The sequence below is a fragment of the Syngnathoides biaculeatus genome, chromosome 23, assembly GCF_019802595.1.
Source record: "Syngnathoides biaculeatus isolate LvHL_M chromosome 23, ASM1980259v1, whole genome shotgun sequence".
Taxonomy (NCBI): domain Eukaryota; kingdom Metazoa; phylum Chordata; class Actinopteri; order Syngnathiformes; family Syngnathidae; genus Syngnathoides; species Syngnathoides biaculeatus.
The window spans coordinates 6,664,436-6,941,458 of record NC_084662.1 but is presented as its reverse complement, the minus strand read 5'-3'; the positions used below and the strand labels follow the sequence as shown (position 1 = coordinate 6,941,458).

The 277,023-nt window shown below is 46.5% G+C and overlaps 19 protein-coding genes and 2 non-coding genes across 47 annotated transcripts in view; 11 read left to right on the top strand and 10 right to left on the bottom strand.

Moving 5' to 3' along the window:
* The window catches only part of fig4a (FIG4 phosphoinositide 5-phosphatase a), a 30,941-nt gene extending 16,596 nt beyond the window's left edge, over positions 1-14,345 (bottom strand). Inside the window, exons 1-13 of the mRNA XM_061812047.1 lie at positions 14,173-14,345; positions 13,971-14,071; positions 12,246-12,344; positions 11,484-11,607; positions 10,032-10,188; positions 9,893-9,943; positions 9,165-9,319; positions 8,944-9,072; positions 8,512-8,612; positions 7,604-7,766; positions 5,195-5,292; positions 864-997; positions 396-512 (exon numbers count right to left, since the gene is read on the bottom strand). Coding sequence (XP_061668031.1) covers positions 396-512; positions 864-997; positions 5,195-5,292; positions 7,604-7,766; positions 8,512-8,612; positions 8,944-9,072; positions 9,165-9,319; positions 9,893-9,943; positions 10,032-10,188; positions 11,484-11,607; positions 12,246-12,344; positions 13,971-14,033 — 1,391 coding nt within the window. The 5' untranslated portion in view covers positions 14,034-14,071; positions 14,173-14,345. The remainder of the gene's footprint in view (positions 1-395; positions 513-863; positions 998-5,194; positions 5,293-7,603; positions 7,767-8,511; positions 8,613-8,943; positions 9,073-9,164; positions 9,320-9,892; positions 9,944-10,031; positions 10,189-11,483; positions 11,608-12,245; positions 12,345-13,970; positions 14,072-14,172) is intronic.
* Positions 14,346-14,467: 122 nt separating this feature from the next.
* Positions 14,468-28,344, top strand: ak9 (adenylate kinase 9). Of its 4 annotated transcripts, none has more exons than XM_061812041.1 (35): positions 14,468-14,692; positions 15,077-15,182; positions 16,000-16,063; positions 16,138-16,190; positions 16,315-16,411; positions 16,484-16,596; positions 16,679-16,840; positions 17,255-17,392; positions 17,457-17,531; positions 17,592-17,687; positions 17,843-17,982; positions 18,280-18,599; positions 18,688-18,708; positions 18,799-18,914; positions 19,769-19,916; positions 20,002-20,037; positions 20,104-20,259; positions 20,366-20,532; positions 21,492-21,707; positions 21,793-22,035; positions 22,120-22,241; positions 22,313-22,532; positions 23,356-23,424; positions 23,511-23,717; positions 24,062-24,280; positions 24,435-24,651; positions 24,733-24,934; positions 25,317-25,463; positions 25,538-25,755; positions 25,822-26,018; positions 26,090-26,250; positions 26,461-26,559; positions 26,639-26,741; positions 26,815-26,929; positions 27,746-28,344. In XM_061812041.1, the coding sequence occupies exons 2-35, from the start codon at positions 15,093-15,095 to the stop codon at positions 27,958-27,960; spliced, it is 4,962 nt and encodes a 1,653-aa protein (XP_061668025.1). In that variant the 5' UTR covers positions 14,468-14,692; positions 15,077-15,092; the 3' UTR covers positions 27,961-28,344. The 4 variants fall into 4 exon arrangements, with proteins under 4 accessions (XP_061668025.1, XP_061668027.1, XP_061668026.1 ...); XM_061812043.1 differs by lacking the exon at positions 14,468-14,692 and adding an exon at positions 14,909-14,994; XM_061812042.1 differs by lacking the exon at positions 14,468-14,692 and adding an exon at positions 14,912-15,012.
* A 603-nt stretch (positions 28,345-28,947) lies between these two features.
* On the top strand, positions 28,948-31,068 carry si:dkey-126g1.9 (required for drug-induced death protein 1). Its single transcript, XM_061812455.1, has 2 exons — positions 28,948-29,238; positions 30,359-31,068. Exons 1-2 carry the CDS (start codon positions 29,017-29,019, stop codon positions 30,512-30,514), a joined length of 378 nt encoding a protein of 125 aa, XP_061668439.1. The 5' UTR covers positions 28,948-29,016; the 3' UTR covers positions 30,515-31,068.
* A 318-nt stretch (positions 31,069-31,386) lies between these two features.
* On the top strand, positions 31,387-34,052 carry tmem18 (transmembrane protein 18). Its single transcript, XM_061812367.1, has 5 exons — positions 31,387-31,571; positions 31,675-31,792; positions 32,461-32,515; positions 32,586-32,679; positions 33,730-34,052. The coding sequence occupies exons 1-5, from the start codon at positions 31,479-31,481 to the stop codon at positions 33,820-33,822; spliced, it is 453 nt and encodes a 150-aa protein (XP_061668351.1). The 5' UTR covers positions 31,387-31,478; the 3' UTR covers positions 33,823-34,052.
* Positions 34,053-39,299: 5,247 nt separating this feature from the next.
* acp1 (acid phosphatase 1) lies at positions 39,300-50,812 on the top strand. 2 transcript variants are annotated; one of them, XM_061811529.1, is made up of 6 exons: positions 39,300-39,431; positions 40,553-40,626; positions 41,590-41,703; positions 47,853-47,914; positions 48,479-48,584; positions 50,591-50,812. In XM_061811529.1, exons 1-6 carry the CDS (start codon positions 39,329-39,331, stop codon positions 50,666-50,668), a joined length of 537 nt encoding a protein of 178 aa, XP_061667513.1. In that variant the 5' UTR covers positions 39,300-39,328; the 3' UTR covers positions 50,669-50,812. The 2 variants fall into 2 exon arrangements, with proteins under 2 accessions (XP_061667513.1, XP_061667512.1); XM_061811528.1 differs by lacking the exon at positions 41,590-41,703 and adding an exon at positions 41,438-41,551.
* Positions 50,813-55,306: 4,494 nt separating this feature from the next.
* Positions 55,307-78,583, top strand: fam110c (family with sequence similarity 110 member C). 8 transcript variants are annotated; one of them, XM_061811519.1, is made up of 5 exons: positions 55,307-55,400; positions 62,084-62,360; positions 72,490-72,565; positions 72,884-72,975; positions 74,047-78,583. In XM_061811519.1, the coding sequence occupies exon 5, from the start codon at positions 76,304-76,306 to the stop codon at positions 77,279-77,281; it is 978 nt and encodes a 325-aa protein (XP_061667503.1). In that variant the 5' UTR covers positions 55,307-55,400; positions 62,084-62,360; positions 72,490-72,565; positions 72,884-72,975; positions 74,047-76,303; the 3' UTR covers positions 77,282-78,583. The 8 variants fall into 8 exon arrangements, with proteins under 8 accessions (XP_061667503.1, XP_061667502.1, XP_061667501.1 ...); XM_061811518.1 differs by having other exon boundaries at positions 72,879-72,975; XM_061811517.1 differs by having other exon boundaries at positions 72,683-72,975; positions 74,050-78,583.
* LOC133496229 (ALK and LTK ligand 2a-like) lies at positions 55,412-62,076 on the bottom strand. 2 transcript variants are annotated; one of them, XM_061811531.1, is made up of 6 exons: positions 61,126-62,076; positions 59,937-60,285; positions 58,111-58,164; positions 57,910-57,990; positions 57,728-57,802; positions 55,412-57,045 (listed from the first exon to the last, which is right to left on the bottom strand). In XM_061811531.1, exons 2-5 carry the CDS (start codon positions 60,226-60,228, stop codon positions 57,738-57,740), a joined length of 492 nt encoding a protein of 163 aa, XP_061667515.1. In that variant the 5' UTR covers positions 60,229-60,285; positions 61,126-62,076; the 3' UTR covers positions 55,412-57,045; positions 57,728-57,737. The 2 variants fall into 2 exon arrangements, with proteins under 2 accessions (XP_061667515.1, XP_061667514.1); XM_061811530.1 differs by having other exon boundaries at positions 59,937-62,076.
* A 321-nt stretch (positions 78,584-78,904) lies between the features above and the next one.
* On the top strand, positions 78,905-91,377 carry fbxo25 (F-box protein 25). Of its 3 annotated transcripts, none has more exons than XM_061811511.1 (10): positions 78,905-79,042; positions 79,367-79,555; positions 84,764-84,867; positions 84,971-85,020; positions 85,529-85,621; positions 85,693-85,786; positions 86,075-86,259; positions 87,235-87,417; positions 88,206-88,352; positions 90,759-91,377. In XM_061811511.1, the coding sequence occupies exons 2-10, from the start codon at positions 79,437-79,439 to the stop codon at positions 90,846-90,848; spliced, it is 1,065 nt and encodes a 354-aa protein (XP_061667495.1). In that variant the 5' UTR covers positions 78,905-79,042; positions 79,367-79,436; the 3' UTR covers positions 90,849-91,377. The 3 variants fall into 3 exon arrangements, with proteins under 3 accessions (XP_061667495.1, XP_061667496.1, XP_061667498.1); XM_061811512.1 differs by having other exon boundaries at positions 78,930-79,042; positions 79,405-79,555; XM_061811514.1 differs by lacking the exon at positions 78,905-79,042 and having other exon boundaries at positions 79,520-79,555; positions 86,031-86,259.
* Positions 91,378-91,513: 136 nt separating this feature from the next.
* On the bottom strand, positions 91,514-99,680 carry si:ch211-225h24.2 (uncharacterized protein LOC564539 homolog). Its single transcript, XM_061811527.1, has 4 exons — positions 99,324-99,680; positions 96,563-96,619; positions 93,852-93,967; positions 91,514-93,598 (listed from the first exon to the last, which is right to left on the bottom strand). The coding sequence occupies exons 1-4, from the start codon at positions 99,396-99,398 to the stop codon at positions 93,217-93,219; spliced, it is 630 nt and encodes a 209-aa protein (XP_061667511.1). The 5' UTR covers positions 99,399-99,680; the 3' UTR covers positions 91,514-93,216.
* Positions 99,681-106,246: 6,566 nt separating this feature from the next.
* On the top strand, positions 106,247-115,701 carry cmtr1 (cap methyltransferase 1). 4 transcript variants are annotated; one of them, XM_061811505.1, is made up of 25 exons: positions 106,247-106,334; positions 107,399-107,491; positions 107,592-107,740; positions 107,917-108,075; positions 108,611-108,703; positions 108,788-108,859; positions 109,023-109,117; positions 109,196-109,268; positions 109,355-109,553; positions 109,851-109,969; positions 110,146-110,242; positions 111,111-111,243; positions 111,590-111,769; positions 112,194-112,250; positions 112,351-112,408; positions 112,486-112,554; positions 112,629-112,760; positions 112,929-113,054; positions 113,125-113,216; positions 113,324-113,392; positions 113,641-113,688; positions 113,779-113,891; positions 113,962-114,070; positions 114,693-114,856; positions 115,343-115,701. In XM_061811505.1, the coding sequence occupies exons 1-24, from the start codon at positions 106,262-106,264 to the stop codon at positions 114,820-114,822; spliced, it is 2,538 nt and encodes an 845-aa protein (XP_061667489.1). In that variant the 5' UTR covers positions 106,247-106,261; the 3' UTR covers positions 114,823-114,856; positions 115,343-115,701. The 4 variants fall into 4 exon arrangements, with proteins under 4 accessions (XP_061667489.1, XP_061667490.1, XP_061667492.1 ...); XM_061811506.1 differs by lacking the exon at positions 106,247-106,334 and adding an exon at positions 106,892-106,897; XM_061811508.1 differs by lacking the exon at positions 106,247-106,334 and adding an exon at positions 106,892-106,904.
* Positions 115,702-116,018: 317 nt separating this feature from the next.
* hebp2 (heme binding protein 2) lies at positions 116,019-120,730 on the top strand. 4 transcript variants are annotated; one of them, XM_061811526.1, is made up of 5 exons: positions 116,019-116,177; positions 117,903-118,038; positions 118,602-118,782; positions 119,230-119,361; positions 120,538-120,730. In XM_061811526.1, the coding sequence occupies exons 2-5, from the start codon at positions 117,990-117,992 to the stop codon at positions 120,662-120,664; spliced, it is 489 nt and encodes a 162-aa protein (XP_061667510.1). In that variant the 5' UTR covers positions 116,019-116,177; positions 117,903-117,989; the 3' UTR covers positions 120,665-120,730. The 4 variants fall into 4 exon arrangements, with proteins under 4 accessions (XP_061667510.1, XP_061667507.1, XP_061667509.1 ...); XM_061811523.1 differs by lacking the exon at positions 116,019-116,177 and adding an exon at positions 116,184-116,434 and having other exon boundaries at positions 120,538-120,712; XM_061811524.1 differs by lacking the exon at positions 116,019-116,177 and adding an exon at positions 116,522-116,961.
* Positions 119,743-119,815, bottom strand: trnas-gga (transfer RNA serine (anticodon GGA)). Its single transcript has one exon. It is a non-coding gene; the product is annotated as a tRNA-Ser (tRNA).
* Positions 120,731-120,760: 30 nt separating the features above from the next.
* On the bottom strand, positions 120,761-188,200 carry nhsl1b (NHS-like 1b). 2 transcript variants are annotated; one of them, XM_061811503.1, is made up of 9 exons: positions 187,926-188,200; positions 186,424-186,697; positions 134,512-134,664; positions 132,976-133,109; positions 131,960-132,122; positions 131,204-131,335; positions 126,979-129,837; positions 125,966-126,086; positions 120,761-122,283 (listed from the first exon to the last, which is right to left on the bottom strand). In XM_061811503.1, exons 1-9 carry the CDS (start codon positions 187,971-187,973, stop codon positions 121,746-121,748), a joined length of 4,422 nt encoding a protein of 1,473 aa, XP_061667487.1. In that variant the 5' UTR covers positions 187,974-188,200; the 3' UTR covers positions 120,761-121,745. The 2 variants fall into 2 exon arrangements, with proteins under 2 accessions (XP_061667487.1, XP_061667488.1); XM_061811504.1 differs by lacking the exon at positions 131,204-131,335.
* Positions 188,201-188,313: 113 nt separating this feature from the next.
* Positions 188,314-196,175, bottom strand: acbd3 (acyl-Coenzyme A binding domain containing 3). 2 transcript variants are annotated; one of them, XM_061811510.1, is made up of 8 exons: positions 195,800-196,175; positions 194,722-194,863; positions 193,474-193,614; positions 193,158-193,316; positions 192,896-193,070; positions 191,970-192,195; positions 191,115-191,402; positions 188,314-190,296 (listed from the first exon to the last, which is right to left on the bottom strand). In XM_061811510.1, the coding sequence occupies exons 1-8, from the start codon at positions 196,095-196,097 to the stop codon at positions 190,082-190,084; spliced, it is 1,644 nt and encodes a 547-aa protein (XP_061667494.1). In that variant the 5' UTR covers positions 196,098-196,175; the 3' UTR covers positions 188,314-190,081. The 2 variants fall into 2 exon arrangements, with proteins under 2 accessions (XP_061667494.1, XP_061667493.1); XM_061811509.1 differs by having other exon boundaries at positions 191,115-191,405; positions 195,800-196,174.
* A 2,976-nt stretch (positions 196,176-199,151) lies between these two features.
* mixl1 (Mix paired-like homeobox) lies at positions 199,152-201,420 on the top strand. Its single transcript, XM_061812295.1, has 4 exons — positions 199,152-199,218; positions 200,190-200,410; positions 200,544-200,664; positions 200,743-201,420. Exons 1-4 carry the CDS (start codon positions 199,152-199,154, stop codon positions 201,201-201,203), a joined length of 870 nt encoding a protein of 289 aa, XP_061668279.1. The 3' UTR covers positions 201,204-201,420.
* Positions 201,421-201,467: 47 nt separating this feature from the next.
* On the bottom strand, positions 201,468-209,564 carry lin9 (lin-9 DREAM MuvB core complex component). Of its 3 annotated transcripts, none has more exons than XM_061812292.1 (15): positions 209,420-209,564; positions 208,661-208,693; positions 207,406-207,497; positions 207,220-207,324; positions 207,016-207,146; positions 206,170-206,295; positions 205,918-206,075; positions 205,665-205,798; positions 205,052-205,180; positions 204,868-204,969; positions 203,971-204,051; positions 203,766-203,891; positions 203,046-203,228; positions 202,817-202,914; positions 201,468-202,095 (listed from the first exon to the last, which is right to left on the bottom strand). In XM_061812292.1, exons 1-15 carry the CDS (start codon positions 209,448-209,450, stop codon positions 201,996-201,998), a joined length of 1,629 nt encoding a protein of 542 aa, XP_061668276.1. In that variant the 5' UTR covers positions 209,451-209,564; the 3' UTR covers positions 201,468-201,995. The 3 variants fall into 3 exon arrangements, with proteins under 3 accessions (XP_061668276.1, XP_061668277.1, XP_061668278.1); XM_061812293.1 differs by lacking the exon at positions 209,420-209,564 and adding an exon at positions 209,185-209,399; XM_061812294.1 differs by lacking the exon at positions 209,420-209,564 and adding an exon at positions 208,797-209,127.
* Positions 209,565-210,594: 1,030 nt separating this feature from the next.
* On the bottom strand, positions 210,595-222,777 carry parp1 (poly (ADP-ribose) polymerase 1). Its single transcript, XM_061812291.1, has 23 exons — positions 222,158-222,777; positions 220,840-221,005; positions 220,475-220,596; positions 219,955-220,169; positions 219,277-219,367; positions 218,120-218,236; positions 217,876-218,052; positions 217,174-217,336; positions 216,960-217,100; positions 216,638-216,889; positions 216,322-216,384; positions 215,507-215,639; positions 215,064-215,259; positions 214,845-214,973; positions 214,680-214,763; positions 213,705-213,827; positions 213,508-213,636; positions 213,320-213,418; positions 212,500-212,652; positions 212,282-212,409; positions 212,132-212,193; positions 211,314-211,428; positions 210,595-211,237 (listed from the first exon to the last, which is right to left on the bottom strand). Exons 1-23 carry the CDS (start codon positions 222,278-222,280, stop codon positions 211,156-211,158), a joined length of 3,063 nt encoding a protein of 1,020 aa, XP_061668275.1. The 5' UTR covers positions 222,281-222,777; the 3' UTR covers positions 210,595-211,155.
* Positions 222,778-222,902: 125 nt separating this feature from the next.
* Positions 222,903-236,847, bottom strand: si:dkey-206f10.1 (adenylate cyclase type 8). 3 transcript variants are annotated; one of them, XM_061813149.1, is made up of 21 exons: positions 236,754-236,847; positions 231,432-231,639; positions 230,621-231,358; positions 230,382-230,531; positions 230,164-230,294; positions 229,637-229,748; positions 229,434-229,561; positions 229,213-229,371; positions 228,890-229,118; positions 228,643-228,813; positions 227,869-227,969; positions 227,591-227,792; positions 227,063-227,143; positions 226,822-226,982; positions 226,177-226,258; positions 225,944-226,102; positions 225,201-225,347; positions 225,019-225,111; positions 224,826-224,940; positions 224,492-224,694; positions 222,903-223,619 (listed from the first exon to the last, which is right to left on the bottom strand). In XM_061813149.1, exons 1-21 carry the CDS (start codon positions 236,774-236,776, stop codon positions 223,404-223,406), a joined length of 3,609 nt encoding a protein of 1,202 aa, XP_061669133.1. In that variant the 5' UTR covers positions 236,777-236,847; the 3' UTR covers positions 222,903-223,403. The 3 variants fall into 3 exon arrangements, with proteins under 3 accessions (XP_061669133.1, XP_061669134.1, XP_061669132.1); XM_061813150.1 differs by having other exon boundaries at positions 225,251-225,347; XM_061813148.1 differs by having other exon boundaries at positions 224,826-225,111.
* LOC133497009 (protein EFR3 homolog B) lies at positions 236,765-261,721 on the top strand. The gene is made up of 23 exons (XM_061813151.1): positions 236,765-236,903; positions 245,510-245,586; positions 246,409-246,536; positions 246,993-247,143; positions 250,246-250,367; positions 250,814-250,963; positions 252,219-252,353; positions 252,770-252,848; positions 253,427-253,562; positions 253,637-253,798; positions 253,965-254,076; positions 254,789-254,840; positions 254,945-255,117; positions 255,219-255,294; positions 255,379-255,540; positions 256,345-256,476; positions 256,567-256,634; positions 256,706-256,833; positions 257,156-257,247; positions 257,389-257,437; positions 259,092-259,198; positions 259,285-259,334; positions 259,415-261,721. Exons 1-23 carry the CDS (start codon positions 236,897-236,899, stop codon positions 259,518-259,520), a joined length of 2,454 nt encoding a protein of 817 aa, XP_061669135.1. The 5' UTR covers positions 236,765-236,896; the 3' UTR covers positions 259,521-261,721.
* trnas-gga (transfer RNA serine (anticodon GGA)) lies at positions 237,430-237,502 on the top strand. The gene has a single exon. It is a non-coding gene; the product is annotated as a tRNA-Ser (tRNA).
* Positions 261,722-261,846: 125 nt separating the features above from the next.
* On the bottom strand, positions 261,847-268,419 carry LOC133497010 (pro-opiomelanocortin-like). The gene is made up of 3 exons (XM_061813152.1): positions 268,295-268,419; positions 263,308-263,446; positions 261,847-262,902 (listed from the first exon to the last, which is right to left on the bottom strand). Exons 2-3 carry the CDS (start codon positions 263,416-263,418, stop codon positions 262,267-262,269), a joined length of 747 nt encoding a protein of 248 aa, XP_061669136.1. The 5' UTR covers positions 263,419-263,446; positions 268,295-268,419; the 3' UTR covers positions 261,847-262,266.
* Between the last annotated feature and the right edge of the window lie 8,604 nt (positions 268,420-277,023).

The following is a 277,023-nucleotide window of genomic DNA, read 5'->3' as shown; positions in this document are numbered from 1 at the left end:
TGCGTTATGTAACACAACAAAAGTGATTAACGCGCGCGGGTCATGGCGAAGACCGGCGCCCGCTGCACGAGGGGCCAATCTGCTCGGCTCGTTACGGGGAACATTGGCGGCGACGCGACCGCCGCTGGACCTCATTTCCATGAAGAATAGAAAAATGCCGAGAAAACAAAGTGCTAATCAATGTATTATTTGCAATATGGAAGGATGTACATTGATGGCTAGAGAGGGGGAAGTTTTCCACGGTGAAAACAAACAACACGCTCCATTTCACTTGAACAATGCTTAGTGGGGTCACCGGGCTCAGAAGTTACAGCTGGAAGATTGACGTCAACAGGGAGTCAGGTTTTCTGTTTTCTTTTTCCTTACTCGAAATAATAAAATAAAGAGAGTGTCACCTTTCGTCCGGGTGGAGTGTGTGACAGTAGAAGTCCGATCGGTTCACAAAAAAGCCGGTACGCTTCACCACATTCTCCGCGATCATACTCAGACGGTCCAGAACGTTGCACAGTTTACTGGAGGACACAAGGCAAACATGTGCGGAAAATTAAACCTACTCTGCATGCTTCCAATCAAGCAAATATGTATTATCACAGCACAGTTGATGGAACAGCGTCATAAAATTTCATGCAGACCAGCAATTACATTTGTGAAATGATTGTCAACATAAATGATGGCACCAAAATTGACATTGCATCGTTTTAGCCCATTGACAAGGACGAAATAGCAATAAATAAAAGCAAAAACTCATTTGAAAAGTAAAAAAAAACAAACAAACAAACTGCAAATCCATAAAGAATGAATCCAAAATCCATCCATAAGAATAATGTAAGACTGCTGTGGTACTGCTTGGGTTTGCTTCCGACCTCTTGGTGTAGCGGGCCATGTCCCACGCGATGTACTCGATTCCGTGCTGCGACGGCAGGAACTGGTTGAGGTTAATGACGGCGGGATGGAGCTCCTCACTTAGAATCTTCTCGTGCTTCCTTTTTTCTCGTTTCTGCCACACAACAAAAGACGCGCACGTCACATGTACTCCATGCACCACTAAAAAGGAGTATCGCGGCCTCACCGGACGCATCGACGCGCCTTTGCAATCGCGTTCCCGTGGCGTCAAAAGGTCCCTTGAGCAAACGGCGAGACGGGGATCAGACGCACGTTCGCCGTCGCGCATTCGGCCGTCATGTCGTCTCCGTGCGGAGAAGCAATCGCGACGGTCCGCAAAGGGTTAGACGTGGGGCGCACGAATAAGACGAGTACTTGATGTGAAATTATATAGTAAAAGTAGGCCTTCATTTTAAAAGCAACATTGACCATATTCCATGCATTACCATGTTCTACCTTTTTCTGTTATTTGTTTATACTTTTTCATAAATGAAACTCCCATTTTACAAAACTCCATTAAATTAATACATCATGTTGGCGAGGAGCTAAGTTTAGTCTGGGTTGTTGGTAGAAGTTAAAAAGTTTTTGCTGCCTGCACAAATACAAGTAGACTACCTGCGCATGTTCCCATCAAATCATCTGGAAGCCATTTTTATTTTATTGTTTTACACAATGTGAAAATGTTTTGAGAACATGCTTTGTGGCATATTTACAGTTCAAACCAGGGGTGTCAAACAAATTTTTCTCGCGGGCGACATTGTTGTTCCGGTTTGCCTCAGACGGCCGTTATGACTATGGAACAAAAATATTTAACCATCAATTTATGAACTAGTTTTGGAATCAGAAATCAAGGGTCATTTGTTTTTCAAATATTCACGTTTGCTTCTACTATCTCAAATGTATCATTTGTGATATACGACTCTTTGGAATTTTGGTACAGATTTTTACAAGAATCATGGAAATTGACACTTTAGATTTGGCTTTGCGGGCCACATAAAATCATGCGGCGGGCCAGATCTCCCCCCCCCCGGGCCTAGAGTTTGACACCTGTGGTTGAAACTCTCAAGGTAGGAAATTAGAAGAGCTTTTTGTCCGCACGCCCTGCAAAAAGTGGGGAAAGAAAAGCAGTTTCAATTTGGTACGTAGTTGCTTATGTTCATAGAGGCCAATAATACAGTACAGTACACGTCTTGTACATGTGCCGCAGTGCGCACTGAAGCGTCGTTAGGACATTACCGGCACATCTTATTCCCACACACAGCGTATGCCAATCATGTGTAATTTATGACACGCTCGATTAGGGCCGTCGGTTCCACGCACTGCTCTCGTCACACACCTCGTGGGTCGCTCGTCCCGGCCGTCGAGACCACATGACCGAAGGCTCGGCTGCATTATTGAACGGATCACATGTACCCCTCGCGCGTCTCCCAAGGTTAAGAGCTATTGCATTATGCAGGTGGCCACGTCTACACGTATGCACGCAAGACAAAGAACGGCGGCGGGGGGAAGAAGAAGAAACAACACATCATCTAGAGGCACACCGAGAGGCAATTAAATGTGCACACGCGCTTGACAAAGCACATCCGGTGAGTCCGGATCGGCGCAGAAACGTTACACAGCAAATAATGAAGTCCTGCAGAGCAAAAGCTCGGGACGCGCACATTTATTGACACAAACGATTTTATTGATTCATTTGAATTAAATGTAGGGAGGAGTTATTTGATGGACGGCTGGCACGAATAACATGGCGGCTGGATGACGAAAGCACAGCCAGTGGCGCCAATGCAGCTTTCCGGTCGCTTTATTTACGGACATTTACGACGCAAAAACAATAAAGAACCAAGCAGTGAATTTAACCCCACAGAATATTTTGTTCAGTCTTTGTAGCATTTTTTTTTTTTCCATTATTTGTTTAAACACCAGTTACTTGACCAAAATGTGGAGATAGGAAGCTTCTCGTGAAAATAAATACTGCAAGGCCAGGCAGAGCAGTAACTTTGATGCTCATATTTTTGGATTTTGCACAGCTCAAATTTCAAAAGAATGACGACAGGACTGGAGATGAACGTTAGCGGCTTGTCTTCCACTACAGGAACTGCGTTACCAGTACTTCTTTTATACTAGGCCCGTAACATAGCATACGTACTGGTCCTGAATCATTACCGTCCTGTCAGCAGGAGCGGAAATATTTTTTCATTGTTATGCATACTCAAGAACGAAGTACGTCGCCCAAAAACATGGCGCTCATTGTTAAATTGCAAAAGCAGTCACTAACAAGACACGACGGAACTCTTTCACCCAACGTAGGCGCATGCTGGCACATGCAGTTTGACAGTTCATATTGCTGCTCATTAACGGAAATTGAAGGATTCTGTAGATGACAAAAGTCATCCACAAAAGTTGGACTGAGCTAAATCTGTCCTGCAGAAAAACTGAGAAAAAGCGCTCGCGAACCAGCCGTTTTCCCACCAAGTACCCAAAGCAGCAGCCACACTTGGTAACAACAAAAAAAGCCACGTGTGACCATCCCCAGAGGAAAAACTCTGAACAGAGATCCAAATCTGAAGACTCCGTGACCAAGATTTTCAATTCAAGGCAGCCTTTTACATTCAAGGTGAAAGCCGAGACCGTTTGCTTCCATTTCCCTTTTGTGGATGACAAGGACCTGGGTTACTGAGAAGCTACACAGACATTTTGACAAAAGATTTTTCCCTTTTCTTTTTTTTTTTTTTCTTTTCTATGGAAGTTGATGCAAGTTATTGTTCGGGGGAAATATATTTTCAGACCCTGTTTCTGTTTCAGGAGAACTAAAGCAAATGCATTTCCTTTTTCTACAAGCAAGGAGATTTTTCTTCCCCCCCCCTCATTTTTTAAAGGCCATAACGCCAAGCCCAATTACAAAGAAAACCAGCCCAGCTTCTGTGTAACACATCGCATTGCACTTGTTATTTTGCACCGGCGTCCTTTGGAAGTCACTCAAAGGAAGAGACTAAATGAACACATCCGCAAGTGCTCATTAAAGCAGCCGGCAGACAAAACGGGATTCACATGCAGGGCAATGTGAACGCTTCGCCTTCCTCCGAAGCCGCAACAGGGCGGCGTAGGATGAGCCTTTGTGAGATGGACTGTCGTGATTTCACGGCTAATTGCCCATTATTTCATCTGTCCGTCTGTCTATGGGTGTAAAGCGCAAAAACATTGTGTACGGGTAGAGGGTCCACTACCGTTAATCCCCAGTTGGGGTGGGGTGGGGGTGGGGGGGGGGAAATCACATGGCCGCAGCTTGTGTGGATCACGGAGGTCTGTGATTGGTTCGCCCCGCGCTCACGGTCGTCCCCCCCCGCCACAGACAACGTGAGCGTGAAACCCGCGCGGCAGAGATGCGCACGCTCCCCATTGTGCCAGGCAATGCGGCGCAACACAAATGAGCGATTGCCGCGTGAGGCCGACGTGACAAAGAAAGACCGCGGCGCGTGTTTTCAGACTCCATTTGAGAGTGGATTGCAAAGCAAGGTGGAGACACACAAAGGTGCGTTGGAGACTGGCGACTTGCTTACAAATTGACTGCTGATTACGTTTTCAGAGTTCCTCGCGCTTTCTATCGTTCTGTGTACCGGTCGATCCAATCAGTGGTCTCAAACAAATCCCATTCACGAAGGCAAGGAGATCGTGGCAAGGATAGTTTAAAGACTAGCAGACCACTTCCTGATTTAATTCAGCAGTCTGAGCATTTATTTGTTGCATTAATTGAGCATTTTGTCCCAGAAAACAGATAAATCAATTTCCACAATCCGATCACTGATGTGCTGGAGCCAATTCCAACAGACTTCCAGCGAGAGGCGGGGGGTGCGCCATCAACCGGTTTCGTGGGCGCACATACACACAAAAAACCATTCCCACTTACGTTCATGCCTCAAAACGGGGGTCTTCAGTTACGCTAATGCAACGACATCGCCAGGTACGAGAGGGTGTGTACACTTATGCAAAAACATTGTTGCACAGGTCAAAAGTTTTGAAATGGTTTCTCTTGTTTTTGTGCTTGAACGGGGGTGTGGAGACTTTTGATTTCAAAGAACTATTTATTTAAGCCTTTGGTGCATAACTCTGACCCAGTGTGGTAAAACCAGCGCACCCAATTTGTGTACTTTAAGATCACTGAGAATGTACAAACGCTTCAAATAAATCCAAACAAACCCAAAATGTATACGCCTTGCTTGATTCCATGGAAGTCAAGGCCACATCCTGCCAGAGTCCTGCAGGCTCAAGGGGCTCCTCTCAAAGGTTCGGTGAAGGATAGTCAAAAATAGCCCACCTTGACCAAGTTGAGGATGATAATGGGCGAGCCAAAGCGCTGCAGCATCTGGTCGAAGTGAAGGCCGGCGACGTGCGCGTACGGGTCCGCTTGGTCCACTGCGAGAGACGATCGAGACAAGCGCAGCAGCTTGAGACAATTCAAGGCAAACTTTCAAACCAGCTAGGCTAAAGTTTCAAAGTTAGACAAATTCAGCCACTTGACGTGACTGACACAAAATGTCGAGGACGGACAAAAACGTTTAAGGACCCGCGCCTGGAACTGAACAGGAAGTCAGCCATCTTACTTTACGCAGTCAATTTGGTTGAATTCAAGGGTTGACAGGAAGTTTAAAGAATGTATCCATCCATCATATCATATTTTCTTTTTCTAAAGGGCTCGGCCTTTATCGGATTGTGGCTGGCATTTGACATTGCATCTGTCAATCAAAACAAGACCTTTCCGGTCACAAAAGTCTTTGCGATGACGAGACGTGAAAAAAAAAGTAACAAAACGTGCAAAAATTCCAGCTTTGGCTGAGCACTGATTGAGAGCTTATGTTTACGTTGTTAAGCGTGTCATAATTGGAGTGTGCCTCCGCTTCTCACTTGTGTTCCAGATCTCTCTTAAAGAGAATCCCAACGATAGCATTTTTCACGAGACCCGAGCGGAAGGTGCATGTCAAACTATGTAAGCCTCCCTCACAGTCGCGACGTAGTCACGAACGCAACTTATTGTCGGGGCCGTGAGCGGTGTTGCATTCAGGACCCGAATTGACCAAGTACTTAAGTGGTAAATGTTTCATCGGCATTTGCCAGTTGGTTGCGTACGCTTTACTGCATCCTGGGAGACTCAAGTCACAAGTGGAGTGTAGAGCGATCCTGTGCCACCATAGTCAAGTCACGGCTTTGTTCACGTTTCCAAGTTTTGCTTCGTATTCATCGGACCTCGTTGCACGTTTTTGGACCTTGCCTCAAGCCTCACGTTTTTGTGCCTCGGACTTCGGACCTTCTTTCAAGATTATTGACTTGGAGTTTTTGCCACGCGTTTTTTGTACTTCCGCCTTTTTGGACTGCCAAGCTGTGTTCGACCTCTTCCTGAAATAAAACCCAATCTTAAGATCACGCCCTTGCCTCGGAGTCCTGCATTTGGGTCCGCCCCCGTGCCGCTGGCACGCGACAACTTCTAAGGGACATCCTTACGCAAGAAAAGAATCTCGTCGTATTAGATGGGCCTGTCTGCTCAAACATCATTGACCCAGATTCCGCAAATAGCAGCCATTTGACCTAAATAATCGTCCCCGTTAGTCGAAGGCGATTGGATCAATTCACCCGCCCTTTATTGTGTGTGCTCAAGAAAACGCCAAGCCGTGGCGACGCAAACGTTCGCGTGCCTGTGGACCGACGTAATGGCCGGCTGGAGATGCAAGACTGGTATCAAGTGGACACTTAAAGATCCAACTTGTAACTTTATTCACTTGGAAACATGGTGAGGGGTCGACGGACGACACAGGCGTATAACCAGTTGCTCGTGTCCAAATTGCAGGCGAGTTCTAGTGGTGTTCGAATTTGGTGGTTCCACTGTGTAGATGACATGAGCTGTACTGCATAATAAAAGAATTGAATTAACTCTGACATTTGGAGCCCGGGAAAGGACAAAAAGCACACGGGCGCATGCAATGTAACAAGATGTCAGCCGGCAAAGTCATCTCAGGATGACGAGGTAAGTCGTTTTCTTCCCCCCCAGCGGCCGGTTTGCACAAAAGTCAACCAAGGATGTGTGCAGCCCCTGCTTTTTGCGTCAAGATGGGGATGCCCTGCCCGACGTCGGGCCTTGGCCTCAACAATTCTCCGGTTCTGTTTTAATGGCTTTGCTGTTCCAGGAGGGAAGATGGTCGGTGAATTTAACAGTGTTAGAAGAATATCATGAGAGGAACTGCAAAGGAGTACGCACTGCGCACTTCAAAACACTTCACTGGTGTTTTCAAACTGCATGAAAAGACACAGAGAAAAAATTATGACGAGCTTAACATCCACTTGTCTCACTCTGGTTCAAATTATCCAGTTTCGGAGGGCGATATGATCGCAGAGTATTGCACAACAATCGCCCCGCCCAGCAATTATTTTTCCTCGCAAAAAGTGACAAGCAACCAATCTGGCGACTTTTGTCGCGTCACCGCAGACTTTCGGAGACGTGGGGACTCCATCCGGAGGTGATGTTCACTCCTCTGCAAGTGAACAGGGCTTGTGCAAAGCTGTCGCGGGCTAATTTAACCATACACACGCACTTTTGTTTTCAACATATTAACAACATTTTTCACAATGATGCAGTGCAATTACACACCACTGGAAACAACAACCACACTAATAAATAGTTTGCTACATTTGTCCAGTTTGCGTTGGCAATATTCAATAACGCAAGTGGGCTTACGTCGTATCGGGGGCTTGGGCATCATGGTGGAAATGTCCTGTGACCAGTAGAGCGGGACCGAGCCTCGCGTTTGCACGTACGAGGAGTAACTTCCCACCGCGAACGACATCACGGACGCGTCCTGGACGATCTGCTCCGTCTCCACTTCGTTGGCCACGTCCCCCTGCATGAGCGCGACACACAAATGGGTCTCCGCGTGTCAACAAATCTTCATCGGTAGACTACAACATCCATTTATCGTATCGACAAATAATTCACACTTACAAGCAAAGCAATGGTCCATGTAAAATTTTCATTGAAGTTAAAAGGCATGTTTTTGAAACGTGAAAAGGAAGACGGATAATCTGTACGGGAAAGCTAACAATCGAATCCTGAACCAAAGAAACTGCAAGGCAGACGTGCAAAACACTTGTCAAATGTGCAGCCCAGACTGCAAAAATAAAAAACAAAAACTTTCCATATTAAAAAGAAAGAACGCGCACTCAGACGCATCACATGACACTGACAGGATCATTCATACAGCGGCAACATCACTAACAAGCCCCGATGGAAACGTCTTGGAAGACGCACTAACCTCAGAACTCATTTCTCCATTCCTGCTTCCAAGGTCAACAACAACGTGCGAGCGTTATTTTCAAAGTGAAAAATGCGGTAAAAAAATTAAATAAATACTGTTGAAATGACTAAAATTTCTATCACTTTGAATAAGAATAAAAGAGAAGCAACACGGACAAAAGTGCTCGGTCCTCCCACGGGCGGCGACACTCAGCCATACTCGAGGAAGGGCCCGCGGGTCAAAGGAAACAAACCCCTCCCACCCCCCGCGGTTGACAACATGACTCATTCCAAACAAGCCGGGCCGGACCGGGGCCCGTTTGTGCCCGGTCGCCCTCGCAACCGGTTCGTACCTCGCAGTTGGCTCCTCTTTTCAGGAAGCGGGTTCCGGCAAATTTGCTGGAGCGCCTGGCGATGAGGGTGATGTGTACCGGGCGGCCGTAGATTAGCAGCTCTGAGTCAGAGCGAGGTGAAGGAGGCATATCACACTCTCAGCCACTTGTGGACTTTTGACATAGAACAGAGACAAATAGGCTGCGGTGGAATATCGAATATGAGATGGGCAGGGAAATCAGACGGGTGAACAGACCAATTACTAAATCACGGGTCGGCAACCTTTAACGCATAAAGAGCCGTGTCGACCATTTCGACGGGTCAAAATATGCCGCATTTACGAAATCAATGAACTGCTGCTTTTATTTCTGCCTAGTCACATGCAGCCAAGACAAATGCCGTCTGTCATTGTGGCGACATTGATTGAAATACAAAGAGCGTCAAAAGGATACTGGACTGGCCACAAAAGCCGTGGATGACATACATCAGCCAGTCCGGGTGCACGACGTCCTTGACGCGCACCAGCAAGTTCGCGTTCCACACGTACTTGTAGTACGGCTCTGCGCGCACGCCGTAAACCACTGCGGAAAAAAGCAGGAATACAGACGGATGCAAACAAACCACAAGAAGCAGTTGCGGGGAGAGGAGGGGCGGGACGCCGACCCCGACCCACCTTGCGTGGGCAAGCCCTCGTCTTCGAATATGTCGAAGCTGTCCTGTTTGCTGCGCGCGTTCGCCTCGTCCTCGGCGGCCGACGACCAAAAGTCGTAAGGCCTCTGGAGCAGCGTCAGGTTGTGCTGCAGAGAATGACTCAGGTCGTAGCTGTAGCTGCGGAGTGATCACCACAAGGAAGAAAACCAAAGAAGAAGAGACCTTGGAGAGTCAACAAGACGTGAAGCTATCAAGGCAAATGCAACGATGCTGTTTGTTTGTTTCCGCAGTGCAATCAAAATATTTGTGGCTCAATGTGAAGTGTCGCAAAAAAAAAAAAAAAAAAAAAAAATAGCGAGAAGCAAATGCCAAAAAATATAACCCGTTTTGAAGTTTAAAAAACATTGAGTGGCGCATCAAGAGCTCGTTCTTTCTAAATTTGTCCCACAACATAACAGGAGAGTAAAATGTGCTGAACAACAACAAAAAGATGTCAACTTTAGATGCAGCCCTCCTCGCTCTGCTGGCATTCCCTCGACTAACAATGAGGCACTCTAAAGGCCTTTCCCCGCGTGACATGCGCACACCCGCAGACGAACACGAGGCGCTCTAAAGCGGCCCCGGCGACCTGGAGGGACGACGCATTGTTGGCGTGTAAGGATAGCTAGCTAGCTAGCTAGCTACACATTCCACAACAAGCCACTGAATTCACTTTAAATATATTGATGGAAAAAAAGAATAATGAATTACCTGAAGTAAAAGTTACTGGATAGGTCCATGTTTTGAAAGATTCGTACATATCTGGGGTAGGATTGAAAGATCCATTAAGTAAAGGATTACAAACGTGAAGTGCATTGATTTTTTTTCGGAGCGACCCAAACGGTCGTACCTGGCCTCGTCGGGGTGCGCCACGCGGACCGAGTCGTTGGGGATGTAGATCATGCTCGTGTCTTCGATTTTGTAAACCGAGTGGCCCCCGATGTCGGCCATTTTTCTGCGTTTGGTGATCAGCACCACGTAGTAGCCCTCGAGGAAGCGTACGAAGCCTGCCAGAGAACACGAGAGCAAAATTGTTCCGCGGAAATGACACTTTTTGGCAAAACGGGCGGCGCCGCTAAAAGATGGCTATAAATAACAAGAGCCGGTACCGGCAGGATACGCTATGTGACCCACTGACTTTTTGTCAAAGAGCAGCTTGAGACATAAAAAGCCAAAAGGGCACAGACAGTGGGGGGGGGTTAAAGCAAATGTCAGAGTGTGTCTGTGTATAATGGGTCACAGGGGAGACAAGTGGATGAAAAATATACGGCATGACAAGGAGCCAAAGTCATTTGCCATCTGCAACCACTCTGCCAAAATCGTCCAATTTCACTTTTCATTTCACAAAATGTGCGACAAATCAGGGATTTCTGTGGCCGAACTATTTGTTGCATTTCCACGAGGGACAGTGAAGATGCTGCCACCTGCTTCCATTTACATTTCCTTGCTTATGTTTTCCAGGTTGAAACGATACTAAATAAATTGGATTTCATATGGTATTAAAAAGGGAGGAATAAATAGTTAGATAAAACCAAGACAGACTTGAGTTTATCGCCCGTTGAAGCCGATTTTGACTCTGATGTCACACTTGAGTGTAAAACAACAAAAAACCGTTTCTCGGGGTGGAGCCATTTTATTTTGAAAGGCCATAGTCACATGATTCTGCTCTGTTTTGAGATTTTACTGCAGATTTGTGGGTAAGAAGTGAGGAACAGAAGCAGAGCAAGAATTGACGGAGGGAGACATTTACAGTGTTCAAAAGTGGTACGAGCCCCCCCCCCCAATTGGCTACCGGTATATCATGTGGATACACTGGAACATTTTTTTTGTTTGTTTTTAAACTGAATGTGGGCAGATGTTTGGGTAAATACAAATTGGTTCTTCTTCTAAATGGCGAACATTGTTGAAATCCAAATGACTGCTACGAAGCCCTCCAAAGATGTCACCTAGCAACACCCATGCACGATTCCTTCGCAACAGAGATAAATGAACCCTCTCGCGGTTGCTTAGATATAACCACGGCCTTTTATCTGAGCAAATATCTTCTGCTGGATGTATATGCACGCGTTAAACAAATGTAGGTCACGAGAAGAACGCGATAATGCAACGCGGAGATGGCATTTATAGAAAGCCGTTCCGCTATCTGCGGTTTGCCGCCAGTGACATTTCTCGGAAGGCCGCGTTGGTCGATGAGACGCCGCACAAGCGCCAACGTCGCGCCGCCAACGAGAACGTGCTGGCGTCTGCGTTGACGCCGTCGTTGCGCAAGAGCGTGACCGGAGAGCAGAGGGACGGCACGTACCCACGATGCCGACGGCCGACACCGCCCGAGACAGCCCCGACGGGCCCTTCTGGGCCATCTTTGTGCGGTTTCCCAAGTCCAGCCGACCCAGCAACTCGCGCACCTCTTGCTGGTTGTACACATGCTACGAGATAAAAAAAAAAAAAAAAAAAAAACAAATGTAAAAGAAAATGAAAACATTTTCATAGGATTTAGGAGATTATCTTTCGTAAATGTACTTCCACTGACACTGTCCATGACATGTACTGTCTCATTAAATATTTTATTTTTGAATCCCTCCTTTTTCTGTACCGCTTATCATTATAATGCATGAAAAAAAAACATTTTTTCCACTCAATGAGGAAAAAATGAGGTTTCAGTACACCTTTTATATGACATACAAGCTCTTGCGTTAGCCATATTAATCTACCTCCACTATAATAATAATAATAAAATAGCCCCCTCGAGCACAGTTTGTCAATTACACTGTACGCGTGCAAAATTAGTGCCGAGAATGGTATTGTGGGGTGATGAGTAGTTCCTGGAAAATACTTCTTCATAACAATCATCATCATCATCATCCTCATTACCTAACATTATTAGAAACAAATCGATTCCCAGCTCGTAAAAGGCCGCAGTGAGCTCACAAGTCATCAGCCAGGCTGTCGCGCGCGTACTTGACTGGGGAGAGACTCGCACAATGTAGCCCCCCTGGGAAATCGGGGGCTATATTGTATTACATAAGAAGCGTATTCCATTAGCGCTGCCCTAATGCGAGCTCACCTTATCGTCGATGATGACCAGGTCCTTGGGTTCTGTACGGTCAATCTTCAGCACTCTGTGTTTGGTCTGAGCCTGGTTGCTCCCCACCAAAAAATACCTCTGCAAAGGGGGGAACAATCAAAAAAAGACCGTCACGTCTATTAACGTCGATTTTGCAGTTTTTGTAGGCACATCATTCCCTTGGCAAGGTTTGCCAATCACTTTGGCGCAGAGTTGCAAAATCGCGGCCTGGCGGGAGCTTTTTCTATCCCCGACTACAGTTTTGAGAAACTTTATGACTTTCGAGCACTGCTGCATGTAGCAGTACATTGACCGATATGTTTTGTTTTATTTTTCAGGGCTGATAGCGATACCAATCAGTCAGGGAGGCCCATAACTGATATTTGGTGCTGCTTTTAAGTTGCAGTAAAAGGCAAAACATTGGCATAGAAATTTTGAACAGCTTTATCAGAGGCATGACATTTTAAAGTTGTTGTTGTTGTTGTTTTTTTTTTAATCCAGACTAAAATTATAACAAAAAGGAGCTCACAGACAAAGCAGCATTTCTTGAGATTAAATGAATACTCAAGTAAATGAACATCTCCCAAAAGTTTCAACATAATTGAAATCTTAATCTTGCATTTATCTTTGTTTTAAGTATAAACTACTACCAAAACTCCAGAGATTAGCCAGGGTCGGCAACACCTCTGATCAAGTTAACTGCAAATTTAAATACTACAAATGGTTGCCAAAAATAGAGCCTGTTGGAAGTTGCTGTCATTTCATTTATTTGCATCACTGCTGTTGATTTGCGTCACCGCACGATTGGACACTTTCAAATACTGGAGGATTCTCTGCATTATCTGCACAAAAGTGGTTGTATTAGTATTACCACACTATTGCTTAATGTACTTCCAGTTGATTCCAGCAGAGTGCTGTCATAAGCTTGTGGAAGTTAACCCAAAACTTTTGACCCAAGTCATGCAGTTCAAAGAGAATGCTACTCCATACGAAGGACGTGTATGTAAACTTTTGACCTTGAAGAAAATAACAAATAAGAAATCCTCTCTCGTTATTGTGGAAATTAACAAAATGAAATAATTTTGGTGATCCAGACTGAGCTGAAACAGCAGAGGTTGAGTCTGATTTGACTTCAGACAGTCAGACAAAAAAAAAAATGGATGTTCTTGCACAAACTTTTGGCCTTAAGTGTATCTTTCAGGTTACACTAACTTTATTGTCAGATGTGATATAAATGTAATATACCACAAATAGCATCCTCTCGGACCTGTGGCGCTACAATAGACTAAAAAGGTTTAAATAAATTAACAAAATATGAATAAACTGGCTTGTCTAAAATATGTACATTGTGCCTTATACCATTGACAATTTGTCTAAGTTAACACGAACAGCAATTCCTATATCGAGTACGACCACATACATAGATACGTGGTTTATATCCTAAATCCTGCACAAGCTTGTGCTGCCATCTAAAGTCCACATCAGGGTAGACCTCCAGTCGCCCTTCAGGCATCCCCGGAATTGTGAATTTACTTGCAGCAAAGACGTAGTCAAAGTGTACACAACGCAATTTACTCCGCGTTTAAGACACAGAATCGGGTGTTTGAGCAGCTATTTCCACATTGGACAGAAGCGAATCACTCTTCACATAAGCGAGTTTTGCTATTGAGTGTGGAATTGCGAACGAGTTAAGAGTGATAATTGTGAGAGATCTGAGGGTCTTACGGCTCTCGTCTCGTACAGAACCATCCTCTGGAGCCCACTGATGACAGCTGCAGACTGGGGCATGTTTGAGCCACAAAAACTCAGCGCAGACAACAGAATGACTGCAAAGGGAACGCAGGCAAATCACATTGGACTCAATGACTTCCTGTCCTGGCGCTCGCAATTTGAACGACTTTGTGTGACAAATAAATTCATGACTCACCGTCGAACACGTCAGCAGCGACAGCCGCTCGTCTATAAACAGACGCCGCCGATTGACATTTCCTCCCCTCCCGGGTTGGCTATTTGATATTAACTGCTTAAATGGCAACAATAAAAATGCGTTTTGAAAAAGTCAGAGTGTTTGGCTAGCACATGGGAGAGCGCTGTCACGTGAATTTGTTTTAGTCAGGTGACGCTCATGAATACCGCATACGTCACTACGGCGCGCGGAGAAGCCCAAAAGCAACGATATCATTTTTTAAGCAATGTATAGTGGATATAATACGATTTGTCGTCGATTTTACGTTAATGCTACTTTTATATACCTTATTGTACACACATCCATAGTGGCCCGCCACAATCACGTATGATAGCATTCACCGGATAGGTGTGTTGATAGTTGCTATGGGAACAAACGCCACTGCCAAGTTAGGTTCGTGCTAAAGTTACAGAGGAGCTGCGGTTAAAGTTCCAATTCAAACAGGTGGAACTTGTTTCTATCTCAAAATTATCAAGAAAAGGTAAGCCTGCATGTGGCCAATTAAGAAAAAAAATAATCTATGAATTTTCCCCCAAAAAGATTTTGTCGAAACATGACAAGATTTACCATATTATTTGATATAAATACCGCGTTTATAGTGTGCAATGCTCTTAAGGACGCTGTGCTATCTTTTTCATATCAATGTACAGTAGGTGCAAAAGGTGTGATGCACGGTCTGCTCGGTGTACCGTTTTTAGCCAGCCCTCGCCACCGAGTGCGTAATTCGCGTGGCCACTTTGCAGCATCAAACCCGGCCGAGAGCCGCGCGCTGACGTCACCAAAGTGCACAAATGTTCTGCTGTAAGAGACGCCTTAAATTGCTCCATTTTGTCGAAACCGAACCTTTTTTTGTGCTGTGTTATAGGCGATAAACTGGGTGCATGGATCTAGTGGACAACCTCATCGAAGATGACGCTGAGAGGCAGCGTCTACTTTCCAAACCCACCTGCTTCCTCGTGGTCGGAAGGCCGGTAAATATTGTATTGTATAGACCAGAACACTTACACAGTTTAAATGCAAGACAAGGGAGCATTCCACCCCCCCCCCCCCCCCTTGCTATAAAATTGAAAAAGAAATTGACGGAAGTTGTCATCAGAAGGCGAGACAACTTAAAATGTCACACAGGTTAATGGCAGTGTAATAGAGCCACACATCGTAAACACACCTTGAGCTTTGATTTTGCAAGATCTATGTATATAGCATTGGTCTACATAACCCCGAGCAACACGACTGTGAGGCAGACCTTCCAACCACTCGGGCGCCGTCCTTCCCCAAGTGGTTCTCCTCACATCGGGTCCTGGTCGGTCCATGCAGAATCCTCACAGCAATAGCTTCACTTGGTTCATAGCAGGTAGGTGAGAAGAAAGGGGAAGTGGCAGTAAAACAGGCCAAAATCTGGACATAAAGTTGATGAGCCAGAGCAAGAGGATATTTTCGTACTGGCTGTAAATGAGCCAGTGTACACATAAATCTTGTCTATTTACAGAGGTAGCCACGATAATCTCCGAGGTGCAAGTTGTCCAGTTTTGGGGTAATAATAATCAAACATTCCTCATTAAGATAACTTCATTTTCTACCGACTGCAGGGTGGTGTGTCTCTGTTTTGTTTTAGGAAACGAAAAACAAACAACAAAAATGCAAAATTGAGGTGCTGTTATTGTGGTCAAGACAATTTCACGCATTTCATTCCAAAAATAATCACCGAGCGGGCATGTTTAACAAAAACGCTTCCTTTATTACCCATAAAACGTCCCAGCAACAAAAGATATGTGACGTCCGTTGTTGCAGGGTGTTGGCAAATCCACCCTGGCCAAAAACATTGCAGATACCTGGGGGTGTGTTTTAATTGATGGTAAGCAAAATTTCTCTCAGCCTGTCTTTTCCAGATGCCATTTTTTTATTCATTCATCTGCTTCCCAATCGCAGACACGGAGGTGCTCGACTACCACATCAGATCTAAAACAGAGGATGGCATCAAGGCAAGACGATTTTGAATCGTTCCGCCAACACTTCCTCTTTTGTATTCTTGGTTTTTAAACGTGGATGGCAGATCCGTGCGTCTTGGGTTTTCTCGCATCTGTACTAAAGCGGATCATTTTGCAGCTCCTGGAGATCCTAAACGCAGGCGAAAGCGTGCCCGAAGACATGGTCCTCCGGCTCATACTGGACATGCTGAACTCGTCCAAAGTTGAGCACTACGGTAGGGATCTGTTAGCTTGGATGCGCAGCAAATCATCACCGCGCTGCAATGTTTGAATCGCACGTGTCGCAGGCTACGTGCTGAGCTGCCTCCCGTTCATGTCGGAAGAGGGCGTCGGCGTCGACGAGCAAATGGAACTGATCAGGAAGCTCAAACTGAAGCCGGACTTCATCATCAACATCAAGGTTGTGACGCATCACTGAGCCTCCTTTGCGGTGTTTGTTAACAATTTACAGAAAAAAAAATTTTTGTGCGCTGTCTTGCCAGTGTGCCGACAAGGACCTGGTCCAGAGGCTGTCGAGTCAGAAGCAGCACCCGATGACAGGTCTTCTGTACAATCAGGATCAGTGGAAGTGGGACAGCGACTTCCATGTAACGGGATTTATAGATGATGAAGTGGTGGAGGAGGAGGATAAGGAAGACTCGCAGGTATCTAGTAAACTTTACAAATACAGAAAAAGTAAAGTGTCTGCCGGTTGGGATCCAGTTTGCGATGCACGTTATCGCCACCAACGGGCTTGGAGTGGTGGCGGTAATGTGCATGCGTCCCAATTTCAACAAATCATTTGCCTTGGTGGAAGTCCGCCCTGTGAAGTCTGGAACGGGGCTGGCGGACTGATTTCTGAGGCTGTAAAATCCCCTTCCGAAGCTCCCTGCTCAGTCTGAAATACGCCTCAAAGCACTCTTGCTGGAACTAGAAAGCTCGCAAATGCATTTAGACACTGAGTTGAAGTTAGTGTGGCATTTTCCCATTCCCTTTTTTTCTTGCGGGGGGCGGGCTTCGACCCATTTTTTAAATCACCATCACATGAAAAAGTCAAAAACAGGCATCGTCTCGCTTAGGACGAGGATGAAGAGGAAGAGGAAAAAATTACCCCGAGGTGCACTATCGACCAGCTGGTGTGGATCCCTGAACGTCAGTCCAGAAATACTTCTCTTCGAATCAACACGTACAAGGATAACATCCTCAGACCTCTGGAGGTACAAAATTCTCACTCTTCACAGAACTTCCACTGTCTTGTAACGCCCACATATTGTCGTTCAGGATTACATGATGGACCACAACCCGATCTACCTTTTCGAGGTGGACGGAACCAACACGCCGGATGAGTTGCTCTTCGTAAGTGGCTTGGCACAAACGGCGGCTTGGCAGGGGTTACTGACGCCGGTTTGTCTGCAGTTTGTCTTGTCCCGCCTGGGATCAATGGCCATACAGCGCGTGTCGGTTCCTGTGGTCCTGCATCAGAACGAAGAGTTGCCCGAAGACATCGAAACGGTCAGTCCTGCGGCGCCTTTCGCAGTGAGGAACCAGTGGAGTCGAACCGCTCAGCTCCCCAAGACAAATCTGATTCGTTCATATTTAGGAACCAAAAATTCCTGTAGGAAATTGAGATTGCATCCAAATAAAACGCAAAACCCTTCTGGTTGTAGGAGGATCTGTTGAGGTTCATGTCCTCCTCCAGGATATTAGTCCCGGGCTTCCGATGGAGGAGGAGCCGCTGGGGTCGAAGTTGTCCGGTCGCCTTGAAGGAAGGACGCTTTGTCCCGGGAAAGCCAGAATTCTCTGTCGGGTGAGGCTTCTTCTTAGGCTCTCGTCAGCTTGCCATTCGTCCGTTCCGGCCTGCTAACAAACAAGAACTAGTTTTCCAATGCGTTTTTTGATCAGGACATTTATGACAGATATGACTGACGTTCCTCTCAATTGACTGTCCGTCTATTGTCTTTGGTACTCAACTCGGGCGGGACCACAAATTCCAATCAAGCTGATTCTGATTCCGACTGACGGCTCTCATCTCAAATGACACTTACTCGTCGTGTTTCCCTTTCAATATGGCAAATCTCTCCTCTGCCTCTGAAACCTTCTGCAGTTTCCGGGACAAGATGTACATCCTCTCGTCCCAAGAAGCCTACGATAAGTTTGTGGCCAACCCCAGGCCCTACCTACTCCCCCCGATGCCCAGCCCCCCTTGCCGGGTCTGCATTATCGGTACGGCGGCTTCGGGGAGGGCCGAGCTGGCGCGGCTGATGGGCGCGCGGCACAGCGTGTCCGTGCTGGAGCTGGAGAAACTGGCGGAGCCTCTGGTGGCGGAGCTGGAGAAGGAGTGGCTGGGAAAACTCAGAGAAGAGTGCACGCAAGCCGCCATGGAGAAAGTCAGGACCAAGCAGCAGACCGAGCAACCGAGTTCTGGCAAGTTGCTGTTACTTTTTGCTCTCACAATAAGGGAACCATTGCAGACCACATTATTTCTATTCCTTCTGATATTTTGCCTCGCCAGATGGAACCCCTGCCGTGGAAGGTAAGCAGGCATTTTCGTGGTTTTGTTTTGAATCGCTTGCAATATTGAAGCGTAAACGTACTCAACGCCACGCTGGAACACGGTCCTCAGTGACAGAGGACCATCCCGAAGTGGTGGCCATGGTGCAAACCACGGTGGAAGAGGCTAGAAAGCATGACGCAGCCAAGGAGGTCTACGCTCAGGCTCTGATGAAGGTCGTAAGAGAAGTACGTCTATTATCTACGGTCATTTTGTCTATGCTTGTGTGTGAATGTAAACGCACAGACGGGCATCCTTCCGCGTTTCGCCTTCCAAGCTTTTGCTTCGTAGCGCGAGCCGAAACTTGAATTATGACCTTGTGAGATTCAGATACTGTCCGTCGCTGCTCGAGATGCAAGCTGACTCTCGGGCAAGTTTTTGATTTGACTTGAGAGCAAAAACGTGAGATTCACTCAGCATCCAGGCAAGGAACGCAAATCCCTTCAGCAGTTTGACAGAGGGCGAACACGTCTTCAAAAAAGAAGCTTCAGGCTCTTTAACGCCACTCCCTATCAAAGTCTAACTTCTGTCAAACTAAACGTTAAATCATGCAAGTCTGCTAGCTTCATGCTAACACATAAGAAGAAACACCATAGACAAGCTAGAGAATAGCGTCAACAGTGGCAGCTTTATAACCCTTCAAGAAATGGAAATTCAAACACAAACGGGGCATCAACACACGTGGACAGAAAATATGGCAATACTCACAAGGATATGCTCTTTACCCTCCAAAATAATGAATGATATTCATATCATTGAGGTTTATTAAAGTCACCTGCAGGATTTGTGAAATTCGTTTGTATGTGTGAATGTGTTGTACTCCTCAAAACCAAGTCGTGCACATCTGAAGGAGTCAAATTATGTTATCGCTATGCATTTTATCAAGTTAAATCAACTTTTCGGGGGGGTTGGGCCATGGACTGAGCATTTTGAGTCACGAACGTGGTTGTGGAAGGATTTAAACTCATATCTCAAGGCAGCGCTGTGTCTTTATCTCAGCCATGCTTTCCTTCTTTTCTTTTTTCTCCCCTTTCGGGCACAGAACGAATCGACCAACGCGGGTTCCGACGTGGGCAACGGCTGGGTGCTCGACAACTTTCCCAGGAACGCCTCCCAGCTGGAGGCGTTGCAACGAGCCGGGATCCTTCCGGATTTCCTCTTCTGTCTCATGCACACGGAGGTCAATCAGAGTAAGCAGAGTCCCCTCCTCGGCTATTTGCGCAGAGGCAGGCCAGTCGGGAGGCTTTTATTAATGTTGCCCCGTTCCTGCCGCAGATCAGTCTGGTACTCCAGCCTCTGAAAAACCTGAAGGTAACACTGTTGCCTTCCTGAATCCCGAGTGGTGAAACGCAGCCTGATCTCGACCCCGTTGTCCAGCTTCCGCAGATGAACCCCAGCACAAGGCGGAGAAGGATCAGTTCAAGAGAGAATGGGAAGGCCTGCAGCAGTCCCTCAGCTTGAGCCACTCGGTGCTGCAGACCGCCGACCGGAGCCCAGAAGAACTTCTCGACGAGATCGTCCTGCTCATGGAAAGTCAGTGCGAAGCCTGTGGACGACCTTCCATCTTCTCTCGTCCTCATTCTCGTTGGGGGAAAAAAAAGGAAGAAGAAAAATTGTCTGTTCTTAACTGTTCCCGCAGAGTCCTTCAAGTATTTGCCCAGAGAGTTCTCTGCCGTTGACTTGGATGAGGAGGCGGAAGATATAGAAGCCATCGCAAATCTGGAAAATGCCGACGACGAAAACGAATCTGACAAGGACACGGACGACGAGGAGGGGGAAGAGGAGGAGGAGGAGGAGAACGAAGACGTCAGTAAATAGGCCGTTGTGATTTGATGTTTCTGCTTACTGCTGCTTTGTTGTCTCTGTTGTTGTTGTTTTCCTTTCGGCTTGTCCCTTTCGGGGTCGCCACAGCGTATCATCTCAGATGAACGCATATATACGTTTGGCACAATTTTTACGCCGGATGCCCTTCCTGACGCAACCCTTCTCAGGCCAAAAGTCATTTCGACGTCGTACCCAGATTGACCTGCGACGGGCAGCATCGTGCCACAGCACATACAGACTTCCTGGCAAATATGAAGAAGAAGAAAATGTTGCGGCCTCACCACGTTGCCATATTCCGATTCATGCTTGGCAGTCATACTGTGTCACAGATTTTGACATCATACATATGTCATTTTATTTTGCAAATTTTTGTTGCACAATTTTCTGCAGAATCTTGATGCAATAAGTGGAATGAAGGGGACAAAACAGACAAAGTGTGGGATCATTTCACATTCAAAAACAAAAAAATGAGCAAACAATAAGTCGGTATTGCCTTGTACAACTCTACCTCCGTGGTAATAATATAAACATTGCTAGATCATGTAATACAGGCTACTACCTCTAGTTCAAAAAAAAAATAGATTTAAACACAACAATGGTGGATTTTTAATCACTTTCTTGAACAAACGATAACAAAATCAACAAGTAACAAGCATATTCCTACACTCGCTTCACGGCCACACCAAAGACCCGATGGAGCAGACGGGCTAACGGTTAGCCATTAAAAAGCTAGCCGCTATCCTGAGCTAACGTTCCACTCTCATTTGCTGACCTCAACGGGCCAGCCTCGCCTTTTAAAGCCACACACATTCAAAGTTAACAACAGTCTCCAGTTGCTTTGGACCCCACTTGCTCTGTTTTGTCGCCATTATTCAACATCCTGCCTTGCACGGATCATTTTATTGCTTTTAAAATGTGTTGTCCGTTTCTCCGTCCAAAAGTCGGAATCTCCTGGAGACGCAAACGCCAAGAGGTCTTTCGGCGATACCTTCAATTTCTGCCCGGTGGTGCTCAACAAGCAGAATGCGCTGGTCCCCTGCACGGATGAGATTTCAGCAAAGTATCGAGAAAAGGTCTACTATTTTTCCAACGTAGACGCCAGGGAATCCTTCCTGCTCACTCCGGAGCAGTTTGTCGGACAAAATGAGCTTCTGAAGGTACAAACCGGATGATGACGAGGTAAAAAAAAAAATACAAAATAAAATTGCTGAATGTATTGTAATCTTCCACGTGTTTGTTCAGCCTCCTGCCCTGCGGATATTTCTGCTGGGATGCCGCGGCTCGGGCAAGACCACTCAAGGCGAGTGGCTCGCCAAGCAACTCGGCCTCTTCCACATTCAGTTCAAGGAGCAGCTTCAAATGCTGCTCGTGCCAAAGATCAAGCACCGCGTTATCCCCGCCGACGAGTCCACAGAGGAGCATCTTAAGGCCCTGAAGTCCACCATCGAGGACGCCCGAGGGGAAGAAGCCGTGGAGCCGCCTGAGGTTAGCTTAGCAGCTAATTACGCTAATGGTGTCTTCCTTTTCCCTTTACGGTGGATCTTTTTTGTTTGTTTGTTTTTCCATTAGGAGGATGCGGGACTGACTGATGAGGAAATTGGTATTAAAGCCTACTTGACTGATGACCTTCCACTCAGTTCACATGTCCTGGATCAGGTCATCAATCCATACTGGAAAACGGAGCCTTACATGTAACACGCACACACGTAAAAACAAAATTCTCAATTGTCCGGTCGATTTCACAGCCGGGAGTTTGTTTCAGGTCTACGGGTTTCATCCTGGAGGGCTTCCCCCACAACACCGAGGAAGTGCAGCACATGATGCAGCATCAGCTCTATCCCGACGCCGTGGTCACCCTGATGGCGGGCGTGGAGGACGTCCAGGCGCGCCTGTTGCCCAAATTCTGGCAGAGGTGGCGAGAGCTCTGCGACCGGCGCGAGGCTTTGCTCGACGTCCTCCGCGAGATACACCGCAAGGCTCGGGTGAGGCAGCCAAAACACGGAGGCGGAATACTTCCTGGTCACGGAGACTTAACTGACAACCCGGGTTGTGCACAATCCCGCCCTGGAGCGACTCTTCATCTGTCTGTCTGTTACCGAAAGAAAGACTTAAGTGTCAGAAGGGGCAGCACCCCACTGGGTCCACCAGCTGGCGCTGTTGTTCTGTTTTCTACGTTTTATACAAACAAAAGACAGGCGGCACACCGCATGACTGGTTTGCGCATCTGCTGCGCAGTTCTGAGGACCGGGGTTCAAATCCTGGCCGCGCCTGTGTGGACTTTGCACGTTCTCGCGGTGCTTGCGTGGCTTTTCTTCGGGTGGGCACTCCGGTTTCCTCGTACATCCCAAAAACATGCAACATTTATTGGACTCTCTAAAATTGCTCCTCGGTGTGATTGTGAGTGCGACTGTTGTCTGTCTCCATGTGCCCTGCGATTGGCTGGCGACCAGTTGAAGGTGTACCCGGCCTCCTGCCTGATGACAGCTGGGATAGGCTCCAGCACTCCCCCCACTTGTGAGGATAAGCAACTCAGAAATGTATGGGTTGAGGAATGCATAGAAATTAAAAAAAAAAAAAAAAAAAAAAAACAGTATGAATAAAAACAAAGTAATGTTCATGGTCACGTTGTCTTTGAAATAGCGTAAAACACATCATAGTGAAAAATGTTTATTATTTGTCAATTTGAAGCCAAATGTCAAAGTCGCCATTCAGGCACATATTTCGATACAACGAAAATATTGCTTGCTCGAGATGAGCTATAACGACGGCCTGTATGGAAATTCTGACAATTTGTCGTCGATACAGGAAGAGAATATTGTGAAGAGGAGGGCAGAACTCATGGAGGAGAAAGAAGCCTCTTCAACAGCCGCAAAAGTAAGCCACCTCCTCCACCGCTCTTCGCCGATTCTTTTGTATTCCTTCTAAACTCTCTCTCCAAAAAAAAAAAAAACAAAAAACAGTTTAGTTGCCGGGAGGACGATGAGGAAGAAGAAGACGCGACAAACATCGAGGACGAAATAGAGGCCATATTGGAGGAGGAGTTTCCCGTGGAACGGTACGACGAGTTCAAAGAAGAGGACGAAGTGGAGGAAGCAACCACCGAGAGGCTGAACACGGAGATCGAAGAACGTTACGTGGCCGACTCCAACAACATGGCGACCGTCCTGGTAAAAGAGACGCACAGCACCGCCACACGCTTTGCCGTGGTGTTAAATTAGCATTCGCTGCCATTATTCGAACATTACATCATGTAGGCTGACACAATTGGAGCGTCTTTATTTCACATTGTGGCAAATAATTGAAATAGAACACAAAGAAAATCAATTGTAAAAATCCCTATGAATGTACGACGCATTAGAGCGCCTCGTTGTTGGCTGTGAGTGTGTGCGTGCCACGTAGAGAAGGTGTAGGAGTGAGGAAAAACAAAAAGTGAGAGCGTGTGGACAGCGTGGTCCGCACTGGCGTGGTTGTGATGTGGAAAGGTTTGTGTTGTTTTATTTTCAACGCGCAGGAGGTTCTGAGCGAGCTCAAAATCCCCCGCATCTCCATCAACGCCTCCCGCAAGACGGGCGTCGTTCGGCGCCAGCTCCTCCTGAAAGTGGAGCCGCTGCAGGCCAACCGCGAGTCGCTCTTCCAGAAGTGCCAGCCCATCTCGTACAACCTGGCGCAGCTGCTGCTGCTCTACTCGTACAAGTTCCACAGCGCCTTTGGCTGCTTGGACCCGGTCAAGGTAAGCTTGCAGTTGCCGTGACGATCGTTTTTGTTTGTGAAGACGCCCAGAAAGTCATCTTGTTTCCTTTCGGGACGTTTTCCGTGAAAAGGGGGCGGGCCTGGGAAGTTGGAAAAACTATTGATCTTCTTTTCTTGTCTGCGGTTCCACCCAGCGCTACAATGAAGGAGACCTCATCCAACCGGTGCTGTGGCCTCTGGACGGCGCCTTCCCAGTGCTCTTCAACCAGTATATTTACTTTTTTGGCTCCAAGAATAACCAACGAGCGTTCATGCTCAACCCCTTGAAGTACCTCAGGCAGTCGAAGCCCTCCCCGAAGCTTCCCGTCAAAATGGCCGTGGTGGGACCCCCCAAATCGGGGAAAACCAGCAGTGAGTCCCTTCCCGTCCCATTTGTTCCTCCTTCAACGTTTGCACGGCGAGCTTCTGAGACATTCCGCGCCGTCCCCGCAGTGGCAGCGATGTTCGCGCAGAGGTACGGCTTGGACCTGTTGTCCATCGGCGGCGTCATGCGGCGCATTCTCGACGAGCAGGAGCACAGCGACCTGTCGGTGCAGATGAAGCAGCATCTCCACCAGGGCCTGGTGGTCCCGGATGAACTGGCCATCCAGTGCCTGGAGAAGGTGCTCATGAGCTTGGTCTGCAGTACACAAGGGTGTGTTGCAAGAACACTAACACCACAATGCACCACAATGGTCTTGAGCTCCGAGGTTCCGGTTTTAAGAGTCTGAAAGTCCCTTAGATAAGGAACGCTCTTTATGTGTACGGGGGACGCTAACGTCTTCCCGAATGATGACGCCCGGAATTGTACCGTGGAACACAATGTAGCCAATCACAGAAGCGCCCTCGCTCAGAAAATGATGTGCGTGTGATGCTGAGATTGAGATTCTCTGAGCACACCGTACAAGCAAAAGTGTTGATTTCCAGTTGTTTTTTTTTTTTTTTATCGTGATGCGCGGACTCGATCGCAGGTAAGATGAGAAATCCTGAGGCCAATCGGACGCACGTCTGCTGAGTTCTGCCTTACGCGCTTCCAGGTACGTGCTGGACGGCTTTCCCATGACCATGAAGCAAGCCGAGCTGATGCAGTCCAACAGCATCATCCCCATGATCGTGGTCGAGATGGAGCTGCAGACGGTGGAGGTGCTCAAGCGAGGCCTCGCGAGCAAGATGGACGAGAACAAGTCAGGGAACGTGGGACTGGCGCGGGCGGCAAACTGCCGCTTTCTGACGCCGGCGACGCTTTTTTTCGCGGCAGGCCCCACCCGATGCACGACAGCGCCGAGATCCTCCACGTCCGCGACACCTGCTACAGGCAGGAAGCGCATCTGATGAGCGAGCACTTCCGACAGCAGTATGACAACTGGATCCAGATGGACGGACTCAAGAGCAAGTGGTACATATGGGAGCGCCTGATCAAGGAGGTCAGCGTCAGCATGGAGTACATCCACACCTACCTGAGGAGGACCAGGAGCGGTAAGTCCTCAAACGGCCAAGGCGGGACCAGCCAATGAGTTTTAACCGGACCTTCTAATAATGCAGGCCAGGCCGGCTGCATCAACAGGCTGTGCGTCACACCCAAAGAGTTTCAGCGTCAGCTGGGAGAGTTTGGCCACTACTGCCCCGTGTGCCTGGCCCTGCAGGACCACCTGGTGGACTGCTCCGAAACCGCATCCCTGATGTACGCCGCGGAATACAACAGGCGCTACTTCAAGATGTGTGGGACGGAGCATTTGGAGGTCAGCCCGAGAACAAACTTGCACGCTTGCAAATACGAAGCCCAAAGAGCGAAGGTTTCATTTTGCGGCAGAGCTTCCTCGCCAACCCGGATCAATTCGTCGCCCCGGGCTGCCCGCGCCCGCTCCCCGAAGCGGACTGGCTGCCCAGAAAGTTAACCGAGGCGGAGGTGAAGGGCAGATTCCCGCAGATGAAAGGCTTCTGCCCTGTCACGTATCTGGATGGCAAACTCAGGTACGCCCTCTTTAAGGAGGCAAAACTCAAATTTGAGTTTGCAGGCCACACGCAGCACAATTGGAGTTCCGCTGTGTTCGTGGCTTTTCGCTGGGCACTCCGGTTTCCGCCCACATCCCAAAAACCTGCAACAAATGGACTGAATCAATGCTCTGTATCACTTATAAATGACAACCTCAGTCCCGCTTCCGTACGGTTTTCCCTCCTCAGGTACGAAGCGCTGGTCCACGGCAGCACGGAATACGCGGTGGAATACCGAGGGCGGCTGTACACCTGCGAGACGAAGCAGAAGCAGTACAAGTTTTTGAGGTGAGGCAGAATCTCCGCGCGCCCTTTTGCGCCGCTCGGCATCAGTCCGTTGACCGGCTCCGATTCGTGCTTCCTCAAGCGCTCCGGAACTGTACTGGGACCTCAAGCTGCCCAGTAAGGTTCCGCCGCTGTGCGAGCCGATCCCGCTCACGTCGCTCCCCACGCTGGGCTACCTGGAACAGGTCAGAAGCGCTCGGAAATGTCAAGCGCCCGAGGCGGGAAGTGCGTTTGTGAGACCTTCGGCCTGCTCCGCAGGGGGCGGCGGTGGCCGTCATCAAGGCCATGACGGCCGTTGGGTGCCTCAAACCCAAGTTTCCCTTCTTCAGTATGGAACGGTCCGCTCTTCACTACGTGGCCTTCTACATGAAAGGTACTCGACTTGACAAAGCGCAAATGGATTTTCCGTGCGCTGCTGCCTGGAGTTGAACTCGTGTCGCAAATCATCTTCCCCCATTGATATGATCCATTATGGACTCCACCCCCCCCCCAAAAAAAAAAAAAAAAGAATATTTTTCTATGCACTACGATTTCTATACAACATTGTAATTAGTAGGAAAAACATTGTAAAAATATCATTGCATAAAAGGTAAATCATTCAACAGTTTCTGCATCCTGGGCATTATAATAGCCATACACACCATTGAAGAGTCACCGCTGCTCTCAATAATCAATAAGCTGCAGTCGTATTATTTGTTGTTTTTATAGCAGAGGATAAAGCATACATGCATGTGAGTATTGTGATTTTTTTTTCCCAAGATTATAAAATAACCTTAATTATTCTCACAATGGGGAAATTTGCTATATATGTTGCTCCACTGTTTGCGTTCTGTTGCTTAAATGGTTATAACACTGTAACAAGCATGCTAATAATTACCATGGCGATGGCCTTTTCCATTATGTGTTAGCATTAAGCTAGCGAGGACATTCCTAAACCAAGGTTTGACGTACGCAACCTGTGATTCTCTTTGTTTTATGTTTAATGGGACGGCAGATTTCGCCTTCATCGGTGCGTGAAGCAGCATGTGGTTGAGTTTAGTGATTTACTTCCAAATTGTGATTTGTCTTAATCTGCCTCTCGCTTTCATTCACTGAATGAAGTCGTCAATTCCTGCCGGCAAATGATGCAACTCAAAGTAGTTGCTTTTAAGACGGAATTCCTCCCCCCCCCCCCCCTCTCTCTGCGCAGCGTTCAACCACAACAGCACAGAGCACATCCGCCAGATGTACAAAAAGAAGTTGGCCTCCTTTGAGGAAGACTGCGCCCTCATTCCCTACCTGAGCTCCTCCATGCAAGTGGAATACAAGCTCCCCAGCGAGTGCCCCGTCGACTTTGACTTCAAACTGAAGAAGTTTCTGGCCTTGAGAGACTCGCCCCGAGAGAAGTCCGGACTCCAGATTTAACCAGTTGTATAGATATAAGCCCGGTTGTGCCTCATTTTGAGCGTCCGTTGCAATCAACCACAAAGGCTCGGAACATTCAATTTGAGTCTTGTATTTTGGTTCTTAACTGCTTGTCTGTATTATTATATTTTAACAAAGGCACCAAAAAATAGCCTTCACCAAGAAACTTCTGATCTTGTCTCATTTAACTTTTTTGTTGTGGAGAAAGCAAAAATCTTTTATTCGACAAAAAAAACATTGAAGCGGACACTTGTGAGCAGTGGCAAAAACTGCCGTGCGCGATTTACAACGCAAGAAAATGCAAAGGAAGCTAGCGGATCACCCCGTGTTTGGACCGTCTTGGAACGGTGGGGAAATATTTGTGTCATTTCAATCCAATAATTCAATAAACAGGAACAAAATGAAGCTGTAACGAGCACATTTGTACACAAACTGCACGACCGCACTCAGTTTGCCAACCGGCTAACGGGTTAGCCACTTGGCGCGCTCTCATTGGCTGATTCCCATGTCACTCCACAGGGCCTGGGCCTGTGTTTTTAGAGCCACACACATTCAAAGTCCCAGATACTACGGTCCCAAACGTGAGGATACCAATCACAAGTAGAAAAAAAAAAAAAACAGCTGCACCTCAAATTCATATGCTGTATTGATATTATGCATAAAATATATATTTGTTAAATTATAAATAGATGGTCGCTGCCCAACAGATTTTCAGGACTACTGCATTGTCATTACGCCAATTAATGGGGCCCAGTGAACATAAAATGTCCAACACCAACTGAAAACTGAACAGAAATCAGAAAGACAGCCCCCCCCCCCCAAAAAAAAAAAACAATATGGTAAGGTCATTATGCTTATTTCAGTTTGTTACGCATCAAATATTGGAAGACCAAATGAAGAGGAGGACTCTCAGTTCCCCAGCAGTCCAATGGAATGCACTCAAGCACATGACAGCTGCGGGGTGCCCCCCACCCACCACCCCTCCAATCACTGCTGAGGAGCTTGTTTACATCCCCCCCGCCAGCCGAGCCCGACGCTACATCCTTCATAACCGCCATGAAGCCCAAAGGAGCTCCTCGGCGGAGGCCGCGGCACCGGGACGCGGCGGCGGCCTCGTACCGGCGACGCGTGGACCGCGCGGAGGACGAGCAGAGGCCGCACAAACAGCCCCAGGGGGCCCGTTTGACTCTTCGGGCCGAGCGCTACCGGCCCCTCGTCGAGCAGGAAGCGGAGGAGGAGAAGCAGACCAAGAAGGAGAAGTACAAAAAAGTCCACAAGGTCGGTGCGCGTTCATATTCATGTCGCATATCTCGCTTGAATAATCACACATTGAAATCAGCTATGAAGTCATCCACGTTTTACATTGACAGTGCTGCCTTCAGATGGACCTCAAGAGTTTTTTCGAGATACCAGACTTACAGATGCAGACTACTTACTGGCAGATAATGAGCAACTCTGTAAAAAAAAAAGAGGGCTCAAGATTTTTGTGGAAGTTTATTGTCCAATTAAACAGAAAACAAGAAAACAAATTCTACAAGTTTGATAGCTTACTGCTAACACATAATGGGTAATGTTATAGATGAGCTAACACCTACGTGGCGGTGTTATAATGTCTCAAGCAACGGATATTTAAATACAGAATGTGCATAAACACAGGTAGAAATAGGAAAAAAAATCACTTTTATCCTTTGCAAAAACCCAATAACATTATAGCGAATTTCTGTTTCGCTTACAGTAGTTGTGAAACTCTTCTTGGTTTGTCTCCACGACTGCGTTATACTGCCACTGGGTGGCCAAGTCGTGCAACCAGAACGGGCTGCAATGATTTCATCATGATGCAAAAAAAAAAAACATTTTTTTTTTACATCCGATTTAATTATGTTATCGTTCTGTCTTTATAACCGTACACTAAATGTCAAGCATATATGTTAAATTCAAAATATAAAATAAAATACATTGCATAAATACAATATTTCAGCAAAATAGATAATAACTGTGAACCGTTAGAAATAAAAGGAAATGCCACCAATAACGTCCAGACACACAAACAAAAAAAAAAAAACATAAAATGTCAAGAAAAAATTGTGGAAGATGCTTGGAAGAAGAAGAAGAAGAACACTTTTACGTTATTGTACTGGCCTCCACTGTAGGGCTAAAGTAACAAAGCACACAGTCCAGCTCAAACAACCCAAGCATGCGCTACATGGATGCAAGAAGTTTGGAGTTATTTTTGCAGGTCATGTGACTTCCGAGCAGTCAGCCGTTTCCTGTTAGCGGAAGGTCGGGAGACAATGGCGTTCAGGTCTCGCCATGATGGGAAGAGAGTCGGTAAAACGAGGCCCGTTGGCCCCTTGGGCCGTTGGGGACAAAAGCCTTTTTCTATGTCTTTGTCTTGCAGAATGTGGGCAAAGCCCTAAAATCCACCTGGAAGTGCCTGATGCTCGGGCTGTACAATTTCGCTCTGGGCTACGCTGCGCCCATCGCTGCGGTTGCCGCTTTTGTGCCGGAGTTTGGCCCTGCGAGGAACAGAACCTCAACAAACCAGAAGAAATGACGTGAAACCATCATGGACATGTTTTCAAATCTTGAGTCGCAAAAAAAGTCCAACGGGACTTCACTCTTCTTTGCAGTGACGCGTATTAATTTGTGATCACTAATCCATAGTCGAAGCATCTTTTGTTTCTGCAAATTATGATTTTTTCATAAAATGATGATTTTTTTTTTTGGTATTACATTTCATGTAATTACATTGTGTTACAACACTACTGGAAAATTATGACTTTAATATCATGTTGTAATGGTTTTATTTGTATAGAATTAATTTTTTCTGCATATGCAAGTTTCATGCATTATTATTAATATTACACTGACTTCATTTTCATCAAATAAACTCTTTTTGGTTGGTACATGTGTATTATTGTTTGGTTTTTGTTGATTGTAACAAGTACAAGAGCTACAACTTAGATCCCAAAGAATGACACCTTACTCCTTCTCAAATGACTGCGTTTTATTATAATGTTATGACTTAACTAAACGTGTAATACTTTGATTTATTTTCAGAACGCACATGTCAAAATTACCATTTAAATCTCGTACCATTATTGCATAAATAATATGTTTTTTCTTCTTTTGTAATACAACTACTTTAATCCCGTGGTATTATTAAATTTATTGATTTAAGATGAAATTTTCAAGTTGCTAAAAAAAAACTACTTTTAGGTGAGGAAGAAGTACATTTTTACAAATTATGTAAGGAGGCGAGTTGCCTTTTGTTATATCAAACATGGTGAAATGAATACAAATCAAACTACACTATACAAACGGGCAAATGTGTGCATTTTCAATAAATAATTCAATGTCTATTTTACTTCTCTTTATTTACAGGTAATTCCTTTTCGTACGTCCTTTGACGTCATTTAAGTGCGACGGCAAAGGTTAGTGGTGACGTCATTCGTCTTTGTTGACATGCTAAAATCTAGGCTACATATTTAGCAATCTTTTCTGTCTTATTTGTTTTCATGGCGAGCCCAAAACCCGTCAACGTCAGCTCCGTGCCCGTAGATGAATTCAGCAATATACGAATTACATCCATTTGGACGCTCCTCGTCTCTGTAGGTTCAACTTTATTGACATGCTCGCGCAGCCTTTGCATGATCACGTCTAAACAATCAAATTTATTGTCGTTATTTGACTTTATTTGTGTTATTGTTTTAGGTGAAGTGGTCGGAGCCGTGGCTGATTGCCGGTGTTGTCTTTCACATAGTTTGTCTTTTCCTGACTGTGCTGACGTGCAAGTATTACAGAGCGCAGATTTGCCACTTCCTCCTCATACGTAAGTGCACAAAACAGTATTGCCCGTACAAAAGTATTCTTGTGGTTCAAACGCATCGCACATGGAATTGTAAAAGTTTAAAAACAAAGGTTAATTTTAATATGACACATTTATATTTCAATACAATTCAACTTTATGGGCAGTGATTATCTGGCATACCACCAGAGGGAGCCCCCGTACCGCTAGTGGAAATACTACCACTTTGGAGAACCAATCCATCCATCCATTTTCCAAGCCGCTCATGCTCACAAGGGTCGCGTGACTGTCACAATCTATCCCAGCTATCATCTGGCAAAAAGCAGACTGCACCTTGAACTGGTCGTCTGAGTTCAAATTGAAACGTTTAAAACATTTTTAAATTATTTTGATGATGAATTTTGATATAGAGTATATGAATAAAAAAAAAAAATGTATGGGCCACTGAGATGTGGAGCATGCGTGTCGAATGAAAATGTTTAATGAAACACAGCGGTCTTTGTTTTTACTGAAATTGTGGTTTTGATGTCCAGTAAATGCAAAACAGACTTCTACTAAATTTTAATCAGGCTTTGTTTTCACAAAATTTCACCAATTTTATTTGCAAATTTACACACTTTTAATAAGCTAATGTGACGCGTTGCTTTGACGTCGACACACAAGTCTTTTATCCCTGTTTGTGTCTCCCACAGTTGCCTTGGTGTACAGCGCAGAGTATTTAAACGAACTAGCGGCGATGAACTGGAGGTGAGCTGACGATATCAATATGAATAATTGCTATGATGATGTGCGTTGTTTGACAAGCACCCGTTTGCAGGTCTTTCTCCGAGTTCCATTACTTTGACTCCAAGGGCATGTTCATATCGCTGGTCTTCTCCATCCCGTTGCTCTTCAACGCCGTCATCATCGTGGTGAGTGCTTATTGATTATCTCGTCATATTTAATTCCCTTTTGTGTGATACGAGACAGACAAATATCCAGAGAGGGCCTCAGCTCCTCAGTAAACTCTTTGCGCAATATAAATGTCTAAATGGAGCCAAAGGTACAGATTTGGACTTGGCTGACTAATCGCGCTAATGCTAATGCTAATTGATAATGCCATCATATTTGTCTCTGTATGAAAAATTTCTCAAGTGCCTCTGGTCACAGAGCTGCTTCACTGGAGATTTATTTACCGGAATTCCCGGCGTGACGGTCTGAGCGCTCCCCCGTGCTGAAATGTCTCCTTGTGGTTAATGCGCATGCGTTACTAACGGGGGAACTCTGTGTACGTAGCAGACGTACTGGGAAATCCCCCAGTCTCGTAGTTCCCCTTCTTCTACATCGAGGGAGCTAACATACTTTGTTGATAAAAATATATACACATATTTGTACGTTCGCTGTGTGCGTCATTCTGAGACGTCCGTAGCGGACACGAGCACTCGGCGACAAGTTGTCGAATGGCGCACGTTGAAGCATGGACGGGGATGTTTCAGACTGCCCGGACGTTCACAAAACATGTGCGCATTGCGCGTTAATCACAGGGAGACTTTTCAGAACCGGCAGCGCGACTTTTTTCCACACGCTTTCAAGCCTGCGGTTTATGCGGTGATGCGGCGCTAGCGTTAGCGCACCTGGTTATCAGCCTCGGTAGACAGAAGGAGGTTAACGCGAGCGCCGCGTTAGCGTTAAACTCTTTCTTTGTACCGAGGCTTATATAATCAAGTGCGCTCTGTAGGCCGGGAATTATGCTATTTATGTTTTCATTTAAGCTAGCTAGCTGATAGCTAGTAGCCAAACGCTGTCCTGAAGCTTTTAGAGCGCTGCCGCGAGTTGTGTGCGTGTCAAATTGAAACCATACAAGAGGAGAGAGGAAAAAAAAAAAGTTTGATACCGTCTCTCTCCAATCGCCGCTTTTCACCTATCGCGAGTGCGCGTGAAAGTTGTCGGCCCGTTGATCAGCGAGCGCCGACTGTGCGCAGGCGGTGTGGCTGCGGAGGACCTTCTCCACCATGGCCGAGCTGAAGACGCTGCAGCTCAAGCGGAAGGCCCGCCTGCCCAAGAAAAGCGACTGATCCGTTTGGGCTCAAACGTCACAAAGGGACCGGAGTTCTGTTCTTAAGCAGAGGTGGACAAGCTGGGGCCTGCGGGCCACGGACGCGACCCCCCCCCCCCCCACCCCCCTCCGGATCATAAAAAATCCAAAAACAAGTCCGCTCGCAGAGGATTTGTTAGGAAAGACGGAACGGCGCCAACCCCCGTGTGTGGAAGCCATGTCGGAAAGAGACCAAAATGGTTTGTATTTAAATGTGTCATTAAAACCTTTTTATCGAACGATAAAGTTTTGTAAGTTTGTCAAGGGTGGACTAGCTTCACGGCGGTCTTCGACTTGCCATTACATTTTGTGTTGTGTCCTTTTTCCTCTCCAATGAACAGGAAAAATGGATCCCATACCTAAGCTAGGAACACAACGACACGTTTGAGCCGCAAAAATGTCCGCTTCAAAAAACCCAGGCCGGAATATATCCCGCCGCGTCGTCACTGCGACAACGAGGCGCTCTAAAGCCATCTCGTCTCGGGCGGAAAAGATGGAGAAATTGGGTCAAAGCGACGGAATAGATGAAGTTCAAATATGCGTGTGTTGATGGATATTTTGAGGAAATGTGAGATTCTCATCAACAGTTAATCTTGATGGGTGGCGCGGCGGAGCAGCTGATTACAGTTGTGAGGACCGGGGTTCGAGTCCCGGCCCCGCCTGTGTGGAGTTTGCATGTTCTCCCCGTGCCTGTGTGCCTTTCCTCCCGCATCCCGAAAACTGATTGGAGACTCGAAATTGCCCCCGTCGGTGTGATTGTGATTGCGGATGTTTGTCTCGATGTGCCCCGCGATGGCCGGCGACCAGTTGAGGGTATGCCCCGCCTCCTGCCCGATGACAGCCGGGATAGGCTCTGGCACTCCCGCGGCCCTTGTGAGGATAAGCGGCTCAGAAAATGGATGGATGCAATCTGCTTTTTACATGTGAAAAAGAAAACCTTACGTTTTGAATTTTTGTCTTCCATATTTTTTTTTTTTTTTTTTTGTCAGGCGCTAGTTTTTCCCGGTTCTGTTCCTCCGTGTAACTGATTGGCCTCATAAACTCTTTTGTTGTTTCTGCTGTGTTGGATTTCATAGTTTTATGACTCGGGGGTTGAGATGGATATTCATCAGAGTTCCCAACACAATGTGGGAGGAAAGGTGGATTCGCTACGGAGCCAAGATTCGGACCCAGACCCTCTGGAAGAGTTCTGCTCTTTTTCTAGGTGGATTGCAAGGGTGGGCCGGGATCTGAATCAAACCCACCCTCTCTTGACAAATCCTCCTAACTCTGGAGACGTAAAAAAAATATGTACGATCATCCATGTATCTGGTGGAGATGGGGTGCTTTCCCACCCCTCCCCTAATGTGTACCGTGGAATGCAACCCATAACGGCCGCCTTTCTGTTTGATTTGGGACATTTTTGTCAGTCCAGTTATGATGATCACGTCCGCCCAGTTTCGTGTTGAGCGGTGAAACGGTCGTCTTTGCAAGGCTTGTTTGCATGAAATTCACAACCAAATGGCTGCCTAATGATATAATTAATTAGAATTAAAAGAATGAAAGTTTTTGTAAGAGTGTATCGAGCAAACGGCTTTTGTGCTGCTCATTGTGGTGTGTTCACCGATGATCATATAAGTACAAACCTGATATACTGTTGGTTGAAAGGTCTTAACTCCTCTGTCGGCTCATTAGTACAGCACTAATATTTGTCATTGTGCGTCGGGGATAAAGAACACGACTGTGAGTACCATTACAGTCTTTCTACACGTGTTGCTGCACCAGTTGTGTACAGTTCATCGCTTAATGGATTCAAACACCGCGACACAGAAGTTCACGTCGCACAAATTCATTTCTTCGTCCGTCGAACACGGTCACGACAACTTATTTACGCAAGACGCGGGAGGGTCAGGTAAACACAAACACGTCGAGGTAATTAACGGGTTTTCCCCTGAGCTGCGGCCCTCTTGCCGAATTCTCACCCCGTTGACGAACATTTTCCTCCATCTGACGTGGCCTAAACGGTTTTGCTTTCTCCGAGTCATTCGCCGCAAATTAAGGCCCGTCCTGCGGGCGTAAACGGAAGCGGCTGGCTCAATTAAAGAAAAGGCGCCGCAAATGAAAACATTCAATTTCCGCCGCTGTTGTTGTAACGTGTCTTAATGAGGCCTCATTATGCACGCGGCCACTAATTGCCGCCGGGAAGGTCTCGCCGCACTGAATCGGTCGGCCTCTATTTGTCGCCAGCTCGTTTTACAGTATCACCAAAAACAAATTTGCTTGCAGGATGACTACTGCGGTTTTGTCAGGTTAGATTCACTCAAATGCAACTTAAAAGTTTTTGGTTTGGTCATTTTTTTTACTCACTAGCAGATGGGCGATCAAGTAATTTGGAAAGATAAACTATTTGTGGGGGCTTCAAAAGGGACATTGGAACATAAACACACAATATTGTTGAACATAACACAACATTGTGGAACATAAACATTAATGCAGACAAATGATCTTCAATATTGTGGAACATCAACACGGACACACATCATTGTGGAATATAAACACTGATGCACACAACATTGTGAAACAAACATACGCACGCAATATTGCCAAGCATGAATTAACATGAATGGTGCACACAGTGTTGTAGAACATGAACGCCGACGCATAAAACATTTTGGAACGTAAACGCGGACTCGCGCGACATTATGAAACATAAACACGGCCTTACACAACAGTGTGGGACGCTCGCCTGAATGTAATTCATCTGAAATTGTTTCTGGTGCTGCCGTTTTGGTTCGCGACTCGTCCTCCGCCTCAACAGAATGCAGATTGAGTTATAGACGTGGGAACCTCGCCGCTGACATCAACTGACAAATTCATGTGGATTTATGAATACGATGTCTTGACCCCTGCCAAACGAGGTACAAGCCTCTCCATGCGCGAGTGCACGACGGGCCGCGTTTACGAGAGGATTTCGTACGTCCCCGACACCCTCAATTGACATATGCGTTGGACTGATCCAAAAGCTTAGCAAACCGGCCAAAATGTAATAGTAGAATCAATAACTCTCTTGGATGGCGTCAACGGAACTTGGGCCTGCATTTTATCAGATTGTCCATCTGTCATTTTGACAAATCGCCCGAGTGGCCTCATTGCAAACTGGGGCGGGCCCCTTTCATCCTGCCTGTGGGGAATACAAAAAAAATTGTCATAAAAAAAGTATTATCTACCTTTTTGCGTCGTCATCTCGCCAGAACCGTCACAAAATCATCCCGCCGGTGGCAGTTTCCCACTTGTGAGGTACGCTGAACATAAAAGATCTTTGAGAGGGGTTAAGTAAAAATGAACAATTGAGATCATGTGCTTGCACAAGTGCGCACACCCTCTTATAACTAGGGGACGTGACTGTGCACACACAGGGAGGAAAAAAAGTCCTTTGATAAGACTTCATTCAAACATCGGTTGCACATATTTGATCATTATCAGAGGAAAAGGGGAAAATTATGTCAGTTTACCACATTTTAATCATCTGCAACGGTTGTACATGATCGAATTTTAAGTGCTCTGCGTGTGTGTGTGTGTGCAAAATACACTAATCCACGGCCTGAGGGTTTTACGGCAAAATGTTTTTTTTTTGTAATGGAGTTAAGAGGAGAGTTTGTGGTTCAGTTCCTATTTCTGAGTTACTGTAACACAAAAAGTATCACTGACAAGTTTTATTTTTTGAAATATACAATCAATCAATCAAAAAAAAAAAAGAGAGCGCAAAACAAATGGCCCCGTCAAGCACAAATGTTGCTAATTTCATCCGAACCGCCTCAGCTGCCTGACACCATTTTGTTCTTGTGTCTTCTTTGTGTTCTTTGGCCCAGTTTTTCTTCTTCACAGAGACAGGTTTTCCAATATCGTCGAAGCAAAGCTCCCGAAGCCCAAGCTGTTGGTCAGCGACAGATTGCATGGATGAGCCACGACTGCATGACAAATGATTGTTGACACCTCGACGGTGGTTGATGGGTTGTTCTTCCTGTGGTGCGGTGGTTTCCCCCCAAAAAATGTATCCTGCAAAATCTGCCTTATCATAATGGAAACACCCCCCCCCCCAAAAAAAAAAAAAAAAAAAAAATCTCATTTATGTAGGAAAAGTCGTAATTTCTTTGGGGGTGAAACACATTTTAAAATGGTAATTCATCATGGACACTGTGGAATGCAAGAGAAAATGTTAAAAAAATGTATTTTATTTTATTCTTTACACAAGTTCGACCAATACATGACTCATCTAATTACGTGAGGGGAAAAAAATAATCTCCTGATTTAGCATTTTTATGACGCATCGCCTTCCAATCGTTCGTCACAGCGTCCTAATTGATCCTGATAGTGAATCGTCTCCGTTACTTATGCGGATGTGAATAAGCAGCTCGAAAATACTCAAGGGAGAGTAAAGTTAGCAGCAAAAAAAAAAAAAAGAAAAAAAAAGGGAAACAGACAGGATAGCTGCTTTGTCTCCACAGCTCCAAAAGCGGTTTCACGCTGCGTATTCCTTCCGAGCGGACCTCCGCACTTTGTTCCGCTGGCGTCGCAACTGAACGGTCTCGTTGTTCGAGGCCCTTTCGTCTTGGAGGCCAACTTCCAACCGGAGCTGCCACGCTGGTTGACCCAGAGGAGTCGTGTTCTCGAAACGACATCCAATTTGGTCGCATCATTTGCCTCTTGAGACTTTCTGTCTTTGTTTTTCCTCATTTCAAGTGCCAACTTGTACACCAGATTGCAGCGCGGGCACCGCGGTCACAGATCAGCCAGGTCTCCAGTACTACAAGTGGCTTTAGAGGTTTTCCTTGTTCTAATATGCCACCGGCAAAACAAAGACAACATTGCTTTGTGGTTATTTCAGTTCATTCAAGGCATTAACCCTATTGAGACGATCCAAAACACAAGCGGATCTGTTGTCCCGGATAGCCGCTGGCGGGGTTTGCCCCTGACTGGCAACCGTAGGGCTCCTCTAGACAAACAGTCATTCTGCACTGCACAATTTGGAGCACGCCGCCCACGCCTGTGCCATTGGGATCGGTACCTTGACTTGCAAGATCATTTCGTTCAGTGGCTCAGCTTGTAAACCAATTTAGTAACACTTCAAATAAATGCTCGACTTTGAAATAAACTGAAATGCCGTTCCAGTGAACACTAGATGCATGTGCATCTATCAGGTAGATATGAATATACCCGAAAACACACACAAGTATGAGGACAACATGAAAACTCCACACATGTAACGAGATTTGAACCCATAACATCCGAACTGTGAGGCACTCCACACATGCACCATTCTATCTATCTATCTATCTATCTATCTATCTATCTATCTATCTATCTATCTATCTATCTATCTATCTATCTATCTATCTATCTATCTATCTATCTATCTATCTATCTATCTATCTATCTATCTATCTATCTTTTTTTTATAGTATTATTTTATTATATTATTACTGTCGTCCGAGTTGCGATTTTTAGTCATGCATCGGGTCGGACAGCTTTCGATTACGTCACCAAGGACCCATCGCGTTATAGGAAACATGGCGGCCTCAAGCAGCAAATCTGTCCTGTTTGTCTGTCTGGGTAAGCTGAGCACCTTTAAAAAAATAAATTAAACCAGCACAAAAATTCTAAAATGCACCCATTTACCAGTATTTTTTGGAAAATCATTTAGGCACCTTTTGATTCCAAGTGTTTATACGTTTACGTCAATGTTGTCAACGGAATAAATTTGGCGACTTTAAATATGCTTTAAATATGCTCAGAACTTCTCTTTCATCGTCCACTTAGCGTTAGTGAAGGTGAAAATATTTGGAATTCTGTTCCCCCCCACTTAGCCGCCTAGTTAACCTCCGACTATAAGATAAATCAGGGGTTAAAGGTTGCGGAGAAATCTTATCAACCAAGTTGCATAATCATGACTTGGAAAGTTCAGCGTCCATGGCGCCCTCTACCGCAAGATTTTAACATTTCAGACCTCCGCCGTAAACAAACACAATGAAGCTCAGCTTCTCGCTAACGGAGAGCTTAACCCATTTAATTGATCACTTGAATGGGGAATGTAAGTGCAGCGTGAAAAAAGAAACAAAGTAAACGCTGTTCTTTAAATGGTGCTAAGGCATAGTGATTTAAACTTAAAGCAGTAACTGTCGCACTCGTCTGCCGTTTCTTTCGTTTCCCCAAATAGAAGAAAAAGACTTACTTGACATTGTGCTTTCCAAAAAAGAAAATATTTAAGCTGTTATATCCCCAAACAAATTTGACATGTAGGCTGGTCCACTGGACATTTCAGCAGGATAATGAGCCAAAACATATAGCCAAAGAAACTCTATTGTTTGCTAGAATAGCCCAACCAATCACATTTCCTGAATTAAATCGAAAATCTATGGAAAGAACTGAAAGGTCTATAAAAGAATCTGTCTGCTTATGTGGGCGAATGGGCCAAAATCACAGCGCAATGCACGTGGTGAGTTTCTCCATACAGGAGCCATCTTGAAGCTGTCATTGCAAACCATGGCTTTTATACAAAGTCTTCAGTAAATTCCACTTGGCCTGTGTGTTCAATACTTTTTCCCCTCTGCCATTTAATATCATTACAGGGTGTATTTCTTCTACTTTCTTTGCATGTATAGGTTACTTGGGTTGACCCCAACATAATAAGAGTAAAACTCTTTGCCGTAATGTTGAAATGTTTTCTTCCACAGGGAACATTTGCAGGTCCCCCATTGCGGAGGCCGTCTTCAGGAAGATGGCAACCGACGCAGGCGTCGTCGACAAGGTACCACCCGCCGACCGTACAGTTTTTGTCTTTGATTAGCCACGTACTGTCGGTTTTGGTGAGCAGCTAGCCTATGCCAGCTGTAAAAGCCGCAAGTGCCCACATTGAAACGCGAGATATTTACAAAGAAAGACGGTACACAGAAAGAGTTTTCAAAGTTATAATACCTTAGCTTAGCTTAAGATAGCAACAGCACGGTACTAACAGGTTAGAAAAAACATACCTAAATCACTGAGACGCGGCAGTAACACGACAGCAACATGCTAGTGCGGCGCTAACAGGGCTGGTTTAAAAAAAACATACTGGTAAAAATCACAGACATGGCCGTAACACAGCAGCAAGACGCTAGCGCAGCGCTAAAAGGGCCAGTTTAAAAAAAAAAAAAACATACCGGTAAAAGTCACTTCCTCGGTACATATATTCCGCCGGTCTCACTCTTACCTTTTCCGCTGGAGTGCCCCCTAGCGGCCGCTAGGGAAAATATTCACTAATTAGCCGCATCACCGCACAAGCCGCAGGGTTGAAGGCTTATAAGGCTAAGCTAAATTACGGTAAATATTCGATTAAAAAAACGCTCCCTGGCCATAAATATAAAACAATGGAAAAACTCGTGCGGAGGTATTCTTTCACTGCCGGGCAAGCGAGATCGTGGCAGTGGTAATCCGAGGACCTTTTGGAATACGCAGGACGCGCAAAAAGTTGGGGCCGTTCCCGGGCCACCTTTCGTTTTTTTTTTTTTTTTTTCTTGAAAATCTCAAGTCGATTTCTCCAAATTGAAAAGCTTCCGTGCTCTCTCTCCTCCTCTGGCCAGTGGAGGATAGACAGCGCCGCAACGTCCACCTACGAGATCGGAAACCCGCCCGACCATCGCGGCCTCGCCTGCATGAAGAGGCACGACGTGCCCGTGAGACACGTAGCCCGGCAGGTACGATCACCACCCGCCTTTCTTCCGTGTTGTTGCAGTGGCTCATCGACAGCGGCGCCACGTCCGACTGGAATATAGGCCGCCTGCCGGACGCCCGCGGGCTGGCCTGCCTGAAGGGCCGTGGCATTGAGACCGCTCATAGGGCCCGACAGGTACCGAGCACAGCTCACAAGGCTTCCACTCGCGACATCGGAACCCATCTTCGCGTATATTTGCCTTTCTGTATTTCTGCATAGCAGTCGGCCTTATCGAGGTCTTCAAAGCAGATTTCCCGTGATTCGCAGACGCTTTCGAGCAGGGGTGGGCAAAACCCCTTTGGCTCAGGGAGCACGTTGGCATTTCAAATTTGACAGGCGGGCCAAGTCACAAGCAGACGCTTGCATATGAAAAATAACAACAACAAAGCCATTGTAGTGTTAATACTTAGATTTACTGTGTTGTTGTTTTGTGGCATTTTCTCAGAACAGCAGCTCCAAAAAAAACAACATAAAACGAGATGGTAGTTACACTATCATTTTGGCGTATGGATGTGATCTGCAAAGAAGTCCGGAAAAATAATTACTTGCTCCCCAACTTCTTTTTTTTTTTTTTTTAAAGGTTGTATTTGTTTTCCTCCCATTCTGCAGTGTTCCCCGAGCAACGCCACCATCAAAAGATTAAAAACACACATTCCGTTATTCTTCAGACAAAGCAAGCCTTGGGAGCAAAGAAACAAGAAATAAAGTAGGAAAATCAAGCAATATGCACAAGGACCTAGATTTACAGTGCTGCCAAAAGCGCATTTCATACACAAAACCAAAAAACCACAAACAAAGAGTAAAAACATTTTTTGAACGAGTTTAGAAAAGGAAAAGACGACTTACTAAAGTTAATAAAATGTGCAGTGCGGGAAATTATTTTAAATGTACAGGATTTCAAATTCTGTGGTGCCTCCATTGACCAATTTAATTTATATCTTGAGGAAGTTCGCATCTCAGATCATCTTTCCCCATTCAAATGAATGAATATGCCATTGATCCGTTCCAGTCTCCCAAAAATATCTTTTTTTTTTTTTTTTTTTTTTTTTTTAAATGAGAAAAATAATACTCTACCGTGTTGTAGTTTATAATTATATAAATACTTACACCACTATTCTTGTAATTTGTCTATAAATGATTTACTTTCTACAAGTAATATATGTTTGTTCCGTCGATCTATGGAAGGATATATTTGGTGAGTGAATTACACAGAATTGGACTAAATTTCAACAAGTTACAGTCAGTGACTTAAGAGCTCACTGGAACAGAAATCGGTGCAACAGCAGCAACTTTTGTATATTAATTTTGGTGGCATTAAAAGCATATGAAATTATTTATATATGGTAGTTCAGTTTTTCCACGTATTGCTTTTCATGCGCAATGTGTAAATATTTGTACGGCTCCGCAAGGAATAGCTGAAGGTCACTTTGGTGCTTGCAGACTTAACTTTTGTTTTGAAAGTTCACTTTATTCATATCAAAGAGATGCCCGCGGCACAATTGAGGTTGAGAAACGTCGATGTCCGTTTTTCCAGGTGGACAACTCGAGTGCAGTTGTTCAACTTTGGGTCACGCACATGCTGCATTTACGCGACAGGTGCCAATGGCCATTTCAAAATGAAATTATTATAATTTTTTTGGTAAACAAGTATAAATGGCCTTTCCTATTTGCGCTTCGATGATTCACTGGCGACCAGTTCAGCGTGTAGTCCGCCTTGAGCCCGAAGTTAGCTGGGATAGGTTCCAGAACTCCCGTGACCCTTGTGAGGATAAGCGGGTTGGAAAATGGACACGGACATGTCTTTCGTAGGTTCTCGGTTGTGTCACCCGAGAGCATCAAGTCTGAATTGTGTCACTTGAACCCCCCGCAGTGTCAGTGGAGCCTTTGGCAATGTTCACCGTCCGGATGCAAACCGTCGGCCCGCACGACGCCGCCCTTCTTTCTCCGTACGAGGCCTTCCGGGGACTCACGCGGCCATGGCGGTTCCACCCCCAGTAGCTGCAACATGCCTGACCGTCGCCACGATCGTTTGATTAAAATGTTTCTTTTATTACTCTGAAAAAAAAAAAAAAAGCAGGTCAGCACATTGTGCTCCACGTATTTGATAAAAAAAAAAAAATGAAGGGCTCTGGCGTCAGCCCTGCCTCGCTGTACAAGCTGCTGCAGGCGCTGAATCACATGGCAGGGAGAGGACGCGTCTGTAAATTTAGCATCCTCATCACTCACCATGTTTCCCTTCCCGAAAGAAGGCTAAAAAAATGTTCACCCGTTTTGGGTATTTTCCTGCGTCCGTGTGGCCCGGATCCCGCCCGAGCCCACCTCGCCCCCGTCCTCTTGAGTTGCCCATTTGTCCCGCTACAAAGCCGAGCAGTTAGAGCAAGTCTAATCTCCTCAAAGCAGAACCGCCGAGGCTGAGTCCCCATCCGCACGATCGGCTTTGACACGAGCTCGCCGATCCCACCCTCCACTAACCGGCATCACCTCGTTTCCACCCGCTCGTTTTTCCACAAACCGGTCAAAGGGGGAGACCGCGTCGGGCGAAGAAACCACCGAAAGATCCGCTTGCGCCGTTTTTGTGTCTCCCATTTATGGCAAGTCCAGGTCAAATGTTCTTTTAGGAAATTGCTGTTTACATGTTTCAATTTGTTATCAGTGAGTCAGCGTCGGAGGAATGAGCACGACTTTGGTGCCAGAACATCCATCGTCCAACAAATATGATCTGTCATCATTTGTTTTTGATGGATAACAGAAGCGCCATTCCAACCCAAATCTCATTCTGTAATGGAAGGAAATAGGTGCAAAAGGATGTTTATTACTTTAAAAGTCGGAGGTCTCGGTGAAAGACACAGAGGCCCGCCCCGCTCCCAAGCTACTAATCTTCAACCGCATTATTTATGACACTGATAAATGACGCCGGGGGATGTTGCAGCATTTGTTCACTTGCAATGATTGTTTTTACAGTGCTGCTCATGAGCTCATAATGGGCTGCAAATTATACCTCTTCCAGTCCTCTGATATATTTACTGTAGTTTCTTTTCTAAGAAGTCTTAATTCGCCAACATCCCCACATGGTAAAAAAAAAAAACTGGACTAACGTGTCTTCCATCAACATTTAACACCGTCCAGGAGTACGTTTATCGCAGAGGATAAAGTGTACGCGGCTGCCGGTTTTGTTATATATATTCTTTGTACATCTCACGCAAGGCATCACCGTTTTATTTATTTTTGAGCATTACTGCAACCAAAAAGATAGACGCTACAGAGTTGAAGCCACAAATCGACACACACGGCGCAAAAACACAAGTTTAATTTTCTGTTTCACTATGTGAAGTCAAATCAGATGAATCCTCTTCTGTTTCAGCTCCGGCAGGATCACCAAAATGATTTCATTTAGTTAAAGGTCAGAATAAGGAGGGAAGAGATGTTTTCTTTCAGGTCCAAACTTTCCATGCATTTCCGGTGAAACGTTTTGGGGAACCATCCACGAGTTTGTGACTTTACAGTACTCTGCTTGAATCTTGACAGAACTGCTGGAAGGTTGCCTCGCTCGCACGTGCCTTTTCAGATCTGTCCACAAAGCGTCGATGGGATTCAGATCGGGGTTGTCAATTGTGGGCAAACGGCTCCATTTTAGTTTCATCAGACCACGGGGCATGTCTCCAAAAGTTAAGATCTTTGTCTTCTGAGTGGCCTTTCAGCCCGTGTCTGTCTGGGGGCCATTTCACTCTGGATAACGACATTTTCTTACTGGCTTCATCCTGCGTCTTCACAAGGTCTTTCGCTTTTGTTCTGGGATTGCTTCGCACATTTTGGACCAAAACACATTCATCTCTAGAGCACAGAACCGGTCTCCTTCCTGAACGGTGCGATGGCTGGACATTCCCAAGATGTTTACACTTGCGTATAATTGTTGGAGGAGACGAGCGTTCTCCCTTCAAACATCCGGAAATTGTACCCAAGGATGAGCCCGACTTGTGGTAGATTTCTTTTGATGTTTATATGATTTCAGACAAGGAAGCAGAGTGTTTGAGTTGCAGCCTTAAATACGTCCCCAGGTGTGCCGTCAGTGAACTCACGTGTGGTCAGTTAACCTATCAGGAGCTTCCAAAGCACTGACCTCATCATCTGGGCTTCCCCACGTTCTTTAGTTCTTTTTTATCTCGGTAAACTTTTGACCTCGAAGAAAATAATGCAAAATTCCCTCAGAAAGTCTTTCTCTCATTATTGAATTGTATAATTTTGGTGATCCTTACTGACCTGAAACAGGAGAGTTTGAATCTGATTTGATTTCAAGCAGTGAGACAAAGAATGAGGTGTGTTGTTTGCAGAGTGTATGCAAACGTCTGGCTTCGACTCTTAACTCTGTGCCAGATATTCCATGTAGACAAATCCACTTTCGGTCATGTGGTAGAGTCAGTTGAAGCCCCGCCCTCCCTTTTCTTTCTGCTAAGTTGAAGGGAATATCAGTGTTGCGCGGGTCTGAACATAAAAGGTAGCGCAATGGTAACATTGCTCAGTGCGGTAGCCGGGTTCAAACTGAGGTTGTGAACCTGTAACTTGTCCGGATTGAATTTGACGGGAAATGCATGAGGTCCTGTACGCTTGCATTGTTCCTCTGCACTTTTACTCATTTGTCTCTAAAAATTGTCGCGACTTAATCATCCGACTTCCTCAAAAGTACTCGAGGCGCCGTCGCGCTTGTCTGAGGCTTCCGTCAAGCGGTTCCCAAAAAAAAAAAAAAAAAATCTTACCGACCTATTCCCAGAATTGCCACGTCGTCCGGATCCTCAGGGTTGTCCTCGAGAAGGGGAATCCTGCGGTTTGTCCTGTTTTGGACAAGAAAGCAAGTTGGCCATATGTCATTCGCCAAGCAGTTCAATCCGCATTCCTGAGACAGGCACAAAAACGCGACCTTTCAAAGGGAATCGAGACTGCTGTGTTGTGGCGCTTCAAGTGTCAATGACAATCGTAAAATGATAGAAAATGGAATACGGATGGGGAGGGATGGATGATTGTCACCCGGGCCGTTGAGGTCACAGGAAAGAGGAGCGTCCGCGGGCCGGCTGCAGGTCGCAGTCCGCCCAGCGTCTCCGAGGTCTTCAGCTTCTTGGCCGCACAAACATGCAATTTTTATCATGCATCAAGCGCGTGAAGTTATGTGCGAGCTGGACGAGATTCAAGAATCTTTACTGAAGCCCTGTCAGATGAATTCAATATTCTGGCATGAAATGATGCGTATGCTTTTAGATAACAGGTGTCAAACTCAAAGACCGTGGGCCCGATCCCGCCCGCCACCTCATTTTTTTTTTGCGGCCCGGTAAAGCAAATCACATGCATCTAATTCATGTTTCTTGCTAATATCTGTATCCAATTTCCAAGCCCATTTCACATTTGATAACATTGAGGTATATCATGGTGTCTTTGATGACCAAAGCATTTTTTAAATTGGACTTTTATTCAGTTTGTCGTGCACAGCGTTCTGCAATTTGCAGGGGATGGAAATCTTGAACAAAAGCAACCCGCCACTAATTGATACGGGTTAATAATTGTCTATAAAACCCACAAGATGGCTGCCAAGCTTTACAGAAAAAAGTATTTGAATGGTTGATTCACTCGAGTAAATTTGGGATTCAGATCAAAAGATGAAGATGAGACAAAAGGATTCCATCTTTTACGTCGCGATATTTGCATCAAGCCGTGTTGAACAACTCTGGACAGAGAACCTTTTGTTTGAAGCCAAATAAAAAAATAAATAAAATGGGCGAGCAGATGGGGGCCACTTTCGAAAGATGAGCAGATGTACAAAAGCTGCGACTAAATTTTGGCAACAAAATCAAACGTATGGAAATGAAGGTTGCACGTTATATAAAATCATAGGACGAGGCGAAGTTATAGCGGCCTTCTGAGCGAAACCACAACTACTAATGTGGCGGCCCGCGGCAAAATTGAGGTTTTCACCCGTGGTCTGTGGAGAGAGATTTTGGCACACTGCACTGCGAAAATGTCACAAAAGCCGACAACACAGATGAATGAAAATACTTTTCTCATTGTTAACTGTGATATTTATTGTACTCCTCTTAAAATAAACATGCTGAAATGTTTATTTTATCTTTTTGATACTGATTTCTTCATGACTTTGGTGGCCGGTCAGTGCTCTAGCACCCTCTATTGGCCGGCTGCCACTGCGACTTCAGTAAGAACGAGGTTATGACGAACTTTTTGTCTTGTCGAAATGGGAAAAGTGGAAGACTGACTTTTTTATTGTTTTTGTCTCTCGTTTCCAGGTGACGAACGATGACTTTCTGAACTTTGAATTCATTCTCTGCATGGATGAGAGCAATTTGAGGTATGTCGGTCTCCATTGAATTTGTGTGAAAACGGCCGCCGGTGACGCGTTCACTGTTGTTGATGGCTCTCGAAAAGAATGAAAAAATAGAAGGGATCAAATCAGGGCGCGGTGAAAAGTTCCTCGCAAGGTGTGCGCTAACGGCCCACGTATTCCCAGCAACAATGAGCTGTAACGTTTAGGCGAATGCCTCCTTTTAATGAGCAATATACCTCCTTAATCTCTTTCCACAGGTCAGGGTGAGTTTCCCCCCCCCCCCCCTACTTTGAACGTTTAGGGGTCATTTTTGAGATCACATGCCCACGGCAGATCAGATCTGTAAGGAGCTTAGCGAGTTCCTTGGATGCCATGACTGTGCTCCTTGGGCAGTTTTTTTTTTTTTTTTCTTTCTCACTTATTTTTCTCAGCAAATGTTAATCTGACCAGACTGAGAAAAGTCGAACTTGTGGCAAGCGAAAAGGCCCGATCGGGCCATTTGGTGTTGTCTGGTAACGGACAAATCGCCTCAGTTTCTTTTGGAGCACATGTCAGCATATTTTACATTTCCCGTCCTTGTCCTTTCAGCGACTTGAAACGTAAAGCCGTCGCGGTGAAGAATCACCGAGCCAAAATCGAACTGCTTGGTACATATGACCCGCAGAAGCAGCTGATCATCAAAGATCCCTATTATGTGAGTAGTCCGGTGAAATGAGTTGTTGTTTTCTAAACAGAAAAGAGTGGACGTAAAACAGGTGCTGCGAAACTCTCCCGAGGATTTTGCCTTTCCAAAAGCAGCTTTAGCTTGGCTTCACTCCTCTGGAATGTCCGAAGGGGATGTGACGCTCTTTCATCGAGCCGTTATTTACTCGTTGCCTTTACATAAGAGAGGAATCGGACGCAATCAACGGAACGGCAATGGAGTACGTGAGGAAGAATCTCTATTGCCAAACAGGCCCCCCCCAAAAAAAAATGGTCCGCTACATACGTTGGGCTGTGGCGAGTTTTACACAAAAATCAGATATCAGAGCCACAGCTCAAGATCCGCCGTTTACCCACGTTGGTCTTTTGCTCGGATCACCTGGCGGACAGCGACGATTACTTTCAACGGGGCGGGGGAAGTGAATGTTGGGTGTTAGAGACGGCTCCCTTTTCCCCTTTTCCCCTTTCCCCTTCCCCCTTTGCGTTGCCGAATTATCTGACAAGTGGTTGTTGTCCCACCTCTCTCGTAGCTTCTACGGTACAGCCGAAGTGTCCAAAAGCGGCAGCCCACTTCGTCTTCCGTTATGACCTGCGACACGGGAAAAGAAAAAAAAAAAAAAAAAAGCAAAACGCTGCTGGCTTATACGGGCCTCCATTTCATGCAAAGTAATAGGCTTACTTAATCTTGTCAGGCTTTTATCGGCTGGAAAATATTGTACATTGCAAACTTTTTACACATTTGATTTGGTCTTTAACGAGATTTGGCATGTTCAGATTTTTGTCCGTGGTCAAATATTTGGACTGTGGATGAAAGCGAGCCGGAGCAGCTCGTGTAGCTCAAATCGTCTCAGACACCAGGTTGGAATCTCGGCTCTGGACTTCCTGTGCGGAGTTTGCGTGGATTTTCTTGGGGCACTCCAAAATGGTGCACGTTGGCTTCATCGAAGTTGGGTTCGGGGTGTAATCCGCCTTGTGGTCAAATCAACTCCCCAGGAACACTAATGAGGAAAAGCGCTTTAGAAAATTGGTCAATGGATCGACATCATTGTAGGAGCAACGTGAATCCCGAATATCCGACGGTATTTATGAAAACTGACGCAGAAAGGTCAGCACTCGAAATCCGGGCCTGTTCTGTGGTCTCGGGGCAAAGAGCAAGTAAAACACGACGAGACACGGGACGTGAAAGTGACATTGGCTAGAATAACGTGGTGAATTTTCAGCGCGAATCAATTTCTTCCAACAAATAGGCCACCAGGTGCTATTCTCGTAACCTGACGGCCAGTCGTCGGCGCATAACCGATCCATTGCGGCCAGTTTCCGTGGTGTGTGCTCGAGGTTAATTTGAGCCGTGGAGCAACAACTTTGGATATTTCAAAAAGAAAAAGGCCTCCGGAAAAAAAGCCAAATCACTGGAAGATTACATCCATCTCAATAATCAAATAACTCCTGTTTTCCAAGTTCACGTCTTTTAATCAGTCAGAAGATTCTTGTTTTCGTCCAGTGCTGGCAATAACAAATCTGTTATTTGTATATAACTATTTTAATTAATCACAGAAAGAAATGGTTCCGTCTCAGTGTTTTTGTGCAACTATTGACTTTGGCTTTTACTCTCCGAGGCACGGATCTCGGGCTGATTGAGATCTCTCATCATACTAAATGCACTGTGAAAGAACTGAAAAGGCAAGAAAAAAGAAAAAAAAAAAGCCAAAGACTTTATTCCAGTACATTTTGAAGACAAACATTTTCATGCAGACGCTGTTGCCAAATTTGCTGTTGGCATCTGGAATTGCATTCCCTCAGGGCATGTTCACATCAATTCATCTGTATTTTTAAACTGCTTTCAGGCGCTGCATGTAAGCAACGTCGTCAAATTAGCACTTGGTCTTTTAACAGCATAATTTTTGCTGATTTGTATATTCTCAAACCTAAAGAAACACACCAGGTATTCGTCCTTCTCCCGGTGGACACTCATTCCTTTTTTTTCCCCCCCTTCTGCAGGGAAGCGACGAAGACTTTGAAAAGGTGTACGAGCAGTGTCGACGATGCTGCAAAGCGTTTCTCGAGTCGAACTCGTAGCGTTGGCTGTCGGTAAGGCCTTCTTCGCCCGGGTCACGCAAGCGCGTCACTGTTGAGGAAAAAAATGAATGCCGCAACGCTTCCAAGTTTGTGTTTGCACCCATTTTGTTCAACGCCTGTGTTGAAATAAAACTTTACAACTCACTCAGGTCATCTTGATACCTTTGTAACTGCGGCGCAAGATGGGGGTGTGAGCGAGAATTTGTGAATTTGTGCAAATCATACCCGGGAGTGGCGGCAGCTGGTAAAGCGTTGGCCTCACACTTCTGAGGACCGGGGATCAAATCCCAGCCCCGCCTGTGTGGAGTTTGCGCGTTCTCCCCGTGCCTGCGTGAGTTTCCTCCAGGCACTCCGGTTTCCTCCCACATCCCAAAAACATGCATCGATTGGAGACTCTAAATTGCCCCTAAAAGTGTGATTGGTTGTTTGTCTCAGTGTGCCCTGCGATTGGCTGGCGACCAGTTCAGGGTGTACCCCACCCGCCGTTCGCCTGAGGATAACTGGGATAGGCTCCAGTATGCTCATGACCAATGTTCCCTCGAAGCTGCGCAACTGCGGATTTGCGCACTTGTCGCACACTCACAGATCCAGCGCAGTGAACTACAGCCTGGCGTCTTTTTTCTTTTTTAAAAATGATTGCGCGCTGCCCCTCACAAGGAGCTGCTGCTCGGCCACACCGGGCCACACACTCTACTTCCTCGTTTACCTGACACCGCCCCCTCCATTTTTAAGGGGTACACTCATAATTACAAACGCCGAGGTATGTGAATAATTGAAGAAAAAGTGGTGAAACTGGACGAGATTTTCTCTCTCTTTTTTTTTTTTTTTTTTAAGTAAAAAAGGTCTGGTCTGAAGCCAAAGTGGAAAGTACAGGATGAGATGGTGTATAATGTTAAAATTCCACCTTGGCACAGCCTGATCGAGGATGAAAGCACAGACGATACATTGCCCAAAAAGCTAATTCTGTATTTTAAATATAGGAAGCAAGATAACATTAAGCCTAAAACTGTTTGGGAGCGTCATTCAACTTTCAACATGCATTGCGAAAGATATTCTGCAAGCAATATTTCAGTTTTACACCAAGAAAAACAGATGGGGGATATCATTGTGGGTTAAAAAAAACAAAGTTGGAAGCGACATTTCAAATTTATAGTTAATAGTTGGCTTGGTACGTATTTGTATTGTTGACATTTTCAGTGTAAGTTTGGAAAGACACAAAACTGTTCTTGAAAATGTTCTGATGGGAATGTTATCGGAACGTTTTAACGAGCCGTGTCACTTCATTGGATGACGGCGCGTACGTCCGACGTTGCTCACACTGGTCAAAGGGGGCGCTCACGGCCTTGGTGTGTTTGCTTAGACGTGTCAAAAATTAAAGGGACGATTGCTCACGACCCACGTGAGGATAAGCGGAACAGATTATGGATGAATGAATGTGACAAATGAATATGAAATGATATTAGCATTATACTCCAGAGGTGAGTTCAATCAAATAAAAAAAAAGGGGGGACGACAAAAAAGTTGCACGGCTCTGAAAAGACATTGAACGATCCCATCGCGTTTGACGAACGGCCTCTGAGGACGCTTTAAATGCTGTCCAGGGAACTTGTTGACACTCTTTAATCGATCGATCGACCGACTGCTGCTGCGGTTAACAAGAGTTCAGACGTCCTAAGCCGTTAAGATTTTAACATCAAGCGGCAGTAATTACACTTATTACCTGTTTTTGTTTTTTTTTTTTGTTTTTCCTTCCCCAATTCGAGCAAGGAGTTGAGGAAATGCGGTTTCAAAGTCCAAAGTCTTTACTCATGGAAGGACCCTCTGGGAATTTCTGTTTATTATTATTTTCATTTTACCGAAAAATGACTGCTTCATTGATCATGTGGAGGATTTGCCGTGAAAATTGGGGTGTGAGCGCACGGCTATTTTTTTGGGAAATTTTCCCCTCGTATGTATTTGACCGCTGTAATAACCATGTGGAAATGGGCTGAAACTTTGAAAGAGGGCTAAAGCATATCTATAACATCAATTTGGGGTCACGAGTTAAAAAAAAACAAACAAAAAAAACCAAATACATCACTGAATGACGGGAACCAAATCATTCGGAAAAAAATGAAAAACATCCTTCAAGAAAAGCCTCCTTTGTTGTTTTTTTTTTTATTGAGGACATCTTATTTTGTTCCGAAAGAAGTGTTTCAGCGCATTAAGTCGGTTTTTCTTTGAAGTAGTGAGCAAACGTTTTGATTGTACTTTTCAAAACTATGTCAGTAGGCTCTCGCTCGTCAAAGCTGCTTCATGCGGCAGTCCAGATGGTCTCCTAAGCAATCTGTCCATCACCCTTTTGGACACATGGCGCCGGGGGGGGGGGGACAGCCCTACACATTTGTGGTATCGCAAATACTGTATACGCTGACTCTGGCTCTGGCTCTTGGTGATTGATCCCAGATGCATATGAGCCTGATGAAGTCTTGAGACTTCTGGGCACAGTTAACGCGTTGCTTCCTGTTAAGCATCTGTAAAGTCTGGATTGTTGTAATTGATTGTTGCAACCAAACCTTTTTTTTTTTTTGCTGATCTCCCAGGTTAGCGCTGAGCCAATGATTGTATTAGCTCTCGCTCATTAGCCTCATATTTCTTGCAGAAGTTTCTTCTTTTCGCAGAATATGCAGCTGCAACGTTGTCAATTGACCAGTCCTGAAAAGTCTCTTCCAAATAATGGTGGATGGGCCCATCCATGACGCATTCACGGGGTTGTGGCCAAAGTTTAAAGGAACTAACTGCTCATTGGTGGGTTGCCAGTTGTTCCATATCAGGGCGGGGTCGCACGTGTTTTTACCATTTGCGATAGTGAAGCTCGAGTTCATGAATGCTCCAGAGAAATGGGAAATACCTGCAAGAGCAGTCAAGTGTTTGGACTTGGTTTCTCTTTCAAGAGCAGGAGAAATGGAGGACGACCGCTTGCCCGGTAGTGTCCGCTGTCCGAACTGGGAAAGCGCTGAAACGTCCGTCCAAACATCGAGTCAACGTGTACAGTAAGGCCAAAAGTGCTTATATAGTATAGTATAGTATAGTATAGTATAGTATAGATATGGATGGCTATGGAATATTTCCATCTAGCAACAATATTTTATGAGAGAATCACAAGGAAGATAATATTTCGTTCTGAATAATATTAAGGACATGAATTTAACTGTGTTGACTTGCAAGTCGTCATCCACAAATGAGTTGCTCTACACTGATCATGCACTTTGCAATCTTCTGGGCAGTCTCTCGGACTGTTTGGTTCCTTCAGTGTGGTTCTAGGCTTTCCCCTGAATCCCGAGAGGGTCAATACGTGCATTCAAGTACAAAGACGTGCCCTCCGCCGCTAAATCTCATTCCTTTAAATTATAATCCCGACTGCTCTTCTCCCGAGTCACCAAATTCTTGCCTCCACCGAAATCTCCCTTCGAACTTTCCAGCTCGAGAATCGGAAGGCCCGAATGGATTTTGCAACCAAGTACAGACATGAGGTTAGCCAGGAAAGTTTTGGAACAGTTTTTATGGAACGATGAAACCACGATGAACCTCGACCAAAGTGATGGGAAAAGAAAGGATCTGCCGATGATGATGACGTCACGGCTTGGGCTACTTCTGGAACGGGCTCACTTGTCTTTTTGGATGATCAAACTTTACACTGATGCGATTGGCTTGATCGGTATCGGACGATAATTAGTGTTTTATGCTGACCAGCTTTTTCATAATTTGCACTTCCAACCAATCACGTCTCGGATCGGCTCCGCAAAAGACATTTTGTCTACTTCGTATGCAATATATTTGAATCCAAATGCTAGTTTATTTTTAGCCTTGTCGGGTTTTGACATTATTTATGATCACTGGGCGTTGTCAAATGTAAACGCGACCGGGTGCACTCGTTAGCGCGCCGTTATGTTGAATCACTCCCTAAAGTTTTGCCGCGGGTGAAGTAATTGTCATTTAATTACGGTAAGCTACCGCCCACTTCCGTCACAGTCACTGTGATTCGACGGGCGCATATGCGTCCGCACGCCGTCGTACTCGCAAATCTGCACGAAAAATCGCGTGCGTAAAATTTGTTACGAGTTGAAATTGATATATAATTAGATATTGAAAGACGTCGCTTGTTTTGTGTAGTCTTTACCTGTGTTCCATCTAAGCTGCGCCGCTGCGCAATTGCGCACTTGTCCCGGACTCTCAGTGCACATGAAAACTGATCCAGTGCAGTGAACCACAGCCTGACGTCGTTTTTTGTGGTTGTTTATTTTTTAACACGGAAGCACAAACAACGAGCTGCTCCTCAGCCTACTTCTGCTTCCTAGTTAACCTGACACCGCCCCCTCCGCTCTTAAAGGGGTACACTCATAATTACAAACAGAACACGCACCCGCAACTTTACAACTGCGGGCATGACAGAACACACCCATAAATTTTTCAAATGTGACTGACTGCCGTCGTATTGTAAATTTGGTTTTTGACCTGACTCCAATATTTTTGAAGCTACAGTACACAAATGTACGCAGTCAGTGAACAAGTCATTTAAAATAGACACGTTGCTCATTCTTGTGATTGGTTCGGTCAGGTTGTTGCCCCAAAATCCTGATTGTGTCCAAATTTTAGGTGATGTAAGTCACGACGGTAGCAGCGGGATGAGTTCAGAAGTCTCCGAAAGCACTCGAAGATCGGTGGCCACTTCCGCCGAGAGCATCCCAGCGAGGTAGTGTTAACAGACTGTTCAGTGTTCAGACTGTTGACAATTACTTTTTCTAATTGCAACAGGAAATGTAGTAATTTGGTACATTCACGGATCAAAAACTGATTGTGAGTTTTGCCCCTCAGCACCCTGTTGTCGAAAAACAAGCTTTGGAATAAACTACTGGAAAATGGAACCGTTTGGCATTCCAAGGGTTCAAGAACGTAAAAGTTGGATTTCTGTGACTATTGAATGTAAAAAAAAAAAAAAAAAAAAAAGTCCTGGTCCTATCAAAAGCCGTAAATACTGTATTTTGCCGACCTCCAACTCATTGAAGCCAGTCTGATCACTGTCATTTAAGGTCACAGGAAGGGAGCGTGAAATATCCTTTTTATTTTTCTATGAGGGGGAACAAAGAGTTTCAGCGTCGGACGCATGTCCGGAAACGGACTGCGTTTGATTCAGGAGGTTCCGCTTTGAATGACCGATGGCTGGATGTCATGTCACTGACTTCGTTTTTCAGGGTATGAATACTGCACTCTGCCTCAAAATCTCTTTTTGTCCAAGTGGAAGTGAAGTTGTAATGTGCAGTTACTGTAAAGGGATTATCCTCAAGCAGCGTGGCAATTTCTCCCTTCCCCTGTTTTCAAGCAAAACAAAAAAATCCCACTCTGTACATCTTGTTACTATTCCTGACTGCAGCTGCATGGCTTCAGGATCTGCCACCACACACAACAAAGTGTATTTCCTGGAGGGCGCTCGCAGCATTGGAAATCCATTAGTACAATTCGGACATTATCATTGATTGGCCATTAACGTGACAGCTGTCTCTAATGTAACATATCCTCAACCGACGCCGTTCCAAGGAAAAAGAAAGCAAAACGCTCGACGCATGCGCACGCGCGGACTCGTGAAGAGCTCCGACCAAACGCTCATAAGCGGTCGATCAACGGGCGCGGGTCGACTGCGGGTGGAAAAAACCAATTGAAAAACGGCTCCAAAAAAAGCACTTCCATCACCGAGGCTGGCAGCGCTTTCCTTAGCAGTCACGTAGGAGGAAAAACAAAACAAAGAAAAAAGACCCCTCGCTTTTTGTACCAATTATATAATTTATTTAAATATATCTTGCTTTTATATATCATATATACCGCTTATGTGCCTGACTTTTTTTTTTTTAATGTCATCGGTTTTGTTTGACACTATTTACACACACAAACGTGGAAATGCTTGCGGCCGCCACTCAAAGCTTTTCAAATATATAAATATAAACCGGGGGAATGTTCTTGCGGCTTCCCACCGTTGTTCGTGTCTGGTGAGCATCTCGTGTAGGCGCTCGGGCCAAGCGAGTCAATGTCCTTTAGTCCTTTGGGGAGGGGGCAAGCTCAAAGTCCGTCCTCACGTCTCTCGTCTCCATCTTTGAAAGAGTAAAGCAAAATATTTGAAAGGGTTCTGCGTGCCGGTGGCTTCTTTCTGTCTTTGAGCGGCGTCCATATTGCCAGTGGACTTCAGGAGAAGGACACTTTTTCTTTTTCTTTCTTTTTTTTTTTTTTTTTTTATGTCCGAGTTCACCAAACAGGGCCGGTCTCAGTGTTTTTGTTCAGATGGCGCTCCCAATGTCCGAAGCACGTTTCCCATCGGAGTTCTGGATAGCGGGTGTTTAGCTTGGACCCTACAAAAATGAAAAGAAAACAAATGTAGTACTTTTTTTTTTTTTTCTTCTTTTTTTGGCAGGGTGAATTTAGAAAATTCTCCCCTTTTCCCCTTTGTGCTACTTTGAATGTTCGGTGTTCCTGCAACACCTGTGCACTTACGAGGGAGAATTGCTCTGACGCCAACAGAGTTGGCGCACTCCGATTTGAATTGCTAATGCAGAGTAGGAAACTTCCATATTGGATCTTGAAGTTCAACTGGTATTTTTGATATCGTCCTCTTACAGGCTTGCACAAATGTACTTTGATTCGTGAAGAAAACATTTCATTTCAATTCTCAATCGGAAGTCAAATCAGACCAAAGCTCTCCTGTTTCACGTCAATCAGAATAAGACAAATTATTTCATTTTGTTAAATGTCACAATTGTGAGAGAGAGAATTTCTTTGAGAATTTTAGGTGAAGTGAGGTAGATGAGACATTTGCTTCCACTTTTATTTGTCGCAGTTTGACATTTCTGTCCTGAAAACCAGCCAATCACATTCTGCCAGCCGCAGTGATACGTCCGAGTGTTCGACCGTCACTCGTGCGAGACGTGTTTATCGCTCTCTTCTGACGTTTTGTCCACGACCCGGCTTTGAACCGCATCGATCCAACGTTTGTAACACTTTTGCTGTCAGCGTTGAAGGGTAGAAGTTAAATACCTTGCTCATCTTAGCTCCCCGTGCACATGGGGCTGCCGGCAAGACGCGTGAGAAGCCGCGCGCATCTTTTGATATCTGCCAAAAAGGGAAAAATACGCCTTTGATGAGGTCGTGGGCGCTTTTCAAGGGGCAGCATGCGCACGATCAACGAGGCAAAGACGGGTCGTGTTCGGCTTGCTTACATGCAGGTATCGTGCAGTCTCTGGTGTGGTAGTACACGTGGTACACGTGTTTCCAGCACCGGGGGCTGAAGTAGAGCTGACCTGGAAAGGCAAACGTGCGACATACTTCAAAAAAGGATCCATACTTCTGTATTTCACGTCATTTGCAACATCCCGCGTTTGACACGTTTCCTTTTAACTACTGAGGAAAGAACTTCTTACCCGTGATATGTTTCAGGTATTTCTCTTTCCTTCGGTGATCTTGCGGCGATCCGGCTGGCGAGGAAGACAAAACAGGAGGGCATTAGTTTACCCAAACTCGGTGATAATATCTCATTGCGGCTTGTGCGCTGTCATGCCCGACCCCGACGAGCGCCGCTCAGGGCAATGAGTTGTCACCAGCTTCATCGTCAGAACTAAAAAGTGAAACGGCTCCTTTTTTTTTTTTTTTTTTTTTTTTCCCCGGGAGCAAACCTCGATTTCGTTTTCAATTGAAATGGCTCAGTCGGCTTGTGGCGTGCACGACTCTCCAATGGCCTGAAACTCGCTCTTGCCTGCGGACCTCCGTTTTCGCACTTTACGTGCTTGTGTGTGCGTGTATCAAATGTTTTCTTGTCTTTTTTTGAGAGGGTCTCACTGTGAAATTCTGGTTTGGAAGCCAAACTGACCAACAGACATGTTCAGACGGCGCCATCGCGTTGCTGTGGATTTGCGATCAGCACAGCTTTTGAGAAGAAGATGACGATAAGGCGGTCAATCGCGGCTTTTCACGGTCGTTGCGGGGGAGAGAAATGCCAACCGTAGCTATTAGATGCATTATTGGTTGCCTATCTGTAAAATGTTGCCATCAAAAGCCGTTAATATTTTTGTTTTATAGTTTGAAGTGTCACAAAAGCAAAAAAAAAAAAAAAAAAAAATGCTGCTTGGCGTGCTTCTTTTTCTCCAATTCCGTGGGGTCAAAAATAGTTTTTGGTGAAATCAAGCCGTCTTCTGCTGCTCCATAGTATCGAACAGGAAATGTTAGAAACCAAAGATTGTGCGGAAGAAGCGCATTAATTTTTTCTTTTTATGGGTTTGCCGCTTATATTGTTATTATAGGACACCGTACTCTATATGGGGAACGGTTTGAAACCCTTGAGGGCCACAATTGTTACTGTGTCATACTTTCCAAGGTACTCCCTTTACATTTCTGGACTACTTTGGTGGCAATTATTAGCGCTACGCGTGTAAGGTTGATTTTCCACATGTACTTCCGACTTTTCCGCTCAACTTCAAGGCGTCGACGGAGGTGGAACCCAGACGCCGCTGCGACGTGTGGGGGTGCAGAAACGTTTAAATCGTGACGAGAGCATGGCAGGCAGGTAGTGCAGAGTAATGAATTCATCAATGGATTGATTGACTATCATGCCCAATGTTGGTAGTTGCGGTGTTGTAATTTCCAGGGTTGCTTGACCCTCACCGAGCGGAGACGGCGACGCGACTTAGCGCAGGCAACTGTAAGCCACTGAAGTTCAAGCTTCCGTTCTTAACGGTCTGGCCACTTAAGTCTTTCCTGTCTGTTTGTGTGAACGATAGCGTCTGTCAACGACACTTCAATTTCAATTCCAACCTTAAGTGGGATTGCTGGGGGTGTTGCTACGCTCGAAGAAACCTCACACTTGAATTTCATGCACCTTTTTTGGACCTCGAAATATTACAATAGGTTAGTGTTTCAAAGTATTTAATTAGAGGGAGGCATTTTATTTAAGTAACTGAGAAGCGGCTGTTGGTGTTTTACCCAGAAGCAAACAAATTTTTTTTTTTTTAATTATAGGGCGGCATTTATTTTCTCAAAGTTATGTTCAATTGAGGCACAAGTGAAGCCGCTATGAATTCTAAAGAGTTGCCTTAGTGTGACCTTTTTGGCCCTGGAGAAGATTGCAAGTTGCCCAGGCGTGACACTTTTATGCCGCTTTCCTTCCACACTTCATTTAAGGAGCGAGCCTTTTGGCGTCTGAAATGCGATCCTGTACGACCCGACAACTTTACAGGCCCGCTTCTAAACTCACCGAAAGTCCGATCCCTTCTGTCCGTTTTTGATCTCTTTGAATCCTTCCACTTCCCGTGGGACGTCGTGGTCATCACGGTGACGGCGCTCCTGCGACGGCTCCAGGAGGCTCCGACCGAGGTCGTCCCGGCGGCGGTCGCGGTCTCGGTCTCGGGGCGACCGCGGTTCCGCTCCCCCTCCGCGCGCCTCCAACCTGGGCCGACTCTCGCCGTCGTCGTCGGCGCGGCGCCGGCGATTGCCCACGTGAGAAGCAGCAGCAGTCCCACGGTGGCGTGCGCCCGCGCCATCCTCATGGCTCACGGATGAGGGATGGCACCAAAAAAAAAAAATCGTTGCTCTTCTCTTGATAGCTGTGGGATAAAAGAGGATGAAAGTCATTTAATTTGCCGTGACCGACTCTGGAAACACTTTCGGGAGCCGGATGAGGGCATGTGATTAAAAAAAAAAAAAAAAAAAAGAAAGAAAAAACCTCCAGCAGATGTGTATTTAGTGAAACCCCCTCCCACCGCCGCAGACGACCCCACGCTTATTGGAAATGAACACCACATTAAGCCAGTTAAAAGATTTTTTGCATAGTTCACAAGACAATGCGGAGAAATACCCCAGTGCCATTCCGGATAAGTGCGATGGCGCTTCACGATATGTAAAACCAGTTCCTTGCGCCGCACAACTCCACAAAGTTACTTTTGCTGTCCCCTCCAACAAATCAAGCTTCTATTACGGCCTTCTGGTCTGGTACCAGAGAGTACCCGCACTTTTGGATACTCTTTGGTTGAGGGGGGTCAGGCAAGTCCCGGACTTTGAAACAGGACTTCCGACTGGACTGGCGAGTTGATGGCAGAGACTTGCAAAGGAAACCGCTTGCTGCCACTTTTTGGGTTTTTAGCGCTCACCCAAATGCAGCCCCTTTTAATTATGCACAACCTTTATTTAATAATCCAAAAAATGCTTTTAAAGAATGAATTTCCGTGAATGTGCTTTTTTTTTTTTTTTTTTTTGCATCTTCCCAGCTACTTCTGATGTCTTGCAAAACACACCAAAATGACCCATTAGTGTGCTCGGAAATCCTTCGTCTTTATGAGAATTAAAACAAGCTCCCAGCACGCGCACAAACGCAGTAATTCACTTTTACTGGGGGACGGGAGGGCGGCGGGGGTCACTGAAGATGATGTCGAAATGCCAAAACCGACCTTTTAAAGTGCGCCGTTTGATTCCTCCCGGGTACGTCCGCCTCGCTCGTTCCGAAGAGTAAAAGCAAATCAGTTCGATTCGGGCGTGGAAAGGTGGCGGGCGGCCGCCGGTCCGCGGTTGTGCTGCTCCATGTCCGCGTCGGGGGTGGGGGGTGGGGGGGGGGGGGGTTAGCTGCCGACACACGTCCGAGCGGCCACTCGGCGCCGACGGAGCGCCTCTCAGCCTCCTGGTCTCGTGCGCCTGCCTCCCTTCTTCCCTGCCGCGTGGGTGATTCAATCTGCGATGCCGCTGAGGAGGACCGCTGTCCTTCCTCTTTCTCGCACTTCTTTCAATTTATGTTCTGACCCCCCCCCCTCTCTCTTCCTCCTCCTCCTCCTCAGCTTCCTCCTCCTCCTGCTCCTCCTCAGAACTTCCACTGAAACTCCTAATCAGCTGTTTTCGTCGGGATGCAGAAATTGCGCCGTGCGTAAAATGCGCGGAGCCCAAACCCTCCTGGGTGTTTTCTCGTTCTTCTTTTGCAATGACTTCCGAGTCGGTGGTCTGTCTTTTTCCATGCCGCCGTTGTTCCCCCCCCCCCCCCCAAAAAAAAAAAAAAAAAAAAACCCACCCCTCCCGTTTTCCACTTCAAACTCTGCTGATTTTGAGCATCACATGACTGGGGGTGCTTCCGCCCGAGCCCGCCCTGGAAAAAGTTTGCACAAAACTAAACTGCAGTGGACTGAACACTTGTAAAGGTTAAGTAGCAAAAATAATCCTTCCAATTTTAGGGGTTCTGAGACTCAAATTAGGGGTGCTTGAGTACTGATCATCTGCTAACGAACAATCCATTTCCCATGATTGAAATTCAACTCATTTTCGCCTCCTCGAAAAATATCTTTAGCATGTTCATCATGTGCAACCGTGCATGTTAGAATTAAAGTGTACTCTCTTTGTTTTGTACTTCTCAAAATGAACGAGAAATGCCCAGCCAAACTCGGCGACGGTGACGTTGGAGAGGCGGCTTTACCTGTTTTGGGGCGTGTTGGTGCTGAAAGGAAAGCGTCGCCTCAAAGTTCTGCTCGTCCGATCCGCTGATTTGACGAGCTTGATGAAGGTTCTCGGGCAACTGGCCGCCCGCATTCCACCACGTTAACCCCGGTCGGGCGTGCGGTCCCGCACGAGAGGCGAGTCCCGAAATCCATCGAGATCACATCGCAAACGCAATCCCGGCAAATTCAACGTCTGCGAGTCACAGGTGAGCTCCACGTCATAGTTGTCCTGTTATAATCCTTTGCGCAATGAACACTTGAACACAAATGGTGCATCAACACCTGTAGATAGGCAAAATAGAAATACACACAGGCATATATTCCTTGTCCTCAATGAAAAACAACTCACATTGCTGCAATTTGCTATGTGACTTCTGTTAGTTGTGGAAGTCTTCATTTGTGTCCTCATGACTGCATTATGGTGCCCCCCTGTGGCCAAGTTCCACACATCACGAGTAGCACCAATAGATTTGCCCATTTATGATACCCCAAATGTCTTTGTATTATGTTTATTTTGTACATAATATACAGTATATTGCTTACGTGTGTGCAAATTCCTCCCGAGTTGAAACAGTTGTTGATGATTTGGAATTTTAGGGCATAATATTAAAGACGAGGTGCAGTAGGCACACAAATTTCCTTAATGGGGAAAATATCAGAAACAATAATGACTTTATTGGGCCAACCGTTGGACTTTTCTAGAAATGGTCATGACATGCAACTGGTGCGAAGCTTTCACAAACTCGTAAATAACTTGAGAAAGAACACCGTCTGTTTTGCTGTCTGCCACATGCCGGCGGCGCTTGAGCTCACAGATCCCTCTGGAGCATTGCAACCACGTGTTGAAGCGCCCTCCGGTGGCCGTAACGCTCAAGACACCCAGTTCACTTCCAAAAATGACTCATTTCTTTTGGGGATTTGGAGCATTTTTCTCCTCTTGTCCATTTCCAGAAAACGTTCACATTCATGAATTTTTATTTGGTGCGCATAACGGGGAAAACATTTCTCGCATTAATAGAGTGGAAAAATAGATGTTAGAGGAAATTATTACCTTTTGAATGCTAATTTTGAGTTCGGCCCAGGCGGTGCTGGGATTTGGTGAGAGGAAAACAAGAAGTCAGGAAAAGCCTACCAGAACATCTGAGCTTGATTGGGGGGGGGGGGGGTCATCAAGTTCATTTGAAATGAGGGTGTGCGCACTTGTGTGGGCACATGATCGCAGTTGCTTATTTTTCCTTGCCTTGTCAAAACGGTTCTGTGCATTTTATCGGCCTCATTAATTGTGGAAGGAAATTTGACGCGAGTCCTTTTTCTTTGTTTATTTGTTTGTTTTTTAATGGCGGACCGACCGCTTTGAGTCTCTGCCTGGCAGTTTTGAGGTCCGGGGTTCCACCGACGGTCTAGCGGTACACACCTCTGACTTTGCAACGTGCAGCGTGGGGTCGATTCCCGGTCACCGATTGTGTCGGTACGTGCCCTGCGACCAGTTCAGGGTGGAGTCAGCATTTTGCCCCAAGTTAGCTGGGACACGCTCCAGCACTCCTGTGACCCTTGTGAGGATAAGTGGCTTGGAAAATGAATGGATGGCTATTTTTTGGGGCATCTTGTGATTATTTTGACGCCCTGCCAGTGGTGTCAGCAGGATGTGTCATTACACAATCACAAGCACAAGAGAGGTCAAGCGTTCTTTTCCTCATCCTTCTCATCCTCGTCCTCATCCTCATCATCAGCTTTACAACAGCCCGCAGTTTTGAGCCGTGATGCTTTTTCCCATGCTAATACAAGACGAGGGTAGTGTGTGTGTGTGTATCTGTGTGTGTGTATCACATGCAATTAGATCCTCGGGGTCAATTCGGTGAACTTCGATCAAGATGCGATAAGTCGAGCGAGACAAATTGTTGGCGCCGAGCGGGCGTGCCGAGCGTGGACGCGGCTTTTGCAGCGTGTCGCCCGCTTGGGGTTTGAGGGCGTCACGTTGCCCGCCGCCGTGCGCTATACGTTATTTTTTTTTCTTTTGCAGGACTCGGCTCACGAGTCAGGGAGGTAGCCAGAGGGGGGGCCCCATCTCACCCCCCCCCCCCCAAAAAAAAAAAAAAACCCACAAATTTCTTCCTAATCGATTGGTTGGATGAGGATGTGGTTTCCTTTTTTTTTTTTTTTTTTTTTTTTTTTTTTTTTTTTGTCCTGACATACCGTGTCATCCGATTTGGGAATTTCACTTCATCGCCACAGGATGTGTTATTCAAGGGGTTGGTCAAAAAAAAAAAAAAAAAAAGGATTCGCTTGTTTTTGCATCTTCGGAATCTTTTTTTTTTTTTTTTTTACATATGTATATATAACATTTCCCCTGGGGGTGTACTAAGAATTATTCGCTCTCCCTTGTGTAGTTTGGTGTTGCAACATTCTCTGGAGACGCGTTAGTTCCACCAGCTCCAAATGCTGCAAAGGTGTCTTGCCGAAAGTGCCCCCCCCCACCAATCGACCTGTTAGAAAAGTCGAGAGGTTACCGGGCAGACTCACTCGGTCACTAAAGAGTCTCAAAGGGCTTGACGACGATCGAGAACACCCCCTGATCTAAACCCCCCCAGTCAGAGGAAAACCTTGAGACGAGATCGCAGATGGGGGGGGGGGGGATTTCCCCCGGACCCCCAGCCTCCCGTGGATGCCCGGGGGAAACGGGCACCATCTGTCACTTAGTCTGGTGCTGTGCAATGTTGGATGTTATGGTTTAAGAGACCATTTGAAAGACAGGAAGCACCCCAGGAAAGTGGTTCTGCCTCGGGACCTGGCCCGGTCGCACAGAGACGCCTCCGAGGAAGCGGTCCAAGTCAGGTTTTGTCCCGGTCGCTGGATGCCCAGCGAGGCCCTCTGATTTCACCACCGTCACCTCGTCACCACTTTCTGAGCGGAAGGGAAGCGGAGGGGCAGGCGAGAGTAGAAGCGGCAGTAAAACAGGCCTACATTTACTTCAACAAAGTGTAACAAGAACATTCCAGAATACTGTACTCTGTCTCAGCCTTTCCGTGAGGGTCAGGATTTACCTCCAGTCCTAATTGCGGCCGTGGACGGTCTGGAGCCCATCGCACTAACTTTGGGAAAACACGCTGAGCTGGTGGCGACTAATCGCAGCGTCACCTAAAAACAAACAATTTGTCACACATTCTTTATAGCTCACGGTTGTTGTGCGTATAACAACAATTTCAAAATTTCTGCCTGTGTGATTCAGCAATGATTTTGAGGTTCTTCTACTCCGGATCTTGAGGTCCCCTGGCCTCTCAGTCCTTCCTAAAGTCGAGACGCAGCGAGGCATCGTTCCAGTTTCTCGGCCCTCGTCTGTGGAACAGCCTGGCGCAGCGCATCAGGCAGGCCTACGGAAAATGTTCTTGTTTGAGATCCGCAGCGGGATTGTTTTGACTGCGAGCCACAGTTGCTAACCATGAAAACCATATTTTATCCCTGTCAGTTGCAGCATTGATCTCGTACCCCGGAAGAAGCAGAGTTACAACTGGCTAACCTCGGCCTTGAACAAACGCGTTATTTCGCCCCCCCCCCTAGTCTGAATGGAGGCCGAAGCGCTGGCAGCGTCCCGCGCGAGCTGCTGGTTAGCATCAAGACGCCACTGAACGAAGTTGAGTGACGGCTCATCTGGTTAGCGTTAGACTTGCTTTTAAAAATGAGTGACTGAGGGGGGGGGGGGGGTTGCCCAATTGCGGCGAGCTGGCTTAAATACATTTGGAATGGACGTCAAGTTCGTGGAAGGTGGCGGTGGGAGAAGTGCGGGGCGGCGCCATGTTCCCAGCAGCTTTTTCTCGTCATCTCGTCGTGTTTCTCTGGCTTGCACCGCATCCGTTGGACTGTCCGATCCCATTTCAGCCTCTGTGGGTTGCCGTGTCGATCCAATCTTCCCAGGACCTTCAGAATCGTTAGCGCTGGTCCTCCTCAACTCCATCTAGCGATGGTACCGTTTTATCACCCAATCAGATTTCACGGTGACCATCGCCGGGCCGCAGACCCTCAAAGGCGGCAGCGTTTTTTTTTTACGCCCTTTGATTGGTAGGGATAAGCAAAATATTTTCACCAACTAGAGAAGCAGCCAGCCATCCATTGTCTCAGCCGCTTATCCTCAGAAGGGTCACGGGGCCCATTCCGGCTATCATTCCGGGGTCTACCTTCAACTGGTCGCCAGTGACACCGAGGGCCAATTTAGAGTCCACAATGAATGCATGTTTTTAGGATGTGGGAGAAAACCGGAGTGCCCGGAGAAAAGCCACACAGGATTTAAACTGCCCACCGTACCTCCGCAATCTTTGGTGAACACGATGGCTTTATTGGATTTTAAAATGTTTTCGTGACATTAGAAGTGACATACAAATTGTGAAATGATGTAAAGAGCGCAAGTGGCAACTGGGACTAAGCGGAAGACTAAGTCCCGACTCCAGGGCCAGGTCGGGAAGAACCGATGACAGTTCCATTGCGCGCATGTGAATTATTTGCAGCCGTTGCAGTGTTTATTCATCTCGCGCAAAGGGCCGGCCCGTCATGAATAATGGGCCCGAGGAAGCCGCCGGCTCATGCGTCTCCGCCGCAAAAAGTGGTGGAAAACGCCGCGGCCATGTCATTTCCATTCGCCACAAAGCCTCAGTCTGAATTTCCAGGCCACATCAATCAAGCCCCGAATTGAATTGAGACTCGCAAATTGTTTCACGGACGGGATTCCTTGTCGTCGCCTCGTCCTCGGCCACGCGCGCGCGTCGGCGCTGCAAAACTATTGAGGCTCTCGCTCGTGCGTGCGTGTGAAACTGATGACTCGGCATTCATCTCCAGCGAGCTGTGCCGTCGGCCTGGCCGACATTCCGACATTCCCGTCGTACGGATGCGAAAGGATGTTAGCGGTGCCTGCGGTCGAGCGTTTGAAGCCGTCCCGTGTTGTGGCGAAGGCGTCACAAGTGCCAAAATCCACTCGGGTGATGAAGGCCAAATGGACAAAGCAGCAACTGAACGTGGACTGCGAGCAAAATTTGACTGTAGCCGTACTCCCCCACCTTAAAAAAACGCCCACACCCCTCGCCAGCTTGAACGTGCACCAGACGCGGTTCAATTCCCCGGGTCACAAACTTTCAAAAATGTCTTGGGACAGCGAGAAATCCTCCCATACTTGACCGCCGATGCTTGTGGGCCAAATTGTTCTGCATGTGAGCGTCGTCGTCGTCGTCGTCCCCCCCCCGTCCCCCCCCCCCAGTAGTGTTGCGCGCAGTTTATCTGTGTCAAGAACAAATGTGTGTTTAGTTACAAAATAATGATCAAAGGTTTTCATCTTATTCTTATTAAATAACAAAAAGAATGTTGGATTTTTTTAAGGAGAGGGGGGGTCTGGAATGGATTACAGTGGGGGGGGGGTCAATTAATTTCACTCGGCAAAGACGTGTTGAGATGCGAGTGTCTCGAATGGATTCCATTTTTATCTTGTTGTTTTTATCGTGTTGGCTTGTCATTGTGAAATATTAAATTCGACCTCGTGATCAGTAAGATTTTCAAAAGCGATCCAGAAAGGAGGCTGAGGCGAATCCTTTTCGTAGCATCGCGTATTCCACGCACGCGGCCATCCGAAATGAGATTAGACCAGTTTGGCTAATTCCTGCCCGTGAGTCATCCTGACGTGGCGATGAACGTGTGAATCATCCGCATATGACGACGACGAATCAGCGTGAATCCGACATCCACCCGGGCCGGGCCGGGCCGGGCCGGGCCGACCCCCCCCCCGCCCTCATAAACGTCCACCAAGGAATGCGTTTGTGCATTGCGAGACCTCCCAAGACTTTGCTGTCCATTTTCTTCTCCTTTTCCCGCCCTTGAAAGTTTTCAACATTTTTCTCCGCCGCTCATATTTCCGTGACGGCAGCCAATCAGTAGTGGACATTTCCCTCCCGGGCTCGCTTGCGCTTGTCGTTTGGAAAAAGTGCAAAGATCCGATCAAAGCAGCACAATGCAAAGTATTGCGATCTTTGGCTTGAACGAGGAGGCGCGTTTGCTTGATTTGTGCGTCCTCTGCTTGCCATCAATCTTTGGCCTTTTTTTTTTTTTTTTTTTTTTTGGGAACCACAATTTCAAACGGTTGCAAAGCGTTTGAACAACATCTCTCATCTGCATTCGTCGAATTACGCTCAGGATGAAGAATTATAGCAGGTCTTTTTCTTGTCTTGCCGAAACGAGCCCGTTTGTTATTGCAAATCAGCTCATGTAACCGTGACAACCGGGGGCGGAGGCCCGGCGTTACGACTTCCAAAAATCTCCGATTGTTGCAATAGATGAACAAATGAGCTGACTCGGCAATTTAACAACATCCACGCGCGGGGCCGGCCAGCGTGACGCTGATCCGGGTTTAAACTATCTCGAGGCGACGTCGTTCCGCGCGGCTCCCGCGTGCTGAGGGACGAGGCCCGGCGTTGATACGTTTGCTTCTCAAGCTACTTTTAACACTTTCATGTGGATTGCCGTGTGTAAAAAGTAACGTAGAACAGATGGATTTGTGGAAAAATGTGAAATTGGCCAGAGAGACGGTCGTACGAGGCGTCCGCGCAACGACGCCCAACAGCAATCGGGATCAAATGCATCGGACTTGATATTGACGGCCACAATTTGCTCTCGGTCGACGTCTGCGATTGCACGCATTAGTGAACTTGGCCGAGTTCCCGTCATCCGGCCATCCGCGGTTCCGTTGAAGCGGCCTTTTCCACAGCAGCCTGAGCGCATCCCGCTATCGTAAAGACGCTAAGAAGCTCTTCGGAACCTGCGATTTCATCCCCCCCCGAGGAGACGCTGATACCGGCGCGCGCCGCAAGACTGCGTGAGCGTCGGTTTAAGAAATAAAATTAACAAGAGAGAGAGAGAGAGAGAGAGTGCAATTACTCGGCAAAGTCTCCCGGGAAAATGCGAGTCTGGCCATTCAGTACATTAAACTGCCGCCCGCTCCGTCCGACTTTCAAGGAATGACGATAATGGAACAACGTGTAGAACTCCGCGGAATAATCTTGACGCCGCAGGGTTAGCCGCCACGATGAATCCGCATAAAACAAGTTCAAAGTCTTCTCTTCCGTGTCAGATGCAAAGAAGCAACAACATTTTTTCATGTTCTTTTAAAAATAAAAATACCACGTTGCCATATGACAAATAAAAAGTACAGAAGTCTCCTTTCAACAAATTTCCAAGTGTAATACCGTTGTAATAACTAAAGGGGGCATTCCTTTTGATTAAAATTGGTCTACATTTTCAAAAGGCCTTTTTGTGTGATGTCAGGTTCTTTGAAATGCATTTTCAACAAATAACCATGTTTAAAATCCTTCTCCATTATTAATAATACCTTCGTCAGGTTCCTGTAAATACAACATTTTCTATTTTCATTTTCATTTTCTGACAGACTTCTTCCGCAATTTTTTTCATTTTCTCTCATTGACCAAATTGCAGGTTGAAATATTTTCGTCGTGTTCTTTTTCACCTCCGTGCACGTACAAATACCCGCTAAAGCGGCGGCGGCGGCGACGAGGCCAAACTCGGCGTTGCTGCCCGCGCCGCTTCCCGTCCGTTGGGAATCGACGTTCCCGAGAAAAGCGCCGTCGTCGGCCACGAAAAGCCACTCTGATGTCGGCCGGCGCCGCTCGGGTTTCACCAGGAGCGCCGCGGCGCTGACGACGTTAGCCGCCACGTCGTCGGCGTGCTGCGACGTCTCGTACTTGAGGCTCAAATCCACGCATGGGCAGATTCTTATTGGCAAATTCGTGAAACTAATATTTTTGTTGCACAAAATCCAATGAAATTGTCACAAGAACCTCACGTTCTGGAATGTTCTACAATCCTCAAATGCTTGTCGGAATATTTCACAATGTGTACTTCACTGAAATACGCATCCATCCATTTCTTCGCCGCTTATCCTCACCAGGGTCGCGGTTCACTATCTTTTCAGATCCATGCAACTTTTTTGTCGTCCCCTTTTTATATTGTATTGAACTCACCTCTGCAGTATAATGCTAATATCTTTTCATATTAGTTTGTCAAAGTCATTCATCTATAATCTTTTGCGCTTATCCTCACAAGGTTCATGACCATGCTGGAGCCTATCCCAGTTATCCTCGGGCGAAAGGTGGGCGGGGTACACCCTGAACTGGTCGCCGGCCAATCGCAGGGCACATGGAGACAAACAGCCGCACTCACAGTCACACCGACGGGGCAATTTGGAGTCTCAAAAATTAATGTTGCATGTTTTTGGGATGTGGACCGACGCGCGCTGGAAAGGACAACACAAGTGAGACCCGCGTGGCACCTTCTTTATTTTCTTAAAGATCGGATTCTATTTTTAGCGCAGGTTACGCGACTGCCGACACTCGTGAATCAGATCCAAAAGCGTGTGATGCGCAAGGGGACTGTCGGACCGGGATCCGAGTCCCCGTCGTGCCGGCAGGCTGATCTGGCGGGCGCAAGGACCGCGTTATTCGCCATCCTCGGACGCTTCCAGGAAAAAAAATCCTCATCAGTTCATCTTGAGAAGTGTCAGAATGTCCCCCTGAAGGCATTTTTGGGTTGTCTTCCGGCACCAGGAAAACGTCCGCAATTCCGCGCCGGCGTCGACGTCATCGCGCCTCCTGTTCTCGAAACCGCCGCGACCCGATTTCTCGAGATGCGGATTCCCGGAATGTTGTGTCCATTTTTTTTTTTATTTTTTTTATGATGACGTCTGCCTGTTTTCTTGACATAAGCTTCCAATATATTTTCCCCAATTTTCTTGGTTGGCGTAATTTTCTTGCTTTGGGGGTTTTAGCCATGAATGATGTCAGAACTGATTTTTTTTTTTTAATTATTTCTCACTTTTGTCCGATCTGCCTCCTCTTGCAGTCGCTATTGCTAAAGCTAACGCTAAGATGATGACGCCGACATCAAACTCGTTTTTTTCCATACCATTTTTTTAATATACTGTGCATATTTTTAAAAATGTTCCTAACGTCTGATGGCTGTGAGCTCATCGCAAAGACCTTGATGGAGCTCCGCCCCCTTCACCATTCTCACTGATTTTGTGGACGCGATCTCAATTTTTTGGCATTTCTGATGCCCACTTTTTTCTCAGTTTTTATTGCATTTTTTTTTCTCGCAGTTTTGTCCATTTTTAGCAACTCTGACATGCGCAGATCTCCCTCCTTCGTTTTAGCCGCCGATGTTTGCGTTGTCTCGAGATTTTTGACAGTTATGACCGATTTCTGCTCCAAGCCGAGGCTTCGTTATTTTGACCTTTTCCGCGGGCTGCCAGTGGCTTTATTTTATTTATTTTTCCCATGAACTTTCTTCATCCTTTGCGCTGAGAAGCAATAAAGCATAAAAATAAGAATAAAACAACAAATAAGAAACGGGGGGAAAAAATTGTGCAAACAAGAATTGGTAAGAAAACACGCAAGGAATGACGGGAGAGAGAATTGTGTGCGCGCCGGGCGGGCTGATGGGAATTTGACAAATGGCTGGAAAAGTTCACAGCGTCTGCTTTTTGGAGGAAGTCAGTGAAAAAGTCGCCCCGTTTACTTTCCCGACCGGGACGCTCGGATAACCGAGACGCGTTTACGATTTATTCGAGTTGAAAAGTGCGTGTGCGCCTTTTTGGTTTTCGCGAGCGCGGCCGCACGTCCTCGGCGAACGGGCCGAGCGTGTCGAGCAACGAGATCCGCTTGCGGAACGTAAACGTGGAAAATCGTTCAGCGAGCAGCCCGAACAGCGTCAATTGGCTCAGGTAGGAATATCCATCCGGAACATCTTCTGAGCCGCTTATCCTCACGAGGGTCGCGAGAATGCTGGAGCCAATCCCAGCTGTCATCGGGCACCCTGAACTGGTCGCCAATCGCAAGGCACATAGAGACAAACAGTCGCACCTGCAATCACACCTAGGGGCAATTTAGAGTGTCCAATGAATGTTGCATATTTTTGGGATGTGGGGAGGAAAACCAGAGTACCCGGAGAAAAGCCACGCAGGCACTTGGGGAACATGCAAACTCCACACAGGCGGGGCTGGGATTTGAACTCCGGTCCTCAAAACTGTGAGGCCAACGCTCTAACCAGTCCCAGCGCAGGGCCGCCATTTCTATATTTATGACATATATATATATATATATATATATATATATCCAGCCATCTGTTTTCTTAGCCGCTTATCCTCACCAGGGTCACAAGGAGTGCTGGAGCCAATCCCAGCTGTCATCGGGCACCCTGAACTGGTCGCCGGCCAATCGCAGGGCACTTAGAGACAGACAACCAATCACACCTTGGGGCAATTTAGTGTGTTTAATTAATGTCGCATGTTTTTAGGGTGTGGGAGGAAAGCGGGGTGCCCACCCGGAGAAAAGCCACGCAGGCACGGGGAGAACATGCTAACTTCACACAGGTGAGTGGCGGGATTGAACCCGGGACCTCAGAACTGCGAGGCCGACGCTCTACAGCTGCGCCACCGTCCCACCTATATATATATATATATATACATTTTTTTTTTTTTTTTCTTCAGCGTGACCCCAACACACTTTAGAGGTTCTTTTGTGATTGAGGGCCACGCGGCGTCGTACTCGCAGGCGAGCCTGCTTTATTTCCTCCCACTCGTCGTCTGGGTGTCCCGAAGGCAGACGCATCCTTCACCCGCGTTTCCGCGAGATGAGTCGCACCCACCTTTTGTCTTTTGCTGGGTTTTGTTTTCTTTTCCGCAGAGAAGACGGACGGGCCGTCACGCGGATCCTTGGCGGCGAGCGGCTGTTCTTTTTCAAAACAGTTCTCAGGCGAGAAGATCAAATGTCAATTTATGAGGTGAGAGCTCAACGGCCGAACGGTCGACATCTCGCGAAAGCGGATCTCGCTTATTTTGCTGAGCGGGTATTCACAAAAGAATCCTCAGTAAACGTCCAGATGGTCCCGAAAAATGCGTTTTCGTGTAAGTCTGCGGTGGACGAATTTATCAATTTTGGCCTTCTTCACCTGGACCTTAAAACTCTGGACTGGCTTGCTACAACTCAGCTGAAGGTAAAATATATATACATGAATAATAATAATAATAATATTACAGTGCAGTGCAGAAATCTCCCACGTGAGCAGTTTTACTTTATTTTACTTTTATTTTGGTTGTCGTGTTCAGCAGCTGACTTTTTGTGACGTGACAGTCAAGAATGTCAACATGTTACTTCAATCACTTTATCAATTATGGCAAAAAAAAAAAGCCTTACGATGAAAAATACCCCTAAAAGTCTTCCGCTGTTAAATTCTGTGCCCCGCACCGAATTCAGAGTTCTAGAGCACGTTGTTTTATGTCATGAGCCCGGCGTTACCGTATGTGTATATTTGTTTGTTTTTTTTTTTTTTTTTTATTGTCTGTGGTGATTTAAACAAACAAACAAAAAAAAAACTCCTCCTATGATGGGAGTGTGATAGTTACACACGCACACGCACACAATCGCCACTCGTTGTACTTTTGGAACACATTTTCATATTTCAACACGTGTCGACGTAAAGCTCGGCGAAGGAAAAACAAAAATCGCAGCTTAGTGTCCAAAAATTGCTGCCGTCAGGCTGTCATCAGCTGATCTACCGGGAGACTCAAAATAATGAGAATAATAATCAGGTCGCGAGTCAAATTCTCACAGGAAGTCAGTATTTACATCGCAGGGAGAAACTTCAACGCTGCACCCAGGACCGCGTGGGAGGTCCGACATGGGCAAAAAACAATCCGCCGGGTCTTCCCTTGCTTGACTTGCAAATTGAGCTTTTACTTTTTTTTTTTTTTTTTTTTTTAACCTCATCTATGTGACCCTGCTGTCCATTTGAAAAATCAAATGTCCCACTTGAGCACAAATCTTTAAACACTGTTGGTGAATATGTCGCTAGAAGACTGCTGAGGATGGAGCTGCCGTCATGGAAAAAGATGACGCGCTGTGGCGACCCCTAATGGGACAAGCCGAAAGGAAAAGAAGGTCCAGTGCAGTAAAACAGTACTCACAGGCGTATATTCTTTATCCTCTGTGAACATCGACGAATATTGGTGCGGCTGCGAGGAGCTCGGACCGAGGACTTGAGACTTATCTCCGTGTACACTGCATCCAGATGGGTAACCCACAGCGCCCCCGAGTGGCCAAGATGCGCACATCAGAAGGAGCGGCACGATAGCTCCTGAAATTGATGCAAAATGTGACAAAAACTGTTGACTTCTTTTTAATTCTATCAAAATGTTCTTTGTTTTTAGACACTATAATAATATATATATCAAAAAGCAGAAGACTTTTATTTGGCTTTTTTAGGGCAGGGGCAGGAACGGAAGAAAGATGATTTGAGATACGAGCGTTATGAATTTGGAACGTGGTTCTGGAACACGTTAAACTCGTATGGCAAGACGGCGCTGCATTGTAATCTAGTGGCCGGATTTCAGTGGCCGGGTTCAGTTACGATCAGGGATGAAATTTTGCGGTTGGGGGAAAATAGGGTCAGGGTTTTGTCAAGGTTTGGTTCCGGTCCACTCCTCCTCCTCGTCAAAAGTGGCAAGTTCCCACTTTCTTGGATTTCAGCGTCAACTCCGGAAGGTGCGTCCGTATTCAGCTTCTGAGGTTTTATTGTTGTACAACAACGCAGACAACCGCTCCTCCTCTTGGAAATGTTTCCGCCGCGGAGAGGAATTATTCATCAAAGTGACACATCGGAGCACACCCGCATTTAGCAGCACATTTTGAAAATGCGACGCTTGATCGCCGGGAAGGAAAAAGTACTAATAAACATGACCCGACCCCCGAGTTGGCCTATTTGGATTTTAGAGGAAGCTGGCCAAAGGAGAGCTGACGCCTCAATAATTTAAAAGAAAACCAAAAAAAATAAAAAAGATCTTGGAAACAGATGTGGAGTGATAACTGAGTCCAAAAGAGAAAAAAAATGAAAAAGAAAAAGAAGCAATTTGAGGGAGGACAACAAGGAAGTTGCAGTTGTGTAAGTAAAGTGCATGAAATTGATTTTTTTACGATGGTGGCCCCCGGCTTAAGCCGCGAGCCTTGAAGGCTTGAGCCAGACTGCACACATTGCATGGGGGTGCTGCCCCCTGCCTTCGGGGAGGCACAATTTAGGCTTTACGGCCCGAGCACATGTTTCCATTCGACAATCAAAGCGGCTTTTTCACGGGCCTTAAGTGTCAATTGGGTTTTGCGTCCCCCCCCCCCAGGGAAGACAGAAGAAATGCGTTCCGCCACTGCCAGTGATTTAGACACTTTAGAAATGCAGTTTATTTTGGGCCGCTGGTGCTTAAAAACAATTGAGCTTTTTTTCATTTCTTCTAAAAAGAGCTTGTTGGAGGCGATTAATAACAAGTACAAACAAGCCCTGTTTATTGCAAGGGGATGACTTTCAGAGCCGCCCGCCAAAATCTGCGGTACAGCAAGATTTATATATGCGGTCTCCCGACCCCTCCCAAATATTGAAACGTATTAAACCCGCTTTATTTCATAAAACGTGTTTTTCAAGGTATTCCTGTACGCACCCTTTTGCTGACAATTGTAAAACATCCAAAACAACAGATCGTAAAACTGAGAAGACGGCGTTCGGAATGCTCAGCCGATCAATCAGATCGATTGATCGAGTCAATACGAGCAAGCCGGGCCGGAATCTGACCCCCAAATCAAGTTTTGCTCAAACATGTGATGTAGGCGGGGTGAAGAGCCCGAGCCACCTTCAAAGGACTTCATCTGAAGTGATAAAAGTGAGCAGAGAGGCATGGAGTTTTGATTGGTCGCACAGATTAGCGTTGGGCGCATTGTCAGTTGTCTCGAGGTCAACACGATCCATCAGCAATGCTACGTTTGTCTTGCGCGGAAGTCCGAAATGACTGCAAAATGTTTCAAAACGGACGCAAGGACAACATTTTCTCTCCCCGCCCCCTCAAGAGAAGTGTCAGCTTTCACTGCTCCTCTCAGGTGTACTTTGAACAGTCCCGTATTTGGCCGAAGGCGACCTTGCGCAGGAAGGGTGGGGCACTGAGACGCGTGTGTCCCGGCAGGGCAGGAAAAAACATGCTCAGGCAAAGCATGTGAGCAAACGGAATCCTGGAAACCTCAGGAGAGATCGCCGGAGCTGGCGCGCGAGGACCAAGCCGCTCTGAGGGATCGCCATGGAGACCCCCAGCGATACCTCCAAAATCCTGGAGAAGGGTCCGGAGTACCTTCGAAAGCAAATGGAACTGGAGAGCGAGGTGAAGGGGCCCATGAGCGCCGTGGAGAGGCTGGCCGCCAGCAAACCAAAATACGTGAAAAGCCAGCAAGCGGGCGACTCCGCTCAGCGGTCCCCGAGCGGCCCGGCTTCCAACTCCAGCGCCTCCAACGTCTCCTCCGACCGGACCTCGACACGGGTCCGGGTGTCCCGCCGCAGCGCCTCCCCGGTGCAGGTACGTCGCGCCAGCTCCAAAAAGCGACCCGACTCCGTCCTGCTTTACAGGCAGAAATGCGAACTGCTCAGAGCGCCCGGGAGCGACCGCAAGCATCATATAACGCGTAAACTGCTCCGAAGCTCGGCCAAAAAAACAACGGCCTTACCGGAGGCGGCAGACAAGGAATGCGAGCCCCGCAGCGGTGAGGAAGACCTCGTCACGCCTGAGGAATCTGCCAAGGAATATTGCCCGAGTGCGAGGACGCCAACGCTCGAGAGAGGGCCGAATGGAGCCGCGAAACTCCTCGAAAGTGGTCCAAAAGAGCTGTCGGCAAACCTGCTGAAAGTTCCCACCGGGAGGGGCAAAGGGGTGGCTCGATCCCGCTCGGACGTCAGTTCCAGGTACTCCAAGAACTTTGCCGACTTCGACGCCTTCTTCAGGTACTGCGGCCTGGACGGGGAGGTCATCGAGTCTCTGGGGAAGGAAAACTTCTCGGCGCGCTCGGACGAGACGGCCATCAAGCTGCGCAGCGTCAGCGTGACCGCGTCGGACGGCGGCTTCTCCCGCGACAGCGACGACAGCGACGGCCTGCAGGAGGACGTCCTGCGCAAAAAGATCCGCCAGGGTACGTCGGTCATCGAGCGCAACGCCAGGATCATCAAATGGTTGTACAGCTGCAAGAATGCCAAGGAGAGCGGGAAGAAGTTGAGGGACCTGGACTGAAAAGCCCTTGGGGCTCATTCAGGGCTACACCTTGGACTGTCGCCAGGGCCCGGATTGAAAGCAGTACTTTCTTCATCGATTCATCCATTCGACATGGAATTTACTTGATTTGTATTACTTTTTGAGTCCGACTAGCCAATGACAAACAAAAATGAACGTACACTTTACTCGGAAGTTGTTTTCAAATTCCCGATGATCCCGTCGCCTCGTGTTGCCCAGCATGAACCGGGACGTAGCCCGTCACTAGCCAACTGAACAAAAACTTCACCCTTTCTGGAGACCCCCTCAGTCGGCCATTTTAGGGGTCTCGTACAGGAGTTGCTCACAAAACCCACCCTGGGAAGTGAGGGAGAAAAAGAAAAAAAATGGATACTGATACTACGTTCACCGTTCGCTCCACAGTTGGGCGGGCGCGTCTATTTTGATAGGACGCGCGAAAAGGTCTGCGGGACCCATGCCTGGAACCGAACAGGAAGGCAGCCATTTTGGATTGAAGTCGCCATTGTCTGCGAATACCTGGGCTCGTTGAAACTTTGAGCAACTCTCAACAGGAAATTCCAACCATGAGAGAATAGACAAATGGGCACCACGACATTCTCAAGATTTCACGGCAAGAAGTCGACATACGGTTCTGCGGCCCGTCTGCGTACTACCGAGTGTCGTTCCAGTTCTGTATGTTTGTACAGGCGCGTGTAACCATGTGGCGACGTTCTCGCCGGCCTCCATTGAAGAAATCTGATTGCCAAGGGACATCTCTGCTCAAACCTGCGGCGATCGAGCCCGCTGGCCGGCAGCACAACGAGGCTGCTAATTTGTCCCCATCCGGTGTAACATGATCATATTAGCCCGAATGTTTGGATGCGTTATCTATTGCCCCCCCCCCCCACCCCGTCCTGTCTCCCATCCAAACTTGTCCTCACACAAAAGTTGTCATCGGGCTTGTGGGGAAACCGAACTCGCCTCCCACTTTCTCTCCACTACACGCATGCAGATTGATAACATTTATGTATTTCTGTGCACACTGGATGCATTTTACAAGTCTGACTAACATCCCTGACAAGTCATGTCCTGCCTGTGAGCAAGAGTTCAAAAGTACCAGCCCCGAGGTATTTTTTTGTTTTTTTTTACTGCCACTTCCTTGTTACGTCACGTTTTTTTTTTTTTTGTATAAGAGGGAAATAAAAGGCTAGTATTATAGTTCATTTATGTCATTAAATTGTAGCTTGAAAATCATTTAGTAGTGCTTCATGATGACTCATTCTTTGGCTCCAAAAACAATTTCAAATATTTTGTCACTCACATTTTTCCACGAATTTATTTTGGGCTTCTCATAACAGTTCCTTTTCCAGGGTCTGTCAGCAAGAGCAAAGCGACGGTTTCCGATGACGACGACGAAATATCTTTTAATGTTGCCATTATTATGCATCCATCTCAAATATGGATGCTTGGCGTCGCATCCCCTTCTGTGCACAAACCAAAACAGGAGGACATGTGCGGGGTCCTCAGTCACGTGTCGGAGAAAACCCACAACAAAACAGAGAGGATCAGGGGGGGCGTGGCTAATAAGATCGACAGCTCTTTGTAGCCAATCCCCAGCGGCTTCCGGCATGGCAACAAGGTTAAATGCCCGCGCTGCGTCCAATCGGAGAGGAGGAAGGCGGAGCTTCGCCTTCACTTCCGTCAATATTTGCAGCAGTGCACCGAGAAGACCAAGCAGACACGACAAATAGACAAACAAAGGAATTGTCATCCCTTGTCGAGGTTCGTCGGAGCCTTTATTTTGCTTCAAATTATGTATTTTATATTGCTTGTAGTCCTCCACTAACGATTATTCGTCCGTACAGTCCGTCGCTAACTATCGTACACGCTCGTTGTCAGCTAATGTCAGCTTTTAATGTTAATCCATTAAATGAAGTTAAATGTGTCGTTGCATAAAATTCACGCCATTGGGCTTGTCGTGGGAATAGAATTGGTTGTTGTCAATGGAAATGCCCCCGTGTGTCGAGTTTGGGCCTTGATGACGTCATTGCAGTCGTATTGTCATGTGAGGGCATTACGTGGTTCTTGTCATTTCATTGTTTGCAGGTTCTTTCTAACACTTGTCATCGCGTTCCGACCTCCAGTGCCCTCTGTTCCACCCCCGGCCCGTGCTAGGATGCCTTTCTTGGGCAAGGACTGGAGGTCGCCAGGATGGAGCTGGACCAAGACGGAGCACGGCTGGAAAAGGATCATCTTCTACGGCCACGACATGGACCGCATCCACCGAGAGATCGAGTGAGAACCAGTCCTGTTTACATATCGCCAGCGTAGTTGCCGTCTAAAATGTATCCGCGGTCCACTCGTGGGGTTCATTCGTGTCGGTTCCTACGTCGGTCTGTCTCGGGTCCAAAACACCTCAAGTTTCAAGCGAGGGCCTTGTTGTTACTGTGGCAAAAATCGAGTCAAGTCTTCATAAATTTCAAGCGAGTCTTTACTTGTTTCGTGAGTCTGCGCTGCTATATTTTCAACTTTTCGCGCCATAACTGTGCAGTGCTTGTGTGCATTAGCGATCGTAACATCTTCACAATCATTTTTTTTCCAAGCCGTTTCCCATGTTGGCGTGCCGTCCCTGTTTAATCACGACCAAGATAGTGAGAACGCAGCATATTGCTTTTTGGTGATCACGAGCCATTATTGACTTCTGCCTCAAGCTTGGGCTGCTTATCGGCCCGTTGCGCCGCCTCATTGTTTCCCCGCATTGCGTAAGCTCTAAAGCGCGATTGTCGTTGCTTCCTCTCACTAAGGTCGCAGTGTTCTCAGTTTCTTTTGACCGTTTACGCGCCGCCACATTTAGCACGTGAGCAGGCGACGTCCCGGCACCGAAGGGCCCGAGTCACAACAAGACGTGACATCGTGGCTCCCGGTTGGGGCCCGGCCGAGCAAACCTCATTTAAACGCAGCTGCAGACTCGCAAATCAGCTGACACGGTCGTGCAGTTTTTCTTTTCCGAGTCGGTTTGTGATCAGCGCCGTCCACTTCTGAGCGTCACGCAAGATAAGATACGAGATTGCAATCAACGGGGACCTATCACTTTGTTTGTTTTGTTTTTGCCCATATTCCGTAATAACAAGTTAGTCAAAGTGTTGATGTTTTCTTAACTGTGCAGTGTATCACAGTTCATCTTTTGTACCCCCGCCATATCGCTGTTGGCGACGAAGTGCCGCCGTTCTGAGTGAAAAGACGACAATAAAGCCTTGGTTTATGTCAGTCCTCATACAGGATGAAGCTTCAACACGTTTGGGAAAACTATCAGACGGCAAACACCTGCTTAACGTGTACGTTAAATTACTTCCATTGAGTCCTGATTGTTTGAACACAACGTGGTAGTTTCTATAGAACGTGAATTTGTGGTTATCGTTTGCGCTCAACTGCAAGCCTCGAAGGTATACATTTTATATTGAAGGAAAATCATGAAATATTTCACCGAATGTCTGTAAAATTAGCCTCATTTTTTTAAAAATTGAACTCCATTTTGTGACACAAGTCTACTTCACTGCAACGTGCGCGTTATCGGACTCCACACTAGCCGCAGCGTTTCAGAGCAGCAGACGTTCCAGAACCGTCCGCCACAATCGTTTCCCCTTCTTGATCTTTCCTCATGAGTCGTCGCTGTCTCTCGTCTGAGGCACTTCGCCACTTCTTTCGCCTTCCCCGTGTGTCCGAGGGGCTCGCCCAGTCGTGCCCTCGTAACTCAGACGTTAGCGTAAATCCAAATAGACAAAGAGGATTAGCGTTAAGCGCGCTCACCTCTGGGAGTCGTCGAGCGGAACGCGCACAAACACGCCGGCCGCTCCGGCGGATCTTTGTCTGGATCAGAAGATGAACGCCCGCGTTGGACTCGAGGGGAGTTGTCGGCTTTGATGGAGAGATATTATCTGTGTAGTACACGAATGGAATGGAGAGTGCCAAAGCAGAACTGGGAAGAGCAAACAAGTTGGGTTGCGTGTGGCCGCATTAACGTGTTTGCGTTTTGCAGGCTGAAAGGTCCGATTCGTCAAAAAAAGGGGGCAAAAAAAAAGTCATGTTTCAAGTAGCTTTATTGTCAGACTGATCCCCAACTTTTTTTTGCTTTAAAAAAACTTTTTTACATTCATATTTTTTAAAGAAAAACACTTTGATATTTTCCTCATTTTTTTTCTGGATTAAAAAACATAGTTTTTTTTTTTTTTTTTTTTTTTAAGAGAGACTTACTGTTCCTGTAAATTGTATTTTTTTTCTTTTGGGGAAAAAAAAAAGTTAGGCCCTCCGGCATCCTGGTTATGCAATACGGGGAAATCATCAGCTCTTACAGTGGATTGTGTTTTAAAAAAAAAAAAAAAATGGAGGGGGGTGGTTGGAGAGCTTCTTTGGACAAATGAGTCAGTATCTGCCATATTCGCAGTCCTTTAGGTACGCGTTGGACTCTTTCACTCCAAAACGTGCCCCATAAAATATGTCAACACTGACTTACAAATCAGTCAAAACGAGCCGTTAAAACCGCTTCGTCATGCAGAACTCAAGTAGAAGGATTCAAACACGCCGAGGGGGTCATAACGATGGAAAATGACCTTAGTAGGCTCCACCTCAGTACAGAACGGTTATTGTGGTCACCATAAAAATAAGCACACAGGAAAGAAAGAAGCCCGGCTAGTTAGGCGGTTGGCACCACCCCCGTTCACTAGCATCTCGTTACCCCAGCTGGCCATGTTGTCCCTGCTGAAAGTTGACAAATGGATACGTCGTAAAATGTGTTCAGATTTCCATCTTTCAAAAGTCAATCTATCGCTTTTGCAGTTTTTTGGAGCGAGCTTGAAAAAATGTCAGCGAGCTGTTGTGTAAATTGAGGCATCCGCCCAAGACTCATTTTCAGGGTGTAGCCATCGTTAGCTTGCTAACGTGGCGCCGGCGTGCAGGGTGTGGCCATCGTTAGCTTGCTAAGTTCACGCCGGCGTGGTGAGTGGGCCCGGCACCGTAAGCTAAGCGCAGCTCGCTCCCAACCGAGCAGCCGAATGAAACGCCGCCACTTTGTACTTTGACGCTGGCGCGAGAAAGGATACGCCGCGGCTCTTTGTGTCAGCCCCGCCCTGAAATGGTGAAAAAGACGTTTAAGCTGCAGCTCAACAATTCAGCGCTACGTTGTAAGCCTTAGCATATGTTTTCAGCACTTGCCTTCAAACACATTTAATGTATTTAGAAACAAAACACGGACATCTGCTTAGAGCCTCTTTAAGCCTTGGCGGAGGTCTGTTGATTTCTAAATATCCGGAAAATTCCTAACCAAAGGATTGAAATGTATGGCTTTTATTATTATTTATCGTGCGTTCACGCCCCGGTCTTGGCAGCCGGGCTCCAAATTCTGCGCTGTCGAAGAAGAAAGGATATGAACGGAGTGAGTACAGGTCACGCCATTGACCCGAGAGATGATCCTTCACTAACAGAACATTCCACAGAGGTCACCGGGACCTCGGAGGAGTCTCGGTCTGGAGGTGATAAAACCTCACGTGTCTCGAGTCTCAAGCCCAGTCTGAGCCGCTCATTTGGGGGTCGCCGCGTGCGCACCACCGCCTGGAATGCCGTCGTGTCCGCTTTGCGTCGGGAGACGAAAGCGCGGCAAACACCCGGCGGAGTCCCGGCCGACTCCAAACGGACAAAGCGCAGCGGAAATTGAATTTCCCCAAAGGAGCGATAGGGAAAAATGTACAATCGATCAATTTTTTTAAAAGAGAACATTTTGCCAATTATTTAGATTGTCAGGTCGCAAAAATTGTAATTTTAGGAGAATAACATTTTGGGGGCAGAATTTTTTTTTTTCAGGAATTAAGTAATATAGTGTGCGTCTGTGCAGATACATATTTTACATGATTTTGTTTTGAAAAAAGTAGAAACATTTTTAAGTAAACAAAAGATCATTTTTTCATGGAAAATGAAAATCTTACTTGGGGGAATAAAAGACAACTTTTGGGGAGGATTGTAAGTTGAACTCTTGAAAATGAAGTATGATTTTTGCTCATTCTTTCAAGGGGAAAAAAAAAGTACTTTCCTGGTTTGAGAATGATGTATTCATTCATTCATTCCTACTTTGCCCTCGACTTGAGGGGAAGAAGAAAGGGGGGAAAAAAATGAAAAAATAAAAATATTAGGCAAAAGCTTTACAGAGGCATCTTTTCTTTTCTTTGGGATGTACAACAGGGAGGACTTTTTAATTTTTTTTTTTTTTAATTCTTTCTAGTCCCTTTCAAACAAATAAACTTTCCTCTTCAATGTTTTTAAAACTTTTAATGCATTTAATGTTGCCTTATGTTACATATATGTTAAATATAATAATAATAATGCGGTCATTTTTGAAGAAAAAAAAAAGTCAAATTTTCCAGGAAAAGAAGAGAAGATTTTCGGGAGAAAAAAAATATATTTTTTCTTGGGGAAAAAGGAAGTTATTTTTGCCACAAAAGCTGCTTGTCTCAAGAATGAATTATGATATTTGTTCTTTCATGAGCATTACTCTAATGTATTTCTGACAAAAAATATTTTGTCATTCTTTTAAAAAGCAATGTGTAATTTCAGGGGAAAAAACATTTTTAAAGGATAATTTTAACTATTTCATGAAAAAAGCTTTTGTAATTTAGGAAAAATGTGGATTATTAGGGGAAAAATATTTTGGGCAATTATTTTAAAGAATTTTTTTTTTAAATTTAAAGTACATTTTCATTTCACTTGGTTTTGAGAGAAATCTGATTGTTTCAAGAATTAAAAAAAATATTTTTAGCTAGTAATTTATTTTGGTGGAGGTAATATTTTGGACAGTAAAAGCACAAAAAAAACTGCATATTTTTTTTAAAAAGGTTTTAATTTTAGGAGAATAAGTCATATTTTATTATGAAATCATACTTGTTTTTATTCATCTTTGTCACATTGTAATTGTAGAAATTCCCCCGCCCCCCTCCCTCCCCCTCCTAAGGAACTGATATCCTGTGGGTTATTGCATCATAAATATCCTTCACAATGTGGAAAATTCAGATTCTTAGAATTGGGTGGCACTGGTACCTGGCAGAGGAAAAAAAAAAAACACAACGTCCTTGGAAACCCAACTCCTCCGATGAATTTAGTCATTCATTGATTTTTTTTTTTCCCTAACCGGGGCCCTCCCCGGGCAAGAAGCGGCGCACATCCTGAACTGGCCGCCAGCCAATCGCAGGCCGCGTCCAATCTAACAACCGTTCCCATTCTCAGTCGCACCGACGGGCAATTTCGAGTCCTCGGTCGACCGGGGTTGCGGGAGGAGACCGGAGGACCCCCGGAGAAAAACCACGCGGGCGCGGGGAGGACATGCGGACGCCACGCAGGTGAGGCCGGATTTGAACCCCCGGTCCTCAGAAACCTGCGAGGCGGACGTGCTCGCCGCTCGGCCTCCACCGTGTCATTTTAACAGACGTCTTCCAGTCAAAGGGTTTTTCCTCATCCCAACAGATTCACGTGCGACGACAAAGAAAATCTGTTCGTGCGGGACATTTGTGAACTCGCCAGCGTGAAAAGGAGAAAGGACTTCTACAACCACAACACCAAATCCCAGTGTGAGTTTATGTATTTATTTTTTTTTTACAACCGTCACATTCCGTCTTGTCAAGTGACCGCTACGAACCTCGCCGCATATTTCCCTTTTTTGTGCTCGTGTAGTTGTTTTCCGGGACAAATGGATCTACGTGCAGAAAGAGAGCACAAAAGAGGTGAGCGCCGAGGTCACGTGACTCGCACTGTTGTTGCTTTTCACTTCCCCCCGCAAAGTGAAAATGTGACACTCCGCACATCATTTTTGTCAACATCGTTGCCAAATTCAAAACGTATGTCAAATAAGGCTTTAAGAAAAAAAAAAAAAAAATCAAGCTGTTCTGGAAGATTGTGGGCGTGTCTGCAGACTGAGCTGAAACCACGCCCCCACTCAAATGCCGAATCAAATACGACTCAGCGGCTGGAATACATCCCACCGGGTCGCCATGACAACAAGGCGCTCTAAAGCAGCCGCAACAGCACCAAGCCCCCGTCTACATCCTCACGTTTGACTTAGAAAGTCTTTCCCACCTCCTCTTTGTAACCTACATGCACTCATGGCCAACAACGAGGCGCTCTAAAGTGGCCACGCCCACACTTAGCGTCTTTCCAAACACTGGCAATAAACTCAAATTTGGGGGTTAAAAAATAACCAAATTTCAGGGCTCTTCCGCCTTGTGTACACAGCGTCATGGATATTGCACGCTTGGCGAAGCGCTGAATCGCTTGGACTTCTCCAGCGCCATCCACGACTTGAGGAGGTTCAACTACGTGGCAAAAGTGAGCGAGCGTCCTCGTCGCGGGCACCGTCGGGCTTTCTTGACTCTGAGTTTTCTGCATGGTGCCTTTAGCTGTTCCAGCTGATAGCCAGATCCCAGCTGGCGTCCTTGAGCGGAGCCGCCCAGAAAAACTATTTCAACATTCTAGAGAAGATCGTACGAAAGGGTACGAACGCGACAGTCGTCGTCGTGCGTGTCAAGGCAGACGTTCCGCAATGTTTATGTTTCACGGGGTTTTTTTTGTGTGTCCACGTTTGTATCCCACAATGTTGTTTGTGTGCGTCTCCATTCATGTTTTGTGCCAGCCTGCAATGTCCCACGTGTCCGTTTGCGTCCGCGTCGGCGACCCACCACCTTCTTGGTCCACGTTTACGTCCCACACTTTACGTTGCGCAATGTTGTGTGTCAAGATCGCACGTGGTGATTGTGCCGACCCATTTTTGCTCGCCGCCAGTGGTGGAGGACCACTACAATCCGCGGCTGGTCAAGGAGCTCCTGCAGGATCTGAGCGCGACGCTGCACAGTCTGACCCTGCACGTGGGCCGATGCGTGCTGGTGGGCAACGTCAACGTCTGGCTGCGCCGACTGGAGAACATCCTCAAGTGGCAGCGGCAGCTCAACGACCTGCAGATCCCCAAGGTTCGTCTCGGACCGGCCTCGAGGGCGGGTTGCGCGGCGTGCGGGTTAGAGACCGAGCCCGGCAGCCGATAGCCAAGGTCATTGATGCCTTTAGATCTCACGAGATGCCCCCCTCACCCCCCCCCCAAAAAAAAAGCACTCTATGAAGCTCCTCAGCTATTAGCAAAACGCGCGTATACGTGCCGACTGCTGGCGGACTTTGACGAAGGCAACCTTTTGTTTGAGGGGGAAAAAGGGTTGTTTTTGTAGAGGAAAAAAAAAAAACAGTTTTTTCAAGAATTGTTTCTTTCAAAAGCTGACTTTTTAGGGGTGGGAATTATTTTTTTTCCCCCCCCGGGGGGGGGGGTCAAAAGCTGTATTTTTCAGGAGTTATTTAATTATTAAGGGGGGATTAAAAAGTAGTGAAATTAGTAGAATGTTAGTAACCAACCGGCGGCACAGTCTCAGCTGGTAAAGCGTTAACCTCAGCCCTGAGGTCCTGGGTTTGATCCCGGACCCGCCTGTGTGGAGTTTGTATGTTCTCCCCGTGCCTGAGTGGGTTTTTTCCGGGTGGGCACTCCGGTTTCCTCCCACTTCCCAAAAACATGCAGCATCAATTGGACCCTCTTAAGTCGTGTGATTTGTGAATGTGGCTGTTTGTCTCTATGTGCCCTGCGATTGGCTGGCGACCAGTTCAGGTTTTAGCCCGCCCCCTGCCCGTCGACAGCCGGGATAGGCTCCGGCACTCCCCGTGACCCTCGTGAGGGTAAGCGGCAAAGAAAATGGATGGGCGGACGGACGGATATTAACTAACCTCCAAAGCACAACATGGCACTCCTCAACTCACTTGACGCCAAGATGGTGGCGCCTTTGGTTGCCCCCAACCTCTTAGCTACCGTGAAGCGTCCCCCCCCCCCCCCAGAACAAAGCGGTTCTCCTCCCCCCCCCCCATCCCCGTGTTTGGATGTCCTCATGAAGGAATGCCGGTCTCCGCAGCAAATGTGCTCGGGCACGTCCTTCAGCGACCTGCCGCTCTACATGCACAACAAGATCCTGTACAACCTCTCCGATGCCTGTGACATCATCAACCTGGGACAGGCCACGCCCACGCTGCACATCCTCAGCGAGAACCGGACGCTGTGGAAGCGGCTGTGCCATTTCCACTTCTCGGACAAGCAGGTGAGAGGAGTCGCGACCCCCCCCCCCCCCCCCCCCGACGAGCGCTCAAGGTAGGGGTGGTGGCACTGCTTGAGTTTACCGTAATTTCCATATTTATGGCCAGGGACTGTTTTTTTTTTTAAATCAAATATTTACCATAATTTCCGGTCTATAAGCCACAACTTTTTTCACACGCTTTCAACCCTGCGGTTTATGCAATGATGCGGCTAATTTGTGCTCCCCCCCCCCCCCCCCTTACGGCCGCAAGGGGGCACTCGAGCGGAAAAGGTTAGAATGAAACCGCTGGAATATATGTGCCAAGGAAGTGAATTTTACCGCCCCTGTTAGCTCTGTGCTAGCGTATTGCTTCTGTGTTACTGGCGTGTCTCAGCGATATTGACCGGTAAGCTCCCTGTTAGTGCTAGCTTTAGCGCGGCATTATTGCTAGTGTTAGTACCCTGCTAGCACTGCGCTAGTGTTAAACTCTTTCTGTATACCATCTTTCTATGTAAATATTTAATGTTTGAATGTGGCCACTTGCGGGTTTTACATATTTTCAGCGTTATGTACAGTATGTACCAAATGGTATTTCCTTTCCAAATGTACTTGGCGAGGCTTATAGCCAGGTGCGCTCTGTAGGGCGGAAATTACGGTACTCATGATTGAGGTTTCCCCGACTTATTTTTTTTTTTTACGTTGGGCAAACCTCAAAGCGCGCCACCACTGCAAAAATGAGCCGCTGGAAATCAGCCCCAACGTCAACTGAATTTGAATTGACTTGAACGCGTGTCCATTTTGGGTTCTTCTAGCACGTCTCTCGGAATGTGGTCCTGCCCAAAAGCGACAGCCTGGACTGGAAGTTGATGTACTTCGCCCTGCAGAAGCGTTTCCCCATGAAGGAGCAGTACGGCGACACCTTGCACTTCTGCAAGCACTGTAGCGTCCTCTTCTGGAAGGTAACCGCGGCTCACCGCTCCCGTACATAATTCACTCGCTCCATGATCTCAATTGGTAATTGAAAATGGAAAAAAATGTCACCGCTGTGGACATTTTTTTATTCGTCACTGGAACCCAGCAGTTCACTGCCACCGACGTGTATATCCGTCAAGAACGGTGCTAACTGGGTACGCCTGGGGAAGGGGTCTGCTCAGGTTTGTCTTTGAAATCAAATTTTCTAAACCACTGTAGTGACTGTCGGATCCCTGTAGATGGCGACGTTGCATTGCTTTGGCTTTGAGATCAGCCCAGTTTTTGAGAAGGTCAAATTAGGGGGAAATCTCAGCTTTTCATGACCATTATGAGGGAAAATAAACACTAACGTGATGGAAGTTGGACAAGTTTGGGCAACTTGCACTCCAACAGAGTAACTCGACGTATGAAATATGTATCACAATAGGTAGTAGAAAGTACTCGTGGCAATCATGACAAAAAATGATTCGAATGCCAGAAAAATCTTTTTACTCATTTTCTCCACTTTTGAGTCAGAAACGATGTTTTAGGTGAAATGTCGTACTGCTTTTTATTAAAGAATAGAAAAAGCGAGAAACTTTTTTTGGGGGGGTGAAAGAAGAGAATCTGCTCTTTCTGTTGGTCGTTTCAGAGCTTAGATTGCCACAGAAAACAATATTTTGTCGCTTTAAAAAAACATCAGTCAAATTGTTGGCGATCTGCGCAACTCCGCTGCGGCTGGTGGTTGAATTCCCCGTGACACCACTCAAAACGCCACATTTTTCACAGCGGGATTTAAGACTGGATCAAAATTGAGGAATTGAGTTTTATCACAACTTGTGAGGATAAGAGGCTTGGGAAATGGACTGGTTAGTTTAATTGCCTGTGTTTAGGTGAAACGTACCCAAGTTATTTCATGGTATTTGTAGAGCGACGTTAGCGGACGGAATTTACAGTAGACGCAGTTTAACGTTTTCCTTCTGCTTAGCCGAGTAGCGCCAAACTGCACTGAGGTGCTATGCCCTCCCCCCACCCACACACACACACACACACACACACATCTGCTTAGTTTTCTTGCTTGAAGTGAAGTGAGGAGCTTCCAGCTGCAGACGTGAATGAGTTGAGAACAATCCGAAGCGGCGAAAGCAATTTGACGTCTGCCTGCAGGGCCGCCACGTCGTCATTTTGTGACCCACTTAAGCAAATAATGCGTCGACTTGACGCTTTTTGCTGAATGGATTTCATTCATTCATTCATTTATCTTACGCTGCGCTTATCACCATTGGGGTCGGGGTAAGCGCGATCTGAGGCGATGTCCACCCAGAACTGGTCCCAGTCGGTATCGATTTTGTTGGCCCGAAATCGCTCGTTTTGTCGCTTTTTACAGCGACTGCAATCTTTTTATTTTCAATGATAGAATTATTTGGTTATGACTCGTCACAGTTTTCCATGACGACTGATTTCACGTTTAACGCGCTGTTAAAAATAAATATAAAGTAGCAAAATTGATTTTTGCGGGAGTAGTTTTTAATATCCGGACCTCTCCAAAATCTTTGCAGACCCGACCCCCCCCCCCCCAAAAAAAATGTACAACTTTGCATAATTCTATTTGATAGTAGACTTTACGTTGCTACTGTATACATTTGCGCTCCCATCTATCCATTTTCTGGGCCTCTTATGCTCACAAGGGTCACGGGCGTGTTTTTCAATTGCCAATTGAACGCCGGAGCGCTACCGTTTCCAACATATTGTTGGCGTGTCCCCCTTCTTTTCCCCCGTGCCCTTTAACCTTTCCATCCCCCTCCTTCAGGATCGCCCCCTGGCCTTGTTGTTCAAGGTACCCATCGTTCCCCCTCGCTTTGTCTTCCTGAGCCTCATCACCGCTTTGCTTTGACATTTCTCATTTTCGCTGGCACACCCGGCAGACTTCGCAACATCCGCTAAAGGCGCCATCGTGTTTTTTGGCAATTGTAAAAAAAAAAAAAAAAAAATCACATTGTCACGTGACGTCTGGCAATTAGGTGCTCAAATCAAAAAACGCCTTCAGAGATGGTTGAGGGTGAAAGTGAGAGCGATCGTCCATCTAATCTTGTGATTCTCGAAGATGGATGATACGCGCGCGCCCTCTGCTGGTAAACAAAAATCTTCCCAAATACATATTGGCCTTGTTAAATTTTAATCCAGTTAAATTATTTTGTAATAGGCCCTTTCTGTTTTAAAAAAAAAAAAAAAAGTCATATCACGCGGTGAAAGTTTTATTGAATAGGGGGAAAATTTAATGTATATATATATATATATTTTTATACCCGTTAATGATTCCCACGCCGCTGCCGTTTCATGGTTATTTGCAGCCATTTTATGCATGTTTGCGCTTTCTGTCCGGAATAATATTCTGCTCGTGTTTTTTTCGGCAGGACTGCGGCCACCCGTGCACCGCCAACGACCCGGACGGCTGCCTCGTGCCAATCTCCCCGCAGCACTTCATCGACCTTTTCAGGTTCTAGATGTTTCCTTTCCTCCCGTAGGCTCGCACATGCGATGGGACATCCTAACGTTGTTTACCTTCGATAGAAAAGGGCTCGAAAGGTGGCGCATTCCGACAACGTGCATCTCCGTCGCGCACAGCCGTCACCGCGGTGACAGGGAAAAATCGATACCAAATAGTATCGTGCTGATTTTTGCACAAATAAGGTCAAATACTGTATATAAATATACAAAGTGTAAAGTGAGTTTTAGCATGTGGCTAAATGGTGAAAAGTATATTGTATTTTTAAGGAAGTTTACGGCGGCTGTTTTTCAAATTGATCGGTTAATCGCTGATCACGCCCACTCCTGAGTTCGGTGCTCGTAATCGTAATTTTCTCATTTCGCATTAACCGGACGTGTACGTCTGTTTATGTTTTTGAGTGTTTGTCAGTCCTCATTAAGAGTTTTTCCAAATGTAAAGTTTTATTTATATGCTCTGGGGAACTTTTGTATCCGTCTCCCAAACTTTTTTTTTTACAATATTCATTCCTGTTCCGCGAGTTGCCATGACAATTACGTACGTCTGTGGGGCAGGAAGTAGCAGAACTAAATAATTAAACCTTTACTAAAAAAAAAAAAAGATTGCGGTTGTCTATTTTTTTTTTTTAATGAAGTAGTGGAGATGATTTCTGTTTAAAAAAAAAAAAAAAAAAAAAAAAAATTATTCACACCAATGTTAAAAAGAGCTGAAATCTACTGCGTAAATGCAATTTTGCATTTGTGCGCACACCCTTGGCCGAGCCACTTAAAACTTTACAACTCAGAAGATGACAATAACACGAGTAATAATTGAGCTTTTTCCATTCTTACAACAGAAAATTTGACAAAATATATACAGATTTTTTTTAATAAATCATACAGATTTTGAAGTTCATTTTTGACAAAATAATCTGTTGGACTACTTTTATTCCATTTCTGTAAATTGTTTACATTGAGCCCAGTCATAACTGCTATGTTCATGAAATATGTATTATGGTAAGTAAAAAAATAAACCAAGATATTTGGAGGTCATTAGTAAGAATTTGGGGGTGGTTAGGTTTATAACATCAGGATCTCTTCAAACTTACTTTCACATAAAATGAATGACAACTTTGAACAGATTGTCCGTTTTCTATTAACAATATTAAGGCGGTCAATGATGAGTCATGTTCATTGTAACTTTTCAATAAACCAAAATATACTTTGTCATAACTTTGTGTTTGCGCGAAAGCACAGCATAACCTTAAAAAAAGGCTTTTATTCTACTCCTTGTGACATGAAAAAATAATAAAATGGCACTTAATAAATCAATTGGAATGAAACATTATGCGGCGGCTTCAAGGCACTTGACAATCATAAATATTCAGCATGAGATTGTGGCATGTATACACACACTACATGTTTTTCCACATACACACGGCGCTGTTCCAGATGCCAAAACAAAAGACATCGGCGCAGCGTTAATGCCTTTTGCTCCACTTCGGTGACAGCGCTGTGCGATTAAACGTTTACTGCAAACAAACGCTGCCGAATTTCCGCAGTAACTGAACTTTTGGCTGGGCCGCGATTTAAGGAATTGCAGTCCAGTATTTGGTATTTAAAGTGATTGCGTGGCGGACTTCTGAGTCTCCGTGTGCCCCGCGATTGGCCGGCAACCATTTGAGGGTGTGCCCCGCCTCCTGCCGCCACCCTTGTGAGGATAAGCGGCTCAGGAAAAGGATGAATGGCATTACAGTGGTGCTTTGACATACGAATAACTGAACGTGAATTTTCTGACAAGCGGGTAACTTTGCTCACCAACAACGAGGCGCTCTCAAGCTGCCGCGTCCGCGGCCTATCGGAAGGGAAGCCGCATTTTTGAGGTGGAGGCAAAACAAGCCAACTGCACGTTACCACTGAGCCGGATAACCGCTGTTGCCAACTGAGTTTCTGAATTTATTAAAAATATTTTAAAAAAGTGTCGGTTGCCCAAAAGCGTCACCAACAGAAATGGGAAAAACTGTTTGGATCGCCTCAGTTCAGCTTTGAGTTCTCACTGGTTGCACATTTTCAGCAATTATCTTCAAACGTGTACAGCGGACAGCACATTTTGCAGGGGTAGACGCCCGACCGCAAACAGCTAAAATCCGTGAATAAGTGAATTCATAATTATCACTGCCACGGAAAAAAAATAAACTTAAAAAAAAAAAATTTAGTTTGGAAAAAATTCTTGCAGGTGCTGTTGCTACAAAACACCAGCGGGAAACCAGATGGAATCTTTTTTTTTTTTTTTTTTCTTTCTTCCTGGCAGCGTGGAAGGGATTCCAGCATTCTTGGCAGTAGTACACCTCATTGGACAAAGGGGGCGCTGAAGCGGAGGCACGCGCACTACTTGAGCCCTTCCCAGGCGCCGTCCGACACGATCCCTCGGCTCATCCTGCCCAGTCCGGCCAGCTTGACTTTAGCGCGGGACGTCCACGTGACGACGGCGGCGGGGTCGTCGGGGCGCGGCAGGTTGGCGTAGCGGGACGAGTCCTCGGCGTCCGGCGGGAGAGCCGAGGGGTCGGCGAGAGGCGGCGAGGGCGAGCGTCCGTTCGGCCGGCCGTCTTCCTCCGGGGCGCCGGCGCCGTCTTTCCGGGGTCGAGGCGTCGCCCGGCCGTCGGCCTTGTCCGTTTTTCTGGCGGGCGAGATCTGCCTCATGGTCGTGGTGACGCTTTCCCAGAAGCAAAGGGCTTTGTCGGCCTTCTCGCATTTGGCTTTTTTGTCGTTCCTGCAAAGCAACATCACGACCACGTGTTTATATGTCGGCCGTCACCTGACCCCGACCCAACTTTGATCCCCGAAACCGAGGTTTGAAATCCTACTTTGAGACCGTAAACCTGTCTTGAAACGTTGACTTAAAACCCTAAACCTGGTCTTCAAATCCAGGCTCGAAACCCTCCTAAACGCAGGCTTGAGAGGGTTGAGTTTGAAACCCCGACTCGAACCCAAAACTCTTGTTCGAAACCCCAACCCAGGCTTACCCTCGGCGCTGCGCTGGGGTCTCTCCAGTCAACAAGAAGTGTTTGTCGTCTTTTGAGGAGAACATCTTCTTGTCCTTCCTCTCCTTCTTGGACATCATCTTCTTCACCTTGACCTCCTGACACGAGAAGATTATGACAACGTCGTACATGTCGTTCGTTGCAGTAAATGCTCGCTCTGCGTTCAAAGTGCACCTCTTTTGAACGTTTAGAATTACCGCGTTAATTTCCATCTGCCCGTCTATGGCGTTTCACATTATAAGTTAGCATTTAGCTAGCAAATGTGCTTAAACAAATTTTACAATTTGTTTGACGATTTTAATGTGTAAATTTCTGTGATCACCGTAAGCAAAAAAGAAGAAAAATCCAGTTTTGACGCTCTGATGCAAATGTTGTTACAGCTCTTAAAATGAAAGAGTTTGCTGTCGTAGTGCATTTTTCACGCCACGGCTGATGATAGCGATCCCATTTCGCAATTTGCACCCCCTCAAGTTTCTGGCCTTGACGGACACTCGCCCCCCCGGGCTCTTCTCAAAACATTCCCACTCCTCATAACACGGCTTTGACAAACTCCCTTTTGCCGAGACCGCTTCTTTTGGTTCCGTGTGAAGAAGAAGCCGCCGCCAAAAAGGACGCAAACAGTCACGTCTGCGACGTTTACGGAATGTTGCAGGAATGTACTGATTAGATATCAGGAAGGTTCAACAGAACACTTTGTCCTCCAGGTACACGCTCGTACACAATACAGGCACCAAAATACTCTGACTTTCCTCTTTAGTTCCTCGTACAATCACGAAAAGCAATGAGCCTTTGCAGACAACAAGGAACACGTAGCTAGCCTGTTAGCTCGGCTGGCTAACTACGTTGGGCTTTGACACAGATGCCATATTTATTTATCTAAAGCAAGTAGCCTTTATATTCATAGGCGATTTGGTGACAGTTTACATTATAAATATATGTTGTAAATCACAAGACTTGTGCTTTTATTTACACTTTACATTAGCATGCCGGCTGCCTGGCTGGCTCTGAACTCGGATTTGCCCTTCCGGCAGTGTGTGAAAACTTCTTGGTTGAAGCCCCCCCCCCCCCCCCCCCCAAAAAAAAAAAATGAGCCCCAACACAGCACAATTCACATTACAAAGTGCTTTAAAATGTCCCCAAATTAGTTAGTCATTTCTTTCTCAACACTTCTGAGTTTGACGCTTTGCGCAAGACGCAGCCGCAGACTTGAAACGACGTAGCCGTGCAAGTGAATGTCTGCTTTCTTGTGCTAATCAGAGGTGTGTGTGTGTGTGTGTGGGGGGGGGGGGTGACAAAAAAAACCACAGTTTCATCCTGTTTTGGGCCTTGTTTTTGCATCCATGCTTATTGTTCTGCAGCCCCTTCACGAAAGTCGCTTTTCCTTCCCTTCTCCAGCCCAAAGTACGAACACGACGGCCCCCAACAAAGTCACCCCCGCCCGAGACACGCAAAACCTCGCCGACGAGATCGGGGGATAAGCTACGTGTACACACACACACACACATATCTACGATTGTTTACATCAACATACGGCATCCAAAGATAGGATCTCACTCTTGATTGGGCGCATTTGCATTTTGACAGTTTAACGTTCAGGTTAGTGTTTGGAACCAGATTTAAGGTTTCGAGCCAAGATTACGTTTCAGGGTTAGGTTTCAAGACCGGTGTGAGGGTCTGAGCGCTGCCGGTGCCGAAAAGTCTTCTTGTGATTCATGCGCAATATTTTGCAAACTTCCGGCCAGTCCGAAGCATCCTCATCCGTGCTTCAACATGTGCCATTCGACAACTCGTCGCCGCGTGTTCATGTTCGCTGTGGATGTCTCAGAAAGATGAACACAGCGGACCTACAAATATGTGTATATCTTGTTATTAACTTTTGTTTTGAGGTTAGGATATAACGTATGTTAGCTCCCTCTATGTAGAAGAAGGGGAACTTTGAGACCGGGGGATCTCCCGTACCCAGAGTTCCCCTGTTAGTAACGCATGCGCATTCATCACAAGGGGACTTTTCAGCACGGGGGATCGTTCAGACCGGGATGCAGTTTTTTAAATCGAATTTCAAGTGCTTCAAGTTGGGCAGTTTGAAATTTGGGTTTCAACACGGGGCCAGGTTCCAAGTTTCAAAAGATGTCAAGCAGGGGTTCGGGTTTCAAAGCAGAGCAATAAATCCCGGTCAGGGTTCCGAGTCGGCGTTTCAAATTGGTCGGGTTTCGAGCCTTTGTGGCGCGAGCAAACGAGGAAGCGGCCAGGTTAGCCGGGATGACGGGAAGTTCTGCCGATGCTAACTGAACGCCGACTGACGTGTTTACTGATAAACGGCGGCGCCTCCGCACGACTGCTTCGCATCAGCTCGGCCTCGACTGTCAACGACGCCAGCGCGCGTGTGTGTGTTTGTGCTAAAATGACTACACTAGTGTCTGTTTGTACAGTACGTACATTTAATTTTGGGGCTCGGTTTCTGTCACTAATATTATCCATTTATTTTCTTTTGCCGCTTATCCTCACGAGGGTCGCGGGGAGTGCTGGAGCCTATCCCAGCTGTCAACGGGCAGGAGGCGGGGTACACCCTGAACTGGTCGCCAGCCAATGTCACTAATATTAATTCATACACTTTGAAAATGATTGGCGCTGTGGCGGTTTTCTTTACATGATTCTATTGTCTGCGCGAGTGAGCCGGCCGCAAAGTTGTTTACCTTGGATACGACTGTGATGGTGTCCTCCTCGTCTTTTTCTCCTTCTACGTCTTTGTCCTGAAGCACACAGACACGAGTGCCAGTTAAGACAAATAGCAACCCCCCCCCCCCCCGCCCCAATCCACTCCCTACGGATGGCGCGTTCGTTAGGGGCCACTCGGCGTAGCGGGTCCATTCGACCCCCGAACGACGTGTACTGTTGCTTTAAGGCCGCATGCGACCGGCGTGGCCTCCACAAACAAGGAAGCGCTATTTCGGGTCCATTGTGCCTCAGTCTGCACTTGGAGTCAATTGTGGCCAGTGATTTTCACAATGATCCATATTTGAGTTCACAATGTGGCTTCCCTCATTCCCCGCGTGGCACTTTCAAACATTTACAAGGGTTAACTTTTTTTCATCCCCCCGTCTCCTCCCCTTAGACTTGTGTGACAAGGAAGAATGTTCCATATTTGTACCTTCAGCGGTGCTTTAAGATGAAAAGTGACAAGACTTAGCCACGCTTGGTCAATTTATTACAATAATTAATACCCAGGTCTGCTGCTGACATTGCGTACAATTATTTTGACGGTTGTGCATTTCTGCGCCGTCGGCGGCTCGGCTCAAGTGCTCCATCCTGTTTTTTTGTAAGGATTTAGCACAATCGCTCGAAAGTAGATTCCACAGGAGAGCAACTAAAAGTGCTCGTTTCTCCCGACTGCGCTCGAACTCCTCAAAAGCAGCAGCGGCAGCAGGTCGAACTCGCGACGACGTCGGGACGGCCTCCCGAAGGAAAGCCGAGCTGCGACGGGGGAAGGCCTGCCTGCCTGCGGGGAACGCTCACAAAGACGAATTCGGATTACGACGCCGCCTCGTGACCTTCTGAAGGCTTCGTATATATTTACGCGAGCGTTATTTAAAAAAAAAAAAAAAAAAGACACCTTTGAGACGTTCAATCAAAATCTGAAAAGGAAACGCACGACGATGGTGACGAGTCAGGCAAACTGCGACAACAGCCTCGTTGTTTGCAAAAATAATTGGTGGAGGTCCTCAAAGGTGCGCTTAAGGTGGACAATTGGGAATAGCCGTTCACAGCCTTTCCACACATTTTTCAAGTCGTTGTGATCAAATGTGTGCCCCCCCCCCCCCCCCCCCCCCCTCTTGTGACTCCCACTCTGTGAACAGCTCAGACGTCTGCTTCAGGACTCGGAACCGAGGCCAGCGGGATTTATTTAGCTATGTTAGCTATGCGCGCACCGAGGCGAGATCAGAGTGCAACTGCAAATTCCCGGGAGGGGGCGACATAGGGGGCTGGGGGGGGGGGGGGTCGTGTGGGTTCTGCCCCGAGAGACGCAATAAATGTTCAGGGGTCGTAAAAACAACCAAGATGCAGAACTGCTGCGTCAGTGCCCGAAAAAGAAGAGACAACATGAAAGCTGCTCACACGAGTCAAGAAAACGTTGCAAGTCGGGCTGGGCAAACAAATTAATATTATTATTTTCCATGCATAAAATACTCATACATACTGCAATATGAGATTCAAAGCAAAACCCTGGTGCCCTCGCGTCCCCTCATAGCCCCTCTTCCCCCGCAGACCAACCGCTGGCCGGCTAACGAGCGCTGACGCGGCGCCTTCGACGGACCTCGCACGCCGCCGTCACCTGATTCCGCTTTGTTCCCGTTTCCCTTCGACACTGATTGACTCAAGTCCCTCATGATTAAAACAAAAACAAGAACAACTCTGAGTCACTTTCCAGTGACTTCGAGACGCAGTTACTCAACTGCGCGCAATACGAAAAACAGAACATTTCTAGCTAAATCTCCTAAAGTCTTACAGAGGTAAAATAATAAACTTACTGTTGTCAGATTTTGAGCAATTAATGCAACAAGATTTGCTTTCGTATGTGTGTGCAGCTTTTTATAGCATACGGGCAAGTTTGCACGTAAGTAAGTAAATACAGAATGACGGGATGGGCGTGCTTAGCCTCCTAAGGGCCTGGACGGCGTCGCTGGAAACAAGTTGAGCAAGAAGCTGAGGCCCACAAGTTCAAGGACGGCGATCCAAAGGAGCAAATCAACAGCAAAATGGCTTCAGGGGTAGAAAATGCACATCCTGGAGCCGCCCAGTGTAAAGTCCAGACCTCAACCCCAACGAGATGATGTGACGTGACCTTAAGAGAGCTTTTCCCAGCAGAACGGTCCAACATTATAATCTGCAACTACAGGAAACGTTGACTTCAAGTTATTGCTTCCGAGGGGTCAAGAGGTCAGCCAGGAAGTTTTCTTACCTGTCCTGTCGATGTTTAGTTGTGATACTTTTTCAAAAATATGACAAGAGAATTGTGTGAAATTAGTTGAAGCACTTTCTTTTTGTTCATTCTTGAGATTTTGATGATTCATCAGAGATCAGTTTTTTTTTTCCCCTCTCAACTGCAACAATTGGCCAATAACCAAACGTGAAATATGAATTCTATAAATCTGTTACTTGGGCGCAGCCTTCTAAACTGTGCTTAATAAGATAAGATAAGATAAGATAATAAAACAAGAACTTCTGGAGTTCTTATTTTCTTTGTCACTCTCTGCTGCGTTGCAGGAAACAAACACTTTTCCGCAGAAATTCAACAATATTTGTCGTCTGAAGTCAAATGTTACGTCACCCGAACCTGCAGCGGGGGGGGGGGGCGAGTGACGTCATTAGATCCCGATCAACGCAGGATGCGAGAGCCTGCCGTGAGCGTCAGAAACATGACGGACATCCCGACGTGTTTTGGGGTTTTGGTGTTACCTTGTGGTGCCAGGAGACGTCGTCTTCCTCCGACGCGTAATCCACCAACACTTGACTTTTGCTTCTCCGGAACATGGCGCCACTTCTTGGGGAGCCGAACCGTCAAAGAAGTCGTCCGAAAAAGAGCTTAAAAGAGCAAAAGTAGTACCCGTAGTACTCTGTACTTGCTTTCCGGAGAGATGCGCGAGCAGCTATTGTTCATTCATAAAGTCGGCCGCTGCTGCCTTGGGCGTGTGCGCGCGCGCGTGCGCTGGCCTGACGAGTATTTCCGCGAGCACGTGGGCCGGCTGGCTCCTCCCCCCGCCGAGAGACCCGCGTACAATCGGGAGGTGTCTTGTGACGTCACGCAACACCGACCGCCGCCATGTTGGAGGTCTGCGGTCAGCTGGTCTAAAAAAAAAAAAAAAAAAAAGAGACTGGATGGCTCATTGGCCACCAAAACTGAAGTCGCCATCCGCCATCTTGATACTCCCAGAACTACCATGCCGACATGTGCGTTAATCGCCAGTTTCGTGGCTGTGAGAAAACATTCCACAGGTAAGTTAGAAAGATTTACTTCAACAGGTAAAATTTGTTTGCAAAGGTTTTTTTTTTTTTTTTTTTTTCAATTTTCAGATGAGCTTAATTCACTTGAACAAAGTTTAGCTTACGGTTGTCGTTGTTCACTATTCACTCTTTGGTTCACCTTTATAGGCCGACGGTTTTTCAATATTTTCCCAAACGTCATCAGTGGATAAGCAAGAAGACATTTTCTGTGAAATTTTAGATGAATTTCATAATACAGAACTCTGCACATTGAATTTGATTTTCTAATGCGAGGAAACAAGTTTAAATTTTCTGTCTGAAATAGGACGTCGCAGAGACAACAAATGAACGATGCGTTTATTTGCCCATTGCGAGTCCTTCTTTCCAAAAGTATATCGAACTGAATGTTTTTATGACAAAAGATGCTTGTTTTTTTTGCTATGTTATGATGATAGTGCTTCACATCGTATTATTTTGGGAAAAGCTAACATGTCACGCAAATTGGACCTAAGGTAATATGTAAGGTTTCTTTCTTTTTTTTTTTTTTGGATCAGTGGGCTGGCTGGCTCCTCCCCCCGGCGAGAGACCCGCGCCCAATCGGGAGTCGCCTTGTGACGTCGCGCAACACCGGCCGCCGCCATGTTGGAGGTCTGTGGTCAAGTGGTCTGCACTCATGTGACAAAATCTGCCACCAGGACGTAAGTCGGGCCATTCAAACGGCAAACGTTTTATTTAATAACTCCTCAAGTACTACCATCATGACCAGTGGTCAAATTTATTAGCACAGTAGGAACAAGTGTTCATCAAAATAAAATTAATATTATACAGAACAACACAAAACTGTTCAATGCACATTGCAGCCAAATGTTTAAAAACAATCCATTCACAAGGATGGCAAAGTTAAATACAACTAAACTTTACTGATTCTTGCTCGTGCTGCTCGTGGCACTCGTAGAACACTTTGACAATCACTGACGTACATTCCACTTTTCAATGTAAATATTAATGTGATGCGAGTGTCCGGTTTCTCTTTTGCTGTCGAAATGCACACACACACACACACACACACACACACACAACACACACACACAAAAAGGTTTAACGTCAATATCTGAAAACTGCGATTAATTGTCATCAAATTTCAATTCATCCACTTCCACCTCTGAAAGTATTAATACTGCCGGGTTTATTTGTGAGATTTTATGGACGTTGCGTGTTTCCTCTCCGTAGACGCTAAGTAGACCGGAGAGGAAGACGTTTAATGTCGAAATAATCCATCATATTTCGCCGGCTGTTGCGGCGGCATAGGTAGAAATGTCCGGATACATTTTTGTCGCCGATCGATGGCAATTTTCTGCTTCATCTTTTTCTCCCGGAGAAGACGACGCTTGATCCAAAATATCGTCACAACGACAACAAGTCAACCGTGAACCTTGAACCTGATCAATGCGTTAATGGTCCGGTCCGATCCAGTTCCAGTAAGTCCGCTCAGCTGACTCGGAGCGCCTTCGGTTGCCGTTGCCGTGGGCGCACGCGCTTACAATAAGTCGGTCAGGAATGCGCATGAAATCCATTAAGGAGGTCGGAGCAGTCGGAATGGAAGACAGAAGTAAGTTTGAGTCCCCCATCAGCCGCCAAAGAGTCGGCCCTTTTCCCAAGCAGCTTAAAGCCATAACTGGGTCAGAACTCAGCGGCCGCCAGATTGGGCAAAGTACCTGACTGACACGATGCCGTCCTTCAGACTTGCTCTCATTTCAAACATTTTTTAGTTTTTTTGCAATCCACTGTCCCGTCGGTGTGATTGTGAGTGCGGCTGTTTGCCTCCATGTGCCCTGCGATTGGCTGGCGACCAGTTCAGGGTGTGCCCCGCCTCCTCCCCGTTAGCAGCTGCGATAGGCTCCAGCACTCCCCGTGTCCCTCGTGAGGATGAGCGGGAAAGAAAATGAAAGATGGACATATTCTTTAGGTGGGACGGTGGAGCAGCTGTTGCGCATCGGCCTCAGAATTTTGAGGACCGGGATTCAAATTCTGGCCCCGTCAGTTGACGTGGTATGTTTGTAAAATAATGGAAACAAATTATGAGAATAGATTTGAATACTATGAGGGAAATTCAATATTTTTGTGAGATATTTTGTGGTCAAGTAAAAATTATTTTATAGTTTTTTTTTTAGAAACTAAATTGTTTATATACATATATTTCATATATTAAACTTTCATTTTTTTCAAGACTGAATTTGGAAGGTTTTGAGAAAAAAAAATGTCGTCCATCTTTGAGATGAAAATCACACGGGAAAAAAATTTGATATTTTTGCATCAAGTCGGAATAAAGCTGCGTTTATACTTCTCAATCTAAAAGAGGTATCCAATTAGTTTCTTGAAAAAATATCCCATTTTAATGTCCGTTCATAATTTTTTTTTCTTTTCCCATCCATATTTTGCCCTCATATTCACCCCCCCACTGCCCGCCCCCCTCCAGTCTGCAAAATTGCGTGACGATGTCTTCATCGCGATTGACGGAACCACAAAATACCGCAGGGACGTTTTCGGAAGCGCAGCCGAAAACAAACGCACCAGTCGAAATATTGCACAGATACAAAATGCTGCTCGTCCAATCCTTTAATGTTCACATTTGCAAACAACAAAGTCCTTTCAAGGCTGGAAATTGTACAAAAAAAAAAAAAAACCAAAAAAAAAAACCCAAACATAAATCAGTCCAGAACCCAAAAATTAGCAACACAATGAAAGTTTGAAGTAAAACAGATGTCATCCATATTTAATGCAACCTCCAAAAAATTGAGCATTATTGAGTCAAGCAATTTGAGTTTTTTTTTTTTCATAAAGCGTTTTTAAATCACCACAAAGTTCTTTCTGTATTATTATTATTATTTTTTTTTAACGTGAGTGGCAGTGGCAGCTTTCCGTTGGGGCAAGTGAGGTTGGGGCCCAGCCAATCCACCAGATGGCGCTGTTGTAAACAAAACATGTTTACTCGCTTTTAATTTTTGGACTGGTTGTCCAAAATATTTTCCTGATTTCAAGCAAATTACTAATGTTTCGAACAGTCAAAATCCAAAAGTTTTGGGAAATTTGCTGTAAACTGTATATCCCTTTAGCATTCTTTCTTTTTTTTTTGTTTTTGTACAAAATCCATCTGAAGCCTCACCAGAACAGACTCGTCCGTCATCAACTAAGCAACAAAAATATGACTACCTTTTGTTACTATTTTGCTGTTTTTTTTCTTCTTTTTTTTTCCTGCGTCCCAGTAGCGCTCGTCTCCATTTCAGGGTCAGCGACCCCGAACATGCGGCCGCTACGCAAGCGGCTCTGAAAAAGGACGCTCGCTAAGAGGATCTCCCCGACCTGGTTCCCCGCTAATCTGGTCTCAGCGCACGCTTAACGGCCCGTCACGGATACGTTCGCCTGCTGCCGCGTCCTGCAAAAGACAAAAACACAAAGACAAACTTTGCAATCACCTTGTTTGACGCGGGGTTAGGGTTAAACGGTCGCCCGCCGTGGCCTTCTACGAATCTGCCGCGGCACGTCACAACAAAAATATCGACGTTTTCGACTATTAGCGAGAGATTTCAGATGTGGAGATTTTAGGCCCTAAAGGGTCAAGTGGTGGTGATGTGCCCACCGATCCAAAAGGTCACTTTCTTTAGTATGTGGGTCACCTGAGCCCTCTGCCCCAGGTTGCCAAGGGAACAACATAGGGGGTGTGATCATTCTCCCTGTTATCTGGCCAATTTTGCATTGGGGGCAAGAGGTCCAGTGCCCCACCAGAACCAGCAGATGGCAGCCTTCTGCCACAATTCGCCAAGGAAACACAAAAAGATTTTGTTTTTTGCTGCACGAATTTTTCCGAGAGCCTAAATCAGCATTTGCATTTGATAAAAGTCCAGTCGATGATTGGAAAATACACCTCAATTTTTTTGTGTCCTCTCTGGTGTTGGTGGGGCAGTATAGCATTCTGCCCCAAGTTTCCGATGAACAAGCACAGTGAAGGTGAGAGATGGGCGATCATTTTTAAAAGTGCACCTTAGGGCTTCCTACAAATTCTACCTAGCGACAAGTGAGTGACAATCCTAATGATTTATTTATCATTATTATGAATGTAATAATTAAGCAATTGAATTATTTTATTGCCATTATTCATTTATTTTCGGACGCCTAGCCTACAAACTCAGTACCGTTCTAGTAGTCTAAAATTGTGAGTTCGAAACCCGGTCCCGGCGTTCCAGCGCGCGTACCCGACGTCGTCCGGCGGCCATCTTGTTTATCTGAAGAGACGAGCGGCGGGCTTGCAGTGCAGCGTCAGCTGGCGCGAGCTGTACCCGGACACGCCCACTCCCATGAATCCCAGCAGGACGGCCAGGCGGGACACGACGGGACCCTCCCGGCTCTGCAGGACCGTCTGGGCCGCCTGGGTCTGAAAGAAACGCCGGTCGGTTAGGTGAACCGCTACGCAGTCGGGACCGGGCTGGACCACGGATAATTGACGGCCATTAGAATTGCAGTGAAAAATAGTTTCATTTAATTACGTGTTACTCACTCATAATACACGACGAGTTGGACGTGAAAGTCAGCGATGTGAACCGCTGCACTATACCAAGGAGACCCCATTTGTCATTTATTCCCGTTTGTCCACCTTCGAGCCTCTTGGGCCCACATTTCAACGTGCAGGCCACCAAATATTCCGAAGCACTACATTTGAAATTCAGCTACGTGAAGCGCTACGCTACCAAAGAGCCTCGATTTGTCATTTATTTGTTGGTTTTCTTAAACGCAACAGAACTTCCATTTGCCGTTGAGGATTTTCGGCTGCAAATTTATACGGAGATGTTACAAATTCAGTGAAGTTTATGTGAACCATTACGTCAAATCTTCTCTCCTGACCAATTTTTCATTTGCACTGAAGATCTTTGGGTGGAAAATGAAACGTTCTTGCCGGCTGGCGTTGTGAATCGTGGAGAAAGAGAGAAACGTGCTTGACCTCAGATCTGAAAGTCAGCCGTGTGAACCGGAACTGTAAATCTATCACATTCCCAAATTGTCATTCATCTCTTGTTTCTTGCGTCAAACGCTTTTGGATGCGTATCTATTACACATTATTATTATCTAATATTGTGAAGAGCTGGCCCCGCATCAACTACGTGAACCACAAGACTACCACAGACTTCGGCGATTGTCCATTTTGACTGATCTTGATTTTTAGATTTGCGGTCGAGGTGATTTAAATCGCTGGCGTTCGTCCCGCGGCCGAAGGATACGCACCTGGAGGTATCGGATGTACCCAGGGGTCAGTCGAGGGATGCGGAAGAAAAACATGCTCATTGCCGTCTCCTTCGGCTTCAGACGGGCGGGGACGCTGCTTGGCGGCGCCGAGGGCCCGTGGTGCCAGTCCCTGGGCCCGTCTCCAGTTTGGGCTCGCACGCGTGCCCTGAAGACGCGCTGGCCTCGCCCGGACGGCGGGCAGCCCGTTTATATACACTATCGGGCGCTGCCGCCGTTGCGTAAGCCGTCGCCCCGCGTGGCACCGACGACGCGTTCGTGTGCGCGCAACGGTGTCAGCGGGGGATTAGGGCCCGCCTCTGGAGATGTGCGGGATTTAATGCACCTGCCAGAGATGCTCCCAAAACAGACACCAAATTACACAATCGAGGCGGTGGTGACGTCCCCGCGAGGCTCCCACATGCACTTGTGAGGATAACCGTACAAATGGATCGGATTGTGACGCGGGAAGGCCTTTGTCTGCACACTACGTGAGCAATACAAATTGAATTATACGTTTGTTTTTTGTTTTTTTTTGGTTTATTGAAATGAACCACCAGCGTCAGATGGCTTAATCCCAACACATAATAAATGCCACGGATGGGCTCACGATTGTCATCATTGCTGCGGTGTTAAAAGCCTTTCGAGGAACGGACGTTTGGCCACAAACGGTAGAGCAGCGCACTGAAAGAAAGATGATGTAGCAATACTCACAGGCATATATTCTTTATCCTCTGCGAAGAACAACTGCAGCTTAATAATTAGCTAAGACCAATTCTGTACATCTGCATGTCTGTATTGTACTTTACCAGATGACCAAGGCAAGTCGCAGATATTTAAAGGAGCAGCACAATTCCCAATGAATTAAACTGAGCTGGAAATATGATCCTCAACCGCGAATGAAGACAACAAACAACACATTCAATAAAGGTTTTTGTCTTCAAAGGTTGTCTTAATATGTTTTGATTTGATATGACTTTGATATTAACTTCTTTTTACTGGCAAAGAACCTTAACATCATTTTACTGAAATGTTGATCTACAATTGGGAATTTTCTAACTCAATACTTGTGTTCCAAAATGAGTTTTATTTTTTATTTCTTATTATTTTTTTCCATAGTCAGTCCATTTGCAAGAACGCAAATGTCTTTTGCCACACAGCTCAGGATCGCCAGATTTGGATGCCAAAGAAGGATTAGTGCAATCCAGAACACAGGCAAGACTACATTTATGCTAATCGCTTAATGGCAAACACAACGTGGAGTTAAAAATTCACGCAGGCGTGTTCAGGTGATTTGTTATTCTTGGGCTGAAAAAATAAATACATAAATGCATTAATTAATAAATACACTTGTTTTCTCTCCAGGCTTTAGTAAGCAAAACTTTTGATTCTATAATGCGTGTGTTCCAATGAAAAAAATTCAAACACTTCTAAAAATTGACATTTATTGATATGAACATTAAACAGGACTACCGAGAAGTTTGTGTTTTTTTTTTTTTTTTTTTTTTTTTTTTAACTTTTAAGCAGGCAGTTTTGTCGCTTCTCTAACGTCATCAAGCGCGTCCTGCGCCTGTCCACAGTAAAAGGACCCCGTCAAGAAAAGTAAAATAAATAAATAAAGGTGCCTTGGATTTCACATTCAGATGAACCGTTGACATATTTTGCAGTAACTATCACTAAAAAGCATCATTTGTTCCTTATTCTTTCGCTGGAATGTTGAAGCCCGGATGGAGTTAACGTACTCTGACTGAGGAAGCGACGCGTTTACGCCTGTATCGGTAAAATGTTAGCTGCTGTCTCGCATGCTATGTAGCTAACAGCTCAAGTTACGCACTTTCGTTTGTCTGTAAACGGCGACGAGCGCCGAAGCCGACTACATCTTTCTACAATCTAAGACCGGAAAGCCTACGTGTAATTATATAAACAGAATGCATGACCTTTCGCAGTGTTGTTTATAATGCTTGCGTTGTTAACTTTGCAAGCAATGGCTCCAGTCCAAGCCCAAAAGAGTAATTTCTGACATGATGATGCTGGCTAGCCCTGTCAGTCATTACAGTTATGTCTTAAAAGTCTAAAGTGATGCATTAATGCAATTGGTGTTGTTTTGAGCACACTCACATCGTTTAAAAGCTCGAAATGTTAACTGTATAATATATTTATCTCATATATGCTGACGTATTTGTTTGTATGTACAGTTTCGACAGGGTACGGCTTTGTGTACACCACATACATTGCAGCTAAATTTGAAAAGCTGGCTTTGCCTTCTGTGTGTTGTGCAGCAGTCATGATGAAAAGACGAGCGGACGCCTCTCCCGTGCTTGCTGCAAAGAGGCACCGTGCTGACAGCAGCTCCGATGAAGAGTCCAGACAAGGTAGACTCCACAAGCCTATCGCTCACGTCGTCTTAGCTATTTGCGTCATGTACTGTATAAAGTTAGAGCTTCTAAAAACTTGACTTGTTCCCCTTTCCAGACTCCAGCCAGAATGAGTCTCTCAGCGACCAGGAAGAGCACCGAGCCGGCTTCTCCATGCCGTCCGTACCGGTCTGCGCCGGGGACGCGGACTCGCCCCCGCACAACTCCAAGTTCTCCATGTACAACAGCGTGTCACAGAAGCTCATGGTAACCTTGTTGAGGGCTGTCTTTGTAGCACAAGATTGACAGGAAGTCAATTGTGAAGTTTTTTTAGGGAGTATCCGGGAAAACCTGTCGGAAAAAACGTGTTCAATGTGCTCGGACTGAAGCTCGTGTGAGGCTGTACGATGTGCAGGTTTTCCAACCGACGTTTTCCTTCGTAGGCCAAGATGGGCTTCCGCGAGGGCGAAGGTCTGGGCAAGTTCGGCCAGGGACGCAAGGAGATCGTGGAGGCGTCGACTCAGCGGGGGAGGCGGGGCCTGGGCCTCACGCTGCAGGGCTTCCAGGGGGAGCTCAACGTCGATTGGCGAGATGAACCCGAGGTGACGCGCTGACAAAATAGCCCTCAAAAGTCAAACCCAAGTTTGGCACTGTCGCATCTTTTTAGTTTTATTGCACTTTAGTTAAGCCCTTTTACACACTCTTATTAGAATTAACAATTTGTAATTATTCCTGCAAACATTCCTGCTACTATATGTCACGGTTTTTATCATAGTTGGAGCCTAGAACGAACTAAAAATTGACCTGATTGTTTCCATCTACGTGATTGTTTCCCATACAGTAGTGCCTCAGTTCTCGACCACAATCCTTTCCAGAAGGCCGGTCGAGAAGTGAAATGTTCGAAATAGGAAGCGCATTTTAACCATTACAATTAATGGAGAATGAAATAATGCGTTCCAAACCCCCCCCCAAAAAAAAAAAAATTCAAGCTTTTTTTCCCTTTTTTTTTTTTTTTGCTGGTCAAAAACCGATTTGTCCGAAAACAGAGACGTTCGAATAGTAGGTAATAGTATATTTTCATGATTTTACCTCTCCCAATTGTCTCCTTATCTTCCGTGTTTATCCTTGCGCGTCCAGCCCAGCGCCACAGAGAAAGTGGACTGGTTCCCAGAATGCACCACAGAAATTCCCGACGCAGATGAGCTGAGGGACTGGATGGCAGTGGGGCCAGTAAGTACTTACCTGGAACATTTTTCACACTTTTGTTGTTATTCATCATTTTTTGGGGAGTTAAGTCAATTATTGTTTCAACAGAGAAAAATGAAGATCGAAGACGAAACTGAGTTTTGCACTGAAGACCTCCTGCACACACTTCTCAGGTGCAAGGTGAGCTTTCTGTTTGGAGTTGAAGATTTTTGATTTTTTTTCAAATTGTTCCAGTGAAATTGATGGAGAGAAAGATAGAGTACAGCGAGCGTATCAGACAAGATTGCAACTGCAGGTCCGTGCGTCCCGGAACATTCCGTAATCAATTGCGTCCGGCGTACAGACGGTGTTTGACGACCTGGAGGGCGAGGAGATGAGACGAGCGCGCACTCGTTCCAACCCCTACGAGACCATCCGAGGCGGCATCTTCCTCAACAGGTGCGTGTGGACGCTCGCGGGTGGCGTCTGTGCGGCGCGCGGGCGACGTCATCACTTGCCGTGTCCACCGTATCTTAGAGCGGCGATGAAAATGGCCAACATCGACCACTGCTTCGACCACATGTTCACCGACCCGAAATCTTCCGACGGGGTGAGCGCTCCCGAGCGAACGCGGCCACGTCCGTCGCCTCCACCGGAAACCCCCCCAACCCCCCCCCCACCGTCTCGTCGTCGTAGAAGCCTCTGACGCACGACAACGCCAGCGAACTTCTGTACTTCGGCGACGTGTGCGCCGGGCCCGGCGGCTTTTCCGAGTACGTCCTGTGGAAGCGACGCTGGCACGCCAAAGGCTTCGGAATGACGCTGAGGGGGCCGTGCGACTTCAAACTAGAGGATTTCTACGCCGCGCCCAGCGAGCTGTTCGAGCCCTACTACGGTACCGAGCGCCTACGTGACGGGCCGCGTTGAGCTTTCACTGACGTCATGTCGGGCACGAGACAAATTCACGAGCGATTGATACACTCTTCTTCAAAGAATACAACGTTATTAAAATGTATTTGTCCAATATTTAATACAGAAAGTCCATCAGATGAAGTGCATTTAGTATGAAGTACATAATCCACGAGATACAAATCCTTGTATCCTTGTGGCCCCTCCACACTATTGGGAGGGACCGATACCAGGGCAGACCTCAAATTTATTATTCTTTTTTTTGAACGTCCACCCGTCCCAGGCGAAGGAGGCGTGGACGGCGACGGCGACATCACCCGGCCGGAGAACGTGACGGCCTTCCGGAACTTTGTGTTGGACAGCACCGAGGGAAGGGGGCTGCACTTCCTCATGGCGGACGGGGTGAGTGAGCTTCCCCGCTCCGGTTCTGATTCCAGAAACCTTTTAGGTTCATCGGTGACTCTAAATTGTCCGTAGGTGTCAATGTGAGTGTGAATAATGGCTGTTATGGTTTCATTCTTGCCATTTTAAATTGGCCGTCGAAAAGGTGAGTGATGATTTTGCGTGTGTGACGTCAGGGCTTCTCCGTGGAAGGCCAAGAGAACCTTCAGGAGATTCTGACCAAGCAGTTGCTGCTCTGCCAGTTCCTCACCGCGCTGTCCACGCTCAGGACAGGTCAGTTCCAAACTTTTTAGCCGCATTCGTTGATTGGTCACCACTAGTTTTATTCGTTGGAGTTTTGTTGATCAATTATAAGTGCCGTCGTTTCCGGCTTACAGAGCGCACCTGATTATAAGCCTCAACCAGTACATTTGTAAAGGAAATACCATTTGCTACATAAATAAGCTGCACCTGTGTAAAAGCCGTAAGTGCCCACATTGAAACGCGAGATATTTTTAAAAAGAAAGACGATACACAGGAAGACTTTTCAAAGTTTTAATAGCTTAGCTTAACATAGCAACAACACACACAAGAATGAACAGGGCTGGTTAAAAAAAAAAAAAAAAAGCACCGGTTTAAAAAAACAGTTGAGGCACCTACTACCAGGGCCGATTATTTAAAAAAAAACAAAACAAAAAAACATACCGGTAAAAGTCACTTCCTCGGCACATATATTCCACTGGTAGAACTCACTCTTACCTTTTCTGCTCCAGTGCTCCTTGCGGCTGTGAGAAAAAAAAATGCACAAATTAGCCGCATCACCGCATAAGGCGCAGGGTTGAAAATGTGTGAAGAAAAATATTGCAGCTTGTAGGCCGAAAATTACGGCAATGAACTGCGATGGTGTCAAAAGTGGGCAAGGAGAGTCACACTCGCTGGGGAAAAAACTTCAAACACTTTGTATTTTGTGTGTGGGGTGCGATTTTCGGTTTTTCATGAGTAAAAATAAAGTTGGGAACAAGGTAGTGGCAATGAAATTTATTTTTAAAAAAATGGATAAAGCGTACACACCACATTTTATGTAGGCTTGAGTGCTGATGAGTTCTTTTGGTGCCCTTCCACTCGAGACCGTCTGATTGTGACGCTTTTTCCTCTCTTCCAGGCGGCCATTTTGTGTGTAAAACCTTTGACCTCTTCACGCCTTTCAGCGTGGGTCTGGTCTACCTGCTGTACCTCTGCTTCGATCGGGTCTCGCTCTTCAAACCCGTGACCAGCCGCCCCGCCAACTCCGAGAGGTAAACCACGTTTGCCGCCGCCGCCGCCGCGCTTTTTACTCTCCTTTTAAATCCGTGTTTGCAAGAATGAAAGAGAAATTGACAAATGACGACACTCGAGGTGAAAATGAATGGGAGGATGAAGTTAGGTAGAAGCAATTAAAAAAAAAAAAAAAAAGTTGATTTATTACGGGGGGAAAGAATAAAGTCTATAAAGTGGAATTATAAAGAGAGCTTAGTTTCAGAAATTTTCCAGAAAAAAGTCAATCTTTGTTTTTCCCACAAATGTCGGTGGAACACCAAATTGGAGCACGGTGGACGATGTTGTCACGCCGGCATTTTGCTCAAGGGTCCCACGTCTCGGCAGGTACGTGGTGTGCCGAGGTTTGAAGCCGGGCTCGGACGCCGTCAGGGAGTACATGTTCCGGGTCAACCTGAAGCTCAAGCAGCTGCGGGGCACGGACTCGGACGTGACGGACGTGGTCCCTCTCAGCATCGTCAAGGAGGACGCCGACTTCTACCACTTCACGGTCAACTCCAACGAGAGGTGCCGACAAGTTAAAGTGGCAGCACTTGCTTGACTTTCAAGTCCAATCGCTGGATTATTATTATGATTCTAGTTGATTGTGAAGCTAGTTCATAATTTAAAAAGATGCAGGTAAAATTAATTTGAATCATAAGTCATCCTTTTTTAAATAGTGTTGGTCACAAGTGTAAATATTGAAACAAAATGTTTGAAATGGATGTTTTTCAATATATTTCCATTTTGTTAATTACATTGAAACAATTTACCAATTTTTGAATGTAACAGTTTTCAGAAAACATGGCAAAAGTAACACTGGCAATTTTTGGATTACTTTCTGAAATCAAGTTGCACCATCACCGCTCGTTGGGCCGGATGAAAGCCCGGAGGGGGCCGCACCTGTCCCACGGGCCACACGTTGACACCTGCGTTTGTTTTGCGCCCACAGCCTGTGCGCCGTCCAGATCAAAGCCCTGGCCAAGATCCACGCCTTCGTTTTAGACCCGTGAGTATCTTTTGTCGCCCGGACGACATCCCACCGGGGTGCGTCGGGCTTCTGTGCGCAACCGAGTGTATCTCCCCCCCACCCCCCACCCACCCCTCAGGACGCTCGCTGAGTCGAGGCAAGCCGACGTGCGCAAGAATTGTCTCAAGCTGTGGGGGGTGAGTGGGCCGCCACATTTCAGTCCCCGCCGCGTCGCCCCCGCCGCCGCCTTCACGCCCTCTGCGTCTGCTCCCAGGTGCCCGACAAGGCCAGGGTCACGCCGGCGTCCTCGGACCCGAGGTCCAAATTCTACGAACTGGTCAAGGTCCGCAGACGTGTGAGAGAAAAATCGAATGCCCGAATTCAGACGCGTTGAAACGGCCTCGTTTTCCGCTGCAGAATCCCGACATGGAAATGTTCAAAAGCAGCATCACGCCGCTCAACTCCCGCACGCTCGAAAAGCTGCGGCACGTCCTGGACCACCGTTGCATCGTGGGAGGCGGCGAGCAGATCTTCCTTCTGACTCTGGGCGTGAGTGCGCGCGCCCATCCGCGCAAAACAAATTTGAACAAAAATCAGAGTCTTGTGAGCAACATGGATTTTCATGAAAATAATCTTGTGACATTACGCTAAATTGAACTCATTGTATGAATTAAGCTATGCAAAAGAAACAGACGCCTTCCGTTTCTCCCCGAGCAGAAGTCTCAGATTTACACGTGGGACGGAAAGATGCCGTTACGGTGGCGGAAGCTGGAGAACTTCAAGCTGGAGCTGCCCAGAGATTCTTTGCTGAGTGTGGAGATCGTGCAGGAGCTCAAAGGCGAGGTGAGCGCCCGCCGAGCGCTCCGCCGACAGTCCGCCGCCGTCGTGCTCAAGTGTGACGCGCCGTCCGCAGGGCAAAGCGCAGCGGCGGATCAACGCCGTGCACGTGATGGACGCGCTCATTCTGAACGGCACCGACGTCAGAGATCTGCACTTCAACAAGCGGTATGAAAGGCGTGGTCGCGTTCGGGTCGCGCCGCTCTCGCCTCAAACGAATACACAAACGTAAGAAAACATTGTCAAACCTTTTTGTTGTGCTGCTTGTCATGCAGGATCGAGATGGCAGAGAAGTTTGTGAAGGCGGTGGCCAAGCCCAGCAGACCCGACATGAACCCCATCAGGTGCCGTTCCTTGTAGGCTGGCAGTGAAATCGAAATCGGTCCATCGTGGGGTTTACGTTTCGGGGGTTGTACGGAGACGATAAAATATACATCTTTTCCCCGAGCACTTGACTCCTCCCCCACAATTTAAACATCTTTATGGAAGATTGCTTGGGGAAAAAAAGAAAAAAAAAAAAGACAAGCATTTTTTATGCCGTCTACACGCGTTGTGGTTTTTACGTTTATTCTTGATTGTCTGGCCCAAACAGAGTGAAGGAAGTTTACAGGCTGGAGGAGATGGAGAAGATCTTTGTCAGGTACGACGGCTGCTTGCAATTTGAAGATCTTTGATGGCTTGGCATCTTTGTTTTTTTTGTTTTGTTTTGTTTTATGTTGTTATGACTCAGACTGGAAATGAAGGTGACTAAAAGTTCTGGCGGAGTCCCACGTCTGTCTTACACCGGCCGAGACGACCGCCACTTCCTCCCCAGCGGACTCTACATCATCAAGACCACCAACGGTGGGTCTCGCCGCTTTGCGCGTCGCGTACGGGTCGGCTGAGTCGTCCTCTCCGTCCGCCATCTTTGCAGAGCCGTGGATGATGGCGTACAGCAAAACCGCCAAGAGGAAGTACTTCTTTCACAAGCTCAACAGGGAGTCCGTCTTTGACACGCCGCCCGACGCCGCGTCCCCTTTCCAGTATGTTCCGTCTTCATGTTTTTAGCTTTAGCTTTGTTTTACACCACTTCAATTAATTGTAATTACAGTACTTTACCATCTTTAAGTAAAGACCGCTTATAAAAATAGTACATATCATATTTATTCATTCCCAAGTGCCACCCACAACAAAATTGAGGTCCCGACTAAAAATGGATGAAATCCCTGAATCCTAAATGCAACTTTAATCCTTTAGCTAATATTATGACTTAAAAATTGAGCCTTTTTATTGTAATATTATAATGTCATTACCTTAAAAATCTCAACTTTACTTTTGTGGAAATATTAACTTTATTCTCCTAAAAATCACTTTTTCGTAGTAATACAATAGTCGTCTCTTACAAGTACATTTTCTATGAATATTACTTTTTCTTTTTTGCTGATAATGTTATGACTTTATTCTCATTTTTTCCTTCCTTATAAGACGTTTTTTCGCCCTTAACAGTCTCTACTTTTTCCTCATCGTGTTTTGTCTTAGAAAGACAGGCGTTATCATGACTTTGTTTTACTTTGGTATGTTCGAAGCCCCCACAGCGTCCACGGAATGAATCACAAAGTACCTGTGGACATAAATGTATGTATTAATTTTTTGTTTTCTCGCCAGCGTGTGCCACGCCGTCCGCCTGTTCTGGGCCTGGGAGGACGGCGTCATGGTGCACGACTCTCAGACGCGCGTGGACCCCAACAAGCTGTCCAAAGACGACGTGCTGGCGTTCATCCACCACAACCTCTAGTTGTGACCCGCCTGTGAAAAACGCTCGAGTCGAGGTGTTTTTTTTTTTTTTTTTTTTTTTTAGCAAATGTATCACATTATTGTGGCAGCCATCTCATTTTTTAAGGGCAATAGTAACACGGTGAAATGAGATCCAAACAGACTCAAAAATTCCCTGTTCAGAGTCTCCACGTTGAAAACGACACGACGCAAAGTGTGACGTATTGTACATGAGTCTAATTTCAATCAATCAAAAAAAAAAAAGTTTGATATTATGCACCTTTATCTAGTAAATATTTTGGGCTTTTTATAACGCTTCTGATAATAGAGTAGGAATAAATGCGCTCCCTGTCCCCAAGTATCCAACTGCATGTTTCTCATGAAACACAATTTTATCAGCTGTTTGTGTTGATTAATGTCTTTGCGCATAACCGACCATCTGGGGGACTGACCATGCTGCCATTGTCTATTTTTATGATTTTTGTCATATTTTCATCGTGTCAGCGCTGACAAGAAAACGGGCGTCTTCTCTGTCAATACAGCAATCTGGGCAAAGGTCAACCACTTGGCGTGTGAAACTGCTCTGCAAGGAAATCGTAGGATAATTTTGTTCATTGTGTCATGATGTCCTACGTGGTATCATTTTTGTTTTTTTTATCTTTTTCGCGTGTGAATGTGGCTGGGGGGGCGTGGCTAGTGTGTACCCAGATTTTTCTGTTAGTCCTTCACATCGCCTGAAGAGCTTTTTTTTTTTTAATATAGTGTAAATAAGAGTGACAAGAAATAAAACCAAAAAATACTGTTTTGAGAAAGACGTGTAACCAGAGGAAAAAACGAGCGTTTCGCTTTTCTAAGTATTTATTTTCGTTTTTTTTTTTTGTTTTCATTTGCGGGTCGCCCAGCCAATTAGATCTCTTTAAATACATGACGTAATATGCAGTATTTTTTATAATTGTATGGTCTATTTGGACTTGTTTTAAAGTCCATCCACGGCCTGAAAAATGAAAAAAAAAATATGGTAAAGCACTCAGTCAAGTTCTTAATAGAACAACCCGTGAATAAAGAATTGGAGAATCCGTGTTTATATACGATTGAGGCGCGCATGGAGGTGCGAACGCTCAGCCAATCAGATCTCACTTTGTGTGCACGTGATAACGCGACGTTCCAGGTGTGTTCAACTAACTAATCGCATCCGATGAAACACGACGGGTGACGCTCCTCATCTCCCAAAAATTCAAAAAGATATTCAAGAAAGTGAGAAACGCTAAATTGGTCCATTAAATTTGTCCTTTCGACGGGTTGAAGGGGCGGGTCACTCAAACCAATGGGAGTTCGCCGAAGTCACGAGACAGGAAGAGCCGTTCCAAAAGACCAGAGGTGACCAAAACACGCCTTCCGTCATAATTTGTTTGGACGACGTCAAACAAGTTGGTTATTGTTAGCCTTAGCAGTGGCAAGTATTTCAGCTACCGACGCGTTTTAACTGTCGGTGCATAGAAGTGCATTTAGTTGTTGTTTTTCATGCTTAATTTACTAAAGTGACGTTTTGAACTGCTGCCATGTTCAAAACGGTGAGACAGGCGCTTTTCTCCAGCGGACTACAAAACCCACAATTCACAGTACCCGAGAAACAGGTAGGCTTTTTTTAAAAAAAATATTGTTTTTAACGACACATTTGGGTGAAGTCACACTTGGGAAATGTTGACGAGCCACAAGATAAGTGCCGATGCTGTAATGTACCGCTATAATCGCGATATTTTATGTTATGATGCAGAACCAACCATGGGGTCAAAAGAGTGGCCAAACCACACGTTTGATAGCTTATGGTTAAAATAGAAATAACAATACTGTAGCGCCGAAGAAAAGGAGTCTGAGTGTCGAACACAGAAGTAAACCTCGTTTTAATGGCAGACAAACGTATTACGGTGGCGACTCTGTACTTCCTCTAACACCGGAAGTGTAACAAACAAAACAGTCCGTGCGGAATCCCACAACCCAGCTTCTTTTTCCCGCAGGTGAATTATGTAAACACCACAATACAGTGGTTGTATGATTACATGACTACACAGATTTCGGTAGGGTCAAAGACCAAAACCAACAAAGTGTGAATTTTATTTACAAATGAAGAACTTCACTCAATGGCACTTGACTGCACATGAAGGTAACTTTTGCCCTTGCAGAGAAGTTCAGGAATGCTGCGCATCGCTTTGGCAACGCTCACCACATTGTAACATTTTCACAACAACGTGTGTATCTTCTTTTGGGGTGGGGGGTGGAACCGGCCTTGAAAAGGTATACTTGCAAAGATACGATGTAACAAACACTATGAGGGGCTCCGAGGCTTTCGTTGTTCTTCCAACGAGTTGACACAAAACATACGAGTGGGCGGAACGCACGCGCGCACACACTGTGCTTCCTGACCTTTGTTGACCCCCGGTTCCATATCTGCCAACTTTTCAGAGCGCCAACCTGTATAAACTACCAAAAAAAAAAAAATCCTTATAGAGAGCAAAAAAATCCTTCTAACATACCGAAGCAAATTATATGTCAAAATAACGGAGGGAAAAAACCCACAAAGTTTTTCAATGATTTTATTATGGATCTCCATAATGATAATATCTGAAGTTAATTTCTAATTAGTGGCATTACCGTGTTTCTTCACCAACTCTAAACGCTGATCCTTCGGCTCGACATTTTCACAATCTGTACGATCTGTGATATGCGGCCGCATACGTAAGATTCACCACAAAATCCGTATGAACGACGACTAAACCGTACGAATTGACAATTGTGCGGCCATGTTGGAGGAGGTTGACGTTGCCGTTTGACGTTTCGCCATCGATTGGTCCATCAGATGAATCGGTGATGATTTTTTTATAATCGATTCATCTTTTGGAGACTTTTTTTATTCCAACTTCAAATTTTCCAAATCCACATATTCTTTGGGATGATTAGTAGAACAATCGATTGTAAAACTATTTGATATCCCCACCCCCAACAGAAAGTGTTTTTGTCTTGTATTGCGTGAAAATTGTCGTCGATTTTTTTTCCGTCTGCGTATTTGGCTGGACGTATTCGCTGAAGGTGTTTTTGTGCGCGCAGCCCGAGGACTACGAGATACGCACGTACGTGGCGGCCAAGTGGGTCAGCACCAGCCTCAGCGGGACCAGTCTGGACCAAAGCGTGCGAATGGGCTTCCGCAGGCTCTTCAGCTACATTCAAGGCAACAATGACAAAAGTACGTGTCAAACGAACACTCACATATTTACATATTTCAAATGTACTCTTTCATGACAGTCGTCTCCATGTACCCCCTGCGATTGGCCGGCAACCAGTTCAGGGTGTAATCCCGCCTTCTGCCCGTTGACAGCTGGGATAGGCTCGTCGTGAGGATAAGCGGCAAAGAAAATGGATGGACAGAAGTACTCTCGGTACTTTTCAGTACGATTTGAAAAGTGAATTCTCAAAAGTAGTGAGATCAAACATCCTTAAATTGAATGCAAATTTTAATTTAACATTTGTTCATAATTCAAATTTAAGCACCAAAAGCCTAGTAATATATATATATTTTTTAAGTAAACACACCACAAAGAGTAAACGAATCTGCAAGCGAGCGTCCACGGATGTCGCCATCAGCGTACTTTTTGACAGCACTTCCGGGGAAAGTCTTTTTTTTTTTTTTTTTTTTCCTTCTCTTGCCGAGCGCGTATATCGTACTTGCTCCTCCTCCTCCTCCTCCTCCCTGAAGTGCGTTTTTTTTTTTTTTGTTTTTTTTGTTTTGTTTTGCACGACTGGCCGCAGACGTCAAAGTGGAGATGACGGCCCCGGTGACGTGCCGCGTGGACCCCGGCGCCGGCCCCGCCTGCGAGTCCCGCTTCACCGTGTCCTTCTTCATCCCCGAGGAGCACCGCGCCGCGCCGCCGCCGCCCAGCGACCCCGACGTTTTTGTGGAGAACAGGGAGGAGTTCACCGCCTACGTCAGGTGAGGACGACCCTCCGTCACGGGAAAAAATTGTTGACAATCCTGGCAAATTTGAACCATTTGCAAAAAAATATAAATAAATAAATAGATTTCCAGGAGTAAGATGAGGCGCCAATCAAATACTATCAATCTACATCTTGGAAAAATCCTCTCTATCTACACATAAGTTTGAACTGCGAGAATATGACCTTTTCAATCAGTGGTGAGACCAAATTGCTTTTAATATCACAACGTTATCATTTATGACCCTGGTCGCGGAGGTAGGGGGGTGAGAAAACCCACAGATATGGGACCGGGGTCCTACTCCATCGTTCCCAGCGGCGGTATTCGGTCGGCTGAGGAACGGGATAACTTAGCTAATCGCTGAGGGTTTGGCTAGTTGTTGAACAGCGCTAGTAGCCTCTGTACTTGCACTTCGCGTCATCGTGTGGTGCGTTTTCACGTCAGGAGCTACGGCGGCTTCTCCAACGAGACGCTAGCGCGCGCCGAGCTGCTGCAGCTGCTGAGGAGCCTGCAGCGAGACGGCGTCGACTTCGTGGAGCGGCCGTACTACGTGGCGGGATACGACAGCCCCTTCAGGTTGGTGAACCGCACCAACGAGGTCTGGATCCTCAAGGGGGACGGCTGACCGCCGGAGTAATGTGGCGGCCGCTTTCAGTAGCGCGTTTGCCAAAAGTTTACCTCGATGCCGCACGCGGGAAAGGAGGGTGGTGGTGCAGTTCGGTTGCTTGGCCACTGGAGGGCGGCATCAGCCTTTGTCTGTGGAAAAATGTTTACACATTTGTTTGCTTTATACTCACTAGTGAGACAATTCAGCAGCAAGCTGGATGTCAAATGGCTTTCCTATCTTTTGTTGGCCTTTTTGGGAAATGAGCAGTTAGTGAATCAAATTTTAGTTTCTTTCGGCTTGTCCCATCTCAGATGGGCGCTCATATTTGTTAGGCACAAATTTTCATGCGGAGGCCCCAGTGAGATCCGAACTCACAACCCCTGGTTTTCCAAACCAGTGCTCTAACCACTGAGCTACGGGGCCTCCACTTAGCGAGTCAAACGTTCGGATATTAAAACTTTTTATGGTCTACTGACGAGGCTGAAATGAATGTCTGCTGTTCGGAATGTTTATTAATGGACAACTAACATTTATATAAAAAAAAAAAATCTTTTCAAATGATTGTCAGCATTTCTCAGTGAATATTACATTAATCAAAATTCGTGCATATATGAAATTTGTTGCTTAATAAAATTGTTGGGTTGTAATAGTACTTTGGATTTCTTTCTAGTGTTCGGAAGATGGCTTTGGAAATGTATTTGGCCCCAATTACAAGTTATACTGTTGAAAATGGAACAGACATTAGTTTGCTGCCACCTTGTGGCACATATAGACAGTTACACCAGCCGCGTATTTTTGGGCTTTGGTCGTGTCGGTAATTCGTAATGTATTGAGAATACCTTCAATGTTTTAAGTTATTACAGTATGTATACTGTTTGTTACTTGACAAAGTGTTACGTTGGCATCTTTACGCATCGTTGCCAGGTAGAAATCTGCTGAGTCGCTGCGAGTGTCCTGTTGACTGACTCAGCAGAAACACAAAAACTTTAGCCAGGGGTTATTACGGAGTCTTGGGCACACTTCAGTTACATTTTTATATATATTGTATTAACTTAATTATTAGTAAGACTTTAGTCTTTGCTTTTTTTAAACTTGTACGTCACTTGCGGTCAGAAATTGGGAAAAATTGACTTTTTTTTTTTTAGGCGCCAATGGCATAGGAGGTGTCAATTTGAGCTGAGTCAGCGCTCCTGGAAAGCATTCGTCCTTTTGTGGAGGGGATCGATCGAAGCCCCGCCCACTCACGATCACGCAATCGACGCGGCCAAATGAGTTGTTGACACGCGTGGGAACCCAATAAATCGCATCTGAGCCGGCAAAACTCGGAAGGCTATTTTAAAACGCTAACACAAAAACAAAACAGTCCAGTTCTGACTTAAAACATTAATTTTCTATTTATTTACATACATAATATAAAAAGTGTGTCAGGATAAACTTTGAAGGGTCAACAACAGCTCACATTCGAGTAAAGTTTTTTTTTTTTTTTTGGTAACCACCCCGACCAAAAAGAACGGTTGTGAAACTATTTTTTTACAAACAAACGGACACAAAGGGTGAAGGATGAATACGACACGCAGTGCAACTGAAGAAAATATTTATGAGCCAACCGGAACGGAAACGAGCGAATGTTGGGCGCGTTCGGAAAGTCACGACGGGCCTCCGGTGCCGAATCTGCGGGTCGTTTTGAGCGAGTCCACTTATTACGTCACACCTTCTGTGTATTTGAACGTGTGAAAAAACATTTGCGGGCATGAAATGAGTCGAAAATCCCGTATGTATTGTATGTACGCGTGCCTTGAAGAGGCGGGGGTGGGCGGGGCATGTGAAATCAAAGACTCGTAATAATGTTTACTAAACGGCCGCAAAGCGCGTCAGCGACCGCGGCCCTCCGAGAGCATCGCGGGAAGCACAAAAGTTGAATTTGTTCTCAATTCACTCGCACGCCGAATCAGTTTTCTCATCAAAATGTAGTAAAATGCCATCAATAACGTCCTTTTTTTTTTAAATGAACAAAAAGTATTTTGTAAAACTTGGATGCAAAGAAAAGTGCATTTCCTCTGTTTGCGTTGAGAGCCGAACGCGCGTCGGTGGCTCTGCCCCAAAATCTCGAAAGTTGAGTTTGCAGGCAAAGCTCCAAAAATGAGATTTTACGGGGGGAGACTGAATATCGCTAATTAGTAAGTACATTTCTTTCGGTTTGTCCCGTTAGGTGCAAAAGTGACTTTCCGAACATTTGTGACGGCTTAAAGTCAAATACAGAATCAAAGGTAAAATTGTAACATCCCCCCCCCCCTCCCCCCAACCCTGAAAAATGAAACTCCCCCCCCCTCAAGCCCCCGTCTGGGCGCGGTCCTCAAATCCCGCCGTCGTCCGCTAAAGTGCCGTTGGCGTCGGCGTACTCGCCGTCGCGCTCGCAGATGACGGTCATGGGGCTGCTGAGGATGCGACACCTCGCGTTGTATTTACTGCTGGCGGCCGAAGGGGGCGTACGCGAGCGGCCGTACCTGAAGGCGGAGGACGTCGGCGGCGACAGGGCGAGCGCCTCGTAGCGACGCCACTCGTCCGCCGCCCGCTTACCTCGGGGGCTGCGCGGCGGGGACGGAGGGTCCGGCGAGGCGCACTCGGAGCGCGTCCGTTGCGAGCGGGGGTCCGTGGAGCGCAGCATCTCGGCGGCGGACATCCGGAAGCTGCTCTCCGAGCGGCTTCCCTTCTTTAGGAGCAGCGCCTTGAAGGTGTCGCTGCTGGTGGACGACTTGCGCAGCTGCCGCTGGATGGGGCCCGACGGGCGGGACGACCCGCAGGGGGGCGTCGCGGGGGGAGACGGCGAGTGACTCCCCGACCGGGACTTGTCCTCATCCGACTCTTTGCGACCCAAGACCTTCCGCTTGGACCTGCGGACGGCGAAGACGAGCCATAAGGTTAGCCTGTTAGCGCTTACAAAATGTCCTTTCAAGCTTTTCTGTTTCCAACGCGATAAACAAATTAAGAGTTTGTCATCCTTCACCGTGTATTGCGGTTCCCTTTTAGGGGTTGAGCGCTTTGTAAGATTTGTCTGCCGCACAACAAACCCCAGCTATTGGGAACCAGTCCGGACCCCAAACGGCTTGATTTGATAGACCAGAATATCCAGTTTGGCATCACTTTACACTCAGAAAACGTCTGCAATGTGCCCAACTAATCCTGTGCATCCACACAAGTGCACATCCAAGGTAAAGTTATTGTGGTTATCTCGTCGCATGTGGCCTACCGTTGCGAGTTGGAGCGACTTGTAATCCATAACAGGTGGTTTGGATAGAGGGGGATTTGAAAAAAGCAGCTAGCTGCCGTTAGCGCTACACGAATCGTCCAGCGACCTCGTGATGACAAACACAAAAAGGGTTTTGCTATTTGGAACCAGAGCTCGGAAGATGCTGCTTCACGTAACGGACTACAAATCGTGTCAGTTGTCTACTTCCTCGTCACAAACGTACACTTGTTTGCCGTTCCTCTGAAGGCAGCGAAGGGGAAGTAGCTAAATTAGCCCGAGACAGGTGGAACGGTGGCCTCACAGTACTGAGAACCAGGGTTCAAATCCCGGCCCTTTGCACGTTCACCCCAACAACATGCAACAACAATAATTGGACACTCTGAGTGTGATCTGTGTGCCTTGCAATTGGCTGGCAACCAGTTCAGGGTGTACCCCGCCTCCCGTACTCCCTTGTGAGGATAAGCGGCTCAGAAAATGGATGGCTGAGTAGCTCAAGACATTATCGGATCACGCGCACAATATCCAGATTGCCGTCGCGTCGCCTTAGCGAGCCGAGCGTGGCCGACCTACTTGTCGTCGGACGCTCCCCCCCCCCCCCCAAATAAGATTACACGGCAATCACGTCGGCCGTCGTGCAACGCGGGATTAAGCGCTCGCGGCCAATCGGCCTTATTAATGTCAGCGGGTCTCGGAGGCAGCGGACGACTAATTATATGTGGCGAGTTAAAAAAAAAAAAAAAATAATAATAATTAAATGGTTGGTTAAATAGTTCCATTTCACATCTAAATTAAGTTAAAATGTCAAAAAAAACGAAAGATATTTAACATGTACAGCTAAATTAATATATTCCATGAGTTGATTTATTGTAATGTAAATATGTACATATTACATACAACATTTTCTTTTTTTCAAGATGGCTTTTTTTTTTTAAATTAATTTACCGCATATAACGAGTAAAACTTTCTAAAATCAAAACAACATTTTCATAATTTGATGAAATGATTCATTGATTTATTGCAAACATTAAAATTTCCAATATATATTTTTGACCATTTTAAGGACAATGTGGAATTAATTGATTGTAGATAAAAAAAAACCTAAATGATCCATTTGAAATTTTGAAAATATTGTAAAAAATGGTTACGAATGACCATATTTTTGAAGACCGCTAATCATATTTGTTCCAACCTCTTCAGTATGACTGACCTCGTCCGAGTCTTTTCAAAATGCCGGTTTTGCCGTCCCCCCCCCCCCAAACAACAAATTCCGTTTGCGCCGCAAAAGGGAGGAGGAACCGAGGCCGCAGCGGGACCAAATCCGTAATCCTCAGATTAGATCTCCGCAGAGCGAGCCAGCCAACGCGTCCAAAGCGCAATATGGGCCCGTGGCCTACATCGGACCTGGCGCCGGCAGTACCTCCTCTCCTCGCCACGCGGGACCACGCAGGGGACATAAACGGAGCGTTGCTATTTTTCCCGTGTCCTCTTTTAAGGTGTGACAACACCAAGCAAAATGGGATGGCGCCACATTCACTGACTATTATTATATCATCTGCCATCGCCTTTACTGTAATCTGTCATTTTATTCTCCCAACGCTTTCCTTCAAATGACCGCTGAAACGTTTCATTGCAAAATCGCGTGATTACATAAAAGTCCGGTTTTGAAAGTGGTCAGAACTCGAAACGCGTTGGCTGCTCCCGTCGGCCTTAACTTTCCAATGTTTGCATTTTATTAAAAGTGAAGACAATTTGAGATCTGGGGCCACATGAAATCATATGGCTGGCCCCAGCACTAATAACGTGTCATGTGACCACAGCGGGGCCATGTGATAGGATTTCAAATTCTCCGTGAATATGCTCATAACTCAAGTCACTCTATAGTAACAACGCCACATAAATGCTACTCGGGAGCCGATCTATGGCGTTTGCCATGATGTGTTAGCATTGAATATGCTTCCATTTTTTTATGTTTCATTTGACAGTACTTTTACTGAATTTTTGTTTTGGGATTTTACAATGAAGTCGAGCTAACCGCCACCATTCAGAGCTCCGATTTCAAATATTTACTCTCACGTCAAAAAGATGTCAGCGGCGTCGCTTGCATCTCGAGTCGACGACAACGATGTGGGACGCGCGCGCATGATGAACGCGTGCGTGCGCGCGCGCATCCTCGACACAAATTCCCTGCGATGAAAGGCCGAGCTGTTTACAGACGAGTCGACTTGCGGGCGGACACGCGAGTATGAAAAATAAAGTGGCGCCGCATGACAAATTGATGTGCCCCCCGCCCCCCTCTCGTTGCGCCCCTCCCCCTTTGAAGAGAATACACAATGTATGTCAAAGAGAGAGAGAGAGAGAGAGAATACAATACACACAAGCTGCTTTCTGTCACTCGCTCTCTTTCTCTCTTTCTCTCTCTCTCTCTCGTGGCCCGCAACCCAGATGAAGCCCGCCGAGCGTCAGCCGGAATGAAACTGGCGTCGTCTCCGGGTCCGGGAATTGAACGTTTACAGTACGTACGTGTGCCGGACGGCGAGGAGGTGGCGACTCGGGCCAAACGGCGACCGTGCCCGAGGACGACGGGCTGACACGACGACCGAATCGATGCTGCTCGGGATGCGCACCGGAGGAGTTTCACGGTAGTTTAGACGCAAGAAACGGAACACAAAGACGATCCCACTTTGAAACTCATCTGCATAAATGCTTTATACTGCCCCCGGTGGCGCGGTTGCACACGACAGAAGCGGTTCCGTTTTCCAACATCCAAGCCGCTTATCCCCACAAGGGTCGCGGGGGGTGCTCGAGCCTATCCCAGCTAAGACTTAAGAAGAATGCAAAAGGTTGTAATTATGTTATTACTGCAGTATAATACGATGTTCCTTATGAAAAAACACATTGATCGTTGCATTTACATTGATTAGGATTTGAGATACTCGCGTCTTGAGTTACAAGTGTGCCCTTGGAACAATTTAACTCTTGTCCAAACGCAGCGCGGTCTAAAATTTAAAAACTGCAACTGCCGAAATGCAAATCTTAAACTTGTGAAAACTGCACAACTGCACTTTTTTCCCCCCTACATTTTCATAGAAAGACTTATTTTGATGTACGAGTTGTTCTTTTAACAATCTTACCACACAAATTCATACTAGTTCTATAAGCAGATTTTTTTTTCCCCCCACTTCGAAAAGGCATTTTGTGCCTAAAATAAGCAAAAAAAAAAAAAAAAAGACTGCAAGTGACAAGCATTCATTATGCATCTTGTTGAAGAATTTATGGCAAAACGACCTCGGCCATCATAAACGAAAACGCGGCCGTCGGGCTCGTACCTGTGGATGGCGGCAAAAAGGTCCTCGGTGGTCCGTGCGGCGGCGGGAGTCGGGGTGACCATGCCGAGCGTCCGCCGGGTCCCGTTGGGCGACTGGTCCGGGTTTGGGTCGAACACGTCACCTGCCGAGCGCACGCGCACATGCCGAGTTACGCGACGACGTCGTCGTCGTCGTCGTCTTCCCAACGCGCCCGAGCTGCCGGTTGCCTGCCAGCCAGCGCTGGCTTTACACGCCCCTCATCCTCGTCATCCCCTCCCTCCCTCCCTCCCTGTGATGCCACAGAGCCCCCCCATCGCTGCTACCATACAAAGCTTCCCCTCCGGGCTGCTAAACCACAGCGGGGACAGAGAAGGCAGGACCCGCCCCCAAACTAAAACCTCTCACATCTTCAACTGTGTGTGCGTGCCTTTGAATTTTTTTTTTTTTTTTAATTTTATTTTCTAAACCCCAGAATTTCCACTTTTATGGTTCTCCGCTCAAAATTTAAGAACAAACCAAAAAAAAATGCAGCGGGGAGGGGCGAATGCGGGTGCTGAACCGCAAGTGTGCCGAGGTCCAGGTGCGACTCATACCCCAAGCGGTTTACAGGCGGCCTCTAGTGGGGAAAAACCCACTTAAATTCAACTCCGATACGGTAAATGCGGAAATGGGAGCGCCGGGTTGAAAAGTTCAGCGGATTCAAAAACGTGAGGAATGAGGCCGACACGGACAACCGATTTGGGGCCGAGGGCCGGGGATGAGTCTCTCCGAGCTGATTGAAGGCGCCCACTACAGCGCCGGAGGGGAACAGCAATGTGGGGGGTGGGGGAGAGAAGAGCGCTGCCGATAAGCGGCGCCGTCCCCCGCTCGACTTCTTCAAGCTCACAAGCTGCCGGCTTGAAGCGTTTTGACGGGCCGAAGAAATTTCACGGCCGTCCCGCGTTCAGGCTTCCAGCAAACGAGCTTAAACTAACGAGTCCGTCCGTCGCTATCGGCGCTTCGGTTGCAGTTTGAGAGAAATTGTAAAGACAAACCTGCGTCGTTGTCGTCGTCCTCCTTGGAGCTGACGGAGTCCGGCGTGCTCGTGCCGTCCTCGTCCTCGCGGGCGTCTCGGTTGCGGAAGGGTTCCCGGTCTGAGCCCGGCGGGGGCGTGTGAGACTCATCCCGAATTTCTGCGGACGTCTCACAACTTTCTTCCTCTTCGCTCTCGTCTCCGTCGCGTTTTTGTGATCCGGGCGCCGCGTCCGTGTCTTCGGACGGAGACGGGAACGCCTGGACCGGCTGAAGGTTCAGGGGCAATTTGGGTTTCTTGGCGACGACGGGTCGCATCTGTTTGATGGGGGGGTTGCTGTCGCCCGGCAACACTTCCGGCCTCTCTTCTATTTCCTTCGGAAGAACGCAGCTCTTCCGTCCTTCGGGTTTTCCGACGATAACGCGACAATCGGGGGCATCACGGGCGATGCTGCGGTCCAACGACAACTCCTCCAGCAGCTTGGACACTGGCCACGGAGCAGAATCCTCTTGGTGCCCCGAGTCGGGTTCCCCCTGGGGATGAGAATTCTCCGAGTCCGTCCGTCGGACCGAGCGCAGCTGAACGCTCTGCAGGGCGAACGGCGTGATCGAGAGCGCCGGTGACTTTGTGGGACTGTCCGGTACCGCGGGCGCCATCCTGAAGGGGGACGGCGAGGAAGAGAAGGAGATGGAAGAAGGCGGCGGAGACACCGTGAGGGACACGGGAGGAGGCGGCGGCGGCGGCGGCGGACTGAAGCTGCCGTTGGGGGACGTGCCGGAGTGGAACAGCGTTTCCGGCGAGGGCGGCATCGGGAACTCCGGGGAGCTGGAACACCCCGGGGGCGGGCTCCACATTTGCGGCGGCTGAGCGGGAGCGAAAGGCGGCGTTGCGTCGAGGGGGGTGCTCGGAGCTGAGGACGAGGACTGGGGGGGAGGCCCGGAGCTCTTGAGCGAGTCCGACGTGTTGGAGGAGAGGGAGGTGGAGGAGGAGGAGGACACGGACATGGACGAATGCAAAGAGGATTTCCTCTCCGGGACTTTGGGCCTGGGGCGGCCGCCCGAGGGGGACGCCGACCTGATCCCGGAGGGGACCGGAGTCCCGGCGGTGGGGGTGTTGGACTGGCTCGAGTAGCCGCTGGAGGGCGAAGTGAGTCTGTGGACTCGTTCCGGGGAGGACGTCGCGGCTTTTACAGCCGCGTTCTCCTCCTGAACCTCGTTCCGGCGCTCTCCCGACTGAGGTCCGGTCGACGGCCCTTCGGCGGTTTGAGCCGCGGGGGTCTGCGCGCTCTGCTCGCCGTGGTTCCGAGGGTACTCCGCGTAGAAGCCCCACGAGTCGGCGTAGTCGGATCGCAGGCTGCTGGTGTCGCTGTTGGCGGGGGTCACGTGGCACAGCGAGTACGCGTTGGACACGCCGTTGGCGCCGGCGGCCAGCGACGTCGCCGAGCTCCCGACGCTGACGCTGCTCCGACTGCGCGGCCGCAGCACCCAAGGGTCGTCGTAGTCGCTGCTGGGACTGTGGGAGGGCGACGACGGCGAGGCGCCCTGACCTCTGCCGGGCTTCAGCCCGAGCTGGAGACTCTGCTGCAGGGAGGCGATCAGACACTCGTTCAGCGTACCGTTGTCCGAGTCGCCCGCGCCGACGCCTCCGAGGGGCTTCTTGGGTCCGGGCTTCCTCTGAAGGGAGTCTGTGCGGGTTGGGGGCGGCGGGGGCTTTTTGGACTTGAGCAGGGAAATGCTCCGGGACAGAGACCGATCGCCGTACTCGTCCCGACCGGCCGTCTCCCGGCACTCGTACATGCTGTGTCTTGTCGTCCGTCCGCCCGCCGCTCCGTGGCTGCGCGACCGCAGGCCCGAGTCCAGGTGCATGGAGGTGTAATAGCCGTCGTTGTCCTGGGAGTAGAGCGAGCTCGAATCGGTGGTGGTCCTGGATGAAGCCTCCAGGCTGGTGTACAGCTGGTTGATGGGCGTAGAGTGGCTGGAGGTCAGAGTCCGGTGCGGGCCCGGCAGGTTTTCCGGCGTGTCGTAGATCCAGTGCTCCTCCGTCTGACACGAGGGGGGCGTGGGCGCCCAGGTGCTGTCATCTGAGCATCTCGACTCGCCGGCGGGCACGGCCGCCGCTCGACTGCCCTCCGGAGGGACGCGGGCGGGCGTGGAAGCGGTTTCTGCCGGACAGGCTTTGAGAGGCCGAACCGTCGGGTAGGCGGAGGAGGGCGAGCGGGATCGCTGCCCGGAGGCGCTGAGAGCGATGATTTCCGAAGAACCCGACAGTGTGGCGTTGGGGATGAGCGACGTGGAATAGGTGGCGTGCGGCGACACCACTCGGGCCGGACCGTTCCCCCAATCGCTGGACTGCGTCCGCCGCACCTCCTGGGACCTGGGCCGGGGCAGGGTGTGCGTCCTCGGAGCGGTCCTCACGTGGACCGCCGTGTCGTCGGCCCGGAGCTTTCCGATCTGCCTCCGCGGGGCGCGGCGGTCTTCCGACTCCATCTCCGACTTGATGGGCGTGCTGCTGCAGATGGGGTCCGCGCTGAGCGAAACTCTGACGCCTTGGCGTGGCAGACTATTGAAGCGGGTCGGGTCCCCGTTACGCTGACGGGGCAGCGTCAGGACGGCGGAGCCGTCGCCCCCGTGGACGGGGATGCTTCCGGTGGGGGAGGAGGCGGAAATTCCAGCCATCTGGGCCGCGATTCCCTGGCCTCTCTGAGCGCGGATTCTCCTCACGGACGGCGGGACGACCTTCACTTCCTCCGTCTGGCAGCCGGAATCTCGGGTGCGGGAGCGCCGGAGCGTGGAATTGAGGCTCCCCGCCCGGCCCAGCGTGGAGTACTGCCCCGGGACGAACATGGAATGGGGTCGCGGATCTCTGCCGAGTCCTTGCGAAGCTGCCGGAAGAACAAGACAACAATCGGTATTGGGGAAATTCCTGAATACCGTCAACCCCCGTTTACTGCGGCGGACGGAATTTTGGGAAATCTACAATCTAGAGATCACACACAAAGACAAAAATTGAACCAGTAGAAAATATTTAACAATCTGCGGTGAGGCCCCCGCCCGGAATTGGAGAATCGCGACAAAGCCAGAAAAGACTTCGTTCCACCACCGGTGCCAAGTCGCTAATTAATTAGAATCACTGCAAAGTCTGATGCGTTAACGACTTCTGGTTTTGCTCGTTCCGCAGGGAAAGGAAATGAGAAGGGACAGATTTGGATTCTTAATAAGTTTAGCTTTCATTGAATAGTCAACAAACCGTCCGTCAGCGCGCCACGCAGGCCGGAAGTCAAAATAGGGAGGACGCTCGTGTCGGGTCAAACTGGGAGCGGAAAACGAAGTCTCGCTGCGAGGACGGCAGTCACGCGACCGGGGGAAAATCCAGCCGCGTTTGGGCCGGTGTGCGTCGAGCGGGTCAAGTCACGTGACCGGGAAGAACACCAACATACGGACGGAAGGGTTCGAATCTGGCGAGGAGGATTGTTTTGCCACTTCATCTGCACTTTGCCATATGAAATTCTGTTAGTCGGAGAACATCAGGCAGCCAGTGACTGAGAATCATTCATTAATTTATAGCCGGAGGAGTTGGCGAGAACAGACGAAGTCCCGCAGCACTCGAGAACATTGTTTTCCCCAAGAAAAAAAAAAAACAATAAAATGTGACAGCGGTCCACCAACCATCTTTATGGTGCGCCTCTATGCGTTTATTGATTTATGCACGTGTTGAGATCAAATGTTCACCGCAAGGCACGTAGAAACAAAGAACCGTTCGCCCTCACATTCACACCTGCGGACAATTAATTTTGGGTCCTCAATGAACCTGGCATGGATGCTTCCGGGATTTGGGAGAAAAGCCACTCAAGCGAGCACAGTGAGAACGTGCAAACTCCACACAGGCGGAATCGGGATTTGAACCCCGGCAGGAGTTCTAACCAGTTGCTCACCGTGAATGTTAAAAGTATATTTTTTTTTTTAACCCCTAACCATAACCCATCTAAGTAACTGACAAGTCCCAAACAACCGTCGCACGGAACGTTCCGGTTGAATGAAATCAACCAACGCTTCGTCCACTAGAAAGAGGAAAAAGTCGAGCATATTAAATCAGATTAGACGGAAGGAAGGGATTAACTGTGGGGAAAAAAACGACGCCAGTCTGTAATCATCAGTGAGAATGCAAGACATGAATTCCTCCAAACATTTCGGCATGTATGCAGGCGGACTGCAACCAGCAGAGGGCAGCATTCCCACAGTGAAACCTACCTAGCTCCAGGCTGTCGTCGGAGGGCCGCCCCGTTATCGTCTTTCTGCGTTTGGGCTTCTTGGGCCGGCGGGTAACCGTGTCGGCGTTAACCAGGGAGCGCCGGACGCTCGCCTGGCGGTCAAACACGGAGCCTGGTAGTTGGCGGGCGTGCAGGAGGGGAGGCGAGGTGCGCACATGCGAGACAAGATGGGGATGGGGATGGGGGCACACGGCACACGGTTAGAAGGGGTGGCTTGGCATGCGGGGATAAAGTCTGCTTATCTTCAGGCAAACGTGCGTGGAACAAAAATAAAAGTAAAGCATTTTTCTCTGGGAACGATGAACGTGAGGAGGCCACCAGACCGCCGAGAGGAGATGTTGCCTTTTTTTTTTTTTTGATTTTAAACAGTACAAATGACATTTTTGCTGCAGCAAATTGCGCTTTATGTTAAGTGAGATATGAAAACATGCACGGGGAAGATGAAAACACAACAACTTACTTAAGAAATGGTTGTTTGTTGTCAAAGGGAAGAAAAAACTATTCATTTGTTAGTATTTGGATTAGTGGATCTTTGATTTAGTATTTTTAATATTAGTGGATTATTAGCCGTTACAACTTTTTAATAGCACCGTGTAAGCATTGTCATCTTTAAAATTATTTGGATGCTAGATTGCACTCTTGGTAGTTTTCATTTTGGAAAGGATTTAGCAATTTTTCTACGTTTCTATTGTTATGATTCTGTGAGAATGAATTTGCTTTTTTTTGTCAATCATACCCGTGACGTTGATGGGGACGATGTCGGTGGGCACGGACTGCGCCATCAGCCTCATCCTCTCCTCCGGGGTGGGCAGCGCGGGGGCTCGGGTGGCGTCGGCCTCGTCGCCGGGCGCCCGCGTCCGGGATCGATCGTCGTCCTCCTCCTCCGCCGACGCCAGGGACTGGCGGACCGAGACGGGAACACGCCAACAACACGTCAGCGTCATTAACTCCTTCGCCGCCGAGGACATTTACGTGAAAAGCGCGTCCAGCGTTTTATCCCGGCGAGCCGGAAGGTGCTGCTGCTGTTTAGCTAAGCAAAGAAATTTCGGCCATCATTGATCAATGCAAAGCAAATTATTTTCCATTCCAGTTTTTTCAAATCTCGTTGCTGTCCAAATACGGTCAATTTCACATTTATTCAACAAATCGACACTTTTACCCCATCACAAATTGTCGTCAGTTCTTTTTGGGCAATTTGAGTTGGAAAAATTTGGAAACAAATCCTCGAACTCTCTCGAAGGCTTCGCATTCTGAAAAGCGTTGTGAAGCTCCGCCTCTTCCCTCGCGTTATGACGACGCCTCCAAGATTGAAAGTCTGGGTGCTTTTTTTATTAACAGCGAAATGAGTAGGTTGGATACGTCTCTCGGAAAATTGATTGTGGTCATTCTTTGGGGAAAGTTTATAGCAAATTATTCACTTTTTTTGTGAATAATGCACTTTTGAGGAGGCGTTGCGCTTGACACGCGAGCGTTGGGACTAGCGGTTAGCACGTCCGGGGTGGGAAACGTGTTCGACCCGTCCGAGTGGAGGTTTTCTCCAGATTCTCGGGATACGACCCACATTCCGAAACGTGCACGCTCCGCTCCGAGTGACATAATTTCTCTTAAATGGTAATTGGGTAGAAATCCCAGTTGCAACCACAAGGGGGGAGGCAAGCACTGTTCCAGGGAGTCTTCATTGAACGAGATGGCCGAGAGCCTTTTTCCCAAACAGATTTCATCCGCGTTTGTACTTTGTACACGGACAATCACCTTTTTCTCATCATCGTCATCGTCGTCGTCGTCGTCGCACAAGCTGCTGCCGGACGGCGCCGTGTCGGAGAAGACGGGCCCCTGCGAGTAGTACTGCGAGCTGCGGAAGCCGTCTTTTCTCAACTTGTCACATTCTGCGTGGGAGACAAGTCACCGGGAACGTTTTACGGGGCAACACGTCGCACGTTTCCTCAGTCATTCCGGTCAAATGCAGCTGCAAAGACGGATCCTTCATGTACGTTAGATGAATGGCTGCTGCTCAGCAAAAAAAAAAAAAAAAAAAATGTTTGTCTTTCAAAATACAAGACAAATGAGTTTTAATTGGTACTGAAATGGTGGGTGAAAGAAATGAGGAAAAACATCCATGGTGTTCAAAAAAAATATATTTTTTATCCAAGAAATTAATGTAGGGCCTACATTTGTCATTTTTATTTTACACAGAAAAAAAAATTATATATATATAAAAAAAATAAAAAATCACAGAACAATCCCAAATACACATTCTTTTCCTCATAAAAAAAATATATTTTTTAACTTTCATATTTAGTAATAATAGGCTAAGCAGTACAGTAAATGTGGAGTGATATGACAAAAAATATGTACAGTATATGAGCTTTGCACATTACATTTGCCCTTTTGACCACGTAGGATGACGCCAATGTACTTTCATATTTGTATTATTTCACACACAGCAGCGTCGAATGCGTGTTTTAGCAATTTGCGTGCAGCCCCCCCCCCCCCCCCCCCCCTGTGATGAGATGGCGTGTGCGTGTGACACGACGTGGGAGCAGATCGCAGATGTGTGTTCAACCAGAAGCCTGTCAGACATCCCCGCTTACTCTGCCCCCCCCCCCAGAGGGTTTTTATCTCACTTTTCCGAGTGACGTCCGACTGCGCCAGTCCTCAATGAACAAAATCCAAAGTGTACGTGCGTGACTAATGTGAGCGCTTCACGTGGGCGTGAGCGCTTCACGCGTCAGACGCTCCCAGCGAGGCGGAAGAAGAACTTTGCCACGATGACGACGACGTCGGATGGCGCAAATGAGCAACGAGTGACTTGTTGGCTTTTTGCTAGTTTAGGGCTTGCGATTGACGAGCCGGGCCAAAGGTTCAAATCCCCTCGTGCTGATTTTGGGGGCAAGGGTGTGGCCCCTCCCCCAATGCTGCCCCGCTGTGGCATACTTGTGCTTTATGAGTGCCTCAAAGCACATCAATCAATAACTCATCAACTCGTCGCGGGGCGACGTGCCCGGGAAGTTGCGCAACGCCCGCGACTGCGTCAATATCATCCATCGACGCGGCTCCTCCGCTTCCGATAATTCGGAACGAGTCGACGGACATTTGGAGCGGAGGAAATCCAGTCTGGGTTCTTAAACGCCTCACGCGGGCTTCCATTCTGATGATGTTTCCGCGGCAAATTCAACGTTAAACCCCGCCCCGCAGCTGTCGGTACCTGACATACATGACGAGCGAGGGGCGAGAGGGCCCGCGTCGGCGGGTCCGAGGCCACGTCTGGGTGCCAATGTGACCCCTTACCTCGCAGGGCGCTCTTCAGGTTGACTTTGGCCTGCCGGTGCAGATCCTCCACGCAGGGGGGCCTGCTGCCCGGCAGGAAGACGTTCTCCTGCTGGTGCCACGGCGCCTTGTAGTGGACCGTCCACTTGTTCTCCTCGTCCAGGTTGGACACGGCTGTCGGGACAAAACGCAGCAAGCGCCGTCAGAAATCCGCCATGCAACACCTTAATCCCGAAAAAAAAAAAGAAAAAAAAAAGCTGCGTTTGTGTGAGCGGGAAGCGGAGAACGACGCTTTTTATCTGAGACGTCACACCCACAAGCCGGACCAAAGTAGGGTTCCCCAAACTGGATGCGCCAGTTTGGGGAGCTACTTTACGTGAATAAATAAATCAATAAAAATGGTCCCAGAACGGCACCCTGGGCAAACGATTCTCGAGCTGGCTCAGCCGACCGCCGGTTGGCTTGCAAGATCCAAACAACAAAAACAACAACACTTTGCTCTCGGGTTCCATTCAAGGAGTCAACGACGGAAAACCAGACCTAACCATACGCAGAGCATTCGGGGGGGGGGGGGGGGGCGCACCATTAACTCCATCGGGGGAACCGAATTTGAACCTGGAACACAACCTTTGTGTGTGTGTGTCAGGGGAAAAATACGACGGCAACTCGGGCGTCAAAATGTGAAACATCAGCTGCTCGGGAGTGGGCCGACGTGGTTTTCTCGCGTTAAAAGCCGTTGTTTGGCCACCACAAGGGGGCAGTATAATTTAGCCATAGAAACACACACGAAAAGAGTTTCACAACAGATTTTGTGAGCCGCCATCATTGCGCCATGCAGCGAATGAAGAATGTGTGCTTGTATTCTTATTTTGTCGATGTACATGTGTTGCTGCACCGTTTATGAGCCACTTCTCTGCCTCGTTCGTTCGTCTTGAATTGAATGAGGTCCAAGCTACCCGTTGTTGTTCTACAGGTAACCCTCCCCCGCCCCCCCTCCCCAGAAGGCCACACAAAAGCCCGTATTGTGTCTCGCCATCGGCCTTTCAGCCGCACAATGCGCTCGCTCGCCCCGCCGGGCCAACATCTTTCGCAAGATGTGTGCTACTCTTGCTCATCATCCGCATCACGTTTTAAAAAGGCTGACGGGCTGAAACTTTGATTGATTGACCTGAAGAAGACAAAATGTCAAGTACGATTGGATGAGTTATGGCCACGATGCCTCACAACTCCTGCAGGTGGCATCAACGTGGAGCTAGCATCCTTCCGTCCATCCATTATTGTAATATCACAACTGACCTTTCTTGTAATTACAACTTTATTCTCATTGTAACTTTTTCTCTTTCACCTTGCACAAGTAAAAAAGTAAAAAGATGTGCCAGATCACTGAAATTCAGTGTTTGCAGCCTATATCCGTCCAACAATTATTGGTGAGGACGAACGTCGTCTTTTTTTTAACACTCAATTTTTCTCCGCCTGTGCGTTCTACTCCTCGGGGAGGCCATCTTTTATTTTGCTCGTTTGTTTTACATACCAAAAGTAAAGCATTAACTGCCCCCCCACCCCGACGCTGAGCAAAGTGCAGACGTCAGCTAATAATCGACCGCAACGCCGGGAGGCTTTAAATAGCCCTCGGATTAAAAACCCGGCACGGGCCGCTCGGGTCTCGGCCGTGCGTCCGCGCGTCCCTCGCAAGCGTTGACTTTCCGCTTAATGATGATTATTTTTGCACCTGCCCGCTTCACTTCTGTATGAATCGCCAATATGAGGACATTTTCCACGCAATTGGGATTAAAAGTGAAAGTTGTTGCGCTGCCAAAACGTTCGCAAAGACGCGAGTGACCAAATTCAGGCGCGCTTTGAATGCCAAAGTTGCTTCAAAGTTTGCACATGATGGGGGGGGGGGGGGGAGTACTACAAGAAAAACATCTGAATACGACCAGCGCAAAGTTGGACTTTGGGAAGAAGTCAATCAATAAATAATCCAACGTCGTGCTAATTATGTTGGATTTTTAGATTTATTATGCTATGATTAAAAAAAAAAAAAAAAAAAAAAAAGACCCAATCCAGAAATGACTGGCATTTGTTTAAATGCTTACCTAATTACTGTCTTATTATTATTAATTTTTCATTACAGTTTCATGGCAACTATGAGGAGCGTCAATTGCACGAGTGCGCTCATTTTTACTATTTGCAGATGGGCTTGGTCTCAAGTCCCCCGCTCCCATCGAGCAAGGGTCAAAGGTCAACTCTTGCATTACATGGGGAAAAATACTGTAACATTACAATAATAAAATTCCGGTGCTAGGAGAAGAAATGAATGCTATATCCAAAAAGAAAGAAAAGAAAGTGAAAAATGACAAAACACCAAAGTATAAAGCTGCAATATGATGAGAATAAAGTTGTAATATAAAGAGAATGAATAAATGTTGTAAGGTAAGCAACACAGACCGTAAATAGCGAAATTCAATGAGAAAAATAAATAATACGACGAGGATCCAATTGTATTTTCCATCCAAAAAAGCAGTTAAAAAAGTTATGAAATTACGTTCTTTGCCTTACCTTTCCTTTTGAAATACTTAATGAGCGACTTGAGCGAGGTCCCAATGAAGACCATAATTCCACGATGGGGATAAATCCGAGATAATCCGAAGAGACCGAGCTCAGCTCAGCGCTCGCGTCGTCGCTCGGCGCCGGCCAGCGAACGTCTAACTGGGCGGGGACCGTCTCGACCCCCACCCCGTCGCCATCGTCACTCCAACCCCGAGGCGGTCCGGTCCCCCACCCCCACCCCCACCCCCCCCCTCTGCTCTACAAATGTGTTTTGGTTGCCAAGGAGCCCGAGCAGGGTTTCTCTGTCCTCCCACTCGCTTCATCCGCTAACAGGTCGTAATTCAGACGGCTAAATCACGCAAAATGGCCATGCGGTTATTTAAAAGACAACCCAGAAAGGATTGAGATCTTTTTAAAGGGCCCCAACACCGGGAGGGAGGCTTATTATTATTATTATTATTCTCCACGGTTCGAAAAATAAAGGTAAAATCTTAACCAAACTGTTGGGACGAAAATCCTTCAAGAAGGCCTCCAAATGAAAATGGCCGCTTCAAATCAAAGTGGGCGTGGCATCTTCTGAGCTTTTCTGCGCGTCTACTTGTCATCGACAGAACATGAATTAAACTAGATTTCACGTTGCTCAGAGGGAGGAACTGACTTTGGATTTCTTTGGGTTCAAAACTTTTCACCAAATAAGCGTCAGGCCGTCACTTCCAAGCAAAACGCTCAATTTTCCGTCTTTTCTTGCGTTTTTTGCGGGCCTCCACACGAGTCACACGCTTAGCAAACCTCACGTGGCTAAATCGAACTTCTTCCGGGGTGTGGGGGGTGGGGGGGCCTGAATCTTCGGAGGAAAAAGCCAAATTGATGGCGCAGCGACTGCTCTAAAGCAAAACGGCCGTGTCATTTCTAGCACGGGCTCTTGAGGATTTTTGGTGGGGGTCTACTCATAATATAACATGTACATGTCATCATTTCAACAAAAAGGTGAAAGCCGCAAAAACCTCGACTTCTTTGGCGCGAGAATCCGACCCAAAAGACTCGTGGGGTTAGCAGTTTAAGTGTCGGGAGTCACGTGACCTTACGTGGCATGCAAGCCCCCGTTTCTTTTCAGCCCAAATGGTAAGAGACCGTTGTCTGGTTGGGGAGTGGGGGTGGGGGACAGCTGGGGGCGCCAGAACAACTTGAATGGGATGGCAAACGATCCTCGAAGTTGCGCCCCCACCTTGGAACGTGTCAACCATTCAATGCAGAAAACACTTTTTGTCAGACTCTTCGCGAGCGTGACAAAACTCTTGACCAGAAATCCACGTTGGGCTTTTATTGACTCAACTGCAGAAAATTTGCAACGTCGAGAGGTCGTCAAACACGAAGTCACTGAAACGTGGGGCGGGCGAGTACTGCCACAAGATCCCGACCTCCATTCAAGGTATCAAGTACTCGTCAAGGCTGCGGATCTCAGCCGCTGATACTCAAATCAAAGAAAATCTGAACTCACGTCAATGGTACTCGCCGGTATTTGCCGCTAAACTACGGCCGCTTGAAAATCAAAGGAAAACTTTTTCATTTTTTTGGATTCACTGACATTTTATCTGTCGGTTTAGGGACTTCACATCGATGTGTACTCAAGAGGGGAATACTTGGACCGTACTTGGACTTTCCCGCACGGCTTCTGGCGGGGAACGCCCTAAACTGCTCGCCGGCCAATCGCAGGCGAGAGGCGAGATCGGTCGGCCGAGCGTCACCGCAGCGGATTTGATTTTTGTCATCGGATTGAAGCGGAGCGAGCTGGGCCGAGCCCCTGAAACCCTTCAACTGGACCCGATCCGCTAATGTTGCTCCTCGTTTCTCGTTTCTCTTCTTCCTCAGACGTTAAGTGCATCGGTTGCATTGATTTGCTGGCGTCCAATTCCCCGCTGACGTCTGCGTGGGTTTTATTTGTCCGCTTCATGAGCCTTCGAGTGCTGCCGGGTGGAGATAAACACGGCAGGTACTCGTAGACACTTTGCACGTCCGAATGTTCCGCACTCATTAAAAGCAATCGCGTGGCCTGTCGAAAGAGACGTTTTAGTCCTTTGAAGTGCTTTGAAATGGCTCATTTTGCTATGGGGGGTGGGGGCTTTTGACAACGAGAACCCGATCCCTTTGGTCTCATCTGTTGGTGTCAATCTATCGGTGAAAGCGCCGCTGTGGCTGGGCCGGCTGAATGCTGATTGGGTGAATCGAATCGACTTGGAAGACCAATGACAGGCGAGGGACATTCGAACGGATCTTCGACTTCAAACGGTCGCCATTCGTGACGTCAGCAAATCTCGCGAGACTTCTGTTCAGTGAGCATCGAAGGGTTTTCGGAGGTTCGTCGCGACAACTTTGACAGTAACGACGTCGTTACATAAAAAAAAAAACGTTTTGCCAATTGCGCTCCCACTTCTGTTGTGCACACCGTAGCCACCTGGGGGCAGTAGAAGACGGGCAGAAATTGATCCCGTTCACGGAGACGTCTCAATTCCTCCCCGAGCTAATCATAGCATACCCGCCCAATGCAGATTAAAAAAAAAAAAAAAAAAAAATGGTGTACTGCTAGCTACTGTATATTGTGTGTCTACATGTGTCGCAACGCCTTTGTGTTCACTCCATGGCTGAGCATTGGCATCGGCTAAAGGTGCAATTCTCTTTGTATGATGTTAAGTTTGACAGGAAACTTCACCTGCAAGAGCCATTCAACTTTTTGACGAATCGTTGACTGATTCGATCTGCCAAACGGCTTCTTGTTGGAAAGGGGGCGTGGCCAGGACACTGCCCTGACAGCTTGTTGTAAAGGGGACGGTAGTTGAGCTCACTGCCATCGGGTCTCTGCTTTTTACTTGCAAGACGAGGCAGACAACAACTTGCATCTCCAAAAATGGGGGTCCCTTGCATCCAGTGTATCACAAACAAAAAGCACGACGGGGGCGAAAGTTGACCCACGGCCAAGCGTGACACAGAAGGCCAACGAGTGACGGAGGCCGAGGCTGAGTAAACAATCGGGAATGACGCTGCTGATGATTCTAACGTGGGGGCAAAGTTCCCGGCCGCAAAAGACGCGCAAATTCTCGCCCCCTTCCGCCCGCCGTCACCCTCCTCCTCCTCTGCACGACCTTTTTCTGACACCCAAAAAGTCTCCAACTGTGCCTGCGGTCAGACCGTCTGTCGGCGTGGCGCTTCCCCACCACCGCGGCGGCGTTCTGTCAACGCTGCACGCAGGCGCGGAGGGACGACTTTCACGGCCGGCGACGTCAAATCGCCACAAGTAACCCCCCCACCCCACCCCCGTCTGACGTCCTCCATTCCCGCATTCCTTCACACTTGCAAAAGATGCAACAACGGCCGTCGAGTCACGACCGCAACGCTTTGAATTTGGGGCTCGCGTCCAAAAGATAAAGAGGAGCAGACCTTTGAATAATCGCGCCAGGCCCGTGGACGGAGATGTCGTCTGATTTTGCGCGCTTGACTCTTTTTGCGGCGGTGCCCTGAGACGCAACTTCATTGGCCCCTTGAGCACGCTTGGAACATAAATCACTCAAATCCTCTTTTCCTTTTCAAACGAATGGAACCGCCATTAATCCGATCCAGCCTTCATCCACGCCCCCACCCAAAAAAATAAAAAATAACGCCGCAAAATTGTAATGTGCATTTTACTAGGGGAAAAAAACACTCCAATTTCGACAATCCATACAGAAACTACACATTCAAATATAATTAATAATTATAATAAATTGAGGGTAAGCGATACAAAAAAATGAATGAACATCACACTGCAACAATTGAATGGCAATTTTGCTCCTTTCTGGTGCGTCCGCCTTGGCCACAGAATCAGACAACGGATACACACGTACTGTGCAAGGAAATGCTCCCTGCTCCTCAGTACAGCACTAATATTTTTCATTCTTCACAGAGGATAAAGAATATAGAAGTCGTGAGGGCTGTTACAGTTTGTCTTCATGTGTTGCTACATTTGTTTCAATATCAAATTAATGGCTTAAATCACTGCAAGTGATGCTAATTGTTTAGCAGGGTTTGCCATCACGTGTTAGCATTAATCTCTGAATCATCTGAGAAACTGACGTTCAAATTTGCGGCCTTTCCAAGCCTCGTACTTCATCACCGCAACGTTGCAATAAGTCGCCTGCAATGCGTGCGAATCTGACTGCGAAAAATATCAAAGTGGCGGGACGAAGGACGACGCCGCAGAATTTAGCGAGCAAACTCAAAGGATGAAAAGAAATGGACGGGCTGCCAAATTGTCACTTTGATGTGGACTGAAGCAGTTTCTGCCGAGCAGCCGAGCGAGGAGGGACAGAAATAAAGAGATAAAGAAGGATTGAAGAGAGAGAGAGAGAGAAGTGCAGAAAAGAAAGGAAGCGGGACAGGTGGGAGATAGACGGGAGCGCAGATGCACACAACAAGGTGAGGCGCCAGCGCGACACAAAGACTCTGAAAGGCGGCGCAGAGGAGCCGGCGGTCACGCCTAATTGTCTTTGCCCCGACGCCCGACCCAGCTGCACTCCAGGGAGACGCTTTGAAATTCGAGCTTCCTGACAGTCGGCGCTCCTCTTATGCCAACGTGACTTGCTGCTTGCACGTTTAACCAACGACAAACCCGGAATACAACAACAACAACAACTAACGAGTCCATCGATGTTTAGCGTGAGGCCGGTTGGAAAATACATTTTTTTTAAAAAATATGTATGCCGTGCATGCAATACAGCTGCGTTGCTCTTATTTTGAAAAGCGTGACGTTCGTAGTTACGTCCCTGTGGACGCGCGTGCGAGAGGTGAGCCGTGGTAAAAATCAGCAACGCACGTGATGCTAGCTAGGTTACCCTCAAGATGTCAGCTCACGGCAAGAAAAGAAAAATTGATCAATTCTGACAAGAGATGGATTGCCACGTGCTTCATTTGTGGTACAAAGTCAGCCGGAACGGAAATGGGACGCGCCGGCAGCCGCGACAACAGACGCAGGATAAGGTGATAGAAATTGACACCGACATCAGGAAGTGCTGCGTGAATGGCTGTTAAAAATGAACCGTGTGGTTGCTGCTGGAACTTATAATGTAATATTACATTTGATCAGCGATGAAGTTCAAGAATCACCGACGACCACCTCAGACTTTCAGCCGCATTTCAACGGGCGGGCTGGATTATTCTCACTGAAGAGATCAAATGAAGTCAAAAACAGATGCAAGTTCCCATCATATTGAGGTTAACTGGTTCAAAATAAATCCACTGATTATTGATTACCTCTAGTGGAGTATTTTCTTATTTGACATAGTACAATTTTACCTACCTTATTTATATAAATATTTACAAAATACTTTTATTACGATGACCCACACCAGTTATTCAAAATATAGAATTTAATGCATTTCACAACGGAACAAAGTTGAGAACGAAGTTTTCAATGGTGCGGCCACGCCAAATTTAGGGGAACTCACTCGTTTTCAAGATAAAAAGCAGCGAATATTGGAAGATTTCTTCGTGATCGCAGGCAAAAGCAAGCGAGAAGCACCCGAGAGTGAAACTTTCGCCCACCGGGGCAATTTTGACTCGACGGTTTCCATTTTCAGACTGTTATGCGCCCAGCGGATTGGTAGCCAGCGGCCCGCTCGCGCCCCTGGCAACGCACTTTAGACATCTTAAACAGAAACAACCGGGACAACGCTCTCGCACGCCGCCCTGTCGTGCCGACCCAATTGGGAGAACCGACAAAAGGGTTGCGCTTGAAAAGATAAATTAGCGGCGAGTGAAAGCGAACGGGGAGCATCTACCACGCAGACGCGTGAGGTCATTAGCATGCAGCCAGGCTGTCTCGAGCGGGATTGACTCAAAGGCCTTCTCACATCTCAACATCGATACCCACCTAGTGCGTTATTGACCAGCGCAATGTGGGCCACCGCTCACTCCGCTTTTCTTTTGTGCGTGCGGACGACGTCGTTATTGTTCGCGGGTTCCCGGGCCAACGTGGCGCCCGCAGCCCGTTTCTGCGGGAACAGCCGCGTTAAAGCTCGCACAACACTGGCACACAAGCGTCACGTGCTTTTGTTTGTCATGCCCGCGCGCATATGAAATAACATGTGACACATTGAAGTGAACGGGGCAAATATTTTCAAAAACAACAGCAATTAAAGACGCAGCAAACGGCAAATCCTCAAAATAGTAATTCTCAAAGTGCGGTACAAGTATCAATAATGGTGGACGGGAGCCCTCGAGTGATACGCCAAACAAGCACCGGCTGAGTGCAGTTCCTTCATGTGCGATACAGCCGTCCATTTTCTGAGTCGCTTCTCCTCACGCGGCTCGCATCATGCTGGGCCCTCCGAAAAGACAAATCGTTTGTGGTGAGAATATTCATAAACAATTCCGAGAGCAACTCTGAGCTGCAATCGAAGGGGCCTTGCTGCAGACGCCCAGCGGCACGCTGCGCTAATTTAGGTTAAGTGCCTTAAGGGGCTCAAGGCTACAGAGCAACAAGCCACCTGGGGGCTAGCCTCTATCTCTATCATGTTGGGGGAGGGGGCAGGGGGGGGGGGGGGGTAAATCAATAGGAAGTGGGTTACAGCCTGATGCAACAACAACAACAACAACGTGCGCCGTACGTGTGTTGATCTCCACTTCCGCTAATTGTCACCGTCGCATTTGACCTACTTTCCGCCTTGCGCCTCATTTCTCAGTGGGTCACGACCACAAATGGGGAGGGGGGGGGTGCGACACTGAACCCCCCCCCCCCCCAATCCGTAACGAACATGACTAATTGAGCGATAACCACTAATTGAGAGGAAACGCGCTAGACTGCCAAGCGAGGCGCGCTGGTCCGGGCGCTAGTCGGACACGAGTTCCGGCGGAGGCCATCGGTCGGCGGAATCGGTCCACAGCGCATCGGTTGCGTGCGTCTTTCCTCATTCGATTTACCTCGCCGGTATTGTATTGTGTATTTTAATGAGGAAAAACATATTGGACTTGATCAAAACATACAACAACAACATCATTCAACAGAATGTAACGAATTAAACTGTCACTTTTTTTCTTCAATTCAATGGACACCGTGCTGCTCCTGGTGTGAGTGACTTGGCCACCTGGAGGCAGTATTATAGAGACACACGCACATACACGGAGACCGAGGAGATGTCACAAATCCTTACCGGTGTTATAAGTTGTTTTCTGCAGAGGACAGAAAAATCTATGCCAGTGGGTACTGTTATAATAACAAGTGTCTACACGTGTTGCTCGACCATTTGTGTTCAAAAACGTGGCTCGAGAAAACATGTTGCATTCATCGGTTCAGCGATTGACATTTGACAGAAGCTGCAGGAGAGCATGAATTTCCTCGGTGAATTGCAAAGACGTGTCAGCGAGCTAGTTGGCTTCATGTTTACCAGACCAATGTCCAAAATCTGTTTTCACAATCATCATAAGTAAGGCAGACGCGATCTCGTGATCCGTCCCCCCACTTTGGTAGCCGCGGGGGTTAAAAAGAGAGCGTGATCCATAAAACACAGACGAGGATCGAAGCTGGTGTGCAATTTCAAATCCAAACACGAGGACGTCCCCATTGTGCCGATTCTACCCTGGGGAAAACGAGGAAAGCCCCAAATCCACTCAAGCCCCCGACTTGCTGAGCTTCATTCGTCCATAAATCAGCCCCTTCCCTGCGCCTGTCCAGCTCCACACGCCACCTCTCGTTATCTGGGCACCAATGTAATAACGAAGATATTAATGAGCCCCGGGGGAAACCGGCGGAGCAAATTTAAGATTCCCCAAATGAAATTCCCAGCGACACCTCCTGCACCTTTTTGTCCCGGCTAAAGACGCGTCTGCCCTGCCGTTCAATGCTAACGACATTTTCTCATTAGCGTAATCCTTTCAGCATGTCAACTGTCACTCAAAGATGCATTTGTGTCAATATTACAAAAGAAAAACAAAAAAACTTTGTGGCAGCTTGGGCCAGGAGAGCTTTTGCTCGCCTGTGTTGTTCCGCCGCCTTGTGGTGAAAATGAGTACTGTCCGACATTAAATCAACCACACGGCTTTAGTTTCTGCACATTTCTTGAAGACTCCGCCCCCCCCCCCCACCCAGTTATATTTTCGAGTAGCAAAGACGACGTTTCCATAGAGAAGATAACTCATCAATGGGAGAAATGTTGGAGCCTCTTTAAATCACTTTCCAGCCGCTCGCTCTTTGTTCTTTTATAATCGCTCTCCACGGGGGGGGGGGGGGGGGGGACTTTTTTTTGGAAGGCTTTGCTGGGGCCTCCTAAGGCTTAATGAAGCCTCCATTTGATTGGGGTCCTTAAGGAGTACTCAGTGTGCGGGGTGGAGGGGGGGGGGGTGCACCAAGAGCTTTGGTAAGCGTTCCATGAATGATGAATGACAATCCAGTTCCACTACTTTAATTTTTTTTTTTTTTTTTTGGGGGGCAAAATTGACTCACAGATGTGACGTTGCCAATTCAAATCTGGCCTCGCCTGTGCAGAGTTTGCATGTTCTCCCTGTGCCTGTGTGGCTTTTCTCCAGGAACTCCACTTTCGTCCCGCATCCCCAAAACGGGCATGCTAAGTTAAGTGAAGTGTCTAAATTGTCCCAAGGTGTGAAGGTGAGTGCCGACGGATGTTTGTCTATGTGCGCCACGCCATTGCTTGGCAACCAAAATTAACAAATGCACAAAAGCACTAATTGGGGATACGGAACTGGCTCAGAATCAAGACCCATGATAATGATTTATGACAAAGGATAAAAGTGAACTGTTTTTGTTTGACAGACAGAAAATAGCAGCAAATTGGATCCAGTAGATCAAGAGGTTAGTCGTCACTCCAAGTTGAAGTTTAATGCAAAACTGATACAAAACTAAAGGGAACAAAACACCGCACAGCTAAACAAACGCACACCATTTTGTTAAAAAAAAAAAAAAAAAAAGACTGCTAGCTTAATGCTAACAGATAATGTGAAGTGCCATAGAAGGGCTAAAGGGAATGACCGCACACGCGGCAGCGGCGCATACAAAAATCGAGCCCGTCGTTGGACTTCTAAAACATCAGAGGGTCCTCACAGAATCCACCAAACTGGATTCTATTTGTCAAAGGCATCTTGGTGTGACGGAGCACTCGCGCCACTTTAGTCGCTAACCATCCATTAAGCTTCTAACAAGATCAGCGAGACGGACCCCCCACCCCCCCCCCCCCCGTCACCGCCTGTCTGTTCGAGGCCCGTCTTGCAATTAAGCGGCAAATTCTCCTGAGCGCTTTCACGTCCTGACCCAAAATGCACTTGACAGCGGAGAGCGCTCGGACTTCCACGGGACGCGGGATCAAGAAGGGAAAACTGAACCCTCCGGACCACAACGCAACATTTTACCGTTGAACGCTTCTTACTTGACCCTTGACCCCTCATTCCACAAACTGAGTGTGGAATCTCCCCGTCGCCATTGTTCCTCCGACCGACTGGGCTCCGTCCTTATTTTTAGCGAGCCACCGTGGGGGGCCGGGGTGGGGTGGGGGGGGGGGGGCAATGTGCAGAACAGGGAATGTGTGTGTGTGTGTGTGTGTGTGTTTGAAGAATTTGCATCTTATTTCAAATCCCTGACTGGACGTTTCTGAGCAAGCGGTTAAGAAACTTTGTTTTAGTAACACACGACAATGAACGTTTTTGTGTATTGTCCGTCTAATTCTAAATGAAGGATTCGGAAAGTGCCTGTATCGGTCGAGAAAATCCAGGAAGGGGGATAAAAAGTTCCGAGGGCAAAATAAATATCTGATTTTGAGGAACACTTCCTTCATAATGGCCTACAATTCATTTCATTTCATTTCATTTGTCCCCCATCTAGTTACTCTGCGAGGTCCCTCCGGTGCCCCCCCCCCCCCCACCCCCGCGGGAGCTGTCGGCATTGATTGGTCGGTCGATAGTTCAACCTGCCTTCCCTCTAAAGGATTGAAGTGAAGGACGGCGGGGGCGGGTGCTGGTGCAACACCTGCTGCACTCTTTCAATTCTCTGTCACAGTTCACAGCCACCGCAGCAGAACCGCAAGAGTTGCTCCGCGAGTACGACGAGCGTATCCGGCCGGATGGTATTTGTCAACGAAAAGCCGCCCGCGCGCGGCGGTGCGTGAGCACAAAGTGAGCGTGACGCCCGATTACACCTCAGGAGCTGGGACAATGCTGTACTCACGACGGCGCCATCTTCAGCTGTCATGACACGTTAGCCAGAGCCGGCGGGAGGACGGAGCGAGCCCGCCCGCGAGCGTTCGGTCACGCTAAATGCGCTGGAAGAAAGAAATCCGCCTTCTGGGCCTGACCAAGTACTAGAAGTTGAAGCAGTAAAAAGTGACTGCGTGACAGAAGCTTCACCGAGGTGAAAACGGGGCATCGCCGTGACCCCGATGTGTCAGCCCACAACATCCCTGCAGACGAGAACCATCAGCTCCAGCTGTAAGCTTTTGTCTCCGGTTCCCAAAGGATACTTTGGCCCAGAGCGTCTCCAGATATGTGGTTTGACTCAAGGTTATTCATGGTTCTGCCCACAGCACGTATCATCACAGTCAGAACATAACCTGAGATTCAATATTACGTTGAACTCACAGTCTGCATTCTCGCTGGTCTTCAGAGGACTTTGCGCTTACAGAGCCCCCCAACAATGGCACACCAAAGACCGTCGGTGTCAGAGGTGGCAAAGCCAATCTGCACCGACGCCGCTCAACACAGCGAGCGAGGCAGACTGCGTGGATCACCTAACGGGAAGAGACAAAAGACCGACTCGGGGAAGAGCTCGAGACGTTTACGTGCTGTGACACACGCCGTAATCATCACCTGCAAGATCACCACCCCCGGCGCCTGAAGTACATCATGCCAGAACTAACACTGCAATTCTTACGGTAGTAAACACAAATGTCAGGAAACTGGGTAATCCGGCCACAGAAAAACTCTGTAATCGCTCGTATCTTTCAGGTCTAACCCTAAATATCGTCGAGCGTCTGGATGATAAAGACCTGGTAGCCAATCTGAATGGTTCCTGTTCCAAACAAAAATGTCAGCCGAATAGAGACTGCCAGCTGGGTAACCACGCCTCAAAAGATCGGCTAAGTACTCTACAATTCTGGTGAAACGTCAACTGGAACTCATGTCAAAAGTCTAGAAGATAAAGATGTGGCAGGTATTCCAACAAGAAACACAAATGTCAGGCTAATAGAGACTGCTACCTGGGTAATCCTAAAGATCCTGAAAGAACTTTATAACCTCTGTAAACGTGAACTGGAACTAGCGTCAAAAGTCCGGACGCACAGTATGCAAACTCAACAACCTCGCCCTTTGGGACTGTACCTGTATCATGGTGGTGGAAGGTTTCCGTTTTCCCTGACGGGCTTCGAGCGAGGGGTCCAAGCAGAGGTTTGGGTGTCCAGAGAGAGTCCCGTTTCTGATGGACCTTGGACACGGACAGCAAACGTTTGCAGAGGTAGCCTTCGCTCCTGGGCCGGGCAGCGGGGAAGGGCTCCGACTGGAGGAGGTTCCCCATGTCGTTGGCGGGCCGGAGTGAGAACGGAGCTTGCCGCTTGCCGGGGGGGTCCTCATAGCAGGCCCTCTGCCAGCAGCTGACCGCCGGCACCGAGGAGAGGCAGTGCACATATGTGATCATCCCGAGTTAAGACCTTAACCCCAATCAGTCACCCACCTCCCTTGGCTATGCAGACCCCCAACTCCCCCCCCCCCCCCTCTCTCTCTCTCTCTCTCTCTCTGGAGCCTCCACTTGAGGTGGTATCTGCGAGTGTGGTGGTTGGTAGTTTCTGCAACCTAATGCCCACCCCCCCCTCCTCCTCCTCCAGTTTTTGTCCTTCCGCTCCTTCTCTCAGGGGATCCTATTGATTCGCTTGACAAAGGAGGGTTGGATTAAAGCCCGAACCCCACAACAAATGTACACCGCAACTATTTTAGCAGTCGGCTACCAGAAAGTCCTGGCCGGCTCCTGACTCTCAAAAATGACCACAAAAATCCAGATGTAAAACCTCCAAAATTGAGGTCGAGAACCAAACAATCACTCCGTGCCTTTAACCAAACTCACTCCATTGATTTCAAATGATGTTCATAAAGCGTCCCGTCAGCGCCTCCGACAGAGCTCAGTGCTCTTCTTCGCTTGCTCGCTTTGTCACAGTGCTGAAGCCTCAATCCCCGCGCCATCCCTCCCCAGTTCTTCTGGTTCTCGACGCTGCTCATTTAATCTGTAAACCGGGATTACCCAGCGGAACGCACTCAACGCAGATGGACGCCATACTGGCGCTAATTAGCTTCTGCCTCGAAACAGGGTCGCCATTTGTCCGTCAGATGGTACACAAACAATGCAAATTGGCGTCACGGGGCCGCGAACATCCAAACCCGGCACGTGCGTCGCTCTTGTTACTAAATATGATGACGTCTCACACACAGCGATTGCCGTCAGTGGGCCATCCGACCGGGCACGGAGACTCAGCAATTGTTATTGTCGTGAGGTGAGCCGCAGATGGGCGGCGTGGATTAATACCTGACACTTTAACACGGAGGATTAAAACACAAGAGATCGGCATCAGAACGTGACGGGTGGTGCCATCTACCGTGACAGCTGAGGATGAGGAGTAACACTGGGATTATAAAGCACCCCACGAGTAGCGACAGCGAGCGGCGTGCGGATAAGACGACCGGGACGTAGCGTCGTCCCCCGTTTCCCGATTGTTAGACGGTGAGCGATTATCCCGCGGTCTGGGACGTACGAGTGATTTCTTTCTCCCTAATCGTTTCATAAATGACCCTTGTAAATAGTAAATCCTGATGAGTGTCGCGTCGACGTCAAATTGGCCCGAGCCACGGAACTGTGATCGCGACGTGAAACGGAGCGCGAGCCAATTGTTGCCGTGAAGTTCATTTGTATCGCCCTTAATCACAAAGCAGGAATGGAGAAGCAACTAACCCTCCACCAACATGAATAGAATTCGACACCACAAGAAGAACACTTAGCCAAGCTTCTTTTTCCTGCCATTTTTTTTTTTTTCCCACCGTTACATATCAGCAGTCTTGATAACCCGTGGCATAATTCTGATTGTTGATTATGACAACCATCTGGTTCTGGAGCAGAGACTCACAATTGTCGGTGGAGACACGTTTGGCTTTGTGGCGTGCAGTATCGCTCATCACAAATATTTTACACCATAAAAGTTATCTGCTAGTCTAAATGAAGCTAATTGTAAGGCTTTTTAAGACTTTGAATCCAGTAAAGGTGAACCCCGCTTGAGATATCCTCCGTTTATTGGAACGTCTGTCCGCGGTTGGCTGCCACCCAGCCAAAGGCTCCGCGGCAGATCGCCACAAGCTGAAGCGGCCATTGACGACGGTTATCATTTCCACAGCGTCTGGTCGGCCGATACGCGCGAGCCGATTACTCGGCCAAAACCGCCGCAAGCACGCGCGTCAATACGAAGCGTGACGGGCAAAGCGCAGCCTATCAATGCGCTCGCCTCGAGGGTGACCCGGTGCAACGAGGACGGGCAGAAATGTCAAATGCATATTTGTGGCGAGAGTGTGTTCCACGTGTGTCGAGCGGAAGGCTTTGGGCAATGAGCGACGATGGTTACCATGGCGCCGCATGAATCCCAATGGAGCACCTGCATGCTGTGCTTTAGTCGTCCACTCACCCGCAGGGAGACGGACGGCCGTCGTTTTCCCCAAAAACTTCACTCCTGATCGCTGAAAATGGATGATTCTTTTTACCCAATATGGAGTGAATGTGGCATTCCGGATGAAAAAGTCGTGGCGGTGAGGGGGCTTGCGTTTGCCGGCGTCGAAAGCGACTTGACTGCCGAAAGATAATTAGCAACGCCGTCACCGATTAATGGAAGACGACTCCACCGTCGCCGCCTTAGCGTTCAGTTTTCAGTGAAAGCTAAAAGTAAATGCACACTTTGACAATTTGATAAAGTTTAGATTTTAACCTAACCTTCCTGACCTCCTTCTGTTATTCATGCACCCGCCCATCCTATAAAAAAAAAAAAACTACTTTAGAATCCTCTTGCTTTGTTTTTCCACTTAATTTATATGCCATGATTCACGCAGTACATGTAAAAAAAAAAAAGAACAAATGAAAAAAAGTGCACGCCTGCTTTTGGCCAGACCTGCATCATACCTTTGTTATTGTAGTTTGGGCCAGTGTGCGTGTGCTTGACGCCATCTGTCTGTTACGTGTGTCCACTGAAGAATGCGTACGAAATGCAACAGCAGAGTGGCGGATAAATATAGCTGGAGAAATATAGCTAGCTATGCAGGTCATCGCCCCTCGAGCTCAAACTAACGTGGGCGATTGATGCCTTCCGAAAAAAAAAAGTGTGCGTGTGGAAAATATACGTGCGCACGCAGACACGCTTACATTCCAGAAATTCAAGTCACATGCGCTCTCACACTCCAAAATATCACGTTTCAGGCAGCAAGTGTGCAAAATTAGTGTCCGCAAAGTGGAACTGGAGTGAAAAGATGATTCGGCACATCTTTTCTGGATGATCTCATGCATTGTAGCATGCGAGGCACGTAAAGCCTACGGGAAAACGTGCTGCGTTTTGATTGATTGACAATGGAACGGAAATTGCGGATTTTTGACTGTGCTGGGATGCCTAAAACGCTTGAAACCCCCCAAATTAAATGCACCAGTTTTCTAGGCCATGCATCAACTTTTATACATCTCCACGGCGACAGCGCACCCAGCGTTAAAAAAAATGTTATTAGGAGGCATCTTTCGGAAACGTTTTAAGCCAAAGTTTCCTTAATGCGCGCATCGCCCTTTCACCACCTCAAAAGTGTTGTCGTCCCTCTGGCTTAAAAAGTTGAGGGCGGCAATTGGCCAATGTTTGAAGCCTTTCCCCTTTTCAACATCCAGGAGGAGTTGGCACACCAGGGTCTTAAAAACTTGACTTCTTGAACCTTGCACCTTTCCCTAACCCACTGGAGTTGGCGCAGCCTCTCTTCCTTGCATGACAGGTAAATAAGTCCAAAGAAAGTTCATCTGGCGCCAATCAAAGCATCCGTCCCCCCCCAGTTCAGGAATCCCTTCATGAGAGCGTAGTTGCACCCCCTATTGGCGAAAACGGTGAACGACATCACTTTGGCTTTCGCTTTTGGGCCCGATGACGCCTCCACTAGTAGATTACATCTGACCGCAAGTAACTGTGATGAAACGCAAATGTTGATAAGACGACAGTCAGCAGAGTTCCATTCCAGACTAAGACACGAGACGACCTTTATGACGCCGACGACGACGACACGTTTATTGCCTTGGCTCAGACTTCAGATCGCGTGTCTGATCGCGTTCCAATTTGTGGGCTTTCCCGAGAAGAAGTTCAAGCGCACAAAGCAGCTTAGGGCAAAAATACAAGACGGCCGCAGGGATATCTGGTCAGCCCGGCGGCCCGAGACGACGGGCAAGGGTCGCGGTCGGACTGGATCGGGGGGGGGGGGGGGCTGCCTTCAATCATAACGCGGGCCACCAATCTGCATCTCTGGCACCCGCAACGGGGAGAATTTGGGTCAGTTTGTCTTGGCTGCCAGACGCTTCCAACTGAGATTAGTCAGGGATGGGCCTTTATGCTCACCAACGATCAGTTTATGATCATTTTTTTTTTTGGTGTGTTTTATGAACTCATTGACTGGCAGCCGTTTTCAAAGAAGAGTTCCCCAGAACGCGAGAAGCCCCCTTCAGAGCATTTGGACGGATCTTTCAAGGCCCACAGAACATTTGCTTCTGTGAAATAAGAATCTCTGACCAAAAGAATAGAATAGAATCTTCTTTCTCCAGGAAAAAAAAACAACAACAAAAAGTTTCCAACTATTCTGTTCTTTAGTAATCATCAGAAGAACTGTGACTTATTGTTTTCCTTTTGTGACACCCTCAAGCATAAAAACCAGGAAAACGAGATTGAGGAAAGAGTTTTGATGGCCACATAATGTATTTAAGAAATGTTTTTTTTTTTTTTTTTTTTTCCCCCTCCATGACGCGACACATACTCTGTTCACACCATAAGTATACATTCACCGTTCGAGTGTGCGTTGCCTAAACCCATCCGGTTTCCAACACGTCGGCATTCCTCCGCCTGGTGACGAGCCGAGATTCGGCCCCCCCACCCCCCCCCCCAATCTTGATCTCCGACCCAAACGCTGATCTCAAATCCAAAATGATGCAACGTTGCCGTTTGCAGGGATCCGTTCATCACTCCAGCGTCCATAAAGCGACATTTGACGGGCAAGCTGGGCGAGACCCTTGAAAAACTGCTTTTGCCACTTTGATTTACTAAATTTGGTCTCATCATTGACTGGAGATGAATTTCTTTTCTGGTTACAAAGCCTTCCAGTTCTTCTATAAAATCAGTTTTGTGTCAGAGAGCGCGGGCGACGCGTCTACTTGGTGTGGAAATTACGAATGTCAATAAAAGTGTCGAACGGCGAACGGCGAGCGGCTGCGTTCTTTCTTTTTCTCTCTCAACCCCAAAAACAGTCCAAGTATTTCATCACTTCTGGAAGCAGCAGACAAGAGAATTACTTCCATCAGAAAGACGCATGACTTTGTGTGTCAAACTCGAGGCTCAGGGGCCAAATCTGGCCCGCCACATTGTTTTTTCGTGGCTCACTACAACAAATCAAGCGCGTCTAGTTCCTCCGACGCAAAGTAGGACAAATATTACAAATCCGTCCGAGGCGATGATGTCACACGCATTCTTCAGAGGTGATGAGGAGGTCGTAGAAGCCAACAGTGAGTGAGAGAGGCTGAGTGTGAGGACCACAGAAAAGTCAGACTGGTTTTGCTTTTAGTGCACTTTTAAGCGTCCGCTCTCACAAGCTGACACATGCGAGACGACGTCGCAGTTGCAAAGCACGCACACCGCGCTGCACTTTGATGACAAGTTGCCGTTATTCACACCACAGGTCAAAAAGGAAAGAAAAGAAAAGAACAGGCACAAAGTCAGAAATGATTCCAAAGTTGGAGCACGCAAGGGAGGAGATTGAGGGGAGGAAAGTGCTCTGCCATACGTTAGTTTCCAACAAAGGAGGGATGGAGTTCAACTTTTCTTTGTCTGCCTGCCGATCGCACGCCGCACGCTCAAAAAACAATCAATAAATCAAATCAAACGTCAGCGTCCGTTGTGGACACTCACCTCTCAAGCAGAACATTCCTCGTCATTTATTCCGCAAGAAACAAACGCGCCTTCCTCCGCCTCGTCCCGTGTGGCCGCTCGCTCCTCGCGCACACGGCGGAGACAGCGACACTTACGGCGATGGAACCGCCCCGCCCCGCTCCCCCCTCGCCGGCGCCCTCCCACTCCTCCCCCTCATCCAGTCACACACGAGCGGCAACACGCCGACTTCCACACTGCAGGAAACTGCTTTGCAAAAAAAGAAAAAAAAGAAAGAAAAAGAGAAAGAAAAAAGCCCCTCCGCCCCCGCCTCCCATTCGCTGCCGTCAGAGCCGAGCCCCCCTTCTTCAAAGCCTCGGAGTTACTGTCGCCATTTAACCGCATCAGTCTGGGCTGATGCAAATTTGCTGGCGGTTATTCGCTGCATTGAAATGCAGTGCCAAATATGAATCAAAATCATATTTATTGCAGAGTACGTCATTTGTCTCTGGTAGTACGAGAAAATACGGAGAATACTTTTGAGACAAAGACATTGCGAGTTAAGAAGTCGGCTGAAAATGAACACTAAGCTAAGCTAATGTTTTTCTTTGCATTTACATACAAATGAACGGCTGGTGTTAAAAAGTATGCCATGATAATCATCCATCCATTTTCTTTGCCGCTTGTCCTCACAAAGGTCCCGGGAAGTGCTGGAGCCTATCCCAGCTGTCAACGGGGTACGCCCTGAACTGGACGCCGGCCAATCGCAGGGCACATGGAGACGAACAGCCGCACTCACGATCACACCTTGGGGCAATTTGGAGTGTCCAATTAATGTTGCGCCTTTTTGGGATGTGGGAGGAAACCGGAGTGCCCACCCGGAAGGAAAGCCACGCAGGCACGGGGAGAACATGCAAACTCCACACAGGGAGAACTAGGGTTGAACCCGTGTCCTCAGAACTGTGAGGCCAACACTTTACCACCGTGCCGCCGCCATCATAATCAACAATGGGAAAAGAAAAATTGCAATATTTCTTTTCTTTCTACACTCTTCTGTGTGCGTACTTATGGAGTGAATGCAATGGAAAAAAATGGTTGTTTACTTACACATGGCAAAACAATACATTTTGGAGCGATAGTTGCAATACCGGGACACGGTTGTCATAGCAGCAAAATCTGACATCGGTGCACGCTTACTTCCATGTCGTGGTACAAACGTATGAGCATTTTTCAATGTTTACCTAAGTCAATATTTTTTGGGAACATTTTCAAAATGTTTGCTTACGGCGAAAATGCCGGTAAGCGACCAAAAGGACACGTCGCATCGGAGGGAATCTGGACAATCGGCGCTTGGAACGCTCCCGGGCCATTTCGGCACTTGAACCCCCCCCCCCCCCCCCCCACAACGCAACCGTTGGTCAACGCAGGAGCAGCGACAAGCTCGTCTCGCCGGGCCTGGAACACGAAATCCGTCCAGCGCAAATGGCTAACTAGCATTAGCAGAGCTCCAGCCGTTGATTTCCAATGAAGGTTGACTAATGGCTTTCACGCGGGCGGACTCGGACGCGTTTTGGGTCATCCATCAGGTTTTGGGATACTCGGCCAAGTCATTTGCAGGAAGCGACAACGGAAGACAACGTGGCGCTGGAGCTCGCGCAGCTTCCGAGCGGGTCTGTTTTTGTTCTGAAAGCGCTACGGGCAGTTTTCGTCAAAGACGTTTGGCGCTTCTTCTACCGTACGCGTTTGAGCGGCGAGTGGGCTAATCCCACCCCCGATTATTGCTTGCAGGCCGGGACACGTTTGCCGGGACCAGATGTCGGCCAAAAAAAAAAAGACAACGCACCAATACGGAACCTTGCTGCGACATAAAGTAGAGCCTACAACTGCTTTTCACCAGGCCCTCCACTTTTATAGGAATTTAACTTTCTCTCTGGTATTTAAAAAAAAAAAAAAAAAAAACAGAAGCTCGGAAGGAAGACTTCTTGAGGTTTGCACGACGACGGCTCCGGGAAGCCATTTGGAATTCGCTTTGCCAACATGGCGGTGCAAACAGCAATTATGGAATCGAAACATGATATCATTTGGATTCCCATCACGTCCATCACTCATTTTTGTCAGAAAAGAAATCAACGCAAAAACACGCGGAATATGTTCCACCTCTAAAATTTGGATTTCTAACCATTTATAATACGAGTGCCTGAACCGATTTCAGTTTTTCAAAAGTTGCGAGCCGTCGCTCGGTTGATATTTTTGCAGTGCGACTCGGGTAAAAATCGAAAAGGAGCAATTCAGGTACGGTAAAGCCTCGGTTCTCGAACGTCCCCATTTTCGAACAAAAATCGGTTCTTGAACGCCCCCGAAAAAACCTGGAAAGAATATATTACGCGCGGCCACACCAGCTGACCTGTGAATTCCCACCCCCCCCCCCCCCCTCGGGAAAAAAAAGCCGGAAATGACATAACGCGAGCAGCGCAACCAGCGTACTTTTGTTATTGTGTATAACGCAGCCTCTGTACACAGACGTGTCCCGGTACCGACTTGTTTTTCTTCTTATGGAGGACGACCGTATTAACCCCCAATCATGGCCCCAAAGAAGGCAAGTTGCTTATTTAAAAGTTATTCTGCACTTTTATTAACAAAAAAAAAGTTTACAAGGCCGGGGCCGAGTCGCTACAGATACGGCAATGCACTCCCAGCCTAGGGAATTACTAAAGCACACATTTTAACCAAAAAAATACATACATTTCCTCAATTATATTATTATATAAAATATTTAAACTATACATGTATTTCTACTATGCAGTTTATTATAAGGAAAAAGTAAAAAATGCTTTAAAAAGCCTCATTTTTTTAAGCTTGGAACGCATTATTTCATTTTCCATTCACTGTAATGGGACACATCGATTCGGTTTCGAACAAATCACTTCTCAAACCGTTTTCTGGAACGGATTGTGGTCGAGAGCAGAGGCCTCACTGTACTTCAATGCCCCAGACACACTTTCAGCCCTTTACTGTACATAAACAGACAAATACAAAACGAGAACAATCGGAAAAAACTCCAGCTCCTGACTACGCTCCATAGGCCACGCCCCTTTCCGGGACCCAATTGCAATTTCTGAAACCGGTTTATTTCTTTACATTCCCTTTTATTATTGTTTTAAAGAATGAAGTGCTCAAAATCAGAAACCCAGCTAAGGGGTGCAGAAATGTTCCAATACTTCAACACCAGCCTGACGGATACTTCCAGTACACTTGAAAGGCTGCGGATAGTTTTGTCTCTCGCGCTAAATCCTGTTTGCGGTGTCTTTGTATGAAACATTTGGTGTTTGATAACATCAGAACGCAGACGAGATATACTTTGCTGTTGCCCGAGGTGCAGCGCTACGGTTAACCCAAATGACGGATTATCATTTTCAAGTACAAAACAGGAAAGCTGCTCCCATTCGTCGGCAGATAAAAGCCAGTTATTGGCCGCCATCTTATCTCAGCGAGTGCATCATCAGCAGCAACTAACGTGTTGTTATTTTACACACGCAGAACAAAACCGCTCAAAACGGGCCAGCAGCCAATCAACAAGAGGCAGGCAAAATGAAATTATGTCCTCTCGCGTTTCATCAAGTCTCGAGTAATTCGGGGGGATAAGCCGCCGTAAAACCGACGTCGTGGTTTTACGTGGGGGGGCCCGTGTCGCAAACGGTCCTGGAATTTACCCGCCACACCGCCGAGAGCTTTCTTGTTGTTGTTGTTGTTGTTGTTGAGTGGCCGTAATGCGATTTCACTCGTATGCGGGCTAAAACCCGAGACGTGCGGCAGGCTTCGGTACGGCTGATCCCGGATCAGCCGAAAGAGACATGAAAACGCTCGCTCGCCATGCGGCTCAAACAGAAAGGAAGTGATTTGCCTGGACCGGGCGGACGCGTCGAGACACCTTTGACGGCGCGTTCACTTTTGACAGTACTTCTTCGCCAGCCTTTAGGCCCCATCAGCAGTTTTCCACGCAAACACGCGCATCCCACCTCTCAGGGCAAATTTTCAACTTATGCGGATTGAAGCCCAACGCGCCAGGAAGTACGGACCTACCTTGGCTGGCAACTACGTTTTGTTTTTGCCCTCACGTGTTGGCGAGGAGAGCCACAGTCGACACAAAAAAAAAAAAAAAAAAAAAATTAGCTCGTCATGTCACTTAGTAGGCCCCGCCCCTTAAAGGCAATCTGGCAACATGAAGTGCGCTTCTTTGTGGCTGATCACGGCCTTAATTCATAAACATCTCATTAAAAGCATTTCAAAAGCAAGATAATTGCGCTCGTGGCTGCTGCCAAGGTGGGGTTAATATTTAGGTCAATATGCTGCTGCCCTAAATACTTGGAGTGGCGCACAAAACACATCTGTACACGCGTAATACACGCACGCACCAGCCAAGTCGGACGAAAAAGTATTACATCTCTCAAATCAAATGTCCAAAGTTGCGTTTCGACACGCACACGCGGCTCGCCGGAAATGAGGATGGTTGTCACGGTGACCGGCGGGACAGCAGAAATATTTAAGAAGACGCTGGGAAGTAATCATGCAAAACATAAATTTGCAGCCGTCATCAAGTCCTGACGGCCGTTCAATCTTCACAAGGACGATTGATTCGTCATCCGGACTTTAAATATCTGCTTGTAACGATTTTTGTTGACGTTCAAGTTCTTGTTCAAATTGTCAACACTGGCCCACTAGATTCTGACCTGATTTCAGTGTATAAAATCATATCTTGCAGTGTACAGCGCATTGATATTTCATATAGTGACAGTGTACAAAGCGGTTGTCAGAATACAGTTTCCACACCGAGAGGCGCATTGGCGCTAATTACATCGTATCAGCGCCGCCAAAGAACGTTTCGCAGCCCACCCGACGTGTCAAATGTGTGAAGAATGGGACGAGCTGCTCGCCGAGAATGAAATCCAGACGAGAACAGAAAGGAAGGTCTCATAGAAAAAAAAAAAAAAAAAAACAAAAACAGTTTCACATTCATTAATCTTATTGCTTTTCCTGAGTGGGGGTTCAATTTTTAGAGTTCTCAAATTGGGCATTCTTGCACTTGCAAAGTCGTTTGACACAAACAGTCAAGATTCAAACGCCTAACCACACAACTGCCAGGCAGATGCGCTAACCACTAGGTCACCGCTTTCCCCGCTCAAAAAAAAAAAACACTTTTTTTTTTTTTTTTTTTTTTTGGTGCCAGTTCTGCTCGTCCCGGCTGACTCTCCTCGAGGCCGATTGGCCGGGAAGCGTCCCCCCCCCCCCCGGTAGGCGGGGCAAAAGATGTGGAGCCAGTGACAAAAAGGCACAGTCACATGGCGCTCCCATCATCGCCGTGGAGACGGAGCCTCAACACCGAGCCGGCGGCGCTTGGCGACACTGTGTGAAAATTGCTGGCTAGCGAGCCACAGGCGCTCATTTTGGGGCTAAATTTACACGCAGGGCTGGCCGGAGCCTCTCGTCACGGCTCCAGATGCTCCAAAACATCCCGATGAAACGTTTCCTCTGTGTGGCGTTCAGTATACGCGTCGCACGGCTACAAGGACTTCAAGACGACTTCATTGTCTCTGACACTCTCTGGCCCGCCGGGAACAAAAATATACACGAGGTGAAAAGTAAACCCACAACCTCGCCCTTTCTCAAGCTAGCTTGCGTTACCAATGCGGATTTCAGAAAACCCAAACGGAAACCAAACCTGACCGGCTATGAAACTACATTGGCACTTGGTTTCAAAAGTCTTGGGAATGATCCAATTACTTAATCAATAAATTCTCTCTTTTTTTGGTGAAGAGTGTAGCTCAAGTCCCTGTAGCTGCTCCTTAAGCAAACTAGCTGAATTCAGTGTCAACTCTTGCTGCAGTCAAGTTCTGGACTCCACTTTGGATCCATTGCCATTCATCAACCGAGTTATTTCCCAGTGATTAACAGTTGACCCTAATGTTGCTCCAAAACCTACCCAAGACCTCGCTAAATCCCGCAAGACAACACGATCAACAAAGTCTTTCTTAATTTGAGATGTTTCAAAGTTCATCAAAGGATGAAGACTGCTCAGCGTTCTGATCCAACAGGTGAGAATAAAACAACGACCTTCCAAACCGGCACTGGTTTGATCCGTTTCGGGAACCGTCACTCTTTGAGCTCTCTGGCATTGAACAAAAATGTCAGCACCTCAAAGCATTCGGGTCATGGGCGGGCCCGAGCCGTTTTGGAAAAGGGGCGCTGAGGTCCGCCGACCGTCTGGAGGCACGCGTTAAACATGGACAACACACATGATGGACGCTTGGTAAAGACTCCTCCTTTCTACTGACGGCTCTTCGAAACAACCGTAGGGAATCCCTCCGCAGACTGCCGACAGCCTGAGTCAGAACATTGCTCAGAGTTTTCCAGCGAGTCTCTTTCAGTCGTCCACACAGAGCCAGACGTATCGGTCGGCATTTTTCGCACAGACGTGAAGCCTGAATCAAGTCAGAATCTTCAAAAAAATGAGTCATGCCGAGCTCACCTTCACCTGCATAGTGAACACAAAAGACTGGGACCAAAACTGACTTTGCCTTCTTTCCATCGTACTGACCGAGAGCCCACAAGGATGACGTGACAGTACCGAGAACAGGACGCCAAAAGCTAGCATAATCGCTTCTGTCCAACTCCTTGATTATTATCAGCAACAGACAGTTATCGACACTGGGTTTATGGTATCAAACACATTCGGTATTTTGGTCCAGATATGCTGACAAGACTGAACTGGATGTGGACAAGGTGGAATGTGACCCAACTCCATTCTGCCTGTGCGACGTTCAAAAATAATTTGTCAAAGGAGCGCGCAGGCACGCAACGCCGGCAAACTCGCAATCCGCCGCACAAGGCGCCACAATTTCAGCGAGCTCGGTGGAGTCCGACAATTTGAATTGATTTCAATATGGACGCCGATTTGTCTGTCAAAGCAGTTGAGGCTGATCCGAGCAAACGACAAGTTTAACGAGTGCGTGGCGTCCGTTTCCCTTCTCGGGTAGATAAACGCGAGGCAGCAGTTACAAGCTAACAACCGACACCACGTCAAAATGGATCAAGAAGTGGAAGTTTATTTCAGGAGACGTAATCGCAAGGGAGGTATGACTTGTATTTAGACATCTGGAAGGAACTAAAAACCCACACAGTCTGTAAGAGTATCACACCATGACATCACCTACAGAGCTTCCGCCAGTACAAAGCATCATTGTTTACCTATCGCCTTTGACCCCTTAAACCATTGACGCTACCATTCCACATGCTCACAATGGCAACAAGGAAGTGGAGAACAAGAGGCCGTAAAGAGACCTCTTCCTGCTCAAGACCAACAACAACCCCGGCGGGCTGTGTTGTTAAAACCAAGGCAGTTGTTGCGTGGCTGCACGGAACTTCGGATGGAAGTCTCTGGAAGGAGACGAATGAAAACCAACCTATCGTGTGTTGAGGCTGGAAGACCCAGCGGTCCGCGGCGTCGCTCTGGCGGGGGTCCGAGCGGCGGCCGTGGACCACGTGCAGCTCGTTTTGGCTGTGGAAGAAGCGCCTGCTCTGGCGAGAGAGGGCGGACACGCTGAGCCAGCTGAGAGCCCGAGACAACCGGGCTGGTTTCTCAGATGCTCGCCGATCCTCTCTCATCCTCCCGAGCTCACCGGGGATCCGGAAAGTTCTTCTTCTTCTTCTTCTCCTTCTTAGGGTCGGAATTGGAAATTAAAATCCTCGGCCGGAGGTTACCAGGTGGACGCCCAAAGCGGGATTGCAAACATTTCAGGGAACGTCGCCCGGATCTGTGGAAGTACTTCAGAACTCAAGTAAGTATTTTGATTCCGCGATGAGGATGGAAATAGTTCCAAGCCGGAGCCAGGTCTTCATTCTTTTGGGCCTTCCACATCACAACAGAATGAATCCTCTTGCCGCTTTGCTCCCTTTGTGCTTCAAGCGATTGGACAGGATTCAGAAATCCAACGATCTGATCTTGGGCTCGGCAGACTTGCGTGCGCAGAAGGACGTCATGGCTCCTGGCGGAGACGATGGCATTCCTTGAAGGTTCCGACGCAAAACAAGCGTCCCGCTGTTCTCTGGCAGCGTGTGTGGCCTCAAGTGCGGTGGACTTTGTTGTGAGCGCGCACCAGCTGACGCGTACAATCTCAGCACCGGGAGGCAAAGATGTTGCTGCGTCCGCCGTGTGTTTCGCAGCCCGAACGCGGACGCACGCGACACTCCCGCCACGTGACAACGCTTTCTCAGTCGACGTGTTTTACTTCCTCTGCTGGGATAAAGATCAGCTGTCAAGAAAAAAAGAACCGGTCGATGGATGACGAGGCGCTGAAAAAAAAAAAAAAAGAAAAAAAAGGATTCCCCGAACTCGGGACTTGGTTGAATGTCTTCGCCGGAAGGAATCCAGTGTTGTGATCTTGGGGTTAGGATTTCAGCCAAGCCTGAAACCTGAGTCAGTCCGCCCCCTCGCGCCGCCCCTCCACCCATGCGCCGCCGACATGGCGTTTTCAAGCCTCCTGCATCTAAATTATGGAGACGACGTCTAAAATGTCTCTGGCATATTATATTACATTGATTTAAAAACTGGAGATTTTGAGAGCATGTTGTCGGTCTGCGAGCTGATCAGGTGTTCTCTCAGAATTTTGTATGCAACTGTTTTAAGTCGGATCTATTTTCTGGACACTTTCGGAAGGACGGCGCTGACATTCTGGCCGAGGCGATTGAAAAGGACTCGTCAGAGGCTGAACATGGAGCAGGAAAAACCACAAACCAGACCAAAGAACTTAATTGTAATTAGTGAGGACAACGGAAACCGATGTAAGTCATTGCCACGGCGAGCTTGTGAGATAAATAAAATGAATGGGGGAAAAAAAAAAAAAAAAAAAAAACAAATCCAGGACACAAGCGACCTCGGGGACAAAAACAACTTTTTATGGGCTCCGCTCGGGATGTGATTTTCCAGCCCCAAGTACAAGAGAAGCTTGTATTTCTTCGACTCGCTGATCTTCGGTAGTAGAGTGCCAGCAGGTCAATCTGAGGCTTTGGGCAAGAATGCAGTGAAAACGGAGACTCGACTTACTTCCAGGCCGACCTTCATTTAGGCCTACACGCTCATTTTTTTTTTTTGCTCCTTTACAGAGGAAATTTATTATCCTGCCGGCGATCGACCGGGCTAGGAGAAACGCAGTCGGTACGCAACTTTGCGCACAATAACAACGCGTACGACGACTCCAAATTATGTTCATGGCAAGTCGAAACATTCTGGATCTTATCTGGCTGAATGCGCACGTTGAAACTGTTGAGGAACTGGATTGCGGACATTTAGGACGACGACAACAACAACAACAACAACGCAACCTGGCACAGGCTGCTTTTGTCCATCGGTTTCTGCAATTCAGGAAGAAATGCCGTCGAAGGGCAAAGGTCATGCAAAAGTGAAGCGTCAGCCCGCTGACACCCGAGCACCTCGCTTCCGTAAAGTCCCTTCTTCCCTTTTCTCGTATGGATAAGCGGCATCTGTAACTCTCTGTCAAGTTCTGACACCTTTTCTTAGCTTCTGATCATTTTGCTTGCTCCAAAATGCTCCGCATACTGCAAATGTCAGTCTGTGACGAAAACCAAAACCGGGAGCTTATCAAAATCAGATGAGATGAGGGCAGGAATAAAATGTTCATTTGTTTATCGCCGCGTCGTGACAAACTTGCACAAAAGACACGCTTGGCGGCCCGCTTGCCACGAAACCCGATGGCGTGACACCGAAAACGCGAGTATACGTGGACAAAGCGTCAACAGAACACGTGCGGGCTCACGTCGGCTGCTCGGTTTTCGCTCAAGGCCGGATTAGAAAACAAAGAACTTTCAACAGTCCAACATTTAGAGGTCAACTATAAGGAATATTTGAACGGAAGTGAGAAAAAGACGCATCAGCCCGGGCCAGAGCAACAAAAATTAGACAACTGCAACAATTCAAAAGGGACGACTTTTGACCGACATGGGGGAGTTATTGTTGTTATATCAAATTTTAGGCGATGACGACAATATGTGTGTGACTAAACTTGACCTCTTCAAAGTATTCTATTATAGCATTTTATTGATTTGTTTAAAAAAAACAAAAAAAACCTTGGAGTATAATTTTTTGGGGATCCATTATGTATTACTTTGTATCTATTTATGTATTTATTTACACACAATTTTATTATATGTCCACAGAACTTATAAATAATATTAATAAATACAATTAAATCTACTTTATCCATTGCATGCACCTATGTATTAATTTGTAATATGCATCATGTTTGACTTTGAATGAATAAAAATCACAATTATTCTTAGAATGCTTCTAATTCCTTTGCCTCCATTTATTTATTGTAGGTTATCTTTTTAAATCTCAGACTCTGACTGATTTGAATTATTGTATTGCATTTATATCATCAAACTTGCCCATTCACATAATTGCATCATGAGGTGAACCGAGAGGTTTAAAACCCTTTCCGGGCAGGGGTTGCAAATTTGCAACAAAATATTATCATCATCGAAAACTTTAAGTCCAGCGTATCATTTTCTGAAAAATTTTATTTGGTCCAGAGAGGTTTAAATATAATCCCATATAAAATCATGTTTATCATCCATCTACATAAGCCGAGATATTGATATTTATTTACTCAGTAATTCTTTTGAAACTCATTTTTCTCATTACTACTATGATTATTATGGTGTTTAATCATGTAGTGTGTGTGATCTCCCTTTAAAAAATGTCACTCTCAACACTTTCTCGTGCGAGTGTTTTTTCACTCCACAAGGGGGCGCCATTCACCTGGATTGTAAAGCAGAAGAAAAAGGCGACAGAGGAAAACAAATGTGGACGAGTTGGGGCAGCTAATGAGCCAGAAAATGACCGCGTTTTACTACGACAGCGTCATCCCGCTGGGATGTCGATTGTGTTGATATCTGCCGAACAAAAGCTGACGAGGAACACGAACACGCGCACACAAATCCGGTCAAGCTGGGGGAGGACTTCACGTTTGTCAAGTTTTCAAAAGACAGATCCCCTTCCAATTATTCGGAGCAGATTGGGTCGCTATTATTCTACTTGCTTAATTATTCTTTAATTGCGTCACTTCAATTATCCCCAGAGAAAACGGTGCGTTTGTGCGCGCGCACTTGTATCCGGCGTCGACCTTTTCCCTCTTGACCCGCAAAGCGGCAGCTGCGAGTGCAGCCACCGCGGTCAGGATGTGCTGCGTGTTTTGCTTTTCTTTTCTTTTGTTTTGTTTTTTTTTTCTTCCTGCATTTGCAGCGCAGACAAAAGAGCGGCGAGCGCCATTCGGGCCGCTTCCCAAACGCGTCACGAGACGAAAGCGGACACACATGCGGAAGGCGCGAGTGAGCAAAAAAAAAAAAAAAACTAAGAGGAAAAACAAAAAGAGTGGGAGAAAGGAACAGCGCCATGTGGCGTTCGAGAACGTAATCTGAGCAGGGAATTCACACACTCTGCACGCACACACCCTGCGTCCGGCGGCTGAAAGTGAGAACGGGCGCGGTCGTCTGCGCATTCCTGATCGCCCAGCAGACCTCAGGCCAGATGTGGACTGCCGCGCGCCATCTTTTGTCTTCGTGTCCTCGCTTATTGGAAATGAACGGTGATCGGAGTAAACCTATTCAAAGATATCGCATATCGCCGCTGATCGTAAAGACGACAAATTGGAGCATTCCAGCCAGAGGTGAATGAATGTAAAGAAATTAAAACGGTGTTTGCCATGTTTTTTTGCTTCAGTTCAATGAACATTGTGCTGCTCCTTCTGTTGGGTGCACCTGGGCCACTTGGGGGCAAACCAAGTTTGACGCGTTTGTGTCCTTCATAATCTTCAAATAATTATGACAATACAAGCACGATGATTTGACGCAACGTTTTCCAGTTTAATGATCTGATAATCTATTTACTGACCCTGTGTCATGAATAATAAATAAAGAAAATAACGTTCATGTTTTTGGTACAGTAATGCACAATAATACCACAAGAAATGGAGAAACGCGGCTTAATTTGTTATTTCAGGAGCAGTCGTTAGTGTGTATTTTCTTTCCTGAGCAATAACAGTGCTATCATAGCAAAATGAATTTCGGCCATAAAGGAGAATAAGTAAATGTTTTACTTTATAAAAGACAATAAACACGCGCGTGATGGCGTCTTTATTTGTCTTCCGAAAGTCGAGCTGGGCTTAGCAGAATCGAAACCGCAAGACTCACATTGAGCTCATTCGCCGACAGACGAGCCGATGACGACCCCCCGCCCCCCCCTTCGCCCTTGTGGCAGGCGGCGCCGTCCCCGTCCTACGCCGCGCCGGACTCCAGTCGGCGCCTTTACCACCTGCCGAGTTGCGAGCGCCACGTCTTTACGTGCATAAAAAAACAATTAACTGGCACGCGCGTGAGAGCTAAATGGAGACATAGCTAATAACGGTAGCAGCGAGGAGGGCGTGCACACGACAAGCCCTGTGGGGGCGGCTTGGGGGGGCGGGGGGGCGGGGGGGGGAATCCGCCCGCCTCTGACAGCTAGCGAAGAAAATACAAAGCAAGAGCGTTAGTGCCCGACTTCGTCAGCTGTTTTCCGTCTCACGCACACAAGCGCAAAACTTTGCTTTTTTTTCAATTCTCGTAGCCAAATGCTAACACGTAATTTCAAGGTGCCACAGACGGGCTAATTTGTATTTAACTTAAATACACCAAATGTGCTTTCGAGGACTAAAACCTCATCTTTCAATATTTTTTTGGACAGCATTTGACTTTTGGCCATTGTGGGAAAGAGAAATATTTTCTGAGGATGTATTTGGTGAGAAAGGTTTGAGAAGTTTCGGATAACAGTTTCTCCGAGGTTCTGAGACTTGGAAACGGGGGGTCGGATCAAACACTGGTGCGGTCCACATCTGTAAACACTGAACGGGGGCAGCCCCGGTTTATTGCGTGGCACCAAGTGTCAGCTTGAGTTGGCGCACGCGGCCGTTCTCCTTTTGGCTGCGTTCCCTTGAGCAAGACTTAATAAGTGAGCAACTTTGTCAGCGAGGGGATTTCCGATGTGGACTCGCTGAGCGGCCGCCGGGAGCTCAGGGCGGGCCCGTCACCGGCCCGGCGAGGAGCGATCGCCTACGCGTGGCTAACGTCAACGAGCGGGAAGCTCCTATCGGCCAACGGAAATAGAACAAAATGCCAAAGTCTTCCCTGGAGGAAATAAAAATCCTCCCGCAAATTTCAGAGCTGCGTCGATGGCATCTGGCCCCCTTTCCCATCTTGTCCTCCTCCAGCTCCACATTTGTCCCGTCTCTCTTGCTCGTCTTTGTGGTCCTCAAACGCAACACGAGTCTTTCTCATCTGAGCCTGACCGTCCACCCCCCCCCCCCCCCCCCTCCAAACGCAGCCTTTCCTCGGGCCCGTGCGTTGAGGGGGTGGGCCAAAAACACCAAACCCACCTGGGACTCGAAGCCAGCGCAAATAGCGGCCACCCAGCATTTGCAAATCCACAATGTGGGGACTTTCCCTTGCTCCGTGTGTGAAGCTGCCTCGCCCACCATCAGGCACTTTTTCGCAGTCTCACTTTAGCACAATGTTTTTTTTTTTGAATGATTCATCTGATTTTATATCACAGCGCTTTTGCTGTATCACAGACAACTGACATGTAGCAATACGTGCAAGCCGGGAGGGAAGAATCCGTGACAACGCTTGAGATTACTGCACACAACTAGATAAAGCGCAACGCGTCGACTGCAAGATTCACTGATGGTGTAGTGGTACACAACCCTCACTTTGAAGCAGAGAGCGTGGGATCAATTCCTGCTCAGTGATTGTGCCGTTATGTGCCTTGCGAGGGACTCGTCACCAATTCAGTCGGGATAGGCTCTGGCTTTGTGAGGATAAGCGGCTTGGAGAACAAATAAAAGAAGGTCTACTGCAAAGCAGAACTGGTTTTCTCACACCTGTGATGAAGTTGCCCTCATCCTCAGTCACAGACACACCATTGCAGTGATCAATGTGCATATTCTGCATTGGTATTATGCAAGAAATCAAATCACATTTTGGTCTGATGCAGGAAGACAAAAAAGGTGGACCTGTCACGATGGCCGAGCGGTCCAAGGTGCTACATTCAGGTCGTAGTCTTCTCTGCGGGTGTGGGTTTGAATCCCACTTCTGACAAAATCCTTTTGGGCCAACCAAATATATGCTATCGGGATTTGGTTTTGGGGGTCCTGAATGAAAAACCCGTTAGAGGCTCTCATATTATGGAAATACATCTCTCATTTTCTGATCAAGTTTTAAAGGTCGAGAGAAACGAGGGCGACGCCATGTATCACCCTCAAACCCCCCAAATTCCCGACTGGGACGTTCCAGATTTTGTTCGTTTCACCTAACAAAATGTCTTCACGATCTGTTGTTATGAAATGAATACTACGCAGGTGTTTAGTTCCAAGTCCAAAAATGAAAACAAGCGCATGTTGTCATTTTCATCCCTCAGGGGATCCAACTGGTTCAGCAGGACTTAAGTTTCAGGTTTTTGTGTTTCAAAAGACAAGCAAATAAGTTTTTGAAGTCATACCCCGTAGACCTCATACACAGACTCCGAGGTGAGTGCTTGCACCTTTTGCAGGGCCTTCTAGGTATCCGCAATAAATGTCAAGTGTCAAGGATCAAAACACCTTTGAGCCGAACACCCCAGCGACGACACAAAATGATGAGGACAAAATTTTATACACTGCATCATTAGTGTAGCATAAGATCACACCCAAGACGCCACAAATCCTCGTGACGACGCATCCGTCGGACGCTGTCGACAGTGGACATTTTTCTATCCCGCAACGATTTCTATCAGGATATTTTACAACTCTGCTGCTCATAATATCCCATAATGTCCCAGTTGTTGACTTCTGGTGGGTCCAGTTTTTTGCACAAGCGGCGGGCATCCTTCTGGCAGGATTTCTCAAAGAGCGCGTCCAAACCGACACGTGACGGGTAAGCCTCTCAACATTAAATTCTTTAGGGATTAAGCACCACAGTGGTGGTGATCATCTCACATTTAAGAAAAAAAAAAAAAAAAAAAAAAAAACACCCTGTGGTCACAAAAGCCAGAGAAAAACTTTCAGAATTAAGACGTGCGTGCGTCTGGCAGAACCGACTTTGAGAGCGCAGGCGGCGAAAAACTACACAGCGTGTGAGCGTGGCTCTTTTCAATGAGTGCGAGCACTGCTGATTGTCGGGCGTACATTCCATAATTACTCTCAAAAGGTGAAAATCTGCAATATAAAGAGACTGATTTTTTTTTTTTGATAGCATTCTCCTCCCACCAAAAAATTGCAAGCATAAAACGTACAGAAATACGCATTGCAGCATCTGTGTACGTGCATGTGCCTTTAAGAGGCGGGGCCCGTTCAGATGCCGTTTGACGTCGGCGTTCGAGTGTCCGGTTGTGAGCTGTGGCCGACGTCAGCTCATTTGTGTTAGTCTTCGTCTTGCAGTTCTTACTCGAAGTAAGTTACTGCAAAAAAGTTGAAATGTCATTAAAAAGTGAGGAGATGACGCGAATCAGTCACAGTGTACGAACCCTTCAGTGAAATCATGAAGTGGCGCGATAGTGAGTCACTTTCTTTCTTGACGTTCTGGCCCGAAGGGTAAAAATGGCAGTTTTACGTCACCCTCTCGTGGGTTCTCGTCAACCAGTGACTAATTGGCAGCGCGAGAAGAGACGAGGATGATGCCAGCGCTACAGCGCAACCTCTGACGTCGGACGCTCTTTTTGGAAGTTAGACAACTCGGTCGAGGATGCCAAACGTTTTTTTTTTTTTTTACATTTCAATGTTGAAACATTCCCTGGAATGGAATCCATTTCCTCAATTCACGCTCATCACTTTAATCGACTTCTGCATTTCTATGGCACTTGTGCGCAATTGCGGTTGGAGTACAACTTCAATCAAATGTGCATATAAATATCATCAATCGTTCATGATGAATGAAAGTCAGCTTCAGAATTGGGCCGCGCACAAACGCAGAGGCAAAAGCGCCCGGGGGTCGGCCCACTCGGTTTGGGTTGAACGTCACGCGGCGATACGGTTTGGCCGGGGGTGCGTGAGAGCGGGTCGGACGACCCGGTGAGAAAACACCGAGCGGGCCGGTCTCAGTGGGACACTCGCGATGGGCGTGGTGGGGGGGTTGCGGCCTCTGCATGCTACGACGCTGACAAAACACGGAGGTTCCTGATCCCGCACAGACACGGTTTCACATTCTCTTCCCACGCCAAGCAGATGAGGCTCGCTAAAATGCTAACACTCGCGTTATCGAGATCGTTTCAAGTGTGCATTGCAAGAAAAAAAATTAAGATAAAGCACTTACCTGTTGGGATGCACAGGAAAGGTGACACCAGATGGTTCGCAAGTGGATGGAGAACCCCCGCCATGCGGAGAGAAGACAAAAGCAAGAATTCAACACATGAAATACTCGTGCGGATGACTATTTTTTCCATTTAAACCCGAGCAATCGGGTCCAATGTGGCCACGGAGTTCATGCGATACACGTACAAGGTCGCCACTTTTACTGGGTACGCACTTTATTTGACACGCATGTAATACTGGCACATTTTCAAGGTGTTGGCTGCGGGAGATGCCGTATGTAAGAAAATGCTGGCGGCGCTGGAATAATTCAAATATTTTGGTTATAAAAGTGTTCAAACTAAACTTTTGCCGTGACAGAAAATCTTCGTGTAGACTTCATGTGGTGCGATGGCAAAGAGGTCACAGGAAAGAATGCGTGAAAGAAAAGGTCCAAAGTTTGGGATCATTTCACACTCACTGCAAAGCAAAACTGGTTTACACAACTGGACCTGAAGGAAAACTGACACAAGGTCAACTAAATATCGGGAGTTAGTTAATTTGTCGACCACCCAAGTGGGCAAAAAAAACAATTCCTGCACTTCACATGCATGTTTTGTCGTGGGAGCATTGTGTAATTGTGCAGAACCAGTTTTTGGATTATTTCAATAATCTCTGCGGGAATCGGTAGATGATTCAATTTTTTTTAAATATTCAAGAGTAGCGGCTGAGAGAGTAATTTGAGATACAACTTCGTATTTGAGCGCAATCCTGACTTTGGTGTCTCTTCACTCCAGCCGACGTCGCCCACCTGCAAAAACGAATTTTTCTGGGACGCCACATCAAACCGCAACGTGAACACGCACCAGATCACAAGTGCGGCGTTATCGTTGCACGCTTTCAAAGCCCAGGCGCACACGCATGCAAATGGGGGGGCCACGCGGGTTTGTGCGTGGAGACCGACGCTGACCCCACGGTTGCTACGGTGATACAAGCGTTATCCGTCGGCGGCTGCTGCTGTCGCCCGGGTGACGGGGCGCGGCGCACGCGGGCTCACGCCGCCCTTTCCACGGATCGAGTTGCGGCGCGCTTTGAAGGCGGCGTCCAATCGCCAACTCGGGAACAGTTTGCCTCAATTGAATGTGGGTCAAAGGGCAACGGGCAACCTTTGCTCGCAGAGATGGAAGGGAAAAAAAAAAACGAGACAATCATCTTTGAAAAAAGTTCATACGTTGAGACTCTCAAGTCTGGAATATTACATGGCTAACTCACGGACTAAGGAGCGCCGTCTGTTCCATCCTGAAACGTGCTCGCGACATTTTGGTCTTTTAGTGACAGAGTGAAAAATTGTTTGATATCATCATCAATTCAGACTTTCATACTATAGAATAGAATTACCAGTTACATCTAGAGAAATGTTTCAATCACAGTTTGTGACTTTTTTGTTTGCAAATATTACTCTTGGTGTGCAAGTTATCACATGCTCTGCCTTACCCGCTAACATCTGGATTTTGGCCTGTTTTATCGCCGCTTCCCCTCCCACCCCACCCGTTCTGAGACGATGCTCGGCGCCGATGAGCAAAAGTGAGGCTGTCACGGTCAGGATTCAGCATGGACTGACCGGGAAGGGTCCCGAGGAAGCGCAGACGTATGAAGTCGGACTTCCTGACGTCAGTCAATTGCTTCTCAACGAGATTAAACAATTCCAAACAGTTGATGAGAATCTTACGCCTACCTATCCCTCGCTGCTAGAAGTTCTGTGGGCAAAGTTCTGACAACGTCAGGGGAAAAGTTAATCTGGGAATTTCTGCCTTGGGGGAAGTGGTATCACCAGAACAGTGTTGGGACAACGCATGTTTGTATAAGCTTGCACCGATAGCGACTTTCACGGTCTGTTGAGTATTTGATGCCTCACGCTGTGAAGACGAACAGTTTGGTCCGGTGATAAAGGCACAACGTTCATCGGAACCCCCTTTTCCCAGGCCTATTTATCAACCGCCGTTCACCTCTGCAGATCCAGCAGGAAAAAACAGTGACGCAGCTGGAAAAAGGGAACGGACCTGCGGGAATGTTTAGCAGGAGGTGCCAGGACGGCGACACGGAGGGGGGAACGCGGGACGATGACAGCAACGGGAAGCGGCGCAGGACGGAGTATGCGATAAACGGCGTCGCCCACAGGAAGCAGGGACACGCACCTACGACACACGTGCCCCGAGATGAGGGCAAAGAGTTCTGCGCCAAGGCCGGGTGAACGGGTGAGCATGGGAACAGTCGTCGTGGAGGTTTGGGAAAGTTCAAGTCGCGCAAAAAGGAATAAAGTGGTTTTTCTTTGTCAAATGCACAACAATCCCTCGCACGGGGTACGGATTTCCTCTCTGTTCATCCTTCGTGCGTTTCCTTTCCTCCCTCCTCTTTCAGTTTCCATCGCAGCCTGCCTTTCCTCCACGTCTCCTGAAAAACGGCAGGGCAATCCAAATGTAAACAAATGATTTCCAGCCGCTTCCATCGAAAAGCCAGGTTTGCTTTTTCAAGAACGGCTTAACTGGCCCATACCAACTCCAAAGCAGCCACTCTTGAACGTGATAACGCAGCACCTCCACTCGACATTTCCAGACCCCACAGTATTACAATTTGAAAATACGCCCCCCCGCCCAGTTGATATCTCGACCGTGTTGGAGCACCTTAAAAACCTCCACAATCAAACGAACTGGTGTCTGTGAAGCAGCCTTTTGTAAACGTTGAAAGCCCTTCAAGGTGGTGCCCCCCCACTCTGCATGTAACCTCAAGACGCTCTAAAATCGCTTACTGCGTAATGTCTCCAACTGTGGCCTTTTCCATTTTGCTTTCAACGTCGTCCGCACTGTTTAGGTGGAAAAACTCTGTAGACCACCTCGGGGGGACTACGCGACACCGACTTGAACAAACAAAAACGTGCACTTCATGTCTGTTCAAAGTCAGTGAAAGGAAGCTTTTGTTCGACGTCCGCCACTTGTTCTGCAAACGTAAAAAAGCAATCACGCAGAAAATCCTGAATTTTTGCTTTGAAGGGAATCGCGAGGAGGGGACGGACGGCATCCCAGCAGTGCCGTCAGCACTCATCTTCCCCGAAAGCGGGTCGTGTTTCTCCTAAGCCGCGTCACTTCCTTCCCCGGTGGTGATTGTTCCCTCGTGGCTTCCTCGTTTTCCCTTTTCAGCAAGGCTCCCACCGATTTATTCTCTGGGCCATCTGCCTTTTGTGAAGCACGGCGCTCGGCGAGAGTCTCGGAATGACTTTTAGGACGCTGATGCGAGTGTTTTAAAGATGACAAAGGCGCCGAAGACGCCGAGAGAAATGATTAAAAGCACTCGCATGACGGAAGCCTTCGCATCAACGCCGAAGATCTTACATTCAGCTTTCTTCACCGGCAATGTGAGCTGATTCCAATTACGCGGAATTATGTGAAATATAATTGCAACGTGGAAACGTGACCCGATTCCAACCTCGGTAGTCGGGGAGGGGGGGGGGGGGGGGGTCTGGTGGACATGTGCTCATACAATGGGCTTCTTGTGCTCAAACGGCGATCAGGGGAGAAGAATTAAATGAGCGGAGAGGGAGGGAGCGCATTGAGGATTAAGACGAAAGCATACGCGGGCTTTACTTGGGAGGATGGAGGGGACCGAAAAAAAAAAAAAAAAAAAAGTTCGATAATCCTACATTGTTGTCTTAAGATCCTTGAAGGCCCTTTCTTGAATATAGAATGCATGTTTGAAGAGAAATGATGAAAACATAATACGAAGGTTGAGATGTACGTACAGTACAGTAGGACTCGATTGTGGCAATAACATTTAACAGTTTATCACCTTTTCCTGATTTTGGGGCCATGGTTAAAACGGGGGCCCACTTGGGTCTGGCATGAGTCACCCCCCCCCCCCCCCCTATTTAAGAGCACCAATGGCGTGGCCACTTCTGAGTGCCTTTCCAGGATCTAAGAGCGGAGCGGGACGGTTAACTTTTCATGAACTGGAAGCATCACTTTATGTACCTACTTGGGGATTCAGTTACATTTTGGCAGCGTTGTTAAAAACGTCTCTGTGCTGTGTCAAATTTAGAAGAGCTTCATTTTCACTTTACAGGGACCTTAAAGGATCATTTACAATTCCAAAGCCACAAGCATTCAGTGTTGCCACCACTTGAATGTGTCGACCAAATATTGGGCAGCAACCTTTGAGCTCTCCACCTCCGCAAAATGACTTTGCCCCAAATTCAAGCTGAGAAAAAAAAACACAAAATGATTGAGGTCAAAAAGCAGACCGCAAGACCGAAGTGCTTCTCTGCATCTCAGAAAGATACGCACTTGAAAAGTCTTCTTGTGTAGCTTCTCGGTTGCTGGAAAGGCCATCCCCGCCCCAAGCCACATAAAGGACCGCGTGGGTTGGGTTGCCATATGGTGAGGAACCGAAAGGGTCCGCGTACCAAGGTCGCTGCTTGCGGGGCTCCCTCCTCCTCACAAAGTTCAGAAGCCGGCTGGTTTTCCAGCTCCCTAAATTAAAGACGGTGCCCTTAGATGTGAGACGTCTGACTGTGTGGCCTAATGGATGAGGCTAGAAGACGGGGGGGAGATCAACTAAGTTCACGGTCAAGGCCACCAACCAAGTCATCACGTCCACTTGAAAGTCAAGATTTGTAGGGCAGTGGTTCACGAGGCTAACTTGTGCGCAACTGGCATCAATTAGCAATTCAAACGTTATTTACAGCCACACCAGGACCGGCTCTCCAGTGGGTATTTCACTTTTGCCAGCTGGGACTGGAAAAAGCGGGGACAACGTGGCTAGCTTGATGGACACGGGCAGAACGTGGGTAGACTGGCACACAGTCCAGTAGTGGCGTGGAAAGATGATGTAAGGAGACCATGAAACTGTGGCGCGTTCCAAAACGCTGTTTATGGAGCAGTTGCCACTTAACCGTTCTCCAAACTTGGATCGCCAAGAAAAAAACGAGAGCATACCCAGTGCGACGCCACAACATGATGGACGTTACAACCAGCAGTACCAAGTTAATATTCTGTTTATGTCTGTTCTCAGATGGTATGGCAGCAAAAAAAAAAAAAAAAGAATGCAAACCAGTCTTTAAAACGTTGTCGTTGTACACTCGTCTGCAGTCTTGACTGTAACTGCATTTCCCCCCAAAAATTCAGGTGGGTTTCCCAACTGTTCAACCAGTTTTTGGCAAACAAAAAGCTTTTCAATTCCTTGAAATATTGACTTTGGCGATTTACAGTAATATCGTTTGCTCAACTGAGACAGCTCACTACCTCTTTAAAAGGGAAGCAACCTCCTTTCATTCTTATTTTACGCTCTCGCTTGGTCAGCTCGTCGTCATTCTGAGGAGTTGCTGAGACGTGACGGCTGCACAATGCTGGGAAAGCTCCTGTCGGAATGCGTCCGTGTCTGAGTGTCTTTGTGTAGACGGGAGATTCGAGGCGTGTGACGGCGCTGAACTGCCGGTTTCACGCTCTGTGTTGGGACTGACCGCGACTACAAAGACTTCCGTACACCGTGAAAGGGCGGCTTCGTCGCTGTTTTGCAACCAGCTACACTGCCCACAAGTGGTTTTCTAAGGCAAAGAATTAGTCACTTTGGGCTACGATGCAACTTTATGAAGTGGAGAAGAGAAGTAACTCCTTAATTTCTGAGAAATAAGTACTTTTGCTCTACATTTTGGTCTTATCTAGAAAACTTCATTAGTTACTCATATACACGTCTACTTCTGTGAGGCCTTTTTGGGCTTCCCTCACACGTGTCCTGTCCTGTCCCATCTTTAAACCACCGCCAAAGGTGTAAAAATCTCCCCAATTCCATGGACGTAGTATTTATTTGGAACAGCAACGCAGAAAAAAAAATGATGTAATACTGCCATCTTTTACTGGCAGTGTAGTCCAAAGAGGGAAATGTCTGTTGGGATGAGGGAGCGCCGAGTGTCCAATTACACAAAGAAGCTGTTCCACCTTTTGTCTGTGCCATTCATACAGAAGAGGAATACAAAAAAAAAGGCAATAAAAAGTGTCATGTGGAGGGGGCGATATACTCCAAACAGCGACAAGAACTGCGAGATGTGGGGGGGCTGCCAAAAGCCACACCACACTTTTGTCCCGCCTTTTTCCATACAGATGGGCAGAAGACTGCCAGCTCCGACTTGTTCCCCCGTCGTTTACAGGCAGCGTGAAAGGAACTATTATTTTTTTTAAAAAACGAATAATAATTGGACCGTTGGAACCACTGCTTGTCAGAGCACTGACACAAGTTTACTAGTTAAAAGCGAAAAAGGACGCAGTACCGTACGCATGAAAGATTGAGAAAAACGGAAAGATTGATGAGTGTGGTGGGAGCACAGCCTCTGGGGACCCGACATTTCCATCCAGACTGCGTACGGGGTCTCTTTAGTCTGAGCACAACAAAGACCCCCAGTCTTGTTTCCAGACCTCCGGGGGCCTCAACGAGCCACGGGGAGCTCCGCGTCCCCCGAGAGCCGAGAGCCTCCGCCGGGCCCCCATTATTGATCCCTTTGGCCCGTTTTCGTGCCTTGATTGAGCGTTTCTCCGGAGATTGGAGGGAAGAGAGCTGATTGGCTGAAGCAAGCAAAAGACGAGGGTTGTATTGTGGGCCTGGGGGCGCGCCGTTGGAAAAAAGAAGAAAAAAAAAAAAAAAGAGTGAGGGAACAAGGGGGGGGGGGGAGTAGCGGGAGCTTTTCACTCTCATATCGCAACGACGCCCTTCTACTCAGTTTCAAAAACACAGCGGAACCTCCAATTTTGAATATTTGTGACCAAATGTTTCTCGGGAATGCAGCCTCACGCAAAACTTCAACTCATGCCACAACATAAAACGTAAAACAACATAACTGTACGACTCTGCTAAGCAATAATTCCCTTTTCCTTTCCAAAACTGATGTTGTTTGACTGACCAAAGAGGTTGCATTGTATAATACCAAGATTGGGCACGTAATTTACTCCAAATACCGTTTGATGAATAGCCGCACGTACACAATTTCTATGGGAAGACACAGAAGACCACCGGAAAGGCTTTTGTGGCTCCGGGGAAGATACTGGATCCCTCACAGGCCACATCCAAAGCAGGGAGTAAAACTGCACCCCACGCGCATAATTGCAGCCACCTGATACGCTCGTATGCATCGCTGCGTCGGGATGCGTTTAGTTGGCACGAAACTGGACTCGCTCCGAGAGGGGAGACTCGAAAAACACGCTTAATCGGATTTTATGCTCTTTTATGTGGGGAACTCAAATCGCGGCATTTTGCCCATTCTAATGCAAACCAAAAGAATCGACCAAAGTGGAAAGCGAAAAATGGAACAGCTAAAAACTGTAAATTTACACTGCGATTGTTTGAACCCATCCTTTAATATGTCCTCCCTAATCCCTGCCTTTCTGGGTGTGGAACATATCACACCCAACGGAAGTTCAACATGGGCATTTTCCCACTCTCACTTGAGTCAACTTCATACACATCATGCACAAAATGTTGCCCAACCTGTTCTCAGCGCTACGCGTAAGTAATCACTTGCTTCTTTGTCACTGCAAGACATATCGTATGTGCAGTCCAGTACGGTGCGTTGTTTTGATCGTCGGGCATGCGCGATACGAGCAAAGACGTGCGGCCTCGAAACACGGCGGAAGGGGATTATGCAACGATATTCCGCCTAATCCTCATCAGTGACTCGAAAAATCCTTCGCTCTGGCCATGTACTCACGGGAGAACCACCCACACACACACACACACACACACACAAAACAGCTGGACGATGAAAACAATACTCTCTGGATTAGTGTCAGGGGAACGCATCTGCAAATGTGACACACAACCGCAGATCATTCAATCTCAAAATCACTTTCAACGTCAAGTAAATTCGCTCTGTCCCGTTTTCACCCCGGTAGAAAATACAGTATAACATTCCGAGGTGAACTCGGCGGCTCTGTTGCCAACTGTCGGCATCGTAAAACAAAAATCCTTCACACCTGCGTGATGAATGTAAAGCAAATTAAAGAGACTACTTTGCGGGTTGAGGAGGGAACCGGAAGAAGATAAATAAGTGCCCATTGTTGAGGTTTAAAGTTTCACTGATCATTTACATGCTACGCCACTACATTAGTAAAACAACGTTGCATAACATCATTATCAAAATACACTATTCTTTCTCGACGGTAGCTGTTAGTTTTATGCATCATCAAGTACTTGAGAGTGCTTAAGAAAATCTATTAACGCTCATCTGTCTAAGAAGTGCTTCATTTTGTCGCCCCAAGATTAATAACTGGTGAAAATAGTCCAACTAGACACATTTGAGTAAGCTCGTAATGTTACAAATGGACTTCTGTCAAGCTTTGGTGCAGACGGAACGGCGGCATTCATTTTTCGCCAATGAATTGTGTTTATTGGATCATTCATTGCCTGAACATCTTCGTCTTAAAAAAGTTTGGGGGAATGATGTAACCACCGTCGTTTGCCTCTTTGACGTAGGAAAGATTTTTGCTGACGATGTGACCTACCATTTTAATCAATGACCGTGTAATAAATGTGATAATTTTATTTATTTTTTGGGCTGTCGGTGAATACTTTAAACATGTTCTTGTGGCGGTGGTGCCGAAGTTAGTTTTAAGCGCTATATGATCGCAATACTGTATAGGGAATATTACCAACCTAGTTCACTTTCTGGACATGCGCTTTGGGCCTGGACAAAAGTTGGACGAGAGTCACATCGGTTGCGGTCACGTCTCGGTGACGTCTTCCGGAGACTAGCCGGGTCGCGCTGAAATCCAACATTTGGGTTGATTGGACACGTTAGGTAGGACTCCAAATTGGGACACGTCACAACTAAATCATATTTCTACTCCTTGAGTCCAAACATGCTCAGGGTGTGTCGTTTTGTGATTTCTAATGGTGCACGTCGCCGTCGTTAAAAAATAAAAATGAAAAAAAAAAAAAAGCTCTCCCATGACCTCGTGTGAATCACCTTCGGCGCAGTAACAAATTTTTAAAAACTTTGTCAACTTGACTCGGATCGTTTTCGCTTGTATGAAGTCCCGAAGGCCTGTTCTGCCCAGACCACAAACACGTGCGGTAAAACGTGTTCTACCGTGAGCGCGCCTAACCCAAAAGGGCCACACCTACTGTAGGTGCGCCAACAAAACCTTTGAAAAAAAAAAAAAAATAATAATAATAATAAAATACAAATAAAAAGAAGACTAAGCGGCCATAGAGAAAAGAGAGTAGAACGTTTTGCACATCAACAAACCCTCCAGGACAGCGTAAACACACACAAACAATACTACTGTGTTACTATTAGTGACGGGATGAAACAATGTCAACAACAGTTTTGTGGTACAGGCGGTCGTTTACGTTTCTCTACTTGTCAGTGACGGGTGAAGGATTCCCAGTCCTCCGCTGGGGAAATACTTCACTGTACATAAGATACTCGACGGTGATGCCTCCGTGGATGTCACATTTCACCGTGACAGACGCAACGTGCGGGTTGCTTGCAAAGTGGGATCGAAGGTCAGCCAGTTTGCTTCTGGGGTTGGAGGGAAATACTCTCATTAGCAATGCTCGCTTGAACTTAGCCTCAGACATCATTGGCACGTTCGCGACAACAAGCCAAAGCCGCGTATACTGTAATACACTCAATCTATTGAGAATCTGATCGACTAAAATCAAAAGCAGCGTAGACAATAGTCTTTGAAACATTTTTTAAAACAAGATCCAGTTAAAAATTAGTCAAAATAAATACAAGGAGACGCGTGTATCTGGATGAACACCTGATTTCCACTTAAAAACAAAAATATTCCAAAATTCTTCATCGTCTGAATGATTGAGATGTACGGACAGGTACGAAAGAGCACATTGTGTACCTGCGTGCTTAGCCCGCATTCAAAATGTTATTCAAACCGATAATCGCATATTTGGGATGAATCAATCAAATTTGCGGTCATCTCCTACGAATAGCAGGGGTCCAAACGTCGATCGATTTGTGAAGCAAAAGATTTCAGTTTGGATCTTGTGTGACTGGAGTGCATCCGTTTGACAAGAAGTGATGCAGAACAACAACAACACTATAATTAATTTCAAGAGTTCATTTGGGGCAAATATGTTATTCGAAAGCGAAGTGAGGGAATGAAAAACTGGCGGTCGAGCAGGTGCCCGGTCTTGCGGCGAGCGCTGACATCAAAGTGCTGGGGGGGGGGGGGGGGGAGAAGGGAAAAGTCTGCGACGCATTTGAAACAACGGGAAGAACGGATGGTCGAGAGAAGGAGGCCCAAAAAAAAGAAGACAAAGGAAATAAAAGACAACCATCATGTGGCATCGGTTGAAGCGGCTGCCAAGACACAAGTTTCGAAGATGTTCTCAGACCTCTTTTGTTCATCCGTCTGTTTCCAGAAGATTCCACATGAGATCTGTGGCCGGCCAAACTATTTGGCTCTCCAGAGGAAAACACTTTGGGGGGTATTTGGGGCATTCTTCTCGCTCGCCTGAACAATGGCTGCGGGGATTGACGAGAGTCCAGAGAGACGTAAAACTGCGTCTCTTCAATCTTCCTCCTAAGAAGAGGTCGCGACCTCGGGGATTACGTTTCCAAATCTTCCCGCTGCCTAGAACAAACACTTGATTACTTCAACCGCCATCTTTTGAAGTGCCTTTAAAAGACCGCATTTTCCCCTGTTTTTTTTTTTTGCTTCTATCGCAGCTAAGGCCTCCGAAACTGCGTTCTTCGTCAAGTTGTTGTGCCCAACTGTCGTGTAGCAAACGTACGCGCCAGATACGCGTCGATACAAGTGACAGCATACACACGAATACAGCAAATAACGTCAATACAGTCCAGTAGTTCTTGGCATATCGCCAGAGTTACATCCCGGACCCTAATGCGATATATGAAATTTGTTAGGTCGCGCCCATCTATTCGTTTTACGGAAATAAAAACAATTCAAATTAGTATGCACGAGGTGTAGGGATCATTTGCGGTCACCGTCCTCACGTTCTACACGTCAGTGTTTTGGACTTTGAATGTGTGTGGCTTTAAAAGGCGGGGCCTGGCTTGCTGAGTGACGTGGCAGTCAGCGAATGAGGGTGAAGACTTTGCCGTTGTTGGTTCAGGATAACAGCAGGTTGTGAACTCGCTAACCGGTACCCCGCGTGCGTGTTGAGCCTAAATTGTGGCCTCTGAACGCACTTGGAACCACAAAAATAATAATAATAATAACAACAACAACTTACAGGAGGTGTGAAAATCGAGGGGGGGCCAGGATCTTTGTGAAAGCTGTGATTGACTTGAGAGGAATGGGATTGTTTTATCGCCAGATTTTGGCATCCTCCTCCTCTCTGATTGTGGGATGCCGTGTTCCTGTGCCAAAACGAAGCTCTGCGGCAATTTGATTCCTCGGACGGCGGATACAGTAAATGTTGTTTTATCTGTGAGGCTGCCCCCCCCCCCTGCACTTCACACGGCAATCTTGTCTTAGCTATGCATGACCGACAACGCTTGCACGCACGAGGCATCTGTCAATCTCTCCCTCCCGTGGACCTTTCCCTCCCTAAAAGCGCTTTGTGGCCCAGGCAGGCCAGCCAGCCAGCGCCTGAATCCTTGGCACGGGGACGCGTGAGAGAAGCCAGCTACAAGTTCAAACGCACGCACGCAACTCGGACAGTGTTCAATGGCAGGATTCCTCCTCTAGTTGAAATGCTGCGGGCCTTTTCTTACTCTTTGGGTTCCTGCCCATTTCTAATCACTGTCCGGCCTGAACCGACTCCGTTGTTCTCCGCGGGACGAGGTCGACCCCCGTTCCGAAAGACGGGAACGACTCACGTGAGAACGAAGCGAGGGGTCGGAGCACTCAAGGACAAGGGAGCAAAGGGGCCGGACTGGATTCTGGAAGACGCGCCGAGCTGCAAGTGCATTGCGCTGCGTGCTTATAATTATCGCACGTTATCTTATCATGTGTGTGTGAGAATTTTCCCTTGAGATTTAAAGGGGAATTTCAAGCAGTTATTAACAGCCGAGTGTTATGTATGCAAACACACGGCAGGAAGGTTTTCCAGAGCCACAATCAGCAACTTTTGTTGAAAAGCATAACATTAATAATCACAGCTGGTCTGAGCGTCAACAGATAAGTCAAGTCCGAATGAGCAGAAACACACACACTAAACATGACAGCGCACTTCAGATGAAAGAGTCTGCAAATATCTGAGAAAGGGCCAAAGAAAGGAGATGCAGGTTGGTAGTTTTTTCCCTAAATCTTCAAGAATTTTTTGGGGGGGGGGGGGTTTAACAAACAAACGGTCCGATAGTTTCGATCTTGGCAGCGTCTGTTCTAACGGCTCCAGCGAGAGTTGAAGCTTTCCGACAGGACGGGCGGAAAAGTTGCCAATTAACCTTTATTACAACTGCGACCTACATTCCTCGTAAAAATAGAACGAGGGGAATAAATGATAGGCGGCACTTGTCGGTCAACTATAATTAATCTCGGACAAGCTGTTTGCAGACACGCTCACGATAAAATTGACCGGAAAGCCAACTGCGACTAAACAGCACACAGCTTAACGTACTCGGGGAATTATTTTTTTTCCTTTAAGTACTAACATATTTTATTCTCATTTGTGAGGACTGGATTCCATCTTTATACTGCATATCTTGATACGTATGGTATAAACTCATGACAGCATTTGAGAAAAAAAAACAAACAAAAAAAAAAAACAGCCTTTGCCAAATGTTAGCATTTGTGATTAGTTCGTTAGTACCGTTTTAGTTAGGGGGGGGGGGAGGCGAGCCATACAGTAACTACAACCCAGCTCACACATACATCCTGTTCCATGTGTACAGTACACATCTAACATTGTTTTACAGATGCTCCTGTGTTGTTTTTGGCAAAGTTTATCAGGGGCCCAACACTGCGTCCATCTGTGATAAATGTCCGTGTGAAACACAGCTTGCAGCGGCGCAAACATGGTTCCTGCAGGAACTCTTAATTTTATTTATTTTTTTTTGCCAGGAGGGTCCGGTGGAGCTTCAAGAAGAATATTCTGCAATCAATCTATTTTTTCGGAGTGAATTTAGCCAGCTTACTCCAATTTTTTCCCCAGCCCTTCTGTCAATGTAAGCTGAAAAAAACATTTTTAGATGGGACACATACAATTACGTCTTAGTCACTAACCCGACTAAAAGCGGAGATCAACTCGAGTGTACACTCTGATGAAGATTACATGAAGTTGGTGGCGCGCGGTGCTGTACGTTCAGTTTGCTGTCAAACTGCTACGGACTTGACTCACTGGTTGTCTGTGGAATCGACTCCCACAGATGATGTCAGCGTGGATGCACTTAGGGACTGTTCTTGTTTTTGTTTGCACTCTGTCTGCGTCTGCGCGTGAGGACGTTTAAGCGGCCAGTCGGACGGAGCACACGTGACCCGTGTGGACCCCGCAGCTGAAACTTGAGCTAGATAAACCACTCCTTGACCGTCAGGTGTTCCCCTCCGACCTGTACTTCCGCAGTAAAGCATCCATACTGGGTGGACGGCAAATTACATTTTACTGTTTCAAAAATTTCAGCCTCGCAAAATGCCATTACGCATAACAAACTCAAAGAACAATAAACACCCAAAAATCCTGCTTCCCAGGGGCGAATTACAATTAAAAAAATAAGTAAATAAAGAGGGTCGGCAAAGGGTCAGCATGTGATAACGCGAGATTAGCCGGCACTTCACGGCTGCCCCACTCAACGCATCTTCGTGGCGCAACGGGCCCTCAGCTTCCCATCACGTGTCGCATTCGCTCGGCTCTGTTTGCGCAGCTTGGCGTGTGTGCATGTTTGTGTGTCTGCGTGAGTCACAACAGTCAAGACAAGTTCAAAGGGAACGACAGACAATGAGTCAGAACTTGCGTGGAATTAAACAAGGGTTTGTCTTCTGGATCCTACTCGGCGGCATATTTCGCCGTATTTAAGGGCTTTGCCACCGCGAGCAAAGCCAGTTTACAAGCGTCTGGGTCGAGCTGCACCTGGAAAAGTTTCTCTCTCGCGTTCTCCGTTCTTTAATAATCGACAGCAAAACGGGGGCCGGTTTAAGCAAACGCATCCGTTTCTGACCAAAAGTTGAGAAAACGAGCCAAATTGCGCTCAAATGGGACACCTCAAACGATGAAAACAGCAAAAACAAGACTGAGCAAAGACAACATAATGAAACGTGACACTGACTCCAGTTGAACAACTGTTTTGTTACACGGCGCCCACCATTCAAAATCGATGAACTGCGGCAACTTCTCCACAACTGTGACACATACTGTTTATACAATAAATATATATACACATACACTCCACTCCCCCAAAGGGATTGCGGCGTAAAAGGTGTGCCAAACAAATATGAGCGTTCATCTGAGATGACACGCTGTGGCCACCCCTAATGGGACAAGCCGAAAGAAAGTAAAGTAAAGTATTCACACGCACACATTATACATACTCTGCTCACGCGTGAAATTTGCCCCATAAAGTTTTGGCAAATTCACTCCCTCATAATCGCAACCCAAGCCAAAATTCACTCCTCCACTTTACCTTTGACTCAAAAGCTGTGCTGATCTCAAAGCCCAAAGCGATGCAACGCCGCCACCTACGAGGATCTGCTAGTCGTGAGAGCGGAAATTCACATATAAGCCACGCGAGGCCCTCCTCGCCGAGCACGTCCGCAGCGCATCCGAGCGGGCGACGGGCTGCCACATTCCGCATGACACAATCCAAAAGTCGGGAGTTAATGTATAACCGGCGCCGGCAGCGATAGCCAAACAACAAAAGTAACGACGGCAGTTAAAGGATTGTGAGATCACAACCTTGGCGCCTTGCGGGTTCATAATGAAGACACAGCAGCTTCCTGTCCTCCCTTTGAAGGCCACACAGATGGTCAGTCGGTTGCGTGGAAATAAAAATCACCTGTGACGGGAAGCCGACGCCTCCGTTACCACGAGTCGCGCAAACTCGACCGTCGTCAACTTCTTCAACGGAGTAACGTTAAGGCAGAAAATGTTTTTGTGATGGAACAACGGAAGAGTAGCAATTTTGGTACATGGGGGAAACAGGATGAGCACATAACAGGAAGTACAAGTTAGTGTGTCAGAAAATGGGCGCCATTATGTATAAAAAGCAGGAATGTGATGCCGGTCTAATATTTGAGTTACTACAAATGACTTATTACTTGTAAAAACCCCTTTGTTAACGCTATATCGGGTTGATATTTTATTCACTACTTCTCTTATTACCTTTTCATCATGTTTTATATTGATTAATGTAAAGCACATTGTTTTGACTTTCAAATGCTCCATAAACCAAGTTAAGTTGAATTGAGCTGCATAACAGATAAGAACATTGATAGAATTTTAAAAAAACAGGTCTGTACAGTTAGTAAAAGTTTGAAAATGCTGTCAGACTCTCTCCACATTGCACTGTGGGGGAAAAAAAAAAATATATATATATAGCACTTCCTTCTACATTCCCACAATAATAAAAGATACTGTTACAAGAACGACTGTGACCGTGTCAGTGATCTTGGAACTATCTGAACGTTAAAGTATTTTCATTTTACTATGCACAATACATTTTGATTGAATCGTGATTCAAGTGCTCATTCCCCCCCCCCCCTTTTCATTCTTTTTGTTTCATTTTTAGCATAGGGTCCGCGTTGACTTAATGTTACAGTTGCTTTTGAGGAATGCAATCCGTCTCCCTTCAGATGAACACTTGGGCTATTACTACTACGTCATATGTAGAAACGATGGCGCAGAGGGTACTTGGAGTCAAACGTTTTAACGACCACAGTTGTTGCAGTAAGTTCGATTGTTTTTGTGACTGCAGTGCAACTTACGGACGGGGACTTTCTTGGGGTCCAGGACGCCGACCCGGGCGTGCAGCTCGCGCAGGCTTCCCTGGAGCCGCCCTGACCTCCGGGCCACCGCGACCGCCTCCGCCTCGATGCCCAGGAAGACGTCGGCGGCCAAGCGGGAGAGGTCGGCCAGTTGGCGGATGACGTTGCCGAGCGTGTGGCAGCCCACCTCGGCCAGCGACGCGAACGGCGCCGGCGCTCTCCTCGCCTTCCCTCCGGCGGGCAACCTGCTCGCCCGCCGCGGCTCCACGCACCTCTGGTGGAAAGGCATCGGTCAGACTCTCTCTGGATGACTTTTGACAAAAAGATTTCCCAAAGAAACTAGAAAGGCGCGCCCGCTATTTTAACGGAATCCGGCCATCGCGCCATCTTCGTCGGCTATTCACATTCACGCCGGCCGTGCCGAGTGCGGGCTGCTTGGCTCAAGGGAGGAAAAACACACAAGGAAAAGTCAGAGGAGGGTTGCAAGAAAAACCCGGAGAATTACAAAACCACCACCTGTTGCACACTGGAACCGGAGGCAGACAAAAAGCTCGACTTTACCTGAATGGAGGATCTTGACAAAACCAGGACCGGGATCCTTACACAAAGGTCTTCGAGTGCACGATCACACTTAAAAATCGAATTTTTTTGAATTGGTGGTCTATGAAATTGCCTCGATTCTTTCCAATTTCGCTGCGCGTCGCTTGCGAGCACTTCTTACAGTAAAGATTCAACAAAATACATCCGTTCTATAGTTGTTGGGGTTTTTTTTTTAAGCAGTCACGTACCCTAAAATGAATAAACTTTTCCCCCATCCAGTGTATTTCATGTTCAGAATAAACCTAACTCGGGAAAACAAGAGATTAGTACGCGGTGGGATGCTGTATGCTAAATTTACACGACAGGGTAGAAAACGTCACACGCCATTACAACCTGCATATTTCACTCAATTTAACACTGCGAAACGTAGTCGCTTTTTAAAGTAAAAACGACCCATAAGCGGCTAAAACCCATGAAACAATTTCATTTTAATAACAGTTAGTTCGTGACCCCCCCCCCCAACTAAGAGCTAGCTTGGAGATTGAGTAAAAGCTTTTTAAAAACATATTTAATAGATAGTCAAACTAAAAATATGGCGACGCTGTTTAGTATATTCACAAGAGCTACACGTTTGTTTTTTTTTTTTTAAAAAACAGATATATCCTAACCCTTGATAATTAAATACAAACCTTGCTGTCAAGTTAGCACCAAGCTAGCCTCGCAACCAAACGCGAACGTTTGCTTAAATATTATACACACACAAATATAAATGTGTTCTTTCCTTGCTTGAAGATTGGTAGTGTATATAGTTTCTTGGAGTTGTAATTTCAATATTTAACTGCTAGTGTGAATAAAACTGTCGACATGCTAGTTAACAATCAAGCATCGATTCTTTACACCTGCTCGCAGTAGCTTCACACCTGAAATTATGTTTTTGTTGCCCTTTTGTCATCCGCGTGTACCTTATTTTGAAAGTATTGTAATAAGTCGTCCGCACTGTGTTGATGCATCTCTCCTCGCAGCTTGCAGGTGTTTTTAAACACTTGACATTCCAACCATTGCACAACTCAACCTTCTCCGTTAAAGAGTTCAAGCTCCAATTTGAAAGCGCTCTTCTGTCACTGCAGTTTTTAAACACTCCATTGTGTTCACAAAGGAATCTAAAGGGCTAGAAATTAGACTTCATAGTGCCAATACTGTATAGACACAGAGAAGACAGGTACTGTATTACACCTCTGCATAAAGATTTTCTTTTAAAACAAATCCAAGTAATCTTTCAACCCGCTTTAAGATTACTAAAGAGATTCTAAAACCGGACCGGAGCACCATTTAGTGAAGAAAATGTTCCAGTTCAAGAGATGAACATAACTTTAATCAAGATTAAATATGCCCGAAAAGATTCTTCCAACTCATAAGAGACCCAAACAATACAAAAACAAAAAGTTGCCGTCTCAATAGTCTTGCTGAGTAATGTACCTTTATTGCCCCACCGTTTTAGATGTTTATTCACTTAGGGCAAAATCTTTAACACTCATCTTATGTCGTACTTTTCAAGCGTGCATTGAATTTTCCAAACCCTTCAACCTTGTCTAAAAACCCTCCCTTACATAAACTTATTTACATTACAAAGGCTTGAGCAAGTCAAATGGTGAAAAATGACAAAAATGTGGGAAATGGGGGAACATAATATGTGACATGTTAAAAAAAAAAAAAATGTAAGCAGTTACTAAAATGGTGAATGTAGTGCATTAACTTGTAGTTGCAATATTAATTTAAATCCTGTGTTATGAGATTCTGGAGACCGTTTGGGGTGAACCCTATAGTGTGCTACGTGACATGCCCTCCTTCATTAATTGCAACAAGCGCACAACGAAAATAAAACATTTTTTTTTTTTAAAAAAACACTTAAATCCCACAGAGCCCAACATTTATGGGAATATGTGGTTGTTGTGTCATTCGAAAGCAGCTTAACTGGATGAGGCGAACGTTTGGTCAACTAAGACATAAAATGGATGGTTTTTGGCAAGAAAGAAAAGAGGATTGCTGTGAGTAAACACCTGGACACGCTATCTTTGAAAACCAAACGCAAAGTCTGAAACCTTGGCGCTCTGGGATATCATATCAAATCAATTCCTAAAACTGCCTTGATCATCTGAAGGAACAGATCCAGAGCGAAGGCTTGGATGTGTCAAGCAGATCAGGAGAAGCTCATCCATCCACTTTTGATATCAAGTCGACTCGACTGTTGTAACGGTCTTCTGACTGGACTCCCCAAAAAGAGCACTAAACAGCTGCAGCTCGTTCAGAATGCTCCAGCTCAGTTCCTGACCAGAACAAAGTGGTCAGAGCATAGAACTCCAACTCTGAAATCGCTACACTGGCTTCATCCAGTCAGCTTCAGAATAAGAGTTTTCAATTCTGCTGCTGGTCTATCAAACCCAAAACGGTTTAGGTCCTGAATATATGAAAGAAATGCTTGTGGAATACAAGCCCAGTAGGGCTCCGAGATCAACATATTCAGGTCCAATAGTGGAGCACGGAGTCCAAAGCAAACGTGGTGAAGCAGCATTCGGAGATTTATGCTGCACATAAAGGGAATAAATGGCCAACAGAGGTGTGTGAATGTTTTGAAATCCATGTTAAAAACTTGGGTTTTTTTTTTTTCCTCATGCTTTTTAGAGTATTTCCACTTTTCAATTGTATTCCTTGCACTGTATGCTGTTTTAATTGTACTTTTTATTTTTTCCATTTATACGTTTGTAATCATGTAAAGCACATTGAGTTACCGTGTGTATTAAATACGCAATACAAATAAATTTGCTTTGCTTTCCATGTGGGGGGGGGTGACAATTCCATACATTGGTCCCTTCACACACACACACACACACAAACCGCGACACCCCACCCCCCCCTAACAAAAAAAACGCAACAGGGTTCCAGGTGTTCATTTGTCGCCCTCTGGTGGTGCCTTCCGTATTGATCTTCTCCCTTCCCTGACACACAAACATATATATATATATACACACACACATCTATATATTGACACCACACGCACGCACGCACACACACACACTGGTGGACTTCCCTGCTCCCCCAGCCTCCGCGCTTGTCCTCGGGCCTATCTGGTGTAGTAGACTCTGTAGTAAACGCTCTTGGAGCGCCACAGTGAGTAGGAGTTGTCGAACTTGAGCAGGTAGACGCCGCGGCCGGGGTACTGGTGGCTCCCGGCGTAAACTTCCTCGTGACAGTCCCGCCGGTACACCGGCACTATCTCGTCCACCTGAGGCTTGCTCGCCTCCTTCTTGGCCTTCTCCTCCTCACTGGCGGCCTCGCCTGCGGTCACGCAAAACATGTCGTATTTAGGGCGGCTCAGTCTAACGCAGAAAAAAAAAAACAAAAACAAAAAATCCTTTTTGTGGTGAATACTAAGCCGATTCTCAAGTATAAGATGGCATGTTTTTAAATATGACTGTAACATTCTCCAACAACTTAACTCCATATTTGCTTATTTGTGACAGAGGTGGAAAACCTTACACGCTGAACCAAAGTACAGAAACCTGCTCCTTTAAAAAAAAAAAAAAAGGGACTGGCAAAAGTAGAATAACTGGTTGAACTCCTTTCCTTGAAAACCACAGAAAGTGTATCTAGATATTTTCCGGTATGTTGCCTTTGGCTTTGAAGCAGTACTGCCCCTTTCGAGTCCATCATTGTCATAGTGTGGGGGGGGGGAAAAAAAAAACTTATTGTCTGTTATTTGTAGCATATTGACCAATTGAAATTGCTGAAAATAGATGACAAATCTTTGTACTCTCTTGAACGCTCGACTGTCTCAGAAGTGGTGCAAAACTCCAACTCTGCTGAAAGCGTGGCCTCGAGATTCAAAGTCCTGACGTCTTTAGACAATAATAGATTACATACATTTTGGCAGGCCTGTTATGTTAAAAAAAAAATATTAAAAATAAAAAGATCTCAGCATTGCTTCCGTGTAGAAAGCGACTCACAAAGGGCGGAAAGGCCACATTCAGTTCCTCTCACTAAACTGCTTTGTCAGCTCTTTGGTTTGTTTACCACAAGACTCGCGTCTCTATATTTAAAAACAAACTTTTTACATTTTAAACTGCATTAATCCGGTTCGAGCGACACTCCCTCACCTTCATCGTCCTCGTCCTCGTCACTCGACTCCGACACGTGGACGCTGACCGAGGCCGACGCCGCGTCCGTCCACTCGAAGAAGACCCCGAAGCCGATGTCGTAATAGTCCGTGGCGAACTCCCAGAAGAGGTAGGAGCCCTCCTCGTGGGTGGGCACGCGCACCGTCACCACTTCGCCGCGCCCCACCGTGATCACGCTGTCGGCGTCCTGCCGGATCTTCTCTTTGAAGTCTTTGATTTGGGGCCGCGTCCACATTGAGGGAGCGGCGATGACGGGCGGTGAGTCTGCTGCTGTATTGGGGGGGTACACAAAAGGTTTATTTGGGCGTGCTTATTTTGCGACAACCAAACAACTAGCAATGGAAGTTAGTGTGACAGGAAATACTAATACTAAATAATATAATAATAAATGTGACAAAATGGGGAGGGGAAAAAAAAAAATTGCTTAAATCTACATGGGGGAAAAAAAAAAAAAAAAAATTCTGATATAAATTTCTCAAGGGAGAGAAAATAGATAAATACAAAATGAAATTAATTACATGTAGACTAAAAAAATATATATATTTTTTTTACTGTATCCATACAAAAATATATAACAATGAAAAATACATGAAAAGGGGTTAAAAAATGACAAAAGAAAAAAATATGACCAAAATAATTGGGGAAACTATTGAGAAAAAAAACCATTTAAGAATACAAAATGAACTATTTTTTTTTTTTTTTTAGAAAAACAAATCCAGGGCTCCTCGCTTTCCAACCCAATTTTAAAGGTTGAAAACTGCAGTGTCAGAATACATTCTCACGCATCACGAGCACTCGGCAAACGACAAAGTTGACGTCGCACAGCCGACTCACCAAATAACGGCCCGTTTTCCGACACCTCGTCGGCCGGCTCGGGCTCCAGTTCCCGCTCCGTGTTTTCCAGGTAGGAGTCGCCCCCGTTGACGGTGGGCGCGTCCTCGCCAGAAGGCGCCGCGGCCGCCGCGCAAGCGGGGCCGGCGGCCGAGGCGCAGAAACTGCCGGCGTCGTGGTGGCCGTGCGCCGCGGATTCGGCGTGCTGGTGCTGCTTCTGCAACGCCGCCTGGGATTCCAGAAGATAAGCGACATGTTGCTCGAAAAAGCATGCGCCATAAAGATACGACCGATTTTAACCAATGAACTTTCTTCATAGAGCCCCCATCCATATTTGTGATTCCAGGCCTGAACCTCAGAACTCGGGAGGCAGGCGTGCCAACCACTAGCCCACTGAGCTGCTCCATAATAAAATATTCTTAGACATTTCAAAAAAATTTATCTTGTTTATACGACAAGGATTTCACTGAGCTTTTAACTTTTTATCTAATGGAATAAAAAAAAAGTAGGGCTTTGCCAGAATGTTGTGACATCTTGTAGAGCCAATTATCAACATTCAAACACTGAATTTCTTTAAATATTGACATTTTGAAATGTTTACTTGTAAAACTTCCCCAGGAAATCACAATGTAATCTCCAAGTACTATTAATACATACCCACAGATAAGTCATGTGTTGACTGGGGTGGGTGGTTAACCCGGTGCCTCCGAGCACCACGTTTGGTGAAGGCTCATTTAGACAAAAGTAGAGCTTTGCTGCCATCTGTAGTCCAGCACATTCCAAGAGCCTGCACAGTGGGCGCGTCGTCGAAAGACGCCCGCAGGTGTGAACGCGTTTGTGGTACCCGACCTCTCGTTTGAAATCAGATGGCTCCCTCGCGACACTTAAGAGGGCAACCGAGCACAACGGAACGCGGGCAAGCGGCCGACCTGCTGCTGAGCCAGCTGGACTTGGTAGAGCTGCTGCATGTACTGCTGGTAGTGCTGCTCCTGGAGCTGTCGGATGAGACCCATCTGCTGCTCGGGGCTGTTGGGGTACTGCTGGGCGGCGTACTGCTGGAACTGAACCGCCGTCTGGGCGTTGAGGGCGGCCATGATCTGCTGCCTGGGAAGCGGAAGCCACGGAACGATTGAGGAAAGCGGCAGGGAAGTGCGGACATTTGTTGCCACGCCGCCAACGGCTTCGGCGTACTTCTGCTGCTCGACCCTTAGCCTCTCTTCCTCGGCCTGTCTTCTTTCCTCTTCCTCCCGCCGCCGCCTCTCCTCCTCCTCCAGCCGCCGCCTCTCCTCCTCCTGCCTCCGTCGCTCCCGCTCCTCCTCCTCCTGCCGCTGACGCTCCTCCTCCTCCTTCCTGGAAGGAAAACCAACATCGGCGCCGGCCGCCAAAACCCAGTTTAATACACGAGCTCCCGAATGCACTTTGGAACGCTGAATTGTCTGAATTCAAATCAAAAAGTTTTTCCCTTTCCAGCACGTCGTCCGCATACCTCCAGATGGCACAAGCGTACCTTTTCCTGTCTTGCTCCTCTCGCTCTATCTTGTGCGAGGTGGCGTATGGCGCGAAGAGTTTACAGCACTTGTTGAGCAGCCGCACAAACGCCACCATGGCTTCCTCCTTCTCCATGTTGCCCAGCGACGCCCACTCCTTTCTGCAAATGCACAGCAAAAAATACCATTTGAAAAAGGCCACCTCACAAACCGCAGTTGGTCTTCCTCTTTTGGGGGTATTGCTTTCATCAAAAATAAGGTATTTGTATTTTTTAAACAAATAGGTCATACTTAACGTTGTATGGCATGCTAATTTTTAATATCTACTACAAAGATTAGAATAGTTACAACGACAAAAAAAAAAACATGATACTTTACAGATAGTATGGCCATAATGTGCACTTTTACATCCTACACAGGGTATATAAAAAAAAAAAAAAATTAACTTAACTCATTCATGGGCAGCGTCCCATTTTTGGGACATCATGATTTTCACACATTATATCCTCCATTTTACCCTTGAAAAATATATCCCTTAATAAGCAAGATCCTATTTTTGGGACGATCCACTAAGAAAAGCCAAGTACCCTCTCGCGGGCAGCGGCCCATTTTTGGGACGTGATTATAAATGAGGAAAGGTATCATATAACTTAACCATGAACGGAAAAGAAGTGTCATTTCCACGATTGTGGCCTGTTGGGAGTTTTTTTTTATCTCAATAAACCAAAAAAAAATTGCCATCCTGCCCATGAATGGGTTAAGGGGGCAACGAACTGTAAAAATATTTTTACTACAAATGTATCCAAGATTGACTACACAAGGACATTAATATAAATAAACATTGAGGCTAAAGGAAAGCATGTAACTCAAAATTTTGCGGTAGTTTTGTTGAAGAAGCAACAACAACAACAAAAAGTTAAGTTTCAAAATGCATTGATGAGGGTCATGGAACAAAGATGAAATTTTACAAAAATAAAAATAAAAAAAGTCCCTCCAACCCAAGGAAACATCTTCCCCCTCATAGCTGGCTGGTAATCTCTTTAGTTGAGAACATTTGATATTTTTTCTTATTGATTATTCACTTTCACATTGTACTCTATGATAACTGTGGCCAAAAAAAAAAAAAAAAAAAAAAAAAACACCAGTGTTAAAGGGCAAAGTAGAGATTTATCCCCCCCCCCCCCTCCACACACACACACACAAAAAAAGAGATAAGCAAGTGTTGTGCCCGGCAGGGTTCAAAAGTCGCTTGCGCATCGGGCCGTTACCTGCGGTCGTTGCCCAGCACATCAAAGAAGCCCACTTCGGGGGAAGCGTCGGGATTGTAAGGCCCCAGCAGAACCTGCTTGTGCAGCGCCACCAGCCGGAGCTTCTCCTCGTAGGTCGGGTGGAAGGCTTTGCCGTCCTTATCTGCGCCGCAACGACAATGAGCCGCTTATGCAGGATGACCACGAGCACAAAAACTGGCGGCACGAGTCAATACGACGTGCCCAAGACCTTGGCAAAGTCAACACGGACACACCGCTATTGACATTTTTAACGTTCTTCTTCAAGTGGCACTACCTTTTTAAGATAACATTTCTGCAGCATTTGATATGAGGCAGGCATTGAGAAGATTTAAACAAGATCCACTCTCAATCAGTCCATCTCGGGTGCATGGCCCCTCACGCTTATTATCTTTTGCTTTTGAGCTACAACCGAGGACAGAAAATCATGACCTTTATGGTGTGATGACACTTTCACACCAAATAAACTCAAACTTATTCCTTGTTGGGAGCATCATCTACTTCCACTTCAGAAAACAAACGTTTTACCCAACGTTACTTCGTATTTGAAGTTACTACAAACTGGAAAAATCATAAACGGCATGCCTCAAATGACTATTGTTGTTGTCAAGCTGGGAAAAGGAAGTGAGTTCAGAAAAGGAAGCGTTCATTACTCAAAGTTAGATGAGACGACACTTAACGGGATAAGCCGCATTGAAAGAGGACGTTTGGATGTTAAGTGAAAGACTAGCTAACGATTTGCTGGGGTGCCGCCTCCAGGCTCGGGTCAGCCTACTACACGTAAGACCGTTACATTTTGTTGGGCGTCTTACCGCATGACCCCAAGCAAACGAAATCAGCCACAGGATGGAAGAGGCAGACGTACAGAAATACGCCGTGACGAAGCCGGAAGTTGTGCGCTTGTGCTTGGCTTTAGTGGCTAATAGCTAGCAACATGCTAACGTCACTTTGGGTGCCTACGAGCGCTGACAGTTAGCCTAGCCGCAAGCAGCACATTTGAAAGTCCCAAATGGCGACTTTGAAGCACGTTTCGGCTGTCGGGGTGAACAATTTGACATACCTTTGAAGAATTTAAGGGCCATTCCGTACAGCTCTTGGAGAGGAAAGCCCCATTTCCTCTCCACGGAGGATTTGTCAGCCTCCCCGCCGTCGTCGTCGTCGTCGCCGTCGCCGCCGTCGCCCTCAGCGGTAGCCGGTTTGTGGCCATCGGACTCCGCGCCGGCGTCGGATTGCGGCGGCGGCTCCGGCTGGCCCTGCTCGCCCTCCGAGTCCGGGCTGAGCGTCAGGCCGTCGATGGAGACCTCGAGACGGCTGGAAGTTGCGCTTTCGAGGTCGCCGCTCTGAACCTCAGTCGCCATCGTGCAGACTGTCAGCTGAAGCGGCCACGTACCTACTTCCGTTCGGCATGCCGGAAGTTCCGGGATGTACAGATTTGAGATATTAAGCTTTTTTTTTTTTTTTTTTTTTTGAAGACTGCAAATCTAGTTTGGACTCATTCAACGCCAGTTTTTTCATAGTGGAAAAACTGAGTTGACAATAATTACAATTTTAAAAATTAGTTTCACCGTTAAGCCGTCAAATATTTGTCTGGTAAAGAACAGAAATCATTTCTGTGCACCTGTTTTGTGTGATTTAATTATGTTATACCGTTTATGAAAAGTTTGTTATGGTGTGCCACTGCAGTGTAAGGCATATTCAACTGCACCATTAAGTGCACTCTGTTCCTGTATTTTTTTCAAATGTATTTCATGCTACCAAAAGCTGTACTATCGTAGCACCCAAGTCTGGCTCCCATATTGTTTATTGTACTGGGTATTATTGTATTTGTACATTTTTTTCCTGTATTAATTTGTATTTTAGCTGTATTATTTTTACCCATGGTTCTACTGTGTACGCGGCAATAAGACCTTTTATTCAATACAAATGTTGTTTTAAAAAATACCACCAATACCAAATAGCTGATTATGAATATTGCACGGTTGTTCAATGGGGGTGAGGAGGAGGACGACGAGTGTAAATGAATTCATCTCACTGATGTCTGCATCCACTGTTTCGGCCTCCGCGTTGCTTTGTCTGGTGTCCTCAATTGGCAATTGTGCGCTGTGTAACAAATACAATTCAGTTTCTTAAAGTTCCCCAAGAAGATATTCAGTCAGTTATAGACAAAAGAAAAATATGCAGGAGCTTTGCGGAAAGTGATTTGTAGAATGACTGATGGGCTTTTGTGAGATTTTAGATAGTGCTGTCAAACATTACATGTACTGGTCGTCTGTTTGACACCTTTTTTTTTTTTTTTTTTCCCCCAAATGACCATTATACATTTAACAGACAGACGGGTAAATGATCCCCCAATTTGCCTGCGGTCTTTGTATATTTGCTCATTAGACTGTCGACGGGGCTACAGGATTAAGACTTCCAGTGTTTTAGTTGAAAATGTGCATGGTTTATATATTATTTATTCCTATTCAGCCGCCAATTGTGTTCCAGACCAACCCTGCATTCGGTGAACACCGCCGAGTAGCAACCACGTAGCTTTTTCATTCTTATAAAAATATAAAGCTGTATGAACATCACCATACTCTTAGTATTACCCACACTTCTAGTCATCTCTACCATACTTTTAGAAACTTCCCATCAGGGTTTAAACACCTTTTACACTCTTACAGTAATGCACCATGTATATTTTATTTCTTGTAGTGTTTTAATGATTTTATTTGGGCAAGGAATCATCTATTGTACCACACACACACACACACACACAAAAATGCGTGATCGTCAAAATCCTACATTATGACAAATTATAAGTGTGACGGATATAAAAGGAAATTCTCAACGCTCTGAATCTGCAGTATTCTGCAAGGGAACGCTGTACTTCATTTTTACTACAGCAGTGCTGACTATTTTTGCTGCTGGTTACATTGGCTTTAGTGTACGCGTGGTAGTATGTAATATTCATTTTTGCTGCTCTTGTACTGCTCCAAATCATTAATGATGGTTGAAAAGCCGTCCACAGATGAAGGAAATGTTGATTCTAATCCTTGCCTGGCAAAATAGTAAATGTCATATTTGAAAGCCAAAGTGTACACTTGATTGTTGTATTTCAAGGCTTTGATTGGGGGGCGGGGGGCTCGAGTAGACAGGAAGAAGTTGGTGTCGCCTCACCTCTCGACATGATGCTCGCTAGAATTAAATGAAGCCATGCAGGTGTCAAGCACCTTGGAACACTTTTGAACTCGGCTTTGTGTATTGTGACACACTTTGCTTTGTTATCAGTGAAAGGGAATCGCTTCCTACCTGCTGCCAGGTTCAAAGCTCGTACAAGACAGCCACAGAAAATCCCCAGCATTTAGTTGATCTTAACTACATTAATATTAGGAGCACTTTAAAAAAAAAAAAAAAAAAGTGTGCATTTGCCACCATGCTCAAAGCTTTAGACTAGGGCGGTTATTGTGCTTTTTGAGGATATAACGACACGACCCCAATGTTTTTGACTTCCAGGGCATTCTTGTCTGGTAAAGGATCATAAAAACACACTCAAGTAAAAACAGCTTTGGATGTGACGTGCAGAAAATCAGATCACTGTTATGTAAAAGAAATATCTCACAAACATTTGTATCTTGATAATACAGAATGTATTGTCAAGATACAAATGTTTGTTTTTAGATGATGGTATCGATAAAAAAAATGATGATTTTATTGGTGGATAAATATGACTGATGCTATCAAATTGCAATTTTATGGCTGTTTATTGACTATTAATGTAATTGTTTTGTTTTGTTTTTAATGGTGCACATACATTCTGATAAAATTCCAATTTTATTGAGGGGTAAAATCGACTATTATGAGGAGGGTATTTTCTGAAACCGAGACTCATACATTTGCAATATCGTCAATACTGAATTTTTTGCCATATAACAAGTATTATAAAATCCCGGTTTAACTGGTAATACTTCGAATATTGTTTTTTTAAATCCAACAACTAGTCTCCTTTATTCCCTTTTCCACCAACCCCGAGAAAAACCCACATTTGGAGGTTGTGTCGGCAAAGAGGAAAACGGCAGTTTCCGACGACCTCTGAAGGTGGCAGCTCGGCCCATGATAAATGTTTTCTCTGGCGATGTGTATTGAACGCGCTCATTCCATTAAAAAAAAAAAAAAAAAAAAAGCTGTCTTCTTTTTTTGAGAGGGGTGGGGGTGGGTGGTTTAAAAAAAAAAAAAAGGAGGAGAAGGAGAAGGAGACCCTCGGCCCTCCGGAGCTTCACACCTCAGGAGGCCCGCAGACGTCTGAAGCGGCCGCTGGACGTCGATGGTCGCCTCGTTCACACTTTTGGCGTCACACCTTTTGATCCGGGAGGAATTTAACTGCGAGCGGGCCTCTTCCGAGCTCACTTTTTTTTTGGCTCGAGGAAGCCATGTCGGCCATCCACGGGGACCTCCACCACTTGCGCAACCTCCAGATGAGCAACACGGTCAACCCGGGTAAGGCGTCGCTCACGCTTGACTCGCTCAATTTTGAGAGATTTTTCTCGTCGTTTTCTGGACTTTGTGAAAGTCAATCCTGTTCTTATTTTCCTGGTGATACTTTTGACTTTTTCCGACGTGGAAATTTGAACTGTGGACGTTATTCTTGTGAAAATATTTTCAGACATCTCGATTTTACTTTTGTAAAATTACAATTGTATTAATGAATAATCAAATCTTTTCAAAAGACTGGATTGTGGACGGTGTAATACTGCACCTTGACGTTTTCCTCCAAAAAGTTTTATCATTTTCATGAAATGACATGTTGTGAGTGTATAATGCTTGTGTGCACCTTATGACTGTGTAGTAACATTTCTATTTTTCTTGGTGTATAACGCTGACTACAGTAGCGGTGCCTTGCAACTCACGATGTATGCGTTTTTGACTATACTATTTTTGCTTTGCCAAAAGTTTAAGACGCATAAACTGCACAGAGGCATAAACAACATAACTAAACAACACGCAGCAAGTCCTCAAAAAGGAGGTTCCAGTCTGTTTATTGCTCCCCAGTTGACGTTTTCTGTCAGACTAAACATCAAAATCAGAATTACACAATTTCAAATGACCACATTAGGTCAGTGGTGACTGCCAAGTCTGTTGATCTTAATGCTAACGATGCAAAATGAGGTCGAGGCTAACGCGGAAGCAACACAAACGGTGGGGCAACATATGTAGACAGTGAACGTAATACTCACCGGCATATAGTCATCCAAATCAAAAATTAATACAGCATATTACTGAGGACTGAGCATCTCAATGTCCCGTATGTGTGCATTGTTCTGCCCACGTGTGGCTCGGGCGCGCACACACACACCATACCTCGAGGAGCCGTTGTATACTTACACGACGACCGTGATATTTCTGATGACTATTCCCTTGAAATTAAGATTTAACACAACACCCACGTTGGACTTAAATCCCTCTCACAGATTTTCGCGGCACAGACGCGCCAAACTATTTGGCCGCGAGCCCCCCGGTGCCGCGAGTGGACAAATGCGTGGCCATACTAACCCACCGGCGCAAGAGGACCAACTTCACCCAGCAGCAAATTGAGGTACTGGAGAAGGTGTACTCGGGGACCAAGTATCCTGATATCTACCTGAGGGAGCGGCTGGAGGCGCTCACCGGCCTTCCCGAGTCCAGAATCCAGGTACGCTAACGTTCAAATATGGTAAGAGCGAAAAAATAAACGACCTCCACGTGTTTCTTTGCGTACGTGTAGTAAACGGCAGACCTCGCGGGGTCTCCCAGGTTACGAGCTCTTTTTGTCTCTTGACTTTCAGGTGTGGTTTCAGAACAGGAGAGCAAAATCCCGTCGCCAAGTGGGCTCCTCGGCGTCCGCCAAGGCCTGCAACCCGCCGCCGTCCTTTAGCCGGCTGCCAAACCGGATCAGCCAAAACAAAAGTAATGCTTGGCGTAACTAGCATCATACTCGTAAGGGATGCGGATGATTACAAAGCAACTGTGCGTGTGATATTTCAGTTTATGATAACAGCCACACCACGGAGACTTTCGGACTAGAGGACACCCACCCACGTTTGCAGCGGTCCTGCCTCTACGAGAAAGACGCGAGCCGAGCGAAGCCCGAGCAGCCGAGTCACCGCGAGCCGTGCGCCGACGTCCCGTTCTACCCTTGCAAGGACAGTGCCGAGATCACGAGCGACGATCCCCACGTTCTGGTGGAGTACGACAACTTCCCGCCCAACAAGACCATCGGGCCCGAGATGAAGGTGGTGATCCCCCCCATCCCCGCGCACAACAACTACAGCAGGCCGTCCCCCAAAGAGGCCGGCGGGCCGCTGCTGTACCCGCTCGCGAGGACAGCGGGGGGGCCTTTCGACGGCTTCTCCCCGATCCGCGGCGCCGCCGCCGCGCCAGACTTTTCCGACTCTGACTCGGACTGGGAGAGCGAGGCCGTGGTTGGATTTGGCGGTTTTATGTAAGAGACGCTGATGAGCTTCCCAGACTTCGGTCGATATGCCGTAACCTCATCACGCACTGTCCAAAAACGCCCCCAAATATTAATTTATGAGCAAAACGTCACAAAATTGTGGCAGCTTGATGTTTAATGACCCAGTACAATTACATTTCGAAACCTCGCTATATATTTTATTTGCATAAAATGATGTATTTATTGTCAAATAAAATTCCTTTTCTGTGTCATCGACTTGCTGAAAAAAAAAAAAAAAAAAAAAAAAAACTTTGCAATCTTGGCAACATCTTTAATATAAAAAGACAAACGAATATATAGAGGATGCTTTCATATTTAGAACAATTGCACCAAACGCAGAAATGTCAATATCAGGTGTTTTTTTCCCCCCCAGGAGCAAAAGACGTTTTAAACGCTCCCCGTTGAAGAAGAATTCTTTTAAAAAAATAACAAAGTCTCTTGAGTGCACAGAAAAAAATACAAAAAGCCAACAGTAGAAATCATTTCAGATAATTTACAATTATCTACAAGTTTACAAAACTTTTTTTAATAAACGAGCGCTTGGAAGAAACCCTAACTGACTGAAATAAATAAATAGATAAAACTAAGAATTGCATTTTGGCACGAGAAGCCTACAAACAAGGGAGATTTTTGTGGCAAAAGGCTTTCAAACGCGTGCACCAACGATAAAACTGAAGAGTGAGACGACAAAGAAGGTTCCGGGCCTCCTTCCGCCGAGCTAATAGCGGTCGGCGTACGCGTGCGCTAGCGTGGCGGAGTGCACCTGCCTGCGGAGGGCGGCCGCTCACATCGTGTTGTTGGCCGCAAACGCGTGCAAGTTGCCCAGCTGGCTCAGGCCGCTCTGGATGTGCGCCACGTGGATCTCAACGTTGTTCTGGAAGCAACTGGAACCGCGGAAGGGCAGAACGAGGTCAGCGACCACAACAACAAATGATTGAAAATCCGGGTCCCGCGGAAGTGCAGCAATTTTCAAAGTTGATCACTTCCGTGGTCATCGATGGCGGTAGAACAAGGACATGACCAAATTTGGCTCGGACTTTGACTCATTCACTGCAGTAATGGCTAACAGATCCCCCTAGATGGCGCCACTGCATCACTTTGGATTTGAGATGAGCACAATTTCTGAGTAGAAGATAAAGCTTAGGATGTAAATGTTTGCTCGTCACCTCATGAATGAGAGAAAGAAATGCGCGTGAGCAAAAGCATGTATTATAATGTTTATGAACACATTTATGTATTGCAGTGGTTCCCAAACATTTTTGGAGATGAAATTATTATTCTTTAACATCATTCCTTGCGAACAAAAACATTTGAACAACAGTTTGACGTACAATGACATAAAGTTTGGTAGAAACCGTTTGTGTGCATAATCAAAATACATTTAGCGACGTCTCTATATCTTTGTGCATTTACATTTTAGTAACGATGCTGATCATTTTGATCTGATAATCCCAATATGAAATGTTGATACCAGAGCAAAATAATGTGTCTGGTGCTAAAGTTCACACACTTGTCCTGGCTTTCCGCGATCGCCCTTTCACCCAAAGAACGTCGCCGCACGTCCCCGAGTCGCCTACGAGGGAAAAAGGGAAGGATCAAAAGTACCTGAGGTTGGAGGGATCGATGGACGCTTTGATGTCATTGAGGGACTCCGTTAGAGATTTGAATTCAAATGAATTCGGGTCTCCCGCGTCTGCCAAACACTGCAAAAAAAAAAAAAAAAAAAAAAAAAAAAAAAAACACCATTCGCATTGAGGCGATTTGGTAAGAAAACCAATTCTGCCCAGCATCAATTGGGCTCCACAAACGAACGACTCGGAGTTGAGACCCTCACCTTGATCTGCAGCAGCAGAGCCGTCAGACGGGAGACGAGATGCGTGAGGCTGCCGTGGGTCGCGTTCTGCTGGCCGTCTTTAGACGCGTCGCTCAGCTGCACCATCTGCTGCGCTTTGTCCTCGCAGTGCTGCCGCAGGTCCGCCGGGTGGTCGCTGGGAAGCGTGCCCTGGTCGCTAGAGAGCTGTGGACCCCCCGTGAAGGACGGCCATGAAGAACCGAAGGATTACAGTGAGCAACCGACGGACGGATGTTTGAACACAAACAAAAGCGACGTCGGGCGTACTGCCCCCCGGTGGCCAAGGTCTGCACAGCAGAAGGTGCACAACGTGCAATTGGAATGGAAGAAATTGCCTTCCCATTCATTTCAAAGGGGAAAGATGATTTAAGATACAATTGTTAAGTGATAAATTGTCAGTCTAATTTTAAAAAATGGTAATACTTCCACTGAACCAATTGGCAGCTTTTGCTGGGTCACGATCTGCCATTTTCAAATCAACGGCTAAAGGATAATCAGAGCTGCAATGGATTTTCTCGGATGCACAGGTTAGCCTCTGAAAAGCAGCACGTACTTAAAAGTTCAGAGACGTTGTCGGTGTAGCGAACGCTAACATTGCACTTAAATACAGGAGGACAATACGAAAAAAGTTAAATAAAAATGGAGTACATTTTTAAGAATGACGCACGCAATAGAAAGCGAAGCAGCAAATATTGACTTTACCTCGCAACAGAACTGCTGCACTTCGTGTAGGACTTTTTTGAGATCTTTATTGAGCTTTTCCAGCTCAAGCACGGTGGTCGCGTAGCTCTTCTGGAAGTCCAGTTTTATGGGCAAGGCGTACGATTTCTGCAATGAAAACAAAGCTGGTCTTAGCTCCCCAGTAAAAAGATATGAATCGAGTATTGCTCGAAGAAAGCGTTCGGACCATTTTCTCCGCTTGGGTGTTCATTTCTTTCAAGTGCTTGATGTGCTCTTTCTTGACCATCAGGATCTTGGACAACCTCGTCTGGTAACAGAGCGGCGAAATCTGTCAGCTTGAGCAGAAAGTCATTCTGGCGCATGTCTACAAAGGTGATTCCGAGCAAGTATCCCGTAATCTTGGCTTTGTCAGAGTACTTTTTTCATCATTGGTTAGCGACAACATAATTATTTTATTTTAAAAAAATTCAGAGACTTATAGTAAGTGTTGTGGTTCCCGACCCCTGTTGCAGAGGAAGGCTGAGGTGGGAGTGGGAGGAGTCGGCAACAACAAAAATAGAGAAAGGCTGACTTGACACCCAGCTGCTGTGACCGCTTAAGAGCGCCTCGTTGCTGCACCGTGGTTTGGGGGAGAAAAAACAAAAAACAAAAAATGTGTGAGTACCCCGTGGGATATATTCCAGCCCGTCGAGGCTTTAAGCTAGGGGCCTCAAACTGGCAGCCCGAGGGCCGTTTGCGGCCCACGAGACGATATTTTGTGGCCTCCGCCTTAAAATGAAAATTGAATGTTAGTGCAGCCTTCAGGTTTTGCATGAATGGCACTCGTACGGTGCTACGCGCGAAGCTGACGACCCGTATGGCTCTTGGGGGCGTGACGTCGACCGGGCATATGCAAGCAATTCAAATTGAAATTGAAATTCCCGGCACCTGAATGGCCCTCAGCCGCATGCTGCCTCCGGTGGCCCCAAGCAAAATTGAGTCTGAGAGGCCTGCTTTAAGCCGATTCATTTTCAAACCTCGAACATGTCATCACGTTTCGATGTAAGAAAGATGCCAGACTAGATTTACAAGACATTTTTCTTACATGAGTGTCTGTGTGTACCCCACTTAAGAACCTATTTACCACTTGGACCAGGAACTTGACAGGAAAGCCTCCCAGGGTGTCTCCGTCTGCACCTGGCAGTTTGTTCCTCCATGGTGACTGGTTGATCAGAGGGTCATGATCCTGGGGGGGGATACAATTATTATTATTATTATTATTTTGCAATAGAATTATGATGCTATTTTGTCACTATGATGCGCAGTACCATAAGGACGGGAGCAGCGGTGGATGGGTAAGGACTTCGAGATGGAGTCATGAGGTTTTGCATGTAGCGCGTGGTCCGGTGCTTCTGAGCGAAGGCTGAAATGGGCATCGTCTCATTGGGCTCGTTGCTCTGGAGGGCGGAGAGTAGATGCTTGAAAACGTGGGTGAATAGTCATTTCTTCTACAAATACAAATATGTGCAATGAGAGATGCTGTCTCACTGCATTGATCTAACGGAATGCAAAAGCTTTAGCGACCTTTTTTTTAATGCAATTTGGAATTTTTTTACGTGTGCTGTACAGCACATTAATTTCAGTTTTTCAAGTATCGTTCAGTCATATCAAAGAAAGGTCAATGTTTTTCGTCACAAAATTTGGTAATTTTTAGGGTCTGTCGGGAAATCGGAACCACAAGCTTTTTTTTTTTTTTTTTTTTTCTTTTAACGCCTTACTGCCTTTGCAATGTGACGGATTAGCTGCGCTTTCGGAAGGAAAAGTTAAGCGATTTGAATTCTGAAACTGGGCTGCGTACACTTTAGCACAGTAAGGGAATTGAGCGCACTGCAATGTGTGCAGAAGACGCTCCAAACGATGGAATGAGCGCGTGCGACATACCATAACCTCATAGTCAGGCACATTGTGTGTTCCCAGGCCGCTGCGGTCAAAGGTGACGCGGTAAGTGGCGGCGCCAGTGTCCACCGCGTCGATCTGCCCGGTGAACAAGCCGTCGTGGGGGCCTCGCAGCCGAGCTGTTCGCACACACACACACACACACACACACACACACGTATCGGAAGAAACCACACTGCTTGGCCCAAGTGACGAGATTTTTTTTTTTTTTTGTACAAGAGGCAAACGTCTCCGTTACCGGTGACTTTGGTGCCTATGATGAGAGGCAGTGGGATTTCGTCAGGAAGGTCTTTGCAGTTGGACAAGTCTGAAAGTTTTCTGTGCTGCAGCAGGCGCATCTTCTGTCTCTTCTGCTCGAGCGCCGTTCGCTCTTCAGCAAAGAATGCGGATGAGCACCTGGACAAAAAGAACAGGCCTTCTCAATTCTTCGACTGCAAACATTTGAGAGGTTCAGAAGAGTGAGCGGCAAAGGGTCGTCACGGTGATGTACCGTCTGGGTTTCCCCATCAGTCTCCGGATAGTCCCCCACTCCACTCGGGTCAACTTCCTGCTTTTCAAGTTGGGGAAAGACTCCTTCAGACACAGACAGAAATCATTGTCGCCCTCAAAAAGAGGCCTGCAAAAAATGCACACAGGAAAAAAAAAAAAAAAAAAAAAAAAAAAAGAGAGAAAAAAAACGTACAATAAATTCACAATTTATTTATAAATTTGATTATGAATTAGAATCAGAACAAAACTACATTTGATCAAAGCAAATGGAAAAAAAAATTAACAATTCTTAGTGTATATTTTAAAGAGGCCCCATAGCTCAGTGGTTAGAGCACTGGTTTGGTAAACCGGGGGTTGTGGGTTCGTATCCGTCAGGAAGGGCATCCGGTGTTTTTTTTAAAAAAAAAAAAAATAAATAAATTGTGCCAAACATATATGTGCGTTCATACGCTTGTGGCGACCCCGAAAGGGATAAGCTGAAAGAAACTTCTTCTAGTGTATATTTTATATTTTGAGGTTACAGTTCTGACTGTGACTGCTGTTTGCCGACGACCAGTTCAGTGCGTACCCCGCCTCCTGCCCGATGACAGCCGGGATAGGCTCCAGCACTCCCCGCAACCCTCGTGAGCATAAGCGGCCAAGAAAATGGATGGATTTCAACGTGAACTGTTATCCAGATGTAAGTTGTTAAAATACATCAACAATACACAAGAAAAGGTCAAAGAAAAAAAGTTTGTGATTTGCTCCTTGTGCAAGATGCATCCATTATGGTGATACTGATGAGGACAAGCGGTATACAGAAAGGATGAGCGGGTGTTGCCAATACAAATTTCTATTTTGCGTTTACCTGTCAATATTGGAATAGAACCATTCGTAGATGCACCATTTGTGAGCTTTGGGCAGCTTGAGCAGGTTTCTTAATCGCAAGCCGATCCTCTGCGACGGCTTCTTATCGGGCGCCACCACATTGGAAAATTTCTGCACACAAACACAAGCAGCAATTTATCGAAGGTTAACATCTTTGTGATTTTGTTGTTCTTGTTCTTTCCACCTGTGGTGTGGTGTTGACCCTTTGGCTCCTTCGTGGTGATCTGGAAGGAGGACGCTGCGGTGGATGATCGTCCTCGTAGCGATTCCTCTTTGAGCCTCGGATGAGCTGTAAAAACGTGGATGGTTATGATGATATTTTCCCATTTGTATAATGACCCTCGTATAGTCGTAACCCAAAGGGTCTTGCCGTATCCATGGTGAGGGTGGACTGGCGTCCCCTGGTGTTGTGAGGTCTCGGGAAGATGTTCTTTGCATTCAGAGTGTTGGACAAACTTCCTTCTGCGAGGCGATTCGGAATAGAATCAGAATCGGAACCGGGTCGAGTTTTTCCAGGCTCAACTTGAGGCGGACCATTTGGACCACTTGCACAAACGCGTCGTATACATCTGGACTTCAAACCCACCGAGGTATACAATGTTCACTGGTGTGATCAAGTTGTGAAAAAGTGTGCAACACGTTTTTCAGCCAACAGTTGGAGTTATGGAGTTCATTTCTCTAGGAATGATTTCTTTCAATGCAAAAACATGTGTTTATGCAATAACAGAATTAATAGATGGTATAATCAGTAGAATACTGAATTGTAAAAATACTTGACAGCTGTAGGAGAAGGTGCAACAAATTAACAACTATTTTTGAGATCCAAGTAAATGTAAAGAGCCATTGTTTAACTTTAATTTGTCCAATTGCTCGTATTTCAGCCTCCCAGTAAATATTCACATCCAAATAAAACATTTGCAAAAACATCTGCACTTACTAAGGAAAGGAACGATTGGCATTCTTGCCTCTGTTCCGACACGTTGCAGATTAAACCAGTAACTCAATCACAATCAGTTCTATTATGTCTTTTAATAACATGTACTTGAACCTGAACTTGTAGTTTTTCCACGTGTTTTTATGCAATAGAATGCTTTTACTTTGAAGCAGCCTCAGAAGTGTCCATCAAACTAGTAGCACTTGGCATGAATGAGTACCCAAGAAGTAGCTGTCAGTTTCATGAAGGTTAGTGAGTATATCATCACTCCCTCGTGTGTCATATTGCTTTATTAATGTTTACTTTCTTTGTCTTAATGATGAAACAATAGCAAATTAGCAAAAAATAATGGGTTCATAAACAGTTGTGGAAGAAAATGATGCAATCAGTTTTAATATACAATAAACACTGTTTTTTTGGTCAATTATTGGATAGAACAAATATTTGACAGCAGCAGCACTACCGGAGAGGTTCCGCTCTCATGGTCACGACATTTTGTCATCTTGATCACGTTCACAAAGAAGCGGTCCACACTTTCGCGTGACTCAGATATAGATTTGGACCTTTTGACTGTATACATTCCAGGGAGAACATATGATGGAATACTATAATATTATAATCATAATAATAAAGTTGTTTTAGGCTAGGCGTGAACGATTCCTATATCGGAATAGAAAAACAAACCACGTACCTTTTAGACTGACAAGTGCCTCTGCTGAGGAGCCTAACCAAGAGAATAGCAGAATTACACAAACTGTTTTATTACATTATATATATATATATATATATATATTATATATATATATATAAAACAAAACAACGCCTACTAAGAGACGGCCCGGGTCGCCTCTTGTGAGGGAGGCCTAGGCCGAGGATCGCGCTGTCAAGCACGGGTAACGTTCCGGCGACAGCTGGGTGGACAACCGAGCCATTCAACTGTGTTGCAGTGTCACGGATAAGAAAAACTAATCTCGTGTGTGTGTGTGTGAACAGGAAACGCAGACGGAAGCTACAAGCTGACAAACGAACGTCCGGAAGCCAATTGTATCGAAATGAATGACACAAAGACGATTAATTAGGGAACTTAATACACTACGTGTAGCACGGCAAGCTAAATTGCTAAACGTGAGTGTTTCATTGCAGTAAGGACGGCACGGGAGTCCTTTTGTTATGAGCGAGTGCTAGTTAGCGGCTAGGCTAACGTCATTTGTTTACCCAATGGAAGGAAGAGAAACTTGGGACAAACTCCCGTTTGAGCTGTCGTTAGCCTCCCGCGCTAGCCAGCGTTAGCCTGGCCGAAAAGACCGGCAGTGTTACAAATGCTTTAGAGTCCGCCTAAACTAAATACAGGAAGTTGCGACGGGGCTGTGAGTTGTTGGGCGCTAACAGCGGGAGTTGCGGCCGTGATAACAAAGCGAAATTGGGAGGAAAGTCGCCTTGTTTGACTCACTCTCGTCCAACAGCTGCTCCATCTCCGCCATCTTGAAGTAGCCGCGCCGCTTTTTCAAAGAGCTTGTCTGTCAAAATGCATTCTGGGTCGGCTCCTCCGCTCCCGACAAAAAGGCCATCAACCGTGCTCACGTGTTCTTCAAACAATATTTACTAGCATAATATTGCCTCAACATGAAAATAAATGCTCTTTTTTTTTTTTTTTTTACAATTTTACACGATCTACATTGCATTCATCAAGTGTTTCACACCTATTTTCTCCTTTTGCAGAAAGTCAACACATAGGTAAATAATTTGCTTCGTTATTCCAAGTCACAGATACTACAGTGTAGAATGTAAGCGTGGACAAAAAGAACAAACTCAAATGCACGTTTTGGATTGGGAAGCCGATAAGGAAAAATACCCAGGAAATGTTTTGAAGTGTGTGAGAGCATCATAACGCTTACGAGCACACAAAAATTTATGGTCGCGACTTGGCAGATTTTTCTCTGTCGCTAGAGGTTCTGAAACATCACCCATAATAAATTGTTTTGTTTAGCAGTGTGCCAAGACAGTTTCTAATGTAAAATTCACTTTTTTTTCCTTTTCCACGATGTATTACATCATCACATTTGTCCAATTATTTGCAGAAAGTCAACACATGGGTAAATATTTGCTTCGTTATTCCAGACACACGTAGGGGATTCTAAGTCACAGATACTACAGCGTAGAAGGTAAGCGTGGACAAAAATAACCAACTCGAATGCACGTTTTGGATTGGGAAGCCGATAAGTAAAAATACCCTGGAAATGTTTTAAAGTGTATGGGAAATATTAAGAAGTGTGTAAATTTATGGTCGCTACTTGGCAGATTTTTCTCTGTCGCCAGGGGTTCTGAAACATCACCCATAATAAATGAGACTTCCGTTGACACGTTTTTGCTTTGTTTAGCGGTGTGCCACGACAGTTTCTAATGTAAAATTTGGCTTAATAAAGGTTGGAACTCTGGGCTAGACGGTAACATTCACCGAGTTTGGATCACGCTTATAAAGTGTCAAAACTCACTAGCGCAGGAAATTCCGTACGGAAAATCCATTTACAATCCACGACCATGCCAATCGCTGGACTCGCCGAGAAATACACAATCCACCATCCATCTATCATGTGTTGTAGGCCATATTTCAAGTACATATGGAACAGATGAGATTGTTGCTTAGGAACTATTTATTTTTTTACTCCTACAGAAGAGGCAAAAACAATGCAAATATAAACGTCAACCGTTGTTACCATGTATACATGGTCACAATACAAGTGAGTAAAAGTAAAATTACAAGTGAGTGAACGCCACAAATCCCTCTGTGAACCAGAAGGGAACCATTTATCCTTTAAAAATTACTGTATGATAAGCAAATGCGTGTTTCGCAATTTGCGGGCTTATTATTGCAGTAACTCGGTGCAATTTTTTCTTTTTTGCTTGGGGGGGGGGCTGGAACTGTAGTTTGTTCTCCACTCCGTCCCTAAACCTAGCATACTAGTCATCTGTCCAACAAAGAAAAAGGATAAAAATACCCACATTTAACTAGAAACAGGGATTTCCAAGTCCAATGGCGCTTTGCTAGTCAACTTTTCCCGTATGTCGAAGCGCCACTCTACCGAATGGGGTACCCACCGAAGCCGTTTGCTCAAAGAGTAGCATGAGTGGCAAAAGAAAAGAACGGACGCGAGCCCCGGGCCTCGACGGCTCTCCCGCTGTCGACGCTCACCACAAGGACGAATTGTAGATAAACTTGATCTTCAGGAGATACTTGAGGTTGATTTGGGCAACGTCGTACACGATGTATCTGTGGCGACGCTTCAGGAAAAAAACGCGCCGCGGAATAAAACGGTAATAATGAGCCGGCCTGTATGGAAGGATACTCGTTGTACAGTAGACTCGTGTCGTCGATGTTGGTGTTGGCGCCTTTGCCCAGGGGCACTTCCACGCCGTCTAAAGTGGTGGTGGCGCTCGATTCGGGGGCGGTTCTACCCAAACCTGAAAAACACACATTGGGATTTTCGTCAAAACCTGACAATTTCCATTTTTCAAATCTTGGCTTTCTTCGAATTTACAACTTTATACTCACATAATTAACATTTGATACTGTATTTTTGGAAAAGTATGAATTTTCCCCAAATTGAAGAATCTTAAACCATTTAAGTGGATTTTCCTTTTTTTTTTATAACATTGTGACTTCATTCTCAAAATCTATTCTCAGTATATTATGACTTTGTTCAAGTTAAAGTTTTATTCTAATCTTTTTCCTCTCACATAATGCGGATTATTCTTCTAGTTCTTTCCAAAATTATAAGAGGAATAGCGTTTTACATTTGTATTCACACTAAATTCTTTTTTTTCATGTTACAAATGTGACATAGTTTAAAAAAAAATCAATTACAACATTTTCTTTTTTTTTGTTCTGTAAAAATAACTAATAAAATCACAACTTCATTATTGTGAAATTTATACCTCATAATAGAACAGAATGTTCCTTTTTTCTACTTATTAAAAATGTATTGACAATCATAACTGAATTTCACCTATTTTCCCCTCATTAAAACATTTTTTTTTCCCAAAATCTTAACACTCTGACTTCTCACAACAAATTCTTTATAAAGAAAAACAAAAATAGTTTATCAGGAGATGGCGGGTGGGTGGGGGAGAAGATGCTAATGCTAATTCCATGCGAGCGTGGCACCTTTCACGCTGTGCTTGCCCTTCGGCAGTTTTGTGATGTGGGAGGCTTTTTTCAGCTCATGCCTGGAACGGAGAGAAGAAAAAAAAGTCAAGGGGATTCTCTTTCAAGGGGGGAAAAAAAATAAAAATAAAAATCCACATCGCGACTCACATGTTGCCGAGGGCGACTTCAGCTAGCAGCAGCAGGCCGACGGGGTCCGAATGCGACGTGTGACAGTAGTTGGCGCTCTTGGACACCATGTCGGCAAAGTACACGCCCTTGCCGAACATGTAGCCCGTCTACCGGCGCAATAAAGCACAACCGCATTCAAACGTTTGCTTCCTAAAGAATGAGGTGTGACCCAAAACAAAAAAAAAAAAAAAACGGACCACTGGAGCCTCCGGTGGGGCGATGCGAAGACCCTGAGACAGGATGCCGGCGTAGTTGGTGGCGCGCGAGCCGTGCCACAGCAGCTGGTGGTTGTGCAGCTCCTCGAAGGGCTGGAAGCGCTGGCGCTCTCCCTCGCGGTTGATTTTGAAAATCTACAAATCAGAGATCGTTCACTCAAGGTACACGAAAAAAAAAGACGCAATGTTACAAAAACATTCAAGAGAAAACGTGGCACAGGTAAGCACATGAAAAAACTATCACCCTCGCGTAGAATCAAGGACGACGTTTTTCTTGTAAAATGATTACATTTCTTTCTAGTAAATCACATTTGTTCCGAGCAAATGATTACATTTGTCTGGTAAGATTATGGATTATATATATATCATTATAATATACATATGTATTATATATCACCAATTCTTGTAAAATTCAAGAAAAAAATGCTTGTTAAACTTTTCTTCTTGTATAGTTATGACATTTGTCCTGTAAGATTACAACTTCTGAAAGTACGGCTTTATTCCAATTTGTAAAACTACGACTTCTCTTAAAATGATTTTTCTTGTAATACTCAAGTATTTTGTTGAAAATGTATGAAACTGGCCCTGTGTAAAATTGTCACTACCTCCTCGTAAAGTGACTACTTCTTCTTCTTGCAAATGATGAGGTTGGGCATCATAGGTCAGAGGTTAGAGGAGGTTCGGATATTCAAAGCGAGCTAACATTCAAATATCAGCTTTCAGTTTTGGGATCAACGAGGGAACTTTTTCCTTCCGCTCCACAAGGTGGCAGCATTTGCTCGCTAGGGCGAGGACGACTTACCTCTTGTACTTCCAGTGTGTACGTGTTGTGCGTGGCAGCGTGTGTGTTCTTGACATATTGCATGATGATTTCGGCCTCCTGCGTGTCCTTGTCCACAACCTTAGAAACGTAGCAGAAACCATTTGAAAGCGTTTCAAAAGAAAACAAGCCAAAAACAAAAAAAAAAAAACAATGTGAAGGCTCCCGACGTGGATGTCAGTCTTGAGTTTTTCATAGTTGATGTCGATGGGATCGCTCTGGTCGTCCTGGGCTCCTCCTCTCAGCAGACTGTAAGCCACCTCAATGTCCAGCAGGTTGTCCAGCATCTGAACTTTAGCCTGGACAAGTGACGTGTCCAATTTTTATTGTAATTTTTGGTTTGGCGTGAGCGGTCAGATGCGCGTACCTGAATGCACTCCAGGTTGCTGAGCAGCGGCGGCTTCTTCATGCCGAAGTCGTGCGGGATCAGCGTGTAGAAGCGATTGGACAGGTCCAAAATGTTGGCATCGGGCACACGGTCGGAAACGGCCTAAAACGGGAAGTCCTACTCAGTGGTTCGCCTTGAGATACGAAAATTATCCGTTCTGTGACTACACGTGTATTGCAAACCATCACCCACCACTGAAATGAATGGAAGTTCCGTTAATCTGTTCTAAACTCCCCGAAACAGCTAAATATTTTGTTTTAAGAATAAAAACAGAAACCTATAATATTGAACGCTAGAAAAAAAAATAGTTACAACCTTTATTACTTGACATTAATTTGCCTTATTTTCATAAAACTGCAAAGATTCTGTTAAAAGACTTCTCAAAAAATTACTTTCCAAATCTTTTTTTTTTCCTGACATTTTATTCTAATTTTCCAAGAGTTTGTTTGTAATATTATAACTTCACTTGAATGAAATTTAGTTTGGCTGTCAATATGACTTTATTCTTGCAACGTCACAATTTGTTTCTCTTTCTCAGAACCTAATTTCCATAAAAATGATAAAAAAAGTTTTTCTTGTAACCTTTTTTGTTTTTCCCTGAAATTACATGTTTATTCTTGGAATTAAATCATTGCTGTACTTGCCATTTTCTCCCTGATATGAACTCATTTTTTGGACGTTACTTCATTATTTATTTATATAAAATAAGGATTTTATTCACACAAAAATGCAGAATTCTTCATTTTCAATTAGCACTTTAATTTAGTTTCTCGTTTTATGTTTTGCTTACAATATTAAGGCTTTTCCCTGATTCAATTCGACCTTTATTTTTGTGCATTCTTTTGTAATATCGCAACCATTTTTTTTTTTTTTTTTTTTTTTTTTTTACTGGATGCATTTTTAAAAAATGATTTTCAAGAATTGCGGCACGTAAAACACGGGGTGGGGGCTGACCTGCTGCACTTCTGTGAGGAGAGCGTAAGCGCTCTGAATTTGCCTCTTGCTGAGTTTTCCCAGCGGCATCTTCTGGAGGTCAATCTGAAGAAACATCGAGACGGACAACAAGTGTCTTACTAACGCGGCTTTTAAGCATCCCTCAAACGTCCGCATCAGTCCTACCTCAAACTCAACCATGGCCTTCTTCATGCTCTCCACGTCAAAGATGAGTTTGATCAGATCCTGGACGGGTTTGGCTAGCTTGGACTTGGTCCCGGCGGTGGACGTCAACCTCTTTACGGCTTCTTCGTCCTGCCATGGGAAATATTATTAATATCAGCTTGCGTGCGTGTCCCGAAGTAGTGTTGTTGTGTGTGTGTGTGCGTGTGTATTGGAGCCAACCTGTCCATAGTCGATCTCGAGCGGGTAGAACTTGTTGGGGTACTTGGTGAAGTCGGTGGTGCCCCACTCATTGCCCGTCTTTTCTTTGTACACAGACATAAAATTGCTGAGAGCCGAGTTCTTGTCGCCAATTTTTTCCAGCTTGTTGCCCCCGATGGTGGTGCCCACTCGGCCCCAGGACCGGAACACCCAGTACCTGCACGGACGGGAAATCAGTATTGGGGGGTGGGGGGGAACGGACGGACGGACCACATTAGGACATTCAATAAAAACATTTAAAGAGAATGTAAAAAAATTGTGCATCACGAAACATTCACTGTAGCTCCGTCTGGTGTGGGCGACTCGGGCCCCTGGGCCAGAACGATATAGTTATGTCGAAAAAATACATGTGTCTAAAGGCACTTGTGTTGATGTATGAAAATGGCAAATGTTCCTTTTGAGACCTTTTCTGTACGTCGTCCTCCAGCAGCTGCAGTTTGTAGTAGGAATTTGTCCCCCGCACGATGTCCACCAGGCCCAGGGTGGCGCTATACATTTTACCGTCATGTTCCAACACGTGAGCGCTGTTCTCCAGACCTGAGGGAGAGAGAGAAAAACAAATACAGTCATCCCTCCCTACTTTATGCTTCACCTATTGTGGATTCAGTGCATTGCGTTGTTGTTGTTTTTTTTTTTTTTTTTTTTTAAATTCACACACCACAAAAAAGCCAGACGGGCTTCCAGTACGCACTATATTGCATGAGGCGCATTGATACAACGCGGATTGATACAAGGAACGTCTCCAGCGCAACGTGGAACAATGAAGCTAAAAAAAAAAAGGATCGTTTCCCAGCGCAACATCAACCAATGAGAGCACGAGTGGCTTTATCCCGTGAAGCTGATTGGTCACGCATCTTCACAGCCTCACAAAGCAACTTTGCACGTTTATCCTTTTAGGGATCCAGCGGGAGGAACCGTCTCCTACTTGGGAGCACTTTTGTCCTTTTTAGGATCCAATGGGCGGAATCAACCACTTTGCGCGGCAAATGGCGCGGGCACCGCGTGGTGCCTACTGGGGCGTCCCCCAGGGCTCCACGCAGGGCACTTTTCTCCTCGTTGGACCCCGCATTGAGATTCGCCGTTATTTTGCGGTTTTTCACATTTCGTGGGGGGTTCTGGTCCCCATTAACCACAGGAAATGAGGGACTGCTGAATATGAAAACAATCGATCAATCGATAATTCACGTTCAGAAAAAAAGAAGAAAAAAAGTGTGAGAACCTGAGTCTGGATCCACAGCGGCACCTCCTTTGACGGTCAGTTTCATCTTCTTGGCTTTCTTACCTGGAACAATCATCAGCTTTTGGTTATACACATTTTATAGTCGTTTTGTCACATATTGTTGTACATGCCATGCTTGCTTTGAATGAATGTATGAATATACATTGATGCACAAACATTTGAATACAAAGAAAATATTTAAAAGAGTGAAATCTTTTTTTTTTTTTAATAAAATAAAAAGAATAGTTAAAAACAACTTTTAGGGTTAGCGCCCGACTGCCGAAAGCAAGCAATCCCCGACGACTGCGCGTTTTACCGTCTTCCTCCTTCACTCTGCCGGCGCTCTTGGAAGCGGCCGTCGGGCCCGACTTGGAGGGCGCGGGGGCGGCCGACACCGGGGCGGCCTCCACTTTGACCTCGGCCCCCCAAGGCGAGATGGCGTGCAGCGAGACCAGCTCCTGGAACGTCTTTCCCGACGACTTGAGGTCGACGAGGAAGTCCTCGGAGACCACGCGCACGCCCGCGTCCTTCACCTCCTCCATTTTCTTGCCCATCTTCTCCACCACCTCTGCAAGCATCGCATCAGATGTTAATTGGACAAAATGGACTTCACGACGGTCCGTTGTGGGCATTCTCACTCTTGGTGCTGATGCAGAGTGCGGCCTTTTTGGCCGTGGCGCTGATCTTCCCCCCGAGCTCTTCCACGTCCGCCTTGATGTCGTCTTTGTTCTTGACCAGTTTGCCCACTGTCAACACCTTCATGCCGGTCAGAGGTTTGCCTGTCGCACGCACCAACACGCACGGTTGAGATCACTCGAGTTCCCGCACTGGACGATCGGTACCGCCGCTCACCCGAGGGTCCGCCCTCCGGTACCGGCTCGACGGGAGCGTCTGAGGCGCTGGCCAGCGGCTCGGCTTTCACCTCGGGCTGCCGTTGAGCGGGCGCGTCCTTCGGGTAAACTCGGTCCTGACGTTTAAACTTGAACTTCTTCAGGAAAGGAACTTCCTGGAATTCCTAAAAGGAGAATAACAATAAAGTGAACTTTTTAATAAGATGGGCAATGAGCTTTTCCTGGCTGAATAAAGGTTAGATGTAAAAAAAAAAAAAAAAAAAAAAAAAAATTATTTTTGTATGAGGGTGTATTTGATTTTATTAGCAAGAGCATCAGTAGCTAACCCTTTAGCCATAATTTTTGCTATTGCCCTTTTTTGGGGGTAAACCCAATTTCTTGTATTACAACTTTATTCAAGTAAGAATACAATGTTTTCCCTCTTTAAATTAAATTCTTGCGCACTTAAAATATGAATTGGCAATGGCCTCTTGTAATTCTGACATTGTGGTAAAAGTTGCATCTTTTCAGAATCGTCTTTATTGGCCAAGTGTGTTCAAATACGCCAGGAATCCGTTTGACAACCCAACCACTAGGGCAAAATATACCCTACGTTTAGTACAGTTCTGAAATTGTAATTTATTGAGCTGCGCTAAACGGGCACCCCCCCCAACCACGTCGGCCCTGCCGTAAACCGTAGCTCCCCTTTTTTCAGCGGACGTACCTTGGGGGTGACCCAGTCTTTGCGTGAGGGTTGCGTGGTTTTGTACACGCACTTGGTCCAGGACGAGATGTCCCCCGTGCAGTAGTAGGCGTCGCCCTTGAACACCAGCTGGCCCGAGCACCCCTCGCAGCGCTCCAGAGCGCCAAAGGCCATGCCGTCGGCCAGGCCGTCCACCACCTGTCAAGTGCGGACGGGCGTTTGAGCCGAAGCCCGGCTCGAGATTCGTCGGTCGAGATGCGCTCACGTTGGACTCCCCCGAAGGAACCTCCTGGCCGTTGGCTATGAGCAGCTCCTTCATGTCGTTGACGGAGCAAAACTTCCTCAGCTTGTCTTTCAGGCCCCATATCAGCTGGCTTTGCGCCTGGCGGGGCACGAAAAAGCACTCAAAAAGAGAAAAGTCTGACCGCCACGGACATGCAGTTAATTAGGTCAAAATAATAGCAGTCCATTTTGACTAACCGGATGAATCCACATTTTCTGGATATTTTTTATTTGCACATGTCAAACAGGTTACCAGTGGGTGCAGTAGATTCTCAGAAAAGCAACGAGACCCAGCATTCATGACACACACACAAAAATAGCAATGCAGTATTTTATTTCAATTTTCCGAAAAACGGGCCCCAATTTAAGACTGACGACAGCACCTGTTGAACATGCATTTCAAGTCTTGGTTCCAAACCAGCAGTTAGTGTCGTGGAGTGGACAGACCAATCCCCGGACCTTAACCCAATTGAGAACTTGCGGGGTGGTTTCTGAACCAAAACCGAGAAATGCAAATGAATTGTGGAATGTCGTCAAGGAATCTTAGGAGTGGAATCACAGCTGAAAAGTCGGTTGACTCCATGCCACGCAGATGTGAAGCAGTAATAAAAAAAAAAAAAAAAAAAAAACTGTGGTCATCCAACTACATTTTAGTTGAATGATTCAAAGGGATTGCCAAATCCTACAAACAAAACAGAAGACTGTGGGGGGGTTTTTTTTTTTTTGTTTTTGTTTTTTAAACACACCCATTTCAACAAATTGCCCGACTGCACAGCCTTAAGAGTGCGTACGTCCTGAATCCTGGGTCTTGTTGCTTTTCTGAGAATCTAGTGGACCGACTGCTAACTTGTTTGACATCCATCCGTCTTGGAGCACTTCTTCGGTGGGGCGGGCTTTAACAGCGACACCCAGACTTCCCTTCCCCCAGCCACTTCATCCAACTCTTACGGACGGATCACGAGGCGTCCCCAGGCCAGCCGAGAGACGTGATCTCTCCAGCGTGTCCCGGGTCGTCCCCGGGGTCTCTTTCCGGCAGGACTTGTACCAATAAAACAGATACTGAAAACGTGGATGAATCTGCTTGGTCACATTGGACTGCGATTAATCTGAAGACGAGCGGAAAAAGGAAGTGCACATTACCTTCAACTGCTCTTCCAATTTCCTTTTTTCCGCCTCGTCCTCCTTCTTCTGCTTCTTTGAGACTCCGTCCACCTCTTCATTTTTACGCTTTCTAGAAAGGAACGGAATAAAGACGTTACCACGCAGCAATAGTCACAATCGGTCCGATTCACATTTGGAAACGATTCTGATTCCAAAGGGAGCGACGAAATCGGAATATAATTGAACGTGGTGGCGACATTTGACATGCAAGTGTCTGAAAACGGTCGATGGGATTTTCATTGACAAATTGTTGATCAATTGGGTCAATATCATTTTTAAAAACAAAGACAAATAGTAACATTTATTATAGCTAATATTGCTATCAGTGGTAGTTGATATTTCTGCCCAATTTGAAAAATCGAAATGTTTATGTTTTTATCAATTTTTTCCATTTTTATGTTGACTTTTATGCTTTAAACATTTATTTTTGTACTTGTAACAAATATTTACAATGACTGATTGTTTTCTGTTGATTGGTTTTCAGTAGCATGATTACGGAATAATGGATAGATCTTAATTTTTTTGGTGTTTGGTTTTATCTTTACGTTAAAGATTTTTTTTTTAAATTCCAAAATGTCCCCAAGTAATAACCTCATCACACAGGGTGAGTCAACTACAGGCACGGTCGTAATTCCCCGTGATGGTTCTGGGTCTCACCCCTCGGTTTTGACCGTCGGGAGCCTCTTCTTCAGCTCGTCTTTGTCTTCGGCCCTCAGCGTGTCGAAGCCCTTGAGCTGGGCGCCGCTGTACTCGGGCTTGAAATCCAGCTCGTCCCTGCGGCTCACGAAGCAGGCCGTGTGGTACCAGCGGTCGATCAGGCCCAGGTGAGGCTTCTCCGGGTCCACCATCTTCTTCGACACGCGGATGTGATCCTGCGCATTGTGACGGGAAAATCAACGCGCCGCCTCTCGGGGAACTTGGGACATTGACACGATCGATGTTATCATTCACCATTTTGTCACGCATGTCATAAAACAAAGAAAACATGGCATGTAGAATTCATAAAAACTGTCTGGATGGGGATGGGTTGTTTCCTATGCGAGAAATTGTTATGGATTACCCCCCCCCCCCCCCCCCAAAAAAAGGGACATGGTATGGACATGTCATGGTCATCTGTATCGTTAAAAAAATCGCAACTAGAAGCAATAAATTCTTCGTAATGGACTTGTGAACAGACCTTTTCTATTTTTGTCTCACAGCCTTTGCACGTGCTCCGGTTGGATTTGGCGTATTCCACCGCAAAGCCGCTGAGTTTATTCTCCCCTTTCTTGCCATCTTTCGCTTTCTGCTTGCCTTTCCCTGCAAGAGACGGGACAAAAAAAAAAAAAAAACAATCACTTTGAGCGTGTGTGGAATTTCGAAGGTCTTCTGGACTTTTCTGACCACACTTGCTGAAGCTAAATCCTTTAGGTTAAAAAAAAAAAAAAAAAGGTGCTCATTAATTTGGAATTAAGGAAGTAGAAATGATTTGGGTAGTCCAAGTTGACTTAAAAGGGGGCGAGCGCGATGTGAAAAGGTGCAAAGAAGGCGACGGCGGCCGACCTTCTCCGCCGGCTCCGCCGCTTTCGATGGCCTTCTTGACTTTCTCCTGGTCGGCCCAGCGGAGGTCGGAGAAGCCGGCGATGTCGGCGGGGGACTCGGCCCCCGCTCGCAGCCAGAAGCAGGAGAAGTGGTGCCAGTGGGGAACCTTCCCGTCGAACATGGGCGACTGACGCGTGGGGAAGAACAACAAAAATATTAAAATACCACCGTGGATCAAATCTGTGATAGCAAAACAAGATATGCGGTGTCAGCCATCGTCAATATTCGAACTGCACGGTCCACGTATATTGAGGACTGACGATAAAACAATACCCTACAACGCAAACTGCACATTTTTAAGCGGTCGATCCCCGGAGATCAGCACAAGCTTTGAATTGATGATAAAGATTAATCCACCTCTCAACATCAACTATGCCAACATGTTCAAAGTCAGACAAGTTTAGGGATCTCATACTTGAATAAAGCATGTATAAGCATGGTGTAAACGGTATGTGGGAGTTAGTAGAAACTGTGTAGGACGTGTTATGATCGAAAGATGACGCAGTCCATGGAAAAACCATGGGGGGGGGTAAAAAAAAATCATACTCCAGCCATGCAGTGAGTCCATTTATTAAGTTTTACAGCCTTTCCCAGTCTTGCTTTTGAGATGTTACAAAAGCAAATAAATAGCATTATGATCACTACATTTTAGGTTTCTTTTTGCCTTTTTGTTCAGAAAAGGGGGTGTTTTTTTTTTTGCGGGGGGGGGGGATAGTTCCTAACTTGGGTCAATGCTTATGTTATCACAGAACAAAATAAAGCACAGGCATGAAGAGATCAGGAGAAATTATCTACACCAGATGGAGACATCAGGAGCTGCGTTTTGAAAACGGCTGCCAGTCACCACGAAGTTAAAAAAAATAATAATAAAATGAAAAATTGGCACAAGGGGAAAGTGGCGCAGTATCGCCACTGCAAACCAGCTCACGAATTCGACTGACGAAATCAATTCTTTCCCTGCGAAATTGCTGAAGATCGCCGTTATGAACGTGGTCACTAAACTAGGGCGAAAGTGAAAAAATGAAACATAATCAAAGTGAAACTCTCCAAGAGTGAACGTCGTCAGCTCCTGATTCCGGCAAACACGACAATGGGCACTTGAATCCAAGCCGAGCGCCATAAATAGGTCGTTGCACGTGAGGCAATGTGAACTTTTTTTTTTTTTTTCAAAGAGTAGGCCTGGTATTGGCAAAAAAAAAAAAAAATTAGCTCGGTGTTAGCCACGTAGCTGGAGCGACTTTAATGAAAGGAGAAGCAAAGCCGACGGCCGCGACGCTACCTGCACCATGATGGCCATTCTTAGCGAGTTTTGGGCGATGTTTTCCTTGCACTTCTTACACGAGGAGCGGCCGCTCTTGGCGTACTCGGCTCGGTATAGCTTCTCCTCTTGAGGGTCCGCCATGTTGAGCTTGTTCTTGATGTTATTTTGGAAGAAGAAGACCAGAAAATCGAGGTTTTGTTTTCGGACAAACGACAATCACAGCCGCAAAGCCCGCGTGTTCGACTCGACTCGAAAGCTTGCCGATAAAACAGGAGGCCTCACTCTCCTCGGGTTCCTTCCCACCGAGGCCAAAGTACAATGTAACGAATACTTCCTCTTGTGGTCCAGTCGTCTCATTGCAATTTAATTAAAATACCTACTCCACGTATTAATTTCAATAACAAAGTGTCGCATTTTTTTTTAAACCAAAAGTCCAGTGGTGATGAAAAACAGACTTAAGTTTCCATAACAAAGCGTCTCATTTTTTTAAACCAAAAGCCTAGTGGCGACTTTAAAATTGCACCAGCGACATGGTCAACATTTTTTCTCTAAATTTGTTAGTTCGTAATTATTTTTGCAAAATGATATCCCCGAAAAAGAGCTACGACGAGCAGTTTCATTGGCACGATTTTGCACTCTGTGGCCCATCTTTGACGAATAGATCATCAGTCCCCGGCGCCAGACGTAACTAATCGAATCAAGATTCATCGTTAATAATCTGGTCATCGAAGCAATTTTAATTTTTATTTAAAACAGGCCCCCCCGAAAATAAACAAACACAATGACTGCATCCAATTTACAAGCATAACATCTTTGCAACAACTTTATGATCATATTTTGGGTAAACCACTACTGGGGTACAGGTTGAGACAGACTCATTTAGAAAACATATCAAAAACCAAGTACAACAATTTCTTAATTATATAAATCTTCATACATGATCCCCAGTTCTTTAAAAAAAATCACGTTTTTATTTTCGGTAATGTAGGTATGACTATACAGCTCACTGAAAATCTAGTAGAGGTTGTTTTGGTTGTTTTGAGGTATTCTTTGATTTGGCTTGACGATCTCAGACCCTGAAAAACATTATTGGCCTTGTTATAATAATAATTTCATCATTAGCACAATTTATAGCACCGCAAATAATGCTTTACATTTAGAATTGAAATTTTGCACAGTATATGGTTTGGGGGGGGGGGGTCCCCAAATGAAGGTGAGATCGGGAATCAAAATAGATTCTCGTTGAATTTTACAGTATTGTCTGTCAGCACTTGAGGGTGCCGGAGGACAGAGCGAACCCCCCGTTGGTCTCCCGGAGCTTCTCCTTGTTCCTGGCCTGCACCAGACTGAACACGATGCCCGCCAGCGTCATGCGTCCCTCCATCTTGCCCCCCGGACGTCCGTCCGGGGCGGCGTTGGCCATCTTGCTGCGCACGGTGCTGATGAAGTAGGTGCGCACGTTGCCCTGGCACTCGCTCACCTGCGAGGGCAGAGCAGCCGTCAGAGTTCAATCGTGCCACGTCGCGCGTTGTCGCAATTCAACGGTTCAACCTCCGCGTAGGCGGTTCGGCCAAATGCATCACTCGATGGCACTCTAGATCGGCCAAGAAACCGGATAACCGATAGTCGGTCGGTCAGTTCTTCGTTAAGTCAGGTAGTCAGTCCGTGAGTAGTTAGTCATTCAATCAGTCAGTAGGTGAGTTATGAGTGAGCGAGTGAGTGAATCACCCAGTCAGGTGGCGACTTAGATTGCCAGTCCGTCAGTTCATCAGTGAGTTAGTAAGGCCGTCACCTTGCCAGTTAACTGTACTATCATTCAGTTAGTTAGTCAATGAGGAAGCGAGTTACTGACTTAATCAATACATGAGTAAATCGGTCACTTACTTGGGCACTCCTTCAATTTATTCATCTCTGAGGGAATAATTTAGTCAGGCCGGGAGTTAGTTTCTGTTTCAGTGAGTTAAGAACATCAGTCCTTTAACCAGACGTGCAGTTGGTTCCTTAGTCGGCCAGGTAGCAAGTTAGTCAGTTTTGCATTTGGTTTGTTAATTGGTCTCTCATTGAGTTTGCGCAACTTTTAGTTAGTCGGTCGGTCGGTCGGTCGGTCGATCCGTCAGCTACTTTTTCCATTCATTAAGATTGAGGTGTTTATTTGAGAACTGATTTGATTTATTCCAAACAGCTCCACATCAACCTGTAGTGTGCTAATTGTGTTGCGGCGTTCTAATAGGATCTGCTGTCACCTCCAGACCGGCCGGGACAATTTAGGTAAGCTACCCACTAACAACAAGTCCCGCAGATCCTTGACAGGTTTTGGCCTGTTGCAGGACGGCCTCGTGGAGCAGCACTCACCCCCTTGACAAAGATTTCCCCACGCAGCTCCAAAACAAAGCCCCACTCTGCCAGGATCTTGCGGGTGGCCTCGGGCACCTGGATCCGTCCGCTCACCCCCGTGCTGTCCATGCGGCTGGCCAAGTTCACGGTGGACCCCCAGATGTCGTACTGCGGTTTGCTGGCGCCGATTACGCCCGCCACCACCGGCCCGTGGGCGATGCCTAACGGAGAAATCATTCCGCTCAAGACATAGTCCACGCTGGTGCACAAGCTCGTCGACGTCTCGTCTGTGGAAAGACGAAGGATCCCGCGGACGAGGGCTCAACCGACTCGTGACGGGGCGCCTCCGTACCGACACGCAGCTGAAAGTCTTTGGCGGAGTGCCTGTTGATCTCCTTCAGAGTCTCCTGCATCGCCAGAGCGAAGAGGACCAGTTCGCTCAAGTGATTCCATTCGTCCATAGAAGTCTGAAAGGGAGACAGGAAGCTCCCGGTTGACAAGGTCCACGTTGCTTCAAATACATCACGCAAAAATGTCTCCCCCACCTGTTTGTCTGGTGCTAGACCAGAGGCGGCCATGTAGCAGCTCCCTATGGTCTTGATCTTTTCCACATAATGGAAGTACGACTCCTCCAGCAACTAGGAAACGTCGAAGGTGTATTCAGATGTTAGAATGTGCCCTTTTGTAACGTACGCACGTGGACTGTGAACGTCACCCCACGGCGTACCTCGTCAAAACCGGCGATGATTTCATTGAGCAGTCGGAGGCAGTCCACACCTTCATGTCTGACCTCCTTTTGTTCAAAGTACTCGTTGAATCCAGCAATCGATGCAAACATCACTCCCACCTCATCGTATGACTGGGAGTAAAGCTCCTGCAAAGAAAACACGATTCGAAATTACTTGGATAAAAAAAAAAACAAAAAAACCCACATAACACGGCGAGCCCCCGTTTGGTCGAGGTGAAATGTTCCAGACCAGACCGCAATCAGCGGTGAGGTGTAGCTAATTACATGTACCGAGATCAAATCATTGAGTGATAAAATAGATGCAGCTGCAGTGCCAAGCAGAACTTTTTCTACCCCAAATACGACCTTCAAGTGCTGCCTCGTTAGTTTGAGATTTAGAAAAGGTTAAGACCAGGGGTCTCAAACTCGAATTCCCCTTGCGGCCGCTGGTGGCAAAATCCGGTTGGCGCTGGACCGCAGATGCACATACACCTGCGCGGAATTTCAATTCGAAATTTAAAAAAAAAAATCCAACCTTCTCAAATGTATTTTTTATATTCGGAAACAAAACAAGACAAGAAGGACGGTGGTGTAAACAAGTTGCGTGCAAAAGTACGAATAAAACTCTCCATGGCAACGCTGCTGTAGATTTCACTCAATGAAAAATCTTCCCCTGACCCTTGTGAGCATAAGCTCACGTTCATATTAATGTGGGGGCGTCTCGCGGGCCGCCGGTTCGAGACCTCATCGTTCTTGCTGCGCTCCAAGAAGTGTCGGGCCACGTGCACCGGCAGAATATTGTGCAGGAGACATTCATTGTGCTCCCGTAGCTCCCTCATGTCCTCCACTTCCTGCTGAGCCTGCAGACGCCACAGGAAGTCCTGCCTGGCGGTGGCCTCCCACTGGAGAGCAAACGCCGTCTGACTCCGGCGATCCGTTCGGAAAGACACCGGAGACGGATTATCGGAGCCATTACCTGACGTCCGTTGTAGAAGACGGCAACAATGAACATGACCAAGAGGAGGATGGCGATCCCCTTTCTCCTCGCGTAGTGAACCCTGAAGAAAAAAAAAAAAAATAATAATAATAATAATAATAAAAAAATCAACTTTGGATAAATGGAAAAGGCGCCAAAAACGGTAAAAAAAAAAAAAATCCTTTACAAAAATAATCAATTTTCTGAGCTGCTTATCCTCACAAGGGTCACGGGAGTGCTGGAGCCCATCCCAGCTGTCAACAGGCAGGAGGCGGGGCAAACCCTGAACCGGTTGCCAGCCAATCGGCCAATCGCAGGGCACACGGAGAAAAAAAAACAACCAATCGCACTCACAGTCACACTTTTGAGGGCAATTTGGAGTCTCCAATGAATGTCGCACGTTTTGGGGATGTGGGAGGAAATCGGAGCGCCCACCCGGAGAAAAGCCACGCAGGCACGGGGAGAACATGGCGGAATTGATCTTCAGCAACAAAAGTTTAGTTTGACTAAATGTCGGGCAAAAAAAAAAAAAAAAAAAAAGCGTGTATCTTTCAATCCAAAAAGAGCCCAATGTTTTTAGCCATGACCGTATGAATGATGATACTGTACATACAGTTCCTATTCTAGGAAGTAATCAGGTGTGACCTGTGCGCCACGTCGTGGCTCGCGAGGGACAGGAAGGCCAGATGGATGAAGTACGAGTAGAAGGCCACGGCCAGCAGCAGCACGGCCAACTTCAGCAGGGAGTTGAGACGGAGAAACGCGGCGCACGTCACCATGGCGATCACGCCGCTCAGCACAAACACCTGGAAAAAGGAAAGACGCCGTTTACAAGCTCCCACTTGGGATTTACGTGGGCTCAAAATCTCCAAATCTGGACGAGTACCTCTGGGTAAGAACACACGGTGAGTGAACGGGAAGCCATGTTGGTCTTTTCCATCTCATCCGCCTCTTGCGTGCACCATAACTGCAATACATACAGAAAAAAAAAACAACTGAGAAAGTACAGCAAATGGCGACCGCTTGGATTTTTACTACGACAATACTGTACAAACGTATATTTTATTTTGCTGTGGTCTGTAATCCACGTGCATTGTATATGATCTGATTTATTAGTGACCAGCATTCACACTGTCATGTCATGTCATGTCATGTCATTATCCAAGCCACTTATCCTCACAGGGGTTGCGGGAAAGCTGGAGCCTATCCCAGCTCGCTTCGGGCAAACGGCGGACTACGTACTGAACTGGTTCCCAGTCAGTCGCACCTCAGATATCGACACCATAATTGAGCGAGAATCAACCCCACGCGGCCCGCACCAAAGGCAGGCGTGTGAACCACTACACCATCAGTGATCTTCATTCACACGGTTTCCATAAAAAGGCGTGTGGTGCAGTTCTAGGCAGGCTCTCACGATATCTGTAGCAGCTAAGCCAAAGTTGATGACCACAGCGGTGAGGGTGAGCGTGTTGCGAGCGCTGTTGTTCTCATGGATCCAGCAGCAGAACTGCTGCAGTGTGGCGGGGCTCCACCTGAACTCCTCGGCGAGCACCAAGAGCAGCAGCAGTGAGTAGGTGAGCAGAAACAGGGAAAACTGGAGGATGGCCGGAAATAGCCTGGAGACAGCGGACGGAAAAATTGTCACCAAAGGAATGAAGACTTGATGCGGGAGGAGACTTGGCAATTCCGTACCTCGGTGCCGGGATGAGGGCCTGGGCGGCCACGACAAACAGGACCATGATGAAGGAGCAGACCATGTTGGAGTTGAACATTTCATCTCTCATCTGGGAAAACTGTCACTCACAAAAGAGGACTGCATGTCAAACACTATTTTTCCACCAAGACACTTACCGTACATACAGCACACTATGTATGACCTCAAGAGCCCATGAACCCGCAAACTGTTCCCGTGGAAGCAGGCAACTTGCCCAAATTTCCAGGACTGTGCGCTTGTGGTACTGGGTTCGAGTTTACATGTTCTTCCAGTTCTCCTTGTGTGGCTTTTCGCCAGATAATCCAACTTCCTCCCACTTTCCCAAAACAAAAGCCAGGGAGAGGGAGAAGAACCTGCCCGGGCACATGACGTCCCTGAAGTCTCCCAAAGAACGCCTTGTTGAGACTGATTGATAGATCTGGGTCGGGTCAGAGCAGGGATAACTAGACGCCCCTTTCACTGGCTACACCGAGACATTCCCAATTATGAGGTCTTCCTGGAAATCTCTCGCTGGTGCGACCTGCTTGGAAGACCTCAACAGGGAGGTCTCGGGTACCACCAGTGACAGACACCCCGTGAAGGAAACTCATTTCCAATGTTTGTATTTGCAACCTGGTCCTTTCAGTCGCGACCCAAAACTGGTGAATGTCAACACGGCACTCCGATACGGCATCTGTATCACGACGAACGCTGCCGCTCGCAACTTTCAATCTTAAAACAAGAAGCGTTGCCGTGGAAATCCACTGCCATACCTTGTCCTCAATGTGTGCGTCCTTGAAGACCAGAGACAGGGGAGTGATGTGTTCCTTGTGCATACGCTCACTGCTGCGAATAGCGATGGCATGTTTGATGCGTTCGTTGATCTCCTTGGAAGTGGACGGCCATATGTTGGGCAGCGACCCATTTGTGAATGATGCCAGGATCTGCGAATAAATGTGGGATCAATCAAATTCGTGGAGAGAGGACAGCGAGGCCTGGAGCGCCGGAATTAGTACCCACACTATTCATGTCGATTGCACTTCCAAAAGGAATTTCGTGGGCTCGACTGGTTTTTGGGACTTTGTGACCCTCGTTGTGGTCGTCTTTATGTCTGTCCTCTTGATGACAAATGAGAAAGGTGTCAATGTTGTGTCGCCGAAGGAACTCATTCCTGTCAGCTCCACGTCCGTCCTCTGTCTTGTAGGTGCCTTCGAGGCAATCCAGGGTGGCCTTGGAGATGTGGATCCGCCTGTTGGTGGAAAGAACATAATCGGTGAACTGTAGTACTTCAAACGAATGCTCTCCAATCGTACTCGTATGCAATAACACTGAAAATCGCTAACCCTGGAATGCCGCCTGCCTCGAGCATGTTGGCAATGCCCACATCCCAGGACCAAACGTCAAACTGCCATTTCTGCAGACCCAGGACCCCACACAGGACGGACCCGGAATGGATGCCGATCCTCATGTCTATGTTAAAGTTGAGCTGCTTCCGGACAGCCCTGGTGTCGGAGAGTGATCAGACATTTTTCGGTGGCCAACAACCCAGTACAAGTGGACTCACCGTATGGTGTTGATCATAGCTAGGCCCATTTCGACACAGTGACGGGCGTGGGCACGCTGAGGTTCTGGGACCCCGGACACGCAATAGTAACAGTCCCCAAGGATCTTTATTCGCATGCAGTGGTGCTCCTGTAACACAGAAAAGAGCGAGACAACTACGTGAATGTAAATGGAACATGGAGAAACCTGCGCCCAGGTTCGTACCTCGGCCAAACGGTCAAAGCGTCCAAAGAGCTCGTTGAGTGTTCGGACCAAATCCTGAGCTGACAAGTTCATGGATAACAGAGTAAAGCCCTTAATGTCTGCGAAAAGGATGCTGCAGAGAAGAGAAACCAACACTAAAAATTGGGTTCTACATTTATAGACAACCAATATCCATCAATCTATCTATTTTCCGAGCTGCTTATCCACAGCTGTCATCAGGCAAGGGGCAGGGTAGACCTTTAAATGGTTCCCAGCCAATCGCAGGGCACACGGAGACAGACAACAGTCAAATTCATAATCACACCTAGGGACAATTTAGGGTCTCCAATGAATGCATGTTTCTGGGATGTGGGAGGAAACTGGAGTGGCCAGAGAAAACCCATGCAGGCACAGGGAGAACGCACAGGCGGGGCTGGGATTTGGATCCCGGTTCGTAGAACTGTGAGGCCAACGCTCTACAGCTTCTCCACTGTGCCGCCACAACCGATATAGTTTTCTTTCCATTAAATATTTGTTTTTGCACTGACCTGACGTTTTTGTACTGGTGAATGTAAATCTTGTGAAACTCCTGAGGACTGAGCTCGTTCTCCATCGAGCTCATGTCAGCGATCATTTCCAAGGCTACAAACTGTGGTAAGATGGACAACACCAGACGCTCCTGTTGTAACAGAAAGGTTAAAGACAATCAAGGTCAACTACCATGAACTTCTTAAAAGGGGTGTGTTCAACGCTGGTATTCTCCTACCTGTCTCTGGTTCTCCTGCTCCAGTTTGAGGCGACCTTCTATACAACGCCGCGTTTCTAGGAACACCTGTCGCTGTGAGTGATCTGTCAGGTAGTGAATGAAGAATCCGGCGGTGTTCATACCCAAGTACAGAAGGCCTTTGGCAAAAATCTGCAACCAAGAAAGTTTTCCTCCATTCACCCAGCAATGGACAAGGTATGAAAAATAAGGGCAAAACACTTGAAGAATCCTCCCCCCACCTTTCTCAAAAGGACGATATCATTGTGGTAGCATACAATCTCCACAAGAAGATGCAATGCTGACGTCAGGGAACCCGCGCACATGGCCCACACAAGAGGTAACGGCAGCAGGGTGTATGTGGCAAACAACGTGAACAGAAGGTACCATGACGGGTCTTTCTCCAGACCATATACCAGGCCTCCCAGCACCTGTGTGGTCTGCGACAGCCAGCTGGCCATGCCGGCGTAATGAAGCCACCTCGGCGACACGGAGTCTTTAAAGGTCAGCACGACAATGCACAGCGCTACGGCAAACACCGTGAACGCGCACGTCAAGCAGCCTCGGAGGGGTTCTTTGACCTCCGCAGGTGCCAAAGCCAGGTACAGAACCAAGATCTGCAGCTTGGCCATAGCGTCGATCACATTGGTGATGGCTAAAGAGTTACGTCTTTGGTGAGAAGAGTGTTGCTGGTAGAGTTTTTCGAGGTCTTTAGACTTGAAGGTGTGCCTGAGAGTAGGTATGTAGATCCCGTGAATAATCCGGCCCCAGTGCACAAAAAAGTCAGCATCGCTTGAGTATTCCTTTCCGCATGAGCCTCCTATACTCTGACTCATGGAGCTACGGAGATGGGAGGGCTGGACTCGGAATGTGGAGGAGCGCCGCTTGACTCCACGCGACGCCTTGCTGCGGATCTGGCGGTTAATTTCTTCCATGTAAGCGTCCGTCACAAAGATTTTGCGAGCCGGCTCCACACCGACCTGTCACATTGAACGACAACACACCGATGAATTCTTGCAAAAACCCGAGGACAAGTTTGGAATGATCTCTCACCTGAGCGCTGAGTTCCTGCTGAATGATGATGTGCTTTACAGCATTCTGCCACAGCATCTTTTTACGCCGCAGCCCCGGGGACAGGGTGGCGGTCAAGCAAGGCGGCTCACACAGGTCCATTGGGGAGACCCGTTTCGTCTCTGAAAACATCACCTTGGCAGGGTGCGTGGCTGCAGCTCTTGGTGTCAGAGCCATTGAAGACAGTGGCCTGGATAAGCCAGGAGAAGTTTCAGTACACGCAAACAATCTTTGTGGTATTGATACTTTTACTCTTCATGCTCTTGGGTGAGAAAACTGCCTGTAATTCTGTCCACTGACACTCGTTGTCTTCAATTCCCCTGACATTCTGTACGCGTTCTGGGATGTTCCACCCACCTGTGCATTCTATACAGAATTAGTTCCTGGAGGATAGGAAACTATTTTGTTCAACCAAAAATCTGGTGCTCTATGTGTTTGGCCATTGTCTGTTGAGTCCCTTGAGGGTCAATATTGCAGTACAATATGATTAATAAAAACATGATCCTTGACTCAGACAGACGGGAGGGTGTTTTGAAATTTTGCGTAGGAAAAGAGAAAAATGAATTTCATCATATTTGATTGACGTGTTCAAAATAGTAACGGACACTTTTTTAAAAAATTGAAAAGAAGGCTATCCCAGTGTCCTACTTTCACACGGTGGTAACCAAGTGAAGAAGAAGAATAGGACCAAATTAGGCCACCCGGTTGAGTCCAGACGCTGCCAGAAGCTTTTGGACCAATGATCTGGTGTCCAGATTTAGACATGAGCTGGCTAATGCCGCTGTGTTAAACTCCTCCCGGTGGTTCTGGCTGAGGATGTGAACTATCACTGAGAGGACTTTGTCGGCAGTTCAATTACCACACAATACCTGAATACAAGCTGAAGACGGTATATGCCACACTCCTACCGTCCTCCTGGAAGGCTCTAACCTGGTTTCAGGCTGTAAGTGTAGCTGAAAACAAACCAGGCGCCTCAAACTCAGGCTAAAGTAGCATACGCCTACAATGTTTGGGTATATCACGGTTTCAGGATTTACTGTACTGTACACCACAACATCCATCAATCCATTTTCTTAGCCACTTATCCGCACCAGGGTCACGAGAGTGCTGGAGCCTATCCCAGCTGTCAACGGGCAGGACGCAGGGTACATCCTGAACTGGTCGCCAGCCAATCGCAGGCCACACGGAGACAGACAACAGTCGCAATCACAACCGCACTTGGTCGCAATTTAGAGTGTCCAATTAACGCATGTTTTGGGGGATGTGGGAGGAAACTGGATTGCCCGGAGAAAATCCACGGAGGAACATGCAAACTCTTGTACATCAGAACAGTTCTCCATCATTGGGATGTACCTGGCTGTGGTTTATCCCGATTTCAACATGCGCGTGATTACAGTAGAGAATCATCTGAGAGACTAGGACAGTCGGTTTGTTCTCTTTGTTAAGCTCAGTTCTGATGTAAAATTGTTAGCTAGTTTATACAAAATGTAAGAGACATACATTTTGAGGGGTTGGACTTCTACTTTTAAAACACACGAACACTTAAACACAAGTTACCAAACTTCCCGAACTCACCTATACCGTTTTGCATTTGGTGTATCCGCTGCTCTCGTTCAGGGTTAGCTCTGATATAGGCAGTCGGACCATCACAATCCATTTTTCCAGATTCAAACAAGGATGGGAAGATTTATCCATCAGCCAGGAAACGGGAAAACAATATTCATCTCTTTCCACAGACAAAACAAGGGACTTTATCCAAAAGTGCTGATAAAAAAAAAAAAAAGAGGACAAATTTGCAGTCAGGATGCAGTATGTGGAGTCGTTATGGCGGGATTGTAGATCACCACCTGTTTTGAAAGGAAGTCCATGACTGTCAGGAAGCAGGGCAGCTCCGATGAGGAGTGTAAAGAGGATTAATTAGTTAGCAGCCATTTTCTCTGGTGTGCAAAGCACAGGTGTCGGGTGCCAGGACAAGGCTCTCTCACTCTCTCTCTTTGTCCACAGCCAAGTACGCCAAATCTCTTCAAAGCGGCACTTCCAAATGTATTTATGCACGTCCTATACCGTCTGTAGTTAGAAACATGTCGGAAAAATGATTGAATACCAGGGCAGAGGTGTTGGTTTGCCCAACTGCTGAGTACCGGTACTTTTTGTTCCTGTTAAAATATTCATTTCAGAGGAGGCCTTTATATATATATATATATATATATATATACAAACCTCAATTCAAACAAAGTTCAAAAGTTCTGGATAGCTGGCAGACCAGTCTAGTACTCGCACTCTTTTACCACGAAACCAGACTTTTGCAATGTGCAGAATATAGCTTGGGATTGTCTTGCTGAAATAAGAACTGATTGCCTTGAAAAAGACAGAGCTTGGGTGGCAGCATATGTTGCGCTAAAACCTGTATTTATTTTTCAGTACTGGTGCCTTTACAAATGTGCAACTTTTGCTCACAACCCCCAACCCCACCCGGACGATCTCAGACGCTGGTTTTTGAACTTGCACTGATGATAACGTGGAGGTGGTTTTCCTCTTTCCCCTGCAGGACACGCCAGCCGTGGTTTCCAAAAACAACACAGCGCCAGACCACAGGACCCTTTTCCCTTTGCGTCAATCAATTTGTGATGAGCTCAGGTCCAGAGGAGCCGGCCGGTTGTGTTTCTGCCAATCGTTGCTCCCGCATGTGTCTTTCACTTTGCGTTGAAGGGTTTTAACTTGCATTTGTAGTTGTAGCGCCCAACTGACAGGTTTTCTGATGTATTCCTGAACCCATGTGCCGGGTCCGAATGCAATGACGTCCGAGCGATCGAAGGTCACTGGCGTTCAGTGTTGGTTTTCAGCCTTGTTGCTTCCACGCAAGAGTTTTCTAGACTCCCCGAATCTTTTGATGATATTAAGGACTGTAGAAAATTCTACAAAAATTCCTGGAAAGCGTCCATTGAAAAACATTTGCTCTCGCAGATGTTCACAAAGAGGTGAACCTCGCTCCTGCTTTGCTTGTGAGCAACTGAGCCTTTCAGGGTTGCTCCCTTTCTGTCACTCACCCGTTTCCAATGAACTTGTTCACCTGTGGAATGTTCCAACCAAGTCAGTGCACTACGATCTAAGGAGACTGTAAGATGGTTTTGGTACAACGCCGACAAGGCCTCTGTAAGGCTGATCCAAGGAGTTCCCACCTGTCCCATTGTGACAATGTACGCGGCTACTCAGACCGGGATGACTGAGAAGCGGACATCTAAAAATAGGCTCCGAGCCGGCTTTACGGCAATTGGCCTGATTACAGCCACATCCATGTTGGTATGACACTTGAAAAGGGTCCGCAAAGACTACAGCTCTGCACAGAAGTTTACATACCTTTGGGGGATTTGTTAAATATTGACAATTTTACTGAATGTATGACTGATGACAGAACGAGGACCATAAAATAATGAGATTGCTGTATTTTGTTTAATGATTGTGCTCTTTTGAAATCGCTTTGTTTGATTTTAATTTTGCTGCGTAGTGTTTTAAGTTCTGAAGCGGAGCCTGAGAACAATCCACCCATCCATCCATTTTCTACAATCGCGGACAGAAGGCGGGGTACACCCTCAACTGGTTCCCACGTATAAACAAACAAACCATTCACACCTATTTGAATGCGTGCCATTAGAAACTGTGAGGCACATTTGCAAACCAGTCGCCTACCGTTGCCGCCTAGAAAAGTTCAGTCGCGCATTATCGTGATATTTGCTTTCTTTAGAACCGCAGGCAAGATGAAAGGCTCTGGCTGTATGCGGCCCACAGGCCTCCTCACCTTGTAAACTTGCCAAAACCTGGAAGCCACTTCGTATTGAGGAAAACGTCTTTGGCTGCATGCTAATTAGCTTGCTGTCAAACCGGCTGACACTTTTGCCTTTGTGAGTCCTGCTGAACTTTGCACTTTTTTAATTTGTCTTTGGCTTTGTAATTAAGGCCAAAGTTGTTTATTGGATTGTCATCGGGGGCAATGTACACACAAAATGCCCACAAAGTCAGAACTGTGGCGCGGATGTGGTCAACACTGGGCACCATATTGTCCCGCACAAAAGTCACTATGATCACAGTAACTATTTGTAAGAAAAAACTTTTGTAGGCCATTAAATATAAAAAAGGATGCATGTTGGCCAAAAACACATTTACCTCACGCATAGACCAATTGCCCCCCCCGCCCCTGTCCCCACTTCTTCTTCTTCTTCTTCTTTCGGCTTGTCCCGTTAGCGTGACATCTCAGATGAACGCTCATGCAGTATTTGTTTGGGACAGTTTTTACGGCGGTTACCCTTCCTGCCGCAACCCCTCTTGGGGAGTAGAGGCCCCAGTGAGATAAGAACCCCCCCAAAAATGCCTCTGTTCCCGTCACTTCTGTTTTTTTTTTTTTTTTTTTTTTTGGTGGTTGTGTAGTATTTTGGGTCCCTATCTGGCACCTCAGATAGGAAATCTGTACGCGAGTGTGCGTACGACGCTGCAGCAACATCGTAAAGCGGGACGACTGTTTCAAGTCTAACGAACACATCCGGCGGGACGCTCCTGACTCACTTCCGCCACCAAGCGGCGGAAACAACACACAACAGTCAGTCTGCTCTTTAAATTTGAAAATCAAACAGAATAGATATGATGTAGATAGTACGTTCATGCTTTGGCCACTACGTGGCCGTATCGTGAACGAAAAACACATTTTGATTTTTGCGAAGGGACCCATGGATGCGAGCTCAGTGCATTTATTCCAATTCGATCCTGTCAAGGTGGCGGTGGGCTGACTCATATTTACATATTTGAGCAAGTCACACAGCTGTGCCGCCTGCTGATGCTTTTCTCCCGGCTGCTGTAAAGCCAAATTTATCACTGATCAGCGGCTCTGGATTCGTGGTTTCTTGTCTTCAATTTAATGGTGAGTAGTAAATTTTGACAATGGTTGTTGAGATAGTTCAGAGTTAGTAGTGGTGAGAAGCTAACAGAAGATTGCTTGATGACTATTAATTATTAATCCATTAATGACATTTTATCGTCTACAGTAGGCGGCATTTTTATGGCATGAGTTCTGTTGATAACGCGATACTTTGTTTTTGTTTTTTTTTTTTTTTTAAAAAAAAAAGGGTGGAAATGTCAAAAGCAAACATGGCTACACATGTACTATACAGTACTAGTTATTTTCGATTCGCAGTTTGTTAGAATACCTGAACTGCATAAACGTTGTAATGCGTCAGCGGCAATTTACATGTCCGATATATATTCCCTTGTTTTTATTGGCATGTTTACATAATCGTTTAATTTCGGTTTACCCACAACTTCCACAGGCCGAGCGACATCCCGCGGTTTTCCTGAGTGTCCAGGCCTGGGTAAAGCGTCAGTCAGGCGGCCAAGTGTGTCTCCTCTCGACGCCTCTGTGACGCTGGAAGTGCACCGCGATCTAGTGGCTGACATCCAGCATGACAGGTGAGCAATAATATCAAACGCGAGCCACAAGATCGGCTTTCCATCATTCACCATGAAACTCAGCACTGTGGCGTAGTGGCCAGGGAAACCCGCCTGACAGTTCTGAGGAGGGGTTTCAAATCCGGGCTCAGATCTGGGACAGCCGCTTTGCGATCCCTCCTACATGTGCGTCTCTTGCACCTCGCACTCCCAACAAACACTTTTTGGTGAAGTCTTGACAAGTATTTTGATGTTCCGGAACATTTTCTTTTCCTTGAATCATTTCATCCAATTCTATAGTATAATTTACATTTCAACTTGGGCTGGGAATTGTCAAGAACCTCACAGTGTGATTCCATTTTTTTCTTTAAGTGATGGATTTAATGTGATTTAGAATTTTTTTCTTTTTGGGGGGGGGGGGTTGTGAAAATTGATTTAATAATTAATAGTAAGCACTTTTCTATTGATTCATTAAGAAGTACAAATAAATAAATGTTCAGTCTTAAACGATTTATTTTCACAGCCCCATTAACATACAGTATTTGGAGGCCCCATAGCTCAGTGGTTAGAGCACTGGTTTGGAAAACCAGGGGTTGTGGGTTCATATCCCACTGGGGCCTCCACTCCCTGAGAAGGGTTGCGTCAGGAAGGGCATCCGGCGTAAAAAAAAAATTGTGCCAAACGTATATATGCGTTCATCTGAGATGACACGCTGTGGCGACCCCGAAAGGGACAAGCCGAAAGAAACACATTAACATACAGTATTTGCTATCTCACCTCACATTTTTAAGCAATAGAAAATTAGAACAATAATATATTTATACATATGGAAAAGAAAACAAAATACTTCACTTTTGTCTGTTTCCTGTTTAAAAGGAAAGTCCAAAATGACCCAGAATGATTCTGGAAAAAGGGATAATCACAATTGTTTTTAATGAATATTGAAATAGCAATTAAGAAACATGATTATTTATTGGTTTCAAAACTTAGTAATTGTTCAACTACCAAAAGTACTTCAAATAAGAACCAGACAATACGTTAGTAAGAAGTAAAATAAAAAAACATTCATATAATACCATTTAAAAAAAAAAAAAAACAACAACAACAAAACGGTCATAATTCCTGAAATTCCGTGCAGTATTTTCCGTTCCATAGACTTGGGATTGCAAAAATACTGAGCGGGTTTCCATTTGCAATTGATTGTGGGGTATGCAAATGCCAAAGCCACGGACTCCATGCATTCACTTGGCTGTGGGTGTGCGTACCCTCCGTTCTTTTGTCCCTCCCTGGTCCGGAGTGACACTTGGACCGGATAGAGAGCTCCTTTGTATTTGTGAGATGTTTGTCAATGAGACACAGAGAAAGTGCTGAGAGCGAGCGAGCGCAAAGCTGTCGTGCTCATCGCTAATCTCTCCCGTTAATACCGTCTACCTGTGTATGTGGACAATATTCACGACTTCGGGGACTTTCTCGCGTGGATCTGGAATTGGATTGCTGTGCGTCTACTGCGCGTTTTGTGTGGTTGTCATGGCCTCGCCTGTGCCCGTGCCCGTGCCCGTGCCCGCCGACGTCCCGGCCTCTCAGAGGCGGGCGCTGGACTGTCGCACCCTTCTCGACCATCGTGTTGGTAAGGGTAAGTGTTGTGTTTTACGTCTGCTTCGGAGCAGTAGTTTCATGTTATTGCATTTTAAGAAATGGATTGGAAGTTTTTCACCATGTGAAGGAATTACAGCGTATCTCCTGAAGTTGTGGAGCTGGAGCGCACTTTGGTAAAGTACAACTTTTTTGTTAGGGTTTTATTCATCTTTCTTCACCGTGGGCCCCAGGAAACTTTAGTGGAATTAAGTTGTGTGCATGCGTACATTCGTACGTATGTTTTCTCTCCGCCGTCAAACGTTTGCTTCTCCCCCGTCCCCCACGATGCCTTTTACTTGTCACTCAAACTTCGCAAATTCACCCAACGCCAAAGGTAAATGAAGATAATTTTTATTACAGGGAGTCCTCTTGTCTCCGACTGAGATCCGTTCCTAGGGTAGCGACTTAACTCGAATTTCGACTTAAGTCGGATTCCACCATTAAACTCCGAATTTACATCAAAATACTTTGTATAAAAAAAAAAAAAAAAAAACAAATACGTTGAAATAAACAAGATGATGTACTTGGGATTACTGCTGAGAGGTGGATGGAGAAGAAGAAGGGGAGGCTGTGCTTAGCTATTGCCAAGGAACCTGGTCCTCAATCCTCTCCATCTCGAAAAGGATCAAAGAACCTTGTTTTATGATCATTGCATCCGACAGAGGAACGGAACATGTGCTAAAATACACGTTTTGTCTTTAATAATTGTCACCATAGTCGACCGACTGAAGCCTCGGTGGTGTTGGCGTCTCTCCTTTCTCCAATCTTTTTCTGATCTTGAGCTTCGTTTCCATGGGAATGAATTTTCTTTTGGCCGCAGAAGCATTGGTAAAAGACGCAGCTTTCTTCTTTGGGGCCATAATGTCTACACAGGAGGGCAAAAAAATGCAAAGATAGTCCCGTCGCGAAAACACCGACAAGCATTAGCAAGACAAAATGGCGGACAGGGACGGGCGTTGTAAAGTCGAAACGTCTTAGGTCGAGACCGTCTTAACCCGAGGACTCTTTACATGATGTACTTTCAATGCTTTTTTTTTTTCTGGCAGGGGGTCGGTGGCTTGGAACGGATTAGGCCATATACATGTAAAATGCGCTTCTACTGAGGAAAAATTCACATTAGGAAACAACTTCCGGAACAGATTAATTTCCTAAGTAGAGGTAGCACGGTATTAGAATGAATTTGTCCAAGTAGATCTCCCCAGGCCAATAAATATCATAAGTTGTCGCTGGGTCATCTGCAGTCGAGTAGATAATCACTGCCAGGCACACTGGAAGAACCGCCGCTTTCATTTCTGCCGTCTTAATCACTTATTGTTTGCAGTTTATTAGCATTTTTACAAGGCTGTGCGTGACAAAAACATACTTTTTAGGATTCCGTTTCCACGGCGGACTAAACCATAGACTTGAGCGTGGGTGGGGGGGGGGGGGGGGGGGAGATCCATGATAGCAGGCGGGACCGGGGCAAGAAAATTACGTGGGCGGGAGGTTTTCTGGCATGATGTCCTAGATTCATCCCCATCTGCAAGGTGTGCTGTCACATTTTTTTCCAATTCATTTTTCTATGTAAGACAAACAGGAGAATCCAAGGTCATCCCAGCATGCTTCTCTGTGACGTGGCTTACCAGACCCCCCCCCCCCCCTTGTGTGTGTGTGTGTGTGTGTAATTCATCACATCCACTCAGCCTCCGGACCAGCAACCGTGCATGTTGCGATGCCTTTTAGCTCAGAGCACACGTGCGTGCGTGCGTGCATGCGGCCGTTAATCCCGAGAGCGTGTTTGTATGCGCGCGCTTGCGTGTTTTTGTGTTCTTGGCACTGCCGCATGTGTGCAAGTGCGAGCGCACGAGCGAGTGAACCTGCTCGAAGCAAACGAGCGCGAGCGGCAGCGGCGACGGCTCTCCGGCGTCACGTTCGATGTATGGTAAGAATAAGCAATGTTATGGTCAATTGCGAGAAATGTGAGGGATTTCGAACCGCGCCAGCCGGTTTGTCTGCATTCCCCAAACGTGCTCGCTCGTAGCGCACACGCAAGAGTTTCAAACCACGGGACCGCCGTCTCTCACACAAGGATTGTATGTTGAATAAGTAGCTACAAAGAAGACCCTGTTTCGGAGATGTACATACTCGGTAATGTTGTGTCATTTCCGTTTTGGTCCTTTGTATGTGGCCACTTTGCTTTCCCCTGCGTTGGCTTTGTAGGGAGCTAAACTAGCGATTCCCCACCAATGTGCCCTGAGCGCTTTTCAGGTGTGCCGTGGGAGATGATCACGTTCTACCAAATTGCACAAAACGTTATTTATTTACAAGAAATAATGGATCTTCTTTGTTCATCTATTCATGTCAGTTGCTCTTCTGTTTGATGGCAGGAAGCACAGGTTGGAAATGACCGAGCTAAACTATTACGTGCGTCGCTGTCGACTGCGGGCTGCAGCCGAGAAGCATTTTGGTGCTGCTGTGTTTTTCTTTCTGCCGTTGTTTTCTCTTCAGGGGCGTGACAGCAAAATTTATATGAGCAAAGACGTCAAAGACTCCGTCAAGAAGTTTACCGTGCAGCTAAATCTTTGCGGTCTGTGTGTCTTCCAGGATTTCTATCAAAGAAAAGCTAAAGAAGATGTCTGGAGGTCAGCGTGTAACTGTGCTGCGTCCTCTGTAATCAGCGCGTTCCCAAGATGGTTTCTGATTGATTGCGATTCATAATGTGTCAGCTTGGCTGTGTGTCAATGACATTTGTGTGTGTGTGTGTGTGTTCGTGCCACACGCCGTGAACGAAATCTGTCCCTCGAAATGTGGACGATAAATTGGCCTCGGCGAGGCGGGTTGTAGATTTAAAGTGCGCTCTGTGGATGGCTCACAGTCGTGGTTGGTATCGCGTGGACGCCGACAGAAAGTCTCATTTCATTTCGCCGCGCTCGCCACTTCCCATCATTCCCACCACCACCACCACCATCATCATCATCATCTGGTCTTTCAATAATTGCTTGATAGCTTCCCACAACTCTTCCTCTGCCTTCTTGGGTGTGTTGAAGGAGCCAGAAGGAAAGTATAATGCGTAACTGAAGCTGCATTTCCACATCAAATTTCAGGATCCTTTAGTTCTGGATACTCACAGCAACTCTAATTTACCCTTAAATGCCGAATGTTACCTCTTAAAAAAAAAAATCCTAATTTGGGGGTAGTAAGGTACTCCTCCTTGGAATGTGTTATTAATGTGATGTTTACTGGCTACTCAGTAAACTCACAAACTTCGATCTTGACTTGCAAAGCTTGTCTCGCATCAATCATTTCAACATACTTCCTTAACACCAATAGTACTGCTTTCCTTTTTTGGGGGCATTTCAGTTACAGGATGTAAACCACAGATAGGTGAGCTGGGGATAGGTTCCCTAGAAAAAACTGGAAATAGGTGCCTTTGTCACAATCGTAGATTGCAAATATGCGGGGGATTACTGCAGTCTTTAGCCCCTTTAGTCTCCTGTTGTGGTTGTAAAGCACCGACCTTGCGGGATTTGTGTGTAAAAGATGCTTGCATGTGACGCGAATCACATCCTGGGCAAAAACTAAAGTTAAGAGTGAATTCACAATTCTTTTGATGCTTGCAGAAAAGGAAAGAATATCCATCCATCATCTGAGCCGCTTATCCCCACCAGGGTTGCCGGGAGAAAGAATATTTAAAGTATTCTGTATAGTCGAAGAAGGTTTTTCATCTTTTTTGCGAACCGGATGTTGCGTAGCATTTTGATTAAGGGTTGTGTTGTGGTTATTTTTGCCCCCTCACTTCAGCCCAGTATTCCCCTTAGGCCCCCCTTCCCGCCCTCAATCTTTTATCCTAATGGGAGAAAGTTAATCTTGGATCCCGCGGGAAATGGACGGCGTAATCTGTTAATGTCGGCAGGCCATCATTAGGGAGATATAAATAGCGACGTGATTGGCTCTTTCCTTGCTGGGCGGGGGCCCCCGTCACAAATACAAGCCAGATGAAACGCACACAAACGCGGATCCTGTGCGGGCGTGCGGCTTTGCGTCCAATCAGCCGTACAGATGTGATCGGGGTCAGAGCGTAACTTCTTCTTCTTGGTATTTGCGTGCCGGCTTGCGTCTTTCCTCCCAGCCACGGAACGTGTTGTCCGTTCCTCTCGCAGGGTAAGACGATGTCGTCACACCCCCTCATCCGCGTTTTCTCCCGTTGCAACTCAAATTCTTACTTATCTGCCCACTTAGTCTTTCTTTGCCAAGCTCAGTCCGCATTAATCCACCTCGATAAATTCCAAACAGGCAAAATCTCAAGCTGTGTGCGCCAGATGTATTTTCTGAGCCTCTTGCTATTTACAATGTCGGTTTTTTTACATCTTTCATGTGTGTGCGTGTACTTACTAAATACAGTGAGCTGTTCTCAAAATGGAATTTGTCGAGAATGAGACGAGGGAGTAAAGAAAATCCGTGGCTGGACGGAAGGAAGTAACCTAATGTGAATACATCCGGAGTCAACTTGTGGCCGTCGTAGTACAGTTATTAACTGTGCAGGCAGTTTTTCAAAAGTAAAATTTTATCCTCCCATCCGTGGGCTGGCACGCTTATCCTCACACGGGTGACGGGAGTGCTGGAGCCTATCCCAGCTAACTTGGGGCAAAAGGTGGAAGAACGTCCTGAACCGGTCACCAGTCAGTCGCAAAGCACATGTAGACGCCGTCACAGAGTGGGAACTGAACTGCTTTGTCCTTTTAAATCTTGAATCTGGCTTGCTTACATATAATTAAAAAAGAAAAATGAAAACAACAATATTTTATGTGTAATGAACACAAACCGATCATGTCGCCCTTCATACGTTCGGTCCTCACAAAGTCACGGCCAGTCCAGCTCATCCGCAATCCTAATGAGGACTATCGCTCCAGATGATGTATGATGATGGGCGGTTGCTCCATCACAACAAACACAAAAAAAGCCAAAGAAAAATTGCAATTCAACGAGGGAACTGTTGGACGATGGCTGACCGTCACTCAAAAGACTTGAAAGTCAATATAAGCCACAAGGAAGTCTATTTGATTCATAATGCAAGTGCTGTGCTGCTTGTGTTTCATATTTCAGCCATGCTTTTTGGCCTCTAAAACGTTCTCCCAGAAATCAGATTTGTGCTGCATGCACAAGGTGCAATCAGAAGCTTTCAGCTGTGACTCATTCAGTGCGTCACGAACGAAGCCCCAAACGCCGCATCCCCGCCGTCGCACGCGCCATCTTCCCTGCGCACTTGGAGACCTGCGCGACTTTGCTTGATTCACTGTACGCCAGCCTCCGCGGAGCCTGCCGTGTAGCGTTGAGGGTCCCGAACAGATGCAGCGCCTCCTTTTGTCGACTTCACTACAATGTCAGTCACTGGACGGCTGGCGTGCCAAAACGCAGCTGCCGTAAAACTCTTTGACTCTCGAAAGGACACGACACTTCAAGGGCAACCTATCCTCAGCAGTGGTGTCTCGGGACTGTTTGCCTATCCAGCCATTGATTAGATCTGTTGTATTTTTGACAAGGACAAATCCATACATGCAGTTTTGAGACTAAATACAAGTGGACTCTTAAAGGTGTCAAGTAAGCATTTTTCTGCGTTGAAATGTCAACGTAAACCCGTCGCTCTCCGCTCACCGTGCATACCACTACACGCACTCCTTGTTGCAGCAGTTTTATTAATCTCTTTGTTCTAAAGTCCACACTACTTTTTTTTTCTACTTGCCTAGGCTGTGTGTTGCTAATTGAGGCTTTTACTTTGGGTTACTGACAATGACCACGTTTGTTCCGGAATAGGCAAACATTGTTTAGATCCGCCGCTGGTGACTCTCTGATAATCTTGTTAATGCGTTGTCAGCATTCTGTCAAGTAGCAATTGGCCTTTCAGTAACCTGCTCGCTCAAGTCGGTTTCTCGGGAAACAAATGCAACAAACATTTCTTTGGCATCTATTCCATGAACAGGCAAATGACTTATTTTGGCTTCTTCTACTGTCTTTTCTCTCGTCCTCCATCTCTGTGGAAGCCCTTCGTGAGTCATCACTGCAGGAGTCCTCCAACCAACCAAAAGCCAGCAGTCAGCAACTCCCACTTACATCCCAGAAAAGAAGCGTATGAACAAACGTAGAATCACGCACTGTTTATTCTCATCAAGGCTGACTAGATTACAAAAAAAAAAAAAAAAAAAAAAAAGAAAAGAGAGAGAGGCTGAGTCATTGTGTGAGTGAGGATGAGTGAAGCAGGGGCTTGGACATGACATAATTAGCAGTGTTCCGTGACTTTCACTCAGCCTGGCTTTTGTTTCGGGCACTGAGGGCTTTTCATGTGAAGGGAGGCAGAAGAAGATGCTGAGCAGGCTTCTGTTGGCCAGACTCTACCTTCAACGCCTTCGTAAAACCGTCTGTAACAATTCGAGACATTTGGGGACCTCGAGCGTTTTTACTTTGATGGATTGCAGGAGAGCGAGGCTTTGGTGGTCCGAAGCCTCAGTAAATGGGGAGGGTTGGAGAAGGGAGCGCGGCTTCCATTTAAAAAAAAAAACACTTCATCCAAAATGTCAAAATAAGACAAGAAGTTTATGCATGGCCTGAAACGCAACAAAGCCAAAAAAGCAGCTTACGAGTCATATTAGTCTTAATGTAACTGCTCTCAATTGAACTTTTGAACTATTTTAAGTTGGTAACGTGCATTCATTGGAAAAAAGATGACCTGCGTATATGTGCCAGCGGTGCTGCTACGATGTCTCTCTTCTGTCCAGTTTATGCTTTTAACAGCCACGGAAAAGCCAGCTGATGACCGTACAGTCAGATTGTGTGGGACCTCATCAGAACATGCAGTACTTAAACTCGAACAGGTGTAATTATATTGGGGAAATGCCTTTTATGCATGAATTAGTTTCTTTTTAAAAAAAAAAGAAGTTAATTTCCACTCTAAGAAGCAGAGACTCTTTTTGGGCAGCGTTTTCAATTCACGTCCACGTTTTTCCCTCCTGTGTTTTTAGGGGTGTGCGGTTGTTGCGGGGCTCTAAGGCCTCGCTACAAGAGGCTGGTGGACAACATCTTCCCCGAAGACCCTGAGGTGAGGGACCGCGCTGACAGCTTGCAAGCACATTGTCGACATCGGAGCCAACACCCGAGAGCTCTTGTTTTCATTCATATTTTGTCTTGTCGATCGTGACTCGAGATTACAGTTGTGTTTTGAGAGCACAAATCTAAAAAACGTGTATCTCAAAATGGCATGCTATATTTTGCACTTTGTAAAAGCATATAGTAATAATAGAATTAAATAGAAGATAAAGAATTCAATATTTGTCGGCATCATAATTATGTCACTCCCTGCGGTGTATGGGACTTGGTCATTGGCCGGCAGGTCCTGCAGACACAACGACTGTAAGTGACCCAGTAAGACGCAGTAAAATCAAATATAGTATCGAGAATATTTTCCAGTGAGTTTTGTTATACTACCAGTGTACATGTGTTTTCTGCGGTGTTTGTGTTGCGATGTCCTTCAAGGATGAAAATGTTTTTACATGGAGCTATTTTTTAATTACAAACGCAGATGTGAGGCTCATAACCTCTGGAGAAAATTACTTGATGTGTTGCAGCCTGAAATGTTTGTGGGAGTTCATCGTTAGCCCACTTTAGTTAGTTTGTTAGATGTGGAGTCAACGCGGACAAACGTGGAATTTGCTTCGTTTCCTTGACTTTGACGAGTGCACGTTAAGCCACCAACACAGGAAGTGGAACAAACAGGATTCCTGTCACAATATTTATTCTAAATCGAGTTGCACGTTGCAGGCGCTCCTAAAATATCTTCTTTCTAAATGAGATCACGGCGGTGGGAGGAAAAAAAAAAAAAAAAAACAACCCTTTTTCAGCCTGATGTGATTTCTTCCTCTAGGATGGACTGGTGAAGGCCAACATGGAGAAGCTGACATTTTACGCCCTGTCTGCTCCAGAGAAACTGGACCGTATCGGAGCGTACCTGTCTGAGCGCTTGTCGAGGGACGTGGCCCGGCACAGATACGGGTGAGCGCAGCCCGTCAGTTTTCCAGATCCCTTTCCGGATTGTAAGAGGCTGCATGTCGAGAGAGCGCCACCATTCAACAACTGCCGGAACACAATGCAGTGCGATAGAATACGATTAGTGCCAATGTCAGACAGAAAAAAAGAGAGAGGAAAAAAAAACAAACCAACATTCAACACAGCAGGGCGGGGGATACGTGTGAGAAGTATAAAAAGTCAAGGTGATGCACAAAATAGATGTTGCGGCTCTTTACTACATTACAGGCTGTAGAGACGACGTGGCATCTGTCAAACTGTCCATGGGGACGTTCAAAGACCGACGCTGTATGCTATTTGCAGCTCTACATTTTACGAGAAAAAATGAATATAGTATTAAAAGCGCTGGTTCTCTCTGCACTCGTTTGAATCAAGCTCTCGGAAATGCGGCACTTGTGATGTTTATTGTGTCTGGTCCTCAAGTTACGTGTGCATCGCAATGGAAGCGCTGGACCAGCTGCTGATGGCCTGCCACTGCCAGAGCATCAACCTGTTTGTGGAGAGCTTCCTCAAGATGGTCCGCAAGCTGCTGGAGTCCGACAAACCCAGTCTGCAGATCCTGGGAACCAACTCGGTAAGCTACTACTGCACATTATTCAAGAACACTGATTTAAAGGTAGTTTTTGTCAGTCGGTTCTGACTTTTTTGCACCACGCTAAATAGGGTTGGAGTAGTCGGTCGTAGAAGCAAATCAAAAGAAAGTCAAGCGCAATGTAGTTGTCATTAGTGGGAGCTGTGCGCTTGTTTCTCGTCATGGCTTTCTTGTTGCGGTGCGGTAAAGCCCCACCATGACCCGGTTGGATATATTTTGCCCACCACCATGGCTAGAATGTTTAAAGCAGAAAGCTACGAGAAGATGTGGCAACTATATTTCCAGAGTGAAGTAGTTGTATTTGATTTGGCGCGTTGTTGAATGGTCTCCTATTGTATCAAACCAACTTTTTCTAATACTTGGGATATAATGTCAAATACCAATCCAAATGGTCCGCACATTCCTCAGGTCCATACGTTTTTTTTGGCAAGAGGACTGAAATCATTCCTCCAGCTCATCTAAGTCACGAGCGAAGATCTCCCCCTATTTTTCTCCTCCCGCGCCAGCTCTGTCAACACAACAAATGTGTTTTCTCACAAGCGGGTCTTCCACACAGAGACAACCAATGAGAGGAGCGGAGGCGATCTTAGCCAAATATGGACAAAACGGACACAAAAGTGGGTCAAACAGAAAATCCTCGGTGTGCTCCGTGTGCTGAATTCTTTCTCCCTCGTCTTCTCCTCATTTTGTGATCACACGTTGTATTGTTTCTGCCTTTTATAAATCAGACCAATCCACCAAAGACCGAAATACGTACCTATGAAAAGCCCAAAATGTTGTCGGAATCGTCCACATCCAAGTCTCAAGCGGGCGGCGGATGGACAATACTGAAACTATGGAACCTGTACTTAGATTTTAAAAGTTGTATCACCAACCTCAAACAGTTTGACATGTGCAGAAGCACAGTTGGATGCACCTAATTTTCAAAATAAAGCCACTTTACGACTCCAATGATCACTAAAATATTTGGTACTGGATGGTTCAGACCTGTTGGTTGGGGCGGTGGGGGTGGTTGGGGGGGTGGGGGGTGTCCATTGATCTCGAGGACATTTACTTTCCCCAAATAACAAAAAGCCATCTGTCCTCCGGTGACAGAAGCAGCTCGTCGTTTGCCACCCGCGGGGTCAGCAGAGGACGCCTAACGGAAATGAGGTTAACCGCGTGGCCGTCCACGCAGATTGACGAGGCACGCCACCTCTCGTTAAAATCTTCCTGGCAGGCGTTTTCTCCCAGAGGCTGTGATAACGTCTTCCTTTACGTGTTCATTTTATGGATTTTGTCACCGTTCAAGCAAAAGAAGTCCAACCTCAACACTCCAACACAGCAAGCTTGTCAAATTTGGAGTTGGACCAAAAATCCTCAGGATGTGAATGGGCCTCACTCACTAGTCCTCATTTCAGACAGCATCAAGGGATTAACTGTGGGTGTGTGTGTTTAGCTCTTTCCTTTGGCTGAAATTGAAGAATATGGACCAGAATATCCTCAATTGAAGCATTAAGTCATTCACTGCCTCGGTCGTTTATGTTCTTCAACTGCAACCCAACCCAACTGTTTATTGCCACCGACGAATGTTCAGTTGAAACCAGGAGTTTATATACAATGTGCAAAAACATATTTTGTCTCATTGTCTGAAGTCAAATCAGGTTGAACCTCTCTTACTTGAGGTAAGTTAGGATCACCATAATTCTTTAATTTAGGTGAATGCCACGATAATGACAGAGATTTTTTTTTTTTTTAGAGAATTTTCTAGGTTTTATACATGAGCTGACAATGTGAATTAATTGATAGCACATGTGGGGATGTATTGAAGGCCACAGCTCAATAACTCTGCTTCCTTATTTGGAATCATGGGAAAATTAAAAGAAATCAGAGAGAGAATTGTGGCTAATCCTTGGGTGCAATTTTCAAACGCTTGAAGCTGCCACGTTTATCTGTTCAAACTTGTATTTTTCTTGTTCTTTTCCATTCCCGGTGGCTCGATAGGAGTCTTAAGTCAGAGCTGGCATTGGCCAACACTATGGAAGCAAAAGGACAAGAATTTGAATTCACGTGGTACTGATATCGTTCATTTGAGTTCATCTGTTTGTGCTTTCTCTGCAAGGAACTGTCAGACAATATATTGACTGCTATGCTATACACGAGCTTTTTTTTTTTTTTTTTTAACAATCGGACTGATTTGATGCGCTGTGATTGGTATCGTACTTTTGAGGTCACAATTTACAAGGCGCTCTGAATGAAGTCGTGCTAGTCTAGACTTGGAAGACGTGCTTATCATTTGTCAAATGTTTCACGTGAATGCTTTGTTTGCGGTTGAATTTCATTTTACACTGATGCAGTGCAAAAAGGGAGCCGTCAGTCGCTGTTCTGAAGCAAACTTGGACCAGGGAGGGTTGGAATGACTGCAGGACTTAACCCAGTTTTCCGGACTACGGCACAGTGCAGCCGATTCCTGGGGGCACGACTTCGTGTTTAGCTCACTCACGTTTACCTACATAAGCTGTGAGTTTTTAGGCCATGTACTTTGCCATGCAATACTGCTGCTGCTGCTACTACTACTACTACCAGCGCTGTCGGGTACGATTGAGTCAGCTGATATGTGAAAGCTTGCAGTAATTGAGAGCAGGAGCAGGTCTGGTCTCACTTTGCTTAATTCTTACAAGGACACTTAATGACATTTTTTTCAAATCAATGCCAAAGTACATTTTATCCATATAGCGATGGCTTGTTTTGTTGTGTTGTCGGTAATATCCCTCATGTGTACCGCAACTCGCCTCCCACATCACAGCTTATTAATTGGAGAGGGATGCGATGCTGAATGTCAGGAATGTTTGAACAAGGTCCTTTTGTGGTATCGTTGGAGCCCCCCCCCTGCTGCAGCCGCTTTTCACTGCCAATTAGATTTTGTGTGACTCGGTTTTGATGCTAATTTAGATATTCAACTTTACTTTTTGAAGGACTATTTTTATTACGGTTCATCACACATAAAAAAAAAAAAAAACCAAACCCCCGCTATCTTATCCAAGGACCTCTTGAGTCGGCGAGTAGGAATCGTTGCTTGATCACTTTGTTGCTCTTTTACTGCAGTTCGTGAAATTTGCCAACATAGAGGAGGACACGCCCTCCTACCATCGCAGTTACGACTTCTTCGTGTCCCGCTTCAGCGAGATGTGCCACTCCAGTTACGAGGACCCCGACATCCGAACCAAGTGAGTGGATTGACTTTCCAACACTGAGTCGGGGTATCCGGATACTGCAGTGCTGTGAAACAGTAACGGCCTCCTCCTCAAATTCTTATATTTTTGGATTAGTTTCCCCCACCCTCAAACAAATGCAAATATACAAACATGACCCAATTATTGAGGAAAAAAAATACGCAAAAGTTACCAGTCCTTGTAAGGGCTTGCTGTTCCCATCGTGTGTGATGTATTCGAAATGAGCAACATGCCACACCACACACACACACACAAAAATCTGTCTTTGTAGCAACTTTGGGCGGCAGCATGGATGCTGACATCGCACATTGTGCGATGGTTTCAAATTGAAGTTTAGGTGGATTAGTAAGGCCTGTTTTTACAGATCTTTGCCGATGCCTGAAATCCTTTTTCTGGATTCCCTTCCAAATCTCACATTGCTCGCTCCTCGTGGCTTTTAGGATCCGAATGGCGGGCATCAAGGGCCTTCAGGGCGTTGTGAGGAAGACCGTGAACGATGAGCTTCAAGCCAACATCTGGGACCCTCAGCACATGGACAAGATCGTCCCGTCGCTGCTCTTCAACCTGCAGAGTAGCGAGCGCACAGAGAGGTTAGAGTTGCCCAATGTGCTCGCGGCGGTTCCTCGAATTGACTGCGCCGAGGTCACGTGTGCAGTAGAGAAATCTCAGGGCACCAAACAAAACCATAACAAAAAGAATATACAGCGGTAGCCGTCTCCTGATCGATTAGTTTTGCTTTGTGTCGCCAGCAAAAATGACTTCATAAAACCAAACAAAATTCAATTTCTGTATTGCGTGCAACCTCTTCATTCTAGTCGTCTGCTAGCTTTGTGCTAACACGCAGCGCAAAGCACCTTAGACGCATGGAATGGAATGATCACGTTGTGACCGTCTTTATCTCTATTACGGATTAATTATTACTACCCTTGCGCACACCGGAAGGAGCAGCACGATGTCCATTTAAATCAAGCAAGAGAGCGTCTCATTTGTTGTAAATAAATCATAATTGTTGGACCAATTTAGTGAAAGTGGTGATTTTCTTGTGGCGCACACGGTGTGCTATCATGGCACAAGAATATATCGTGGCAGAGCGGTCAGTAATAAAGTTAAACAAAAGCTTGCCGCGGCACGTTTTTCAGGTGATGTTTTTGACGGGCAGTGTTGTCGCTTCCTCATGTCTGTTTTTTTAGGCCTTAGTTATCAAAGTGCAAGTATCACACGTTACTCGGCACACTGACTTTGACCGGAAATAGTGCACTGAATCAAAAATGGAAGATTTTCACAAGCTAACAAGAGGAGGAAAGGCAAAAGATGGCAAAACTGAAACGAAGAGGGGAAAAAAATGCAGAGGCACACGCCTCTCCTCTTTCTTCTCGTAGGCCTGTGTATCCGTGAGCTTGTATCCTGCTGCCCCTCCTCAATTTCCCGTCACAGCGAGTTTAGCAAGTCACTGGCAATAACACGACGCAAACCGGCACATTCGGCTCAGTGTGTCATTACTGGAGGCTCGCAGATGGCGCTGGTTATCTATTAATCCCCGCGCACGTGTGCGAGCTCCTCAACTTCAGACTTTCAAAATGTTAACAAAAAAACCCCACAATTTGTTTGTGTACTTATTTCAGTCACGGCTTTTGAGGTGATTCTTATCTTAATCAAATGCCAAATGTTTGAGCTTTGAGGTAACATGGACAAGGAGTGAAATATGGAGGAGGTAATGCTCGGGTGGAATTTGAACTCGAGCACCTTCGAGCTAACGTTTTGTTTCATCTAGTGGTGTTTTTCTTCTTCCATCGTCTCCTGAACCTTTCCTCCCTGTGCACCTCTCCGTCCCACTCCAATCACCAGCCGGTCCCCCTCCCCGCTGCAGGCGTCAGACAAGGAGAAAGAGAGCCCGGTGGAGCTGACGGAGCGCTGCTTCAGGGAGCTGCTGGGCCGAGCCGCCTACGGAAACATTAAGAATGCTGTCACTCCTGTGCTCATGTAAGCTGACGTCCGTATTCTGGATCTTGTCTTTGCTCTTCGAATTCCAAACTCCACAGCTTTGTATTAAATTGAACTCAGCAAGTTTCTCCCTCATTTCCATTCTCCTCATCTCCCCTGCTGTGATTGAACACCGTTTTCCATCAATTACCGCCCTGGTATTTGTCTGCTGTCATTTTTTTTCTCACTTCCTCCCCGTTGGGCACTGCACGTCGCAGCTGCGGTGTTGCCAGTTGCAAAGCAGAAGTCACCTTGATGCTCTTTGATCGATTGTGCAGAACATCTCTTTAGCGTTGATGAGCCGTTTATGTCACTCTGCGGCCCGCAAAGAGGACGGCGGTGGCTTAGAAATGCCATAATAATTTGAGCAGATGAGTAATTACTGAAATCTTTATTCCTCGTGTGTCCCTCTGAAGGCACCTCGACAATCACTCTCTCTGGCAGGGAAAGACCTTTGCTGTGCGTTGCTTTAAAATCATCATGTACTCCATTCAGGTAAGTGCTACACTGACGGCCTATTGTAACAATGGAAAGAGAACGTTACGGGACACATTTAGCACCACATGAACAGAAATCGCTGTCTGTTGTACGTAAATATCTCTTTTGATATGTCAAAGCGTTATGACGTTGTTAACCTGGTAAAAGGATTCCAAAAATTTCACTACAGCGTCATTAAGGACAAAGCTATATTGAGCAGTTGTGTTGTTGGATGCGTAGATTAGCATAAAGGATACTAACACAGGAGTTGGCTGTGAATATTAGTGCAAATGGTTCCTTATATTTACCCTGTGATTGGTTGGCGACCAGTTCAGGGTGTACCCCGCCTCTAGTATAGCTATCAAGTCTATAGTCAGGAGAAGTGGTACAGAAAATGGGTGGATGGATCATTATCCGTGCCAAATTTGGGGATCTTTCATGGCACGTGGTTGGGAATCGGTGAACTAATCAATTCCGATGTTTGGGCATCCCTCAGAAATCCTTACTCGAGCCTCTTTTCCCCCTCAATATCGGAGCGGTATGTTGGACAGCAGCAATATTTCATTTTATACTTTGTCTCCTCCTGATTGGTGCAGTCACAGCACTCCCACTTGGTCATCCAGCAACTTCTCGGTCATCTGGACGCCAACAGCAAGAATTCGGCCACCATTCGAGCTGGGATAGTTGAGGTTTTGCTGGAGGCCGCCGCCATCGCAGCCAGCGGCTCAGTCGGTAAGAAGATTAGATCGGCGCGGAACCTGGATGCGCCCGGTTTGTTGCTGACTGTGTTTGTGCGTGCTTTGCAGGGCCCACCGTGCTGGAAGTCTTCAACACCCTGCTGCGACAGCTCCGTCTGAGCGTGGACTACGAGCTGACCGGTTCCTACGATGGCAACACCAACATCGGCACCAAGATCATCAAAGCTCACGAGGAGAGGCAACTGCAGGAGGCTGTCATCAGAACCATCGGTGAGTGGATTTCTGTGCCGTCTTTGAATCTCGCGTGGATACGTTGGACTTGTGGTTAGGGGTAAGATGGACCACCTCAAGACATTTTGTTTGCTTTTATTTCATTTCTGTGTGGAACGTTTTTTTTTTTTTTTGGACCAACCACTCCCTCCCTCGCGTCTTTCAGGTTCCTTTGCCAACACTTTACCGACCTACCAGAGATCTGAAGTCATGCTCTTCATCATGGGCAAGATCCCCGTACCTGGTGTTCACCCGCTGCTACCATCTTCAGGCTCTGTGTATGCAGCTTCGATGCTTACAAATATCCTAGTTATTTTTCATTTTATTTTATTTTGAAAAACAGCAGTATCTTGAGATATGAGTTTAATTTGTTCCAAAATGTTGTCATCTGTATTCTTAAAAAAAAATGCTCTCTGAGTATTTTATGACCTTTCCACGTGTTGCTCAATGTTTGTGTCCAAAAATCCTTCGCGATACTGTAAGAGCACGACAATCGATGCTACTTGTTCGCATTTTCTTGGCTTTTCTCATCATGTGTTCAAATTGGCGTTTAGCTAATGGACTTATAAAGGGTGTCCCAAAAAAATGTATGAACAAAAGTGACTGTAAACGTGGTGTTTATTGTCATTTGAATATTTTTTAACATGTTATAGAATTTACAAATTATCATTAAAGTTCGTATCCATTTTTTTGGGGGACATCCTGTATATAGGCTGAGCTACGTGCTTGTCTGGAGTGCGCAAAGTGGAATTCTCGACACTGTTTTTTTTTTTTTTTTTTTAAGAATTGGCGAAACAGTGCTTTGAATTCACTGCCACGGCTCAATGTGGGTACCCCGAGTTTTCGCTCGGAAGTTAAACGCAATAAATTGGCCGAACAATGGCTCGTTTTTCGCGGAAGTTATAAGCCAAGTCACTCGTATCTCAAGGCACCACTGTATCTATTTTGGCCTAAATGTTTGTGAAGTTAGCAGTTTGCATACTTTTTCAGGCCTGAAGGTACAAGGATGATTCAGGTGATGTTACTAAAGTCCTTGGTCCAGGTAAGTCTGCAACTCTGCTTGTTTAATCCAGTAAACAGTATAATAATGGCTGCAACTAATCCATTATCGGGATGTTACGAGACTGTTTGCATTTCTTTGTGCAGGTGACTGCTGGTTTCCAGACCACCAACATGCTTACAGCTCTGCCAAGCTCCTTCCTGGAGCCTCTGCTCTCGTTCTCCCTCACCGAAGACCCCGAGGTCCGGCTCCTGGTGCTCCAAATCCTCCTCAGTCTCATCGACAGGCATGACAACCGGCTCAAATTCTCCAACATAAGGTGTGCATCTGTGTGACGCTTAAGTCACCCGCTTGGACAGCGGGCAAAGTTCGGTGTTGTAAAACTTAGTGGATCAACCTCCCTGTGATTTTGCTTTGCAGCATTATCACGGACATCTCCGTGCTCAAGATTAAAGTGGACAAGTGCTCCAGACAGGACAACTTGTTTATGAAAAAGGTGGCTGACTGACGAGGATGGAATTTGGAGTGTTACATGTTGTGTTTGACCGAGTCTTCTTGAACGCTTTCCTTCCGTCCGCAGCACGGCCAGCAGCTCTATCGACACATCTACCTGGGCTGCAAAGAGCAGAGTAGCGGCCGGCGGCACTACGAGAGTCTCTTCGCTCTGCTCGGCCTTCTCAGCGTCGAGCTCGCCAACGAAGAAGTGGTCGTTGACCTCATTCGTCTGGCGCTCGCTCTGCAGGTGTGGATGGAATGCAAGAAAATGTTGTGTGCAGCTGGAGTTACAGTTGGTGTTACATGCAATGTGCAGGCGTTTAAAAGAAAACAAACAAAAAGAACATTAAAATTATTATTTCATATGATAAGTATGTCAGATGAGCTTATTTGACAAATGACAGAATGTACAACGGAAGTACCTAAAGCTGCTATTGAATGATCTGTAAATTTCTAACTTAATCCCAAGAGGTGATTGTTTGCAATATTCTTATGGGCATTGAGCGTGAAGTATGAATTGGTAGCATAAATGCAGCACATGGAAGTTCACGTCACTTGTAGTTTGCTTAGGTTGACAAATTGTTGCAGGACTTTCTCTGTACAATACACATACCCTGCAAAAAAACTCAACGGTGGTAAAAATTAAAAATGTCAGCTGTGTGTGGCTTGTCATCAAGGATCCTTTCTAGATTCTATTTTCCAACCCGGAGGTGGTAAAAGCAACGTAGGTTATAAGAAGTCAGTGTTTCACAACCTTTATTGAGCCAAGGTGCACATTTTTTCATGAGAAAAATCTCACGATGCGCCACCAGACCAAAAACTGATCAATTATGGACCTTGTCTCAATATACTCACATTTGTTTACTCAGTGTGTGCGTGCCATTCTCTTGGCTATTTTGTGATTATGATGTTATGATTTCCCACGGCACACAGCGGTTGTGAGTCACTATGCAGTATTGATGAATTCTGACGTTCTTCTCTTTTTACAATGTAAAATTAGTGTGGGCGTTCCACAGGGGTCCTTACTAAATCCACTCCTCCCCCAATGCAGGACCTGGCTGTGTCCACCGATGAGGCGCTTCCCGTTTTCAACCGTTGTGCGGTGCACGCGCTCGCCGCCGCCTACCTCAATCTTATCTGCCAGCTCACCACTGTCCCGGCCTTCTGCCAGCACATACACGAGGTCAGTTGGGCTTCTGTTCAGCATCTGTTGTCGATAAATTGTACTTTTTTTTTTTTTTTTTTACACGCACGTCGCTCCTCTCCTCCTCAGGTGATCGAAGTGAGGCAGAAAGAAAGCCCTTACCTGTTGCCCGAGGATGTCTTTATTGACGTGCCCCGGTACGTCCACCCCGCATTCGTTCCCCGACGCTTTGCATTTAATTTGACATCTCTGCTTAACCCTTTGCCAGACTCCCCTCGTCGCTCGACAAGGTGGAAGGCGACGTGCTGTTCCTCCAGTCCAAGATCACGGAAGTTCTCGGGGGCAGCGGTTACAACACCGAGCGACTGGCGACCCCCTACGTCCCTCAGTATACGGGTGTGGAAGTTTTTTGAAAATGTTTCCCAGTTGTCAGAATAACTCGTGTGATATTCTGATTCCTCGCCGGTGATGTCATGGAGTGAGAAACTGTGGGTGTGGTCATGATGTAAATGAGCCCTAACCCTAACCTGTTAAGTAAACACCACGGCAGAGTTTCCATATAATGTTGAGAAATAAGAGATCACAATTAATTTCACACTCAATGAGTGGGAAAGAACACCAGAAACCTAAATATTTCTTTACATTAAAAAAAAAGTCAATCTCCTCCTCCTCAGATCTGATTTTTTTTTTTACATTGCTGCTCTACTTGTTTGTTTAGATGAGGACCGCCTGTCAAAGAGGAAGAGCATCGGGGAGACAATCTCGCTTCAAGTTGAAGTGGAGTCCCGAAACAGTCCAGAAAAAGAGGAGGTAAGAGGCCAAACTCCTTTTTAACGAATTGCGGCAACCCACGCAATGACTTTGCAAGATGATTCCGTCATCACTTCCATCGCGTAACACCTTTGGGTCCCGCTTCGACTGGAATCGCTGCATCTGTTTCTGTTTTGGCAGCGGACTCCAGCTGAGGAAATCACCTTTGAAACCTTGAAGAACGCCATCGGTATGTCCACTCGGTCACTCAGCTTTCCCCAAGCCCAGTGCAAATTCCTCCATCCATCCCATTTCTGAGCCGCTTGTCCTCACGAGGGTGGCGGGAGTGCCGAAGTCTATCCCGGCTATCGTCGGGCAGGAAGTGGGGTACGCCCTGAGCTGGTCGCCAGCCGGTCACAGGGCACATGGAGACGCTCACAATCACGCCGACAGATCACTTTAGAGTCTCAAATTGATGCATGTCTTTGGGATTTGGGAGGAAAGCGGAGTGCCCACCTGGAGAAAAGCCCCACAGGTACGGGAAGGACATGCAAGATCCACACAGGCGGGTCCGGGATCGAACCCGGCACCTCAGAACTGTGAGGCCAATGCTGCAACCCGCCCCTTGTGCAAATAGTTTGAGAAAAACAATGAACGGGAAGACCATCACAGACGATTCCTATTGAATTTGGCCGATTTGGACATGTTTCTTCACAGAAAACAAACCGGTTATTCATCCAAATCTTGAATGGCTGTAGTGGAAGCTTCAATGTCAACTTATGATATTACCTTAACATGACTGCTTTAATTTTTATAGCGGGTGTTGAGTATTTGACGAGTATGTATGGAATTTGGCCTTGTTGATCTCTGAATAGGTCAGGGTTTCCACGATGTTTGTTATGGCGATACATGATTGATTTTGGTACGTTTACATTTGGGGAAACGCTGGTATAAAATTGCCTCCCAAAGGAGAGCTGAGGCCAATTCTTTTCATTTTTATGTTGACTTAAAACGACTTGTCAGACATCTAATTAATGATGGCTGATCTCCAGTCGTCAGTCGTATGGGAAAAAAAAACAGACCAGTATTTTATATAATCCTGGTGTAAGTGTATGAGCACAACTCTACATATATGCAGTCATGCGTACTATACATTAGGAAAATGTGAACTTTTTTTTCCCCCCTATACCTATGAATAATGCGCAGTATAGATTTTTGGTGGGGTTAAAAAACAGGCATTATACACAAGAAATCAGTAAGTTACATATGGATTTCGTTTCCATTTATTAGACTGTTGGGTCAGCTCATCTCGTCGTCATATTTATTGCATCGTTAATGGCTTTAAGACCTTTGAGATTCAAATCCCGAACCTCAGAACTGTGAGTCAGACATGCTAACCTCTTGTCCACCCCAGATAATAAGTTGAGTATCAGATCCAGATTCTACTGCCTGCAAATCAAAGACAAAGATTTTATTTTTTTAAATCTTCTGATGTTATGCCCATGTGTTTTCAGTCCACGGGAAAAATGAACTAATTGGCCCAGTCGTTCCATTTTGGGAGTGTAATTCATAAGTCGCCGGATCACAAAGCACTCTCGGCCTGACTCATATGGCAGCGGTGCAGAAAGTCCAAGTCATACTTAATGTAAAGGCCTCTCTATGATGAACCAACCAAGCAAGCAACCTCAAATGAGGCCACTTGCAATTCTGAGAACAATACGGGAAGACTTTAAATTGTCCATCGTGAACGGAGCCCGGATGAGTGCAAGCGCGATAGAAAATGGACGGATGGATGATATTGGGGGGTGGGGGGGGGGGAGACGACAAGCCTCTCTCGTAGCTGAACCGGTCGGCAAGCGTTTGCCCGCACCTGAGGGATTCTTTTCTCGTTTGTCCCCCCCAAGTGGACAGCGTGGGCATGGAGGAGCAGGAGCGGGAGCGGAGGAGGCAAGTGGTGGAAAAGTTCCAGAAAGCTCCGTTTGAGGAAATCGCTGCCCACTGCGGCGCTCGGGTAATACGGCAGATTCATGTGCTTTCCACACACGTCCTTTTGTTTTCCTCCCTCACGCGATGTTTTTCTCGTCTTGTCGCGCTCAGGCCACGCTGCTGCAGAGCAAACTCAACCAGATCTTTGAGATCACGATCAGGTGAGCCGCGGAGACGGTTTGCATCCATCCATCCATCCGTTTCCGGGACGATGACGACAACCGCGATCTCTTCTTCTCAGGCCGCCGCCGAGCCCGTCCGGGACCGTATCGTCCGGCTACGGCCAGAACCAGACTCGCTCGGTCCCCATCTACGAGATGAAGTTTCCTGACCTTTGCGTGTACTGAGACGCCGCAGTTCCCGAACTCTTCGTTGACCCTTTTGGGGAAACCGCAGCAGCTGGAGATGTTGGGGGTTTTTTTTTTGGGGGGGGGGGCGAAGGGTCGAAAAAAAAACATGCGGCTGCTGCAAAAACAAGCCACTTTCTTCCTCTAGCTCGCCGTGTAGGAATGTGTTGGACAATCCTTTTCGTCTTCTGCACTGATTTTGTTAGCCCTTTTTTTTTTTTTTTTTTTTTTTCTTAGATTGAGCCAAAAGTGCTTTCGATCATCCCACGCGGCCATTGTTTTACCCTTATTTATTATTCTCCCAATACTTTTTAATAACAAGTCTCCCCGAAGCTCGACAAAAGGAAGGCTGACGTCGTATAAATGTGTACATACAGAGAACTCTATAAATCTTTAAGCTCCTGTACAGCCAAGGAGTACGCGCGTGGAGGTATGTGTATATACAGTAATGTATGAGCTCCAATTTTAACTGTTGTTCGTGACCATCTCGTCTTTAGCTGGTACAATATTTTTTGTCAGCGCCAAATTAAAATACGTAGCTGGTGCCCTTGTAAATCCTGAAAAATCTGAAATGTTCCCGTTCTGTCCCCGCTCCGGTTTTCTCGGAGTGGAGATTTGTGGTGTTGCCATAGCGCTCTGACTCACGATGCGTGGGCTGACGCCTCCGTGCTGTGGCATCTTTCCTTCTCTAAGCCATCTCCAGTATGTGTGTGTGTAATAAACGAGTCGCAGGTAGTGTAACGCGTGAAACATCAAACCGCTCATGAAGTCCATAACTGTTCATGTTTTTTGGATCGTGGACGCAAAACCAAGGGCAAATGAATCAGCTTGTGGTGAGCGCATAAAAAGCACCACAAAAGAAGAAAAACGTTCTAACAGCAAACGAAACCCTTGCCTGGCCGTCACCTGTTGGTAGCAGTTCTTGTATCTGTTTGGATTGTGGCGGTGGAAGGCAGTGAAAGGTTCGAGTCCATCTTTACTGTTTTAAAGCCAATGGAGCATTTTCGTCACGGGCCAGATTGTAGTTATGGTTTCCCTCAGAGGGTTGTTATGACTGTGAAGACATGAAATTGTTTAATTGCCTCGTCATATTTACACATGAAATTTAGGAACTAGTTTTGGAATCAAATCAGGAGTAACAAACATGCTTGCAATATCTCAATCTTATCATTATGCTCCCACAATTTGAAATTTTAGAACAGATTTTAAGAATGATGGAAGTTGTTACACGTGATTTGCCTTCGGGGGACGCACAAAATCATGTGGCGGTCCTGATCTGGCCCTCGGGCCTTGAGTTTGACGCCTGTTCAATAGCGCACGGGGAATAGGCGACTGGGATGAGTAACTTGCCCAAAGCAAGCAACGCCTGAACCCACAGTCCGAGTCGTGGTGGTGGTGCAACAGAGTGGAAGGTTTTGGTCCGGCCAAGTCAACGTCGCCAGACTTCAACCCCAGAGAGTATGCGTTTTACCCGGTTAAAAAAACAAAGCTACAGTCAAGTGTGAAACCATCCCAAAACAACCGACTACCGAAAGAGGCTACAGCAGAAGTCTCAGCAAAGTGAGAATGGCCAAGTTTGTCGAAAAGGGAAAAGCCTGTGGGCCGACGCCTGTCGGTAGCAGCCGTGTGCTCTGTGCTCTGCGCTCTGCGCGTGGATAAACGGTTTCCATTGTCGTGGTGCTGTCGGCGTTCATCTGTTATCTGCCGCTCGACGCCGTTTTCCTGGTCGGCCGTCAAACGGACATCCTCACATGTTTGTGCGGTTACGTTCCTCTACTCTGTCTGTCGTCTCTTTTTTTTTTATTGTTTGCGCTTGGCAGTCGTGTCCAGCGACTCTTCGGCGGTCCAAGTCGTCTACGAAGCTTCCCGAGGGGGATGCGATGGTGTCATTCCTCCGCGTAGTTACGGATAGCCTTGCTCGCGCGGGTCCAAAATTCACTCGGTCAACTTTGCACTTTAAAATCCGGGGGAGACCCGAGACGGACGTTTTTGGGGACGTGAGTGGACGGAAAGCCTTGGCGCTCGCTGGTTCCGAACCGACGTTGCATGCTCCTACTATGTGTTAGTGCTCCAATAAAAGTTGACAGTCGACCACAATCATTTTGGTTGCATTCTCGTCTTTTTCCAGTCCCACTCGGCACCGCGACGTGAAGGGGAATTTATTTGAATGTACTGAGCAAAAAGGAAATGGCAGGTTTTTGTGAGATGTCAAGGCTTCCTCGTAATATCGTTAGGTGTGTGCCAAAGACTTTTTTTTTTTTTTATGGGCCTTGCTTTTAAGGTCGTGGTTTGGTTCACATTTGTTTCTACAAATGAAGACAGACCGTTTATCTAAATACAAAGAGATTTTTATTAAATGTGGCAATTGTAGTTTGAACAGTGTGAATTTCTGCGCTTATCGACGCCCTGACAACAGAATTTGCGCGTTTGGCTCCATCTAATGCGCCTGCGATTAAAAAGTTGAAACGCAGAAGTCGCTGTGACATTTTTTGCGCGAAAGCCAGGAACATAACTGCACCGTCCTCGTTTCCCACAAAGGGTTCCACTTCTCGCCCTGCGCCCAACGCGTACTGTACGTTGTCGTGTGTTTTCGTTGTGAACAGAAGATTGACAGGTTCCGCGATTCAGGAGATTTACAGCAACAACAAAAATAAAAGTAACAGCACTCTGACATACTTGAGCTTTACCGTCTTTGAACATGCCGATGACGAAAACCAGATCGCGATTGATGGCCACCAAGCAAGGGTCAAGCCTCCGGACCTGAAACGCAGGCCATTATCCTTTGCGCACCTGTCAGCAGAATTTCCTTGACGATGGCGACCAGCGTTCCCGGAGGGTTCTTGGCATCCACGTGGCCCGTCTGTGGACCCCCCCTCTGTAGGCGGGTCTTCGTGGGCTGGATCAGATTGGCGTCCTCCTTGCTTGTCAGATGCCTGCGAGGCTGAGGGTGGAAAATAACCCCCGGGGAACCGCCGCCGTCCATCGGGAAGGAAAAGATCTTGACCGGTTTGCGTTTGCCGCCGGAGGGCTTCCCCCACCGGAAGTGTTCCATCGCGTAGGGGCTTCTCTTGGAACCTCTGCTTCCGGGGGTCACGTTCCTGGGGGGTTTACCCCAGCGAAAGTGCTCCATGGAATAGCCCCGCTTGGCGTTGTGAGACCCGCCTTTGGGTTCTTGGGTCTTGTTCCTGTTGGGTTTACTCCAGCGGAAATGCTCCATCAGGTAGGAGCGGCGCTTTTCGGCTTTGGCTCTGCCCGCCGTCTGGGACGTGTTGACCCTGACCAGGCGGGCGAGGAGTTGGTTTTCCTCGCTGATGTTCAGGACCGACGCGGCCGCATCCGGACGCGCCGTCTGGCTCGCCGACTTGCAGACCTCCAGGCAGTCCTAGATGGACGCAGTCGCACAAACGGCCACAGAACGTCAACAAGATTCCACTTCATAAATCTTTCATGCTTTGGCCTTTGAAGTTACAGTTTTGGAGCTCTTCAAAAACTCGACAGGGTGCCTCTGCTGTTAGCGCACACTCGGTTGAGAGAAAACATTCGGCCTCAAAACGCGATTGGCCGGGAGTTTTAAACTCACGAGAAATTAAAAGAAGACGGGGCTTCATTGAAGACGCTAAATTGTCCGTAGGTGTCAATGTGAGAGCAAAGGGTTGCATGTATGTATGTGTCCTGCCTCCCCGGCCTCCCCGCGACCCCTGTGATGGACGGCTAGCTGTTGGCAACCCACTTTTTGGCTCCTGGTTTGGCCTTTTGCGTCATCCCCATTTTCATTCCAGCGACTCACCAGCAGCCTCCCGTTGCTGAGCTTTTTGCAGACGGCGCAGTCGGACCCCAACGCCGGGATGGCGACGAACGCCACCAGCAGCAGCAGCGACAACCCACACGGACGCTCCATGCTCGAGTCTGCTCGGCGGCCGCTGAGCCTAGAGGACAGAATCCATCAAATTATCCGTCGTGTTGTTCCGTTTAAACATTCCGATGCCTTCGGCCACGGTCCACTTTCACATCATAGAAACCAAATCAAACAAAAGAAGAATTTTCCTGGCATTTCATCGCAAACGCTGTTTTTGGACAACATCAAAAAAAAAAAAAATCATTGGAAGGTGAAAGAACGTTGACGTTCCAGTTTATGAAGTCGCTGGTTCCCGTCCAATGAAATCCATGCAAAGAAAAATAAAAGTGTTTCTGCCAAAAACAAACAAAAAAAAAAACTGGACATTTCCATGAATTTTGAGCCAAAATAAATCTCTGATTCAGATTCAAATGAATAAAATGACATGCTTTCTTCACAATACATAATAATAATAATAATAATAATACAACTTCGGGGACTAGGAATTGGCTTGCTCTGCAAAACGCTAAATTCTCTGGCTAGCTGATTGGGGGGGGGGGTTAAAATTCTTGAATAAGCGGGGGGAATAATTTCATTTGCGAAAAAAGGAATAAACTAATAAATAAAACAAATAGATATATATGCCGCATGGTGGCACAGCTGTAGAGCATTGGCCTCACAGTTCTGAGGACTCGGGTTCAATCCCCGGCTGTGTGGAGTTGCCTGCGTGGCTTTTCTCCGGGCACTCACCCCCCCCAACCTCCCAAAAAAGCAGGCAACATTCATCGGATACTCTAAATTGCCCCTAGGTGTGATTCTGAGTGTGATTGGTTGTCTGTCTCTATGTGGCCTGCGACGGCTCCCTTTTGACCAATCAGTGAGCGTCGTTTTCTGAACTCCGCCCATGCCGCCTCCAGCCCCGATCCACGCAAACAAAGACACCGCGTGTTTACTTTAAGCCTCCCGACGACGTCACCACAGTCCTCAGACCAATCGGATGAATTAACGATGGGAAAAAAAAAAAACCCTTCACGCTTGACCTATGACCTGTGTTCTCTGACCTCTATGACACACAAGATGGCGGCATTGGAAAGCTATCCATTGCCATCTGCTTCGATCCGATTGGCAAATACGTGGAACGGATGACGAGAGATTGCTCCGAGGGTATCCGGTGCGCAAACGGCGGATTGAGGCTCGCGGCCGGCTGAACGTATCGAAGATGAATCAGCACAACGTCGTCTCTTCCGAGGTAAGTTATTCAATCAGTCGGCGGAAGGAGGAAGCTCAACCCAAACTCGCACCTCGGCTCTGCTCTCCAGCGTTCAAACACATCAATATTTGGGGCCTACATTTTACGTCCATTTATGTCCATGAATTATCCACTACGATCATTTCCCATCGACGTCTTTATGTGGCGTAAATATGCAAACTCCCCCGCACACGTTGCGGAAACTTTAACTGGCGTTCCCGTTTGGCGAAACTTTGACATGATGAATATATTTCTGCTGAAAGTAACTCAGCCCTTTCTGTACACTCTTTGACGATATTTCTGACATCGTGGGCAGGCACAAAGGAAGTCGCTCGAATGAACGTTAGCTTGGGGTGCCTAGCAACCGTATGGAAGTAGGCGTGGCTTAGGCGCCCTGCGCGGGTCTAGCCATTGGCAGGCAAGCAGTTCAGTGTGGGCCCCGCCTCCTGCCCGATGACAGCTGGGATTGGCGCGACCGTCGTGAGGATAAGCGCTTCAGAAAATGGATGGATGTAATGGAGATATACAAATTCACGAATAGGAGTATGTGGGGGTCCATTGCACACGCTTTTGAAATGTTTTTTTTTTCCCAATCAATGTGTCCATTTTTTCTCCCCCCCCCCCAAAAAAAAACCAAATTGTCACTGAAATCAATGCGAACCGATAGCAGCCGTATGTTTTTCTGTCGCCATCTAGTGGCAACCTTCTGAAACATCTTCAATTTTTGCTCTTATCTCAACCCGAAATCAGACACCCGTATCTCAAGCCCCCCCCCCCCCAGTTCTCCTCGATTCCATCCGCATTCCAGTTGGCACGAGGAACGAAACTGGCCTTCAGTTTTTGACGCTAAGAGGCTTAGTGGCCCCGGTGGGAGCCCTCACTTGATCTGGGTGAGAAAAGGCGTCGCCTCGCCTGCTGTCAACTCGTTCTCGCTTCTTGAAGGCGAATACAAAGCCCGTCACGTTACACGCGCACCAAATAAAAGCCACGTCGCGTATCGTCTGCATGGCCGAGGGCGACCGTCCAAGTTGGAGTGGAAAAACTTTCCTTTTTCACCATTTTGGATTGTAAAAAGTCGCTCAGCTTTGCGCACGGATTCATCCTCTGCCATGCACAACAAAAGATTTTGAGATTGAACTTGAAAGCACGATGTTTCTAATTATGGTTCGCGTGAGCCTGGTGGGGATAAGCGCATGGTACAGTTCTATGCGGCGCCACCTTCAATTACAAGTCGATCAAATAAGCCGTCGCTGGAGTGATGTGAAAAACAAGATGGATTCAGACGTTTTATCGGAATAAAAACTTGAGGAACTCGCAGCGGATCGGTGGAGGCTCGGAACCAATTGCGGGGTCAGCAATCGACTTTGCCCACGGCAGGAATTCGACTTCAACATCATCATAACTTTATATGGATTAAGCAAATAGTGTAAAAATCCTTCTTGTCGCATGTTCATTACAGTTTCCCTCAGAGGGGCGAATACATTTGTCATCGCCTCATATTTCTACATATACGCACAAAAAAAGATGGATTACTAGTTTTTAAATCAAATTTCAACCAGAATAGTTTGTTCTTTGGCAAAAAAAAAAAAAAAAAAAACCAAATGCTTGCAATATCTCAATGTTTTTTTTTTGTTTGTTTTTTTTCACAGAAGTTGAAGCTCGTTGATTTGCTTTCACGGGCCACATAAAATGATATGCGGGACTGGATCTGGCCCTCTGGCCTCGAATTTGACACCAGTGGGGGAAGGTTGAAAGAAAAAGAGAAAGAAAAAGAAAAAGAAGCAGATTTGAGTTGGAGGAGCTGAAACATATCCGGCTTCTTTGTCTTCCAGCAAAACATTTGCTGTGAAAAGCAGCACGTTTAACGTTAAAAGCCAAATTATGTTTCAAATTATGTTTTGCTACCAACATGCTGGAGTTGCTCTTAATTTTAAACAGATTAGTTCGACATGTTAATATTTAGTGGTTGACGACTACAAACGGTGTTGAATTATGTTCAAGGTCAGTTTTGCCTCACGAGACGGTCCTCCAAATGGTGACATATTTATTTGATATTATTTTTTCCGATGAGATTGAAGGTCGGATTGGGTCTCCTCCAGCCGCCCGTCCGACCCTTGTGAGGATAAGCGGCTCAGAAAATAGTTGACGGGTGTTAGGATGAAATTGTACCGTCGCAAGAAAATTGTTTTTAGATGCAAAGCAATTCAACAAGTTGTCAACTTGCCCAAGCATATATATATATATACAAAAATATCATAAAATAACAATCTTGCCACAGAAAGGTTATGGAGTTATGAGAATTTACACCGTGACCTCAGTTATTTGGGAAGTTGTGCTTTTGACAATAATTTATCGCACTCTCACTCTCATCTTGTCAATTGAACCCCGAGATTGACTGAGAACGATGTCGTGCCCAATATTTCATATTGCAAGAATTTCGCCTCGCTCATTGGCGACGCCGACAACTGGAAAAGAAAGCGTCGCTTTTGATAGGTTGCACTTTAGAGCGCCTCGTTGTCGGCCTTAAGCGCGCGCACGCCCGTCGTCATGATCCTATTGATGCTACGTTACGCAATATTCAGTTCAAAAATCGATCCAAATGATCATTTTGTGGCGGAAGGGTGGCCTCACAGTTCTGAAGATCCGGGTTCGTGTGGAGTTTGCATGCTCTCCCCGTGCCCGCGTGGCTTTTCTCCGGGTGGGCACATCCCAAAAACACGCACCATTCATTGGACACTCTAAAATCGCCCCTAGGTGTGATTGTGAGTGTGATTGGCTGTTTGTCTCCATGTGCCCTGCGATTGGCTGGCGGCCGGTTCAGGGTGTGCCCCGCCTCCTGCCCGTTGACAGCCCGGATAGGCTGCGGCACTCCCCGCGACCCTCGTGAGGATAAGCGTCAAAGTCAATGGATGGATGATCATTTTGTAGCAGCGCCCCACTCATCAGAAGAAGCATAGTAACAAAAGTCACATTGCGGGCAACAATCCGAGTGAATATGAACATTTCAAAAAACCCAAAAAAAAAAAAAAGCAAGTTTTCATATTTGACTTGAACGCGTCAGAATGGAAGCCTCGACGTCGTCGTTTTCTGGCACTTGAGGCCACTTGACTTGTTTTGATGGATTTGTCATCCCGACCCAATCATTTTTTTTTTTTTTTTTTAGCCCTGCGTGCTGCCATTTGGAATGTTTTTGAGCTTTCGGGGTCTGCCAGAACTCTCTTGGCCCGTTTTGCGTGAGGCGAAGAGAACCAGACGCGGAGCAGTCAACCGGTTCTGTTGCAGGAGCTTTAGTCGGCCATCCCGTTTTATGATTTGTAAATATCCGATGGGTTATATAGATGTTGCACTTCCTATTTTTCCTGCCGCCCTTCAAGATGGCCCATCTGTCCCATTTCTTCGTTTTCATTTTTTTTTTTTTTGGGGGGGGGGATTTTGCAGCTGGGTTATGCAAGCAGCTCCGCTCTTTTCTCTTTTTCTTCGCACGGGGAAATTGTTGCGTTTCTTCGCATGTCGGAGGTCAGAAGCGAGCCGTGATTTACGACGCGCTCTGCTCTATTTTATTTCCTTTTTTTTGGGGGGGGGGGGAAGCAAAAATTGAAAGCAGAAAGGCATGCAAAGCCATCAGCTGATCTCACTCACTCATCCCCCCCCCCCCCCAAAAAAAAAAAAAACAAACCCACACGTTCTTACCTTTTGGGAGTGTCTCTTCCTTTTTTTGTCGGCGTTGTCTTTCTTTCTCCGCAGTCTTTCTCTTTTTGTGTATTTTCTCTCCCCCCCCACCCCCCCGAAGTGCGCCGCGACTGTTGCGCGTCGCCTCTCGGCTGCTCTGCTCCCCGTCTGTGCGCTCTCAGCTCTTTATAGAGCGCCTCAAGGCCTCGGGTGTGCGATGGACGTGAGGGATCTCCCACTCGGCGTGGGCGGGGGATCGATGCTCACTGTGTGTGAGCCCACATTGCTTCCTTTCTTTTTCTTTTTCTTTCTTTCTTTTCTTCTTTTTTTTGGTGACGCAATCTCGACAATTGACCTTTGACTTCCTCTTGTAATTTTCGCCCAAACACCCCCCCCCCAAAAAAAAAAAAAAAAAAAAAAAAAGGATACGATGTTCCGGCTAAACGCTAATCCAGCACCGCTTACTGCTTTCAGACACGACTGACAGGATTTGCGTCTTTTTCAAGATATTAAACAACCCCCCAATTTTTTTCTTCTTGCAAGTAAAAAATTAAAATTAAAATTGCGATTACAAGCGCAAACACAACTCGAATGAATTCGGGAGACGGTCAAATATATTCTTCCATCCATCCATGTCCTTTGCCGCTTATCCTCACGAGGAGGGCTGGAGCCTATCCCTGCTGTCAACAAGCAGGAGGCGGGGGACACCCTGAACTGGTCGCCAGCCAATCGCAGGGCACATAGAAACAAATAACCAATCACATGTAGGAACAATTTAGTGTCCAATTAATGTTGCATGTTTTTGGGATGAGCGAGGAAACCGGAGTGCCCACCCGGAGAAAAGTCACACAGGCAGGGGGAGAACATGCAAACTCCACACGGGGGATCGAACCCGTGACCTCAGAACGGTGAGGCCAACTCAAGCACCGTGCTGCCTCAAATATTCCTATCAATATGAAACAATTGCACGCAAAACCCCCACAAAACTTGACCTTTAAGGTCTGAATGCCAAAGCGTAAGGAGAAATGCCATAGACGGGCTAACAAACAGCCTCCATTAGACAGTGTAAGGGAAATGTGAACACAAACGGTGCAGCAACACATGCAAACAATACTGTTGGAAGCCATATTACAATATTTCAAAGGTTTCTGGTTTTGTCATGTAATTCCCTATTTCTTATTCAAATGCATGAACGCTACGTCAATACGTTACGACAATAAAGTTGTCATGTTAAAAATATTTGAATCAAAACATTGTGAAAGATTATAAAATCGTATCCATAAGAAAAAATGACGAAAATGAGCAAAAATTTGAAAAGTGTTTTTTTTTTTCGTGTCCGTCTTTGAACTTCCTGGGCGACGTAAAACTTTGTAAGGTCAAAAGTTGATGAAATGTCGCCGTCTGCGTCACGTGCGCAAATCCAGTCAGACGCCGCGGAAAGTTGGGCAGAATCGGCGAAGCCTGAACTTTTTTTGCTAAGGGGAACGAGACGCACGAAAGCCTACAAAAACATCTGAAGTCCATTTTGGGTCAACATTAGCGACGCGCAACACTTTGAAGCTTCCGAAGTTGAGCAACAGCCGAGCAAATTGGTCAAACGGCGTTAAAATGTGCGCTCCAGCAATACGGCAATATTTTGTGATGGATGACAACTTACAAACACAAAAAAATGCCAGTTGTCATCTTCGGAGGATCGAGTTACATTTTTGGGGGTTGATTGGCACTTGACAGTTTTTTTTTCATTTGTGTTGGTTTGAGGCCTCGGCCGCTTTTGTAATCAAAAAAATATGAAATATGGCAATGAGATGTCGACGAGGCTTCTCCGCACCGTGTCCAATTCACGAGACGTTTATTTTCACCGCCGTTGGGGAAGAGTTTCAAAATGTTTTCATCGTAGGAGAAGAACGTAACATTTTTTAGGGGGGGGGGGGGCATAAATTAAAGTTGTGATTTGAACGAGTTTCCTCTTTCGAAACAATTTTGTCGTCCTCCTCCGATGACGCCATTCTGGTGAGGATGAGCGCTTTTGAGAAAATGACAACTTAATTGTCGCCGTTTTTCCTCTCCCAAAACGATGACTTCAATCTTGGGATGAATTTGTTTTCATTTCAGTGCGGCCCTCAAAGTCCTTTGAAGCGAACGCTTGAAATGGAAAACAATATGTCGGAATAATGTATTTGTTCTGCTCCCGTTAGACACGTTCATAAATCACATCTGAAGTGCATTCTTTTCTCTTCTTTTTTTTTAATATACAAATTGTGTTGCGTTTGCAGGCGCCGCAGCTGGGAGACAATGATACAGATGCGATTATTATTATTATTTATTTTTTTTGTCGGGGACACACACACACACACACACACACGAACAAGAGCCGAGCGTGCTTTTTATAAACTGTTTAAAAAATGGATTTAGTCAACATACACAATACCGCACCCGGGGGGGGGGCAACCATCCCCAACCTGCCACCATCAATTCATCACTTTGGAATTTCAAAAGGACCTCCGCTTGCGTCGGTGCCTTCCAAACCGTTTCGAGTCACGACGCGTCGCCGCAGGCGATGATAACCTCTGACCCCGATTTGCTTTCTGGCTTTGACATAAACGCAACCGATTAGCCGCGGAACACCGGCTTCTGGAGAACATTCTGCTCAGAAACATCGCCCGTGATCTGACCTCTGAGGTTAAAGCAGAATGAAGAGAAGACTAAAGCGTGAGCTCCCGTCACCCTTGTGAGGATAAGCGGCTCAGATAACGGATGGATAAAGAGTAAGCCGACATCAAAGCGACGTCCATGTGCCGCACGGTGGCTCTTCGTCACGGACACTGGAGGAACGTAACAAGCTGCAAATACTTTGTTCTGTGGCGTTCCACAAGGCTCCATACGGGTTCCACCTACACTCGCAGTGGAGTCGCCAGACTTGACAATTAGGAGGCAAATTCCCGCCTTGATTTACGAGACAAAATTTAAGATACGAGTGCTTTATGGGAGCCGCGTACTCAACTGTTCACGGAGACAAGACGGAAGAGCGGGGGGGGGGTGACAGCCAGACATGAAAAACCTGCTGTGATCATTCTAGAGTGCCTCGTTGTCTGCTGTGAGTGCGTGCGCTTCAAGAACAGAAAAGGTGGAAGCGCTACGGAAAACCAAAAAATTCCCAAAGTCAGACGCGACCGCTCCCGAGTGGGTTTGGGGCCTCGCGTGGGCGTGGTCAACTTCGAGTGCCTCGTTGTGGCGGTGTGGGAACCTGGTCGGGTATGCGTTCCAGCCGCTGGAAACTTGAAGCAAATCCTTTTTTTTTTTGCACATCTCAAACTTGTAGTTATGCAAAAGCATAAAATAAAAGCTCACTAGGTGGAAATGGAGCTATTTGATTGGCAGTTGACAGTTGACCGGGGGCGTGGCTTTAGCCCGTTCAACGGACACGCCCACGGCGTTGGCGTGACAGAACATTTTTTTATTATTTTCACAATTTGGAAGCATTACTGGATTCACTTGGCAGTTTTTGGAATCTTTCAAAGTTGTTGACAACGTTTCTCAGCGGCGTGTCAAATTTACAAGACGCGTATTTTCGATTGAAAGGGGGACAAAAATACTTGAAGCGAGCCAAACGTAAAATCTGGGCAGACGACGAATGAGCAAGCTTTGGGATTTCAACTTGCTTGGATTTTGCTTTTGTTTTTTTTTTTCCACTGAGACTTTTCATTCAATTTCATGAAGTAGGAACCCCCCCCCACGCACTTCGCTCACGTTAGCAAAGAAACTTCCACGTTAGCTCGGTGGAAAATGAAATTATTCAAAGGTCGGAATGTGAGAGAAAATGTTTCTTATATATTTTTTTTTGTCCATGTGTCCCATCTGGGCGGCACGGTGGCTCAGCTGGTCAAAGTTCTGCGGTCTCGGGTTCAATCCCGGACCCGCCTGTGTGGAGTTTGCACGTCCTCCCCGTGCCTGGGTGGCTTTTCTCCGGGCGGGCGCTCCGTTTTCCTCCCACATCCCCCAAAACATGCGACATTAATTGGAGACTCCAAATTGGCCCAAGGTGTGATTGTGAGTGCGGCTCTTTTTCTCCATGCGATTGGCCGGCGACCAGTTGGGGGTGTCCCCCTCCCTCCACTCCCCGCGACCCTCGTGAGGATGAGCGGCAAAAGATAACGGATAGATGGACGTCCCCTCTGATTGGCTGATCCCTCGAAGTCAAAGGGGTCCAGTTCGGTTGCAACCCGATGACGGCCGGAAGACCAGAACAAGGTCTTGGTTTCTCGTGTCGTGGTAGTCCTGCCCGGGACGGTGGGGCCTCGTTGCAACTGTACAGTGGCGACTTGTTTTTCCGACTCTGCTGTCGGATCCAGACAGAAACCCGAAACCGTCCCGTTGGCCAACGAGGACCTTTTTTTCCTTTTTCCTTGGCGGCGTCTTCACGTCGGCGCTAAAAATACTCCAATCGTCTTTCCCCCTTTGAAAAGGAAGACAAAAGCCGTCCGTCCCTTTCCGAAATCTCAAGAAATATTTTCAGCGACTTTGTGTTTTATAAAACATTCAGCAACAGAAGAATTGAAGAGAACGTTAATGTTCGTTCTTTATGAAGCAATTTTTTTTTCTTTTTTTTTTCCATTGAATCTCCCCCCCCCCCCCCCCCCCCAGTATGATCAAATGGGTTTGTGCTCAAAACGCACGTATCGCGTTTCCAATCTGGATGCGGGCCCCCGAGACTTTTTCCGCGCATCCCGTCCCGACAGATGCGTGCGGCCGTTTTGGTCGGCAGTCGTATCAAATCGATTCGGAAAAAGTGCCTTTTCCCCTCTGAAGAACAGATCCGGAGTCGAGGCTCGTCCGTGCTTTTCATTTTCTCTCAAGGAGACTTGACTATTGTCATGGTCTTCTGACTGGACTCCCCAAAAAGCGCGATAAACAGCTGCAGCTCAGTTCCCGACCGGAACAACGAGGTCCGAGCGTAGAACGCCAAGTCTAAAGTCTTGACGCTGGCTTCCAGTCAGTTTTAGAACAGATTTGAAAGTTCTGCCGCCGGTCTATGAATCACAAAATGGTTTCGGTCCTCAATACATAAAAGAAATTCTTCTGGAATACAAACCCAGTAGGCCTCTGAGCTCAACATACTCGGGTCTAATAATGATTAATAATACTTCCACTTTTCAGTGATATTTCTCGCACCAAAAGCTGTTTTCATTGTACTTTTTGCAAATGTTTTTGTTTATGTAATTAAATGCTTTTAACCACGTGAAGCGCATTGACTTACCCCGTGTATGAAATGCGCGTTACAAATAATTTTGCTTTGTTTTTCTTTCCTTCGAGCGAGCGCTACTGACCGACTTTAGAGTACTCAGCAGATGGAAAAAACTGTGAATATTTCTGTCATGTTGACCCCCCCCCCCAAAAAAAAAAAATTCTTCAGTGTGAATAGCAACAGTTATAATAATAACAATAACACTATTGTTATAACAATAATAACAGTGACGCTTCATTTTTCACATTTTACTGCAATCAGAGATCTTTCAGTCGGATGCCCCGCGGGGCGGGGGGCGGATGGGGGTGGGGGGCGTGCGGGAGAAAAACATTTTGTTAATGGTGATATTTAACAGATGCGTATCCAAAACAACAAAAGACGGTCAGTGCAAATGAAATGCGGAGCTTCAAACTGCATCCAAAGTGTGCCAAGCCCCGATCGGGCCGGTCGGGATAAGAACCCTTTGGAGGGTCCCGGCCCGGTCATGTGTCAAACGCAGGGATTTTAACCCCGCTTGCATTCCGGATGTTATTCACACGGCCGGTAGTTGCCGGGCTACGCGTTTTGCAGCCGCCATTGTGTGGCCGCTCAGGAAAGCATCGAGTGGCTTTCGTGCGGCAAATGTCAAAATTTGCATTTTCGCGCATCCCGTTCGGACGCGATTTTCTCGCGCCGTCGGAATCGTCAATCGCAGCCACCGGTTTGGTTGCCTCCTGAAGAGGAAAGCGGAAAGGTCGCGCAAATATCCGAGTTCAGGAAAATAAAGCTAAAAGGAATAAAACGAACCTGCTAATATTTTTTTTTCAATCTTTGTAGTGTAAAAACCTTTTTGAAGGTTTATGTTTAAAAAAAAAAAAAAAAAAAAAAAGGTTCTCAAACAAGTCCTCTTCCTGTCAGCCATTTTGGAAATGACGTCATTGCCGGATGCCAATCTGAGCCAGAAAGCCGTGATGCAATAATTTGTTTTGGAAGGCGAAGAACCGCTAGACATTTTGTGTATTGCATTTCTGTTGCAATAAATAAAAGTCGAGGGAAAAATGGGCTCACTAATTTCTATCAAAAAAAAAAAAACAAAAATCTGTTTGACGGGTACACAAGTACATCTCAGTAAAAAGAAAGCGCGCCAAAAAGGAATATGATTGACGTATAGATTGGTCATCACGTTTGTTCTCGATGCTCCTTTACTGATGGTCATTTTGTCGAAACAGAACCTTGAACTTTGCACGCCACATTTGATGCAACTTAGTCGTTACACTGTTTTTACACAGTTACGTGCAAATTTTGAAAACAACAACTTTAAGTGAAGCGCTCTTATCAGCATCAAAATTCCTCATCTGATTTGACCTGACGTAACCTCACACGAAAGATGACCCGCGGCCAATCAGCGGTTCGGAACGCATCAGCATCAGCTCAAAAGTGACGCTCGGCTCCATTTTCTCCTCGTTTTCCTTCTTCTTTTTTTCCCCCCAAGATCTTTGGAAAGAAATATGCGGAATCTGGATGAGGCTCAGGTGCCGGGAGTTGGATCCACACAGACGTTTTTACGGGGTGTAGGATTTTAAAGACACCGCCACGTGCGATGCTTTATTCTATATCAAAATAACCTCGATCGTAACTTGTTGAACGGATGGAAATGCCATTCATCTGTTTCATAAACAAATCAACCAATACTGTTGGAAAGCACTTTTAAAAATAAAATTGCAGACCCATGGGGGGGGGGGGGGAGAGCAAAAATGAATGTTGGGATTATGATGGGAAAAGATGTGATGATTAGGACAAAAGTTGTGCATCTGAGAGAGAAGCAGGAAAATAAAAAATGTCAACAGTAAGGCCACGAGTTTAAGAGAAGAAAGGAAATCTTTGAAAAGGAAAAGTTGGCAAAGAATGTCTGGGCGGTGATTGGACACGGCAACGTCTTCCTCATTTTACGGCCTCCTCTTCCTTTCGACGTGACGTGAGCCGTAAACGTCACCAAAATTGGCCTTTGATCATTTCGTACGACAATTATTGCTTCTTTTTTTTTTTTTTTGTCCACACATCAAGCAAGAAATGCAAATCAAGAAGATGTGAGGTGAGTACACACACACACACGCACACAGAAAAAAACTCTCTATTGTCCCCCCCCCCAAAAAAAAAAAACACCTCTCACTTCCCAAAAACAAACAAACAAAAAAGAATAAAAAAACACACACACACACACACAACAACAACATACACACACACACACACACACAAAATGCACCAGCAAACCAAATTAATCTTAAAACCTTTCAAACACCCCCTCCAAAATATTTTTTGGGCCCAGACCTTTTTTCTACTCCAAGAATCGTCAATATGTTCATTTCTGTTGCAATTATATGATACTATTTTGATATCGCTATGATTAAAATAATTAAAATAATAATTAATTATTATTTAAAAAATACATCAACAAATACATAAACTACAATAACCTATTTTCTCGCTAACCTTTAATAATTGTATTTAAAATATTTGAGTTGTTTGACCCGTTGGCCGTCATGATTTGCAATTCTCATATTGACCACTAGATGTCAAAATTTAGTCACAAATAATTAAGTCCAGCGAGATTTTTATATTTTTTTCTTAACACATCAAATGAAACGTTGGCGCGATAATATGACGTTGACAACAACAACAATAGATGACTACAAATCAAATTCAGTAACAGGAAAGGGGAGAAATTGAGAAATTATGTGAAGGGAGCAGCAATTTTAGTATCATTTTTTTCTTTTACTACCGTCACTGATACTACAAAGGACGAAATAAATAAATGGATAGATAAATAAAATAAAATATGCTTGCAAATACTCTATGAAAATGTCTATGAAAATGTGATTCATGGGGAAAAAAGTAAAAATGTAAATTATGCAAATGACTGTAAAGAGGAGCAATATAAATGTAAATCACATCAATGTCGGAGGCCTTTTGTTGCACGTACTTTGTGGCCCCTGGAAAAGCCTGAAAGCAGGACGAGGTCTTCGGACCAGGAGCCCCGCATTCCTTACATTCCTGTCTTGTGATGTCACAACACGCCCCGCCCACCAGAGGCTGCTGCTGCCTTCACAGCACTCGCCAGAGCTGGGAATTTATATTGACGCCTACTTTGGCATCTCAACGTTTCCATTATCTGGGAAGGACCTTGGTCTGTTTTTTAAGCAGTTTCTTGCAAATTGTTTTTTTTTTTTTTTGTTTGTTTTTTTTTAAATGCTGCTTAAGTTACTTATTTTATGCCACGCACAAAAAAAAAAAATGGATATGCAAACATCAACAAAAATCCCCCAAGTGCCTCCTTTTTGGAATGCATGATGTCTCCTAACTCAAAACGTAAATGTGTATTTTTTATTTAGGTAAACGAGATACAGATTTTTTTTTGGTAAAATAATGTAGTTCTACAAAAACTTGATAATTTAGTATTTTCAAAATTATTTTTAAAAACATTTTTTACAAAAAACCCTTTCCCCCAAGCAGAAACATTTACATATTGTCT

Bases quoted from the DNA above. Each gene is read 5' to 3' on its own strand.
- ak9 (XM_061812041.1), top strand. From the start codon at position 15,093: ATGGATCTAGTGGACAACCTCATCGAAGATGACGCTGAGAGGCAGCGT. The intron at 15,183-15,999 runs GTAAATATTGTA...CCGTTGTTGCAG, and splicing joins TCCTCGTGGTCGGAAGGCCG to GGTGTTGGCAAATCCACCCT. The intron at 24,652-24,732 runs GTGAGTCCCTTC...CCGTCCCCGCAG, and splicing joins CAAATCGGGGAAAACCAGCA to TGGCAGCGATGTTCGCGCAG.
- si:dkey-126g1.9 (XM_061812455.1), top strand. From the start codon at position 29,017: ATGAAGCCCAAAGGAGCTCCTCGGCGGAGGCCGCGGCACCGGGACGCG. The intron at 29,239-30,358 runs GTCGGTGCGCGT...TTTGTCTTGCAG, and splicing joins AGTACAAAAAAGTCCACAAG to AATGTGGGCAAAGCCCTAAA.
- tmem18 (XM_061812367.1), top strand. From the start codon at position 31,479: ATGGCGAGCCCAAAACCCGTCAACGTCAGCTCCGTGCCCGTAGATGAA. The intron at 32,516-32,585 runs GTGAGCTGACGA...ACCCGTTTGCAG, and splicing joins CTAGCGGCGATGAACTGGAG to GTCTTTCTCCGAGTTCCATT. The intron at 32,680-33,729 runs GTGAGTGCTTAT...GACTGTGCGCAG, and splicing joins TCAACGCCGTCATCATCGTG to GCGGTGTGGCTGCGGAGGAC.
- acp1 (XM_061811529.1), top strand. From the start codon at position 39,329: ATGCATCGGGTCGGACAGCTTTCGATTACGTCACCAAGGACCCATCGC. The intron at 40,627-41,589 runs GTACCACCCGCC...GTGTTGTTGCAG, and splicing joins ACGCAGGCGTCGTCGACAAG to TGGCTCATCGACAGCGGCGC. The intron at 47,915-48,478 runs GTATGTCGGTCT...TTGTCCTTTCAG, and splicing joins ATGGATGAGAGCAATTTGAG to CGACTTGAAACGTAAAGCCG.
- LOC133496229 (XM_061811530.1), bottom strand. From the start codon at position 60,228: ATGAGGATGGCGCGGGCGCACGCCACCGTGGGACTGCTGCTGCTTCTC. The intron at 58,165-59,936 runs GTGAGTTTAGAA...CTTCCTCGCCAG, and splicing joins CAGAAGGGATCGGACTTTCG to CCGGATCGCCGCAAGATCAC. The intron at 57,803-57,909 runs GTAAGCAAGCCG...CCTTTTTGGCAG, and splicing joins AGACTGCACGATACCTGCAT to ATATCAAAAGATGCGCGCGG.
- fam110c (XM_061811522.1), top strand. From the start codon at position 76,304: ATGGAGACCCCCAGCGATACCTCCAAAATCCTGGAGAAGGGTCCGGAG.
- fbxo25 (XM_061811511.1), top strand. From the start codon at position 79,437: ATGCCTTTCTTGGGCAAGGACTGGAGGTCGCCAGGATGGAGCTGGACC. The intron at 79,556-84,763 runs GTGAGAACCAGT...TCATCCCAACAG, and splicing joins CGCATCCACCGAGAGATCGA to ATTCACGTGCGACGACAAAG. The intron at 85,622-85,692 runs GTGAGCGAGCGT...TGGTGCCTTTAG, and splicing joins GGTTCAACTACGTGGCAAAA to CTGTTCCAGCTGATAGCCAG.
- si:ch211-225h24.2 (XM_061811527.1), bottom strand. From the start codon at position 99,398: ATGTTCCGGAGAAGCAAAAGTCAAGTGTTGGTGGATTACGCGTCGGAG. The intron at 96,620-99,323 runs GTAACACCAAAA...TGTGTGCTTCAG, and splicing joins ACGTCTCCTGGCACCACAAG to GACAAAGACGTAGAAGGAGA. The intron at 93,599-93,851 runs GTAAGCCTGGGT...GTTGCTTTGCAG, and splicing joins ACCCCAGCGCAGCGCCGAGG to GAACGACAAAAAAGCCAAAT.
- cmtr1 (XM_061811505.1), top strand. From the start codon at position 106,262: ATGTCTTTTGCCACACAGCTCAGGATCGCCAGATTTGGATGCCAAAGA. The intron at 109,269-109,354 runs GTGAGCGCTCCC...TCGTCGTCGTAG, and splicing joins ACCCGAAATCTTCCGACGGG to AAGCCTCTGACGCACGACAA. The intron at 113,689-113,778 runs GTACGACGGCTG...GTTATGACTCAG, and splicing joins ATGGAGAAGATCTTTGTCAG to ACTGGAAATGAAGGTGACTA.
- hebp2 (XM_061811523.1), top strand. From the start codon at position 116,360: ATGTTCAAAACGGTGAGACAGGCGCTTTTCTCCAGCGGACTACAAAAC. The intron at 118,039-118,601 runs GTACGTGTCAAA...GACTGGCCGCAG, and splicing joins TCAAGGCAACAATGACAAAA to ACGTCAAAGTGGAGATGACG. The intron at 119,362-120,537 runs GTTGGTGAACCG...TTTTTTTTTTAG, and splicing joins GGATACGACAGCCCCTTCAG to GCGCCAATGGCATAGGAGGT.
- nhsl1b (XM_061811503.1), bottom strand. From the start codon at position 187,973: ATGCATCAACACAGTGCGGACGACTTATTACAATACTTTCAAAATAAG. The intron at 134,665-186,423 runs GTAAGTTGCACT...TTGTCCCGACAG, and splicing joins CCCCAAGAAAGTCCCCGTCC to CCGTGTCCAACCTGGACGAG. The intron at 129,838-131,203 runs GTAGGTTTCACT...TTCTTCCGGCAG, and splicing joins CGACGACAGCCTGGAGCTAG to CTTCGCAAGGACTCGGCAGA.
- acbd3 (XM_061811509.1), bottom strand. From the start codon at position 196,097: ATGGCGACTGAGGTTCAGAGCGGCGACCTCGAAAGCGCAACTTCCAGC. The intron at 193,615-194,721 runs GTAACGGCCCGA...GTGCATTTGCAG, and splicing joins GTGCTGGGCAACGACCGCAG to AAAGGAGTGGGCGTCGCTGG. The intron at 192,196-192,895 runs GTCGGCCGCTTG...CTGGAATCCCAG, and splicing joins TCCAGCTGGCTCAGCAGCAG to GCGGCGTTGCAGAAGCAGCA.
- mixl1 (XM_061812295.1), top strand. From the start codon at position 199,152: ATGTCGGCCATCCACGGGGACCTCCACCACTTGCGCAACCTCCAGATG. The intron at 200,411-200,543 runs GTACGCTAACGT...CTTGACTTTCAG, and splicing joins TTCCCGAGTCCAGAATCCAG to GTGTGGTTTCAGAACAGGAG. The intron at 200,665-200,742 runs GTAATGCTTGGC...GTGATATTTCAG, and splicing joins CCGGATCAGCCAAAACAAAA to TTTATGATAACAGCCACACC.
- lin9 (XM_061812292.1), bottom strand. From the start codon at position 209,450: ATGGCGGAGATGGAGCAGCTGTTGGACGAGA. The intron at 208,694-209,419 runs GTGAGTCAAACA...TCTCTTGGTTAG, and splicing joins GGAGCAGCTGTTGGACGAGA to GCTCCTCAGCAGAGGCACTT. The intron at 206,076-206,169 runs GTACATCACCGT...CTTTTTGTCCAG, and splicing joins CTGATGGGGAAACCCAGACG to GTGCTCATCCGCATTCTTTG.
- parp1 (XM_061812291.1), bottom strand. From the start codon at position 222,280: ATGGCGGACCCTCAAGAGGAGAAGCTATACCGAGCCGAGTACGCCAAG. The intron at 218,053-218,119 runs GTGAGCGCATCT...CGCACTTGACAG, and splicing joins TTCCTTCGGGGGAGTCCAAC to GTGGTGGACGGCCTGGCCGA. The intron at 212,410-212,499 runs GTCCGTTTTTTT...TTGCGCCGGTAG, and splicing joins CCCCACCGGAGGCTCCAGTG to ACGGGCTACATGTTCGGCAA.
- si:dkey-206f10.1 (XM_061813148.1), bottom strand. From the start codon at position 236,776: ATGTCGCTCGGCCTGTGGAAGTT. The intron at 226,103-226,176 runs GTAATGGCTCCG...TTTGCTCTCCAG, and splicing joins TCTTCTACAACGGACGTCAG to TGGGAGGCCACCGCCAGGCA. The intron at 223,620-224,491 runs GTGAGTGCTGCT...CTGCCCTCGCAG, and splicing joins GGGAAATCTTTGTCAAGGGG to GTGAGCGAGTGCCAGGGCAA.
- LOC133497009 (XM_061813151.1), top strand. The intron at 255,295-255,378 runs GTGGCTGACTGA...TTCCGTCCGCAG, and splicing joins ACAACTTGTTTATGAAAAAG to CACGGCCAGCAGCTCTATCG. The intron at 257,438-259,091 runs GTATGTCCACTC...GTCCCCCCCAAG, and splicing joins AACCTTGAAGAACGCCATCG to TGGACAGCGTGGGCATGGAG.
- LOC133497010 (XM_061813152.1), bottom strand. From the start codon at position 263,418: ATGGAGCGTCCGTGTGGGTTGTCGCTGCTGCTGCTGGTGGCGTTCGTC. The intron at 262,903-263,307 runs GTGAGTCGCTGG...GCGTCCATCTAG, and splicing joins TCAGCAACGGGAGGCTGCTG to GACTGCCTGGAGGTCTGCAA.